This window comes from Dermacentor andersoni, chromosome 3 (assembly GCF_023375885.2).
Source record: "Dermacentor andersoni chromosome 3, qqDerAnde1_hic_scaffold, whole genome shotgun sequence".
Lineage (NCBI taxonomy): Eukaryota > Metazoa > Arthropoda > Arachnida > Ixodida > Ixodidae > Dermacentor > Dermacentor andersoni.
The window spans coordinates 228,939,041-229,227,398 of NC_092816.1; the positions used below are offsets into that span (position 1 = coordinate 228,939,041).

The following is a 288,358-nucleotide window of genomic DNA, read 5'->3' on the forward strand; positions in this document are numbered from 1 at the left end:
GTTTATACTTCATTTCAGCGCCAAGCTCTCTTGTTATTGTTTTAGTTTCGGCGCCATGTGCTGCCGGTTCACGCGTGGTTCAGTAAGAAAAGTGGAACGGCTGACAGCTGTCGAGTACGTGTTCCGTACTGGCTGCTATACAGCAAACTATTATGTGGACTTGCAGAACAACCTAATTATTCGCACGCATGTCGTGGCACTTCATTTTCGGCCGTGGTCCTTCAATATTTATCAAAAGTTCCTCGAAGACTATCGCTTCGTTTTCCCGCAAATCACCGCGTTATTTATTTACCCAGTAACTTTACGAAAATATGGCGCAGCCAAAGATTTTGCCGAACTTGTTGAAGTTCATCAATGCCACGTTCACCCTGCGCGGTCAAGGAAACGGTGCTGTTGACGCCGTGCAACTCGATCACCTCGATTAAAATTGTAGTAGATTGTTAGGCTGATTGGTTTTTCATAACTGAAGTAGTAACTTAGCGTGATAAACACCATGGAGACAAGGTGGAAAAATACAAGCGCTACTCAACTGTTTAATGGAAGGATAGAATCGTACATGCGGATATACATGCCGTGCAAAATAGAACAGGCACATGCACATCGAAGGCGGTTGCGCAAGAAGTCAAATTCGGCATCTAGTAACGAGACAGTAGGCTCAATTTTACACCTATCTCTATTGTTCGTGATAAAGAAGGCCTCAAGTGCAAGCCTAGAAGACGCGTTGCCACTCCTGCCCAGAATAGTAGTCTCCGAAAATCGATCGTCACAACCACACGCGGTAACATGAGCCACCATATGTGCGCCCTTATCCTCCTTTTTCTTTAGTTTTTTATGCATGTTCCCTTAAGCGGTCATTCACGCAACACTTGGGTGGTCCAATGTAGAGCTGCCCACAAGGGTGCAAGGGAATTGCATGTACAACCTCTCTGGAGCACTTAGCAAAGAGCTTCTCATGCCTCGTGCGGCAGCCCTGCCTGCTCTCACAGCAAACTCGAGATTACAGCTTTAAAAGCTTGCTGGGTGCAGAAAAAACAAGTGGAATACCATGACGGTTGGCAACCTTTTTAAGGTTGTGTGACAACTTGTGCAGGTAATAACCTCCGTGTGTATTCCACATTCAATCATTCAGCAGTGGAAGGCATACTCTCCCTTCCACATCACTTCCCTCGGGCGATGCACGTTGCATATATTGTCTCCTGAATCAACTGCCTTTATATATTTCCATCACCTCTCCGACCTTGTGGCCTTACAGCCTTAGGTCCGGCATGAACCGTAAATTCACTCTATGCACACATTGCTGAATCAATTTGGCTGCTGTTTCTTTCCGTGCCAAATAGTTTTCTCACGCTCGGGCACCGGTCTCCTAGTCTACCCCCTTTTCGTTTGACGGTTGACATGACTTGGCTCACGCCTGGCCTTTATAGCTGTTGTTATGTCTTGTATACAATGTCTTTGCCCGCCATCGCTTTCCCATCTTGGATAGTTTCTTTATCAGGACTTAAGGTATTTCTTTTGAGTGCTTCATGTGTCTCTATATACAGCTTTCTTCACGCACACGTCTTACTACGCTGTCTTCACGCACGTTTCGCGGCACGCACGTTTCGCGGCACGCACCAAGTGCCCGAGTAGTGTGGTCATCGAGACGGATGATTTGCGCTCGATAACAGCACATCTCGAAAAAAAGTCAGATAATGTGCTCATATTTATCCGAATCAGCAGGTCACGAGCGGCAAGCATGCTTGTGCTCGAAGCGAGCGCGCATGTCCTTGGTGAAATTGATGTCGGTGCTCTGGAAAAAAATGATGGCGATGGGCTTCTCTGCCTGACTTCGGGCCACTTGCAAATTCGCATGCATGCGGGAGAAATGCATGCGGGAGGCAGCCTTACCCTTCCCCTTTTCCAGTAACACCCCTCCTATTTCCACCGCAGCGTCTTCGACGCATTTTAATGTGGAATAAACGTGGTTTCATTAATTCTTTTCAAAACAAAACATAGCACTAACCTGGAACAATGAGTAAATGGCAATGTGTACATACGCGCCACACTTCGGCGAAACTCTTTCAGGCCGACATGGGTCACTGTAGATGCGGATCTGGGTAGGCACTGTTAGAAATTAGAAATAACTTTAATAGGCATTTTTATAAGGACACGCAAAGTCAGAAAGACAGGTGGCACCATTCTTTCCTTATTTTTTTATGCTTGCACAACAAGCGCCACAGTTCACTCATGCTTCATCCAGACGGTGCACTTGCGGAGCGGGTTCATGGGCGTGCCTGGGGCGCAGCCAAAGATCTTGCCGAACTTGTTGAAGTTCATCAACGCGACGTTCACCCTGCGCGGTCAAGGAAACGGTGCCGTTGACGCCGTGCAACTCGATCACCTCGATCAAAATTGTATCCACTAAAAGGTCATGCATGGGCTGGCACCGGCCTTGAGGGAACTAACTTATCCAAGTTAGTTCCCTCAAGGCCGGTGCCAGCTCATGCTTGACGCGTTGAAACCTGGTAGGTGGATTGAATCCCGGTGTTTATAAATGCGACGACTATGAAAGGCGCCGTAGTGGCTGCATTAGTTTTCACACAACTTGTTTGTTTTGCAGTGTGCACCGAAAGGCGAACCGTGCGGACGAGTGTTTTTCATTACGCTCCCGTCAAAATGCTGGCGACGCAGGGGTATGAACCTAATGCACCGTGCTCAGGAGAACACCCTGGGTCAGATCTGGAGCATATCAAAATTTACCACCACACGTGTTGCCAGCCTCGTGCGGCATATCTTGTGTCACTGCTTGCAAAACCTCACAGCTCAACCGCATCAGATATGGCCTGTAGCTTACTAACGCCTGCTGTGCAATCAAGAGGCAGCACAGCACGACGAACATACAGGCGAAAGTGAAGAAGCCAGAGAACGGTGGCTCCTTTGTGTGTAAAGCGGCGAGTGATTGCTGTGGAACGCAGTTCACAGACTTTGTTGTTTATGAGGAAAGAGCTTGCTCGATGCCACCTAATCATTTCTTTCCCATAATATAGATGCAGCAATGCCAACACCTACCGGGTGCGTTTATTGTAGCTCTTCAGTTAAGAGAACTGGAAAAGGTGCAAAGTCAGCTGGACCACATTTCAGCAGCCGCCTAAAGAAGGTTTTGACAACCTGTATTGCCGCTCCAAGTCTGCAAATGCTGCTCCACGGAGGGAGAGTCTAGCACAGTGAGAAACGTCGTGTTTGACTTAGAAATGATCAAATGCATTTAAAGGGAGCACAGAGACAAGTATCTTGCATCCAACTTTCTTTTTCTGGTTTTTAGTGGAGTGCCTTTCCAGTAACCATACTATGAGGTCTGGACTCCTGGAACGCGACACAAATTGTGGATCATACCACAATTTAATATGGCGAATTCAAAATGGGCACCATCTGGAGCGCGGCTTCATGACATGCAGTGTACTCACAGCACTCTAATGCAGGTGCCGAAAATCGTCGGGAGTTGGTAAAATGTAAATGTACCGAACGCCTATGTGATTATTAGTGGCTTAAACAGCTATTTGTTTTGCAAAGTACGCAAGTAAACGACTATTTGCACAATTTCCTAGCGCGTGCAGATGTATACAGGCGGACACGTGCCTCTGGATATAGAACACGCACGCGATATTAAAAAAAAAGCAAATGGAAACGCTTGACCATAAACAGCAGTGGGACACACTGACCGAAATCTAGCGGGGCTGATCCTTCCTTCCAGGACCATGTCCCGGATCGCCGTCTTGTCCAAGTTCTCGCAAAGGCCCTGTGCAAAGCAAGGAATCACAAAAGGAGTCGCTCGCGGAACGCACTAACATCTGAAACACCTTTAACAAACTACCATAAGAAAAAAAGTGATGCTGAGAATCAAACAGCTATACATCTAAGCTTGCTACGTCTGGCATAGGAAGCGGTAAAGTACGTGAAGGCGGGAGTAATCGCGTCTGCTGCGAGCTGTCAACTCTAAAAACTCGTAGTTTGCGTGCATGCACTAACGTGTCAAGATCTGGCGCCACTTTTTGACACAGAACCCACTCAGCGTGTCAGATGTAGTTTGGTCCAAGGCCCTGGACTGGCTACGTCACGCATTGTAGACATTCACAGCTCTAGAAGTGGTGCGATCTTGATTTGGGGAAGGAGGTCCGGCTCATGCAGAAACAAGTGACGCTCAATGAATAATCCATACCAGTGCGAAGGAGAGGAAGAAGACCTGGTTGAAAGCCGTCCCGTCTATGTGGTGGATGGTGTGCTCCTTGAGAGAGCTGGCATGAGCCTCGCGGTACGCCTGCGTCCACAGATAAGGAAAGACCATAGCGCCTGTAGAACAGAAACTACAGACTTTTGCGCAAGCTTACTAGAGCAAAACAATACATGTGATCGTTTGACGAGAATGATCAACTATAGGGCAGACATCAAAGCTAAATTCCTAGGATTGCGCCCTGAATGAGTATCCGGAATTCACGAACTTTTTTTTTCTTTTTCCTATCAGCTATTTTCTTGTAGCTTTGCGGTTTTGCTCTGTAACTATGTGGTACAACTAAGTTTCAGTAATGTCTTATATACATATTGTGACGCTCTTACGTGCATAGTGGGTTCACGCCTCAACAAACAGTATGCGGGGGCACCGAAGAGTGTTGAACGAAGACGACGACGTGTGGCTGGCTAGCTGAATCTCGACAGGCGCTCAGCTGATCAAGGCCATCGCATCTAACTCTACCCGGCTTCAAGGTAACGCCTTTTGTGGGCGTAACAGAGTGGTGGAGGTGCGGGGTACGACAGAACGTACCACGGAGTCGCAACATCTAGAACTTCGCCGGAGCCGTCGTTTTGCCGGTCTCTTGCCAACGACCTTCCCTATGGCTCAGGACGGAGGTGGACAAATGCCAGCTCTAGTTTCACCTTCTCAAAGGTCAGCGCCAGTTGGACCTTTGCAGCACTACATGGAACCACGCTCGTTCGCGGGAAGAGTGGGCGAAGACGTCGACGAGTGGCTGACGCACTACGCAAGGGTGAGCCGCTACAACCGAGTGGATTCTGTCACTTAGCTTGAATATGTCGCACTCTTTCTGAGTGAGACAGCGCTGATGTGGTATGAAAACCACGAAGACTCCCTAACAACGTGGGAGTGCTTTGTCGAGGAAATTAAGAAGTGTTTTGGCGACACCCACGCCAAACAGAAACGCACCGAGAGAACACTTGCTCAAAGAGCTCAAGCTCCTGGAGAAACATGCACTATATACATAGAGGAAATCCTCAAGCTGTGCAAGATCGTAAATTCGCAGATGTCTGAGGAAGACCGAGTCGGACATCTACTCAAAGGAATTGCAGAAGATGTATACGATTTCCTCATAAGCCGGGAACACGTCGATTCCGTCTCAGATGTCGTGCGTCATTGCCGTACGTTTGAGACGTTGAAAACACGTCGCATTGTGCCAAAATTTGGACGCCTGGCAAATGTGACAACCGTTGCCAGCGTCGATGAGAGCCCGTCCGCCGATCTTTCGTCTACTATACGGCAGATCGTGCGTGAAGAACTGCTGCTGCACCAGGAACTTGCGCGCGACGTCATACGACAACCTGATGCTTATTACCCGCAACACATGGCGCCTGCCACACCGTGCGCTTCCTGGCAACCGGCGGTATGTGTCACAGACGTCAACCACAGAGGAGCTCCATGGCCACGTGAAGACACATTTATGCCCGAACACCGACCTGTAGAACACCCTCGCCCCAGCAGGTTTGCACGCAGACCCACCGTTCCTCCTGTGCAGCAGGCTCAGCCGCTTCGCTCTGCTACACGACCCCCCACGGCTGAGCGCTTCGAAGGGCAGTTCATCGATCGTCGTTTACCTGTGTGTTATAGCTGTGGCGACTTGGGTCACATTGCCAGGTACTGCAATCGCCGCCAACCACCGAGGTTCGACCGATCGACGATGTCTAGGCGACACCGCGCTCCTCTGGGCGAAACATATTCGCCCTCGCACACATACTTAGGAAGCTTGCCTCACCAGCACCCGGAGCCGCTGCGGAACCGTTCTCCAGCATCCGACCGCAGCTTGACACCACCACCCGCTCCTCGTGTAAGCTGATCGCCCTCTCCGCGGCGTCGATACCCGTCGCCACCTCCGGAAAACTAGCCAGCGTGGCCGTTGGAGGTGAGGTCGCTGGACAATCTTCGATGTCGACAGAGATACTTCCAAACATTTGTATGTTTAAGAATAAGGTGTTTGTATTAATTGACGAGGTTTCATCCATGGTCTTAGTGGACACGGGAGCAACCGTTTCAGTGATGAGTCTTGCGTTCAAAAGCCTCCTAGGACGAAAGGTGATGTTTCGCTGGGACCGTGCCGATACGTTTCGCGGAGTGAGTGGGGAGTTGTTGTATCCTGTGGGCGTGTGTAATGTAGATGTTACCTTGGGTGGTCAAATATTTAACGCGGCGTTCGCTGTTCTACCTCATTCTACGCATGACGTAATCCTGGGCCTTGATTTTTTGAAACTGTGTGGTGCCACCGTCGACTGCAAAACGGGTGAAATCAGTGTAGGTACGAGCTTTTCTGCTGCATTTATGGACGGCCCACCGTATCGTGAAAGTGTGCTTTGTGTATCCCGGGATACAGTTGTGCCTCCGTTATCCGCAACGTGTGTTTCAGTCGCCTGTTTCCCCACCACCGACAGAACGTTTGACGCTACCGTGGAGCTCGTTCATCTGAGTTGCATCAAGAAGAATGTACTGATACCGTATTGCACGCTGTCAGTTATTCAGGGACGCACCAGCTTATGCACCGTAAACTGTTCGAGTGAACCTGCAATACTACCACAGGGTCTGAAACTTGCCGCCTACCATGAAGATCAAGTGCTATCTCTCGCCATTCTTACAGAGGCCCTTGATTCTACGGATGAGCGCCATTTCGTTAATATCTGCCCTGCGGCGCACTCCTCATTTCTGACTATGGTAATCAAGTCACTCAGCACTAAGCAGCGTCACGAAGTGGCGAATATTCTGCTAAAACATGCCCGACTGTTTGACTTTTTCCAGCAAGAGGGGCCACCATTGTTTCCTCCTTCTCGTATACACCATCGCATAGATACGGGATCTGCCCAACCGTTGCGACAGAAACCATACAGAGTCTCACCATCGGAACGCAAGGTGATCAATGACCAAGTCCACGAAATGCTAAATAAGAATGTAGTCCAAGAATCCTGTAGTCCGTGGGCAGCGCCAGTGATTCTGGTTAGAAAGAAAGATGGTACATGGCGATTTTGTGTTGACTACCGCCGCCTCAACACCATCACTAAAAAGGACGTATATCCTCTTCCACGTATTGATGATACTATCGACTGCCTCTCATCAGCGTCTTACTTTTCGTCTGTTGACTTGAGGTCGGGGTACTGGCAGATTCCTATGCACAAGCGAGACAAGGAGAAAACGGCATTTGTAACACCAGATGGACTTTTTGAAGTTAATGTGATGCCGTTCGGGCTCTGTAATGCGCCTGCAACTTTCGAGCGCTTCATGGACAACATCCTGCGTGGTTTGAAGTGGGAAGTATGCATGTGCTATCTAGATGATGTAGTGATTTTCGGGCGCACGTTCAGTGAGCACAACGCACGTCTCGATCTTGTGCTAGACTGCTTGGACAAAGCGGGTTTGGTGCTCAACTCGAAGAAGTGCCATTTTGGAGAGCGCCAAACACTCGTTCTGGGACACCTGGTGGATAAGGACGGTATACGACCTGATCCAGCGAAGACTGCTACGGTGGAAGCCTTCAAGCAACCTCGCCATGTAATAGAGCTACGCAGTTTCCTAGGGCTTTGCTCGTACTTCCGCCGGTTTATTCGTAGATTTGCCAACATCGCGTATCCGCTGACATGCCTCCGGCAGAAGGGCGTTCCCTTTGAATGGACCCCTGAATGTGAAGCTAGTTTTCGTGAGCTGAAGTCTCGTCTGACGTCTGATCCCATTCTCCAACACTTCGACCATGCGGCTCCCACAGAAGTTCATACGGACGCTAGCGGTATTGGCATCGGCGCTGTCCTTATTCAACGCGTCGACACCAAAGAACACGTCCTGTCTTATGCGAGTCGTTCTTTAAGTAAATCCGAGCGTAACTACACTGTTACAGATCAAGAATGTCTTGCAGTTATTTTCGCAGTACAGCGCTTCCGGTCGTACCTGTACGGGCGCCCCTTCACTGTGGTGACAGACCATCATTCTCTTTGCTGGCTGGTTAATCTCCGTGATCCGTCGGGCCGGCTTGCGCGTTGGACACTCCGTTTACAGGAATATAACTTTACCGTTTCTTATAAAAGCGGCCGCCGACACGCCGACACGCCGACGCTGACTGCCTCTCGCGCATGCCACTTCCAACGACGGACTGCGACGCGGACAACTTCGACTGCTATATCGCATCACTGGAGCCGGGATTTCCTGACATAAATACCTTCAAAATCGAGCAACAAAAAGACAGAACTTTAGAACCACTGCTCACTACTGCAAGGCAATCAGCAGCATCCACTCGTTTCTGCGTTCGTGATGGGGTTCTTTACAAAAAGAACTGTTCTACTACAGGTCCACGATATCTTCTGGTGGTCCCGGAGAGTCTCCGTGTCTCCGTCTTGCGCGCTATGCATGACGATCCAACGTCTGGTCATTTGGGTTCTGCGCGAACTCTCTACCGCCTTCAAGACAGGTTCTACTGGCCTAAAGTGCGCCAGACGACCGCCCAGTATGTGTCCAGCTGCAGCGAGTGTCAACGTTACAAGCGTCCGATGAGTGCTCCTCCTGGTCAACTCCATCCAGTGCCACCCCCCAGCACTCCCTTTGAGCAAGTTGGCATCGACCTCCTCGGTCCTTTCCCGCGTTCATCCGATGGGAATCGCTGGATTATTGTGTGGGCCGATCACTTGACACGCTACTGTGAGACAGCTGCAATACCATCGGCTACTGCAACCGAAGTGTGTATTTTTCTGCTGCGTTTTGTCATTCTCCGACATGGACCTCCCAGAGTCATCATCAGCGATCGTGGGCGGCAGTTCACTGCAGACGTGGTCGAAGAGATGCTTCGTCTATGTGCTTCAAGGTTTCGACATTCCACCCCGTATCATCCCCAAACAAATGGCCTTACGGAACGCACGAACAGAACTCTTGCTAACATGCTGTCCATGTATGTCACGTCAGATCATAAGAACTGGGATAGCGTGCTACCTTTTATTACGTACGCATTTAACACCTCATTTCATTCATTTCATTTCATTTCATTTATTATACCCTCAAGACCACAAGGCATTACAGAGGGGAGTGGGGTAAAAAAAAAAAGGTTACATAACAAAGAAAGCAAAGAAGGCAGCAAGTGATGTAGTCATACACATGTGAAGCCCGAAGCGATGGTGTTGATTATGGCCGTACGAAATTGTGCTTGGTCTTCAATTGCAATCAACTCAGCGGGAAGGTGGTTCCATTCTTGACACGTCCTAGGAAGAAAAGACTCGTGACAAGCTCTAGTGTGACACTACAAAACTCCAACTTTGTGATGATGATCAATGCGAGGAGAAATGTAGGTTGGGAATGAAATAAGATTATCGCGCAGATATGAATTATGGAAGTATATTTTATGAAACAAAGCCAGGCGAGAGCATTTGCGACGAGCAGAAAGTGATGGAAGTTGGAAGATGTTTTTCATAGAAGTTACGCTAGCCGTGCGGTTATAATTGCTTAGGATGAAACGCGAGGCATTATTTTGAACACGTTCGAGAGACTGGATTAGTCTCTCAGCATATGGGTCCCAAACTGACGAAGCGTATTCCATTTTACTCCTAATTAGCGTCTTGTATAAAATTAACTTTAATGATGGCGGAGCGGAAGAGAAGTTTCGGCGGATATAACCTAACATGCGATTACTTTTATTGATTACGCTGTCGATGTGTAAAGACCAGGAAAGAGTAGAGGTTAAATGGACACCTAGGTATTTGTAGGATGTAACTGCTTCCATGGCAGTATTACTAAGGTAATAGGTCGGAAGAGGAAGTTCACGGCGGGTTACCCGCATGGTTTTGCACTTAGATGGGTTTAGTTTCATCAACCACAAGTCGCACCAGTTACAGACAGCGTTAATGTCGTTTTGCAGAATGTTAGCATCATCGGCGTCAGAAGTTTCACGAAGAATAACGCAATCGTCGGCAAAGAGATCAATGTTAGAAGAAATTTCATTGGGTAAGTCGCTAATATAAATAAAAAAAGGAGAGGGCCTAACACTGAACCTTGAGGAACGCCAGATCCAGCAGGGCTAGATGTAGAGAAGTGGTTATTAAATGCAACGAACTGGGATCGATTAAGAAAGTGCTCTAGCCATGCAAACAGATTAGGGTCAAGATTTAGTTTACTAAGCTTAAAAATGAGTAGTTTGTGACATACCTTGTCGAAAGCCTTTTCAAAGTCGAAGAAAACACAGTCTGCGCATGAACCTTTGTCAAGAATAAGATGAAGATCGTGAGTGAACGAAAGCAGTTGTGTTTCACAGGACAAATGTTTGCGGAAACCGTGCTGTGCACGTGTGAAGATTGAGTTATCATCCAAGTGCTTAACTAAATGAGAAAGCAAGATATGTTCGAGTACTTTACAAGGAATGCTAGTGAGGGAAATGGGGCGGTAGTTATGAGGTGAGCATTTGTTGCCGGACTTGTGAAGTGGAACCACCTTCCCAATTTTCCAGTCTGCAGGGAGCTGATTGGTGTCCAAAGATTGCTGGAATATTTTTGAAAGTAATAAAGATGAGTAAACAGAAGTGTTTTTCAAAAACTTTGCGGTAACCAGGTCCGGACCAGGGCTTGACGACATCTCTAGATTTTTAATTGCATTTTCTACATCAAGTGGCTCGATCCTAATAAAATCCATGGCCGGGTAACTGCAGCTATTTAGGGTGGGAAACACAGGATCAGGACATAGAACGAAATTACTGCAGAATACGGAGTTTAGGGTTCGGGGACATTCAGCGTCGGGTATTTTTGATCCACTAGAATCAGCTAAGGTTATTGTATCATCTTTGGAAGGGTTTATGATGCGCCAAAACTTTTTCGGGTCTTCTGTAAGTATTGTAGGCAAAGTGTGTTCTTGAAACATACTTTTAGCGAGTTTTTTAGCTGCTATGTAAGATTCGTTGGCGTCCTTGTAAGCGTCCCACTTAGATACCACGCGACATTTTTTTGAGATGCGGTACAAGCGCTTTTTACGATTGCAAAGCCTCTTCAGGTGAGAATTAAACCAAGGCGCCTTAGAGTTCGACGATATAATACGCGACGGAATAAACTTATCAGTTAGTTCATGTACTTTGTTTCTGAATATAATCCAGTTATTGTCTACCGTGCGATCTTCGAAGTTACTTACAAAGAGGTCGAGGAAGTTTGATAATTCCAAGTTTATATCGTGAAAGTTTGCCTTGTCGTAGTCATATATTAACTTTTTTTTAACAGCCGGCTTTGACAGAGGAGACGTAACGTTAAATGAAAGAACTAGATGGTCGCTTACACCAGGTATACATGAAACATTCGTAATAAGGTCAGGATGAGAGCATAATATCAAGTCTAAGATATTGGCAGTACCCTTTGAAATTCTTGTTGGTTCAGAGACTAGTTGAGTTAAAGAAAATAAAGAACAAAGATAAAGAAATTCATTACACTTTGAAGAATATGGATAACAAGCAGGTGGATCAGCATTCCAATTTATATTCGGGAAGTTAAAGTCCCCCATTAATATAACAGGTGCTTTTGGATGCAGCACAAAAAGTGTGTGTAGTGCGTCATGAAGTTCGGCAGTGTAAGAAGACGGGTAAGAGGGAGGGCGGTAACAAACAGCGAAAATAAATTAATTTTCGATGGCCTAGGTCAACGCAGGCGCACACTATTTCTAGGTTGCTGTCAAAGGTAACGTGATGACAAGGCAAAGATTTCGAAATGGCAAGCAGTGCACCTCCACCGTGGCCAGCCATGAGATCACAACGGAAGATATGAAAGCGGGATACGTCAAAAATTTCACAGTCGTACACCTGAGGATGCAACCACGTTTCAGTTAGAGCTGAAGCATGAAGTTACGGGCTACAGTCCCTTCTTTCTTCTTTACGCTCGTCCGCCTCGTTATACACTAGACACTATCTTCCCGTTTTCCAGCCACGATAATCTTTGTATATCAGAGACAGTCTGTCTTGCTGAAGAAGCCCGACGACTTGCTTCTTTACGCACTATTGTTTCACAAGACCGCTCGAAGGCACGCTGCGACCGCCGACGCCGACACGTGATATATGACCCTGGTGATTTAGTGTTGCTCTGGAAACCAACCAGGAAACGTGGATTATGTGAAAAACTGCTGGCCCACTATGTTGGACCCTATGTTATTACGGAGCGTATCAGCGAATTAACCTACCGCATAGCACGTCTCACATCAAATGGCCGACGGTCAGCAAAGACTGAACTTTCGCATGTCACCCGTTTAAAGCCCTTTATTTCTCGACGGCCTGTTTGACTTGCCCGGCGGGCTTCGTCTGCGCGGAGGGAAATGTGACGCTCTTACGTGCATAGTGGGTTCACGCCTCAACAAACAGTATGCGGGGGCACCGAAGAGTGATGAACGAAGACGACGACGTGTGGCTGACTAGCTGAATCTCGACAGGTGCTCAGCTGATCAAGGCCATCGCATCTAACTCTACCCGGCTTCAAAGTAACGCCTTTTGTGGGCGTAACAATATTGCTTTGCATCACCTTTTGCGCAACCTGTGACCATAATTGCACCCGCAGAGGAGTAAAATTTATATTTAAATAATAATAATAATAATAGTAATAATAATAATAATAATAATAATAATAATAATAATAATAATAATAATAATAACAATAATAATAATAATAATAATAATAATGTAAGTAAGTAAGTAATAAAGTAGTAATAACTGCGAGAAAATTTTACTCGAGAGCTTGCGGCATCATGTTGCTCGACAGCGAGTGCGAGGTTTTTTCCACGCATAAATTTTTATCTGGAGTTATACATGCTCAAATCACGATATGACAAGTGGTGGACTCCGGAAAAATGTCAAGTACCTGCTTTCTCTGACGTGCACCCATTACACGGATGATTTTACATTTCACTCACATGGACATGCGGCCGCCGAGATTTGATCCCGTTACCTCTGGCTGAGGAGCACAACGCGAAAGCCACTACGCCACCCCCGCAGCTCAATGTACTATTGTACTGCACGATATGAAACTATTACACAACTCTATGGCAAAGTGTCAAATGCTCTAAGGTGTTGGATGAACCGAGCAGATTTGTTTAGGTGAATACAAAACTAGGATAGAGTAACAATTAACGCTTCTTTACAGATTACTGGTTTTACTGAGTGCTGAATTATTTACTCGTTTTAATCAATGATTTTTTTATTATTCATTCACTGAACCGAAGCCACATATCTGCATTACGGCGTTCGGCACGCCTAACGGCGGGAGATAAAGGGTTCGGTTCTCGCATGCGGTAGTTTATTTTTAAGCAAACTTTCATTTACCTTATTAATTTTACATGTCAATTAAAGTACAATAAGAAGTTCCCCTACGCTTTCCTTGACTTCATTGCATGTCATTGGTTGACTAACAAAAATGACTGATGGCTTACCCTGCCCTCAATCTATTGGATATTCATCGATAAAATTCTCCGTTTTCCGTAACGATCCCCGAACTCAGCGCACAAGGAGAGCCGGAGGCACCGCCCATCACGTGATGCTTCCCGCCTAGTATTGTCAGTGCGTTACCGCCTGTATGGACCTCTTGTTTCGAGAAGCTCACCTGCGGGCGAACTACTTGCGGTACTGGCCACTGATCTCAATACAATAGCAAAAATTAGTGGTACTGATGTCCCCACCCTCCCATGTGCCAGTACGGAACAGAGAAGGGGGCGCGGCGCATAGTCGAGCAAGCGTGAAAGTTTTTTCAACATAATGCACATTTCTACACCTTAAAACTACAGATGAACGCGAGTTTGCGTTCGATACGTTATACCTAGAATGGCATAATGAGTTCTTTCAAATGCGACCATTGATGCTCGGATGATACTGCGGAGGAAACGCCCCGTCGAACGCCGCACGCGGGGCTCAATTTACCGACGATTGCGTCATGCGTGGCACGACAACGGTGGCTACTGCGCACGCGACAACATATACTACTGCGACAGCAGTTATATGGATGCTTCAGGCACAATTCTGTCGTCGCCGTCGCCGTGATGTTCTGCATAACATACAAGGGCAAAAGCACCGTCGCCACGCGCCCTACTCTGTATGTACGAGTGAAAGCTTGCGAGAGGAGCCGACGATCGCAGCCGAATCTCGCCCGCACGAAAGGGAGGAGAGCGGGGAGGAAGCGCACCGCCTTCCGCGGTGCGCAAGGCGTCCAACGTTGCGAGGCACCGGGGCGAGGGCAGAGAGGGGGCCGGCGTTCTACTGCCACTAAGCATGTGGCGCCTGCGCGCGGTCGCGCGGCCATATCTTGAGAGCGATCTGGGTTGGGGCAGAGTCTAGGGGCGTCGACGGCTCGTAGCATTGTGCTTGCTTTGTGTTCTCGGCCCTGAGTTTGTGTTGAAACGACAGACGACACGAAGGTGACTTAGCTCGCTGCTGCTGCCGCGCTTCCTCACGCCAGCGTTTCGACAGCATGTGTCCGCGGTCATCGAGTGTCACGTGTTCATGTTTGATGTGCGCGCTGACACCATGCTTGTTAATTTAGTTAGCAAGCGAATGTATACAAGTTGATACCAGCGATAAAAGTACCGTCCTTGCTTCGCATGGCAGTCTGCCAATTTGCTATTGCGAACGATGGTTTGCCTTTCTCGCGAAAGTGTGGCTTTTTGTATATTGACACGCGCACTTGTTTATCTTTCTCGGGTGACCGCTTTTCACCGTCTAACAAATGTTATCACTCAGCGCGGGGCGCGCCTGCATGTATCAGAAATTTGTCGAATGTTATCAATGGTTCTATCCGCTGTCTGTTGTCATCGAACCTTACGTAATCCGATTGCATGTATGCTTGACGCGAATTGTGTAGTACTTTCTGGAAGACGCGCGGGCACCTGCGATTACTCTGGAACCTTCGACGATTCATGTGTAAAAGCCGACACGCTTGACCAGCAGCTCAGATTTTCGATGATCGCCGACTGTGTTCGCCGCTACAATTGCGCTTCGAGTGTAGCCTGTTTTTCTGGGCACAGGCTCGCGCAAGAAAGAGTTAGTTTCGACCCCCATTCACAGTTCTGCTGCTGTATTCTTAACCGTCACTACCACGTGACATCTGGCGGAGGTGAGGCAAGTGTGGAGGTTTGACATAATCGAGGATTTGGTTAATACCAGCTGCAAAGCATCACATAATAATTGAAGAGCACGCTCGAGCATTCCGCCAGAGCCCTTACGGAGTTTCGACGCGAGAACATGAAGCAATAAGGCAGCCAGTTGAAGAATTGCGGAGCGGTGACATTATCCCGCTGTCGAAAAGCCCGTGGGCATCTACTATAGTGTTATTGAAGAAAAAAGATGGAACCTTACGTTTCTGCGTCGATTATCGTCTACCGAACAAGATCACAAAGGACGCACACCCCCCTCCCAAAGGTAGACGAGGAATTGGATCGGCTCTGCGACGCTAAATACTTCTCATCGATGGATCTCAAGGCTAGCTACTGGCAAATAGTAGACGAAAGGAATCGCGAAAAGACAGCCTTGACCACGCCAGACGGCCTTTATGAGTTCAAAGTCATGTCATTCGGACTGCTCGGCGCCCGTAACCTTTCAGCGTGTGATAAACACGCTGCTAGCAGGGTTTAAGTGGCAGACCTATATCGCCTACTTAGATGACGCCGTCGTCTTCACAGGGAATTTCGACGATCACCGTAGGCGGCTTGCGACAGTACTTGATACCATCAGGTCATCAGGGCTCACCTTGAAGCCGGGAAAGTGCCGGTTCGCTTACAATGAGCTTGCGTCCACGATACGGTAGGCAGTGCGTAGATTAATTGGCACGTGTGCCTACCACAGGTGCTTTATCAAAGACTCTTCACGCATCGCTGAGCCACTGACACATCTAACTAAATGTCATGTCGAGTTCAAGTGGGAAATGCCGCAGGCCGACGCATTTCAAGAACTCAAACGAAGCATGCAGTGGCCACCAGTATTCGCGCACTTCGGCGAAGACACCGATTCGGAAATCCACACTGACGCCAGCAGCCTATAGGCCGATGACGTCTGAGACCCGCGACTTGATAGGAGAAACGTAGGAGTATTGGTGACGAAGTGTATTCCGGTTAGCCTGTTGCTGCATTTCATCGCTGCTGCAGTCGCCGCGGCGAAAGGCTGTGATACCGTTCCGCTGGTTGACAGGACCAAAGCCGGTGCAACAAAAAGAACACGCATATTCATCGACCTGCGCCCAACGCTATCACCGTGCCCACAGAAACGCCTTGTTGCGGTGCTGTCTTTATAGGTGCTGTGTCCGATCACGTCTGAGAGCCGCGATTTGATAGCAGAAACGTCGGCGTATTGATTACGAAGTGTATTCCAGTTAGCCTGTTGCTGTATTTGGTCGCTGCTGCAGTCAGCGTGGCGAATGGCTGTGATACCGTTCCGCTGGTTGACAGGACCAAAGCGTGTGCATAAAAAAGAACACGCATGTTCATCGACCTGCGCCCAACGCTATCACCGTGCCCACAGAAACGCCTTGTTGCGGTACTGTCTTTATAGGTGCTGTGTCCGATCACGTCTGAGACCCGCGACTTGATAGGAGAAACGCAGTAGTACTGGTGACGAAGTGTATTCCGGTTAGCGTGTTGCTGTATTTCGCCGCTGCTGCAGTCGGCGTGGCGAAGGGCTGTGATACCGTTCCGCTGGTTGACAGGAGGACCAAAGCCTGTAGAACAACAAGAGCAGGCACGTTCATCGACCTGCGCCCAACGCTATCACCGTGCCTACTGGAAACGCCTTGTTTCGGTGCTGTCTTTATAGGTGCTGTGTCCGATGACGCCGGACACCCGCGACTTGATAGGAGAAACGTAGGAGTATTGGTGACGAAGTGTATTCTGGTTAGCCTGTTGCTGTATTTCGTCGCTGCTGCAGTCAGCGTGGCGAAGGGCTGTGATACCGTTCCGCAGGTTGACAGGACTAAAGCCTGTACAATAAAAAGAATGCGCATGTTCATCGACCTGCGCCAAACGCTATCACCGCGCCCACTGGAAACGCCTTGTTGCGGTGCTGTCTTTATAGGTGTTGCCTCCGATGACGTCTGAGACGCGCGACTTTATAGGAGAAACGTAGGAGTACTGGTGACGAAGTGTATTCCGGTTAGAATGTTGCTGTATTTCGTCGCTGCTGCAGTCAGCGTGGCGAAGGGCTGTGATACCGTTGCGCTGGTTCACAGGACCAAAGCCTGTACACCAAAAAGAAAACGCATCTTCATCGACCTGCGCCCAATACTATCACCGTACCCACGGAAACGCCTTGTTGCGGTGCTGTCTTTATAGGTGCTGTGTCCGATAACGCCGGAGACCCGCGACTTGATAGGAGAAACGTAGGAGTACTGGTGACGAAGTGTATTCCGGTTAGCATGTTGCTGTAATTGTTCGCTGCTGCAGTCGGCGTGGCGAAGGCCTGTGATAGCGTTCCGCTGGTTTACAGGACTAAAGCTAGTACAACAAAAAGAACAGGCATGTTAATCGACCTTCACCCAACGCTATCAACGTGTTCACTGGAAACGCCTTGTTGCGGTGCTGTCTTTATAGGTGTCGTGTGCAATGACGTCTGAGACCCGCGACTTGATAGGAGAAACGTAGGAGTATTGGTGACGATGTGTATTCAGGTTCGCCTGTTGCTGTATTTCGTCGCTGCTGCAGTCAGCGTGGCGAAGGGCTGTGATACCGTTGCGCTGGTTGACAGGACCAAAGCCTGTACACCAAAAAGAAGACGCATCTTCATCGACCTGCGCCCAATGCTATCACCGTGCCCACGGAAACGCCTTGTTGCGGTGCTGTCTTTATAGGTGCTGTGTACGATAACGTCGGAAGACCCGCGACTTGATCGGAGAAACGTAGGAGTACTGGTGACGAAGTGTATTCCGGTTAGCATGTTGCTGTAATTGTTCGCTGCTGCAGTCGGCGTGGCGAAGGGCTATGATACCGTTCCGCTGGTTGACAGGACCAAAGTCTGTACAATAAAAAGAACAGGCATGTTCATCGACCTGCGCCAAATGCTATCACCGTGCCCACTGGAAACGCCTTGTTGTGGTGCTGTCTTTATAGGTGGTGCGTCCGATGACGTCTGAGACCCGCTACTTGATAGGAGAAACGTAGGAGTATTGGTGACGAAGTGTATTCTGGTTAGCCTGATGCTGTATTTATTCGCTGCTGCAGTCGTCGTGGCGAAGGGCTTTGATACCGTTCCGCTGGTTGACAGGACCAAAGCCTGAGCAACAAAAAGAACACGCATGTTCATCGACCTGCGCCTAACGCTATGACTGTGCCAATTAGAAACGCCTTGTTGTGGTGCTGTCTTAATAGGTGCTGTGTCTGATGACGTCTGAGACCCGCGATTTGATAGGAGAAACGTAGGAGTATTCATTACGAAGTGTATTACGGTTAGCCTTTTGCTGTATTTCGTCGCTGCTGCAGTCGGCGTGGCGAATGACTGTGGTACTGTTCCGCTGGTTGACAGGACAAAATCCTCTGCAACATGACGAACACGCATGTTCTTCGACCTGCGCCCAACGCTATCACCGTGCCCACTGGAAACGCCTTGTTACGGTGCTGAATTTATAGGTGCTGTGTCCGATGAAGTCTGAGACCTGTGACTTGATAGGAGACACGTAGGAGTATAGGTGACGAAGTGTATTCCGGTTAACATGTTGCTGTACTGTTTCGCTGCTGCACTCAGCGTGGGTAAGGGCTGTGATACTTTTCCGCTGGTCGATAGGACCATAGTCTGCAAAACAAAAAGAACAGGCACGTTCATCGACCAGCGCCCAACGCTATAACCGTGCCCACTGGAAACGCCTTATTGCGGTGCTATCTTTATAGCTGCTGTGTCCGATAACGTCTGAGAATGGCGATTTGATAGGAGAAACGTAGGAGTATTGATTGCGAAGTGTACACCGGTTAGCCTGTTGCTGTATTTCGTCACTGCTGCAGTCGGCGTGGCGATTGGCTGTGATTACATTCCGCTGGTTGACAGGACAAAAGCCTGTGCAACAAAAAGAACACGCATGTTCATCGACCATCGCCTAACGCTATCACTGTGCCCATTAGAAACGCCTTGTTGCGGTGCTGTCTTTATAGGTGTGTCCGATGATGTCTGAGACCCGCGACGTGATAGGAGAAACGTAGGAGTATTGGCGATGAAGTGTGCACCTGTTAGCCTGTTGCTCTAGTTCGTCGCTGCTGCAGTCGGCGTGGCGAAGAGCTATGATGCCGTTCCGCTGGTTGACAGGACCAAAGCCTGTACAACAAAAAGTACACACAAGTTCATCGACGTGCTCCCAACGCTATCACCGTGCCCATTGGAAACGCCTTGGTGCGGTGCTGTCTTTATAGGTGTTGCGTCCGATGACGTTTGAGACCCGCGACTTGATAGGAGAAACGTAGGAGTATTGGCGACGAAGTGTATTCTGGTTAGCCTGTGGCTTTGTTTCGTCGCTGCTGCAGTCGGCGTGACGAATGGCTGTGATACCGTTCCGCTGGTTGGCAGGACCAAATGCTGTGCAACAAAAAGAAGACGCATGTTCATCGACCTGCGCCCAACGCTATCACCGTTCCCACAGGAAACGCGTTGTTGCGGTGCTGTCTTTATAGGTGGTGTGTCCGATGAAGTCTGAGACCCGCGACTTGATAGGCGACACGTAGGAGTACTGGTGACGAAGTGTATTTCGGTTAGCATGTTGCTGTATTTTGTCGCTTCTGCACTCGGCGTGGGGAAGAGCTTTGATACTTTTCGGCTAGTTGATAGGACCAGCCTGTAGAATAAAAAGAACAGGCACGTTCATCGACCTGCGCCCAACGCTATCACCGTGCCCACTGGCAACGACTTGTTGCGGTGCTGTCTTTCAGATTACAAAGCCTAAGAAAATCCCGTGAATATGTCCCAATACACTCCATCGCTTCTCTATTGGCAGTCATAGGCCTAAACAAGTACCCTACTTGTTCATTAATAAAATGTCTTTAATTCTTGACCTCAGGTTTTACTAAAATGTGCTTGGACAGCTGTCATTTGTCATCATTTTTTTCAGTTGCCGTCATTTCCACCCGAGAAAACTTTCGTTGGACGTCCTTGGCCTTCACGAGGACAAGTTCTCTTGCTGGAACATCATCTCCGAGGTCCGGCTCCCCTGCTCGCCCACCTTTCGTAAAATCTAGTCTGCATATCAGTTAAATATTGTCTTTTATTTTCAATGCTTAATAAATATGCTTATCTTTTTAAAACACGCTTTTTGAGGAATGAGAGTGTTAATGTGCTTGTAAGTGCTCCCGTCTTAATGTATCATGAGAAGCCGACAAACAAAGACGCCAAGGAAAACACAGGGGAAACTGCTTCTACTTCCCCATCGTTCCCCACAGGCGGCAAGTTGTTTTTCATCCACTTTCATTGGCATTAACTTATCATTTTCTTTAATTCAATTAACAACTACAAGTAATTTCCCGTATGTTTTCCTTGGTGTCTTTGTTTGTTGGCTTCTCGTGATATTCTAACGGGGATGTTGAGAGTATAGAAGATTGTATTTACAATATATGTACAATGTGAGTCAGAGTAGTTAAGATGGTTGACCAACAACAACACGCAGCAGCCAGCGTCCCGCGATCTCCTTCTCGGGTCCGTAAGGACCGCCGAGTGGTGAAGCGTTGTCTCGGCGCATGGTAGGCGATGAATTGCGAGCGAAGTGTGGCTTCAGCCGCTAAGCGTGGACGACGTCAACAGGTGTCGGACTTGAGGATGCATCAAAGTGTAGCGGCGTAAGCTCGTACAGGACTTCATAAGGTCCTGTATAGCGAGAGAGAAGCTTCTGGGAGAAGCCAACACGACGACATGGTGACCAAAGGAGCACCCAAGCACTTGGCGCGAACTTAACATCGCGATGGCACGGGTCATAACGCTGTTTTTGTATATGCTGCGAGGCTAAAATAAACGAGATCGGGCGACTTGACGTGCCATGTGAGCGCGATCGACGACTTCACGAGCGTACGCAGTTGCAACATGTGGCACAGAAGGGACAATGGCGTCAAACAGCAATGTGGGGTCGCGACCATACAAAAAAGGGGGAATATCCTGTGGTGTCATGTCGGGACCAGTTATACGCGAACGTCACGTAGGCCAGCGTGGCGTCCCAGTCGCAGTGATCGTTGGAGACGTACGTCGACAGCATGTCTGAGTTTTCGGTTGAGATGTTCTGTAAGACCGTTCGTTTGTGCGTGGTAGGCGGTGGACAGCTTGTGCTCAGTGGCACAAGAGCGGAGGAGGTCGTCCACAACTCGAGACAAGAACGAGCGGCCGCGGTCTGTAAGTAACTGTCGAGGTGCACCGTGGTGGAGAACGACGTTGTGGAGGCGAAAATCGGTGACGTCTGCTGCGCAACTAGTCGGCAACGCCTTTGTTATCGCGTAGCGTGTCGCCTAATCAGTAGCGACGAAGATCCACTTATTCCCTCTAGTCGTCGTCGGAAAAGGACCAAGCAGGTAAAAGCCTACGCGAAAGAACGGTTCAGAGGGAACATCAATTGGATGGAGTCGTCCGACAGGCGGCAGAGGAGGTTTCTTCAGGCACTGACATAATTCGCAAGTTGCGACATAACGACGCACGGAGCGGTAGAGACTCGGCCAGAAGAACCGGCGTCGTACGCGGTCGTATGTACGCAAAACGCCAAGGTGTCCCGCCGTCGGTGCATCGTGAAGTTGTTCGAGAGTGACGGATCACATATGACGAGGAAGGACAAGGAGTCACTCAGGGCCATCAGGGTTAATATTGCGGCGGTAGAGGATGCCGTCGTGCAGAACGAACATGCGGAACGTGGCATCAGTGCTGCCAGACTGAACTTTGGCGATGATGGACTGTAAGGATCCGTCGCGTTGTTGTTCAACGCGCATGTCGGTCATGTCAGTAAAAGCCATCAAGCAGGTCACCCGATCATGCGCAGCAGGATCAGAAAGATCCACGGGGCGACCAGAGAGAGGTAGTCAGCGTTCTTGTGCAGACGTCCAGACTTATAGCCGGCAACAAAGAAAATTCCTGGAGTCGCAAAGCCCAGCGACCAAGCCGTCCTGTCGGGTCCTGGAGGGAAGACACCCAGCAGAGTGCGTGGTGGTCTGTAACGACTGAAAACGTGCGGCCGTACAAATATGGCCGGAACTTGGCGAGAGCCCAAACTAAAGCCAAGCACTTCCACTCGCTGATGGAGTAATTTCTCTCGGCAGGTGACAGCAGGCGGCTGGCGTAAGCTATCGCGCACTCGGAACCATTCTGTTGTTGGGCGAGAACAGCGCCGATGCCATGGCTGCTTGCGTCAATGTGGACTTCGGTCGGTACAGATGGCTTAAAGTGGGCAAGTATGGGAGTGTTGGTCAGAAATCCGATGAAAGCGGCGAACGCGTGAGCCTGCTCCGGGCCCCATGAAAATGGCGTGTTCTTCAGAAGATCTGTCAAGGGCCGAGCAACGTCGGCAAAGTTATTGACGAAACGGCGAAATTAAGAACTCAGGCCGACGAAGCAGCGCACGTCAGAAGCAGAACGTAGCACAAGGAAACTGCGCACGGCGCGAACATTTTCCGGATCTGGTTGGACACCGGATGCGTCAACGAGGTGTCTCAACACGGTAATCTGACGGCGCACGAATTGACACATCGCGGAGTTCAGTTTGAGGCCGGCTTTTCTGAAGACCGCAAGAATGGCAGCGAGTCCGGTAAGGTAGTTGCCGAACGTGGGGGAAAAACAATAACGTCGTCAATTTGTAACAGAGACAGGTGGTCCATTTGTAGCCTTGCAGAAGAGAGTACATCATACGTTCAAATTTCGCAGGAGCATTGCATAGGCCAAAGCCCACGACTTTGAACTGATATAAGCCATCTGGCGTGATGAAGGCCGTCTTCTCACGGTCCAGTTCATCAACTGAGATCTGCCAGTAGCCGGATGGAAGATCGATGGACGAGAAGTATTTAGCTCCGTGCAAGCAGTCCAAAGCGTCATCGATGCGTGGTAGTGGGTAGACGTCTTTGCGCGTGATCTTGTTTAAGTGGCGATAATCGACGCAAAAACGCCAGGTACCATTTTTCTTTTTCACAAGGACGACAGGCGAAGCCGAAGGACTGGCTGATGGCTCGATGACCCCTTTGCGGAGCATTTTGTCCACTTCTGATTGGATGATTCAACATTCAGCATGCGATACACGATAGGGACGCCGACGAATCGGGCTCGCGTCTACAGTGTTTATACGGTGCTGAACAACAGATGTTTGGCGTAAAGGTCTCTCGCCGAAATTAAAGATGTCACTGTACGATTCAAGCAGGAGACGTACGTCCGTGGCCTGTGCAGAGGTGAAGTCAGGTGCAATCATTTTCGCGAAGTCATCCGTTAAGAAACCAGGGCTGTGAGCTGCAATTGGTGCTAATAAACTACTCGCGGCATTCACACTCTCAATGTCAAAATCGGAAACACTAAAAACACTGGTCAAGAACATGCCGGCTGGCATCACTTGGGGGCACAGGCTTAAATTCAGAAGCGGTAGAACGACGTCGTTATTAGTAACCGTGACCAGCGTATGCAGAACACCAACGTTCCGGTTCAAAAGCACGTCGATGATAGGACGAAGCACATATTCACCGTCAGGAACCTGTGGCTGGGCGGTCAAAGTGACGTAATTAACTGCCTCGGGTGACAGACGCACATCGTGAGGCGAGCACAAGTGCGGTGGGGCGGTACTTGGAGCATCGGCGAGTTGAGGCAGTTCCAACTGAAGAACGCCGGTCGCGCAGTCGATGAGAGCAGAATGAGTCCAATCCAAAATGTCCAATGATTCCAAAAAGTCCAATCCAAGGATAACGTCATGAGGGCAGCTGTCGATCACAGCAAATAGAAAAGAAGTAGGGCGGCCGGCTATATTTAAACGCGCAGTACACATTCCAAAAAGCAACCAGCACACCACCGTCGGCCACACGAAGCACTGGGGCAGCTGTTGAGGTGAGGACCTTTTATTAAACGTCTACGTAGGCTAGCACTCATCACAGATACGTGTGCTCCAATGTCGACGAGCGCTTGGACAGGTACGCCATATATTTTACTGTCAATTACATTTCTCCTTGTGGGCACATACAGAGGACTTGCTGCAGTAGTCGGCAATGCAGCACCACGTCCGAGGGCTGCATTTCCTATAGTTTTCTGAAATGGTCTGGCCAAAAGCCACAGGGGACGAAAGGCGACGTGGCTTAGGCGAACAGGAAGATGGGCGACGTGTTTGCGGTGAACGAGACTGGTGTCCGCGCGGCGATGGTGAGCGGCTGTACCATGTGTTCGTATCAGGGTTGTCGGCGCTGTTAGACTCGGCGGTGGGCTTAACATTGCCGGCATTTACATCAAAACGGCTTAGGTTGGTCGGCATGCTAGGTGTTGAGGGCCACGAGTTGCGACAGTATCGAGCGACATGACCTATGCGTCGACAGGTGAAACATATCGGCTGGTCGTCGGCGGTTCTCCACTCAGTCGGGTTGTGATAGCGCGGAGAGAAGCGCCGGGGTGGAGCGAAAACAGTAGAAGGTCGTTCGTTTGCTCTGGGATTGGCGACAGCACACACAGAATGTAAACCAACGTTTTCAAGTTCCTGGCGAACGATGGCTTGTACGAGGGGAACTGAAAATGCGGCAGCATCAGGGCTACGCGAACAGAAAGCTGCGGGCGCCTTCGCTTCCAGTTAACGTCTAACGCTTCGCACCACGTCATCTGATGGCGACGTATACTGCTGTGCGGGTTGATCTTCACACGTAGACGTTGCGGCAGTATTGGGAAATCTGGCGAATGGTTGCAAGACGCGTCGGCTTTTGGCCTGCTCGAATTGTCGGCACTCTTTAATGATTGCATCAACTGTAGAGGGACTTTTGCACATGAGCAGGTTAAACGCGTCGTCAGCAATGCCTTTAAGCACGTTCCCGACCTTGTCAGCTTCTGTCATGTCGTGATCGGCTTTACGACAAAGTGCGAGCACGTCCTGGATGTACGAAACATAGGACTGCGTGGGGGATTGGGCACGGGAGGCCAGTTTCTGTTTTGCGACAATTTTACGGCGGGATGGTTTGCCAAACAAGTCTGCAAATTTCTCTTTGCATTGGTCCCAGCTGCTTAGCTCCTCTTCGTGGTTTTCGTACCACACCTTTGCCATGGCTCCTAGGTAGAACAACAGGTTAGCTAACATAAGCATAGGGTCCCATCCGTTGATTCCACTCACGCGTTCGTACATGGCCACCCACTCTTCAACGTCGGCGCCGTCGGTCCCGCAGAAAGTTACAGGATCCTTGGGTTGCACAACGACAACCGAAGTGTGACAGCGACGTAGCATGCGACGGTGACGTAGGAGGCGGCAACAACGTTGATCCCGAGTGATCACCGTCATTTATGTTGCGGACAGTGATGCGACGTCCACTGCGGAGCTCCATTTTCAGCCGTGGTACCCTGCACCTCCACCAATATGTTACGGGGATGCTGGGAGTATAGAAGATTGTGTTTACAATATTTAAACAATATGAGTCCCAGTAGTTAACCACCAACAACACGCAGCAGCCAGCGTCCCACGATCTTCTTCTTCCTTTCTTCTGTCATCCTTCCGTAACACTATCATTATTCAAAATCGGGCCCCTCGGTTAACCGCCCTTTTTGTCGTCCTAATGTATGTGCCATTTGTTGTGGAACGACAAATGGATTTGTCAGAAACGCAGATGGATTGTTTTAATGAGGGTGGTGTTTTCTGTGATTTGAAGCGTGATCTAAACCTTCATCTATAGTAGCAACTATTACATGCTTTTAGAATACATGTTGCTATATACTAACCGCTGAAGGTTAAATAATTATTCTACTTGCTGTCAACGTGTCGCTGTCAGCAGTACAGCGAGAGCGGAAAACAAGAGGCTTAGATTTTCCTTCAATTTCTCTCTCTCTCTCACACACACACAGGCAGACACACACAAACACGCATATACGTTCAAAATTCAGGGGATCCTTTCCCACACATTACCAGTAGTCCCACTGCCAGGATAGACGCTCGGAGCAATACAGCTCCAGCATTGGCAGAGCGTGTTCACTGACTCCACTGTTTTTGGGAATGTTTTGCTAAGAAGGCTCACCTCGTAGATGGGCGCAATGACCATGTTGTCCAGGATGTTCTCGGGTAGCGTAGACATGCCGTCAATCTGCACACGAGACGTACTGACTATATTTTCTAAACTATAAAGCAAGACAACTGAACACAAAAGCAAACATGCGCTGCAGGACAAGAGATGACTACGAATGCTATTGATAGAAAGCAGCCACAGCAACCAATGTTGCCCAACACTTGGTTATTCAAGATAGCCCATTTACAATTGTCATGGATGTTAATTTCTTCTGTTGTAAGACCAGATGATTAATAAATTCCACGACACTTTCTCGAAATTTCTTTTTTTCCATCTCGAACACAATGAATTTCACGGATGTGTACAACTTGTACTTTCTACAGCTATGTAGATGCCAATGTAAACATATCAAATTAACCTTGCTCATGTTCGTGCCCTCCGCACTCACACATAGGAAAACAGCCTGTGTAGTAGCTTCCACCGCGTGCGAAAAAGATATAAATACGGCACTACTATCTTCATTACCAATAGGGTCTGTTTACTTAACACCACCATCTGACAAATTAGTTTTGTTTAACCTATAGTCGGCGTACCTACAATCTGGCTTTGTGTTCCTACGCTGCTTTGCTGTTCATCGCCGTTGGAAGCCCGACCACACAGCAGGCCACTGCGGCTTCGAGTGAAGCCAGATGGGCACACCGACCCTACTTCCCTCCGTAACCCGAGAGCTGCATAACGACTGAAAGGTTACAGCTAAATTTCGGGCTTTTACGCGCCAAAACCATTATCACACTATGAGGCACACCGTATGGTCAGGATTAATTCTGAGAACCTCGGGTCGTTTAACACGTACCTTAAGCACACGAGTACTTTGTATTTTGAACCCAACGAAATGCGGTCGCCGGGACCGTGATCGCCACGGTGTTACCGAGGCCAGTTGGATAAAAGGACCCGAGAGCTTTAAGCGTGGACGACGGAATCCGCCATAACGATCGGAGCGACGTTGCTACGGTGACGTGCATTTGAATTAAAGCAGATAAATATGTTGGCTCTGTGTTCCTGGTCGGCGGCAGCATTTCAATGCCCCGCCGATGGAAAGAGCACGCGCGCAACTGAGTTTCACAGCAGACGTACAACAAGCTGCCGACAATCTATCGTTTTGTAATATCGCCACGGGAATTTCGGGTTTTGCAGCTGTGACCATAACGTGACGAGCGCTATTGCGTTTACACTTGCGCAAATCAAGCTTTGCACCTTCGATGGGCCCATCGTATCAGGCAGGGCGATATCTGACGATAGTCGTGCTCTTGTTCGTTGGCAGTCTTTAAACAATGGCCACTCGTAATCGATGCTCTCTGTTCGGCGACCGCCGGTCGTGCTCGCACATATTGCTGGGGCCGAACTAGTTTTTTGCGCATTTCTATTTTGAGGCGTGGTTTAGTACGCGAGAAAACGACAGATGAGAGACAGTGAAGCACCGACTACCAACTGTTTAATGACAAGCAAACTTCCGCGCAGGCGCGCCAAGGCCAAGAATCGGCGCAGAAAGACAGTCACGGCAGCTGTTTTTCTGCTTTTCTAAACAGCATGTCTCAGTCAAGAGTAAAACGACAGGCACGTCACTGACGCAGTCTCACTCTTTCCACAGAGAGTGAGTTTCAACAGTGGAAGTGTGGACACTCCCATTGGGCCCAGCGGCCGAATTGATTGCAGCGCTCCAAGCGGCTGTTGTGAACTGAACCACACTTTTGATTTCGGATTTGGCGGCGCAGTTTGATCGCTGGCTAGTACGTGTTAGGCCGGCTGCACTAACCGGCGCAGAATCTGTTTCTGCTTCAACTACTCAACCACGCACTGTCCTTGTGCGGAATAGTTCTTTTTATTAAGTAAAATATATATGATTTTAAGGTAATCGCAAATAAAATCAGCAACACCTTAGACTTCTGTCAACCAAAGGATCAGGCAGGATTCCGTAAATGATACTCAACAATAGACCATATTCACACTACCAATCAGGTGATAGAGAAATGTGCGGAATATAACCAACACTTATATATAGCTTTCCTTGATTCCGAGAAAGGTTTGATTCAGTCGAAACCTCAGCAGTCATGGAAGCATTACAGAATCAGGGTGTAGGCGAGCCGTATGTAAAAATACTAAAAGATATCTATAGCGGCTCCACAGCCACCGTAGCCCTCCATAAAGTTAACAAAATCCCAATAAAGAAAGGCGTCAGGCAGGGAGATACGATCTCTCCAATGCTATTCACAGCGTGTGTACAGGAGGTATTCGAGACCTGGATTGGGAAGAATTGGGGATAAGAGTTAATGGAGAATACCTTAGTAAATTGCGATTCGCTGATGATATTGCTTTGCTTATTAACTCAGGGGACCAATCGCGATGCATGCTCACTCTCTTGGAGAGGCAAAGCAGAAGGGTGGGTCTAAAAATTAATCTGCAGAAAACTAAAGTAATGTTTAACAGTCTTGGAAGAGAACAGCAGTTTACGATAGGTAGCGAGGCACTGGAAGTGGTAAGGGAACATCTACTTAGGACAGGTAGTTACCGTGGATCCGTATCATGAGGCTGAAATCATCAGAATAAGAATGGGCTGGGGTGTAGCTGGCAGAGATTCTCAGATCATGAGCAGCAGGTTGCCATTATCTCTCAAGAGAAAAGTGTATAAAAGCTGTGTCTTACTAGTACTCACGTACTGGAGGCTTACGAAAAGGGTTCTACTTAAATTGAGGACAACGCAACGAGCTATGGAAAGAAGAATGATGGATGTAACTTTAAGGGATAAGAAGAGAGCAGATTGGGTGAGGGAACAAACGCGAGTTAATGACATCTTAGTTGAAATCAAGAAGAAGAAATGGGCATGGACAGTACATGTAATGAGGAGGGAAGATAAGCGATGGTCATTAAGGGTTACGGACTGGATTCCAATTTTGCACCGGATTAAAAAAAAATAATCCGCGTGTTGATAAAATTGCATAAAGAGGCCTGGAGTGTGGCCTGATCACGGTGACAACAAGCGGTAACGCACTCCCTCACCAGAGCAGGATTGGCCACCCTGGTGCAGTACTTGGCCACAACCTCCTATATAAACACAACAATCAAACCCCGGCCCTCAGTCCCCAGCAGCTGCGAAGCAACTGACCACGGCGGCGGTCATACCTGCGACGCAGCAGAGGGTGCTAAGAATCCCTGGCTCCGGACAGGCCGCCATTGGAATATGAACCTGGCAACGTTTAACGCTAGAACGTTATCTAGTGAGGCGAGTCTAGCAGTGCTATTGGCGAAATTCGAGGGTAGTAAATGGGATACAATAGGGCTCAGTGAAGTTAGGAGGCCAAAAGAAGCATATACAGTGCTAAAAAGCAGGCACGTCCTGTGCTACCGGGGCTTAGCGGAGAGACGAGAACTAGGAGTCGGATTCCTGATTAATAAGAATATAGCTGGTAACATACAGGAATTCTATAGCATTAACGAGAGGGTGGCAGTTCTTGTTGTGAAACTTAGTAAGAGGTACAAAATGAAGGTTGTACAGGTCTACGCCCCTACATCCAGTCATGATGACCAGGAAGCTTCTATGAAGACGTGGAATCGGCGATGGGTAGAGTGAAAACAAAATACACTGTACTGATGGGCGACTTCAATGCCAAGGTAGGCAAGAAGCAGGCTGGAGACAAGGCAGTGGGAGAATATGGCATAGGCATTAGGAATAGCAGGGGAGAGTTATTAGTAGAGTTTGCGGAACAGAATAATATGCGGATAATGAATACCTTCTTCCGCAAGCGGGATAGCCGAAAGTGGACGTGGAGGAGCCCGAATGGCGAGACTAGAAATGAAATAGACTTCATACTCTGCGCTAACTCTGGCATCATACAAGATGTGGACGTGCTCAGCAAGGTGCGCTGCAGTGACCATAGGATGGCAAGAACTCTAGTTAGCCTAGACCTGAGGAGGGAACGGAAGAAACTGGTACATAAGAAGCCGATCAACGAGTTCGCGGTAAGAGGGAAAATAGAGGAATTCCAGATCAAGCTACAGAACAGGCATTCGGCTTTGACTCAGGAAGAGGACCTTAGTGTTGAAGCAATGAACGACAATCTTGTGGGCATCATTAAGAAGTGTGCAATGGAAGTCGGTGGTAACTCGGTTAGGCAGGATACCAGCAAACTATCGCAGGAGACGAAAGATCTGATCAAGAAACGCCAATGTATGAAAGCCTCTAACCCTACAGCTAGAATAGAACTGGCAGAACTTTCGAAGTTAATCAACAAGCGTAAGACAGCTGACATAAGGAAGTATGATATGGATAGAATCGAACATGTTCTCAGGAACGGCGGAAGCCTAAAAACAGTGAAGAAGAAACTAGGAATTGTGAAGAATCAGATGTATGCGTTAAGAGACAAAGCCGGCAATAATGTTATGTGTAGCCGAAGCCCAATGCTATACACAATTTATTTACAGGGAAGCTAACGGAAAGCCAAAATGGCGACGCTATATCAAGCCGGCCCACGTCGTCGTCTTCTTCTTCCTCAGTTCAGCCACACTGTAGCGGCTGTCCCGTAGCATCACCCCCGGCAGTAGAAGCACCGTGCCGGTGCTGAATCTACACATCCGCGGTGAAAGGTGTGTGGTATGGCTTTAGTCTTGCCACGTGAACGATGATGTCACTTGCAGCCGAAGATGACGCTTAGAGGTCGGCCGGGATGACTTCATACGTGACATTGGCCACTTGTCGTACTACACGGTATGGGCCAGTGTAGCGCGACAGCAGCTTTTCGGAAATGCCCACACCTCGAATGGGTGACCAGAGAAGCACCAGAGAACCCGGAGTAAAGTGCACGTCGCGATGGTGGCAATCATAGAGGCGTCTCTGATGCTCCTGTGAGGCCTCGAGACGGGTGCGGGCGAGCTGGCGCGTGATCGGCGTGTGCGATCGCGTCGCGGGCGTATTCAGTGGCTGAACGTGTGGCCGAGGGCAGCAAAGTGTCCAGGGGCAACGCGGGTTCTCGGCCATGTAGGAGGTAGAATGGTGAATAGCCGGCGGTGTCGTGACGCGATGAATTATACGCGAACGTCACATATGGTAAATGAAGATCCTAGTCGTGGTGGTCGGTCGCAGCATACTTTGAAAGCATGTCGGTGATGGTCCGGTTGAGGCGCTCCGTGAGGCCGTTGGTCTGTGGGTGGTACGACGTGCTGCACTTGTGCTTTGTCGAGCAGGAGCGGAGGATGTCCTCGACGACTGCCGACAGAAAGCTGCGGCCACGGTCAGTGAGTAATTGGCGCCGAGCACCGTGCACTAAAATGATGTCATAGAGCAGAACGTCAGCAACGTCAGTAGCACAACTTGTCGGGAGGGCTCTGGTGATTGCGTACCGCGTAGCTTAATCAGTAGCGACAGCGACCCATTTATTTCCGGAGCCCGAGAGAGGAAACGGTCCAAGCAGGTCTAGACCAACACGGAAAAAGGGTTCCGGTGGGATGTCGATTGGATGGAGACATCCAGCTGGAGGCGTGGAGGGCTTCTTCCGGCGTCGACAGGACTCACAAGCGGCAACGTGGCGCTGCACAGAGCGGGCGAGACCCGGCCAAAAGAATCGACGTCGTACACGGTCGTATGTGCGCGAGACGCCCAAGTGTCCAGCCAAGGGAGCGTCGTGAAGTTGCTGGAGGACAGTCGAACGCAAGTGCGATGGAATTACGAACAGAAGGTCAAGGCCATGTGGATCGAGGTTGCGGCGGTATAATGTCCCCTCTTTAAGGAGAAAAATAGGGAGAGAGGCGTCGCCAGGCGTTGACTCCAGATGGTCAATGAGGGGTCGTAATGAAGGATCGCGGCGTTGCTCGTTGCCGATTTCAAGCAACTGGGACACAGAGAAAACGCAAGCGATGGCGTCCGCATCAACTGGTTCGTCAACGGGGTAGCGGGACAAACAATCGGCAACCTGGTGCAAGCGTCCCGTCTTATATACCACGGAGAAGGTATATTTTGCAGGCGTAACGCCCAGCGAGCGAGTCGTCCCGTGGGGTCCTTAAGCGAGGATAGCCAGCAGAGCGCGTGGTGATCAGTGATGACACAAAAGGGACGTCCGTACAAGTATGGACGAAACTTCGCAACAGCCCACATAAGAGCGAGGCACTCGCGCTCAGTGATTGAATAATTGCGCTCGGCGGGTGATAGAAGTCGGCTGGCATAGGCTATAACGCGATCATGTCCACGCTGGCGTTGTGCTAACACTGCTCCTATGCCGTGACCACTGGCATCAGTTCGAACTTTCGTTGAGGCAGACGGGTCAAAGTGGGCCAGAAATGGAGGCGTGGTAAGGAGAGTAGTGAGCTGCGAAAAACATGCGGCATGGTCAGGTCCCCAAGAAAATGGGGCGTCTTTCTTCAAGAGGTCGGTAAGGGGACGTGCGATGGTCGGAAAATCCTTCACAAAGCGTCGGAAATAAGAGCACAGCCCTACGAAACTACGAACGTCCTTGGTAGACTTCGGAACAGGAAAGTTCGTAACGGCGCGAATTTTGTCCGGATCAGGTCTCACGCCTCTGGCGTCCACGAGGTGTCCAAGGACGGTGATTTGGAGGCGAGCGAAGTGACATTTTGACGAGTTCAGCTGGAGACCAGCGCGGCGAAACACGTCAAGAATCGCTGAAAGACGGTCTAGACGTGTGTCAAATGTGGGCGAATAAACGATGACGTCGTCCAGATAGCACAAACAGGTGGACCACTTGAACCCCTGAAGCAGAGTCCCTCATTCGTTCGAAGGTGGCGGGCGCGTTACAGAGACCGAAAGGCATCACCTTGAACTGATAAAGGCCGTCAGGGGTAACAAATGCAGTCTTCTCTCGGTCCATGTCGTCGACGGATATCTGCCAGTAGCCGGACCGTAAGTCAATAGAAGAAAAATAAGCCGCACCGTACAGGCAGTCTAGAGCGTCATGAATACTTGGCAAAGGGTACACGTCCTTTCTTTGTGATTTTGTTCCGATGGCGATAATCTACACAAAAACGCCACGTTCCATCCTTCTTTTTGACAAGTACGACGGGAGAAGCCCAGGGACTACAGGAAGGCTCGATAATGTCCTTTGCAAGCATCTTTTTGACTTCCTGTTGGATAACGGCTCTTTCGGACGCAGAAACACGATATGGACGTCGGTGAATAGGGTTCGCATCGCCAGTGTTTATGCGATGGGTCACGACGAACGTTTGACCTAAGGGTCGATTGTCAAAGTAAAAGATGTCGCAATAGCCTTCAAGAACGCGGCAAAGAGCTTCAGCTTGAGCAGGTGTAAGGCCAGAGGAAACCATCTTCTCAATGTCAACGCCAGTACCGTGCGATGACGTCACGGTATGGGCTGAGATGTGACGATCTTCCACTGTCAATGGCTCGACCTCATCATCCTGCAAAGCGCTAATTATAGCCAATGAAATCCCCTGAGGCAGAAATTGCGCGGTTAGCGCGAAACTGACAAGGGGAAGGCAGGTGCGGTTGCCAGTAATTGTCAGCATAGTGTGCGGCACGGTAACACCACGTGTAAGTATAACTGCCAGAATTGATGCGACCACGTAATTACCGTCAGGCGCAGGTGGTGAGGACAAAAAGTCGACGTGTCACAGAGTGAGGCGGCAGGCGAATAAAATGCATGCAGCTCAAACGGCTTGGAGGCGGGTCGACAGGGTCGGCAAGAAGAGGCAAGTCAAGGCGAAGTGAGCCGCCCGAACAGTCAATGAGGGCAGAGTGATTGGCAAGGAAATCCAGACCGAGAATGAGTTCGTGAGGGCAATGCTCGATGACGGTGAAGAGAACGACGGTGTGTCTCTCAGCAATGGTGAGTCGGGCAGAGCACATGCCAACAATAGCGACAGTCCCTCCGTCGGCGACTTGTACAAATCGGTTCGGGGCGGGCGTCAGAACTTTCTTGAGCCGACGGCGAAGAGCAGCACTCATAATGGACACATGCGCCCCAGTGTCAATCAACCCGCACACAGGAACATTGTCGACGAGAACGTCCAAAAGATTCTTGTTTGTGGGTAAGGTGAAGCGAGGATTTCGTGTCAATGTCGTCATTGCAGCTTCACCTCCAGAAGCTGCGCTGTCTAGTTTTCCGGTCGGGGGTGCGTCGAGTAGATCGGAGAAGGAGCACGGCGTGACGGGGGCGAACGAGATTGACGACGGGAGGGAGAAGGCGAGCGGGAGTAGCGGGGCCGTGTCAAAGATGTCGCAGGGTCAGATGATGGAGCGGGCATAGAAGGGGCGAAGGAAAAGGATGCGCTAGAGGGGCGAGGGTGATAATCAGGAGAATAGCGCGTCAGAGAATTCCAGCGGTTGCGGCAGTGGCGAGCGACATGTCCAATGCGTCGGCAGTTAAAGCAGATCGGCATGACGTCCACGGTTCGCCATTCGGAGGGGTAGCGCTGTCCATATGAAGAGTAAGAAGAGCGCGGTGGGGACGTGCGTGCAGAAAGAGGTTCCGAGCGTACGGGACGAATGGATTGCAGGCCGAGGTTGGACAACTCTTGACGGACGACGGCCTGGATCAAAGAGATTGTCACCGGAGAATGATCAGGTGACGGGAAAGTAGGGGCCGCCGGTTGTGCCGCTTCGACCTCACGACGAATGATGCGGGTCAAGTTGTCGCATCGCGACGGCTGGTGGAAGAGGTCGTCACAGGATGACGTAGCAGCTGTGTTGGGAAGTCGCGTGATGTATTGGGATACCCGGCGGCTTTTAGCATGCTCGAGACGGCGGCACTTCTTGAGGATCGTGTCGATGCTGGTGATGTTCGTAAACACCAGTAAATTGAAGGCGTCGTCAGCAATGCCTTTGAGGACGTGATTAACCTTATCGTCCTCAGACATGGTCGGGTCAGCCTTGGCACAAAGGGCCAAGACGTCGAGAATGTACGACACGTAGGACTCGGTCGACGTTTGTACACGTGGCAAGGGCTTTCTTGGCATTGACTTGACGACCGAACGGATTACCAAAAAGGTCGCGGAGTTTCGCTTTGAAGAGATCCCAGCTCGAGATCTCCTCTTTGTGAGTCTGGAACCATGCAAGTGGAGCTCCGTCGAGGTAGAAAAGTACGTTCGCAGGCATAATAGTCGGATCCAACCTGTGACTGGTGCTGACACGTTAGTGTAATCGGAGCCAGTCGTCAACATCAGGACTGCCGACTCCGTTGAAAACACCAAGATCCCAAGGGGGGGGGGGGGGGAAACGGCGACGTAGGTCGAGGCTGCAGGCGGATATCTAAAGTGCCGCCAGCAGGAGCCGATGTTGCACTGTCGCCGTTGCGACCGCTGCGAAGCTCCATGACGGGTACGGGGAACGCCCACTTCCACCAAATTAATGTTACGTGTTGCTGAAGCCCAATGCTATATACAATGTATTTACAGGGAAGCTAACGGAAGGCCAAAATGGCGACGCTATATCAAGCCGGCCCACGTCGTCTTCTTCTGCCTCCTCAGTGCAGCCACACTGTGGCGGCTGTTCCGTAGCAATATCATTATTACTATGGATCAGATAGTTCAAGTGGCTGAGAAGTTCTGTAAATATTTATACAATACCAGTGGCACCTACGACAATAATGCAAGAGAGAATAGTCTAGAGGAATTCGAAATCCCACATGTAACGCTGGAAGAAGTAAAGAAAGCCTTGGGAGCTATGCAAAGGGGGAAGGCAGCTGGGGAGGATCAGGTAACAGCAGATTTGTTGAAGAATGGTGGGCAGATTGTTCTAGAGAAACTGGCCACCCTGTATACGCAATGCCTCATGACCTCGAGCGTACCGGAATCTTGGAAGAACGCTAACATAATCCTAATCCATAAGAAAGGGGACGCCAATGACTTGAAAAATTAGAGACCGATCAGCTTACTGTCAGTTGCCTACAAACTATTTATTAAGGTAATCGCAAATAGAATCAAGAACGCCTTAGACTTCTGTCAAGCAAAGGACCAGACAGGATTCCGTAAAGGCTACTCAACAATAGACCTTATTCACACTATCAATCAGGTGATAGAGAAATGTGCAGAATATAACCAACCCTTATAATAGCTTTCATTGAATACGAGAAAGCGTTTGATTCTGTCGAAACCTCAGCAGTCATGGAGGCATTACGGAATCATGGTGTAGACGAGCCGTATGTAAAAATACTGAAACATATCTATAGCGGCTCCCCAGTCACCATAGCCCTCCATAAAGAAAACAACAAAATCCCAATAAAGAAAGTCGTCAGGCAGGGAGATACGATCTCTCCAATGCTATTCACAGCGCGTTTACAGGAGGTATTCAGAGACCTGGAATGGGAAGAATTGGGGGTAAAAGTTAATGGAGAATACCTTAGTAACTTGCGATTCGTTGATGATATTGCCTTGCTTAGTAACTCAGGGGACCAATTGCAATGCATGCTCACTGACCTGGACAGGCAAAGCAAAAGAGTGGGTCTAAAAATTAGTGTGCAGAAAACTAAAGCAATGTTTAACAGTCTCGGAAAAGAACAGCAATTTACAATAGCTAGCGAGGCACTGGAAGTGGTAAGGGAATACATCTACTTAGGGCAGGTAGTGACGGGGGATCCGGATCATGAGATGGAAATAATCAGAAGAATAAGAGTGGGCTGGGGTGCGTTTGGCAGGCATTCTCAGATCATGAACAGCAGGTTGCCATTATCCCTCAAGAGAAAAGTGTATAATAGCTGTGTCTTACCAGTACTCACCTACGGGGCAGAAACCTGGAGGCTGACGAAAAGGGTTCTGCTTAAATTGAGGACGGCGCAACGAGCTATGGAAAGAAGAATGATGGGTGTAACATTAAGGGATAAGAAAAGAGCAGATTGGGTGAGGGAACATACGCGAGTTAATGACATCTTAGTTGAAGTCAAGAAAAAGAAATGGGCATGGGCAGGACATGTAATGAGGAGGTAAGATAACCGACGGTCATTAAGGTTTACGGTCTGGATTCCAAGGGAAGGAAAGCGTAGCAGGGGGCGGCAGAAAGTTAGGTGGGCGGATAAGATTAAGAAGTTTGCAGGGACAACATGGCCACAATTAGTACATAAATGGGGTAGTCGGATAAATATGGGAGATGCCTTTGCCCTGCAGTGCGTGTAGCCAGGCTGATGATGATGATGATGATGATGATGATGATGATGATGATATGATTGCGAGCGATCTTTACAAGCCTCCATCGAATGTGACCTCTGTGCAACATGCAATTCCATAAAGTTGCAGAAAGACGCCTTGCGAAAATGAGGAAGTGTTTATTTTGTTCTATAAAAATGCTCATTCCGGGCTTATTGTGTGTTCATTTGAAGTTGTGTCACCGGGTAAGCAGCAGTAGTTCCCGTACGAAGGTCCAACGGATGGTATGAGCTCAAGATGTAAATTACAAGCACGTGCAATTGTGATATTTATATTTTATGGGAAAACTGCGTGTAGAGGCGAAACGTGCGAAAGTGGTGAATGGGCGGCCTTACAAACAAAAGCAATTCGCGTTCACATACATGGCGTAGAAAGTAATCGACTCATCCCAAACAATACCGTAAAGAATATTTTGTACTTCTTGCAATGGTAGATAATAGCGCTCTCAAAACGGCTCAAGTGAACGACGAGTCACTGCAAGCGTGCAGGCAAAGATCAAGACGGAACCAAAAGGGGCCAGTATCGTTCAGTGTCAAAGACAGCCTCCTGTACCGAACATTCAAAAGCAAGAAAGGCCGCTCTTTCGAACAGCTTGTAATTCCCCAAAAGTATCGTGCTGCACTTCTCTATTTGGTTCACAGCAACAGGTGGGCTGGCCATTAGGAAGAAACAAAAATAAGAGCAGACTACTGAACGACTACTACTGGCCGATGTGCATCAAGGAATCTGAGCAAGGGGTACACTCCTGCAGCGTTTGCCCAAAAACCGAACGGCAAGGTACCTTTGGTCCGAGTGCCTTTGATTGGCGAACCTTTTCGCAGATTGGCAGTCGACATTGTTGGTCCATTACCAGTAACAGCAGCGGGCAGTGGTGTTACCAGAATTAAGCTCCACAGCAGTTGTAAACACGCTACTCGGCGTCCTTGCGAGAAACGGATTTCCCAGTGAAATCCAATGTGGCCAAGGTTTTGTGTTTACAAGCACGCTTACCACGACATTCTTGCAGAAATGTGGCATATCCTTTCACCACACCTCTGCCTACAACCCGCAAAGCAATGCAGTCGAAAAACTTCACTCAGTAATGAAGCGGATTCTGCGCATGCTCTGCTTCGTGAATGGCACCAACTGGGATGGGGCTGTTCGCGCAATGCTCTTTGCTCTGTGCTCCGTCACTGACGAAGCAATTGGATTCAGCCCGGTAGAACTTGCTTACGGTCGAGCGCTTCGCTCCCCGCTCACCTTCCTAAAGGTGGGAAGACGAATTTTTAGACAAAGCCGTTGTCGAGTACGTGCTGAAGTTGTTGGAACGCCTACGTGAATCGCAAGAATTGGCGCAGATCGACATGGCAGAAGGGCAGCAAGACACAAAAGTGTACTACGACAGATCTACACGCACTCGAACCTTGAAAGAAAGCGACAAAGCGCTGATGTTGAATTCGTCGAAGGCAAATAAATTGGAAGTAGCATGGCATGCGCCAGTCACGGTTAAGCAAAAGCTTTCTGACACAAATTACTTGGTAACGACGCCCGGTAAACGCAAGGACGTGGCAATCTAGCACTGTAATCTAATGAAGCCGTTTATCCAACGCACGGAGACTTTGAGCATCGTCCTAAACGAACCAGACTAAATAAATGTTCCAGTCCCTCAAGTACCGACCTTGCTCTTGCCCGTGAGAGAGAGAGAAAGAACAACTTTAGTGAAAATGCCTGCAGAGTCGGTTAGGCTCCCTCCACGCAGGGAGGACAAGCTTTTACCGCGACGCGGCCGCTATGTCAGTCTCGTGCATTGTGCTCCTCGAGGTCTTGGTTCCTCGCTACTTCCGCGGATCCGAGAGGGCCGCCGCCCCCTTCCTCGGGGTGCTGCCCCCCTTCTCCTCGGTTTCGCGAGGTCGCTGCCTCTCTAGAGCTGCCGAGACCTGCTGGACGGCCTTTAGTTGTGTATCTTGGTCATAGCTCCTCGTTGCAGCCTCTAGCTGCGGCGGGATCCTCGTCTTCTCGCTGGCTTCTCGTGGATTTATACTACAGTCCCAAAGGATGTCAGCCGCGGTGGCTCTCTCCTTAGCGCACAGTCTACACACGTCACTCGCGTACACGCTCGGACACACGTGCTTATCTAGCACCGGGGTGAGCAGGGACCCCGTCTGTAATTGCCTGTATAACACTGCCTCCTTCCGGGTAAGTCCCGGGTGAGGTGGCGGCATAGTCTGTCTGTTAAGTCTGTACCACTTCACTATTTCGTTGAAGGTGGTCATCTTGTCCTTGGCACTGCACCGCGACCAACACTCCGAGTCGGCCGTGCTTGCAGCTGCGCGGTTGGTTAGTCCTCGCGCGGCCGAGTGGGCCGTCTCGTTGTGGTTCACGTTCCCGCGTTCCGACACGTCACTGCCCATGTGGGCCGGAAACCACTTGATCACCACAGCGCTTTTGCGTCCGATGTCTTTGGCCTTGCGCAGCATGCGCGCAGCCTCACTACATACCCTACCCTTGGCGTAGTTCTTCACTGCCGCTCTAGAGTCACACAACACTGTAGTGCATCCGGGGTCGGAGACGGCCAAGGCGATGGCCACCTCCTCCGCCCGGTGCGCCTCTCGAGTCCGGACGCTCGCCGCGGTCTTCGTTGCCTTTAACAATCAATCAAAGCAAGGAGTTAAAAGTGCTTGTACGCTACTTCAGCGATTTGTTGTCCCTATCCCGGTAGGACAAACCTTGTGGAACACGACATTGAATTGACATCTGACCAAGCCTTCCGTACAAGGATGCAGATTTTCGCCCCGTCATGAGAAGCTGTTAAATGATTACGTTTAGAACATGTTGACACTGGGTCTAATTGTTCCAGGGGAAAGCAAAAACGTGTCACCGATGATTATCGTAGAAAGTCCTAGCAAGGAACCCCGATCCTGCATTGACTATCGTAAGCTGAGTGCGATAACCAAAATGAGGACGTTTCCCATTCGTAAATTCTTAAGCGAGAAAGTTTCTGCGGCGCAGTACATTTCTACGTTAGATATAGTACGTGGCTTCTGGCAAGCGCCACTCAGGGAGAACGCCAGTAAGCTCGCCACTTTCATGACTCCGGCAGGCACATATCGCCCTCTGGTGCTCACTTTTGGCGTTAAGAATGCACCGTTCATATGTTCAAAACTAATGAATCAAGTGGTCACAGGCACCCAGTCTCTCGCTATGCCCTACCTCGATGACATCGCTGTTTTCTCGAGCATCTGACAACAGAATTTGGAAGATTTGCAGCAGGTATTCCTTTGAATTCGTAAAGCAGGGTTGACTCTCAAACTGAGCAAACGTTCTCTTGCAAGCACTGAAGTCCACCACTTGGGGCATGTTGTTGGCCAACGGAAGCGACGTCTTTCTGTACTAAAAGTTGAGGCAATCACTAGCTTTCCTTTGTCAAAAGCAGACTAACTTGCGTTCCTTTTTGGGTTTGGCTGACTCCTACAGAAGTTACATTCCAAACTTCGCACATATCGCTAGTCCTATCACAGACGCTCTGCGCAAGACCGAGCCTACTACTGTGCGTTGGAATACGGTGCGTAAGGACGCATTTGCTGCGATTCAAAACTTTCTTGTCACCGAACCGGTTCTCGCGGCACCAGGTTACTCTCTTCCTTTGTTAGTTCAGTGTGACGCCAGTGACCGCGGAATAGGCGTTGTTTTAAGTCAGGTGAACGAAAAAGGTGAGGAGCACCCTGTTGTCTACGCGAGTCGAACGCTAACGTCACGCGAGCAAGCCTACAGCACAACAGAAAAAGAATGCGCTTGCTTGGTGTGGGCTCTCGAAAAGCTCTCGTGTTATCTTAAAGGCTCTTCCTTTGTTTTTGAAACCGATCACTCCCCCTTAGTGTGGTTGAACCAAATGTCAAACAAGAATGGTCGCTTGATGAAATGGAGTCTAGCACTTCAACAGTTTGATTTTCTAGTGCGGCACAAGAAAGGCAAACGCCATGCAAATGCTGACTGCCTTAACCGCATCCCCCCCATCCTTTTTTTTTTTTTCGCTCCTGTGCATGCAAGTCGACGCAAGCCTTTTCATTCTCGTGTTAGGTTTTCAGGTGTTCTGCTCCCAGTGAATTCAACTGCCGGGCTTTCCTAAGCTTGGACGCGAGGTTGCTTCTGACGCAGTTACTGCGTTTCTTCCGCTCTTTCACTAAGCCACTTGAGATCCTGTCCAGCAGCTGACGGGATGAACCCAGCGCGCGAGGTCTGCGACCGGCTCCCTTTCGCTACGTGCTCGGCATCATTTCGGCACTCAGCGAGAAGTGCTAATTATGAGCGTCGCCTCCTCCTGGGCGTCCCAGCCCCTCTCCACGGGCTTGTTGTTCGAGCCCGGAGACGCACAGTGCCTTCTTCACCCTTTCTGCGACGTGTAGCATAACTTCCCCGCCTGTGCCACCATGCATCTCGGCTTCTTCACCCATTACAAGCGCAAGGACAATCTGATCGTGCAAAACGCGTCAGTGCTGTGCTTGGACAATCTTGTTTCCATCGTTGGCTACCTGTTCCCACCTCCAGTTGTTCAAGAAGCATTATCCTCTTGAACGCCTCCAGAAATGGGTAGCTTTGGCCGAGCTGTAACATTCGCGGTGCTGGTATCATTCTCCTTTGGGGCCTGCAGATAAAATTACCCCGCTTGCTGCCATATTTTTTTCTTTTTTTGCCATGCCCTGATTGGCTATTAGCGCACAAGAAGCGCGTCGCTGAAGGAATAAATGTGATTGTCTTGCTAGCGCTGCGTGGGCCGTCTGTTTCTTGGCCGGTCGTCCTGCCACCCTCGGCGTCTAGCCGCCGAATACGTAATAGCGCTCACGGTAAGACTACAATTGAAGCTGTGCAGGCTGATATGGGCTGGACTTGTTTTGAAGTGAAGGAAGCTCACAGGGGAATTGATTATGACGAATGACTGAGGAATATGGAAGAAAGTGAATGGGCTGGGAGAGCGTTAAGATATCTGTACAGAAAAAGAATTGATTCACTGTGGAGGAAAAGAACTGGGAAGCTTACCAGCAAGTATGCGGCCTGTAGGGTGAGCAACACAGGAACAAAGAACGTCAAGCTGAAAGCCAGAGAGGCTGAAATAATCTCATAGGTGGCGGCCAGGGAAAAAGAAACTTGCCATGAGTAACTACTTCAGAGAAAAAAAAAAAAACGGAATCAGGAAAGAAACCATTTATGATAACTCAAAGGGAAGTATCATTACTTTTCGAAGCGACATCAGGATGCCTTAGAACGTGCACCTATAAAGCGAGATAAAAGAAGAAAGAAGCATGTGTTTGCAGCGGTAAAGCTAACGAAACGATGGAGCATTTTTTACTAGAATGTGAAGATATCTGCCCCGCGGTCGATTTAGGCGTCAATGGACTCCTTGAAGCCCTTGGATTCAGCGTGAGCAGGGGGAAAGTAAACATGTCCGCAATAGAGATCAGTAAGAGGCGATTGGGAGATTGGTGGAATAGAAGTAGGGAGACGACAAAAAACGGAGACGTACAAAAGCAAAGTTCGCAATACGGGGTCAGAAAATTTGGTTGTGGGAGTTCATCGTGTTTTTGTTTCTTCTTTAACCTAGGTACGATATTAGACAGTATAATAGCAAGAGCTTGGTGGCGCAGCCGACCACCCCATTCCAAAGGAGATGCTCACAACATCCATCCTTCCATCCATTTGGTCCACAGACCACGTTGGTTGTACTCAGGGCTCGTTGCACTAAGGTGGTAGTTCAATTATATTTTTGAAGCGCCTAGATAAAATGTGCTCGTTGTCATGTGCATTAACCATCGCAGCACCTCCGGACTCGTGTAACACCATTAGTTCACCGTGTGCTTCGTGCGATCCACCAGTCTCGACAGTGAGTGTCCTATTACAGCGCTCGTCCAAGCTGCCTTTGTTCTGCCGAGCTGCCTGCCCGCGCTCTCGTGAAAAGACTGGTGCTGGGGCTTTGAACCAAGTGTATGGAAAACTTTGTTGAAGGTTGTGCTTTTGGGTAGCTGGAGTTCATAGGAAGCTCTACAGTGTTTGCGCCAGCAAAACGTCGGTGCCACGGTGCCTGTACGACGAAGGAGCGTTTGCTAAGTCTTGAAAGGTAAGCAAGTTTGGCGCTTGCGCGCATTCTTGAAGCTTATGGTTTATGTAATGAGCGCTGTGTAACTAGCTAAAGGAGACTGCTTTCTGATCGTAGGTTGTCAATGTTGCTCTGCTCATTTAGCAAACAATTTCACGAAAGCTTCCTCTGGTGTTACAGCGTACTTGAATTCTGCTGTGAAATATATGCTACCCGCCTTGATTGCTATGACAGAATGGGCACACAATTATGAAAACACTGAAAGTGTTTGCTGTTTGTTTGGTAGTTTCTTGGCAAGAAATTCTTTGTTATATAGGCATTCCCACAAGCACAGTACATGTGTAATGTCTACGTCGATGTGTCATGGGCTTCACGCGTTGGCACACGATTGCTATGTTTGATGCTTGACCAGATATAACTTTGTGTAAAATGTTTGTATGTATGCAGTTTGGTCTGAAGGTCCACGTCGCGAGATCCTGTTTGCATTGTTTATGTTCTTGAATGTCTTCACGTATTTGTCTTCTATGTTGCAGATCAGATATAGGCCGATATTACAATAACGAGGTTTATTTTTAATCGAGCCATTGCTATCAGACGCTGGCCTTTACTATATATATATATATATATATATATATATATATATATATATTGGGAATTTATAAGCTATTCTTTGTCATCTGTGCATGATCATCATCATGTGGGGTTCATATGGGGTTCTTCATGATCGCTTGTGGGGCTGGCTCTCGAGTGTGATCCGTGCTGTGGGCGTGGTCGGTTCGCCGCATCTTTGACGCGGAATAAACGTCGTGATAACTGCTGCGTCACAAGATATATATATATATATATATATATATATATATATATATGAATATATATACATATTCGTTCATCTTAAGAACAGGATGTCAGCTCTTGCACTCATAGGTTAGGGCAGTGCGTAATAAAGTAAGGACTGCGATTTTGTAGCGATACTTACCGCTCGATTCTATGCCATTCTTGTCGGCCACCGCTAACGGCCGGCTATGCCAGTACGTAACACGGGCCGGGGCGTTGGTATAACGAATAGCGAAAAGGAATAGCATCGCTACAAATTCGCGGCGTAGCTTTAAAAATGCTTTTCATGTGCTCAATAGTTTTTTAATCCAATGTTCTATGTTTTAATACATATTGGTCTTTTGTTGATGATGGTCCTGGTAGTCTGTTGCTGCTGATTTCGTTCCTTCCTGAAATTTCACTTGTTACAAAATAGCAGTGAAACCTCCTGAGATATAACGAAGATACATTTGCACAACCACACGCACATTGATGCAGATGGCTGTGTGAGGCTTTCTTTCCAATTCCACATGACACTAGTGAATCAAATTTTCAGATTCACAGCGCAATAAATTCAACATTTCTTACTGTTCAAGGCTATGCGGATTCTGAGGGCATCCCTACATCCCGCAGGAACCTGCTGCACTGCCGGAGGCTGGACTGCACAACGATAAAGCACCTGATATGTGGGCTTCCACGAAGGTACGTACCAAACTGGCACCACCTTGCGAGTTGTGAGATACGTCTGTGCAATATGCAATCATTTTACTGTGTTGCCGTTTTCAGGACTTCTAGTGGCTGATCACAAATTTTATATTTTGGTGGAGCGCCCTCAGTTTAGTGAACTTACCTAAAGTAGCCTCCTCTGAGTTAAATATATTTGGGGGCTTGAATAATTATGCCTGATATACTCCGTATAGACTTTATATTAATCTAGACAAATTGCCTTTTTAAGAACCGCGAATTAAGGTTTCGTGCTGTTCATAATGCGCTCTAGAGCATCTAGAAAAATGTGTTTTACCACCTGAAGACATAGTTTAGGCAAAAAGTGCCTTAAGCAATGCTTTCGCACAAAAGTTGTACCATCAAGAGTCTGACGGAAGCCTGTCTGGTTGGCATGAATTATGACGAAGAATGGCATACACCAATCAAATGCAACATTAAAAGCAATACATTTCGGCTTCCATATGAAAGCCTTGTTCATAATGGGGCAAAATAGTAGAAGTCAATATTTAAGTATGCCTTAGCATAAGACGGGGGAGGGTCCCTTGGTTTCAGCTGAGGGTGTGTCTGGTTGACTGTATCTCTAGGGACTCCGGGTACAGACATGGCTTCCAGTTTCTTTCCTGCCCGATTATACTACAGTTCATCCAGTCACCATTGTATTTAGTCGTTGCTGGATGCTCTGCCAAGCATTTGATGCCACTCTTGTCTTATCCACATCGTTTTTTTTTTGGCGTAGCCGTTGTTGAAAGCTGCCTATCACTACTATGGATATATCATTCATATACACATGTTCTGTCTCAAAGCTCAGAATTTATGTCAGTAAAATTGTTGTTACGGTTTGTTAGTGGGATGGTTGTCTCGTTGGCTAAGCATGGTTCGTCACTGGGATGAGTCTCTTGTTTGTTTAGCTTCTTGCCAGGTTCTTATGGATTTCATTTTGTGCACAATGAGATGTTCCAAACGAACCTTGCATATACATGAAAAGGAGATTTACAACAGAGATTGCATATATGCTAGGGCACATATATCTGTGAATAAAATACTCGAGCCTCATTTCTACCTATAGAAAAAAAAGTTGTCCCTTCTCGAGGCCATGGCTCCTTGAACTAATGAACCTCCAAGCCAAGGTCTTTTATAATCACTATTTTTGATATCTAAATGCTTATGCGGCATGTACAAACCGCTTGCTTTAATTTTCCACTAGGATGAGCTGCGTAAAATTTAATGTTGCGTAATAATTGCAATAATTAACTCATTTCACCTCTCTTCTAATGACTATAAAGAAGAGATGCTTCTACCTTGACAAACCTATTATGAAATTAGTTTGTTGAGGCCCAATATACAGGGCTTTCTAAACTGAAGCTATCAGTAACTATTAAAGACTACGCTAACTATAAAAATGCTGCTTGTGTATGTGGTTTATTCACTTTGTCAGACACAATCATTGCACCCAAGTGTAGTCAGTAAATTGAAAACTGCATGTCTGCAAGGGGAAGTCAGACAATTGCATTCGAAGACAATTGCATCTTGCTTGATACTTCTCGAGCACTGGTATGTCACTAATGAGCTTGACGCTTGGCCCACCACTCAATCAGGCTTGAAGCTTTCAGTGTCTGCTAATCACTAGAACAGCCGCAGATCTCACTCTGTGTCAAGGGCTGACACGCATTTGCTTAGATCTAGGCAGATGCATGTCGTTATTTTACACTGAAGTTCCCGATACTTTCTAGTCTTAGGTGAAAGTGCGCAGCTCAGCAGAATGCATGCATGGTAAACACAAGGCTGTTTTATTCTTGAAAATGAATCAGCAAATAGTAGCTCTGGCCATTTTTGCAAACCTTACCCTATTTCCTAACCATTCCTTGTTCAAAAGTGCATAAAATGAATGTGCGCCTGTTCTATTGTTTCGCAGGTAAACATCGGTGACGGGGAATATGTTGATAAGGGCCTGCTGAAGAGGCTGCGCATGGATGCTAACAATTCAGGCTTGCAGTTCGCGGGGGGCCTCCCTAAAGCTATTTTTACAAAAGAATTCGTTGAAGGGTGGTCCTTTTTGGGCAGTCGTCAAATTCCCATAAAAGTCTTCCACAGAAAGAGCCGTTGGATTCCAGGAAGGTCAACGCCATACTAGGTACGTGTGTGAAAAAGAAGCATCTTAATATTCTTTGTGCAAGTTTTTAACAAGACTCTTTCCATGACAATTTCAGTGCTATCTTACGATAGTGCTTGCTTTCCTGGTCAAATACTATTAATCTGATTATATAGCATATTATAATGAAAGCTTGTCCAGCATAACTAGAAAACTGCCATTACTGTTGGCATATGTATTTTTGTGATAGAGGCCCTGGTCATATGAATGCACTGATAACCCAATGTACTGCCTTGTGGAAAGCTAACATGTTTAGCAACAAGCTCACTTTGACAATGTCTCCCTGCACAGCAAAGACATTTTACAATCTTGCTGTACAAAGTCCATAATGCCTGTTCAACTGCTTACATGTTGCTTGTAACATTTCTTCGTTCTTAAGTGCCGCACTCAAGTCAAATCGTCTATGTGCCTATGCCCAAGCAAAGCTGTGACACAGTTTCGACTGGCACCTTGCCTCTCCTAAGATAATTCACACACATGAAACTTCCACGTACTGGTCACAATACGAATATGGAAGCTCATTAAGCTGATGTTGATTTGCAGCTTTTGTTTGTAGATGACTATTGGTATGATAGAGCTTATGTCTCGTGCATCTGTTGGTGTTGCGCACATACGTCACGCTTCCAGCTCTAATGCACTATTTCAGCCATTTTTGCACTTTAGAAAAACTTTGCACAAAACGGGTGGAGTTGTTAAGAGCTCACAAGGGTCAAAGCTTGCATCTTGTGCATTTTCGTTCTCAGGAACATATGCATGGTGTATTGCAAGGTCACAGTAATAAAACCAATATTTTTTTGCTCTTTTCTAGACTACACAACGCCACATTGTAGTGTCCTACCAGGGGAACTCAAAAACACATTGTCTCCATTGCTATCACGGGGCTATTAAACGGATGAATTCAAGCACACATATAAACCTGTCTTCTTATGTTGTATGCCTCACCTGGTCAATTGGCAACGTGTGACACCTGCCTTTGTTTAGCGCCTGCTTCTTTGAGGAAAACAATTCCTGTACGTATTCACTATATACCTTACAATGGCCAGCACACTAAAGTTTCTTGACAAACGTCCAGCTAATTCATGTCGCATTATTATGGACAATAAGTAGCTTTCATTAAAACTTGCATGCTATTCACTAAATAATTGCTGTCGTCAGCTGAATGGTATATCTTCTTTAAAATGGCAACAAACGTACGTTACTCAGAACGTCATTACAGTGCTTACTGAAGTCCAACAAGGAGTTCTTGGGCAGTTGAAAAGAGCTTTTTAGGAAGTAGTACATAAAAAATTTATTCACGGATAATGAAATGTTTGTAAATTCTTGCAATATAACCATGGCTAATAGTTGACATGATGTTACTAGCAAGTTACTTGGATGTATAGGGGTGGTTAATAAGTAGTCGGTTCATAGTTTTAAGGAAGGATACAAAAATTTATTCAGAGAAAATAAAAGGTTAAGCTTGCTATATGTATCCGTGTCCAATAGTTGACAGGACATTACTAGGAAGTTGTTAGGATTCATAAAGGCGGTTAATAATTAGTCGCTTCATATTGACACGTTCTACCAACTTGACATAATAAGCAGTCGGTAAGAATTTAATCGACATTTTGTCTATTTCTCCAATTCAATATAGGTGACCAATAGTCGGTAGGACGTTGCTAGGAAGTTCTTACGGTGTCGAAAGATGGTTTATTTAATCTCGATAGGTTCTTGTAACATTTGTCTAATGACGGTTTATTCAATATTACTAAAATTTTTTTTAAGGGTTGGAAGGGCACCTCTTTGCTACGTGACCGTTTCACTGTTATTAAAAATCGCAAGTCCCGATTTCATTGCGCTCAATAGGAAGCTTCGTCTTCCTGCCTAAATATTTGTCAATATGCACCGTGTCATTGCGATATAACTTGTGCGACTGTCAAGCCCACTCTCTAGCTTTCTCCGCGATTCCCTGTGTCCTGTCAGTGGTTGCGCTTATTTCACTTGCGCTTACTTATAATGCTGCAGTGGCCTGTAGGATGCAATGCTTGTTTTATCTCGCCTGCCTTAGTAAAAAACAACAACAGAATACTCTGCTGTCTCCAACGTTGTTCTCCCTCTTTATTAGTAAAGATCACTCTAGCAATTCTGCCTCGCCTTTTGTCACATTACAATAATTAGTCTCCAGGGCTTTCCATCCCGCCTATTGCCACTACGACGTTTTGAATATTCTTTCTTGCTTTTCGTTTGACAATGTGCAGCACTAGTCTCTTTCGTGCATCCTGATCATCTTCGTGCATCCTGATCACTCCCCTGCTTTATGAAAGCTACAGGCCCCTATAATTTAGGCGGCCGTGCTTGGCACAGAGAGGTAGGAGTATAGGTCCTCACTCGGCTGTCAATATTTCGACTCACTAGCTCACAACTTTGGACCGCTAGCGATGGCTGCAGAGAATCTTCTGTGTTCCACACTGACGAAAAATAGCGCGAAGGAAAAAAAATACAAGGAACGAGAACGAAACACGATACCAGCGTAGACTACCAACTGTAGTTTATTGCCAGAGACACAGTTACTATATACAATGGCACAAACACGTGTAAAGGCTTAAAGATTCGCGACTATATCATACATTTCTAGCTTATGCAGCATCACAGGTGGTCTTGCAGCGCACATGTCACCGGACTTGTGAATAAAGAATGATTCAGCACTCTCACGCGCAGTCCTATATTTCTGCCTTGACAACACCTTGATTGCATTCAGCAACGGTTTCCGCTCGCATTCCTTGTAATATAGGCCCAAATTAGACCACGGCTGCCCTTTCAACGAAGCTCTGTGGTCCATTAATAGGCTATTCAAATACCGTCCGGTTTGGCCGATGTACCACCTCCCGCCAGACAGGGGAATGTGATCACACCCATTCCGGATAGCTTTTGGATTTAAATATCGGGATTAGGTGCGACCACGCTTGTAAGTTGCATTCACGAGGTCTCTAAGCCCGATTTTAATTTCCGCTCTGGTCATTCGACGTTAGTGGAGAACGGCATTGCCACATCTTGCTTGGAATCTGCCTTGCGCTAGTCATGCTCGCATTGAATGACAAGCTTTTTCTAACCAACACAACAGACTTAGCCAATCAAATTATCTAGTGAGTACTTTTGGCTTCCCTCAGAGAAAGATTACACAGGAATTCAAATTGCAAACGAAGCGCGTGATGACAAGACATCTTAACACTAATGTTAAGCCAATCGCTACTATTCCGTATCCGCACGCTTTGACTCACCGCGTGTGGTAAGACATGCATGTGGTGAGACGCATGTGGTGGGGCGGTGGGAAGCCGATTTGGTGTAAAGGTCTTCTTTTAGGCAAGAAATAAGTTGCGCCGCATCTGCGCAGCAGTAGCAAGAAAGTTGAAGGCGGTACAGACATAAAAATTGCAATGATCGTGACGTTAAATACTGTGACAGGTTGGTTGTGCGCGGAAACGGTTACGATGTATCCCATCCCCTGTCCTGCGGGAATCTTTAAGAATTTAGAGGTGTGTGTGCCATGTTATATAGTGTATGTGTCTCTGACATAAACTGCGGTTGCGAGTCTGCTCTCGTATCGTGTTTCTTTCTCGCCCCTCGTTTTTTTTTTTCGTGCTGTTTTTTCGTCAGCATGGGATAGTAACTCAGCTAGTACTTCCGTGCTCTTGGCATAACTGCCGACGCTGTCTACAGGAGTAGTGACGTCCTAATCAAGGGCACTTGTTTCAGCGAGGAACGCGGCCTCGATCACTGGGCGAAGCGATTCACTCACCGTCAGGTTGAGTTCGCGCACGGTGAAGTTTGCGTACTGCTCCACAAGGCAGCGCATGTCTTCAGCCATAGTGCCGTTGGTGCCACCGGGGGGCTCCTGCCACACGGCGCGGCTGCGCTCAGGGTCGTACATGATGCCTGCGAAGATGACGAAACGATTATGCGGCGGTGTTGCAGCTATAGCGTCAGCAACTCAGAGTGCTATAACTACGTCTTTTTCGTGGATTCAGAAAAGTCGCAGTATCTCCCGAATTGCGATAGCAAATTATTTGACTGCTATACGAAGTACGTATTGCAGTTTTATCGGCCATATAAACTCGTAAATACTCGCTCACAACTTAAATTAACCGGCACAGTGTCACGCGCCCACTGCCAAACACAAACACTTCTCACCCGGTGAACGCGGACACTTGCTCATAAAACGCTGGCTTGAGGATGAGCGGTAGCAGCAACGAACTAGTTTACATTCGCATGCCTAATCGTTTCAACACTAAACTAGGCGGCGAGAACACACCCACGCGAAGCTCTCAGTCCTCGGCGCACCTAGGCTCTGCCCACATCGCACATCGGTTTCAAGACAGGGTCCGCACGGCCACGCTCAGCGGCGCCATACCCAGCCGCAGCCTCAGTAGAACGCCCCTCCCACTTTTCCGGTGCTTTGCGCGGGTGCGCTTCCTCCCTTGCGGACGCGAAATCGAGCTACCATCCTCAGCCAGCTTTTGCAAGTTTTCACTAGTACACACAACATGCTGCGCGCGGGCACGCTGTTGTCGCACTTTGGCTTTATGCGGAACACCACGGCGTCACCGACGGCGATAATGCGCCTGGGGTGTCCATATAATTGCAGCCGCAGTAAAAGGCGGAGTACGAGGAAAATAAAGCGCACCTGAGTCTTTTCTACCACGAGCACCGTTTATTATCTCATCTGGCAGAGATAATCACCGTGACCGCACATGATTGCACAGCGCTATTCTGATACACACACGCGGCACTGTTTTCCATCAAAACGGCGCCAGCGGACAAAAAGGCCTCGTGCCTGCAGTGATAAGAGGTGTGTCTGCACCATTTCTGCTGGCACGGCCGTCGGACAAAAAAGAAAAAGAAAGGTGCGGCTTGCCGCTTTAGGCGAGCTGCAATATTCCACGGGCGAAAGGCGTCCCAAGCGCGTTCGTCACGGATGTTCGATGCCGATCCCAGACGACAGTCCCCGACTGGTGGCGTCGTGGCGGGTGGCAACATTTGCGATGCACGCAACAGGCCATAGCTTCTTTTTTTATCCAGCGGTCGTGCCACTGGTGTTCGTGGCTCCTTACAAAGACTGCAGGATGGTGCCTTTAATCTAATGGCGTTTCTTTTGAGTATGGTTGCCGACAAAGAACTGCCTGATTGTGGAAGCTACTTAAGCGTTACCATGTTTTGGGATAACTGTCCGACGTTCCCTTTTCCTGTCTTTTTTTTTCACCGATACGAAAGTTCCATGCATATATGAACCGCTGACCACTTTTCACCAACCCCTATAAGGTGGGCATCCCCTGCAGTTCTGGCTGAGTCAGCGTTACGGTATACTGTGCGCTGTGTCGTCGCCTGGTTTTGAAAGCTTTTATCTTTCGTTGGGAATCAATCAATCAGTGTTTATTTCACGAATATTAAATACTAAGCAAGATTCTCTTGCTTCTGTATAATCGTTTTCGTGGGCCAATCCGGAAGATAGCGTTGTCTATAACACACCGGTAAAACACCACACAGTGGTGCGTTAGAGATTCGAGGGCTCGGAAATAAACGGAGAATTTGGAGAAGAAATGTGCCTCTTTCTTGTTTTTTTCCAAAGGCATAAAAACTGAAATGGAAGAGTGCAGCAACTCCGTAGTGAGACTTGTCAGACGTAAGCATTCTTTCCAGTTGTTCACACGCACGCACGCACGCACGCACGCACGCGCACGCACACACACACACACACACACACACACACGCACGCACGCACGCACGCACGCACGCACGCACGCGCGCGCACACGCACACGCACACACGCACGCACGCACGCACGCACGCACGCACGCACACACACACACACACACACACACACACACACACACACACACACACACACACACACACACACACACACACACACACACACACACACACACACACAGCCACGAGGCAGCGGCGTGGCTGTACTGTCGGTCGGATCACGAAGACAGCGACGAAGCGGCAAGAGGCTTGTGGCGCTTGTAACTTTGCATATAGCGGTAATTCGTAAATACGCTCTACTCCCATAACATCTATTTTGGTGGAGGTGTGGGGTAAGGTTGCCTGCGTGCTCGCTTTGTCAACCAAGCACTAAACTTCGAAGCGGCCGCCGTCTTGGTTGACCGACGACTGCCGACGAAGTGGCGATGGCACAGCAGCCGCAAACGCCTGTGATTATTTTGCACCCACGAGACCCGGGATCCCTTTCTGCTACAGATGGCTTGGATGTCGTAGGCTGAATCGACACGCACGAGCACGTCAGCGACCACAACAGGTGGGACCCCACGCTGATGTTAGCCAACGTGATTTTCTACCTGAAAGGAACGGCACACGTGTGGTACCATGACGCACGAAGAGGATCTAACAAGTCGGTACGTTTGTAAGGCGATTATGATGGTGTTTTGTGCCGCAAGGGTGAAATATGGCCAAGGAGCGCCAGGCCAGTGTTAACGATTTCGAAGTGGAGCTACGAATAATGAGAGGTAGATGTCGCGTGGCTTTAAAGGGGCCTAAATAAAGTCGCTGTAAAGTACGTAAACCTTGTATGACATAACATTATGCCAATGGTTAATGAGCGGTACTATGGGGACAAAAGACACATTCCAAAACAATCATGACATAGTAAAATATGTCACAGGTGAACGTTTGCAAGAAGCACTACTACGTCATCAGAGCCCTCGAAACGCAAGGGCCTGCAGGCATGTGTTATACTAACAACTATCACAAGCGGTATCCTCTGGAAAAAGAATGTGCTATGAAATTGTGGGGCTAAAAACGTGCAATCCGACATTATTCAAAACTCCTACAACTGATTTGGTGTCAAATAAGGGTCCTGCGCTGACCAACATTACAGGATCGAGACCGGTGCACTGGCGATATGCTAGATGAAAATGTTTCTCTCAGCTTCGGCTTCCCGACACTCTAGGAGGACGTGGAGGACGGTCAGCCTCTCACCACATCTATCATAGATTGGAGGCTCACAAACATAAGTGTGGCTTAAGCACGTGTAGCTTATTATTTGTCTTAGTGTCCCACAAGCGTTGCCAGTGGCTTCGTAATTTATTTCGTAAGAAATACTTCAGATCTGTGGCGGGGACCGCAGCGGTAGGAGTAGCTTGCGATATAATTGATGTGGCCATTTGGTCTGCTAGCACTTTGGCAGTGGCGGCAGCATCTGACGCATGTCCGCTGAAACTCGATTTTGAAATATTACAGCCTGATTGCCGATGCTGTGAGCCCATATCAACGCACGGATTTCCCTGCCATAGCTCCACTATCAACGCACTTTTCGGAGCGCCCCCTAAACAAGTGGCTATATCAAGTCCTGAAAAGCGTTTTCCTGCGCACTTTGGCAGTGGCGGCACCATCTGACGCATGTCCGCTGAAACACGATTTTGAAATATTACAGGTTAGTCGCATGCTTATTTGCCTGTTCTGACGCCCGCGACTTGCCGCTGCTGCCACAGTGTTTTCTTTCTTTTTCTTATTTTGTGAGGAACGTCGTCTAGAAATAAGTCTGACGATATAGAGAAGCTTGTCCGGAAATTCCGGAAAGAATTTAAGGACATATGTTCGGCGCTTAAAAGAGAGCTCAGAAATCAACATCGCGAGACGACAAAAAGCCTCGAGTTTTTCAACAAAAAGTTTGAAGACATGACTGACAACTGTAAAAAATTGCAGGAAGAAAATCGGAACTTAGAACTCGAAATGAGGCACTCATGAATGATTATGTGGAACTAAAGGATCAGGTTTCTGTCAATGACAAGAGAATGATGGCGCTAGAACAGTATTACCGTAACAAAAACATTGAACTGAAGAATGTATCACTTGCTGCAAATGAAAACTTGTTTCAAATGCTTGACGTGCTTGGCAATGCGATAAATGAACCCATCGCGAAAAACGACGTTGATGTGTGCCACCGTGTTCGCTCAAAGGATAGCTGCCTGTTAATGATTGTTCAATTTAAAAACAGGTCAAAACGCGACTCTGTTTTTCGCAAGGCACAAAAGCTGCGACCTTTAGTCGCTGACGTCGGCTGTTCTGGAAAATCACCGATATATATAAATGAGCTTCTTTGTCCACAGCTCAAAAAGTTGCTTGCCATGGCCATTGAGAAGGAAAAGAAATGGAGGTTTGTGTGGACCACAGATGGTAAAATATTTGCAAGGACTGAGTCTTCGAATGCCCTTCAAATAACATGTGTCGCTGATCTAGTAAAGATCGATGAGCACCTGCAGCAGGCAGGTGTTCACCATTAGCTTTCCCTCGTACATTCTTTTAATTCCCCTCTTGAATTATGGATCCGAATCTTAAATTGCGAAGTGATTTAAATGTACCTATATCTGCTAGCAGCCATATTTCAGCTCTTCATATTAATTCCCAGTCGGCCGGGAACAAAGAAATTGTAAGTTTTGTTTTGACGTAGTTATGATGACCGAAACTTGGCATACAAATGAACTGGAAGTACTCAAATTTAGCCAAGAGTTCGACGAAAGTTCCTCTGGTCAGGTAACATGATGATGAAGAAATTGCGGCCACTGACCAAGTCAAGGTGAAAAAACACACAGAGACGTTTCGGGACCCGTACGGGTTCCTTGATCACACTAAAAGCGGGCAAGAGCCGCAAGTTGTTTTTATGCCAAAATGTGACGTAGGGAACGGGTGCAGTTGGCATGAAGATTTCCATCAGTCCTGTTGATACTGTTGTCAGTAGTTTGAATAAATAAAGATTCTAACAAGAGTCGCGTCATCGAATTCTTTTCCTTAGCTATTATTGCAGCGTTTTCCCAATCGATGCGGTGACTGCGATTATCGGCATGTTCGGCAAGGGCGTTCGAGACTTTTTTCTTGTTGGACACGTCCCTTTGGTGCTCTTTTAATCTTCTCGTGAATTTGCCGGTTTCACCGATGTAGCTGCACCTGCAGTCTGCGCATGGTACCTTGTATATGACACCGGGATAATTCTTGCTTTCAAGCCGATCCTTTACGTTAACAAGCAAATTTCTCAGCTTGTTGGATGGCATGTGGGCTATTTTGAGATCGAATCTTGAGTATACGCGGCTAAGAGCTTCGCTGACGTCAGGAACATATGGGACGCCAGCGCGTTTCGTGAACGGCTTGCCTTGAGACGGCTTTGGATGGAGGACGCGGGCTTCCATTTTGTTAATAAACTTCTTGGGGTACCCGCTCCTGGATAATTCGTGACGAATTTTCTTCAGTTCGTTCTGCATTTCGTGGTCACTTGAGCAGATTCGTGTGGCCCGCGTCACGAGAGATGAGACAACGGATTGCTTGTGGCAAGCCGGGTGACATGAACTGAAGTACTGGCCGGTATGAGTCGCCTTCCTGTGCACGGCAAATGAGAGCCTCGTTCCACTTCGCCGCACGAGGACGTCAAAGAAGGGGAGGCTGTTGTCACAGTCGTATTCTGTGGTAAATTGTATGGCTGCGTCTGCTGAGTTGAGAAGACGTAGGAGGCGTGAAGCGTCCAGCTTTCGCACACTGCAAAAACAGTCGTCTACGTACTCAATTGCCAAGATACTCAAATTGCCTGGTTATGTCTTACTTTCTTAAATCGTCACGGTAAAAAAGGGTGGTCTTACGTTAATGGTTCAAGACAGATTTGAAAGCGAACTGTTCTCGAATTATTCTCGAATTACAGATGATTATGAAATTCTCACGGTAAAGTGCAAATATGGTATTTTATCGGTTACGTATCGCCCACCTGGAGGGACACTACCTTCATTTTTATCTTTTTAGACGAATTTCTTGCTTGGATTAACGACAATAATTACAAATTTTGGGAGGTAATCTTAACATTGATTTCTTGAGCAACTCAGTGTCACAGGCACAACTTACGGAAATGCTCGAAGTAAATGCGTTGGTAAATGTGATAAAACAACCGACACGTAACAGTTAAGCACGTCAACAGGTGTTGATGCTTTTATCACAAACCGTCAAAATCAGACAATTGACTCAGGAGTTCTCGGATCACGTATTAGTGACCATTTGTCCATATACATAATACAAAGCTTTAACAAACCAAACTCAAAAACAAACACGAAAGTTCTGTCCATTGCGTAACATAAACCAGGAGACATTGCAGCGTTTTCGTTCAGTTTTACTAACTACAGACTGGCGCTCCATCTATGGCAGTGGTAACGCTACTCATGCGTATGAACTACAAATAGACAAAATTAAAATAGCCTTCAATGTAAGTTTTCCTTAGATCAAAAAGGGCCCGTCCCCGTAAGGCAAGAAAGCCGTGGCTTACTTCGGAATGCTTGAAAGCTATCATCGATAAAAATGCACTTTTTCAAAGGTTCGCTTAGGACAAAAAGCACCTCCGATTTGCAAGCGTTCAAGAAACATCGGAACAACGCAAATAGCCTTTTGCGCAGACAAAAAGAACGATACTTTTATAACTTGTTTAATCACGAAGTATCTAGAAAACCGGAACTTGTCTGGAAAAGGGTACATTCCTTATTGGAAGGTTATTCTTAAGAAAACACTGGTCCCACAGAGATCCAATTAGATAACCATACGTTCACTGGCTGTAAGCTAGCTGACCTTTTTAAGAACTTTTTTGCCTCTGTCGCAAGCAGTCTTCATAATACGTCCTGCATGGAATCTATGCCTTCGAGAACACGTGACTCTGCGTATTTGTTTCCCGTCTCCCAACCAGAAGTTGTAGCAGTGTTCTCGTCCCTCAAAAATAGCTACTGCGCTGGCCCTGATGAACTACAATTTCGACCGGTCAAGTACGTGCTTGACATCATTGCCCCAGCCCAACACATGTGATCAATCCAGTCTTTTCTTTTGGCGATTTCCCGAGACATCTACAAGTTGCTAAAGTCACCGTTATTTTCAAAGGCGGTGACAAAAATAGTGTATCATACTACAGGCCTATTTCAATGCTGCCTATTTTTTCCAAAGCCATTGAAAAGTTGATTCACATAAGAATGAATAGTTTTTTGAGTCTCCATAACATCATAACGCCGTTTCAATTTCGTTTTAGTAAAAAAACTTTCCACGGAATTCGCGTTACTTCTTCAAAAAGAAATCATGTTAGATTGTTTCGAACATCAACTTTACATATTTGGAATATTTATAGACTATTCGAAAGCCTTTGATCGGATTAATCATACCAAACTTTTAAAAAAGAGCTACAGTATTACGGGTTACTTGGGGCATTTTACACACTTATGCAAAGCTACTTGAGTGATCGCCAGCAGCAGGTACAACTTCATAACTATAAATCTAGCTTTCGATCCCTAAACAGCGGAGTACCGCAGGGAAGCATCCTTGGGCCTCTACTTTTTAATGCACATATTAATGACGTAGTACGAATAGATGAAAATACTCAATTTATAGTTGATGCTGACGATACTAGCTTATTTTTTTAGGATCAGATTTATTGGAAATTCAATCCAGAGCAAATAACGTACTCACGAAACTGCACACCTGGAATGTGAACAACTCGCTAACAATAAATACGTCAAAAACAAAAGAGATTTTATTTAGAACTAAAAACAAGAAAGTCAACTTTGATTTAGCGTTTTCTCTTGGTACATCAAAAATTGAGGTGGTTCCTGCTGTGAAATGTCTTGGCATACTCTTTAGTGAAAACATGTCCTGGGATTCGCAGTCTGATTCTGTTTGTTCCAGCCTTTCTCGCTAGGTCGGCATATTATCGCGCACAGGTTTTCTTTTGCCTGAGAAAGTAAAACTGTTGTATAATTCACTTTTCCTTTCAGAAATGCGCTATTGCTACCTTGTCTGGGGAACCACCACAATTTCCAACATTCTGAGGCTTTCTAGATTACAGAAAAAGGCTGTCCGTTTGATTGTCAATGCTCCGCATAACGCACACACAGGGCTCATCTGTAAAAACCTAAACGTAGTAGCTGTTGTCGACTTGCACGATTCTTTACTTATGACACACTACAAACAAGGCAATAAAACACAGAATCTGCGCTTGAAAGAACTTGCTAATTTGACTGAGAGAATGCATGTTTATGACACGCGCGAAATCACTTTTTGGTTTACACCACGAACCCGTACTAACTATGGCCAACAAATGATCGTATATACATTGCCTACTCTTTTAAACAACCAGCATTCTTTTCTGTAATGCTGCTGTTGTTAAGTTTTCAATTTGTGCTGAAAAGTTTCCCCCAGTTTTCATAAATTTTGATCTCGTGCATAAAAGAAAAGTATTTTTGTTTTAATGTTAATTTCAACACTTTTAGCTTTATTTTTCAAACGTATAGTTTTGGCATTGTAAGCTTGTCGCATACGCACATTTGCTGTTGCCCCTGTGAAAGTGCAACTATAGGGTACAGACTCCGTCAGGCTTCTTGCTTTTAGTCTGTGCCCCCAGCATTTTGTACATGCTGTAATGTACCGTAATGCTGAAATAAAATGAATGAATGAATTATCCTCGATGCCTCTATGACCAGGAACCCAGCATGCAATGGCATGCTAGTTAGATATATGCGCTCTTAACAGAAGGGAATAGAGCGCAATAAGTACAGGATTTCTGTGTTTACAGAGTAACTTCACGGTTTTCCCGACGCTTAGAGAGTCTGTAGATATAATTGTTTATTAAAGTCTTGATTGCCTTATGAGCTTCATAGTCGACAATAGTGCACGGGCCTCAGCCGTAAATATAATTGTTTCCCGGTGCAGTGCGCTGGATTTCGAGAAGGATGGGCCGATGGCTGCGCAAGACAATCCTGCATGTGACTTGTAAGCGTCTGTGTAAAACTCAGTGCAAGAGTACTTGGGCTAGAATTCCAGGAAATACATTTTAATATGGGCTGCTTGCGCATGTTCGTGACCTCTACAAACGATGCATCATAGTCTATGAGCTTCCACTGCCATGGCGGTAACAATTTCTCTTGAGCCGTAGGACAATGTTAAAGAACTGGAACACCCCTGGCGGAAGACGAAGACGACGAGCGATAGGCTCGCTTTCGAACGCCCGTCTGTAATTTTAAGTCTTTTTTAGCAAGTGTAGGGGCTCATTTTTACTCTTTGTGCCTCTCTCTCACCGAACGCCGGTCTGGGGGTCACCGTCCTGCGAGAGAAGCACAGCAAGCGGCTCCCGAAGCGCACCCGACCGAAGCAGCGCGGCAAGCCTCCTCCGTCGGCCGCCCTTCGTGATGCTTTGATGGCATCCGTGCAAGCAATCAGGAATCAGGTCAGCATGTTGCTTCTGTAGATCACAGAGAAGATGAGCAAGCAAAAAAAAGGCTACGTGAAGATGACATCGAGACAAGTGAATCTACAGGAGAGAACGAAGAGATAGACCAGACAGCCTTCACTGTTGTCCCTTACAAAAAGAAAAGAGCCGCAGGTGTTCCTGTTATATTCAAGCCAACTCAGCCTGACAGCAGCTTAGGGAAATTAAACCCAAATCTTCTGGCTTCTGCGGTCGTGACAACAGCCCAAGACAAGATACTCAGCCACCGTGTCAAGAAGGATGGCAGCCTCATGGTGACAGTGTCTACACTTCCTGCAGCCAATCGTCTCCTCACAGTGACAGATCTATCGGCTATTCCTGTAGAAGCTCGAGTTTCATACTCCTCTGCCACGTACGGGAGGATACAGGACGTTCCTGTTGAGTACTCAGATGACGACTTCAAGGAGTATTTGAGCGAACAAGGAGTCATATCTGCTAAAAGGCAAGTTTTGTACGTCCCTAACGAAGATGGCGTAGTAACGGAAACCCGAAGACGCTCGGTCATCCTGGAATTCTCTAAGGACGCTCCTTTACCAAACCCAGTGTCGCTTGGATTCTGCAGTTATCCCGTGACGGAATACATGGGGACTGCTACTCAATGTTTCAGATGTCAAAGACATGGACATATAGCGAAATATTGTAAAGGCCCCATCCGCTGCAAGATATGCGCTGGTCCACATACGCATAAGGAGTGTACGTCACGTTCCGAGCCCCGGTGTGCAAACTGTGGAGCTGAGCATGCTGCGTCATACGGAGGGTGTCCTAAAAAGAAATAAGCCACTCTTACACGTACGATGGAGCAAATCCAAGGAAAAGTGCGGAAACGACGAGAACCACCACCGAATCCGGATGTGATATTGTTACGTGTGGAAAGACACAGACGAGAGATACTATTTACACGCTATTTACACTGGAGCCCGGCAGCCAGGCTGACACTCGCTCGTGCCGAGGGCACCGACCAACTTCTTCGTCGTTCTCGCTGCTGCTCGTCTCTCGCGGAATCGTATCGTAATATTACCCCCCGGCGGCAAAAGCACCGTCACGGTGCTGTTAAATATCCAAGGGGCATGGAGAGTTGTAGGGCTTGAGTCGGGCAACGTGGACAATGTCACTGGTTGTTACAGCGGAGGACGTCGTGGGCGTGGCTAACACGATTTCATAGGTGACATCGGTCACTTTGCGTATCACGCGATATGGGCCTGTGTAACCGAAAAGCAGTTTTTCACAAAGGCCGACTTTACGCGATGGGGACCAAAGCAACACGAGGGCTCCGGGCACAAAATGGACATTACGGTGACGGAGGTCGTAGCGTTGTTTCTGCTTGTCTTGAGACACTTGTAGACGAGCGCGCGCAAGTTGGCGAGCATGGTCAGCATGGGCGATTGCATCACGGGCATAATCGCTAGTTGAAGCTGTGGCGGACGGAAGCACAGTGTCCAGTGGTAGCGTCGGTTCGCGGCCATACTAGAGGTAAAACGGGGAAAAGCCAGCAGTTTCGAGACGGGAAGAGTTATATGCAAAGGTAATGTAAGGTAGAGCCAGGTCCCAGTCACGGTGGTCGTCTGAAACGTATTTGGATAGCATGTCTGTAAGGGTGCGGTTCAAACGCTCAGTGAGGCCGTTCGTTTGGGGGTGGTAGGAGGTGGTAAATTTATGCTGTATTGAGCAGGCACGCATGATGTCGTCAATGACTTTGGCCAAAAAGGTGCGGCCGCGGTCTGTAAGCAATTGACGCGGAGCACCATGCATCAATATAATATCATGTAGCAGGAAGTCCGCAACATCAGTTGCACAACTGGTCGGAAGAGCACAGGTTACGGCGTAGCGGGTCGCGTAGTCCACCGCGACTGCAACCCACTTGTTTCCTGATGTAGATTCCGGAAATGGGCCGAGAAGGTCCAAGCCGACACGATGGAAGGGCTCGGCAGGGATGTCGAGCGGCTGCAGGTAACCAGCGGGGAGCTGGGAAGGCTTCTTGCGTCGTTGGCAAACTTCACAAGCGGCGACGTAACGTCGTACGGAACGGGCAAGGCCCGGCCAGAAAAAACGGCGACGTACACGGTCATATGTTCGAGATACGCCGAGGTGTCCTGCCGTTGGTGCGTCGTGAAGCTCTTCTAGAACGGTGGAGCGGAGGTGTTTAGGTACTACAAGCAGGAACTCAGAGCCGTCTGGATGAAGGTTACGACGGTACAGAGTACCGTCGCGGAGGACGAAGAGGCGTAGAGTAGCATCGGCCGGAGAGTGTTCAAAACGGTCGATGAGTGCTCTGATGTAGGCGTCACGGCGTTGCTCGTCGGCGAAATGAAGCAGCTGGGATACCGAGAATACGCAAGAAGCACTGGCAATATTGGAGGAGTCAGAGTCGTCAACAGGGTAACGCGACAAACTGTCAGCGTCTTGGTGCAGGCGGCCAGACTTGTACACCACGGAATATGAAAATTCCTGTAGCCTCAAAGCACATCGACCAAGCCGGCCTGTAGGATCTTTTAGCGATGAGAGCCAGCAAAGAGCATGATGGTCAGTGACTACGGAAAAAGGGCGACCGTAAAGGTAAGGACGGAACTTTGCAACCGCCCAGACAACAGCAAGGCATTCGCGTTCCGTAATGGAATAGTTGCGCTCCGATGGTGCTAGGAGGCGGCTCGCATAAGCAATAACGCGATCCTTGCCACGCTGACGCTGGGCTAAGACGGCACCTACGCCATGACCGCTGGCATCTGTACGTAATTCTGTAGGGGCATCAGGGTCGAAGTGGGCGAGAATGGGTGGTGAGGTTAGAAGAGTGACGAGACGAGAGAAGGCGGCGGCTTCTGCAGTACCCCAGGAGAAGTGTACGCCTTTCTTCAAAAGATTAGTTAAGGGCCTAGCAATTGTCGCAAAATCTGGAACAAAACGACGAAAGTACGAGCACAGCCCTACAAAACTTCGAACGTCTGCGGCTGTCTTCGGAACCGGAAACTCTCGGACAGCGCGAGTTTTGTCGGGGTCAGGCTGTACTCCGGAAGCGTCAACTAGATGGCCCAGAAGAGTAATTTGTCGGTGGCCAAAACGACATTTCGATGAGTTCAGTTGAAGCTTCGCCTTTCGAAATACATCGAGTATGGTTGTGAGACGCTCAAGGTGAGTGTCGAACGTTGGCGAGAAGACGATGACGTCGTCGAGGTAGCAGAGGCATGTGGACCATTTGAAACCTTGGAGCAAGGAGTCCATCATACGCTCAAAGGTGGCAGGGGCGTTGCATAATCCAAACGGCATTACTTTAAATTGGTATAGGCCATCAGGTGTGATGAACGCGGTTTTTTCTTTGTCCATATCGTCAACAGCAATCTGCCAATATCCCGAACGAAGATCAATAGACGAGAAATATCTGGAACCGTGCAGGCAATCAAGGGCGTCGTCCATACGTGGGAGCGGGTAGACGTCCTTTTTTGTAATGCTGTTCAGGTGACGGTAATCTACACAGAAGCGCCACGTGGCGTCCTTCTTCTTAACCAACACCACAGGTGACGCCCAGGGACTCGATGAAGGCTCAATGATGTTTTTATCGAGCATTTTGTTCACTTCATCTTGAATTACTCGGCGTTCCGACACAGAAACTCGATACGGTCGTCGGTGAATAGGCACAGCATCGCCAGTAAGAATGCGATGCTTGACCGCGAGCGTCTGGCCTAAAGGGCGATCGTCAAAGTCGAAAATATCGTGGTAGGACAATAATACTTCGCAAAGGTCTTCAGCCTGCGTAGAGGACAGGTCCGTCGCAACCATTTTCTTTATGTTGGGATCGACGCCCGAGGCTGGCGCGATGGGCATGCTAAGGTCGCGAGAACCATCGGTCGATAACGCTGCCACGTATTGGTCGCCGAGACAATCAATGGTGGCAAGGCAAATACCTTGCGGTAGAAGTCGCTTTGCCAATCCAAAGTTACTGACAGGCATGCGAGTTTGGTTCGCAGTAATAGTAACTATATTGTGAGGCACGGTGACGTCATACTGTACTGGGATGTCGGGCAGAGGAGTGACGAGGTACTCGCCATCAGGAACTGGTGGGAAAGACAACAGTTCAATGTAGGCTATGGACTTTGGCGGCAGGCGAAGAAAGCCGGTGGAGCGTAAGCGGCAGTGGGGTGCGTCAGAAGGTTCTGCGAGCATCGGCAACTCGAGGCGAAGGGTACTGGAAGAGCAGTCAATTAGGGCAGAATGGGCGGAGAGAAAATCGAGGCCGAGAATAAGGTCGTGGGGGCAATGAGCAATTACAGTGAAGAGTACAGGAGTGTGGCGGCCGGCGATGCTGACACGTGCCGTACACATGCCGATGATAGGCACAGTACCGCCATCCGCAACGCGGACGACGCGTGCCGAGGCTGGGGTGAGGAGCTTGTTCACTCGTCGTCGGAAGGCAGCACTCATAATAGAAAGATGGGCTCCTGTATCGATGAGTGCCGTGACAGGATAGCCGTCAACGTCAACGTCAAGAAGGTTTCGGTTAGTAGGTAACGTGAGCAGAGGATTTGAGGGCAGGGTCGACAACGCAGCTTCACCTCCAGAAGCTGCAGTGCCTAGTTTTCCGGCGGGGTGCGGGAGGCGATAGGCGGCGAAGAAAAGCGGCGGGGTTGGGGCGAACGAGACTGGTGGCGTCGAGGTGAGGGCGAGCGGCTGTAGCGAAGGTTCGGAGCAGGGACATCAGCAGTAGTAGGTTCATGGCGGGTGGCATAGGGTACAGAAGGTCCAAAGGTGCGGGAATAAGTGGGGGCGTAAGTCCGAGGAGGTGGTGGCCATCGGTTGCGGCCGTGACGGGCGACGTGGCCGATGCGACAGCAGTGGAAGCAGATCGGCCTGTCATCAGGTGTACGCCATTCGGACGGGTTGCGGCGAGATGTGGCCGAAAAGGACTGCCGGGGACGAGGAGGGCCGCTAGATAACTGGGGAACGCTGGGTCGAGACGTTCAACACACGGTGTTCAGACCCATGTTTTCAAATTCCTGTCTGACGACAGCCTGAATCATCGCAATGGTGGTTGCTGGCGGATCGGGATGCGGCGTGGAGAAGGCTGGCAAAGAGGCGGCCTCGAGTTCGCGGCGAACAATGCGGGTGACGTCGTCACAGGTGGTGGTCTGACGCGGTCGACCCTCACATGTCGACGTAGCAGCAGTGTTGGGTAGGCGCGCAATGTGGTTTGAGATACGGCGGCTCTTAGCCTGTTCAAGGCGACGGCATTCTTTTATAATGGCATCGATAGTCGACACGTTGCCGAAAACAAGCAAATTGAAAGCGTCGTCGGCGATGCCTTTTAGCACATGTGCCACTTTATCTCCTTCGGACATATGATCGTCAGCTTTACGGCATAGAGCCAAGACGTCGAGGATGTAGGAAACGTATGGCTCGGTAGGTGACTGAAGACGAGATGCAAGAGCCTTTCTCGCGGCAGCCTTGCGCGCAATGGGGTCGCCGAAGAGTTCCCGCAGTTTTTCTTTGAAACTGTCCCAACTGGTTATTTCGTCATCATGTGTTTGGTGCCAGACGCGTGGGGTGCCGCCGAGATAAAAGATGACATTAGCGAGCATAATCGTTGGGTCCCACCTGTTATTAGCGCTGGCATGTTCATAGAGCTTGATCCAGTCGTCGACATCCTGTCCCTCCAGGCCAGAGAACACACCTGGGTCACGATGTGGGGCAACCGTGACGACTGGAGCAGTCGGACAAGCCGAAGCCGTTGCGGAGGCGGGTGCGTCACCGGGAGGCATGGTGACAAGCTCGGTGTGCCGACCACTTCGGAGTTCCGTGGTGAGGACGGGGATCGCTGACCTCCACCAGAAATGTTACGTGTGGAAAGACACAGACGAGAGATACTATTTACACGCTATTTACACTGGAGCCCGGCAGCCAGGCTGACACTCGCTCGTGCCGAGGGCACCGACCAACTTCTTCGTCGTTCTCGCTGCTGCTCGTCTCTCGCGGAATCGTATCGTAATAATATATACATCTACAAACCAAAAGCAACACGACACGGTGCAGCGCAGCGACACGACTTTGAAAAAGTCGTTCGCCTCAGTCGTGAAAGAAAACCAGCAAAGGCCTTCAACTGCAGAGTCCATCGAAGCCCTCAAGTGATATAACCTCAAGCCCACGACAGCAACAAGTGTCATCAAGGTCGCAGCAGAAGAACAGGAAGAACCAAGAAAAGCTGTTAGATGGTAGCACTGCAAATGAGATATCAAGTATGCTGATTCCCATGATGTTCGGCGCAATCAAAGCTATTCTCCGTGCCAGCCCATCGTTTAAGAGCATCCCTGAGGTAGAGGCCGTCCTAGCTTTGGAACCTCTGATGTCTTCTTTCACGGCGCAAAGCCGTGATTCTTCGCAGTAGCAAAGATGGCTTCGCCAACAATCGTCGCACAAGCTGTGTCCACCAACAAACACTTCCGCACATGTACTATATTCAAGTAGAACGCTCGCGGCTTGCGCTCGAAGTTAGCAGACTTTAAGCATCTTGCGCGAGTGTACCGATTCCCTTTTATGGTCATTTCCGAGTCTCGCGTCGACGAGCAGTTTAGGATAAAGGGTTATTATTTTCATCGTTCAAGGCGACAAAATGGAATTAGCTGACTGCTCGTTGGATTTCGCAACGACATACCTGCCTCTGCGATTGACGTAGCACCACATGACAAGAAGGAATATATTTGCGCAACCACAGTGATTGCATCCAAAGTGTTTAGCCTGATCAGCGTCTGCTTGTAACCAGGATCACCTTTCGACGTGAGAAGATTGGAAAACTTATTGACAAACACTCAGTCTCCACATATGATTTGTGGCGATTTCAACACATATAACGAGATCTGGGGCAGTTTACATGCATGTGCTCGGGGTGCCAAGCTGGCGAAGCTTCTTGCAAAATACAATATAGAGCCCTTGAACGATGGCAGCATAACATACCTGAAAAATCCGAAGACTGTTAGCTGCATTGACGTCACATTCGTATCAAGTCAAGTGGCCCCTATGTTCGGATGGTGTACAGATTTCGAGACTCGAGGTAGTGATCACTACCGGATCCTCATCTCTGCACTTCATTTTCGGACGTCGCCCAGAAAAGTGAAACTGAAGTCGGTAGACTGGGAAGCTTACACAGCAGCCGTAGACAAAGGGATCACAGCCTCGACTACGAATACAGAAATAATACCGACAATAGCTCATTGCCTCAAACAAAGTACCCGCTCTGCCACTAAGGATTGTAATGTACCAACTGACGATGAGGAATTTGAAAGGTTATGTGCCATTCGAAGACGTGCCGAGAGGAAGGCTCTACGTACTAAGAATATCGAAGACCTCAGAACTTGTCGACGGGCACAAAGACATATACAACGTTACCTCACCAAACTGGACCTAAAAAGGTGGAGGGACTTTTGTGGGACACTGTACATACGACAACCGCTGAGCAAAATCAGGCGAGTCTTCAGAGCAATTCGCAAAGAGCCGCAACAGCTTTATCCTTTTATCACCCTCTCATTACATGAGCGCGCATACCTGACAGAGGTGGCAGAGCAGTACTGCAGGCTCCTTTCCAACGGGGCACAACCTTTTCGGCAAATTGCAAGTCAGCAGCCTAGTCCACCTCGAGCTACCCTTCCTGACTTGGAATTACCATTCACCATCGAAGAGCTCATGGCAGCTATCGGCGACGTAAACAAGCGATCATCACCTGGACATGACGGTGTGAGTTATGAAGCGCTCGAAAATCTAAGCCACACGTCTCGCCTACGCCTTTTGGAGTACTACAACGCCTCATGGATAACCGGGGACGTTCCTACGGAATGGAAGCTTGCGAAAGTTACCCCTATATTGAAGCCAGCGAAGCAGCCAACAAATTACGCCTCCTTGAGACCCATATCTCTGCTTAGCTGCGTAGGGAAACTATACGAAAAAATGATCTACAAAAGACTAAATTGGTTCCTGGAAACTAAAAAAGTTTACCCGGAGGAAATGAATGGCTTCGGGCGAAATAGGCCCGCAATTTATAATGTCATTGCCTTGGTCTCATCAATTGAAGACGAATTGGTCTCTGGAAGCATACCTACTGCATTATTTTTAGACATTAGGGCAGCATATGATTCGGTCTATCATAAAGCAATACATGACGCTTTGGAAACCCTTGATCTTGGAGGACGGCTTTACGCATAGATTGAAGACTATCTTCAAGGGCGCCAACTTTCCATGTGTACCCCGGATGGCCCCACGGCGCTTTATGCCATCGAGAAGGGATTGCCACAAGGAGCTGTGTTAAGCCCGTTATTATTTAATTTAGTCCTCATCCATCTGAAAAGAAACCTGCCCTCTGGCGTCAAAATCACACGGTATGCGGACGACATCTGCATTTGGAGTGCGGCGCGTTCCCGCAGTACCACCCAACGTCTCCAGAGAGCGCTAGCAAATATATCGGCCTACCTAAATCCAAGGGGTCTGAAATTGTCCCCCGACAAAAGCGTTGCCAGGGCTTTCACGCGGAGGTGCATGGAAAAATACCCACTAGTGTTGGGTGGTCGTGCCCTTCCATACGTCAAGACGCAAGGGTTTCTTGGAGTAACGATCGATAGGAACCTCACATGGTCGTCCCAAGTGAAAAAAAAACTGAGTGAGAAGATTTCCTCGGCGTCGCACGTATTACGATTGTTAACCGGATCACAGTGGGGCAGCAACTGTCGATCAATGGTGCTGCTACTCCATAAGGACTACGTCGACGGAACACTACGATATTACCTCCCGATCCTGCACAAAATGGCTGCCACAAGCAAGAGAAAACTCGAGGCCGCACGAAACAACTGCCTTCGCGTATGTCTTGGCCTTCCGAAGGGGTCGTCCCGCTCAGGAACTGTAGCAGAAGCTGGATGCCTGCCTCTCGAAGTGCTATCTTCGCAGGAGAGATTTCGGATTCACCTCCGCCACGTCATTCATACGAAGACTCACTTTTTAAAGGATATTTCTAGAACCCGTGCTACATCTAGCTGTGGGCAGGCCGTCGGAAGCATAACTATTTCGATTCCTGCTCAGGCGTCACAAATTATGCCGCGAAACTTTTCACCATGGACACTGTCCCCACTGGAAATCGTGCCATATATACCTGGAATCAGTGCGAAAAAGAAAATGCCTCAAGCAGCGACTATCAGATAGCTTTGGAATATATGCACAAAGAATACGCAGCCGCAACGCACATTTTCACAGATGGCTCTACAACTCCACATCGTTCATCGTACGGACTTTTTGTTCCCTCCACAGGGCAACGATTCTCGTTTCGTCTTGAGCGAGCGACATCATCTACTTCAGCGGAGCTATATGGCATTAAGGATGCCCTTGTGTATGTACTTCGACAGCAGCCGCCAAAGACATGGGTGATTTTCGCAGATTCAAAAGCAGCCCTACAAAGTATGTGGAACGGGCACAAGCGTTGCAATAATCAACCTGGAGCATTTGACATTGCTTATCTTCACCACAGGGCTAAGATTGCTGGGCATTGCATAAAGTTCCAGAGGATACCTGGCCATGCCGGCATTTCGGGAAATGAAAGAGCGGAGAAGCTGCCAGAAATGGACTCCAATACCGCAAGTTCAAAAGAAAATTTTTTAGAAAAGCCGACGCTTCAAACATGGCAAAAAAATATGCCTATCAAGAAAAAGACCGCATCTGAAATCTGCCGCTTCACCAAGGTAACTTCCTGCGTTACAATGACCCAGAATGAGACCGAAAATTCCACGACCACTTCCTCGACACTTAGAGACATTGCACCATCGTCTTCGACTGAACGTGGCATACGCGAATTATCTGTACCGCATAGAGCTTACCATTAACCCATACTGTGATAGCTGTCGCAACTCAGAGACAATTGAGCACATATTACTAGAATGCCCCGCGTACCGCGACGTGAGACAATTTTTTGAGCACCGAATGGACATGATTTGCCACGAACCGTTAACGTTACCCAGCATCTTAGGTCCAATGCCCGGCCCTTCAAAACAGCGACGGGTTTTGGATTTATTGTTCAAATACCTGACAGAAATTGGTCTAATAGGAAAGCTTTAAAAATTGCACACTTCTTATACAAAAGCCTAAATTTACCCGCCATGTCACCTGTAAATATTAGTATCAGGTCCGCTCGGACATTTCATATTTATTTTTATCCTCCTTTTCTCCCACTCTCTTCTGGAATCTTTTAATCCCATTCCCCATCCCTATACAGAGTAGCATGCCAGCGGTTATATACGCGCCGGCAAAATTCTCTGTTTTTCTAATAAAGAGCCCTCTCTCTCTCTCTGGAACACCCCTTTCCTCAATGAGGTTGTTCCCCACACTCGAAGCGAACGGCTTTGTCGCTGCAGGTCGGTTATGGAAAAGCGTAGCAATGACCATATCGTTTATGGTTGAATAATAAAGATGTTCAGTGTTCGCCTGTATTCTCAGAAAATATGTAAACTACTGCATGACTGCTGCAGATACAGGGACCACTGATTCGACTCTATATAGAGGCTCCTGATTGGAGTTATCCTGAAAGCACCGGTCGCGAGACAGATACCCGTGGACGGGGTCCAGGATCTTTAAAGCACTTGGCGTTGCAGAATCATAAATTATGGCTCCGTAATCAAGGCGGGAGGGGACAAGACTGTTATACAAGTTCACAAGGCACTTTCGATCACTAGTCCATGTTGTGCGCGACAGAAGCTTTAGAAGGTTCATTTTTTTAGACATTTCATTTTCGGATTATTATTACGGGGAATAAACGTCAGCTTAGTCTAAAGTGATTCCCAGGAATTTATGTTGGCTGCTCACAGAGAGTTGGTCTCCCTTGATCGTAATAGGCAGTGGTGATACCCCTATCTTGTTTGAGAAAAGTACGCAGGTACTTTCTTAGGGTGTTTATTTTGAAGCCGTTCTCATGTGCTCATTTAGACAATTTGTTTATTCGAAGTTGCGCTTGTCGTTGGAGATAACAATATTGCATGATTTGAAACTTACTTGCACATCATCGACATACACGGAATAAAACATTGCGCGTGGACCGACTGTACGCAGGTTTGCACATGTTTACAATATAACATGTGCAACTAAGCACGCCCCCTTGCGGAACACCAGTTTCTTTGGTAAATGGTTTAGATAAATCATTGCCTACTGTTACGCGAAAAGTGCGGTTAGACAGATATCTTTCAATTGTGTTTAACATTTTCCCACGGACGCCTATCGGGGAAAGATTGTGGAGGACCACAAATCGCCATATTCTGTTGTACGCTTTCTCTAACTCTAGAAATACTGAAAGTAAATACTGCTTATGAATAACCGCATGTCTGATGTCTACTTCAATGTGGACAAGGTGGTCTATTGTCAACCTTCCCTGTCTGAAACCACATTGAAGGGGCTCTAGTTGTTACTTTCTAGGAAACAGATTAAGCGCTGGTTTACCATTTTTTCAAGACAGCTTGTTAGCGCTTTTGGCCTGTAGCTGCTGAACAAGGCCGGGTCTTTCCCTTGTTTAAGCACCGGAATCACTATAGCTTGGAATGCACCCCGCCATCAACATGACATTGAAAAGAGAGAGGAGTGTTTTCAATGTTTCAGAGTGTAGGTACCTAATCATTTCGTACATGATACGATCGCAACCAGCGCGGAGTTGTTGCAACAAGCAAGAGACACCTTAAGTCCAGCTAAAGCAAATTGACAATTGCAAGCATCACTCGATGAAATTTTGGGGTTTAGGGGATGCCGCTGTCCGCGTTCTTTGACTCTTAGAAAAGTTTCTCTATAGTGCGATGCACTCGAAACATATTGAAAGCCGTCGCCTAGACAATCCGTTTGATCTTCCAGGGTATCATCTTGGCTACTTACTGAGGGCTGGGGATGTGACTCCCCCCTATTAACTTATTTACCTGTCAAGATCCACCCGGGTTCGTGAACGAGAGACGGCTCAAGGCATCCTCCGTTAGACACACGCTCCGCAGCGTGGTGGTGATGAACGATGGCTTACCGCCGAGCATCTGTGCTCGCCGGTGTTTATTGGTGTGGTGACCAATGTTGCCTACCGAGCCTGACAGACCACCGAGCCTGGCGGGCCAACGAAGATTATGCCCGTGGGGGCGTCACATGCTTGTTACACACCCTTACCCCCCGTTTATTTGTCGACTACAAAAAAAAACGTCCAAGTTCAAAATACGAGGCTCTTAGCTAAGTCGACGGTGCCTGCTATAGAGGCGAGTAACGGTCTGGCGGCCTGCGCGGTCGAGTGCTCCGCCTGGACACCGGTGGTGACGGGCCGGGTGTGGCAATGCCGGGTGTTGCCTGAGCCAATGTCGCTCCGTCCGGAAGGTCCACAGTGGTCGGCCTTGTGAGTGGTGCCGGACTTGACACCGGCCCAACGGGCGCCGCACCACTTGCAACGCTTGCCACCTCCGAGGTGGGCGGTGCTCCGCTGGAAAGGACTTGTGTCGCCGCTAGTCCTCCTGCGGGGTGCAACTCGAAAGTGGCAGTCGAGGGTGCTGGCCAGACCCCGAGGCGAGGCCTGACATGGTCGGCGTGTCTGTGCCACGTGGCCCCATCTGGCATGCGGACGACCAGCGATCAGGCGCTAGCAGGAAACACCACCTGTCCGGCGGACCAGGGTGGGCCAGGACGGAAGTTCCTGGCGAAAACTTGAGTTCCCAACTCCGGAAAAGGCCCGGGACGGCACCCTTGCTCAGTAGTCAGTTTCTCCTTCAGTATGAAGGAGAAACTGACTACTGAGCACTGAGAATTGGAGGTCCGTATGCAAGACGTCCAAGTGTCTCTTGACCATCTGAGCCAGCAGGATCTCACAGGGGGCACGGCCAATGACATCGTGGGGCGTAGTCCGGTACTGGAACAGTGTCCGGAAAATCTGCGTCCGGAAATCCATGGTCTGGCTCTTCTTGAGGTTGTCCTTCATGGTTTGCACCACCCGCTCGGCTGCACAGTTTGAAGCAGGGTTGTACGGCGGAACCATCATCTGGCGGATTCGGCCTTCGTCAGCCAGGCCAGGCACTCTGTGCTGGCAAAAGCAGGAAGATTGTCGGACACGATGACGTCCGGCAACCCCTGGGCGGCGAAGACCTGTCGTAGCGCTGCAATGGTCGTGTCTGATTATGCCTTGACAGGTAGAACCTCCACCCACTTCGAAAAGACGTCCACCACCACCAAGAAGTAATGGCCCTTGAAGGGCCCCTCAAAATCCACATGCAGGAGCGACCAGGGTCTCTGTGGCAATGGTCAGAGGGTGATTTCCGCATGATGTGAGGCCCACTGATGTTCCGGCAGATTTGGCAGCTCTGCATGTGAGCGATGACCTGGTCTAGGCCAGGCCAACAAACATGGAACCGGGCCACCATCTTGGTCTTTTCCACGCCAGGATGACCCGCGTGCAGCACCTGCAGGACCCTGGACCGGATACTTTGTGGGATCACCACCCTGGAACCAACACAGTAAACAGCCCTGCTGCAAGCTCAGCTCGGTGGCCTTGTGGCTATAGGCCTGCTGAACGAATTCCTCCTCACTGGACACCGCCCTGACCACCCGAGACAGGACTGGATCCCGGCTGGTCGCTTGCAATACCACAGATTTGGAGAATACCTAGGGTACGCATGCTCTAGCATGAAAACTTCAGCAGGTTCTGGAACAGTATCAGGCACCTCTGGCCGGGACAGGCGGCTCAGGGCATCAGCAGGTCCGAGGTCATTTTCCGGACGGTAAACCAGCTGGTAACTGAAAGCTGCCAGCCTCAAGGCCCAGCGTACCACTCGAGGTGATGCTTCCACGGGAACTGCCTTGTCAGGCCCCAGCAGCCCCAACAGCGGCTTGCGGTCAGTTACCGCCTCGAACATGCGGCCCAACAGATACTGGTGGAAGGGTTCGTCACCGTACATGACGACCAGGCCTTCCTTGTCTAGCTGGCTGTAGCGTTGCTCTGCAGTATGAAACCGACGAGAAGCAAACGACGCAGGCCGTTCCTGGCCGCCCTTGTCCCGGTGCGCCACGACGGCTCCTACGCTGTACGGCGACGCATCTACGGTCAGGACGACATGCATGGCAGGATCCAAGTGTACCAGCACTAGAGCCTTGGTGATTAGCTCCTTGCTGCGCTGGAAGGCCCGGTCCTGCTCCTTCTTCCAGACCCACTGCTGACCATCTCGAAGCAGAAGACGGAGCGGCTGTAGATGCTCCGACAGGTTCGGCAGGAAACTCCTGTAGAAGGTGATGAGACCGAGGTAGCTCTGAAGCTCCTTCTTGTTCTAGGGCTTAGGCGCCTTCAGCATAGCATCAACTTTGCGGGGAGCCGGGGCTAGGCCAGCCTGGGAAATGACATGTCCCATGTACTTAACACTTGGTGCCAGGAAAACGCCCTTTTCGAGCTTGAGCTTGAGACCAGCGTATTACAGTCGCGCCAGGATGTTGTGCAGAATATGCAGGTGGTCCCCGTCGTCGCTGCCAGTAACCAAGGTGTCATTCAAGTTCACCGCCACGTGCCTCATGCCCCTGAAGAGGTTGTCCATCTCCCTCTGAAATATGGCTGGGGCTGAGGCCACGCCAAATGGTAAGCGCGTGTACTGGAAGAGATCCAAAGTTGTCGATATTGTGACATACTTCCGGGAGGCATCCTGGAGCACCAGCTGCTGCTAAGCATCTCTGAGGTCGAGCTTGGTAAACTTCTGTCCACCGGACAACGCTGACCTGAGATCTTCTATCGGGGGCAGCGGGTACTTCTCGGCGGTAACGACGGGGTTGATGGTAACCTTCAAATCCCCGCAGATTATGACACTACCGTCTCGGTTGAGGACTGGTACGATGGGAGCGGACCCTTCAGACGTCTTGACGGGAACCAGGATACCCTTTCGCTGTAACCGTTGCAGCTCCTGGGTGACCCCGTCCATCAGGCGAACGGCAGTAGACAAGGACGTCAAGGAATGGTAGGCAGTCGTCTTTTTCGATTGCCGCAGTAAACTGCAGCTTTGGATGCACAGCGTGGAGTTCATGTAGAAGCCTGTGGACGTGTCTTCGTAAGACGCAAAAGCAGTCATCCAAATAGCGGTAGAACACCTTGGGTCTTGGTTGAAAACCAGCGAGAACTCTGGCTTTGAGGGCCTCCATGACCAGGTTAGCGGTAGTTACGGATATGGACGCGCCCATACCGGTGCCTTCTGTCTGCTTGTATATCCTGGAGCGGTAGGAAAAATAAAGTGTTGCTGAGGCAAACTTTCAGCAACTTGCAGAGGTCCTCAACGTCAAAGGGCGTGCATTCGCTGAGAGCATGTTTGTTGTTTAAAACTTTCTCGCATGTGCTAACGGCCAGATCGACAGGCACAGTAGTGAACAATGCTACGACATCGAACGACATCATAACGTCCTCAACGTCCACTTGTAAGTTGCGGAGCTTTTGAACAAAGTCCGAGGAACTCATCACGTGTTTCCCAGATTTGCCAGTTAAGGGGCTCATATTCTGTGCAAATATCCTGTTAGGTTCTGCAGCGCAGTCCTGGTATGGGGCGAAAGGGGACGCCTACATTGTGGACCTTGGGTAGACCATAAATAGCTGGGGCTGAGCCGTTGGTGCAGATCAGGTGGTGGTACTTCATTTTCTCCGGAGGTATGTACTTGAAAAGGCTGGCCAGAAGTTCTTGCAGTTGCCTTTGTACCCTACTTGTGGAGTCGAAAGAGAAAGGAGCCTATGTTTCCTTGTCTTCCATCAGGACCAACATTTTCCGGTCATAGTCGCCTCTATCAAGTAGCACAGTTGCATTCCCTTTATTGGCAGGCAGGACCACAATATCGTCGTTTCCGCGCAGGCTCCTTATGGCTTGCCTTTCGGATGCAGGTAGCCCGGTTTCTTTCCACCATCTTGAGAGTACCCCAATGGCCCGTGTACGGGCTTCTTCCCGTAGAGACGAGGGCAGCTAACGGACGGCCTGTTCAACAGCGCAAATGACCTTTCTCTTGTCCGGTGCGCCCTCAACGTTGATGTTAAGTCCGTGGGAAAGGACGGTGATTTCAGAGGGTCAGGGCTGGTAAAAAGACAGGTAAACAAGATCCCGTTTAGCGTCTGTAGCTCCGTCCAGGCGCAAGGCCTGGAGCTTCCTTCCTTGGGACGCTTTGCACTGGCGCTCCCTCATGCTCGAGGTGAAGTTGGCGTGTAACTGGACGTCTGGGAAGCGGCTTTGGACGACATGCTCCAGTTGGCGACGAGCAAAAAATGCATCTCTCTCGAAGTTCTTAATCTTCTGGCGGCATTCTTGCACACGGGCTTGTACCAATTTATTCTCGGCTTGTCGTACGATCTTGTGGCCCCAGGAAGTCTGTATGGGCGGGCGTCTTCAGGCGAAGGGACCTTGGCACCAATTATCGGTTTTGCAAGTGAGGTTGAAGGCCAAATGGGTCTTGAAAACTGTGATTCTTGACACCAGTGATACATAGCTCCGTACTTTAGTAACTACTCCTTGTCCGTAAGCTCACACGGCGACTCAAGGAGCACCAGCGTAACGTCAGAAATGAACATATCGCTTCTAGTGCACTTGCGGAGCATGCGCATACGTCCGGTGCGGGCATCACACTGATTGGCACAACGCGGCAATTTTAGCCAAGGAATGAAATCGGACAACGCGGCTTCTTCTTGAGCCATCCTTCATCGGGACCATCAACCGACCAGCAGGAAGCATGCCAATCATCTATAATCAGTCATTACGTCACAAACTTAGCTTTTAATATGCCACTACTCGTCTTGTCCGCTCATTGTGAACAAGGAACCCGTGCGGGTTCCGAAAGGTCTTTGTTTTCATTGGACTTAGTCAGTGACTGCAAACCTCTTTTCATAACATATACGTACAGAGAAAGTACAATCTACGACCGTCAACCGCAGGTTCCCATTCTCCCTCCCCCTGTCTGCCAGTAACGTTGTCGTCTGTGGACGCTGGACGCGTTAGGTGCCGTAAACTCGTGAAAATGACTGTTCGAGAATGCCGCTCGTGCTTCGCAGCGTATACCGACGTCCACCATCGCACACGTATTCTCGCACTTTTCCCCAGCTGTTAGTTTAAGCAGTACCTTCTATCGAAGCGTACGTTCATCGAACATTCAAGGGCGGTGGAGATTTTGCGTGCTGCCTGCTGTCGAGGAGGCATCTATTATGTCTTGAGTAAAAGCACGGACGTCAGTTGGCGAAGATCCGAGCACCCACAAACATGACTATAATCGCAAGCGTATGAAACAAGATATTGCATGTGCTGTTTCTCCGCAGCACATATCACGATTGAAAACGCGCTACAGAGAGTATTTATTTATTTATTTATTACAAATACCTACAGCGCCCGAGTTGGGCATTATCGTAGGGGGGTTACTTACAAACATAAAAGTCAACTTCGCGAACAACGGCATCATATCATCTGTGGTACGTATTGGAAATACAATAATCGTAATTATTAAAGAAAGACAACACATCCAATACTAACAACATCCGATTATAAAATTTGTTACACAATGCATGAAATGGCACACTGGAAATATTGTCTAAAACAGATTCACATAAAGTTCTCTATGGTAGATGCAAAATTGGGTGCAGGCACTATCTCATCCGGGAGCAAATTCCACTCTGCAATTGTTCGCGGAAAGAAAGAAAACTTAAATACATTAATACGACTTTGGTAGGCCCTTATTTTCTTGGAATTGTCGCGTCTTTTAGACTGATAATGAGGTGGTTTTAAATATATGTTCTTACCGATTCCTGTGTTACCGCTGTTAATATTGTGTAAAAGCTTTAACCTGATTATATTTCTGCGTGTGGACAGCAACTTCCATCCTAGATTTTCCCTGATTTGCGAACCTGTAATTTTGTAGTCGTGGATGCCCGTGACGAATCTTGCAGCCCTTTTCTGAACACGCTCTAACTTATCTTCAAGAACTTTTGTGAAGGGGTTCCATGCTGCGCAAGCGTGTTCTAACACCGGCCTAATATTTGTAAGATACAAAGCTTCCTTCAGTGGTTTTGGCGTATACTTGAAGTTTCTGTGAAAAAGGTGCAAAAGGCGGCACGCTTTAGCGCTTGTTGCGTCAATGTGGAATGTCCAGAACTCGCTCCGTCGTGCGATTGGGGCTTTTGGGCGGCCCCTTTCCTTGTTTTGACCATCTAATACCGTGAGCCGGCCGGCCGATGGCCATGGCCGCTTGTGTACGCGGCCATGCCTAAGCCTGAGGTTCCTCAGGACGAGCAGACGTCCGGGCGAGACTCCCGTAGCGGTGACAAAACGCCTCGTTCGGACGGCTCAAATGAGTCAGTTTTTTCTGATGAAGGAGGCGCGGTACTTCGCGAGGCCGAGTTGCCAGGAGGGGAACGCGATCCGACCGCAAGGGGCGGCCCCGCTACCGGGCATTTACCTCCTCTTGTTGCTTCCCTCAGTTCCCCAGCTTCCGTCTGCGGCAACTCGGTTCCCACTGTTCCACTGGATTCCGAGCAACGGATTACCGCCTCCATTCGCCGCATAGTAGAGAAGCAAAAACAAATCACAGACTTGATCTTCCACGCCTCCTCTAAAGTACCAAATGCTCAACGCTCGCAAATCGTATCCTGGCTTGCCGAGATTTTACAGGAATGTTCTGACGTTCGAGCGATTGCTGCCCATCAGGCGGGTCGCGTTGGAGAGTGGCGGGACCAGCTGCAGCAAGCGAGGCGCCTTGCTGACGATACGCTGGCGGCTCCACCGCATCCTCCTTGTCAGCCCAGGACATACGCGGCTGCGGCGCATCTTGGTATGCAGGCTGCTTCACCCACGACCCGGCCGCGCCCAATCAGGACCCCTGCAGATGTTCTACAAACGGACCCGGACCTGCCGATACTTCCTCCACGGCCCGATGCAATCAGGCGAGAGCACGAATTTATCCTGTTCCTCACCCCTGTCGCTCATTCCGCCTCGCCGGCGCGCGATGTCGTAGCCCTTCTCAAGGCAAACATAGACCCAATAACGGAGGGAATCGGTGACGTCTCGATGCGCCGTATACGACACGGCATCACAATCTTCACTAATGAGCGTCACTCTTTCGAACATCTCAAGGCTGCAATCGAAAGGAACCCGATAACGCGTACTGCGATTTCCATAAAGGTTGCCCAAAAACGACAACCCCATATTCGGATATCAGGTGTTGATCCCGACGTACCAGCTCATGGCCTCCTTGCCGCTATCAATGCACGCAACCCATCAATCCAACTAGATCCCGATTCCTGTAAAGTACGAGTCTCTTTCCGCGAACGCTCCGGAAACTTCACCCATGTCCTTGCCGTCGATGCAGCGTCCTTCCGCTCCCTTACCGCCCTCGGGCGTTTGATCATAGGATGGACTTCGGTAACGGTGCGGGAAGATCTGCATGTCCCCACCTGCACCTACTGCTCGACGTACGGACACTCCAAACGCGCCTGTCCCCATAAGTCGGACCCTTCGCGGATGGTGTGCACGAAATGTGCTGAGGCGCATTTAGCAGAAACGTGCTCGGTGCCTATGGGGGACGCTGCGGTATTGTGCGCCGAGTGCCGGCGGGTAGCTAGGGCGTCGTCGCATCCCACGGGAGATGCGACTTGCCCAGTTATGCTTGAACGCATAGCGTGTATGCGCATGCGCACAGACTATGGATAACATATCACGCACCACCTACTCCTGTCCCTTGGGGGCTGCGCGGTGGCTCTTGCCATCCATACTCCCTGCCATCAGATACACTGGTATCCTCTCTATACCTCGGCTTCTGGACTTGACGCTTTTGTCGGTTTGCCACTACGCAGCCCCTTTCTCTATAGGGCGGCTGCATACGCCCCTCTATCCTCCTCAATCCTTGTTCCCGTCTGGTTGCTCACCCTGTCCCTCGCTTCGTTCTAGTGGTCAGCTTCTCTCTATTTCCTTCCTTCCTATCTTCTATCTCTCTTTCCTCCATCTTCTCCTCTTATCTGTTACCTTCTGCCTCCCCTTTACTTCGCACATTTTGCCTTTCTTTATTTCTGTCACCCGCGATACTATACTCATCTTAACGTTCTCTTCCCCTTTCTTTTCTATACTCAACCATGGCCCATTCCATACCAATTAAATTTTTACAGGCTAATCTGGCACATTCCCGACAACCCACATTGCTGTTGTCGGACTTTATCCAGCAGCACCACATTGACTTTATCATCATTTCCGAACCTTATACACGAGGCAACTCTCCTCCGCACCTACCTCACACGCACATCACTTTCGCTTCACCAGTAAGTGCCCGTCTTGCTCTTTTAGCTCCTAAACATACCTATGATCTCTTCCTAGTCCATTCCGACCCTCTATATGTCATAGTCTCCTGTGTTGCCCCTTCAGTTTCTTTCGTCATCCTCGCCGTTTACGCTCCCCCTCACGAACCACTGGAAACCCTTTTTGATGCCCTAGAAGCTCACCTGTCCTCTCTTACTCAACCTTTTCTGGTGATGGCGGGTGATTTTAATGCGAAACATTTACTGTGGGGCCCTGTGATAGGCGATATCAGGGGAGCGCAGCTCACACAATTTGCTGCCGCCAACAACTTAAAATCATTAAATGACCCTCGCTCGCCGCCTACCTTTCAATCCCACCTTGCTGAGAGTTGGATCGATGTTTCCTTTGCATCAGTTCCTCTCGCCGCATGCGGCTACAGCTGGTTCGTCGACGAATTCGAAACGTTATCCGACCACAAATATATCTTATTTTCCTTTTTTGGCCATATCAGACCCCGCCATAAGCAATTAACAAAATCGACTACCTCTCATCTTTTACAGTCACTCATCACCTCTCCATGGTTTTCGTTGGTCCAACAGACAACTTTACTATCACCGAACGCAGTCGATTTGGTTTTGACGAAGTTCTACATTCACTTCGACAAGCTTCGTCATCTCCATTCTCGCTGGATAAAGCCGCACCCCTCTCCGACTAATTCATGGTGGACTCCCGAGCTTACTATTGAACGCAAACGGATCCGTGCTCTCCGTCGGCGCTTCCAGCGCACCACCGACCCGCTCCTTCGACAGTCGTTTAAGGCTCAATACTATGATGCCCATGCCGAATATAAATGCACATCGACCAGGCCAAATCGGCAGCCTCCAAATCTATCTGTTCCGACCTTTCCAAACGCAATCTTTTCGGCCTTCCTTTCCGCATCTGCTCTGACAAACTTTCCCGTACCAACCAACTCCCCTCCCTTCTTTTACCCGATGGTCGTTCCACATGCAGCGTGCTTGAGTCGGCTCGCTTTCTCCTTAATGCTCATGTGACTCACGACTCTCCCTCAACAGATAATGACGACCACGTGCGCCTGCGTCAAATAACTGCCACGCCTTATTCCTCCAAAACCATTGATCTCCCTTTCACTATTCCAGAAATTGAACATGCTCTCAATTCAGGCAACACCAACGCCGCCCCAGGTCTAGACGGACTCACTCTTCCCATGCTCAAGACGATTTTTTACTATCACCCGTCCTTTTTCCTCTTCATTTTTAATCATTGTCTCAATCTATCCTACTTCCCAGCTCATTGGCGTAAAGGACGTGTTATCTTTATTGCTAAACCCAATCGCCCTCTCGACTCTCCTTCATCCTACCGCCCTATTGTTATAAATTCTTTGTTTAGTAAAATTCTCGAACGTCTCCTAAATTCCCGGCTCTACCTTTTTTCTCCACTCCAATCACTTACTTCATCCGCGTCAATTCGGTTTTACACATGGGAAGAGTGCGTCCACCGCTTTGTACCGTCTCAGACAAACTCTAAACACCTACAAAGACCGGAAACAACACGCAATTTTCATCTGCTTAGATTTTAAAGGCGCTTTCGATAGCGTTTGGCGCCCTGTCGTCCTTCATTTTTTACGCTCGCACAATTGCCCTTCGAACCTTTACCACCTTCTACAATCTTTCTTGGAACACCGACAGATCATTTTCCGATCGCAGACAGGTCAGGTGTCTGCTGCGCCTACATTGGGCAGCCCTCAAGGGTCACCACTCAGTCCACTGCTGTGGAACATTGTCACCTATGGATTGCTTGACCTCCCCTTTCCCCCGGACGTGGTTGCGCAGGCCTATGCAGATGACACTGTCATAGTGCTCTCTGCAGACAATCGTCGCGCTTAAGAATCCAAGGCAGCTCTTAATCTTAATATTATCTCGACCTGGGGACAGCGTACCAAACTCACCATTAGTACCGACAAATCTTCCTTTCTATACTTCCCCAATAGCCACTCTGCTTCCTCTTCCCGCACCCGTCTTCCCATAGTTCGCTTTAATGGCTTTCCCCTCAAATTTCAGTCGAGTATTAAAATTCTTGGCGTCATCTTTGACACCGACCTCAACTTTAACGCTCATTTAACATATCTCCGTACAAAAGCCGACCTTCTCTCTTCCCGTCTTCTCCTGTTCCTTCGCATGCATTATTCGATGGCCCCATCCGCTCTCCGTCTCCTCTATAATCAGGTTTTACTTCCGTCCATCACATATGCTTCTCCCGTCTGGTGGCCAACGTTTTTGACTTCACAGTCTAAAATCAAAATATCCTCTATCCAACGTACCCTTCTCCTTCCAATCACCGGTGCTTTCCGTACGACGCGTACCTCGTCGCTGCAGGTTCTGGCTAACACACCACCGCTCCATATTGAACTAGACCATCTAAACGCCTACTTCTCTTTATTTGTACTCAAAGCCCTCACTTTTTATGGCCCTGACTCCTACCATCCGGCGCTTGTTCACTACCCCATGAATCCTTGGGACTGTCATCCAAGCCTTAAATCTCGTTTTACCCATTACCGCCTTCGACTCCAAGATGTACCCTCTGTCACCACTATGCCGGCCTATCACCTGTATACCGACGGCTCCTACACTTCCCAGTCTGCAGGAGCCGCTTTCCTACTCTATAGTTCAACAGGCCACATCACCAAAGTTGGAAAATTTAAACTTTTTGGTGCCACTTCATCTTATGCTACCGAAACAGTGGCTTTACTGGAGGCACTAGCCTATATACGGACTTTGCCCCATTTCATCCCTCTACACATCTACACCGATTGCTTGTCCATGCTCACTGCATTAAACACTTTCACGACAACAAATACCTCTGTCAGGCAAATCAAGCAGCTCTTTCAGTTCATCTCTAACCGGCGACGGGTGTCTCTTTTCCATGTACCGGCACACCAGGGCATCGAAGGAAACGAGATGGCGGACTTCCTCGCTAACTCCGCCGCCTCCCATGGTGTTTCTCGATTCCTCCTTGTCGCTCCCTCATCTATAAAATCAAAAATGCGTGCCTATTCCTTCGCCCAGTGGAATGCTCACTGGGCGCGAGAGAATAGCGACACTGGACTTTTTCAATGGATAAAAAACGTCACTCGCATTCCCTCTTTCTTTCCACCGAAAAGACCCATTGTTCACCTCACCACCGCTCATGGCCGCTTCCCTTTCTATTATTTCCGATTTCACCTTTTATCTCACAGTAACTGTGCCTGTGGCAATCCTTGCACAGACTTGCTTCATTATTTCAATGACTGTCCCCTTACATCTCACATTGCTAATCTCCTTAAAGAGAATCTCCCCTCTACCATTACACCTGATCTTTACCTCTCCTTTCTTACCGATCAAAGAAAGCGGGCACTTCTTATTCGTCTTTATCGAATCATTTCATCGTTCACTTTCCCGGACTCCTCCTAATTCTTTCTACAATCATACCTTTTCCTTCATCGGTTTCCTTTCCCTCTCCTCTTTCCCTGTTTCCACTTTATATCCCTCACACCTTGCCCTTCGCCTTTCGCTTTATAGTGTCCTTGGTTATGCCAACCAAGGTGGAGCTTGTCTCCGGGGACACTATAGACGGAGTGGCTGCTTTCTTGTTTTGGCACTTTAGCTTCTCCTCCATTCCCTATCTGTGCCCTAGCTACACCTACTGAACCTGCTTGCCATCATTTTCAGCTTTCTTGCAGATTTTCAGTCGAGCTGCAGTCCAGTGGAGTATACTACCCTACTGATACCTGATGTAACGTCACCCCTACCGGAACCCTCCGGTTATGCCAATACGCCTCCAGGCCGGTGCAGTCTGGTCTACCGGAAGCTCTGCTCCGCTTTTCGAAATCCTGATGGACCTGCAGGCCTCCTTGGACCCTGCTCTCTTATGACGTCCTAGTTCTTTTTTCCCCTTTTTCCTCCTACTTAATAAAGAATTGGACGAAACGAGACGTCACACGTCACAAGCCGATGCAGACAAGTCCTCCGCCGTCCTATCCCCTACTTGTAAGCATATACATTTTGTGTTGGTTTACCTCGGTTTCTTTTCTTTAAACAATTGACTTTACCTCAAGTTACATTTTGGGTTTCTACCCCTCTTCATTTATTTTGATTGGCTTAAAGCTGCTATACCTTGGTGGTGCGGCTTTCCCTCATTTTTATTTAGGTTATTTTTGCAATACGAGGAGCTCAAAAATACGCCGTAGTTAACGTGACGCCCAGGTATTTGACTTCTTCAACGCATTGTGCTAAAACATTATTTATTAAGTATGAACTGGGCACCTTTTTCTTTTTGTTCGTAAATTTAACATGATAACACTTTGCTACGTTCAAATCCATTTTCCATTTAGCACACCAGGAACAAATTTTTTCGAGATCAGACTGCAACACACTCGTATGTTCGGCACAAGACACAGGATGGTACACAACGCAATCATCCGCATACAGTCTGATATTTGAAACACAGCCTTCACTTAAGTCATTGATAAATATGAGGAACAGCAACGGCTCAAGGACCGACCCTTGAGGCACACCTGATAAAACATTAACCGTTCTCGACGTCGCACCGTTCAGAACCACTTTTTGCTGCCGTTTATACAAATAATCTTTAATCCAACCGTAAAGTGAATCGGGGAGGCCAAGAAATGATAGTTTGTGCAAAAGTAAGTTATGCGGGACTACATCAAACGCCTTTCGAAAATCAATAAATATAGCATCAATCTCTGTACTATTGTTAAAGCCGAGTGCAACGTCATGTATGAATTCAGTAAGTTGAGTGGTACAGGATGATCCCATGCGAAATCCATGCTGGGTCGGGATGAAAAAATTATGGTCCTGAAGATGCTTAATAAGACCAGTGTAAATAACATGTTCTAGTGTTTTACAACAGACTGATGTCAAAGACACCGGTCTGTAATTGCTTGCCAAATCACGACGACCACTTTTAAATATAGGAGTTACATTGGCCATTTTCCAGTCATTAGGTAATTGTTGAGAATTTATTGACTTGGTAAATAATTCAACCAAGATAGGAGCAATACTATGGGAACAGCGTTTCAAGACGTGGTTTGAGATACCATCCGGACCATGAGCAGAATGAGGATTAATGTGGCACAACAGAGCCCTAATTCCAGCCTCATTTAGAACGATGTCATGCATTTGGGGTAATTGTTCGCGTAATTCGGGTATCGGAGTATGACGACATGCTGTGAAGACGGAGTGAAAATATTCGTTAAAGCAATCAGCCTTCTTTGTGTCATCAGTTAACATATCACTTTCATGCCGGAGAGCCGGAACGCCGACACTGTCTTTTCTGTTGCTTTTGACATATCGCCATAGCTCCTTAGGATTAGATCTTATTTTATCAGCTAGCGACGACAAGTATGCTATTTTTGCTGCCTTTAATTCTTGTTTCAAGTTTTTAGTTAGAGTTCTAAGCTTGTCATATAAGTTTTGACTTGGTGCCATCTTGAATGCCTTGTATACTCCAGCCTTCTTTCTTATTGACAGACGCAGTTCTTCGTTAATCCAACGTTTATCCATTCTACGTCTAGATGATATCACTCTCGAGGGAATGTATTTAGTGACAAAAAACAGGATTTTGTCTCTGAACGGAGCCCATAATCTTTCTATGCTGTACTGACTGCTGTATTCCAGCAATACTGGCAGGAATAAATGTAACTCTTCGTCTATGGCATTCTAATTCCCCTGTTCATACATAAAAATCTTTCTCGGGCCATTCTTGCTAACCTGTAACTTCTTGCACACTATTGTTGCATTTACGACCTCATGATCACTTATTCCTGGTGCTGCCGTAACTGCTTCAACTAAATCATCATTGTTGCTAAACAACAAGTCCAACGTACTGTCCTGTGCTGAACGATAACGCGTTGGGAAATTTACAAACTGAGCAAGTTCATTGTTACGTGTTAGTTCAATGAAGGCCAAGTGAAGTGCCGAGGCGCTCGTCGCTACAGGATAGCGGTCACGCCATACAACGTCAGGCATGTTAAAATCGCCCCCCAAGTAGGATAGTTTCCGATGATAAGACCGACAGTGACCGTGCAAGGCTGTGAAATGGCTCTACGCTCGGTGAAGATGGTGGCCTGTAAAACGATCCCACCACAAGGCTGTTACCACCTGAAACCAATATTCTGCACCAAATGCATTCTGAAGAAACATCACAGTATAACGGTACACTTCTGATTCTGTCATGTACAAGAATGAGCACACCTCCTCCCTGGTGATTACGGTCTTTTCGATAAGCTATGCATTCGAATGGAAATACTGCGCAATCCGACATGCCAGGGTCGAGCCACGATTCTGTTCCGATGACAATATCTGGTTGTGAAATGCGCAGAAGGCTAGAGAATACGTCTGTTTTATTCTTCAGGCTCCTACAATTGATAACGAGGATGGACAGGCGATCCGCCGAGTTTCTTGTGAGCCGCGGCGGCTCATGCTTTGTTTGCTATTGAATGTACTCCCTTACGGAATCCGTTGTATCATCGTAAACATAAGTCTTGCCCTCATAAGTCATCTTGTTGTACTTCAGCTTATATCTAGCTCCAGAGTTCTGTTCCCGCGCATAAGCAATCAGTTTGCTTCTACATCACCGAACCTGCTGGGAGTAGTCTTCACTCAGTGATATTCTGCTGCCTTTCAATTTCGAAGCCGCAGAAAGAAGACGCTGTTTGTCCTTGAATAATCCAAACTCCACAATAATAGGCCTTGGTTTATCGTTATTATGTTTCCCCATCCTGTGAGCTCTCTCAATTGTTGTCGGTTCAACAGTAATACCCAGTTTGGCTGAGCAGACAGATATAACCTTCCGTTCCGATTCATCCCATGTTCCCTTCTCGTTCTCATCGTCTATGCCGAAAAACAGTAAATTATTCCTACGTGAACGATTTTCGAGTTCGTCCTGATTGATCAAAACGTTTCGCATAGCTTTTGAGAGCTGGTTATTCTGCGCTTGCACTTCTTTGTCCCCAAGCGCAGACAAAACAGATAAATCCTCAGCTAATTTGGCAACTTTTGACGTTAGATTCCCAATTTTGTCTTTGATTTGCTTGTGCTCAGTTCGCAGTGTTTCTAACTGTTTAATTATTTTGTCTTGACCTGCCAATATCTTTGGTAACGAACGTATTGCTTCCATTAGTTCACGCTCTTGCTTTTCCGACAGAGGGCCAGGGTTCTCTTCGACGTCACCAGCTAATAGTAATCAGTTCTTATTCTAAACAAAAAATCTACCGCACCAGTACAGAGACAGATACGAACAAGCACAAACCGCCGTAACGACCAGGTGGGCTCCGGTACCGAGTTTTCATGCGTGCTAGTTGGCTTATAACTGTAAAAAAGACCAACCTGAAGAAAGAGCAGCTGTGAGTGTTTCGATCGCATCTCGGCACCAGAACCCAAAGGCCTTGTCTGTAACAGGCGTTTAAATAGTCTTTCCTCGAACAGCATGCGCCTTCGGTGACCAGAAGTGACAACTTCTATCACGCTGGGTACTGAAGATACATCCAGATATGGCCATAACCACCAGTCAGTGATTACAGCCGGGCACTGTCCTCCGGGGAAGTCGCTGATGTCGTTAGTTGTGCACGTGTGCGTAAGCACCTGTTGTTCCTGTTGACGCTCCGTCAGTTCATGCAGACGAGGCCACGCAGTCACTATGTTTCCATTTGGGCATGCGTTGTAGACCTCGCCACATCTTCCCAGGTGTCTTGAAACGAAACCAGTGCCGGACGCTGCTACGACGATCTGAAACAACTGAAAAAAAAGCAGCTGTGAGTGTTTCGACCGCATCTCGGCACCAGAACCCTGAAACTGAAAGCACACGAGTTGCTCGTGAATCGGGACGGCTCTTATCTTAATGCGGTCCTTGTTTCAGTGATTCCCAGTTCAAGATTTGCGTACAGTCGTCAGCGGATGAAAGAAGATATGGCGAGCGCTGTTTATCCACGGCCCATATTCTGACGTGGCGAAACTTACGACGGCGAATCACCTGAAAGCACACGAGTTGCACATGAATCGGAACCCCTGTTACCTTAATCGCGCAGTCACATATCAGCGATTCTCGGTACACGAACATTAAGCACAGAATCTGTTTAAGAGGAAGCTTTAGCTCGGGCCGAACTCCAACGCGGCCTATTCAAATACATGTAAAACGCAAAAACGTCTTTCTGAGATAACCCCTGGACCGATTTTAATGAAATTTGTTGCATTGGAGAGATAAAGTTAAATTATAGTGACTGTTGGAAGCAAAATTTCGATTTAGGGCTTGAATGTTGTTAAAAGGATTTTCAAATATTCGACCACTTGAAAAGAATAGAAGCACGTCGTTTACAAATTCATAGCTCTGCATCAAGAAGATATATCGCGGTTCTGTAAACGGGACCCATTCGACCATTAAAAGCGGACAAATTCGGTGTGTCATTTTACATCTTACGTGAATTTGTTACGTTGGTTACAAGGGTTCTGCAAAAGCTGTATTTACATTTTACTAAATTTTTTTATATTCATGTGTAACATATCAATTTTGCCCGCTTTAGATGCGCTATTAGATGGAATTCTCAAAATTGCTATATCATGTTTTGTTCTTGAGTTACGGAGTTGTAAACTTGATCGCTTCGTTTTTTAAAAATTTTCGATTTTCATGAATTTTTAGTAAAAAATTAACGACCTAACTCAGAAATTTGAAACGAACAGTCACTAGATTTTACATTTTTCTTTTAAATGCAACAAACCTCGTCAAATTTGGGGCAGTGGCGGCCGAGAAAGACGAATTTTCCTTTTACATGTATTTAGATAGGAGCACCCGAGATAAAGCTTCCTCTTAAGGGCAACGGTAACATTGTCGCATTTTATTCGTTGACCAGTGTACGCACAAGGACGAACTTGCTTACACAGCCACTTGCGAGCCGCATGTTCACATACCGTAGTTTACAATCAAACGCATACAGCGCCGCCTTCTGTTTCGTGTTTTGATTGTCTTCGATAAATTTGGCGTTACTTTTTCCAAGAGTAGCAAGTTTATATCCGTAACAGCGAGTCGGCCTAGTTGGAACAGATTCATCTTAAAACTTTTTGTGCGCAAACAACAGAGACAAAGAATAGGGGCAACACAAGGACGAGCGCAACAAAGAAGCGCTCGTCCTTGTGTTGCCCCTATTCTTTGTCCCTGTTTGTTTGCGCACAAAAAGTTTTTTATATCCGTATTTCATGCGTCGCTCGCTCCTTTATTTACCGAGTGCGGTCACGTGGCCCAAGTCATGCAATGAGAAGAAGCCGCCACTAAGGCACTGGTAAAGAGGTTCACACAGCTAAAGAAATATGGTGATAACAGCGTGCCGTACACGGCATCGCCACAGATTGGCAACTTCTGTATGTGGAAAAATTCATACACAAGTGCTCCTGAAGTTGGTACCATCTTTTCTATGCAACATCTCACAGAGGTCTTTTCTTTCTCAATCATGTTTGTAGAGTGCGACATACATGTTGTGTTAGGTGCCTTTACTGTACTGTCTACAGCGAGGTGTTCTAAGAAAAGCTGCCCCTAGCACACGTCAAAATATTCTGTTCATTGTAAAGCAGAAATATACCATTGTTCAAATATTAAAATGTGCTTATTTCGTAATCAGGTAATCCTCAAGTGTTCCAGATAAAGTGCGTTGAACATGTACTTGTTGCTGATGTTGCACTGGTTGCAAGCATGAATCATGCTTCCATTCATAGTTGTGGTTCTAGTAGAATATAGCACACCTTGTGCAAGTGCGCTCCTGCCATGAGCGTAATAATACAGTAACTCTAATACCAGACAAATTGTGCTCGCTATCTTGTTTTCCATTTGCTTTGCGTACTTTCAATGCAATGTCAATGTGATAACGATGCCTAGAACTGAGTGGAAAACGATAGCTTGTGTGTGATCTGAGCACTTAATATTGTATAAATTTTGCCAATCAATTAGACTTCAGAGGGCACCACGTCAAGGCCAATGGAAGCCAACGACATACCTTCTGGTGCAAGAGGGGCGACAGTGGCGCTTGATGTCTCCACTAACAGCAAGAAACAGACCTGGAAAGGAACCTCCCAAGCGTGAAGACAACATTGTTCTGCATGACATTCAGTTCAGCTGGACTACATGCAACCCAACTGCATTAGACAAAGCCATATGGGCGATAAGAACGATAAAGGCTAAAAGAATACTTGTTCTCTATACTTCCCAGAGCCAGGCAGGCCATGTCAAAATATTTTCTGACAGCTTCTTCAAGATGATTGTAGCCCAACCTGACCTACTGAAACTTGCAACGCTGTTACCGTAACCACTTACAACCGGCAACACGCTATTTGCATCCGCCAACTCACAGAACGTTGAATTTATTTGCTTTGTATGATTCTCTTGAAGTCGGTATGTACCAGCAGCCCAGAAAAGGCATGTCTCGAGGTGTAGTGCGCAATATGGAAGTCGAAACAGCCGACTCGCTAGTGCAAGCACTGGACTCGGAAACAGCCATGATCCTAGCAGCCAAATGCCAAAGGCACTGCGTTTGGTGCTTTAAAAGCCAAATGGCGCTGCTCACTTCACCGACGCCTAGGAGTCACCGTATTGCTAAGTACTGCGGCTGGCTGACACCTGTGGCACCGTACGAACCCAGAATGTTGCAGTGCTTTAGTTGCCACGGGACTGGTTATAAAAAAAAAACATATGCAATCGCCCACCTGCACGCACAAAGTTGGGCACAGAACACGAACCTGAAGCCTGCCCGACTTTGGCTTCTCGTACGTTTCTGGGGGCCCAAAATACCCCGAAAAGGCTTGTCGCAAAAAAGAACTGAAGACACACACGGTGCAGCTGCCGTGTAGCCGATTACTGTGCAGTCGTATTCCAGCTACCACAAATGCGAATACGCTGGACGAGAGCCAAGTGACTATGCTGGCCGATACAGACCGAACAAGCTGCTCACACAAGGAAGACATTTCTATGACATTTGCATTAAGAATGAAGGGCTACACGCAAGCAGTGTCTGGATAATGAAAATGAAAACGTGGCCACCGCAGTACATTGAGGCATCGCAGATAAATGATGGTGGATTATGTCAAATAGCTGAGAGTGACCTTAGCAGACGTACTAATGAAATTGAGCAGCTATATAAACAGCAAGGTGATCACTGCACACCTCCTTGCACTTGAAGATGAGAAGCAAGGGAGGACGTGGATCACAAGCTGCAGGAGAAAACCAGAAGAGGTGGGAAAAGCAGGCCGCACCGGCAGTCATCCACCCCGATGCCTAGCAATTGTCGTAGTAGCTCCACATCCTGCAAGTCTGCTTCTTCTGGGCCCTAAAAAAGTGAAACACAGGAAGAAGTCGCAACACAAGAGGCTGCTCCAGTCAACAGCTACCGTCCACCGAGGGCAGTGCTCCCTCGGGTCAAACTCTGCATAACGAAATGACAATTAAAGCCATATCACTGCTATATGCCAAGCAGGTTCTCATGGAACAAGGAAACCTAGTTAAAAGTTCACAGTCAAGAGCGCACAATTCACATTCAACAACAATAACAATACTAGCAGAAACTACAGATGATGGCAGTGTGCATGTACCAGCATGGCAAGCTCCTCCACATCCTAATTCAAAAATCATAGTCATATTCTCTCAAGAATCTTTTCGTGAGATTCTGAAAAAGTGCCAAATCCACAACCCCAACAATGCTCCGTTGCTAGCCTCCCTCAATCGTTCTACGAGGCTGGTACTCTAGACCGTATGCAGTGTAAGCTGTAGCTTGAGCGTTTGTATGACCGAATGAGGTCAGTTGTTACGGCAAGAAGACCAACCCATCGTCCTGCTGCTCCAAAATAACAGAGGCACAGCGCCAAACATACGCGGGTACAAAGGCCAAATCTAAGTGGCTACAGAGCATCGAGCACAGTGAAGAAAGGCACCAATTGGGCAGGCTCAAACAGCAATTTTGATTTCCAAAGACACTCCGCACATATAATTAAACATTATTATATACAGCACATCTTATCAGAAAGTTGTGGCGGTGTGCTGCAGGCTAAGGCAGTGAAAGGAAGCCGTTTTGGCATTGGTCTACCTCTGTACCAAAACCAGGCACCGCACCCGCGCTGAGTTCACTTGGCTTCAACATCTTCAAATTCGATTTCCCCGGCACAGAATACTAAGTTGAGGTTAGCTCAATGCACATCAGCCACATTGGGGATGCCAAGACGTACGGCCAAGAGGATGCCACCTTGACGAAGCAGACACCACAGACCTCAAATTAACAAATGACACCGACTATCGAAACTGCCACACCCTCCATTCAAACCAGAAGGACACTACACTTACTTAACTTGGGCAACCGTGACCTTCATCCAGAGTGTCAGTGCGACTCTACCCCAAGAGGCAGCGACCATTACCTGATCTATGTAACACTTGATGTTGGTTGAAAATGTGCTACATTCACAAAATCATGGTTTCAGGCTGGGAGCATTTCCGTTACGCACTTCAGTCTGCAGAATTTGAAGGTGTTGAAGAATCGCTAGCAATGCGCGTTGTTCACATGGCGCAAAGAGCGACAGGCCAACTAGAGCTTACTGGGACAACATCCAACCCTGAAAAGCACCTGCTGCAACTAAGGGGTGAGCAAGCCAAGCTGCATACGGGATACTTAAATTATGACCACACGCAACGAACCTGATCAATGTTCTGTACTAGACTGAGCAGGCAAGATGTCATGCTAAGCAACTCGCTATAGAGCAGTAGATTGACCGATGTTTGCCATTTGAATGCATAGGGATCACTAAGCTGTGAAACACATGATCGGCTATAATGGGACGAACGAAATACTGTGCGTAATACTATTAAAAATGATGACAGATCTTCAGTGCACATTTGATGAATTTGAGGAACAAGCCGCAGGTGCTTTCCCCAACCACCTCACAGCGACCGACCGTTATGAGACTTATACGCACCTTAATAACCACGTGCCGAGGAAGGAATCGAAAGCCTTTTTACGATGGCAGAACCTGTTGTTGCTCTTGAGCATGTCAACACTTAAAGCGCACCTGGCGAAGATGGAGTAATATTGCAGATGTTGAGGGATCCTGTGCAAACGAATAAGCAAGCACTACTGCTTGTAATAAATGAACTCTGGAATATTGCAATTCCCCACAGAGTGGAAACAGACGGTCATGATGTCATTACCAAAACCCGGCAGGAAACCTGACACACAGCCAGCCTTCCATTACTCTCGCTCACACTGATAGCGTGCAAATTGACTGAAGGAATGTACCTCGCGAGGTTGAACTACCATCTGGAAAATGCAAGACCATTTCCACGTGTGCCAGACTGGTTTCTGGCCTAACGTTGGCATGTGCGACAATAGCGTCTATATGCATCAAAATATCGCCAATACTAGCCACTTCAAGGGAAATATATCTGGGAGGAAAGATATCTGTCGAGCCAAGAAGGATGTTCAGCAGTCTGCAAAGAGGAGGTACTGGTGGCCTTTCTTGAAGCCTGCCCAGGTATTAGGCTTGCCAGTGTTGTCAAAGCCTCTTACGCAACCGCACGTTTGAAATATGAAGTGACAGTAAACAGCCAAAGACTTACCATGTGCACAGGTGGCAATGCAAGTAAAACCCGGACCAGCACACTTGACTGCATGAGTGGTTTGCTGCTGAGTTAAGAAAGTGACTTAACAGTTGGTGATAATTTATACCAAATACAAGTATGTGCAGTATATATATACTGTTAAGCCGAAACAAATGAATTTTCTCCAACGCCAAAGCTCATTTTTTCAAGATGGCACTCATGCGCTTTGGTAAGTGGGGACAAGGTTATATAAAGCTGCATAGGCAAAATTATACAACTAGATAAAGCTGTTAAGCATAATATTTTCTGGACTAAATTCTTGCTCGTTAAACTCATTTGAGATCAATAAATGTTGCACCTAGGTATTGGAGCACTAGCAGAACAAAGGCATGTATTGTGCCAGTCTTCCTTTTTACAGCAATAGCTGCTGTGGGCTCACTCCGTTGGTTGTTTTGATGTCTACTGGAGTTGTCGCTGGAATTCCCAAATTTCTTGTTAGAATCTTGCAAATAAGAAACTTCTCGTTGTGCCGTAGGGATTTGAACTTACGACGAAAATATTAGGAGCTCAATCCACATTACCTCCAGTCTGATGAAGATACAGCCGTGGTGAATACTAATCCTGGAGAACGTGATATAGCCAACAGGTGCCATGATTGGGTAACCCCTGCTCAATGTCTGCGTACTCTATATAGAGCTGGCATCCACTCCTTCAGGTTCTGACTTGTTAAGGCAGTTCTATGTGTAATTTTTTCTTACACGTGATGACAATGATCGGGTGCATCTGCTTCATTAATCTACTTCTAGTGCTTGGCTTCTTATATTTTCTAGATGAGGCTGTTGGTGTTTTGTTTCCTCAAGCACAGGGCAATGGGTACACTCTAAAAACAGTTGCACCCTTTGGTGTGTATATTTGCCACAAAACAGTAATCGTCATCTGTCTTGCCCGAATTTCCTTTCTTTAACGCAGCCAGCCCGGTACTTCCAAGTAACGAACAGTGTGCGCATTATCAGCATGACAGAGCATTCTCGACAGGAAAGTAACGAGCGCAGGATCTTCAAGAAAGGAAATGCGGACAAGACAGATGCCGATTATTGTTTGTGTGGCAAATATACACCGCAAAGGGTGTAAACTTTCTTTAGAGAGTAGCAGCTTGCAATGGGTAGCCTATATATTGATTTGAGAAAACCAAAAGGAATTTAGCAGTAAGAAGGCAAAGGGTTGTTTTGGCAGAGACAAGTAGCTAAGTCCGGATAGCAAAGAGGAGGAACAACAGCCGAGTCTTTCCACTTCATCACTGGGAGGCACAACTTCCACAAACAAATATGACTCGTACTTACTTCACTTCTCTTAATGAGATTACTGACTTGCAGTGGCAAATGTTCACTCTAACAAACACCGCATGAAGCAAGCTTACTGCGCATATCGAACCAGCTATTGCATCAGACCTCGCATTATGAGTGAAACTGCAATTTTCTTTATGCCACAACGTGCCCAATGTTGCGTTCTGCAGTAGGATGTCAGCAGTGCTATTAAGGTGCGCAAATACTCGTGAATAGTAGTAGAGAACAAAAAAAAAATGCAAGAAAACAGCGGCTTTCTTTGTGTAGACTATGCATGCACGTACTGCTCGAACGACCATTTTTTCCATATATGCTAAACCGTTCCAAACAAGAAAAGCTCATACACAATTATTGTGCAAGGTCAGACTACAACTAAACCACATGTATCATTGGTAAGCAAGGCATATTTATTTGGTGACAGTTTCCCTGCTATAGCACTTCCTTTCCTGTTCAGCATTGCAGGTCCCTTAAGAAATGATGAAAAAGTCTGACAATTTCAATCACTCAGACTTAGCGAAACATTTTTTTAGTTACTTGTTCTTGGTTTCAGACTTGGCACAATGCATTTATGTCATGTCTTCCATGTTTCTTGCTTTTGTATTTGTTTCAGTTCTTTCATGGAGAGGGGATGTTAACATTGTGTATCTTTTACACCATGTCAAGTATGTGGTGCTATATATTGTTCTTGGACTTTCATTCTGTAGAATATAATGTTGGTTTTCTGTGTCGAAGACCGTTTTCCATTTGAGTGTCATTGTAGCACTTTGCTAAGTATTGCTTCTGTCACCTACGTTTGAAAGTTTGCTAACCACTGCTAGTGGCATTTGTGAGTCACTTGTGCGCACTGGTGCGATATTTTTTTCAATAAAAGAAAGCATATCACTTATCCTGTGCACTGCTTGTCTTTGTCTTTTTGAATTAAAATTTGTTACCTATTTTTGCTTTTTCGTTGTATTTTAGATAGGGAATGAATATCATAGTTGACGCCACTTAACCATATTGCCCACAGTATAGATGATATCTACTTGCAATATATGGCCACCATAAATATGATAGGTAGAAGTTAATAATTCAAGAATAGCGCTTTTGCATCGTGGCGCAGCCATGAATTGTGGCTATAAGGTAGCAGCGCTGAAAGTAGCACTGCTTGTGCAGATATTCTTCAACTCTAAAGGCACTACTTTCAAACATCATTGTTCTTATCTGCATTTGTATAGCTCCAGTTCCTGCTGACAACACACGTCTGGTGGAAGAGTGGCTTGCAGCTGCAGTTGGAGCCAATAAATACCCAAGTTGTGCCCGTTTTCAAGTTATTAGCAAGTTAGTAAAGGCAGTCGTTTTTATAGTGGCCTGTTTGCCCACTGTAGAAGCCGCTGCGGGATGTCAGGATCTCCTATACATATTCAGCTTTGCAGGGGACACAGCATCTGGCTCATAGTTTCTCAGAGGTCGTGTTTTTGGGGCAAGTTGAGTCTACTCACTTGCAAAGGGTGAATCAAGCTTGTTGGATATGAAGTAAACCACCTGTACACTCAGTGGCCTTCTTCATTTTGTATGACATATATGTTATAGTGACCTTTGCTTTATGCACTTCTTGTGCGGCAGCGGTCTTTTGCTTTTGAAACTTGCTCAGGATAGTTCTCAGCAAGCTGGACAGGAATAGCACTGAAAATCCAGCAGTTAATTGTTACACTTATACCACGACACGACATTGGAGCAACCTGATGTTTGGCACTTTTTTGATCGCATGCTATAGGTTCAGCAGGTGTGGCCATGGTTGAAGTGCAGCATGAGGTCAAGGAAACAAGAAATAGTTATGAGCAGCACCCTCGTAAAGGTGAGGCTGGGAAAACTAACGGGAAGCTTGTTGAATATATGGCTGACCATGTAGCTGACTTCATCAGGAAAAGTGTGAAACAAGAGAAGGAAGTCATCAACAGATAAGAAAGCTTTTACATATAGACAGCGCGCTAAGTTTGTCAGGCAGGTCTCTGTCATATGACGCTAACAGGTCTTAGTGCGCAGGCTATGCATGACCAACTATATATGCCTTCTGTTCAAAGAACTGCTCATTGTAACTGACGAGGATCCGTTAATCTGATTTTACTGGTATGAACAGTGTTTCGTAAGTGTGTATTGCCATACTCCCCAATGTCTTCTTGGGTGACATCAGCAAAGACCAGCTTGAGGCAAGGGGTAAATACGTCTTTACAAGCTAAAAATGGATGCGTGCATCCATTTTTGGATGCACGCATCCAAAGTGGGCACTTCACCGGGGCATTGGAGATGGAACAGATTGCTTACAGTGAGCAAAGACAAGATTTTATGATACTAAACACCGAACACTGTTGCCATGTAACAACCTTTGAAACAATCCCTCTCAAAGAGGAGATCATATTTGTGCATCTATAAAAAGGGCAGACAGGCAAAGCCCCTTCAACAATGCTGCCAGCTTCAAAAGGCCCACTTTGCACATCCTGACTGCTTCGTTCTTAGCTTTTACTGGGTACAAGCATTCTACTGTCCAAAAGTTGTCATTGAGAGAACTGTTGGTATGGTGGCAATACAATTCCGAAGCGATTGCAACAAACCTCTCTTCCTAGTTGGTCTCGAGGCTCACGGTGCTCATGAAGTGACACAATGAGACAAGCAAGATGACTGGATGCCTCCAAGTCCTTGTTCGTTTATCACACTGTTCTGTTAGTAACCATAAAACCTGAAACCAACAAGCTCCAGTGCGGCACTGGCGTTGTTACTGTGGAGGATGCATAATAAAAATAAGCACAAAAGCAGAAAACAAAAGGGAAAGGAATAAGCACCACTTAACACTTAGTATTGTGGCAGCCCACCTCTTTCCTTTATTTCATCTGGTCGTGCTATATATATATACATAGGCATGAACTCCTGTTCACAGCTTACTGCAGAGAGCATAGGTGATCTTTCCCAGCTCAATCAATGTCTGCTTCTTCTATACACTATGCACTGGCTCAAGAGGCTCGATATACTGCCATGGAAGCTTCTAGTAGAAAAGGTGCCTGGAAGAAAAAAGGCTGTGCTGCTACCATACTGGCAACATCTTGTCCTCTCATTAAAAATTGTGCTTCCATATCAACTTCAGCCCTCCAAATTAAAGTACCGGCGCACTTATGAACATCGAATCAATTCTCAAAAAGCATCTGCAGTTCAGCCAAAAGCATGGGCATGAATCCGCATTGTGCTCCTGAGCTGAAGCTGAATAACGAGTTCCATTTTAGCGAATGTGCTTTAATAAGCTTCCCCGCGATACTAATTTGTGTGAAACATATTACAACAAAGAATTGCCATGCAGTGAAGCTTACAAGTGCAGATGCACATGTAAATTATATCACAATTTACAGTAATGAGCACAATGTAAACCTATGTGCCCTTTCCGCTCTTACTCTGCTTTAGTGCACGATGCTTATACTTTCCCCACCCCACTAACAATGCGCCTCACCCCATCACACAACTGTACTGCGGTGTAGCAATCTATAAAAGAAACGTAGCATAATTGGGTTTTCTAAAGGTAGCTTTCTCGCAATGCACCACTATTTCGCCGTGACGCCTAAGCAATGTGCTGCCGTGAAGCATACAAAAAGTGCAAAGGGGACACTGTCACTGTACGTAGTAAGTGTTCTATAATTATACACTCACTCACCCACCGTCTCCTGTCACATTGCGCACACCGGGATGCCTAATTAGCAGAATTATTATGCCTGGTGATAGCGGCCCCCTCCTACTTTTAGTATAATTCACCGCAATATATTTTCAGGCTTCACCACGTAACTGAATTGTGCTGCGGCGAAGACGAGGTACACATATACGAAGTGAGTAAACATAAGAAATGGCTTTTACAACAATACAGCAAGAAAACGCACACCATGCATCAGTTTACCATATGGAAGAGCGTTGCATAAAAGGTAGCTGATTCGCACAGGCCGCGTAGCACACTTATCAATCGTAAAGGGAACCCGTATTACGGGTAATTCAAAATTTCGGGCGTACCCAGAAATATGTTTATACATTTATGCTCGTACTCCCTTTTTAATAAGATAGCAAGAACTTCCACAATAGAATTATTTAGAGCACACGAGTGCACATAACACAGACACTTGACTCGTTTTCAGCTCGGTGATAATGCAAATGACATGTAGCACGGAATAACGTGAACAAGCTGTGTGCTAACATCGTAAACTTCGTACTAAGCACTGAAAAAGCCACAATCCCGCGACAGCCGCTAACGAAACCAAACCGGGAGCAAATGTCAGTGAACGTGCAACTGGAGCCCCTAAGCCACTCAGCTCCTCCACCACTCCCGCTGCACCACTCGTTTTAAGCACAGCACAGAAACCACACATTCAGCGCTGAGCAGTGGGCGGTCGACGCAGTCGCATTTACGTGACTTGTAAGAGCAGCAGATCCGTCGATGTCCGTTAAGCATAAGCGGACACGGCGACACCACATCGCGGTTCGCTGAACTGCAGTGCCGAGGCGCTAGGCCACTCTGTCATTCCAGTCGTCATGATCGCCCGATTCTCAAGGAAGGATGGACCACACAACGCGGTCTGCCAGAGCTCACCGAGGCCAAAGCCGCACTGCCAATACTCACAGCATTCCGCCAAACAACACAGAACCCACAACCAACACATAAGCAGCCTTGAACAACGCGCGGACCTCGCGGACGCGCACGTGGAGAACGAACACGCCACGGCGTCGCTTGGCGCCACCATCGCGCCTTCTCAATATTCCTAAAGGATCCTGTCCCTAGGCACCTAGGATCAGGTCACGTTAGAGATTTTTCTACGACATTTAGACGTATCCTCCTATACCAGCACGAAAAAAGCTTCTGGCACGACTAATTCGGCGAAAGCTTTCCAGCTTATTGGAGATAACAGGAGCGTGTGCCCATAGCTCACATTCCTTTTTATTTCTATCTTCTTCAGCGTGTGCTTCTCTAATGCACACGCTGTGCACAGGAAAATAATGAAGAAAACGTGCAAGGCTGCAATGCAACTGTGTCATAGGGGCAAAAAAAGAGTAGCGCAAGAGGGGATTATCAACTTTTCGATCTAGTTTCAAACGTGGCCCAAGGTTACGCTGAGTTCGCAACATGGGCGGTGTCACGCCTGTGGAAAGAGCCTAGCAAACGAAACTTGCGCTTCGAGTAAACTTTGCGCGCATGCCCTACTTTTGCTGACCTCATCGCTTCGCCAAGGTGGATCTAGAGTGGTGGCGAAGGATGGGCCCAAAAGCGGTTGAGCGCGACTGCAGCATAGCCACAGGCTGGGGGCAAAACACTCATATAAAGAAATATAAAACTACAAATTGGAATACTATGCATGAACAGAAAAGCAATAAATGTTTTAGAATTGGGGAGGAGCTCATGTTGCAGCTGGGCCTCCTCCTTATAGAATTTGTCTGGGGATGAAATACATGAATAATAACTGCGATTCCATTGCCCTAGAGGCAGCAAACGAATTTTTGAACGCTACGCACTGGCACGACAAGTAAAATATGTATTTTTTCATAAAAGAATGTACTCGTATGTCTCAAAAATTATTGCGCCCTGACATCAATTCTTCCATGCTTTTGGCTAATTATTAAGTAAAGAAAATATCACACGAACATTAACAATATTTCATTTCGAAACCAGCAAAGAAGTGCATGCATGCCGTTGGTATGAAAAATGTAAAGGCCGTGAAATAAAGAAGTTGAGAAGAAATATTTTAATGAAAATTTTTCATTCGGCAACATTGTATAAATGTTCGTACACATGCAACGGCCAGGGAAAAATCTCAGTGACGCTGTCCTTCGTGCCAATGTATTACGCAGAAGGAGTTATCATCGGTCGTGTATTGTAATTGTACCGAAAATATTGTCCCAACAGAGAGCTCGTATAAAAGGAAGGAGTTCTGCAGAATATACGAGGGCGAGTCAAATGAAAGAGAGACAATGCGAATATACGACAAAAGGGGTACTTTATTTAAAGGTAGACTTCATGAGCATTGAGACATTTGTCCCACTGACTAACGTGTCACGTGATTCTCGTCTCATAAAGCTCCTTGGGCTGCTGCTTCAAAAAGTCTGTAACTGACTCTTTCGCGTCATCGTCCGACGCGAATCTGGTTCCCTTGAACTGTGTTTCCAATTGCCCCAAATTGCGGAAGTCGCCAGGCGACAGATCTGGAGTCGAATCTTATAACGGTTCGGAATACGAACCGTTCGCTTCCCCGCTTACGTCACTAAATGTGCCGCTACCCCGCCGGTGGTGGAAGAAGGGGAGGACGCGACCAATTGATGAGAGGGTGCCACCTCTGAAGTGTACGTCATTATATGACGAGCTAATAGAGGAATTGCAGAATGTTTCTGCTTGCTAAATAAATGTAAAGTATAAATTAAACGTTATACGGCCAGTTCTAAAGTATAAACGTGTGGTGCAGGGCGTTTACGACATGCAGAAGTAATTTATCATTGACTTTCTATTTAATTCTCAGCCGAAAGGTGGTATTGCAAGCGTAAATGAGTTGGCAGAGCGCAGCGCTATGTCTTCTGCTACCAGGAGCTCGCACGATGCACGCAACAGAAACGCACTGCCGGCACTTCTCAAGCAGCGAGCGCAACAAAACCGTGAACTGGTTCTTAGGGTCACCTTTAATTACCAGCCGACTATATCAATTTCCCTTCTTTTTTCGCCCTTTGTCATCGGCTCGGACATGACTCGCTCGCCGCCGCGCTGCCGCTATGCCCGCGATCTGCCCCACGGCGCGTCGCGTGATAGAAGCGATGGAACTTGAAATCATACGTTACGAAATACGGGCCCTGCATTTCCTGCTCGAAGTAAAATCGAAGAGTGTGGTGCTGACGGTGCGCGCTGTGCCGTGAAATTGAGGACCAAAGTGCGGCACTCCCGAATTAGAGAAGAAAGGGCAGTCAAATAAGAGATCTCCCCAATATCTTCGCGTCCGGACTGCATAGTTTTACCAGCCTAACGAAAGAAGCGCTGAACCAGCCTAGGTTGAACCTTTCCGATTGCTGAACGGTGATCTGCGAGCTATTCGCGCTGGCGATAGCACTGGGAATTTGATCTCACCATCCAAATATCTCCTTGGCATTGGATTTGAAGCGTAGGTCACGGGAAAGCTGACCCAGCTCTTCTAACGGCCAACACAGTAATTGCGGGAGCAACTTCGTGGACAGTGTCGGCAGTAGAGTTCTAGGCCATTCTGATGAATGCTTCGCTTCCGACCGACCTCTGGGTGCTTCAGGCTGGTGGCAATGAACCGCAGCGTGCAATTCCGTCCTCTGCGTGGAATGACCACTGGTACGCTTGCACCCGGGTCTCCTCCAGTTGATAGCGTAGCCTGCAAAAGGTGTACTTAGAAAGCCGGCAGGAGCGGTGCAAATAATTATCCGCCATGTCTTAGAACGCGTATCGCAATTCCAGCCATGGTCCACACCGAAAGAGCAACGCCAAGCAGACGACAAAGGCGAGTAGTAGCCTCCGAAGCAACCAATGCACGCGCGCGCGACGCGCGCGTGTCTCCGGGGTCGCGCGACCGGCGCGAGCGGCCAGGGTCGCGAGCCAACAACCAAGCCACAGCAACGGAACCCCAAGCGGACCACCCCTTTGCCGGTTCCGCTCTTAGGCAAAGACGGGTTCGCTTTGGAAGTGATTGACAGATGCGTGACGTGATCGTAATTTGCGGTGCCGCCCCGCTTTCTCTGACGGCCTGTGCTGCAAGCAAAATTTTGACCAATCAGATGAGGCCAAGTGAACCGGTTACCTTCCAAACCGTTAAAAGATTCGGCCCCTGGGTTATATGGCGCAGGTAGCAGCGTTTTCCATTTGAACTTGGCCGGTTTTGTGTGAATCACATCAACAACGTGGGCATGGGCATTGTGGCGGAGCAAGATGACCCCATTCGTCAATTTTCCACGTCCTTTGTTCTTGACTGCGACACCACCCAGCCGATCCGGTGTTTGACAATATTTCAAACGATTGATAGTCTCTCCAGGTTTTGCAGATTCGATCAATAATGGCCCCTGATGATCAAATAACAAAATCAACAACACCTTTCCGGCGGAAATGACTGCCTTTGACTTCTTTGGGGATGGTGAATTCGAATGCTTCCACTGTAAGCATTAACGTCGTGTTTCAGACTCTTAATAGTGGCACCATGATTCTTCCCCGGGGACAATTGCAGACAAGATGTCGTCACCTTCATTGTGATTCCGGATCAGATGAGTCAAGGCAGCGCCGAACCTCTCCGTCTTGTGGTGGTGGTTCAAAATCATGGGCATCCATTGCGCACACAAAAGCCGATAACCGAGATCCTCATGAATTATGGTGTGAACCAAACCATGACTGATGTTCACAAGCTCTGCCATTTTCTCGATGCTTATCCTCCGATCTTGTCTAATCAGATAATCAACCTTTGCAGTTGTGTTGGGGGTGATTGCACGGTATCTTTAACGCAGTGTCGGATCATCTTTGAAACTTTCACGTCCTTCTTTTGACCGTTTGCTCCAACGCTTCACAGTGGCGAATGAAATACAATGTTCATCGCACACGGCAGCCATTCGGCGAATAATTTCTTTTTGGGAAACACCTTCAGCTGTCAAACATCTCACGACACCACGTTGTTCAACTTTTCGAGCGTCAATTATGTCACGTAACCATGTCCAACCCAGTGTATGAGAGCATTAAAGAGCATTTATGCTCCCACCTGCGTGTCACTTTTCTAAATGAGAGATGACTTCTGCAACACGCATGCCTCGCAGATAATGAAGCGAACCATTATTGCACAGGGTGGCTTGGCTCGCTTTCATTTGACTCCCCCTCGTACATTAGAAGTGCGAAGATACTGGTTGATAAACGGAAGAAAGTGTCACGGGAACCAAAGCTCACGTATACACAAAACCTCGAAACAATATATTTAAATATACGTATACATCTCCAAAAAATTTACATATCTCAGAAAAAGTCACTGTATATTATGCGTCAAACAAAGTAAATAAATATGTTGGACACTCACAGATTCACAGATCACAGAATCCTAATGGCCGCCCCCCCCTCACTCTACTCCCCCCGATGTATCGTGTGCGACGGAAGGTGGCGCGCTTTCTCCCTGGCTTTTCTCCCTTGCGCACACAAAGCCGAGTTACCATCGTCGGCTCACCAATGCCCCCCTCCCCCCCAGCGCTTTCACTCGCACATGAAGCTTGCAGCGCGCGTACATGATGTTATCGCCCTTGGACTTTATGCGCAACATGAGAGCGACGACGACGGCAGAAATGCGCCTGGTATGCCAATATAGTTGCTATCGCAATGATATAATAAGAGTATCTGGCAACTGAAGCGTCTCATGGGTCTTTGTTTTCGGCAAAGGAAGTAACGAAACCGAACTTTCAACATGCGGCAATTTGCTACGTCGCAATAATGTCATTCTTCTTTTGTGGGCCCGGAGCATTGAAATAATAATTAAAAGAAAACCCAGGAAAGGATCTTGGCCGGAATCGAATGGCAACATTGTGTAATAATATGGGTACCGCAGGAACATCAAAGATAACGTGAGACGCTTGGAGAGAACCAAACGCACATTGCTCGGTATCCTACACCGGCGAGACAAGACTTTCCGGAGAAGTTGCGCTCAAGCCAACACGTTGCAATCCGTCAAGTGCCCACAGTAATGGCGGCGAGCGACCATTGTTTCTATTACCCGTCTGCTAGCCAGAAAGCGTCCAAAACTCTGCTAGGCGAAAATACACTCGGCCAGACAAAAACGAACGCGAACCGAAGTGCACTGCGCGGTGGTCGCGGCAACACGAGAAAAACGCATGCACTCCGGCTGACTCTAGCAGCCCGCGGGCAGCGAGAACAAGAGAATTGAAGAGGCTCAATTTGTACTCGCGAATTAAAGTCAAAGTAGAAAAATAAATAATTTTTTTCTACTTTGACCTCATTGGACCTCGCTGCGCGCTTTGTCAACTTGTCTGATAATGTGCTATTTGGCTTGTCTCGTTGTATGATCCAATGTACGACTTTCGAAAAGGTAATGCACTGCCGAAGGGCAGCAGATTGGGCGAGTTGGTGTTCCATGGTAACAATAAAATTCAAACAGCGCTAGACGACAGGGCCAGAAAGAGCAGGAGACAAACACTGCGCTGAACTAACAACTGATTTATTTGAAGTAAGAAGTCTATATTTATACGTACAATACTGGGCACGCATGCGCCCGGTCATACATCGATGATCAGATACAAACTCCGGACAGCCAACATACGCACGCGATGTATCTGCCGTGCAATCTACCCTTTATGCACCAATGCCATTTCTTTTGCTGTCAAGATTAAAGATGTTTTGCTAACGCAACTATTAGATTTTCTGATGATATGGAACGCTTCAGCGACTTCTTTGGTAGTCTTGTCACTATGAAAAAATAACAATTTTGTATGGTGAAAAAAAGGTACGCATTTACAAATACTGCAATGCTTTGCCAGGTTAGTGTCCTTCTTGTACAATGAATTGGCATGCTCCATTAGTCTAATATTGATGCAACGGCCTGTCTGGCCTATGTAAGTTTGACCACAAGATAAATGAATTTGGTAGACAGCGCACTTCTTCCAACTGATGTACTTATTCACATGATTTACCTTGCATGCAGCATTCCGTTTAAAGCCTTCCTGTTTCCTCTGAACTGCTGCCCCTAATTTACCCAGCTTCATCGAAGCAGAAAAAACGACCCTCACACCATACTTGGCCCCTACCCTCTTAAAACGATGTGACAACGCGTGCTCATAAGGCATGACAACAACTTTTTTCCCCGCAACATTTTCTTTGGGCTGTTCCGAACATTTCAGCGCTTTTATAATCTTATTAGCACCAGCCCCAATTACAGAATTTGGAAAACCGGCCTCTCTGCATCTCTGGGCTTGGACCATCAGGCTACTGGACATTTGATGAGTACACGATTTTTTGACAGCCATACCAATACATCCTGTTGCAATTCCTAATTTAACAAGCTTAGAGTGACAAGACGTGTAGTTTACAATAGGTTTTTCACTCCTGGGAGCGTATCACCAGCATACATGGTTAGACAAAAAGGTCAAATTCAGATCTAAGAACTGCAGGACGTTCCTCTGTGGGATCTCATGTGTGAAGCTCAGTCCAGACCCGTGCTTAGAAAAAACATCGAGTAAGTCAGGTACACATTCAGACCCCTTAGACCTAACTAAAATTAGGAAATCATCCACGCATCGAAAAATTCGAATATACCTTCCATTTAATTCCTTCTCTACATTCCTGTCAACATAACTTAGAAAAATGTTGCTAAGTAGTGGGGCAATTTTGGCACCGATACACACCCCCGACTTTTGCTTGAAAACTTTATCTTGTGACATTACATAGGTATTCTGTAAATGAAAGGATAAAGGTTCCATGAAAGACCTACTTGAAATGCCGCAATTATTTTGGCATGCGCACTCATCGTTTTAGTCTGAGATGCAATTGTGAACACATTGCAGAAGTTGATTATGGGGAAGAGAATAAAATAAATCGACCACATCTATGCTAAAACCAAAGCACGAAGCCGGGTTCTCCTTCAAGAGAAACTTTACAACTGCCTCCGAGTTAGGCACAACAAACGGGTCAGCCACGGAAAGTGCTGACAAATGCTTATTGAGGTAAGATGATACCACTAATTGCCAAGTTTGGCGTTCAGAGACTATTGCTCGAAAAGGAACGCTGGGCTTATGTGTTTTTGCCGAGAAGAAAATTTCAAGCAACGAGCGCTCTGCATCCTTAACATTATTTGCCAAACTTGGAAGCCCCATGCATGCCTTTCAATAATGAAGCGGCTTCCTTCTTATTCTTTAGCGGTTCCTTACTAGTCACTTTAAAATGTTTGCCTAATGCCTCAAGCGCCTTGTTGGAAAACTGTTTCTCAGAAAGTACAACAAAGTAACCTTCTTTGTCGGGTTGCACGACGCGCAAACAGCTATGACACAAGTAATCCACCAGCAATCGAAATCTATTGCTGCGCACTTTAGGGTTGTTACTACTGGCCACAGCGTCAGCACACTCTGATACACACCTAGTTCTGTCCTCGGGCTGAGCCTTAGATGACACACTATGGGCGAAGACCAACTTTTCAAGAGTTCTCAGACCAGGGTCGAGGCAAAACTTAGGTCCAAGACGCAAGGTCTTTTCGTGCTTTCAGTCCAAAACGACGTCTCCGAGGACCAGCAGCTTTCCTTCTGCAGGAACACTTCTTGTGCCTAAGGTCTAAGGGGTCTGAATGTGTGCCTGACTTACTCGATGTTTTCTTTAAGCATGGGTCTGGACTGAGCTTCACACATGAGATCCCACAGAGGAACGTCCTGCAGTTCTTAGATCTGAATTTGACCTTTTTGTCTAACCATGTATGCTGGCGATACGCTCGCAGGAGTGAAAAACCTCTTGTAAACTACACGTCTTGTCACTCTAAGCTTGTTAAATTCGGAATTGTAACAGGATGTATTGGTATGGCTGTCAAAAAATCGTGTACTCATCAAATGTCCAGTAGCCTGATGGTCCAAGCCCAGAGATGCAGAGAGGCCGGTTTTCCAGATTCTGTAATTGGGGCTCGTGCTAATAAGATTATAAAAGCGCTGAAATGTTCGGAACAGCCCAAAGAAAATGTTGCGGGGAAAAAAGTTGTTGTCATGCCTTATGAGCACGCGTTGTCACATCGTTTTAAGAGGGTAGGGGCCAAGTATTGTGTGAGGGTCGTTTTTTCTGCTCCGATGAAGCTGGGTAAATTAGGGGCAGCAGTTCAGAGGAAACAGGGAGGCTTTAAACGGAATGCTCCATGCAAGGTAAATCATGTGAATAAGTACATCAGTTGGAAGAAGTGCGCTGTCTACCAAATTCCTTTATCTTGTGGTCGAACTTACATAGGCCAGAAAGGCCGTTGCATCAATATTAGACTAATGGAGCATGCCAATTCATTGCACAAAAAGGACACTAACCTGGCAAAGCATTGCAGTATCTGTAAATGCGTACCTTTCTTTGACGATACAAAATTGTTATTTTTTCATAGTGACAAGACTACCAAAGAAGTCGCTGAAGCGTTCCATATCATCACAAAATCTAATAGTTGCGTTAGCAAAACATCTTTAATCTTGACAGCGAAAGAAATGGCATTGCTGCATAAAGGGTAGATTGCAAGGCAGATACATCGCGTGCGTATGTTGGCTGTCCGGAGTTTGTATCTGATCATCGATGTGTGACCGGGCGCATGCATGCCCAGTTTTGTACGTATAAATATAGACTTCTTACTTCAAGTAAATCAGTTGTTAGTTCAGCGCCGTGTTTGTCTCCTGCTCTTTCTGGTCCGGTCGTCTAGCGCTGTTTGAATTTTATTGTTACCAGGTAATGCACCTTTGGCGTCAAGTGTTTATAACAACATTAAACCCACAATGTTCCGGAATTGAAAATCTGATGCATGACTTTGCGCCTCCATGCACCTTTTGCATCAAAAGTTTATTAGAAGTTTATATCCATAAAGTTTCGGAATTGAAATCCACGCGCTCGGTAGATTCCGCGGCCTCCGTGAGATGTCGCGACGAGCGCGCTCGACATCAAAACGCCCTTGAAACTTTGTGCTCGGATGGGGCTTCTTGCGTTATGTGACTTCCGGTGCATGAGCGTTGCCGCGAAATCCAGCCAGTGTGCGCAATGTTCGCGCTGAAATGTCTTTTCGAGCGTGAAAGAACGCATTCTAGACAAAGTCCCGAAAAATTTCCGGCTCCCGGGGTTGTTTTGGTAGGCGGCGCATGACAGCACGAAAAAATTGCGGGGCGATTCTGAAACACAATACGCCCCCCCCCCCCCCCCCCCCCCGCTACGCCCCTGCCGCATACCGAGTGACCCAACGTTTCCCGACAGTAGCCCACTTCTTTCAGCATAGTAGCCCGATGCTCTAGCTATTAGACACTGGGCTACCCAGTTATCCAAGTTGGCGTGATAGACGTCACGTACAGACAAACGGACTGACGGACTGGGTGAGGTTCCCAAAAGAAAGGTAATCAAATTAAAACGCGGACAGAACTTTATTTGCAATGACTATTCAAGCAGCGAAAAGCCGAAACGCGTTCGGCATGAATCGTGTACTGCTCCTCTGTCGCACTTTACTCTCGACATGCTGCGTCGTCTGGCGGTAGCACCGCCGTGAGGTCCGCACGTACCTGGTGACACATACACAGTTGGCGTAAAAAAAGTCCTTTGAAGAGCGGCACATAGCCACTGACACACGTCCGGTGGCACATGCCCAAGTTGGTGTAAAAGATGTTCATGAAGAACATACCCGGCAGCACATACGAACTTGAACGGCCTACATTTTAGACGGCAGTACCTTCGCGATTGGTCTACATTTTTTGGTGGAATAGCTGGATAATTAGAAATAAAGCTGGTCTGATAGCGCCAACAATGCTATTCGCATTGAAATGTGGGCCGATGTCGAAAAATTTCCATTAAAAAAAATCGGCAGTGCAACGCTTCTCTTCCTCCACTTCACGCCAAGGGTGACGCGATAGACTTCCGTGACTCCACCCCATGCTCACCTTCAACTCGCTGAAGACGCTCTCATCTGTCGACTTCAACTGAAGCGATTGTCGGCGCACAGACTGTTTGTTAACGGCTGTGAGAACAAGCTGATATGAGGTTTGTGTAGTATCAGCATAAAACTTGCATATCCTATCAAATGCTGCATATGTTCGTGCGGTAACTTGAGGCCAAGCGCAAAAATAAGACTACGAGGACAAGAGAAGAAAACGAAAACACAGCTGTCGTTTCCTTGTCTTGTCCGCGTTTCTTTTTTTGCGCTTTGCCTCAAGTTATGCAGTACCAACTAGCCCACCAGTCTCTTCTGTTGTTCTGGCGGTATACGGGGAAACTATTTTGAAGTAATATATGCCTCTTGTGAAATGGTTTAACTTTTTATAACACTCTTGGAAGACCTTGAAATAAAGCACTTACTCTAATGCACTTCTGTTGCTTTTTTGTTATTCGTCCATTGAGCGCTCACTGCCATACATTTGCTCGGAACGGAAGTATGCAAAAACAAAGTGTTCGATTGAATGATTGTTCATACAGCCGATGCCGGTTACTATGAGCACACGTGAATGATTTTCATCACCGTGTACTATTGTTACTCGTACCTCTCCACCAAAGATGTTACGTAGAATTCATGTAGCCAAGGCGCTATTTACATGGTATATTTACAAGTATAGGAAGAACTGGCTAGCCCACATAAAGCAAAGCCCGTCGTCGTCTTCAGTTCCTGCAGTGGCCGCTATGTTCGTCGAACATTATACAGGAATATTCTTATTTCGACAAAAGCCTGCCACATTTTATTGTTGGAAGCAATGCTTGATGCTTAAAAACCACATCAATGTTGATCAGAACAATCAGATCGAATGTTGCAACTTGTCACGCAGAACAGATTATAGCCTTTCTTTTCTGCTTGAAAAAGCGTCGTATAAGGCATGTGGGTCGGCCGTTTCCCTGCTGCCCTCCTGAACTACAGACGTAGCCAACACACCACCACTAGATTTAACGCCACAGTAGTGGCGTTCGTCTGTCTGCATTGAGGCTCCCGAGATTACTTCCTTGAGTTTCTCTGAATCCTGCAGTGTGCTGCGACGAAAGAGGGTGACATGCCGCAATGTGCTCAGACACTCGTACTTGGCGGACTATTTCGGATAGCCATATTGCTACATGGAACTTGCAAATACAACAAAAGCAATAATGTGTTATGCCTTTAGACGTTGACAAATTTCATTGAATGTCGGCGCCGACCGGCGACCACGCCGCATTTCCGTCAGAAATATTCTTCTTGTAGCTCGGTCTTTCAAGCCGAAATTTGGATGCCTACACAAGGCATGGCTCGCAACGAGAAGGTGCTGCAGTCGATAGCCCGAAGTACTCACCGTTCTGCGGACAGACCTTGGCTAGCTCTCTTCCGATTCGAAATGTCACCCTAGGGTCATCGAACGGCCTGCAGTAAAGAAAAGGGCAATACAACCAGCGTTTCTCCAAAAATGATAAAACTGTGACTGAGTATAAACATGAAACATCGCGATGCGACAACCCATCCAATGTTCCAGGCGATGCTGCAAAGATTCCGATTATGAAGGCATGGTCAGTTATACCACCATTTTCTCTCGTTTAGAGATCGTAGCTTTGCTTTGATCAAAGAAGCCTTCATATATCTGTGTTCACGAAGACAACGACGCTGTTGATTTGTACGCGCTCTTATGAATAGGCGTAAAGAGAAGTGGACTGGATTGTGCAGCGCTTGCACAGCGGTAACTAACAATGTTTATTGCATCCTAGCGTATATTTGCCATATATTGAAAGCGTAGAAAAAAAATAAAATAAAATAATGTCAGCGCTGCGGGTGCGGTGTCACGTATTAGGAAAATAGCGGATAGATATCGTCTTTGCCAGCAACCGCATTCACCGTTTATCACTATTATGAAATTATACTTTGGCGCAAGACGTGCCTACACTTTATCCGAAACTCCAAAAATGTCGCCCAGTTGTACTGGGTGCGAGGGATACAGATGGAAGAGCTGGCGCTGCTGTCGTTTTAGAGAGCAGTTCCTGCGCTTAGCGTCGGCGTCCCTCGGCGTAAACGAGTGCACGAGCACAGTGAATGATGAAAGAGTGAACGCGAAGTGCATCGTGGAACGAAAACGGCGATAGCCAAGAGAACACTAGGAGGAACGCGGAGGAGGAGGGTGCAGCGGTACCATGAGGTAGAAAGCGAAGTAGGGGGGTATGGCGAGAGCGTGAGAAGCGTAGTGCTGCGCAAGATGGGCTCTGCGGCGACGACCGCTATGAGATGGTGCCAAAATAGCGCGCCGTCGTCTCTTCACCGATGGCATGCGGCGAGCTCATCCACCGATACCATATATGGAAACAAAGCGCTACATGAGCGGAAGTCTGTCTGCTGCGGCTGCTGCAAATGGTGGCTACGAGTCACCCACGCGTTGCCTCTCGCGAACTCCCGATTAGCAAGGCATCGCGCCACACTTCGCTTCGTTTGCAATGTGCCGCACGAGACAGATTGTCCGCGCCAGCTAATATATCGCGAGGTGAAAAGACATATAGATCTGCACTCAAAGTTAGGATTAGGGAGTATCGTAATGGTCGATGAATTTTCGCGTCGAAAGTTCCATAACGTGACACCGCTTCGTCTCGGTAGCGCTCGTATACTGCTTGCAGTGAGCTTTGCCATCGCGCGGTTTAGAATGAATGTTCTAGCATTTTTGGACCACGAACGTTGTCGTTTGTCTTCGAATCACTGGCAACAGGGTCAGTTTGCTTGGCACCCTAGTAAGGATACATTACAGTACTTGGATCACTGGACCAATCTCGGAGTTTCGGTGCCGCGAAGCGCGCGCGCGTTTTTGTGGGAGTCAGTGTGTCTTGTGGGGAAAAGGCAAGGTGCTGCGCTAATTTTAACTCACATCAGTCGTTTTATCATGTTAACATATGTGTGATCGTGGCATCGCACATTGATATTCCGCGAAAGATTTGCGTTCACAATGCGCGGCCTCTATACATGTACGTTGTCGATGATGTTTCCTGCTGCGAACAAAAAAATGGAAAGACTGACATGCCTTCTTTTCTTGTTTAGGTTTTCGTCACAGCGAATTGGATAAAAATACTTACGATGTCGTGGAACCAACACTGCGTAAAATTCGTGCACTTCTCAGGCATAATGCAAAAAATACCAGCACTACACACCCATCACAGTTTGGTGATGTTTTATTTCGTTTCTTCACGTTGTCTGTGCAAAGATTGGAAAATTGCGTTGAGGCCCCTGCATTTTACTGAGAGATATGACCATATAGCTGCTGCTGTGCGCGGCCTATCGGCAAGAAATTATTGAGATGCTTACATTAAAGGCCCAGTAGCACTTATATAGACGTGACTAAAGGTTTTTCAATTATTTGAGACTAATCACATTGTTTTTAAGGGTTAAACCAACAAGTTGCGAGATATTTATATGCATCGCACATATGAGTAGATATGGAACTGCGTGTAATAATATATGGACGAATAACGATCATCTCATTGAACAAGCAGAAAACACGGGGAAGGCGGAAGATGGAAATTCAAGTCGATGAGCAGAACGAGAACAAGGTAAAAGCTGGAGCCAGCGTTTCGACAAGTGAACTCTTTTTCAAGGCGACAAAAACAGCGCAGTAAGAGAGGTCTGCTGATGCTGTCTTCAAAAGGCCGTACCACCAAAGGGCTCTTGAACATCACCGGAAGGGTTCACTTTCCTGTTGAGGCACGCTAAGCGCTCAAATTGAATACGTTACGACACCGCGCGCACTACTGGCTGCACCTAACGGCTGTGCGGCTCTTTTTCTGCACCAGATTGCTTTTGTTGATGGCCAAGTCCCGCGATATAGTGTGCGTGTATGCCTGCTTTAAAAGCAAGCATCAATATTTGAAAGGCCACGGAGCTTCCGAAGTAACCAGCGCGTCCTTCCATTTTCGCAGAGTAGTTTCCGGACAGACACTACACACAACGCTTCACAAAAGGGTAAAGTTGCGAGAAAATTAGGGAAAATATGAGGGCGACAAGACAGCTCCTTTTTCCCAGATTTTTTTTAGCGCTATTTTTCTTCATGTCCACACACTAACCAGCCCGGGAAAGCATCTTGCTTGACAAAAGAGCGCGGAAAAATGTAGGATTTTCCAATTTAGCAGAAAAACAGTAGAACAAAAGGAGAATAACCTCTCGCATAAAAAAAATCGCTACAACCCGCCAAAATGGCAGCGCCCATATGATGGGAAACGTTGCTCGCCGCGCAACCAAAACAGACGATCCGCACGTGATCCAAATTTACACTTCACTCGGGCGCTGACAATAAATGGTGGCATGGTATGTCCTCGCGCGTATATACAGATTCAGCGTGTACCACGAATTGTAGCGGCGCCTGCTCGAACGTACACGGGTAGAGTAATTAGTATTGAATAGACGGTGATACATATATAAATATGGGATGAACTTGATCCGCAAGATTGTGTTTGATAACAGCTATCGCTGCACTTTTAGTCTTGCTGGTCGCAATCCTTAGCGGCTCGTACCTGTTTGGGCGCAATTCCCCCAAATAAGGAGGTAAATTCTTGATTAATAGTTATGGCAGTGCCCAATTGTTCACCGTCACTGCGACGCGACTCTGTGTCGGGGCAACAATAGCGATGACACAGCCTCATTCTTCCACATATTGTCTGTTCATTCTCTTGTACGGATAGAAATGCCTGTTCCGTGCACTTTCGCACGCCTTCTTATGCGACAGTTTTCACTTTTCAAGTAAGTTTACAGGAAGATGGAGGACTCGTTAGATGGGACATACGCCCTCCGTGAAAATTGTAGCCACAACAGAGCGCCCTCCTTTTACAACGGACAAATTAAACATTTCTCTTTTGGAAATAAAGGTAGCCTACCCAACATGGCGCGGCCCACCGCAACCTGAAGCAGGCTCGCAACTTTACGAAGTCTCGGTCTTCCTACCATCCTATCGAATTGTGTAAAACATTTTGTGATGTTTCGCTTCGCGCACGCGGGTGATGCGTATGGGCGCCACAGCTCACGCGACGCCATCAGCTGTCGGTGCGCCAAGACGTCTGCACTGCCCGCATCGCAGATCATAATCAAGACAGGGCTCGCGTGGCCGCGCCATGCGCCGTAGCCGCTGCCCTACTTCGCCGACTATCGCCTACTATTTAAATTACCTAGCGTGGTGTACGCGCGGACGGGTAAATATGAACACTTCACATTCGATGACCGCGGACACTCGCTGTCAAAACGCTGGCGTGAGGAATCGCGGCAGAGAACGAAGTGGACTTCGTACTTCAACGCAAACTGAGTGGTGAGAACACGACGCACGCAAAGCTACGAGACAGCGGCCCACCTAGATTGCGTCCACAAAGCAGATCGCTTACAAGATAAAGCCCGCGCCTCCGCGTGAGACCGCACCGTAGGACCGAGTGGTGGTACCGCTGGCAGGGTAACACCGTTCAGTACCGCATGGGGGTACGTTGGTAAGGCGAGCGTTTTTCTATTTCTTTCTTTTTGTGTCTCTCGTATTTCGGGTGCGCGGGTCTGTTTCGTGCACATTTGATTTTGCAGGATTGTTACAGCGTCCTTTCGCGCCACGTGCTTCAACACGTGCAGCGGGTTGGGACGTTCAGTGTTTGTAGTCTTTAAATGGTAGCTTGGAGGTGGCAAGATTAATAACTATTAGGTGGTTTTACTGTGAGTGTTTTTGGTAGGAAAGTGAGAGCGTGGCCCCGTGGTTGAGCGCGTGCGAGAGCGTGTCATACCTTCGGTCTCCGCGGCATTGATTGCTTTTGAAACAGTGCTGAGAGTTGCTTTGCGACATTTTGAGGATTTGGATCCTGTGCGTATCGGTTCTTGTAAAAAGACACGTGCACTGCATTGATATAGTGGTATAGCATTGTAGTATTTGCATCAGTAGTAGCATTATTATAGTATTATAGTATTTGCAAAAAGCCGTGCGATACATGGCGAGAAAGCCGGGAAAGCAGGCAGTGCGCGGGGGGTCCCTCAAGGCAGATGAGGATACGGATGAGAATGGAGAGGCCATCGAACCAACCGGCACACAATGTGAAGTCGATACTAGGCTGCAGAAAATGGAGGCTTTCCAGAAAGAGCTTGTCAAACAGGTGCAAGAGCTCAAGAATGAGCTGGACAGGGAGCGTGATGCACGGAAGGTAGTTGAGACTTGAAGCAGCCAAGGAAAAGCTAAACAGGGCAGCCATTGTGAACGAGAATGTGCGTGACAATGGAACGCAGACCTCCGACGCAACAGGCGAGGGAGTGTACGTGGAATGCATTCAGAGTGATGAAGGATTAGCTTGAAAGAGCGGCACCTACCTTGAGGCCGCGACGTGGAAAAAGCAGGAGCCCAGGGGACAGTGCCCCTTGTCGAGTCCGAATCACACGGAAAAAGAACAAGGGAGGCGGGGAGAGGTAAGAGAGAGTGAAAGGGTGATTATAGCCGGCAATTAAAACATGGCTAGTTGCTCAAAAGCAATTGCGGAGAGGGTGAAAGACGATAAAAGAGTGGTGGTAGGTACATTTCCAGGGCGGAGACTGGGTTCTGTCATGGAGCGAGCAAAGGAAAAGCTCGCGGAAAATACCCAAGTGCGCAACCTTGTCATGGGAGCAGGTGGGCTAAATGACGTCCTAAACAGGAAAGGGCCAGGACTAGCCCAGCGCTTGGCGAAGGGGTTGGACGACTTGCGCGAGCTATCCCCTCAGGTGCTGATCGTGGTGTGCACGGTGCCGGAGGTGCCTGTGCGTGAATGTCATGTACAAAGAGCCGTAATGGCTGCTAATTAGGCAATATAGAAAATGAGCGGAGAGAAAGGCTTCGAGGTGGTCGAAGTAAAAAGGGAAGTGAGAAGGTGCAGTGGTTTTAAACGAGACGGGATCCAATTCAATTCCAGGTTGGCACAAGAAGTGGGCTGACGAATTGGCGGTCACGCTGTTACTCCTTTAGGGGGCCCGCGGGCTCTCAGGAGGCCAGAGTAGATAGTAATGAAGAAGGTCCCCTAGCGCAACCTCAGAAGAGCATCACCGTCGATAGCAAGGAAAGGAGGAAAGCAATAAAGAGAGCTCGTCATGCAATAGGCTACATGAACATACAGGGCGGCAGAAGAAAGGAAAAGTAGGCAGAGATTGGGGAGCAGTTAAATAGAGAACAAATAGGGGTGTATGCGGTTACAGAAACACACCTTAGAGACTCAGAAGAACCGCCAGTTATTGAAAATCATGTTTGGCAAGGCTGCAACAGAACTGAGTCGGAAAGAAGGGGAGGGGGAGTCGGAATGCGCATCCATCAGGGAGCCAAAAGAAAAAGAGTAAATTCAAAATGTCAAGAGCATCTTTACTTATCAGGTACAATGTGTCGGAAATAAACTGCGCTGGGCGTTAAGTATTTGTGGACCAGAAACAATTGCACAGAGAAGAATAAAGAGTTAGTGGAATGCATAAGGGTTTCGGGAGTGGTGCCGAAATAGTCCTATTAGGTGACATGAATGCCCACATACAGGATTTAGATGGCTATACCGACAACAACCAGAAGTCAATGCTAGACTTTTGTGAGCAACATAACCTTGTTATCATGAATACAGGGCCTAAGTATGAAGGACAGATCACGTGGGAAGTGAGAAACCGGCAACCGAACATTGATTACTGTCTGATGACAGAAGGAAGTCATGATCAGTGGAGAGAAATGGTTATTGATGAGGAACGGTATAGCAATACAAGGAGTGGCCATAAAGGCGCCATTTTAAAAATGGGATATGTAGTTGGGAAAGAGAGCAAGGAGCGCAAATTTGCGAGTCCAAATTTTAAGGCTGAACAAATAGCAAATTTAGTCACTAGAGTCGAGCAAGAAATTGGGAAATGGCCAAGTAAAGAGTGGGAACATGGTGGGCTTCTAACGACAGAAATACGGAAAGAGAAACATGTTCGTTGGAATGGAAGAAAGAAACCGAAAAGCTGGTGGAACAGGGAGATACGAGAAGCGATCGCCGAACGACAGAAAGCATCCCGAGAGCACAGGCAGGGAAAGAAGGCAGTTGCCGCGGGATGAAGTAACCAGTATGTGGTAAACATATCGGGAGAAAAAGTCTATGGTTCAAATACTGGTGCAAGCAAAATTAAAGGAAGGCCGCACCTAGAATAATTAAGAACCTCATAAAATTATTAGGCAGGAAGTCAACAACAATACAACAACATATTCTAGACGAGGATGAAAACAGACTGAGAAGGAGAAGCGGCAATAAATTACATCCGAAAGATAACAGCGGCATCTTCCCAAGGCAATGACGAGGTTGTATTTGAAAGAAAAAAGAGCATGAAAGAGACTCAAGTGGAAAAGGAGCTCGTGCTGACAAATTGTAATGTAAGAATAATGAGCTTCCCTTTGACTTATCGTAAATTGTTTCTTTCCTGATTTCGTTTTTTTCATCTTAAGTAGTTACTCATGGCAGGTTTTTTTTTTCCATTGCCGCCACCCATGAGATTATTTCGGCCTCTCTGACGTTCTGCTTGACCTTCTTTGTTCCTGTGTGGCCCACCCTACAGGCCGCATACTTGCTGGTAAGCTTCCTAGTTCTTTTCCTCCACTGTGAATCAATGTTTTTTTCCTCTACAGATACCTAAACACTGTCCCAGCCCATTCACTTTCTTCCATATTCCTCAACCATTCTTCATACTCAGTTTTACTGCGAGCTTTCCTCACTTCAAAATTAGTCAAGCCCATATCACCCTACACAGCTTGATTTGTAGTCTTCCCGTGAGCGCCCGATGCGAGGCCACCCACTGACCTTTGGTTGCCGTCGAGTCCTGATTGTACCCCTGATTTAAAGCAAACAACCGCATTTCCAAAAGTAAGTCCTGGAACCACTACACTTTTCCACATACCTCGGAGGACCTCGTACCTATTGTATCCCCATAACGCTCTGTGCTTCCTTATGGCTGCATTTCTCTTCCCCTTGACTGTTATGGTCTTTTCCTGTGTTTCCATATATCTATTGCCCTCGTTTATCCATATACCAAGGTATTTATATTCTGTTACCCGAGGTATTTCCTGGTCCTGTATCTCCACTGTCTGTTCACCGTTTTCATTGAGTACCAAAACACCTGATTTCCTAACACTAAATTTCAAACCTAAATTGTTGCTTTCCTGCCCACAGATATTAGCCAGACGTTGCAAATCACTTTGCTTGTTAGGTAGCAACACAATGTCGTCCGCATAAAATAGACCTGGGAGCTGCTGCTCTATTACTGTACCCACCTGTTTGTATGAGATTAAACCCGATATTACTTCCTTCAAGCGCCCTCTCCATCCTCACCATGTACATCATAAACAGCAGCGGGGATAAAAGGCACCCCTGCCTCAGTTCCTTGTTGATATGAACTTTCTCCTCGCTCCTCATCCCTTACCATTCAACGCAAACGGTATTTTCTAGGTATATCTCGCTCAAAATCTGCAGACAATCGTCACCTAAGCCTTCCCCTTCCAGAATATCCTACAAAATGTTGCGGTCTACGTTGTTATAGGCTCCTTTAATGTCTAAGAAAGGCCATATATAACGGTCTGCTTTCTACTTTTGATATTTCAATACACTGAGTAAGAACAAATAAGTTATCATCTAACCGCCTACCTATCCTGAAGCCATTCTGAATTTCTCCAAAAATGTCATTACTATCTGCCCATGCTTGAAGCTTTAATTTGATTGCCTGAATTACTACCCTGTATATCACCAATGTAATGGTCAACCGTCTATACGAGTGAATTCCATCTTTCTCCCCCTTACCATTATAAATTAAATTCATTCTACTTTGTCGCCAACTGTCTGATAGCCGTCTATCATTTAAAGTTTTTTTCCACTGCTTTCACCAGAGCTTCCTTACTTTTTGGTCCTAGTTTATTAATCAGCCTAACGGGAACCTCGTCTAGCCCCATGGCTGTGCGCTTCGGAATTTTCTCTTCCCCATTCTTCCAATTCAAACTTGTCAGCACCAGCTCCTTTTCCACTTGGGTCTCTTTCATGCTCTTTTTTTCTTCAAATACAACCTCGTCATTGGGTTGAAAAGATTCGGCAATTATTTTTCGTATGTAATTTATTGCCGCGTCTCCTTCCAGTCTGTTTTCATCTTCGTCTAGGATATCTTGTTGTATTGTTGTTGACTTCCTGCCGAATAGATTTATGTGGTTACAAAATATTCTAGGTGCGGCCTTCTTTTGCTCACGTATTTCTGACAACCCACGTTCACTTTCACCTTTTAATTTTGCTTGCATCAGTATTTGAACGATAGACTTTTTCTCCCGGTATATTTACCATATACTGGTTACTTCATCCTACGGCAACTGCGCCTTCTTTCCCTGCCTGCGCTCTCGGGATGCGTTCTGTCGTTCGGCGATCGCTTGTCGTATCTCCCTGTTCCACCATCTTTTCGGTTTCTTTCTTCCATTCCAACGCACATGTTGTTTCTCTTTCCGTATTTCTGGCGTTATTACACTTAGAAGCTCACCATATTCCCACTCTATACTTGGCCATTTGCTAAGTTCTTCCTCGACTCTAGTGACTATATTTGCTATTTGTTCAGCGTTCAAATTTGGACTGGCCATTTTGAGCCCCTTGCTCTCTTTCGCAACTACATATCGCATTTTCAATATGATGCGATGGTCACTTCCTATGCTGCTATGCCCTTCCTCATCAATGACCACTTCTCTCAGCTTATCATGAATTCCTTCTGTCATCAGACAGTAATCAATTGTTGATTGCCGGTTTCCCACTTCCCACGTAATCTGCCCTTCACACTTTACCCCTGTGTTGACGATAAAGAGGTTATGTTGCTCACGAAGGCCTAGCATTGCCTTCCTGCTGTTGTTGGTATAGCCATCTAACTCCTGTAAGTGGGCATTCATGTCACCTAATGGGACAATTTCAGCACCATTCCCGAAACCCTTAATATCAGCGCTTATGCATTCCACTAAATCTCTATTCTTCTCTGTGCATTTATTTCCGGTCCACAAATACGTAACGCCCAGCCAAGTTTTTTTCCCACTCATTGTACCTGACAACCAAAGATGCTCTTGACATTTTGAATATACTCTTTTCCATTTGGCTCGCTGATGGATGAGCATTAAGACTCCCCTCCCTTTCTTTCCGACTTAGTTCTGTTGCGCCCTTCCCAAACATAATTGTCAATTACTGGAGGCTCTTCTGAGTCTCTAAGGAGCGTTTCTGTAACCGCATACACCCCTATTTGTTCTCTATTAACCTGCCCCTCAATCTTTGCCCACTTTTACTTTCTTCTGCCGCCCTGCATGTTAATGTAGCCTATTGCATGGCGAGCTCTCTTTCTTGCTTTCCACCTTTTTCTGTTATCGACGGCGATGCTCTTCTGATGTTCCCCTAGGGGACCTTCTTCAATACTACCTACTCAGGACTCCTGAGCGCCCGTGGGCCCCCTAAAGAATAAACAGCGCGACCACCAAGTCGGCGGCCCACTTCTCGTGCCAGCCTGTAAGTGAAGTGAATCCCGTCTCGTTTAAAACCACCACACCTTCTCACCTGTTTACTTCGACAACCTCGAAGCCTTTCTCTCGCCTCATTTTCCATATTGCCTCATTAGCAGCCACTACTGCTCTTTGTGCGTGACTGTCGCGTACAGGCACTTCCGGCACCGCGCACACCACGATCTGCACCTGAGGGGATTGCTCGGGGAAGTCGTCCACCCCTTTCGCCAAGAACTGGGCTAGTCGAGTCCCTTTCTTGTTTAGGACGTCATTTAGCCAACCTGCTACTATGACATGGTTGCGCACGTGGGAATATTCCGCGAGCTTTTCTTTTGCTCGCTCCATGACAGAACCCCCAGTGTCCGCCCTGGAAATGTCCCTACCGCCACTCTTTTATCGCCTTTCACCCTCTCCACAATTGCTTTTGAGCACCCAGCCAGGTTTGAGTCGCCAGCGATAATCCCCCTTTCACTCTCTCCTACCTCTCCCTGCCTCCCTTGTTCTTTTTCCGTGTGATTCGGACTCGACAAGGGGCACTGTCCCCTGGGCTCCTGCTTTTTCCGCATGGCGGCCTCAAGGTAGGTGCCACTCTTTCCAGCTAACGCTTCATCACTCTGAATGCATTCCACGTACACTCTCTCGCCTGTTGCGTCGGAGGTCTGCGTTCCATTGTCACGCACATTCTCGTTCACAATGGCTGCCCTGTTCAGCTTTTCCTCGGCTGCTTCAAATTTCTTTTCAACTACCTTCCGTGCGTCACGCTCCCTGTCCAGCTCATTCTTGAGCTCTTGCACCTGTTTGACAAGCTCTTTCTGGAAAGCCTCCATTTTCTGCAGCCTAGTATCGGCATCACATTGTGTGCCGGTTAGTTCGATGCCCTCTCCATTCTCATCTGTCTGCTCATCTGCCTTGAGGGACCCCCCGCGCACTGCCTGCTTTCCCGTCTTTCTCGCCATGCAATGAGCAATGCACTTTGCAATGAGCCGAACATATTATCAAAAGTTACTGTTTGCCCTGGTATTAGTACCACAGGACAGTTGTCATAGAACTTAACATACAGCGAGTACGGATGGCGCAAATTCCGCAAAGAAAAGTGTACAGCTACGACAGAGGAGACTATGCTGCTATTAGGGCCAAACTTGAAAATTTCTTTCCTACTTTCCACACACACACACACTGTCTACACACACTGTCCGTTAACATTGTGGTCAGCATTTCAGGACAAAATACTTCAACTAGTCGAAATTCATGTTTCATGCAGGTACCTGCGGCAATGAAAAAAAACAAGAACCTTGGTTTAACGCAGAAATACGTAAGCTTATAAGGAAAGCAAGACGAACGTATAAAATGTTTTCTGCGGACACCAGTCTGGCAAATCAGAAACGCTTGGAAGAGATAAATAATCTATTGAAAAGCAACAATTAAATCTGCCAAAGATACCTTTTTTTGGTAAATTAAACAAGGACTTGAGAGAAAACACAAAATCGTTTGGAAATAGGTAAAAGAAAATCGAAAAGAAGACATATTCATACCATATTTAACTATTGACGGCAAAATCGTGACGTCAGACTATCAGAGGGCGGAATGCTTCAACCAGTACTTCCAATCTGTGTTGTCGCTAGTATCTGCTGGGGATAGCTCGCTTTTGAACAACGCCAATAAGGGCGATATGATGCCAGACATTGAATTTGATGCTAGTGGCGTGGATCTTTTTTACGGCATTTAGATGACACAAAAGCAATTGTACCTGATGGAATATCCCCAGTGGTCCTTAAAGAGTGTCATAGCATCATTGCTCCGTATTTAACGATCATCTATAAGCTTTCCCTTAAAACAGGCCTTATTCCCAAAGATTGGAAAACGGCAAGCGTGACACCAGTTTTTAAATCGGTCGATAAACTCAGAAAACTATAGGCCAATTTCACTAACGTCGATATGTTGCAGAATATTCGAACACACTTTATATAGTAACATATCTGCATTCCTTGACTCAAACGCTTTCTTTACACCTTCCCAGCACCGATTCCGAAAAGGTTATTCCTGCAACACACAACTAATGGAATTTCAGCACTTCTTATTTAAAGCCATTGATAACAATAGTCAGGTAGACGCGGTTTTTATTGATTTTCAAAACGCTTTCGATATTGTGTCCCATAAGCTCTTAGATGGAAAGCTTGCTGCATTAAATATAAACGGAAACGTTCAAAATTGGATATGAAACAGCCTAAACGGAAGAACCCCGTCTCTCGTCCTAAACAACGCCGCATCTTCACCAATAACTGTTCCTTCGGGCGTTCCTCAGGGAAGCGTACTGGGCCCCTTGTTATTTTTAATCTACATAAATGACATTGTCGAACTAATTACATCAGCCATAAAACTATTTACTGATGACTGTGTGATTTACAGAGAAATTACTACTGAAAATGACATAGATACATTGCAAACAGGTTCAGATAAGGTAGTGATGTGGTGTAAAAAATGGAACATGAACTTCAATATAAAGAAGTACAGTTGTGTAAGTTTTTCCGGGAAATTATCCCAATTTCAGCACCGATATAACATCAATGGCACGCTTATCGACATACAGTCGGAACACATTTATCTAGGAGTCTATTTCACCGAATCACTCACTTGGCATAAACAGATTGACACTGTCATAGCAAAAGCTAGTAGGATGTTACATGTTATACGCAGAAATTTTAAACACGCAACGCGTGAAGTTAAAGAAACTTTATGCTTCTTATCTGTCAGAATAATACTTGATTATGCTTGTGTAATATGGGATTCCTATCAAGATTACCTCATTAATAGACTGGAAAAACTACAGAACCAAGCACGAAGGTTTGTTTGTAATAATTAGAGCCCGTACTCTAGCGTTTACGAAATGAAGGCCACTTTAGGATGGGATATACTACATATGCGTAGGCAGAAGTTAAGGCTTAAAGTATTGTACCGAATATATAACAGTCAGCCAGGTATCAATCGCTATAACTATCTCCTGGAACCAGATTACATGTCGACTCGCTGTGATAACAAAAAAATCTCAGCCTATAACTGCAGAACAAACACTTTTTACTACTCTTTTTTCCCCAAATCAATTAAACAATGGAACAGTTTATCAAATGATATGGTAAATGTGTCAAATAACGAACTATTCTATTTTATGCTGTGACGGCGTTCTTGCAAAGCAAATGTATGTGTTATATATCTTGAAACCTGTTTGTTTCACATTACTTGTATGTCTTTCTCTAAATGCTATTGTAGTGCTTCTGTTTGTGAGTATATCTGTCCAAAAGCTTTTCTGTTATACTGGTTATATTTTGTTCCCCCTACGTAATGCCTTTATGGCGATGTAGGTACTCTGTAAATTAAAAATAAACTCCACCTATATCTATTTGGTGATCTTCAAAGTGAAATACCCAGTGCGGTATTATCGGTTTGTTTCTTGCGCGTAATATTATAGCGTTAGACTTTGTAGGATTAATTCTTAACTTATTCATCCATGACCACCTGGACAATTTAATTAGTAGGTCATTACATTTCACCATTAAATCGTTAAGGTTAGGGCCTGAAAGAAGTAGTGCGCTATCATCCGTGTATATCCAAATCAATGGAAGGATCTATGCTTACAATATCATTTATGTACCTATTGAACAAAAGGGGTCCCAATATGCTCCCTTGTGGGACACCACAATTGATAGGTAAAAGAGATGAAAGTTCATTATCTAAAGACACCGACTGGCTTCTGTTTTGGAGATATCCTTCAAGCAATGTCAGTGGTCGACCACAGATTCCGTACATCTTAAGTTTGTTGACAAGAATCGTATGATTTAAGCAGCCAAAAGCCTTACTAAAATCAAGGAAAAGGCCCACCGCATACAAGTTATTATTATTGTTCAAACTTATTTCCTTCGTTGTTAACAACGCTGTTTCTGTAGATTTGCCAGTTCTGAAACCAAATTGTGATTCAGATACTACCTTATGTTTGTCAAAAAACTTATTTATTCTTGAAGAAATGACTTTTTCCAGACGTTTGGAAAACACAGGGAGTACTGAAATCGGTCTATAATTTGTTGGCACATTTTGGTCGCCCCCTTTAAAGATGACAGATACTTTTTCAGTTTTCATTGCGTAGGGAAAAACCCCGCACTCAAAAAGATTGTAGATGTGTGAAATCAAGCGATAAGTTATGGGTAACACACATTTCAATGGTTTCATCTGCATGGTGTTGATATCTAAGGCTTTGCTGTTACTCATTCCCATGTACACGTTATAAACTTCATTTGAGTCAGTAGGCTCGAAAAATATAGTCTCACTAAGCTGACTAGGATAAGTGGAGATTGTAATGTCCCTAAGGTTTTGAGATGAAGAAATGTTATTAAGAAAATGTTTGCTAAAGTATTCTGCAAGGGCCCTCCCTTTTATTTAGTTGCCATTTACTAGCATAGATTTTGCGACAGAGTTATTCGCACGGCGACCTAGGACATCGTTTAAAGCTTTCCAGGCAATATCTGGTCTCCTTGAACTGGCGTTAGAAAAACGTTCCTGATAATATGATGTTTTCGCTTTCCGTAGCTCAGTTTGATCGGTTTCTGAACTTCTTAAAGTAAGGAGTGTATCCTCTGCACTTGTTCGAAGGAACGTTTAATAGAGACGATTTTTGTCCTTTATCATTTTGAAAAGTTATTTTGCTACCCATGGTTTTCTGATCTTTCTCGTATTTTTCATATACGTTTCGAGCGGAAACTACTTGGAACAGAAACGAAGGAAATGGTGAAAAAAAGGTCGTACGCACCATTGACATCAGTTTTCTGCAGCACACAGGACCAGTCAAAGTTCATAATGTCGTGCTTGAAGGCTTCCGAAGAAGCATCAATTATGCGCTGCACAGTAATAGGCTTTTTCACATTGTTTCGCTTAGCATGCTCATGCCAAAAGGCGACAAACACCGGACAGTCATCGCTCACATCAGACGCGATTGTACCAGAAGAAAGCACACTCGTTTCAATATTCGTAATTATTCGATTAAGTGCCGACTCAGTAGCGCATGTGACACGTGTTGCTGTTTCTATTAGGTTGACAAAACCACAGGAGAGAATCTTCGTGTTGAAATCATGTGCGGTAGCATTATGGTCAAGAATATTAATATTAAAATCACCACTACACAGAAACAACATTCGTTCAGCGACGCATATTCTAGGATCTGGCAGAAATATTCCGTCAAATTTTTCATGTTGCCATTTGGGGGGTGGTATAACACTGAAATGATTTGATTTCGATTTTCTAATGTTAGAACTTCATAATCATCGGTAACGTCACTAACAGCAGAGTAGAAGAAAGATATCTCGACACGTAACCAGACCTTGCGTTAGTTTAGAATGTAACAGCAGCGCACTAAGAAAATACGCAGGAAGATTTGGGGAGTGGCCACACGCTGATCGAGATCACGATAGGCACGGGCCCGAGCGGTCGTGGGACTAACCCTGAAGGCAAAGGCCGTAAGCTCAAACTCGCGAAGTGGGACACGCTCCGCAAGAAGCGAGAAGAAGTGGGGCGAGGCGACGAGCCGATTACGGACGTAAACGAGTGGACCGAGACGCTCAGAAGGAACGTAGACGCAGCAACGAGCGACGTTCTGCCCGAGGCGAACCTCGAAATAATCGATAGCAGGCTCCTACACATGTGGGAAGCAAAGCGAGCCCTCCTAGAGAGATGGAAATGCCAAAGGCATAAGGCGTTGCGCAAACGCATAGCACAATTAGACAAAGGTATCGAAGAACACGCACTCCGGGTATGCAGGGCACAATGGGAAGACACGTGCAACGTCCTCGAGAGGCAGATGACCGGGGCGAGCGCTTGGCACCTTCATAGACAGCTATTAGATCCGGAGGAGACTCGGGCCGCTCAAGGCCACAAGACTCGTAGACTAGTAAGAGATTATAAAGGCGATAACTTCCTCGACGCAATACGTGACCGTCGCTTTAAGAAGGCCGAAAGCATCCAGCACGCCGAATACGACGGCGTCGCAAACGAGAAATTGGACGCGGAATTTAGCGAATCAGAAATTCGGATAGTCCTGTTCGAACTAAACACCCGATCGGCGCCCGGCCCGGACCGGATTACCAACAAGACTCTCCGCAACCTAGACGACGAGTCAATCTCCCGACTCGTGGTCTACGTCAATGAGTGCTGGTGAGGGGCTTCCCTTCCCGAAGCGTGGAAACGGGCCCGCGTTATCATAATTCCTAAACCTGGTAAGCAAGTTACGCTCGATAATCTAAGTTCGATTTCGCTTACGTCTTGCGTCGGCAAAGTCATGGAACACGCAGTTCTCACCCGCGTGACCGACTTTCTCAAAGACCATGACGCGTTTCCGCACACCATGCTAGGATTCCGCCGCAACCTATCCGCACAGGACGTATTGCTTCAGCTTAAAGACCAGATCGTAGACGACACTACCAGCTCCACTAAGGCAATTCTAGGCCTAGATACTAAAAAGGCCTTTGACAACGTTAAACACGAAGAGATCTTAGAAACAATTAGAACATTAGGACTAGGGCAAAGAAGGTATAATTACGTTAGAAATTTCCTCGCGGGCAGGCGCGCATGCGTCGTCGTCGGCGACGAGAAATCGCCGGAATTTGAGACGGGTCCGTGCGGCACGCCGCAAGGATCCGTCATATCACCATCACTCTTTAATTTAGTTCTACTCGGTCTACCCGTGAAATTAACAGAAATAGAAGGATTACATCACAGTCTCTACGCGGATGACATCACCCTCTGGGTTCCCGGGGGAGGACGTGAGGGTCACGTCCAGCGAACGCTACAGGCAGGAGTAGATGCGGTTCAGAACTACTTGCGTGGAATGGGCCTCGAATGCTCAGCTACCAAGTCCGAACTCTTGCTCTACAAACCCACAAGGAGAGGTCGTAAAACCCTGCGCGACGAAGAACGGGAATACTCCAAAACACGTATTATATTGACAGATGGTACTCCCGTACCGCACGTAGACAAAATTAGAATCCTAGGGTTACACCTGCAGGCAAATGGCCATAACGGAGAGACGGTGCGAAGACTTCGTCGTTAGGTAGATGGCACGATCCGACTCTTACGTCGCATCACGGATAGACGCAATGGTATGCGTGAAGAGTGCACGATCCGTCTCGTGCAGGCGCACGCGATAAGCCGCATAATGTATGTTTCCCCCTACCTGAAGTGGATCGGGTCCGAAAAATCCTAAGTCGAATGCGTGATCCGAAAGGCTTTCAAGAGGGCGGTCAGCGTTCCACTCAACGCGAGCACCGACAAGTTTCTACAGCTCGGACTTCACAACTCACTTAACGAGTTAATCGAGGTGCACGACGTTGCGAAATACGAACGATTATCGAAGTCAAAGACAGGTCGATGCATCCTCGAGTCGCTCGGCATCACGTACTACACTCAGCATGGAGAAAAGACGGTGGTTGCCGCCTCGGTCCGCGACCACCTGATCATCCCGCCGCTTCCCAAAAAAATGGCTGTGGCTTAGCTAAGGTTAAGCCCAGGATGCGAAGCATACTAGCCTTACTTTAGTTGTTGAACCACTGTTTAGCCTGGTGAACTGCTGTTGCTCGGCTATATTTGGTTCGGCTAGACGAAGAAACAACTCATGCGTTACTCTACTTCGCCTTCAAGAGTGGAACACGACAGCGTTCCCGTCGACCCGCCAAGGGGTGTAAGACAACGGGCTACGGCGCAGCGACTACGCACCCCGCATTGGACGCGGTGAGCGTCGAGCAACGCAGCGTTCGGCGCGGCAACGAAATGTGCGCCTGAGGAAGCGACGCACGCCTGAGCCTTAGAAACAGCTCGTTTCTAAGGCAACACCGCATTCACTAGAGGCGCTTTTGTACCGCTTTGAAGCATCGTACTCGTGGCTCAGTAGTAGCGTCTCCGTCTCACACTCCGGAGACCCTGGTTCGATTCCCACCCAGCCCATCTTGCAAGAGTTGAGCCAAAGCCACCTTGAAACAAGCGCAGCTGCTTATATACCGCCGCGACGCCGCGAGCGACGGCGCGAGTTGGAGCCCCGTTTCTCCTCTGTCGTGACGGCACGGTGTCACGTGGTCAGCCTTGAAGGCGACGCCGCGAGCGACGGCGCGAGCTGGAGCCCCGTTTCTCCTCTGTCGTGACGTCACGGTGTCACGTGGTATTAAAGGCGACACCGCCGTGCCTGAGGAGCTGGGTTGAGCTCTAGTAATATGCTTCGCATAAAACATTCACCCAGGCACCACGCCGGGAGACACAAAAAAACGAGCAAGCAACCTTCAGAAGTTTGGTAACAGCAACGAGGCGGTGTTCGTAGACGCTGCGCGATATGGAGGAGGGAGAAGCGCACACGCGATCGCGGTTGTAGACCGCACGGGTAAGTGCCTCGCGAGCGCCACGGTGACCACGGGACACACGGAGGCGGCCGAAGAAGCGGCGATATCCCTAGCACTCGTGATCGATAGCCCTAGCTGCGATCGTGATCAGCGACTCGCAGGCGGAAATCAGCGGCGTCGCGCGCGGTCGTGTCTCGCGGGAAGCGGCCCAAATTTCTGACTACGACGACTCCTCATCGCCCTCGCAAACCCAAAATTCTACGGTCTTCCTCCTCTGGACCCCGGCACACACCGATGTTCCGCTCGCGGGAAACAAGGCGGCCCACGCCACGGCTCGATGTCTCACACGCCGAGCCGCCGCTGATTATGTGGCCGCCGCCTCCGCCCCGGCGGAACGCCGCCGTATACGCGTCTCGCATCGGCCGCGCGACGCATCGGCTCCGTCAACTTTCGACAGGACCCTTGGAACTTCGGATGTGACCCTCCTGAATTTGATACTACTGGATCCCCAATATCACGAGGAACCTGTCGACAACAGTCTCGTACAGGTGGGCCAAGATTTGGACATTCTACGACAATTTGCTACTTTCGCCACGCCGCGGATAGCTAACCCTCAAGAGGGTTAGCTTTGACTCTGTCGGCGCCGGGGTTCCCCGGGACTTACCGGCGGATGGCGACCACCAAGACGGCTGGATACGACCCTACCACCATGGCCTGGGCAGAAATCGAGACTCATGGCCAAGACGAGGACCTGCCACCCACAGAAGATGAGTGTCTTTCCATGATGGCGAATCTCCGCCGGAAACGCCAGCAGAACGAGACGGCTACAAAGGGCGACGCCACAGCTGCGTCGCCCGCGTCAAACACGGCAGCTAGGAATCCCAGCCACCCCGGCAAGCCCGGCAATGCTCGCGTTGCGCTGCCGCTTAACAAGAAGACGGCAACCACCTGTCGCGCGAAGCAGACGCCAAAAAATGAATTCGGAGGATCTCATCGTGGTATTGAAGCCGCGTGTGACCCTGGACCTCATGACGGCCTTTCGGCATGGAGAAGTGGGAGCGGCAGTGGCCCACTATGTGGGTGGGGCGGCAGGAGCTGCTCTCAACGTCTGGCCGGTCTGGGACCAAAATCTCATCGTCTGTGGAACACAAGTGGTCCAAGCAGCGGACAAGCTTGCCAAGGAATTTGACTTGAAAGTGGGTGAACACTCCTTCCGCTTTCGGGGCCATGTGAAACTAAATGCTGAAGTGTGCCGAGGTGTGCTCAGTGTACGGGCTGACGAAACCTCCGCATCCCTAAAGTCTAAGCTTGAATGGCGAGAGGGAAATATTGCGTTCGTACGGAAACTTGGAGCATCCAATGTGGCGGTGGTGACCTTAGTGGGCCGGCGGTTACCTATGTGAGTGTTATCGGCACTTCTTGACAGTTGTTTTAGCAACTCCGACGTCCCTTACGCGAGCCGCAGCCCTTCTTAGGGCTCTCGGCTGACCGTCTCGCTGCTGGGCCTAGCTCCGCCTAGCATGGGCGCAGGAACGGAGCGCGATGGCGCGCGCACCTGGCGCGAGACCCACGATAACCTCTCTACTTCAACCTCTCACTGAACGGGAACCGCTTCACCCTACCCCCAGCAAACGTAAAACTCCGAGCACTCCGCGATCAGAGGACACTCTGGAAGAGACAATCTTAAATTATAACGACAGACTAACCACTTTGGAGACTAAATTCCATAATATACTCACTGCAATTGAAAAAATCAATACAGATTACACAGCCAGGAATGAAAATCTCGACAAATTTATTGAATTCGTACAAGCACACATCCAACAAACTACAATTTGGATAGCTGGAGTCACCGCAAATCATCCTAACATAGTTGCACCTGCTCGATCCGCCTCCCCACCAGCTCCGCTTAACAATGGACAATAACCCGACACGCTCCGAGTTTGAAGTGTGGCAGTGGAACTGTAGGGGGTTTCGAAAAAAGAAAGCAAACCTCCAGCAGTTTCTAGCCTCCTCTTCTTATCTCCCAGCTGTCATTGCGCTTCAGGAAACTCACGGACTAATCAGCTTCCCAGGTTATAATGTCTATCAGAACAATAAGGTCTCCCGGCCCGATACGGCAAGTCTTATGCAAAAGCACCTCACTGCCAATCACTCCCAATTCGACAGCGTCAATATAGAGCACGATTTTCTAGAAATTATTCCTCGCAAAAATAATGCATCTGGCCTTTACATTCTCAATATCTATAGTCGTCCACAAGACAAAGATCACCGCTTTGACTCCTTTTCGCTCAAGCTATTGCCGCTGCCACCCACCACCCCCTCCTAATTCTTGGAGATTTCAATGCACCCAACCATTTGTGGGGCCACTCCGTTTCTACTCCTAAGGGCAGAGCCCTATGGATCCACATGCAAGGCCACAGACTCACATTACATAACGACATCGATGCACCGACCAGGCTAGGCAATAGCGTAGCTAAGGACACCTCCCCCGATCTTACGCTTACACACAGAATCCAACACGTCACATGGCACAACTCGCAAGTTAACCTCGTTAGCGACCATTACATCATTACCATCACACTACAATTCAAACACAAACCCTTTGCATCCAAACGCCCCAGCCTTACCAATCGGGACAATTCTCGAGAGGCCCACCAGATATCAGCTCCCGCAAACATTCAAGACATCTCAGAATGGGTTCACCGACTACACTCAGAGGCCCAGACGCACACTACCACTCTGCCCCCCGAAACCGCTCTCACTACAGTTGATTCCAAGCTTCTACACATGTGGAAAGCCAAACAGTCCCTTCTCAAACGGTGGAAGAGGCAACGGTTCAACCGAAAACTAAGACTCAAAATTGCCAAATTAGACCTCCAGATCCAGGAGTACGCCACACAACTGGCCTACCAGCAGTGGGGCCAGGTATGCGACACTTATTAGACCCTACCACATCGCGCTCACACCACAACCATAGCATAAACAAACTGCTACATGAAAACAAAAACAATCTCGACGGATTCTTCGACGACCTCCGCCATAAACATCTGCCTCCCGCTCAGAAGTATGACATGCCAAAATATACTGGCGAACCCAACGAACTACTTAGCGCCGCTATCACGGAAGCAGAGGTTCGCCATGCCCTCGCCACCCAGCGCACAATGTCAGCACCAAGCCCCGGCCTTATTAACAATAATATGCTCCGCAATCTAGACGACAACTCTGTCACAGCCATCACGGCGTACTTCAATCACTGCTTTGGCACTGGCACCCTCCCTAGTTCGTGGAAAGATGCCAGGGTAATTTTTATCCCAAAGCCAAACAAACCACTCAACACTTCTAATCTCAGGCCTATATCACTAACCTCTTGTCTATGTAAAACACTCGAACACGTAATCCTCAACCGACTCAGTAAATACATGGAAGACAACAATCTTTATCCATCAGAAATGGTAGGTTTTCGAAAATCTCTCTCATGCCAAGACATCATGCTTCGAATGAAGCATGACATCATTGCACCCAATAGCAGTCTAGATACGCAAGCAATTCTCAGTCTGGACCTCCACGGAGCCTTCAATAACGTTTCACATTCCGCCATCCTCCGAGAGCTTAATCTTATTGGGGTTGGCGGAAAGACATATCACTACATATCTACCTTCTTATCCAACCATACCACAACGATACACACAGGCACAGAGCAATACCTTTCATACGCTTTAGGTAGCTACGGCACGCCCCAAGGCTCAGTGCTGTCCCCTTTTCTTTTTAATCTTTCTATGATGCCGATGGCGCAAGCATTGCGGTCTATTCTCGATCTCAAGTTTTCACTATACGCCGATGACATCACTCTTTGGACGATTGGCGGCTCCGATGGAGAGATTCAAGACACTCTACAGGCCGCAGCAGACGCCGTCGTGGCTCATGCCGGGGCTAATAATCTCACATGCTCCCCTCAAAAATCCGAGCTACTGCTTCTGCCATCCCACCGGGGGGCCGGAAAACACGTCTAGTATACAGGTCATCCTAAACCACATCCCCGTTACTAGAGTGGACAGGCTCCGGGGGCTCGGTTTACACATTCGAAGCAACCGGCTCAACACATATACCCTACATACACTCCACACCACAGTCAATCACACCCTGCGCCTTCTAGGGCGAGTCTCCAATAAACATGTCGGACTAAAAGAGGCCGAACTTCGCTTGATTCAGGCCTTCGTTATCAGTAAGATTACATTCGCAACACCATATCTACATTTCCTTAAATCAGAATCAGAGAAGATCGACACTCTTTTACTCAAAATATATAAATTCGCTCTGGGGGTCCCCATACGTACCTCCACTGAAAGGCTAATGCTTACTGGAACTTTTAACACACTTACTGAACTCATAGAAGCCCACCTCACATCCCAATATAGCAGACTTTCTAACATCGCAACAGGTCGACACATTCTACAAACTCTTTCTATCACTCCGGCACCCATCGTCAAGACTAAAATACACCATTCCACATCACATACACGAGAACTTCTGCATCCCCCCACTTCCTAAAAACATCCACCCTGTGTATCACAAACAGCGCAGGAGGCAGCGAGCAAAGGCTCTCCAAAAACAATTCTCCACCTCTAAAGACGTGCTCTATGTTGATGCCACCGAATATGGGAACAGAAATCATTACGTAATATCAGACATTAACTGTCACGGCCAGGTCGCTGCGGCCGCCTTCATTCCTGGCTCTTCCTCGGAGGAGGCGGAGGAAGCGGCCATAGCCCTGGCCCTCACAATCCCAAATTCCATCAGTTATCGTTAGCGACTCCAAAGCAGCCATACATAACTTCGGAGCGGGTAGGGTCTCTAAGTCAGCTCTTTCTCTCCTCTTGGCCCATCCTTTCCATCAAACTGTGGCATTATTCTGGACTCCCGCGCATGCGGGCCTTGCCGCAAACGAGGCGGCTCATGCCAGTGCCCGAGGATTTACAGTGCGGGCTCAGGCATCATATGTGTCGGACCTCGCCACGGAGGAGGCGCCGTTTACAGCGCGGGATCAACTTATTACTTACCACGACATCTGCACACACTGCCGATTAGACTGCTTAACCTTTCCGCCACTCATGGGCAAATTCCCGCGGAGGTGTGAAGTTCTGTGGCGACAGCTGCAGACTCGCACCTTTCCGTCCCCTTACCTCCTCCACCGCATTCATCCCGCCATTTACCTTTCTCCCTCTTGTAAATTCTGTGTCTCTCTCCCAAAGTAGACTTAAACCACGTCACGTGGGGGTGCCCTAAGCTCCCCCTTCCCCCTTTCCTCAAGCAATTAATATTTAGTGATGAGCAGTGGGAGGCTGCCTTGCGCAGCCCCAGGCCCGATCTTAAGGGGGCCATCCTGGAGTGGGCTGAGAGGATAAAGGAGGCCTACTTCAAGTAGTTCCTCCCCCCACCCTCTGTCCCATTGCCCCATTTCCTTTAAAGAGCGATTAATAAAGTTTTTCAACATTATCATCATCATCCCCGCCTGCTGCATATGTGGTACGATGGGGCACCGCGTGGACAATTGCCCCCACCCAGTCGTAGGACGGTGTGGCTACTGCGGCCAACACGTTGGAACTTCGGACCAAGGCCTGGTAGGACACGAGTGCACCCCGACATGCATGGTCTGCGGAGGGACCCACCTCACTGGCTCAACAAATTGTGTTGGCAAATTTCGGAAGCTACAGCGACCAGGTCAACCTACACAGCAACAAAGGGGTCAACCACTGAAGACGGGCAAGAAGGGACACGTCACCCAGCAGGGCCACGTAACCCCGACTAAAAAGAAGACGGGCAAGTCCGGGCGAGCCAACCGAAAGCAACCAACCTTCTCAGAGCCAACATGTAAAGTCCGGGACCAGTGCCAAGCCGCCAGCCTTCAAGGCCGAGGATTTTCCACCGCTTGGCAACAACCCTATTGCAATCCTGGTGAGCAACTGGGCGGGGGTTGCCTCTACTTCCTCTCAACCTTGCCCGACCCCCATGGTACTGGAGCTGAGAAAAGAATTAAAAATTCTCAGAAGACAGAACGCGCAGCTGGCAACTAATTTCAATGCACTGGAAAAGGCTAGGGCAGAGCCGCTTGTTCCAGGAACAATGGATGACGGGGACGATTCGGCGTCTGTGTGCTCGAGCTTTGCTCCGATGTCACGTTCCCCTGTAATCGCTAACTTGGAAAGCCGCATAACGGCCAGAATACATGGAGCGAATATGCGACGAATAGTCGGCGTTCGACGCACGGCGGTGTACGCGCGACGCGCGGCGGCGGAGAAAACGTCGTTCGCCGCCAATCTAGCTGGCGCAGAAAAGTTCGTCGGGCGTCGACGATACCGGAAGCGGCAAGCGAGCGGCGCCCCAAAGGGCCCGTACATGGTCAGTCCGCCCGTCCGTTCCGCCCTCGACCGCCCGCGTGCGGAAGCCCAAAAGGCGGAAGGTGTCGCAAAATTCGATGCACGCTCAATCCGCACGAGCGGAACGCACGCGCACTCCTATTGGGCGACGCGGCCTGTTGACAGCTGGCAACCGTTCGGCGGAGCAAAGGTGTTCAAGGTTGGCAACGACCTTTGACAGCAGACGACACTGGCATATTTTTGCAGATGTGATTTCAAGTTTCCGCGTCCCGGTGAAAATGTGACTCTAGGCTGCCACATTCTGTTCTGCAGCCGTATGTGTTGCATTGGCACCGTCATCCTTCTTCGAAACATTGCACAGTCGTCTTATCTGCGCCACCTTTTACAGACGTATTGCAATCGCATCACGTCGCATCACGCGACGTATTCTCGGATGATTACTTTCAGTGCGCGCTGCTTTGGCTGGTTGAACAAAACCTCTCTAATTATCCAACGTGCTGAGTTCTGCGTCACGCGAAACTGATAGTGTCGCCGGAAGCGTGGTGGCGCGGTTTGTGTAGTGCTAGTGACAGCTTGCAAGAATACGGAACACACGCACATCTGTCGCGGAATGCATTTGCGTAGGTCGCCAAGACGCACCTTTTTACTACTGAGCACACGTGTGAGGCTCCGAGTGCAGCTTGCTGATACGCTTGCTCGTGCTTTTTTTTTCACTCTGCCAACTTTATGAGAGTGCTTAAAGCAGTTGGATGCATGGAATGCCTTTTCCTTTTTTACAGATATAAAGGCACCAAAGATGAGGCATGAAACATGCACCTTAGAAATTTAATACCTGCTGCTTGTAAACTTTCCAAACAACATATAACCTTAAATGATGTGCTCAGCGATGAATGAAGTTCTCACCGTGTGCAAAAAAAGTTGTGCATAAGTGGTTAACTTCATGCAGCAAGGAATTGAAGGTTAAGCAGTGAGTGTGCAATTCATTATGACTGGCTTAAAGCAATATGTATGTATAGCGGTGACCTTATGCAGATATATGTATACTCATGAGATATGTTTCCAAGGGGAGTATTTATTTGAAAGCATATAATTTACATGGTTGATAAGAAAACTTATTTTGAGTTAAATCGAACAATTGCATTCTTTCTTGCCAGCCTTGCGTAGGTCGCCGAGACACACCTTTTTACCACTGAGCACGCGTGCGAGGCTCTGAGTACAGGATACGCTTGCTCGTGCTTTTTTTTTCACTCTGCCAACTTTATGAGAGTGCTTAAAGCAGTTGGATGCATGGAATGCCTTTTCCTTTTTTACAGATATAAAGGCACCAAAGATGAGGCATGAAACATGCACCTTAGAAATTTAATACCTGCTGCTTGTAAACTTTCTAAACAAAATATAACCTTAAATGATGTGCTCAGCGATGAATGAAGTTCTCACCGTGTGCAAAAAAAGTTGTGCATAAGTGGTTAACTTCATGCAGCAAGGAATTGAAGGTTAAGCAGTGAGTGTGCAATTCATTATGACTGGCTTAAAGCAATATGTATGTATAGCGGTGACCTTATGCAGATATATGTATACTCATGAGATATGTTTCCAAGGGGAGTATTTATTTGAAAGCATATAATTTACATGGTTGATAAGAAAACTTATTTTGAGTTAAATCGAACAATTGCATTCTTTCTTGCCAGCCTTGCGTAGGTCGCCGAGACACACCTTTTTACCACTGAGCACGCGTGCGAGGCTCTGAGTACAGGATACGCTTGCTCGTGCTTTTTTTTTCACTCTGCCAACTTTATGAGAGTGCTTAAAGCAGTTGGATGCATGGAATGCCTTTTCCTTTTTTACAGATATAAAGGCACCAAAGATGAGGCATGAAACATGCACCTTAGAAATTTAATACCTGCTGCTTGTAAACTTTCTAAACAAAATATAACCTTAAATGATGTGCTCAGCGATGAATGAAGTTCTCACCATGTGCAAGAAGGTTGTGCATAAGTGGTTACTTCATGCAGCAAGGAATTGAAGGTTAAGCAGTGAGTGTGCAATTCATTATGACTGGCTTAAAGCAATATGTATGTATAGCGGTGACCTTATGCAGATATATGTATACTCATGAGATATGTTTCCAAGGGGAGTATTTATTTGAAAGCATATAATTTACATGGTTGATAAGAAAACTTATTTTGAGTTAAATCGAACAATTGCATTCTTTCTTGCCAGCCTTGCGTAGGTCGCCGAGACACACCTTTTTACCACTGAGCACGCGTGCGAGGCTCTGAGTACAGGATACGCTTGCTCGTGCTTTTTTTTTCACTCTGCCAACTTTATGAGAGTGCTTAAAGCAGTTGGATGCATGGAATGCCTTTTCCTTTTTTACAGATATAAAGGCACCAAAGATGAGGCATGAAACATGCACCTTAGAAATTTAATACCTGCTGCTTGTAAACTTTCTAAACAAAATATAACCTTAAATGATGTGCTCAGCGATGAATGAAGTTCTCACCGTGTGCAAAAAAAGTTGTGCATAAGTGGTTAACTTCATGCAGCAAGGAATTGAAGGTTAAGCAGTGAGTGTGCAATTCATTATGACTGGCTTAAAGCAATATGTATGTATAGCGGTGACCTTATGCAGATATATGTATACTCATGAGATATGTTTCCAAGGGGAGTATTTATTTGAAAGCATATAATTTACATGGTTGATAAGAAAACTTATTTTGAGTTAAATCGAACAATTGCATTCTTTCTTGCCAGCCTTGCGTAGGTCGCCGAGACACACCTTTTTACCACTGAGCACGCGTGCGAGGCTCTGAGTACAGGATACGCTTGCTCGTGCTTTTTTTTTCACTCTGCCAACTTTATGAGAGTGCTTAAAGCAGTTGGATGCATGGAATGCCTTTTCCTTTTTTACAGATATAAAGGCACCAAAGATGAGGCATGAAACATGCACCTTAGAAATTTAATACCTGCTGCTTGTAAACTTTCTAAACAAAATATAACCTTAAATGATGTGCTCAGCGATGAATGAAGTTCTCACCATGTGCAAGAAGGTTGTGCATAAGTGGTTACTTCATGCAGCAAGGAATTGAAGGTTAAGCAGTGAGTGTGCAATTCATTATGACTGGCTTAAAGCAATATGTATGTATAGCGGTGACCTTATGCAGATATATGTATACTCATGAGATATGTTTCCAAGGGGAGTATTTATTTGAAAGCATATAATTTACATGGTTGATAAGAAAACTTATTTTGAGTTAAATCGAACAATTGCATTCTTTCTTGCCAGCCTTGCGTAGGTCGCCGAGACACACCTTTTTACCACTGAGCACGCGTGCGAGGCTCTGAGTACAGGATACGCTTGCTCGTGCTTTTTTTTTCACTCTGCCAACTTTATGAGAGTGCTTAAAGCAGTTGGATGCATGGAATGCCTTTTCCTTTTTTACAGATATAAAGGCACCAAAGATGAGGCATGAAACATGCACCTTAGAAATTTAATACCTGCTGCTTGTAAACTTTCTAAACAAAATATAACCTTAAATGATGTGCTCAGCGATGAATGAAGTTCTCACCGTGTGCAAAAAAAGTTGTGCATAAGTGGTTAACTTCATGCAGCAAGGAATTGAAGGTTAAGCAGTGAGTGTGCAATTCATTATGACTGGCTTAAAGCAATATGTATGTATAGCGGTGACCTTATGCAGATATATGTATACTCATGAGATATGTTTCCAAGGGGAGTATTTATTTGAAAGCATATAATTTACATGGTTGATAAGAAAACTTATTTTGAGTTAAATCGAACAATTGCATTCTTTCTTGCCAGCCTTGCGTAGGTCGCCGAGACACACCTTTTTACCACTGAGCACGCGTGCGAGGCTCTGAGTACAGGATACGCTTGCTCGTGCTTTTTTTTTCACTCTGCCAACTTTATGAGAGTGCTTAAAGCAGTTGGATGCATGGAATGCCTTTTCCTTTTTTACAGATATAAAGGCACCAAAGATGAGGCATGAAACATGCACCTTAGAAATTTAATACCTGCTGCTTGTAAACTTTCTAAACAAAATATAACCTTAAATGATGTGCTCAGCGATGAATGAAGTTCTCACCGTGTGCAAAAAAAGTTGTGCATAAGTGGTTAACTTCATGCAGCAAGGAATTGAAGGTTAAGCAGTGAGTGTGCAATTCATTATGACTGGCTTAAAGCAATATGTATGTATAGCGGTGACCTTATGCAGATATATGTATACTCATGAGATATGTTTCCAAGGGGAGTATTTATTTGAAAGCATATAATTTACATGGTTGATAAGAAAACTTATTTTGAGTTAAATCGAACAATTGCATTCTTTCTTGCCAGCCTTGCGTAGGTCGCCGAGACACACCTTTTTACCACTGAGCACGCGTGCGAGGCTCTGAGTACAGGATACGCTTGCTCGTGCTTTTTTTTTCACTCTGCCAACTTTATGAGAGTGCTTAAAGCAGTTGGATGCATGGAATGCCTTTTCCTTTTTTACAGATATAAAGGCACCAAAGATGAGGCATGAAACATGCACCTTAGAAATTTAATACCTGCTGCTTGTAAACTTTCTAAACAAAATATAACCTTAAATGATGTGCTCAGCGATGAATGAAGTTCTCACCATGTGCAAGAAGGTTGTGCATAAGTGGTTACTTCATGCAGCAAGGAATTGAAGGTTAAGCAGTGAGTGTGCAATTCATTATGACTGGCTTAAAGCAATATGTATGTATAGCGGTGACCTTATGCAGATATATGTATACTCATGAGATATGTTTCCAAGGGGAGTATTTATTTGAAAGCATATAATTTACATGGTTGATAAGAAAACTTATTTTGAGTTAAATCGAACAATTGCATTCTTTCTTGCCAGCCTTGCGTAGGTCGCCGAGACACACCTTTTTACCACTGAGCACGCGTGCGAGGCTCTGAGTACAGGATACGCTTGCTCGTGCTTTTTTTTTCACTCTGCCAACTTTATGAGAGTGCTTAAAGCAGTTGGATGCATGGAATGCCTTTTCCTTTTTTACAGATATAAAGGCACCAAAGATGAGGCATGAAACATGCACCTTAGAAATTTAATACCTGCTGCTTGTAAACTTTCTAAACAAAATATAACCTTAAATGATGTGCTCAGCGATGAATGAAGTTCTCACCGTGTGCAAAAAAAGTTGTGCATAAGTGGTTAACTTCATGCAGCAAGGAATTGAAGGTTAAGCAGTGAGTGTGCAATTCATTATGACTGGCTTAAAGCAATATGTATGTATAGCGGTGACCTTATGCAGATATATGTATACTCATGAGATATGTTTCCAAGGGGAGTATTTATTTGAAAGCATATAATTTACATGGTTGATAAGAAAACTTATTTTGAGTTAAATCGAACAATTGCATTCTTTCTTGCCAGCCTTGCGTAGGTCGCCGAGACACACCTTTTTACCACTGAGCACGCGTGCGAGGCTCTGAGTACAGGATACGCTTGCTCGTGCTTTTTTTTTCACTCTGCCAACTTTATGAGAGTGCTTAAAGCAGTTGGATGCATGGAATGCCTTTTCCTTTTTTACAGATATAAAGGCACCAAAGATGAGGCATGAAACATGCACCTTAGAAATTTAATACCTGCTGCTTGTAAACTTTCTAAACAAAATATAACCTTAAATGATGTGCTCAGCGATGAATGAAGTTCTCACCATGTGCAAGAAGGTTGTGCATAAGTGGTTACTTCATGCAGCAAGGAATTGAAGGTTAAGCGGTGAGTGTACGATTCACTATGACTGGCGTAAAGCAATATGTATGTATAGCAGTGACCTTATGCAGATATATATATATACTCATGAGATGTTTCCAAGGGGAGTATTTATTTGAAAGCATATAATTTACATTGCTGATAAGAAAACTTATTTTGAGTGAAATCGAACAATTACATTCTTTCTTGCCAGCCTGGGTGGCCAATATGTTGCCACCTTACTACTTAACATACTTAATTTAACATTTCAAGAATGTACAAACATTACCAAAGGGCACAAAATAAAGCAGTACCTTGACAGGCACGCTCCCTCTCTCACCCATGGCACCAAACAAGGATGTTCGACTTGACACTGTTTGATACTGTCAGCATCATACGTGCGTGTTCTATTTTGATTGCTCTACATATAAAAAATAAGCTCTACTCAGGTTATATGAGTTAGTTGGGCATGGGCTGCATGTTGTTTATGCATTTATGCAGTAACAACCTAGCTAGCTCATGCACAGCCATATTTTAGGAAAATGAAAAATGCATAGCATAACATAAACAGCTGGCCAGTGCCTGTATTTATTTAAAGCAAACCGAGATTATGAAGTGTAGCTTAGCAGTGAGTTCAGTGACCTCTTGTGGTGTAAAAAGGTTGATGTAGTTAGTAGTTTTGTGTTTGTCTTTCTTAATTAGTTGCTGTTTTAACATGCACATGACAATGAAATGAAGGCACGTAGGGTAGAAGACAGGGCCACACAAAAAGTGAGGAAACATTCATTGCCATTTTTTTATTTCCATAACAAAGCAGCGAATAGTTCCTTAGGTTCAGTTTTCTGAATAATGCACAAGGTGCTCTGCCTAAAACTGAAAGATTGTAGTGTTCTATTACCTATTCACTATTCGGGTAGCCAAATGAATGATACTCCCATTAGCACTGTGAGAGCACAGAAATTTGCAGTCAAGAGGCCGTAGTGGCTCAGCCTCTGGGCCAAATGTAAAATTGTTCCAAAAGAAAACATGCATACTGGTGAATTGGGTATGCATTCACATCTACTACTCAAATGCACACATCACAAGTAATCTTTCATTCCTTGGCGCATTTCTCACCATTGTACAGACTTTGTTTCAGCGCTGTGTGTGTGCAGCGATATAACTTGGCAAATCAAAGCTGTGGTTATTCAGTACACTGAAAGCAACTTTGCGTGTGGGTTAGCTAATATAATGCTCCTACATATGGGTCAGCTTAGTATTATCAGCCGCTTTGTTTACTAGTTCACTGTTACGCCTGAACTATACGGTGCCACTGGACAATGCTGTATCCCTGCAGGCACGCTAGAACAGCTTGGCTATGCACAAAGAACCCTTTACATCACACTTAAATTAAGGTGGTGTAGATTTGTTGTCACACTGTGCTTGTAAGCATAACTGCCGAGCATTCAACGAAGTGTTTGAAATGTAATGGTGGATGCTCAGGTTTGCAGGTGTGAGATTTTACACTTATAGTGCAAGGACACACCGATGAACAGGAAGGATACGACACAAATGCTCGTGTTGTGACCTCGCAGACACAATGCAAGTAGTTTTCTGTGGTTTTCAGCTATAAACATGTGAAGCAATCGGTAAATTCAAAACTGTATTAAGTAAACTGAGACACCATGAAAAGCAACATAACACTAAGGTGTACACATTTTTTTTTCACATCAGCTCCTTGTGGTGCAGGTCAAATATGTATACACGCTATATCTAGCTGAAAACAGCATGCATCACATTTAGAGCTCAGAATGTTCAAGGCAAAAGATTTTTAATGTGTCAGACATACATATGGTACCCTGTGCAATGCTTTGCACACAGATAGCTATGCTTGGCACAACTTGAGTAGCACATTCATAAGGGACTACTACATGCAAAATCCGTTTTGAACCTCTCCTTTTATATTCTACCCTCCGACAGACTGGAATTTTTCTTTATGAAGTACAGACTGGAATTTTTCTTTATGTCAATGTTTAAAAGGCAAACAAGTTTTTGTCATAACAGGTCTCAATCTCCCCCACAGGGCACTTATTGCATGTTCTGAATGAAGCATTAATTGCCGATGGTATATCTTCTATTGAGAAAATGGTTTGTTCGACATAGTTTTACCCGTTTATTTTTGAACTTGCCCACAAGTTCTCTGCCCTACTTGTATATACCTCCTTCAGTACTGGTATCTGTGCTGTGCCTTCATTAGCGCAGTGAATGTTGTGAAAGCTGTTAATTCATAAAGTAGGAAGCCTATCCAATATAAACAAGAAACTTGCAGGCAAGGTCATCACGACAAACCAGCTGAGACGGTGGTGCTGTTCTACTTGTTTTCGCTTGTGATAGCACAAGTGTTCCCACTTGTGCTGCTGGATGGTTGTGACTGATGTGCTCACGAAGGTTTGGGTCATTCACATTTCAAGGGATGAGTAACTGTTACATACGTGCATCATCTTCCTCTGCCTATATCAATGACTTAACTATATGTGGCAGGTTTAGCTGCGTGATTATTGGTGTAGCTGAAGTGATGTATCACACATAGTTTCCGCGCACTACCCAATTGGCGAAAAGCATGCAGGAATTGGTCTTTGAGCTATTGGTTCAGTGGTGGCTTTCCACTAAACTGACTGTTGAAGAGGCAGATTTCACTTCATCGAAAGGCCCATGTGAAGATTAGCCTAGAACTCATGACGCCAAATACTGTCACCATGTGTGACTGAAGAACAACGCGTTACAGAACAATGAGCAGTGGAATTAATCTCACTAGCAACAAAGAATTGCAGCTGCATTCAGTATTTCACTGCTGGTATACTAAACACAAACCTTTATGTGAGTTGTTTGGATGGCATAATCAACAAGATCCCTCAATAAGCTGTGGCAAAAGCTAACTAAAGAGCTGCTACCCCAGGTACTGCATTGGCCTAAAATATGCATTCTCACATGCAGTGAATACAGGTCTTAAATTGGTTTACATAAAGGTATGAAATGTTGTAACTGCACCATGTGATAAAATTTCAATAAGATCAGCTGAATACCACATAGAACATCTTTAATGGGTATAGTTGGTACAACGTGCCTTGATATTAGAAGTTGTGCTGTTTTATTCACACACACATGCACATAAATGCAAGGTACACATACATTTGTGTTCACGTGTTACTGTGTGCATCAAATGAACAGCACCACTTATACTACAAGCCATAAAGACAAATAATTTTTTCGTACCAGTCTAATTCCTATTAGCTATGCAGTGATTTTTTTTCTCACATGCAGCAACTCAACTCCGTGCATAAGTTAAGCTGATGTTGCTAATCTAAGCTAGACATGGATGGCATGTCCAGAATATCATAAAATAAAAAATTGACCATGTGTACGGGCCTAAAATTGATGGTTTGGCAATATCTTGTCTGGCTGGGTAGTAAATTTCTGTCAAAAAAAAGAACAATTCAGCATACTGACAAAGCAGTGTGGCTAACATAATATAGGGAGCAGACACTCTGCCTGCAGAGTCACTTGAAAATTTTGCCAGCAGTTCGTGCTCATTGGCTGGCTTCGGTCACATAACTAATGCTTACATAACTGTGAAAATTCGTGTTCAGGATAAACTCATAGCAGCCAATAGGCACGTTTTATATTGTGATAGCCGCTGACTTCTCAGGGACAATGAATGCACTGTGGCCATGAACATGCTAAAGAATGATAAGAGGTGAGGTCCCCCTTTCTATTGTCTGGCAGCGCAGCTGCAAACGGTTCAGTTAATGAGTGGAACCGTGGCCTATTCAAAATAAAGATCAGTCAAATAGCAACTTATAGCGTCCAACATCCCACACCCACGAATGATAGGTAGCAGTAAACTTACTGGCAGATGAAAGTGCACTGCAAAAACATTTAATGGACATACTTTACAGGCCCAAGTCAGTTTAATGCACATTATTTGCTAATGACTGTTGGCAGAATGAACACGAGGAAAGAAAATAAAGCACTTATCAGGCATATAATGCTGATACTTGTGCTATTGTTCGTTTTAAACTGAAAGCTCGTGCCAAAACAGGCGACACGAACCAGATAATCAAATAGGGTGGATGAACAAAGTAACCACAAACTTTCGCTTACACAATTCTGCCTGCATTAGTAACGTGACCATGGCTGGCTAGTGAGGAAGAACTCAGGGCAAAATTTCTTTCACGCAGCTCTGCTGGCTGCTAGCAGAATATTATATAACACCATACCTGTGACACTTACTTGTTACTACTCGTCCTACGTGTTCATTTTTACATTCATATTGCTTTTTGTCAGCAAGCGTAAAATTTTTAGTTAATAAGAAGGTAGTATCCAGTTCTTACCTATAACATATTCATCTACCATGCCACTGGTGTCTTCACAAACAGACGCTGTGCTTAGTCACTAGTCAAAAACAAGCAGCTAAGATTTTTGGCTATGTAAGCCGCTTGCATCACAATATATAAAGCAATTTACTTCGTGAAATCTAGAAATTCTTGATTTTCACACTAGTGTCCACATTATGAAAATCAAGGCTGCCAGAAATTCGCATTCATGACATTAGTGTTCTCAGGCGCATCCACATTTCACGACAGCGCTGAACGTCTTGACGTATGCAATTATTATGATGTTCCCTAATTCCCCCCCCCCCCCCCCCCCCCCCACCGATAGAAGCATCTTTAACCGTGCAGTAAATACTTTTGAAAGAAAAGATAGATATACGAAGCAGAACAGGCCGGTGTGATAGGGCTTATCTGTAAGGGTACTAAATATGAAAACGCGACCGGCAACACTTCTGCACAGTTCACTTCTGAGCAAACGCACATCGCGTAAAACGAGCACTTCTACACCCAGCAACGCTGCGACACATCGCACATACATATCACGGTTTGTAGCTTGCAAACGCACTTCATAACAGCAAGAACACAGCTCGAACGTCGCGGTCACCTCGACGTGTCACAGCCGGCAAAACGGTTCACACGCAGTATAGGACACACTTCATAACAACAAGAACACAGCTCAAACGTCGCGGTCACCTCGGCGCGTCGCAGCCGGCAAAACGGCTCACGCGCAGTATAGCACACGCGGAATGGCAGCGATAACAAGGCGATACAAATTTATCGCTACTGATCGTATCATTACTTCTGAAAGTTGCGAAGGGCTGGCGTTCACCCCTTCGCGGCAACGATCCGCACACACAGAGCAGAAACCAAACGTGTATGCTGGGTGCGCCAATCGGACGCTACTTATTTCGCCACGCCTTGAACATGTGTGCTGCTCAGAATGCACGTGTATGTGATGAAGTTCTCGTCTGCGACGCACACGCGAAGCATGGCACAAGAAATCACGAAGTCGACGGCTTCAAATATTTCTTCCGACGCTCTCGTAAACACAACACACACTTCCTGCGCTCCGTCTGTTTCTGTTGGCGATCGCACGCACTGATGAGGTCTGGAAGAGTACACCGGCTTGCTATTTTCGATGACTATCTCCGTGGGTGCCAGATAACTCTAGTAAAAATCACAAAAAGGAGAAAAAATATACTGTTTCTGACGCGGCTGTAGCTTAGGCCTTACGTCCCCGCTTCGCTTCGCTTCGAGCACGCGCCATGTTTGCTGTGACGAAAGCCGAACCATCCGCCTCGGACCAGCCAATGAGAGACGAGCAGGCGTGTGGACGGGAAAGTTGCGACCGCTCCTCGCTCACCAGTAGAGAGCCATCAGCACGCGGGCGGACGAGGGCGGAACGGACGGGCGGACTGACCATGCACGGGCCCAAAGCGAGCCAATCAGGTCTCACTATCCGCCCCGACTTCCGACTAGGCTTCCCCGCTTGTCCGTGTATCCCGATCCCGCTCTGTCGTTCGCGCCAGTCTCCCGCTTTCCGTATTCATGGCATCCAAAGAGACGCGGCTGGAATTTAACGACAAGTTAATTTCGGCTGGTCAGAAGAGTGCCGCGCGCGCGTTGAGCCACAGAACAGAGCCGCGGAGTTGGAGGAGCCGAAAGTTGTTTACCCGCCCAGTGTTGCCACAACGCATAGCATCACCGCTTTCCTTAAACTACATCGGCACATGAATGTCTCAAACACATAAAAAACACTAGAAATCATTTCTAAACAAAATTTTACGCGTTTTAGAGCGTTCCGCAATTCAAAAGCGATAATAGTTGTCGTTAAAGCTTTTTTTTGTGTCATGTGTTTCAATAGAGCGCATTTGCCTCGTCTAGCCGCACTGATAACAACGCAGCGACTCGCCGGCGGCGGCTGCCATGTCTTCGCTCCATGTAGCGCAGCCCGACGAGCATACGGCGTCGCGCCGCAGCAGATTTTCTGCCGCCCGAACCTCGTCGTGAATGTTCGCTTCATGTATTCTGGCCTTAACGGCACTTGAGCAAACCATGGCTGAACAAATGGCCCAGCTTCCCGCTCTGATTGCGGAGACCATTCAAGCTCGGTTGCAACAAATTGCAGCCACTATAACTCAACAGGTGACGGTACAAGTAAAGCAAAACATGAAGGCCTGGATCCAGGCCAGTCCAAAATTGTTTAGGCACGCAGGACCTGTCAGGGAGGTGAGCCGCCCATCAAAAATGTTTCGTTCTGTCGATGACAATGAAAATGATGATTCCCCCCTAGCAGCTTTGCAATGTGTCGGAGCAGTTGCGGCAGTGGGCGGATTAGACCAACCAACCTCGAGTGCGCAACATGGCGCAGGGGACTGATCGGTCACCTCGCAAAATAAAACGGGAACCTTTATCATTAATACTGTGAAATTGTAGAGGATTCTATGATCGGCATAAAAGAGCGCTCTTCAGCCTCTACCTCGAAACTCTTGAATTCCTAGCAGCCATTGTAGCTCTGCAAGAACCTGGTGCATCTGCCAAAATATCTGGCTACAACACATTCCAGAGAGGCCCATCCACCTGTATACTTGTACACAAATCGTAGACGGCACAGGAAGTGAATCTAGGCATTAATCTGGCCTAGTCGTACACAATGGTCACTGTGCTTCCCCTGCGGCGCTCTGACTCATCAGTGCATATTCTTAATATTGTAAGCACTATTAACGTACTTCGTCGTTTTCATTTGTACATAGCCATCATCATCTTCCCTCTTCTTCGACTTCTTCGCGCGTGAGCTGCGGGCGTTGCCTTTTTTGGAATAAACAGCGCTGGACAACTTGATCGGTCTCGGTATTATAAAGTGGTGGAGGTACGTCAAGATCCCGACGTCCTCTCGCGTTCCCGTCCTCCCTGGAGCTCCGTTCCGGTCGCCGCCTGCACCCAGCTACCCCTACAACAATGGACACTTCCAACCCCGGCCCTTCCGGCGCCTCTAACCCTACCACACCGACGATCCCGCCTGCGGCGCCCTCTTGGACTATGACGAGCCCTCAGCGCGATCCCCCTGTCTTCGCGGGACTCCGCGGTGATGACGTAGACGATTGGATCGACACTACGACCGCGTGAGTTCTTGCAACAAGTGGAACGACACCCAGAAATTGAGGCACGTCGCCTTCTACTTGACCGGTGTTGCAAAGACGTGGTATTTTAACCACGAATCCGACATCGCGGATTGGTCCACGTTTACCTCGAAGCTGCGGCAAATCTTCGCTTCCTCGTCTGGCCGTGCAGAAGTCGCCAAACAGAAGCTGGGAACTCGGCGCCAACTTCCCCAAGAGTCTTACACCTCATACATAGAGGATGTCTTGGCTCTGTGCCGCCGTGCGAATCCTAGCATGACGGAAGCCGAACGCGTTCGCCACATCTTAAAAGGCATTGGGCCTGTCGCATTCAACGCCTTAATCTTGCAAAATCCGGCTTCTGTCCAAGACATCACTTCAACGTGTCAACGCCTCGACGAGCTGCAGTCTATTCGTCTTCCACATGACTGCAGCGATCCTCAGGTTCCCCATTCTCCAGATCTACGTGCTCTTATCCGCACCATCATCCGCGAAGAGCTTCAACTACAAGACCTCAGGCGTCCACCTGCTGCCTGCGCCCCAACCTCCGCCTTCGACTTGCGCGAGGTCGAAAAGCAGGAGTTGACAGCGATGACTACACCCATGACGCATCTTGCTCCGGTAGCGCGCTCCACACCTACCTACGCGGATGTTGTTTCGCTACCCACCCCTACCGTGCCTTCCGTGCCTACTGGCGCTTCCTATGACCATTTGGCTTCGATGGGAACCAGAGCACTTGCTGCGCCATCGTACCCTCAGTGGCGTCCACCTCGTCCAGTTTGTTTTTACTGCGGTATACGCGGCCATATATCTCGCTTCTGTCGCTGGCGCCAGCAGGATGAAAGGCGAGGCTATGCTGAGCACGAAAGAGACCGCACTCGCCGATCAGACGACTACTATCCCGGACCGTACTCGTCCCCGCAACAGCGTTCTCCGTCTCCACCAGCTGCTCCCAATCTGCCTCATAGTTCCCGTTCGGCCAGACGTCGTTCCCCATCCCCTTACCGGCGCTCTACATCACCGCTTCGCCCCACTTCCCATTTTGTCGACCAGCACTCGGAAAACTAACTGTTGCAGTTTTTGGAGGGGAAACTGCTTCTTATCGGTCTTCAAAAATTCCTCCTGTTCGCCCGGCCAACATGCTTTCTGTGACTGTCGAAGGTGTTCCCGCGTCAGCTCTCATCGATACCGGTGCCGCCGTTTCTGTTCTTCGGAGTGATCTGTGTTCGCGGCTCCGTAAAGTAAAAACGCCTTATCTTGGACCTATTTTGCGTGGTGCTAATAATGCATTCATTCACCCTGACGGACAGTGTACTGCTCGTGTTCTCATCGACGGCATACGCCACCACATCGAGTTTATCATCCTTCCAACGTGTATCCATGAACTTATACTGGGTTGGGACTTCCTACATTCTGCTTCAGCCGTCATTTCATGTAGAGAGGAAGTTGTCCACATCACGGATACAGAGCTTGAACCTGTTGCGGACTCTTCACTTTCATGCGTGAACTTGACCATCGCTGCCGACTACGTCCTGCGTCCTGGTCACGAAGACGTTGTAGCCGTAACATCCAGTCAGATCGCCGACGGAGACGCCCTAGTCGCCCCTTCTTCCCGCTGTACATCTCGCGGAATTCTCATTGCCACCTGTCTCGTCCGGTTTTCACGCGGCCGCGCCCTTCTGTCTGCTTGCAACACGACCCCAGATCCTGTGATGCTGCCCAAAGGGATGACTGTGGCAACCCTCGCCGACACTCAACCTATCTCTCTAGTCGCGCTTTGCCCTTCTTCATCGCCAGCCCCAACCTCAGGTTTGGGTGATTCTTTCCCTCTTCCAGCCGTTCTTGGTTCTGACCTAACAGCCGCGCAGTCCGAAGCCCTAATGGTGGTCTTGGCAAAACACAAAGCCTGTTTCGATAGCTGTTCCCCTGTGTTGAGCCAAACTCCTGTGGCTACACACCGCATCGAAACCGATGGTTCCGCTATTATACGACGACGCCCCTATCGTGTATCGCCGTCCGAACGAAAGGTCATTGAACAACAGGTTGCTGACATGCTTGCGCGGAAGATAATACGACCTTCATCTAGCCCATGGGCGTCTCCCGTGGTCCTGGTAAAGAAAAAAGATGGCTCAGTTCGCTTTTGCGTGAATTATCGAGCGCTCAATAAGATCACACGCAAGGACGTATATCCAATACCTCGAATTGACGACGCTTTGGACACACTACAAGGGGCGGAGTATTTCTCCAGCCTTGATCTTCGGTCAGGATATTGGCAAATTCCGATGAACGAGACTGACAAAGAAAAGACCGCATTCGCTACACCGGATGGCCTTTATGAATTTAACGTGATGCCTTTTGGCCTTTGTAATGCTCCTGCCACATTTGAGCGCATGATAGACAACGTCCTTCGTGGTCTAAAATGGAAGACATGCCTCTGTTATCTGGACGATATTGTCACCTTTTCGTCTGACTTCAGCCAACATCTTCATCGATTAGACGAAGTTCTCAAGTGCCTTGCGAATGCTGGTCTCCAAATCAATACAAAAAAAAATGCAAATTTGCAAGCAAAACAATAAAAGTATTGGGTCACGTCGTCTCAAAAGCTGGCATCCAGCCTGACCCCGAAAAGATTAGTGCCGTTCTTCAGTTTCCTCGCTCCAGCAACAGAAAGATCTACGTAGTTTCCTCGGCATGGCGTCATATTTTCGTAGGTTTATACGCAACTTCGCAGCAATAGCAGCTCCTCTACACAAGCTACTGGTTACCGGTGCCTCTTTCACGTGGACTAGCGACTGCGAGTCGGCTTTTTAAGCTCTTAAGCGGCATCTTACTTCTGGACCAGTGCTTCGCCACTTCGATAATCGTGCCCCCACCATACTCCATACTGACGCAAGTGCACAAGGTATTGGCGCAGTACTTCTGCAACGTAATACAGAAGCTAAAGAGCAAGTCATAGCATATGCCAGCCGAACACTTTCTCCAGCTGAGCGGAACTACACCATTACAGAGCAAGAGTGCCTGGCTATCGTTTGGTCGATTCAGAAATTTCGCCCATACCTTTACGGCCGCCACTTCACCATCGTCACCGACCACCATGCTCTGTGTTGGCTGTCATCAATGAAAAACATGTCAGGACGCTTAGGACGCTGGGTACTGCGATTGCAGGAATATGACTTCACTATAACATACAAGTCTGGAAAACGCCATCATGATGCAGACGCATTGTCTCGCTGCCCACTCTCACTCTCTCCCGGTAACGCGCCGTCGTCTTCCCAACCACGTCGTTCCGATGCTACGCTTGCCTCCCACCAGCTCTCGATAACGCCCCTGGACCAAGTTACGCTTTCATCACGCTCTCATTTCGTCTCGCTTCAGCGGGCCGACTCCTACTGTCGAGCTCTCATGGATCGCCTTAGTGGGTTCACCGAACCACCCAACAGCCGCTTGCGACGCCAACTTCGACAATTCCGCCTTCAAGGTGGCGTGCTACACCGCTACGTTTACCACCCAACAGGTCACCGGTGGGTCCCAGTTCTACCTCGCTGCCTTCGCTTGCGGGTATTAGAGGCACTTCACGACGATGTATCGGCTGGCCACTTAGGCTTCCACAAGACTTACGACCGCATAAAGACCCGCTGCTTCTGGCCTGGCCTATCCACAACGGTGGCCAAATACATTGCCTCTTGTGCGTCATGTCAGCACCGCAAACGCTCGACATCCCCTCCTGCCGGTTTACTACAACCTCTCCCTTGCCCGGACGCACCTTTTGAATTTGTTGGCATTGATTTATATGGTCCCTTGCCGTTGACACCCTCCGGTCACCGTTGGATTGTCACTTCGGTCGACCATTTAACAAGATATGCCGAGACTGCCCCTCTGCGATCCGGCACCGCTTCTGAGGTCGCCGACTTTTTCTTGCGCGCCATCGTCTTGCGCCACGGGGCTCCTCGCGTTCTTCTCAGTGACCGTGGCAAGGCGTTCATTTCACAAGTTCTCGAGGAAGTTCTTCGAGCCACTAATACCGTCCACAAATCTACTTCTACTTATCATCCGCAAACCAATGGCCTTACTGAGCGCTTCCACCGTACGCTGTCTGACATGATTGCCATGTACATCCGTCCTGACCACATTGACTGGGATAAAATTCTTCCTTTTGTGACATTCGCATATGATACTGCTATTCAACGGACTACCGGCTACAGCCCTTTCTTCCTTGTGTATGGACGACCTCCTTCCACCATATTCGACAGAGAACTATTTTTCGCACCTTCTTCGCCTGACGCGTCGCTTCCAGAAGATTTTGCTGCCCGAGTTGCACATTGCCGTCAAATCGCCCGGCAAAGCACAGAAGCTACCCAAGCTGAGCGCAAGCGTTACTGCGACAACAAACGCCGTGACCTACGTTTTCACCCAGGAGACCAAGTCCTGCTTTGGACTCCAGTCCGCACCCCAGGCCTCTGTGAGAAGTTCCTTCCACGCTACATTGGTCCATACACCGTTGTGCAGCAAACATCTGCCGTGAACTATCTCGTCCGCCCAGTACACTCCGTCACTGACCGGCGCTGCCGGAATGCCGAAATTGTTCACGTGTCGCGGATGAAGCCCTTCACTCCCCGTTTAGATAATCTCTAATCTGCGGCCAGGCTGGCCGCTTCCATGACGGGGGGAAGTTAGTGTAAGCACTATTAACGTACTTCGTCGTTTTCATTTGTACATAGCCATCATCATCTTCCCTCTTCTTCGACTTCGTCGCGCGTGAGCTGCGGGCGTTGCCTTTTTTGGAATAAACAGCGCTGGACAACTTGATCGGTCTCGGTATTATAATATCTATTGTCCGCCCAAACTCAAACACGTTAAGTTCTCTGACATCTTTAGTTGGGCGCTGAAGATAGCGGGTCGAGACCCATTGTTGATTGTGGGCGATTTCAATGCTCCCAGTCAACTATGGGGTTACAGGAAGGAGGAAGCACGTGGGCGTAAGATAGCGGAGCTTATCTCAACGCCAGGCATCACTCTGCAAACCGACCCGGCACACCCTACGCGTATGGGGAATTCCGTCACAAGGGACACGTGCCCTGACCTGACGCTTTCCAAACACGTACAAAACATCGAATGGCACAACATGGAGGACACTCTCGGCAGTGACCATTGTATCATTATTGCATTATTACATGTGCGACCTCCAAAGCGGCCACTTATTCACGCCTGACTCCCAAACTGGCAGAGAGAGAGAGAAAATAATGCAGAGAAAGGCAGGGAGGTTAACCAGAGATAGTTCCGGTTGCCTACCCTGCGCAGGGGGAAGGCTTAAGGGGGATAAAAAGAGAAACAGAGTGGAATGGGGAGATAGAAAGAAAGGGAGACAAGCACGAACAAGGCGCGTACACTACAGAGCGGTAGGGGGCGGCATTCTTAGAGTCTGTCGTGAAGCCCCGTAGACCGCAAGAAGCTTAATAGCGCGAGTAAGGCCTTCAACGCGGATGTTCTTTCGGAGCATTGGCCTAAAGCTTTCAGTTCTGAAAGTGGACGATTGCCCAAACGGGCAGGCATTCCGTAAGTCCTTTACCAGCCACCGATCTCTTTGAACATGGATATGAAGCATGGGCACGAACACTCGCCTTAACCTTCAAACAACACGAGAAGCACATCCAGACAATGGAGGATTACCCAGCTGTGGATAACCATCTACTCCACCTCTGGGAAGCTCGCCGCGTCTTACCAAACGCTGGCATAGACAGAAACACAACCGAACCCTCAAAAGACGAATTGTAGAGCTCACCCAAAAGGCCACGGAATATGCTTCTCACCTGGCTGATACTAACTGGGTGGACCGGTGCAACACAGCAGCGACACAAATGTCTGGTAAGAACACATGGATATTTTTCCGCAATCTGATTGACCCCTCACTATCAAGAGGAGAAACACAAAGACATTTACAACGTGCACTCCACAACTTCAAAGGCAGCACAACACACCTGGCCGAGACATTACGGGACAAGTACTTGTGCCAGAAACAGGACCCCAAAGGCACGGAATATCCTTATGCAGGCAAAGATAATCCGGAGTTGGACCAACCGTTCCAACTCTACGACCTCAAGGCGGCTCTGACCAAGATGCGCAGGGGCACGGCGCCAGGTAGGGACAAGGTCACAGTCACACTGCCGGCATACCTCCCTGACCAAGTATATGAAGCCCTGCTCGAATACATTAACGCAATTTGGAAAGGGGAAAAACCGGTTCCCTTAGATTGGAAGACAGCACTCGTTACATTCATTCCTAAATCAGGCAAGGCAATCAACACAGACAACTTAAGACCTATCTCGCTCACATCGTGTGTGGGCACACTGATGGAAAGGATGGTGCGCGATAGACTCTCAGAATATTCAGAACACCGTAACACCTTCTCGGACACCATGTTCGGCTTTGGCCCCCACAAGTCAGCACAAGACATCCTGCTCCAACTTAACAGAGATGTAATACAGCCTATCAAGCACCCTCATAATGCCAAGGTTATCTTAGCCTTGGACTTGAAGGGTGCTTTCGTTAACGTTAAACACAGCGTCATACTGAGGCACCTCAGTGAAACACACTGCGGCCGCAACACTTTCAATTACATAAAAGATTTCTTCACAGATCGGGCTGCACTGATCCGTATTCAAGACACCGAACATGGACCTTATCAAATGGGTACGCGGGGCACGCCACAAGGCGCGGTGTTCTCCCCACTGCTCTTCAATTTAGCTATGCTACACCTTCCGGCACAGTTGAATGATGAAGGCATACGACATGCGCTGTATGCAGATGATATCACGATCTGTGCCACCGAAGGCAACTTAGGGCCCATGGAGGAGAGCCTGCAAGCAGCAGCACGGGTAGTGGATCGCTACGCGGAGCGCTGCGGCCTCCAATGTGCACCAGCAAAGTCATAATTCATTCCCTTTAGGGCTTCCCCTAAGGATAATACAAACATCCACTTAACCCTCGGCAGTGGCCCCATCCACGGGTCTAAGGAGATTAGAATTCTCGCACTCTTCGTACACCATCAGCGAAAGGTCGACACAACATTTGAAAAGGTCCGTAAGATTGGAGACCAGGTGGGTCGAATGGTCCGCCGGGTCTCCAATAAGAGAGGAGGGTTACGAAGCAAGGACGCCGTGCGGCTCGCTCACGCTTTCGTAACTAGCCGCATCCTGTATTCAGTACCCTACCTCCACTTGCGGAAGCACGATGAAGGCAGGGTAGAGGTTATCCTTCGCAAAATGATGAAAAAGGCTCTTGATCTCCCGGCATCCACTTCCAACGGACGACTTCTCGATCTTGGAATGGCCAACACCTTCCAGGATCTCAAAAAAACTCATCTAACAAATTAATACACAAGGTTAGCCCACACACGATCGGGCCGACTACTTCTGGCTCGATTACACATCCAACACGACTTTCACATACAAGAAAGGGTCAGAGTGCCAGAACTATGGATACGCGCCATCCGAGTTCGACCTCTTCCAACCAAGACGGATAGAGAAGACCATATTGGACGCCGCCAAGCTAGGGCGGAAGCGTTGGAGCGTCACTATGGCAACAAACATGGAGTTTACTATGTAGATGTCGCTGGGCCAAGCCACCTGGGATGGTATACACCAGCAGTCATACATCAGGGAACACAGGTGGATGGGCTCACTTTTCGTGCACCAGGTACAACACAAGCAGAGGAGGTAGCCATCGCCCTAGCTGCCTCGGACTCTAATTCTAAATATATCGTTACGGATTCGCGTGGCGCGTGCCGTAATTGCAAGGCTGGTTGGGTCACCCTATTGGCCGAGCGAATACTGAGAAACTGCAGCAAGGATGTCGACCCAACCACCCGCTGTATAGTTTGGACTCCTGGCCATCAGGGCCTTCAAGGGAATGAAGCTGCTGATGCGGCAGCCCGAGCACTCACTTACCGGGCGTCCCCTTTGGCCCCTGAGATCCTGGAACAAGAAGGCGGAATCCTCTTAACTTTCAGACATTTCTACCTATTATAACGATAGCCATCGCCGGTACCCAGCTCCAGCTAAGGGACTGGGGAAAGCGAACGAACGCGTTCTACTTCGCTTATACACCAACACAATGCTGTGCCCGGCAGTAATGAAACATTTTGATCCTGCGATCACTGGCAGGTGCCAACACTGTGGCGGGGTGGCTGACACTTATCACATGGTATGGGCCTGCCAGCAAAATTCGGCTCTCACCCCCCACCCCAACCTTACCCGAGAGGACTGGGAGGCGGCCCTGTTTGGTTGCTCAGACCTTCAGGCCCAAAAGGCCTTGGTCAAGAGGGCCAAGCTTGCGGCTTCCACCAATGGGGTCCCGGACTAGGGACTCCACCTAGTATGTAGGGCTCCTGCGTGAGTCCGCACCTCTCTTTCTTAATAAATGCTTTCCACCACCGCCACCTCCTCCGCCCCCGAGAGCGGGGCATCGGATCTGCCGTATCGGTACACAACGACAGAAATGCAGCAACAAGAAACACAGTGGGCGTGGGGAGATCGCCTAACCACGTTCAGAGGCCTCATCCAACACTACAGACTCGAAAGAAGCACTTTCCCGCCACCGCACAATAAACTGAACAGGAACGAGGCCGTAACTTTACGCTTGCTCCAGACACACACCTACCCTAGCCCCGCTATCTTACACCACTGCTATCCGCGTTTATATCCAACAGACGCGTGTAAAACTTGCGGACAGAGAGCAACACTGCGACACATGCTCTGGGGATGTGCCGGCAACAACGGTAATCAAACCAGCTACGATCGCGACGCGTCCATAATCGCGGCCGTTGCCAGAGTACGGGAAGGCTCGAGCTCACTTCTTCCCGACGCCGCCCCGAATGCGGCAGCCGCTGGGGACCTTCTCCGTAGGCGTCGCCGCCGCTGGGAGGCGGCTATCAGAAGTTCAGAGCTGGCAGACCAGCTCTCGGCCGTCTGGCAAGCCGAAGATGCCGCCCGAGTCCAAGGACTTCGAGCCGCCACCTGAGGCCACCACAGCAACAACTGCCGGACTATTCTTTAATGAAGTTTCCTCTTCTTCTTCGGCTAACTTTCTTCTATTAGCTTTTTCATCACCCAAATATCTTCTCTGAGGCACACATCTTACCAGCCATAAGGAAATTCCCACGAATTGATCACGAATTTAAGGTCGAACAAACATTTGCACGTACTAAACTATTGCAGTTTTCATGTCTGCATTTAGCCATTTCGGAATGGAGTCATCTCCCAAGTAATACAGCCGAAATAACTAACCATCTTATATTCAAGCACGCACTTAATGAAACATTCGGAAATTAATAACATTAACATTGCTTCCTGCATTTCTTTAGATGTCAGAGAATGTAAGATTATTGTTTGTATAATGTAAGAATTATTGGCGTATGATGTTGCCGAATGAGAAGTCATGTAAAGGTTGCATAGCATGTACGACTTCAAATAAGTCGAATATCCTTATATGGACGTTGCCTTATACCGTTCTATATGAATTCTCCCCGCCCCCCTGTGTAATGCCCAAGCTGGGCCTTTAGGGTAAATAAATGAAAAAAAAAAGATTAAGCAGACTGTGGCACCTTTTGCACGCGAGAGTATAGATAGCGACACCACCACCACGTTCGTTATATCTGTTAAGGAAAAACATATTGTAGACAAACAGTGGAAGTACGCGTGGACTCGGGATGGTAGAATTTTCGCGCGGAAAACTGACACGTCACGGGCACTACGCATATCTGCAGTTCAAGACCTTGATAAAATGGAGTAAGCACTTGCTAGTGTGCATCGGGCGTCGTCCTTACTGCAGCAGTTAAACATGGCTGAAAGACTGTTCACACCAACTGACGTTGGTAAAATATTTTCTAAGAGAAGTAAGTGCACGTCCTTTTTACATTTAAACACGCAATCTGCACGCAATAAGGACGATGATCTCAACGCATTGGTTGGTCTTTTGGTTTTTTATTTGACATTGTCATGCTGTGCGAAACATGGTATCGCAACGAAGAAGTGTTGCAAATATCAGACTATGTCTCTCATTATCTGAATCGCTGCAATAAAAAAGGCGGCGGTGTCCTGTTGCTTACAAGGACTAACTTCAATTGCGAATTGTTGAAAGACTTTACTCAAATTACTGCTGACTTTGAAATTTTGACTGTTCTTCATGGTCGCAGCATTTTTTCTGTGGTATATCGCCCACCGGGAGGGAATGTGGTTAATTTTATTAAATACATCGACAACCTGCTATCCTGGGTTAACGATAACGACTACAGTTTAGTTTTGGGTGGTGATATTAATATTAATATGTTACACGATAGCCCACTTCACAGAGACACATTGCGGGTACTTGAATCAAATGCTTGCATTAATACAATTACTGCTCCTACTCGTGTTCAAGGTGACAGCCAAAGTTTACTCGATGTTTTCATTACGAATTTTGACACAGAAAACATTGAATCGGGCGTAATCACTGCTCACGTCAGTGACCACTTGCCTATCTTTCTACTTATTAATTCACCTGTGTTGCCCTCGCGTCTTTCTAAAGATCAACACTTCACATTTCAGTATATTAACCCATTCACACTTGAGAAATTTCGCAACGAAATATTGCGCATAAACTGGCAAGACGTGTATAACGAAAAAGACTGTGACAAAGCGTACGAGTTGTTTTTATCATTTTCACAGAGCGCTTACAGAAAGTCGTTTAAACGCAAAACAAAAAAAGCCAGAAAAGCAAGGAAACCTTGGATTACTGACAGTACGTTGAAGTTGATCCAACAAAAAGATGCTCTTTTCAAGCAATTCCCAGGCACAAGGGATGCAACAGATTTAGCAGAGTTCAAAAAATTCCGGAATAAAGTTAATGGTACTCTAAGGGCAGCAAAAGCGCAATATTTCGAGAAATTATTTAATCAAGAAACGATAATGCGAACCGATATCACCTGGAAAAAACTAAACAGTTTACTTCGTGTAAACAATCAGCCAGAGAATGCAGAAGAGTTAGAAATAAATAATCAGCCGACATCAGGCACGGCATTGGCTGACGCTTTTAACAATCACTTTGTATCGCTGGTGAATAGTTCTTACGATCCTCGTTGCACAGAATACGTAAAACCAAAAGTCGTCGAAAGTGTATTCCTAAGCCCCACTAACACTCATGAAATCTACAGCACGTTTCTCAGCTTTCGAAATAGCAAAAGTTGCGATATTGATGATTTGCAGATTCGCCCAGCTAAGCATGTTCTAGACCTAATCTGTCCTGTCTTAGAGCACGTGTACAATCTTTCATTGGCGAATGGCATATTTCCTCGGCGCATGCAAATAGCGAAGGTAACAGCACTTTTCAAATCTGGCGACAGAAACGACCTCTCAAATTATAGGCCGATATCGATCCTGCCTATTTTTTCTAAATGTCTTGAGAAATTGATTAATACCACAGTAACCACTTTTTGTAAAAACCACAATGTAATTACGGATTACCAGTATGGGTTTAGAAAAGGTTGTTCAACAGAAATAGCTTTACTGATGCAAAAAGAAATAATTTTACGAGGCTTTGAAGACAATTTACTTACTCTCGGTGTCTTTATTGATTTTTCGAAGGCTTTTGACACCCTTAATCATGACACTCTACTAACAAAACTTGACATTTATGGCTTTAGGGGAACTTTCCTGAACTTAATTAGAAGTTATTTGCAGTACAGGTATCAGACCGTTGTCGTAGGTAACAACTGTTCAAAAAATTTGCCTATATTCGCTGGAGTTCCTCAAGGAAGCATACTAGGACCACTATTGTTTAACCTGTATATAAATGACATAACTAATATCAATACCAACGCCCAATTTGTTATCTATGCCGACGACACTAGTTTGTTCATAACTTCTAAGGACGTGAAAGAATTACTATGTGTTGCTAATGATACACTAGCCCAAATAAACAAGTGGAGCTTATTCAACTCATTAACTATTAATACTACCAAAACAAAAGGCGTGCTTTTCCAGCCAAAAAACAAAAGGCACAGTATTGACGGACATCTAAAAATAGGCACATCTTTCATAGACATAGTACCATCGGTTAAAAGCTTAGGTGTCATATTCCAAGAGAATATGCTGTGGAATGACCATGTCAACATTATTGCTAACAAACTAGCACGTGTTGTTGGAATACTAATAAGATTACGATTCCTTTTACCATTAAGAGTGAAGCTCCTACTTTATAATTCTCTTTTCTTATCTCATGTTAACTATTGTCACCTCGTATGGGGCAACACGACTAGCAGTAACATCAACATTCTATATTTATTGCAAAAGAAAGCCATCCGTGCAATTTCAAACTTTTCATTCGATGCGCATACTGATCCTCTTTTTTGTCAATTAGATATAGCGCCGATAAAATCGGTCTACAATACAATTTTGCTGAAACGCTTTTTTACGGAAAGAAAAGGTAGCACTCATTTTCTTGTGCACTTGTCAAGGCTAACACTAAATACAAGCAGTTTCAGTACACGTCACAGAGAAACTTGGCATATTCCGCACTCAAGAACTAACTACGGGAATCAAATGCTGCGCCATGAACTACCATCTCTACTTAACTCTCTTCATTAATCACCCTACTTATTATCATTTCAATTGGGTGGCCAAACTTGCCACTCGTATTGGCATTCACGTGAATGCTTAGTTTTTTTCTTTGTGTTTTGTTCTGATGTATACGTGTTCTAAGCTGTAATTGCACAGTGACCTATTTAGTTTTGTATTTCTGTGAATGTTACCCGTAAATGAAAAGGGATTCATAATGTCTGCATTTGTTGTTTTCCTGTTCGTGTTTTTCGTAACTTGTATGACAATACTATATCTGCATTCATGTCAATTTTTTCGCCGCAGTGCGAAGTAACTTTGTATAAATAGTCCCATTTATCCACATATTGTTTATATTTTTTATTGTTCATCTTGTACTTGTGCACGCATTGCTACGTGATGCCAAAGAAACCAATAAGGGACACAGACCTAGTCAAGCCGATTTTATGGCTTTTTGTCTGTGCCCCTGCTATCTGTACGTTGTATAGATACAAATAAAGTTCAAAGTTCAACCAGGCAGCTCTAGCATCTTGATATCAGATTGATACCACGTTTCAGTGAGCATAAAAACCGTAAATTCGAAGTAGAATTGCTTTAGAAGCAGAACGATTTCGTCTTTCGCCACCTACTGAGCGGGCGTTAAGGTGCAAAGCGGTTTCACAGTTTGGGTCTATTAGCTTCACCTGTTGGGGTAGGGCTAATTCGTGATAGGTCATTTTTGTTTAGTTGTTTTGTGATCACAGAGCAGAAAGACCACCGATTTCAATTGCCAGGTAAGCTTTGATTATCGCCTATTGCTGGCTCTGCACGACTGCTTTTCTACTATTCTTAAGCCATTGTGGAGTTCTCCCAAAATGCCATTATTCTCTGCCCATGCTTGAAGCTTTAATTTGATTGGCTACGGTGCTAGCCTGCATATTACCGATGTAATGGTCAACGGTCTATACGAGTGAATTCTATCTTTCTCTCCCTTGCCTTTGTAAACTAAATTCATTCTACTTCGTCGCCAACTGTCTGGTATTCGTCTATCTTTTAAAGTGTTTTCCACTGCTTTCACCAGAGCTTCGTTACTTGTTTGTCTTAGTTCATTAACCAGCCTAACGGGACCTTCGTGTAGCCTTGTGGCTGTGCGCTCAGGAATTTCCTCTTCGGCTTTCTTCCAGATGAAAGTTGCCAGCACCAGCTCCTTTTCCACCTGGGTATCTTTCATGCTCTTTTTTTCTTCAAATAAAACCTCGTCAATGCCTTGGAAAGATTCGGCTGTTATTTTTAGGATATAATTTATGGCCACTTCTCCTTCCAATCTGTTTTCATCTTCGTCTAGGATATGTTGTTGTATTGTTGCTGACTTTCTGCCTAATAACTTTATGTGGTTCCAAAACATTCTAGGCGCGGCCTTCTTTTTCTCCCGTATTTTTGACAACCAAGGTTCACCTTCACATTTTAATTTTGCTTGCACCAGTATTTCAACCATAGACCTTTCCTTGCGGTACACTTCCCATTTACTGGTTACTTCATCATGCGGCAACTGCGCCTTCTTTCCCTGCCTGTGCTCTCGGGATGATTTCTGTCGTTCGGCGATCCCTTCTCGTATCTCCCTGTTCCCCCAGCTTTTCGGTTTCTTTCTTCCATTCCAACGAACATGTTTCTCTTTCCGTATTTCTGCCGTTATTACACTTAGACGCTCACTATATTCCCACTATTTATTTGACCATTTGCCAAGTTCTTCCTCGACTCTAGTGACTATATTTGTTATTTGTTCAGCGTTCAAATTTGGACTGGACATTTTGCACTCCTTGCTCTCTTTCCCAAGTACATATCCCATTTTCAAATGATGCGTTTATGGTCACTCCCTATGCTGCTATAACCTTCCTCATTAATGACCATTTCTCTCAACTTATCACGAATTCCTTCTGTCATCAGACAGTAATCAATGGTTGATTGCCGGTTTCCCATTTGCCATGTGATCTGCCCTTCACTCTTAGGCCTTGTATTCACGATAACGAGGTTATGTTGCTCACAAAGCTATAGCACTGACTTCCCGTTGTCGGTATAGCCATCTAAATCCTGCATGTGGGCATTCATGTCACCTAATAGGATAATTGCAGAACCATTTCCGAAACCCTTAATATCATCGCTTATGCATTCCACTAACTCTTTATTCTTCTCTGAGCAATTATTTCCGGCCCACAAATACAGAATGCCCAGCCAAGTTTTTTCACCACTCATTGTACCTGATAACCAAAGATGCTCTTGACATTTTGAATATACTCTTTTCCATTTGGCTCCCTGATGGATGAGCATTCAGACTCCCTCTGCCTTTCTTTCCGACTTAGTTCTGTTTCGCCCTTCCCAAACATAATTCTCATTACTGGAGGCTCTTCTGAGTCTCTAAGGAGCGTTTCTGTAACCCCATACACCCCTATTTGTTCTCCTAGCACTCCCACATCCATGCATGGATGGATCGATGGATGGATGTTATGAGCGTCCCCTTTGGAACGGGGTGGTCGGTGCCAGCATGTTTACAGGAGGTATTCAGAGACCTGGATTGGGAAGAATTGGGGATAAGAATTAATGGATGATACCTTAGTAACTTGCGATTCGCTGATGATATTGCCTTGCTTAGTAACTCAGGGGACCAACTACAATGCATGCTCACTGACCTGGAGAGGCAAAGCAGAAGGGTGGGTCTAAAATTAATCTGCAGAAAACTAATGTTTAAGAGTCTCGGAAGAGAGGAGAGGAGCAGTTTACGATAGGTAGCGAGGCACTGGAAGTGGTAAGAGAATACATCTACTTAGGACAAGTAATGACTGCGGATCCGGATCATGAGATCGAACTAATAAGAAGAATAAAAATGGGCTGGGGTGCGTTTGGCAGGCATTCTCAGATCATGAACAGCAGGCTGCCATTATCCCTCAATAGAAAAGTACATAACAGCTGTGTCTTACTAGGACTCACCTATTGGGCAGACACCTGGATGTTTACGAAAAGGGTTATACTTAAATTGGGGACAACCCAACGAGGTATGGAAAGAAGAATGATGGGTGTAACGTTAAGGGATCAGAAGAGAGCAGATTGGGTCAGGGAACAAACGCAAGTTAATGACATCTTAGTTGAAATCAAGAAAAAGAAATGGGAATGGGCAGGACATTTTTGCGATTTTTCAAGCGCGGCGCACGATTTAATGCCGTCTCATGTTTCTTTTCGTATTTATTTTTCTTCTTGACCCAATGCCGGCAAAGAATGTAAAATGAGCAGAGCTAATTGTTCCTTCGACAAGTGTCAGCACTCTTCAGCACGCAACATCATCCCTGGCCGGACAGCATAGGAGGTTTCCGGACACCTGCCTGGCAAAGAGAGCTACCGGGCGTCCCGGCGGAAACTTCTAACCTCTGAAATTCAACAAGGCAAATACGCGCGTGGCATGCGACTATGTAAAGACGAGGCCTGCGTACTTAAGGCTGCTGTGGCGGGGCCGGGTGCACGGCATCTCATGGTGTGTGAGTAAAACGTGCTATGTTATTCGTGTTTTGTCTGTCCTGCTTCACACTACTGACGAGACACAGCAAGCTGTGTTCACACACTACACAAGACGAAACTAGAAAACACGGCTGCAGAACAATACAACTGAATAATACAAAAGAACTGGACAACATCACAAAGCTACGCAACACGACTGTACAACAAAACTGAACAACTGAAGGAGCCTGCAAAAGAGGACAAGAACATGGCACCCTCTGAACAATAAAGGTTTTTTTGTAGCGTTGTTGAACAGGACAAGAAGAGCAGACAAGATAATCCTAAGTGTAAAAGAAAATTTACATAGTTGGTGTTTTCCAAGGTATTTCAGCTAGCATCAAAAATACGTTTAGCCAGAACAGCAGTGCATGCAGCTAGACTTCAACAGTCTCCGTACTGAAGTGTAGCGCCGTTGATTGCGTTGAAGTTTTCCGTGCTATATCACCTGGGACCTCGAGAAATAAAGCCTGCTTTTGGGCTAGTTGGCAACACATCTTACATAATTAAAAAAGTGCAAGTAGGCACACTCGCAACCAGCGCTGCGTGTGGAGGACGTATCTAGTGCGTGTGCGTGCGTGCGTGATTGCGGGTATGCATATTGACACTCTTTCTATCATCTAACCGTTGTCTTGGTTCTGGTCATTCGTTTTAGCGATATTCAAAAGAGGTCAGTCATCGCCGCTTCCAAACAAAGTTCCAAAACACCTTGTTCCGCTATAACAAAACTGTACATCCATCCGTTAGCAATGCAGACAAAATGCACAATAGTGCTGTAAAAATTGTTTAGTGGGAGCCCTCGTACACTTACAGAGTGTCATCGTTGTAGAAGAAGGGCTCGTGGAACAGACTCAAGGGAAGCTCTAAAAAAAACGAAGACAGTAAGCACCTCAAAAGAGTCATTTGAAAAACTACGAGCAGCACGTTATTGGGATCTCACAGCAAGCAATTTGAAAAACCGAAACATCAATTTTGTTACTGTGAAACATTTTGTTCAGGCAATCATTGTGAGTATATACTTCGCCGCGCAGAGCGTACTTGACGCATCATAGCAACAAATGTCTCCAATTGAAATTACGTGACATCAATCGCAACCAGGGTGAGCGAATATTCGAAGATCACCGCACTCATTGCAAAACTTATTAGAGAGATTTAGATTAGGGGGACAAAGCGTTGGGGGACCCTGGCGCTTGCGGCCACGGTACTGCGCATGCGCGGACACCAACGTAGGGGTTTGTGCATGTGCAGTAACATGACCCCATGCGCTGGGTACGTGAACAGCGGAGCGCACTGAAGCAAAAGTGAAGGTATAGTGCGCGAAGCAAAAGTGAAGGTATAGTGCGCGCCGTCCAGTTATCACCATTCACAGGCAAACACATCCTGATCATCATACCTTGCTGGTGAAGCAGCGCACTGACACGGACACAGTGAAGACAAACAGGAAAAGACGACATTCGCTGAATGATGCTTCACCAGCAAGGTATGATGATCACACACCAACTAGCCCAACTTTCCACTTTACTGAACATCCGGATTAGCCGCACCTGACGATCCCCCTGTAGTGAGCTATTTTCGCTTCTGTTCTGGTTCTTACATTTGAATGGGAGATAAAAAAATAGAGCAGAAGCTAAAATATTGCGCTTTAAGGCTGGTATTGTCGCACAGTTCGCCGGAACCATAAGTGCTATCGGCGCGAACAGCGATGCGCATTGTGCATTTAGCACCGTCATCATTAGCGATAGATTAGCTCCTGTGGTTTGCCGCTGGTGCGCCACACTCATTATTTAAATCGGCAGACTTGCACATTGCGGTATCTCTAGCAGCCGTGGCGGTGGCCAGCGTGGGCGCGCCGAGCACGTTAGCCCTTTTTACTCCCAAGCGTGCGCAATGTGGCCAAACCGGATGTGTACGCCTGTCAATCAATGGTGGTGACCTGGACGGCGCGCACTACACCTTCAGTTATATGCATGGGCCACGCGCTCCGCTGTTCACGTTCCCTTTTGACGCTGACGGAACATTGTTTAAGTGCTGAGTGAGGTATGACTAACTAGTGAAGGGGCAGCAGATTGGTCACCCAGGCCTTTTTGCATGGCCATTGCTACCTTATGCGCCCTCTGATTGGCCAAACAGGCAATCAGTGACTGGCAACATGCAAGAGCGCGTTCGCAGCCTCGTGTGCTGGCGACCAGAAAAATCTTGCTTCATGTCAGAATTTTGTGATTACGTTTGTTTTATTACGTGTCATTTTTTGTTCTGCTTTTCTTTTGAGTTCACTTCGAAATGCACACATGAACCGACAAGGGCTACGCTATACAAACGGCACGACCACCACCACAATCAGGCGGCTGCTTTGCCCCGGCAGCACATGTGGCATCAGTATCAGTATAGTGCTTACGTTTCAGCTTGGATATCTTTGCGTAAATTGTTTTTATTCTCTGTTCGTATACAAAGTTTTGCATTATAAAACAGTTACCGTGTGTATATTGATGTGTATCTACTCGTTGTTCCGTATTTTCATCTGATTATCATATATTCTGTAGTTGTATTTTTCGCGTATCACTGTTGCTGTTTATGTAAGATTGTATGTTTACCAGGTACAGGAGGCCACAATTCAGTCTGAATATGGAACCTCTTTTCTTGTATGTATACTTGTAAAGTATCTTGTTAAATAATAAAATTGATTTATTTATTCATGTATGCATGTGCTACCACGTCTCATATTTTTAAATCTGTACTTGTTTTATCAGCTGCACTTGCACCTTCACAGTAAACCGCGCTGTGGACCTCGTCAAGCTCATGTCGTGGCTTAGATAGCAGCGCTTTTATTGCTATTTCGTGTGATATTTTAATGTAGGTTCTATGTCCGTACGGAGTTTATGAATCAATGAATGCTACGCGGCAAAGTAGTGGCAGCGAGCACACTCTATTCTGCGTAAAAATACCGTTATGGGGATGTTCGTGGTATAGACAGACTGTATTCACAATATATGTAGAAGCAGAGTCAATGTGACTAAGATGGCTGACCAGCAACAAAACGCAGCAGCCAGCGTCTTGCGATCTCCTTCCTTTATCTTTTATCCTTCCGTAACAGGACCCCCGGGTGCTGAAGCGCTGTCCCGGCGCATGTTAGGCGAAGAACTGCGAGCGAAGTAGGGCTTCAGCCGCGAAACGTGCACGACGTCAACAGGCGGCGGACTTGAGAATGGATCAAAGTGCAACGGCGAGATCTCGTAATTGAAGACGTTAACTTGACGTAGGACTTCATAAGACACTGTCCAGCGAGAGAGAAGCTTCTGGGACAAGCCGACCCGAAGACATGGTGACCAAAGGAGCACCCAAGCAGCTTGGGCGGACTTAAAATCCCGATAGCACCGGTCTTAACGCTGTTATTGTATATGCTGCGAGGCAAATAAACGAAACCGCGCGACTTGACGCGCCATGTCAGCGCTTCACGGGCGTATTAAGTTGCAACACGTGGCACAGAAAGTAGCGTGGTGTCAAAAGGTAATGCAGGGTCGCGAATATACACAAGATGAAAGGGTGAATATCCGGTGGTGTCATGTCGGAATGACTTATACGCGTATGTCACGTAGGCCAGCGTGGCATCCCAGTCGCGGTGATTCTTTCAGACGTACATACGTACGTATAAGTGAAGACGTACTTCGACAGCATCTCTGTGAGTGTTCGGTTGAGACGTTTCGTAACCCCGTTCGTTTGTGGGCGGTAGGCGGTGGGCAGCTCGTGCTCAGTGGCACAAGAGCGGAGGAGGTCGTCGACAACTCTGGACAAGAACGGGCAGCCGAGGTCTGTAAGTAACTGTCGAGGTGCATGGTGGTGGAGAATGTCGCCGTGGAGGAGAAAATCAGCGACATCAGTTGTGCAACTAGTAGGCAATACCTTTTTGTCGAGTAGCGTGTCGCGTAATCAGCAGCGAGGGCATGCAGTCCACTTATTCCCTCTAGTTGTTGTCAGAAAAGGGTCATGCAGGTCAAGGCCAACGCCAAAGAACGGTTCAGAGGGAACTTCAATTGAATGGAGTCGTCCGACACGTGGCAGGGGACGTTTTTCACGGCGCTGACACAATTTGCAAGTTGCGACATAACGACGCACCGAGTGGTAGAGACCCGGCCAGAAGAACCGCCGTCGTACGTGGCGTAACAAATCTTATCACGCCGTGCGATAACATTTCTTAGGCGGTGAAATGTGGTCCCCAGATAAAGATAACCAGGTACTCGTCTCAAAAAGCATCGTGCCGATGCTACAAACAGAAGAGCGAAAAAGAAAAAGGACATTTACTAAACACTATCAAAACAACAAAGAAGCAAAATCCAAACTATTACAGTAAAAAAATAAGAAAGTTCAAAGTTCAGCTATGCAAAGTCCCAAAGATAGTTGGCGCTGGTAGAGCGGCTTAACTCGCACAGCATGAACTATTTCAAGTCGTGAGCGGCGCCCTTGATAGCGAAACGCCGTCTGGCAGCCCCTCAGATCATCCGCGCCAATGCGTCGGACGATCTTGTAGGGTCCGAAATAGAGGCGTAAAAGCTTTTCGCGAAGTCCTCGTCAGCGTATTGGGGTTCAAACCCAAACACGGCCACCAGGTTGGTACTCGACGTAGCGTTGTCGAAGGTTGTAGTGTCGGCTGTCGGTCCTCTGCAGATTCTTGATCCGCAGGTGGGCGAGCTGTCGTACTTCGGCGTGCTGGAGGTAGGTGGCGACATCAAGATTCTCTTCGCTGGTTATGTGCAGCAGCATGGCGTCGAGAGTCTTCGTCGAGTTCCTGCCGTAGACCAGCTTGAACGGCGGGTTCTGTGTTGTTTCTCGCGCCGCCGCGTTGTAAGTGAACGTTACGTATGGCAGGACGGCATCCCAGGTCTTCTGTTCGACGTCGATGTACACTGCCAGCAAGTCGGCGAGGGTCTCATTCAGGCGCTCCATAAGACCATTCGTCTGCGGGGGGTACGCAGTTGTCCTTCTGTGGCTTGTCTGGCTGTATTACCGAATGGCTTGGGTGAGCTCTCTGCTGTAAAGATCCTTCCTCAGTCTGTGATGAGGACTTCTTGGGCGCCATGTCGCGGCAAGATGTTCTCGACGACGAATTTAACCGCTTCGACTGCGCAGAGCTTTTGTTTCAGCGAAGCGGGTGAGGTATATATAGTCTGTCGCCACGACGATCCATTTATTTCCGGATGTTGACGTCGGAAAGGGTCCCAACAAGTTCATCCCGATCTGCTCAAATAGTCGGCAAGGAGGCTCAATCGGCTGTAGTAATCGCGCTGGCCTTGTCGGTGGTGTCTTGCGTCACTGACAGTCTCGGTATGTCTTGACGTAACGGGCGCCGTCGGCGATCAAGGGCGACCAGTAATACTTTTCTTGTATCCTTGATAGCATCCGGGAGAATCCGAGGTGTCCAGTGGTCGGGGCATCATGTAGGGCGTGCAGTACTTCTGGGCACAGCGCTGAGGGAACAACAAGGTAGTTGGCGCTGACTGGTGAGAAGTTCTTCTTTACGAGTAGGTTGTGTTGAAGTGAGAAAGAAGACAATTCTCGCTTAACTGCACTAAAGACAACGTCGGTGTGCCCTTCCAAATATTGGACGCGGCTTTTCAGTTCTGGGTCTCCTCGTCGCTGTTCAGCGCAGTCTTCCACTATTAATATTCCAAGGCAGGCGTCGTCATCCTCGTCATCTTGCGGCGACGGGTCGCATTTTTACAACTGCTAGTAGGTACAGCGGGGCGGGGCGTTTCTCGCGGCGCTCGACGTTTCCGCGCAGTCGCGAGTTAGAGCGGGCGTGAGAGAAAATCTGGGGACTTTTGCTCCTTACATATGTGACTCTGCCTAGGCACTACGGAGTAGGTTTCTTAGAGCGTGTTGTATGCGTATGTCTCTTAGACATGCCGACATTGCGGAGTAGGGTCGAGTTTGTTGACGCTCCGCCACTAGCTGCCCGCGCGCTGAGGCAGTGGGCATGGACGCCCCATTTGGTGATCGCAGTGTCTGAAGGGGCAAGGTTCTGACTGGTGTTGTATAATTCGCGGGTCGCTTTTTTGTCGCGACGATAGATTGCATTTTTGCAAGCACTGCTTCAGGAGGGCACATATGTAACCCCCAAACGGAGGTCTCAGGAGAGCACCTGAGGTTATAATAAAGCAGGCGGCGCAGGATCCCCAGGGCACCCAAGGGGTAGCGGGGGGATCAAAGCTGGAAGCAAGGCGCGTGGGTTGGGGCCGTGGAGGCCGAACCGTGACAGCCCCAATCGACGGACCAGCCCGCGTTCTAGCTTTGGTGCTCCCGTTGCCGCTTTGATGTCCGGAAGGCGCCGCCGATAATGCGAAATAATGACATGTTGTTACAATTAGAAAAAAACACACACAATGGAATAAATATAATTACGTCCAGCCGCAAACTTGCGACGCTCAGTTTAAAACTAGCGTGCCCTGCGACTTCTGCCAGCACGCCTAGGGGAAAACGCACGCAATACCCGCTAAGAAACTCCTCCGTAATACCTAGGCAGAGTTATATATTCAAAAGCAAAAGACCTCACATTTTCTCTCTCGCACTTGTACTTACTCGCGCACGCGCGCGAACGTCCTGCCTCTCCACAAGTACCAAGCCCCGCTGTACCTACCAGCAATTGTGAATACGCTGCAAGGTGCGTGATAGGCAACCGGCATCAGTGTTTTCGTCCGGACTTGTAGGTTACAGTGATGTCATATTCATGCACTCTGAGGCTCCACCGCGCCAGCCGTCCTGAAGGGTTCTTTATATCCGACAGCCAACACAACGCGTGATGGTCGCTGACGACTTTGAAAGGTCTGCCATATAGGTAAGGGTGGAATCTTGCTGTAGCCCAAAAGATGGCGAGGCATTCCTTTTCGGCAGTAGAATAATTGCCTTCCGCTGACTAGTGACCGGCTAGCGTAAGCAGACACTTGCTCAAGTCCGTCTTTCCTCTGGACTAGGACGGCACCGACGTGTAGGCTCTGGCGTCAGTGTCGATTTCGGTATCAGTGTCCTCCTCGAAGTCTGCAGGTACCACCGGCGACTGGATGCGTCGTTTGAGTTCTTGAAATGCGGCGGCCTGTGGCGTTTCCCACTTGAATTCAGCATCACATTTAGTTAGATGTGTCAGCGGCTCAACGATTCGTGAAAACTCCTTGACAAAGCACCTGTAGTAGGCACACATACCAAGGAATCTACGCACTGCCTTCTTGTCGATAGGCTGCGGGAACTTTGCGATGGCAGCTGTCTTCAGTGGGTAGGGTGGACTCCGCGGTTTGCTGATGACGTGGCCTAGGAACAGAAGCGCATCGTAACAAAGTCTCATCGCCCATTAAAGTTAGCTTCACCATTTACAGTTTTGTTGCTGGGTCCCCGACCGTCACTACCCAGCACCTCCACCGGATGTCAAGTAGTAGTGACGGTCGAGGACACAGCAACAAATCTGTGAATGACAAAACTAACTTTTGGGTGAACCTGTGACCAGAAAAACAGGCTACACTCAAACCTCAACAGAGAGCGGCAAACACAGTCGGCGATCGACGAAAATCTGATGAGCGGGTCAAGTGCGTCGGCTTTTATACATCAGTCATCGAAAGTTCCAGAGTAATCGCTGGTGCCCGCGTGCCTTCGAGAAAGTTCTACACCATTCACGTTGCACATACATGAAATCAGATTACACAAGGTTTCGTACGCACAGACAGTGGATAGAACCATAGATAACATTCGAGAATCTTCCGATACATGCAGGCGCGTCCTGCGCTGTGCGATGACATTTGTTAAGCGGTGAAACGTGGTCGCCCGATAAAGATAAACAAGTACACGTGTCAATATTACATCATGATGAACCAACTAGTCCACCAGTACGTCTTAAGCAATTGATTACAAGTATGACAGAAATAAAAGTGATATGCACGTATGATAGTTACTTTACGCTGAGATGCTCAGACAAGTTCTCAAGAGAATATTTGCACGAAAAAAACTATTAATTTATTTCGTTGAAAGGACACCCCATATAGGCGTGAAATCGCTTAATGTTTACTTTTATTGTTGGTGCTAAACATGTCCCTGCAAATAGAAGTAGTGTTACCTTATTCATGCCTTAAGAGATGACAGGTTTACGGGGGCACACAAGGCAGCAGTGCCCATGCAGAAAGGCCCGGATTTTCAATCTGTTGCCCCTTCACTATTTATCCTATTTTCACTATTATTTAGTCTTTTCCATTTGGCTCCCTGATGGTTGAGCATTCCGGCTCCCCCTCCCTTTCTTTCCGACTTAGTTCTATTGCGCCCTTCCCAAACATCATTCTCAACCACTTGCGGCTCTTCCGAGTCTCTAAGGTGTGTTTCTGTAACCGCATACACCCCAATTTGTTCTCTATTGAACTGCTCCTCAATCTCTGCCCACTTTTGCTTATTGAATGGCGAGCTCTCTTTCTTGCTTTCCCCCTTTTTCTGTTATCGACGGCGATGTTCTTCTGGGGTTCCTTTAGGGGACCTTCTTCATTACTACCTACTCTGGCGTCCTGAGCGCCCGTGGGCCCCTAAAAAGCAACAGCGCGACCACCAAGTCGCCAGCCCTCTTCTCCTGCAAGCCTGTAATTCCGTCTTGTTGAAAACCACCACGCCTTCTCACTTCCCTGTTTATTTCGACAACCTCGAAAGCTTTCTCTCGGCTGACTTTCCATATCGCCTCATTAGTAGCCACTACGGCTCTTTGTACGTGACTGTCACGTATAGGCACCTTCGGCACCGTGCACACCACGATCTTCACGTGAGGGGACAGCTAGCGCAGGTGTCCACCCCCTTCGCCAAGCGCTGGGCTCTAGCCCTGTCGCTTTCCTGTTTAGGGCGTCAATTAGCCCACCTACTACTATGACAAGTTTGTGCACCTGGGCATTGTCCACAAGCTTTGCTTTTGCTCGCTCCATGACAGAACCCAGCGTCCACCCCGGAGATGTCCCTACTGCCACTCTTTTATCGCCTTTCACCCTTCTCCGCAATTGCTTCTGAGCACCTACCAACAACTGAGCAACCACATCCATTACAGAAAACTCGACTGTAACCCAACTTCAGATTACAGCAATATTGTGATAAACACAATAGCGGAGCTCCTGTCCAGGGAACTAATCACGCAATCTTAACATCGCTTCATGATGCCCAACAAAAAAGCAGGCCGCTTTTATCTTCTTCCTAAAATACATAAAGTTCCGGCCGAAGAAATATTTACAGCAGAAATCCCAAGTCGGCCTATTGTGTCTAATAACAACGCATCTACTGAGTCATTATGTAAATTCTTAAATCACCACCTGTCAAACATCCCCCCCACCCTTCCATCTTTCGTTCAAGACACGCCGCACTTCCTTCGAATTATAGGCGGCATCAACGCCGACCAAGTCCATTCCGACCACGCTATTCTAGTCACTTTGGATGTTTCTGCCCTTTACACCAACATTCCCATGAGTGAAGTAATTCAAGCCGTTTCTAGATGCCTCACCATCAATCCCCAAGCGCACGCACCTGAAGTTTACTTATCGCTCCTTAGGCTAGTTCTCACGCTCAACTATTTGGAATTAGATTCTATTCACTACCTGCAAACTTCCGGCACTAGCATAGGTGCGTCATTCGCTCCCACGTATGCGAAAAGTTTCATGGGACAGCTTGAAGCAGACCTGTTGAAATCCTATTCTTCAAAACTCCACACCTATCGTCGTTACATTTACGACATATTTATAATATCAGAACACGGCACAAGCGCCTTAACGGACTTAATTAGCCATTTCAAACGCTTTCACCCGAGTATTAAATTTATTGCTCACCACTCTCCTAGTCAGATCAACTTCCTGGACATGATGGTCTACATAGAAAACGGAAAACTGAGAACGACACTTTACCGGAAGCCTACAGATAGTCAGAAATATTTAGACTACAACAGTCATCACCCGCAACATTCAAGCAAGGAATTTTTGTCGGACAAGCGAAACGAATAAGAATCTGCAGCGAAGACCACGATTATATCCACCACCTAAATGACCTTAAAACAACGCTAGCAGAAAGGAACTATTCCGAAGTTGCTCTCGATAGAGCTTATGATGCCGCGTCAAGATTGGAGAGACAGTCGGAATTGGCGAAGAAACAGCCCACACTAGAATCTTACAGACCGCCGGCCTTTATAACAAGATATTCTAATGCACTCCCAAACATAAACAACATCCTACGAAAATACCACCCAATATTATCAAGTAAAGAGCGTCTTAGAAAAGCGTTCCCGGATGTACCTAGGGTTACCTATCGCCGAAACAGGAACTTGAAAGACATGTTAGTGCACGCAAATTTCAGCCAACAGAATTCCCCCGTAATAAAAGCACGTTGTCGCCCCAGGTGCAAAACCTGCAGGCACCTTCAAAGTGACATTAAAGTTAAAAACACCGCAAATAGTTATACACATGAAGTCAAATCTAGCTTCACTTGTGCAAGTTCGGATGTGATGTATATGCTTGAATTTTCCTTCTGTAAGAAACAATATATCGGTGAAACAGGACAATCAATGAACGTCAGATTAAACGGACATCGCGCGGACACAGCTAAAACGCGGCCGTGGCTTAGCTTGGTCAAGCCTGGTGATTGCGAAGGAATATTAGCGCCCCTGGTGAGAGGAGCGGGAGTTAGGCCGCCGTTGGTGGCTACCGCCTCACCTCGCGACGGCGTGAGATGGGGCCCCGTTTTTACACAGCTGGTGTGACGTCGCTCTAGGTCACGTGGTGTGACGTCACGCAGCGAGGTCACGGTAAAGGTCAATGGTGCCTACCACCGCCTCGCCACGGAACGGGCTGAAGTGCGACCTAAAGTAGTATTGCTTGGCAATAAAAGCTTCCCAAAGCCGTCGCCGAGCATTTCAACCAACCAGGTCATAACTTAGATGAACTTAAACTCTACATCTTACAGTCAAATTTCCGTTCTGAACGAGGAAGAAAATACAGAGAATCATACCTTATCCATAAGTTCAAGACATTGTAACCAATAGGCATAAACGTTTCAAAGGGAGCTTTAGAATCTATTCGCTATGGTAAATTTCAAGCTATAGGCAACAACACTTAGTTTCGTTTCTTGGCGTATCCCTTTTTTTCCTTTCCTTTCCTCCTTATTTTCGCCGGCGTATCAGACGCTGTTGACACGCCGGCTAACACGCGTGCGTTGACACGTTGTTGACAGACGATGGTGCGGGTGGCCCTGGCCTTGTGCACAACATTCCTTTATTCTGAATTCGACATGCTAGCATAGCTTCCCTCATGACCGCACCCACCCGCCTTACAACCTCTCCCCTTTAGAAGAACCCCACCTATATATGCTGTGGCGAGGAAAGCATACGTCGCCTTGTCGAAACGTTGGCTCCTGCTTTCACCTTCTCGTTTTGCTCATCATCTTGAATTTCCACCTCCCGCATTCCCCGTATTTACCCAGGTTTGAGTCACTGGCGATAATCACCATTAAAGTCTCCTCTATCTCTCCTTGCTTCCCTTTGTCCTTTTCCACGTGGCGGCCTCCAGTTAGGTGCCACTTTTTCCAGTTAACCCCTCACCACGTTTCCCGCATTCCTCGTACTTTGCTGGCACTCCCTCTTCTGTCACATCGGGTGACTGTTCCATTGCCACGGTCATTTTCGTTCACAATGGCGGCCCTGTTCAGCTTTTCCTCGGCTGCTTCAAGCCTTTTTTCCACTATCTTCTGTGCATCACGCTCCCTATTTAGCTCATTTTTGAGCTCTGCAACGTGTTTGACAAGCTCTTCCTGGAAAGCCTCCATTTTCTTAAGCCTCGCATCGACATCATAGTGTGTGCAGATTGACTCGATTCCCTCTCAATTCTCATCCGTCCCCTCATCTGCCTTGAGGGAACCCGCGTACACTGCACGCTTTCCCGGCTTTCTTCCCATGTATTGCCCGGTTTTTTCTACTGCGAATACTAGAATACTATATTACTATAATAATGCAGAGCATGTGCCTTCTAGCAAAAACCGATACGCACAGGATCTGAATCCTGAAAATGCCACAAAGCAATTATCACCAACCTCTTAAAAGCAATCCATGCCGCACAGACTGATACTGCGCAGGCAAGCGCCATCTGGAGGTGTTGCAAAGAACTGGGCGGGCCGCTCCATGACCTTTGAGATTTGCGCGTACCAGCACGCGCATTTTTTTTTTTTGGGGGGGGGGGGGGGGTTGGCTGGTCTTCGAACGGTAGATACGCTGAAAAAAGTTTTGGGTGTGAGTTTTTTCGGACAAGAGTTATTTTCCCATTTATATTCAAATTGTAATCCCACTCTATCATGTCTGTAGGTTGTGTATAAGTCGTACTTTATGATTTTTGTGACGTATTTTACTTTGAGAAATTCAATTACTACGGCAACTTCTTTGCGCTACACAGAGGTCCTGCGTGGTTCGGTATGCGTAGTTGGGTAAGCCTGCCCGGCCTGGGAAGCTCCCCAGGTTCGGTGGATGGATGGATGGAATGATGGAAGGTACGAGCATCCTCTTTGAAACGGGATGATGCCAGTTGCCACCACGCTACACTTTTTATTTTTGTTTACCTGTCTTGTGCGTTATTAAAATTCGCCATTTTCTTTAAATACATCTTCCTACCCTATTAACCTAATGTCACCTCCCTGCTTTTGAGCCACCAATCCTCCAATCGCCTTTTGCTAATTTCCACCGCATATTTATTTACATGACTTGTTATCTCTTAACCCTAGGAAGCGTGACTGCACCCGCATCGACATCGTGATGGATACCATCACATTTTAGTATGAAGTGTTGTATTGTTTCTACATATTTACCACACATAGTACATGTGTCTTTTTATAGCTCCACGTTCTAAGATATCCTGGCCTAGCTTCAAAGAGTAGGGCACTGCCTCTTGAGTTATCATAAAACGCTTCCTTCCTGATCTGCTGTTTCCAGTATATATATAGTTCCACACTATGCTTCTTTTCCATTGATTTTATCAAATTATTACCCTCGGCGTTTTTCTTTACCACAGTGACAGAGGTAATTGGCGCCATCTATGAGGAGAGCAGAGCATACAATCCGTTTCCCTTGCATGGCCTCATAGATCGTCACGCGCCCGCGCGCCGATCCAGGGTGACCTAACCCTTCCCCGCAACTCCTCTCCCCTCGCCCTCCCTCATCACTCCCTCGTACGTGCCTCACCTTCGACTGTGTCCGCACGCGCCCAGCGGCAGCGGCCCACCGCCAGCTTAAAGGGACACTAAAGGTTATTATTAAGTCAACGTGGACTGTTGAAATACCATCGCAGAAACCTCGAAACGCTTGTTTCGTGCGAAGAAGGGACTTATTTTAAGAGAAAATGCGTTCTGAAGTGTCCGCGTACCTCTAGCGCAGTTAAAATCACCCGCCCTCCGATCGAGGAGTATTGACGTCATGGTCTCATAGAGACGTTGCGCCGTCGGTGAGTAAAACGGCTCCCGCAGACTGCGCTACGGCTTTCCTGCACAAAACGCAAAGGCACGGCCGGAAACAGAGCCAAGACAGAGCCGACAGAAGCGCGAAAGCGGAACTATGGTGGCTAGCGGAAAGGAAAGCGCACGACGATAAGCTGGTTCTTTATTTTATGACACCAACTTCGACGCTTGTTGCAATGGATGGCCCTGGCAAGGACACATTAGCTCGCGATGCTGGGCTCGAGTTAAGCGATTTAAGCACTGATGAACGTGACCTGCTGTTGAGGGCTCGCGCTGCCGGCGTCGTTGTGCACTACTACGACGACGGCCTGCTCTGAAAGGCACTTCACGCGACTTTAGTAAGTCGGCGTTGAACTCGTAATCCTCTGGACGAAAGTGCAGCGAGCGCACTACGTGATTTTTCGGCGCTTTGCCAGCGCGCTGTGGCAGAGGTACGGCACTTAACCACTTCGAACGGAGAGGTTCACTCGTTCGCACACAGTGATAAGTAACGTTGGATTCGCCGCTGCAACTGCCCTTGGCCAAGTTCCGTGGAGCGTTCGCGCATCCCACGACATCACATGGACGTGGCATTCTCGCTGCTTGTTCGAAATGCAAGTTTCGCGAGCCAGCAGGACAACCGCAGCACGACGCGACAAAGAAACAACTGAAACTACAAAGCGCGCGCGGCGCAAATTCGAGCGAGAACGAAACCTTTCGATCACCCATACTACTAAAGAGTAACGTCAAAATGTTTTTTTCTTAGAATCAAATCGAAGTATAGAAGTAGCACTTTCTTCCGTCTTATAATCTAATGAAATGATCTTTTTAATACGAGTAGTTGAGTACTAGTGACATAAATTATGATGAGGAGTGTTTTCGTCATCGGGCTAGTACCGGAATGTCGCTGGGGGGTCTCAAATCGTGTCATGCATTTACCTCAATTTCTCGGTTACTAAAGCTCTGCTCGCGATTATATTGACGCCTTAGACATTCTAGAGCATTGCTTTATCACTTTAACTTGACTTTCTGGTAAGCTTTAGTGTCCCTTTAACCCACTGCATGACGTTTCATGTTTCGTTATCTGCTGTTATCGGGAAGCGTGCGCTGCTGTGCGTTGACCGGCTTGGGTAGTTTCGTCAGTTCGCGATGTTTCACCCATTTCGCGACTCGTACGGATCGTGCATCATGCAGTGGTGCACGAATACCTCAAAAACAAGCCCTGCAGGGTTGTTCCGTGTGCCTAAAGACAACAGGTGAGCGCGCAGACGCAAGGACATCAGAAGGCGCATGTACACGAACGCCGCCCTGTCCATGTGTGGGCTCCATGAGCCTCCGGACGTCGTTGCGCCTTGAATTGTGCTGCACTTCCCTCTTACCGGTAGAGAAAGCTCACGAATAGATGTTCCTCCTCATTGTCACCTGGTTTATGACTGGTGTTTTCCTGTGCCAAGTCTCATTCTGCAACTTCAGTAACTTAGCTTTCCATTCCGCCCTCAGTGCTTTTTGTGTGTGTCACGTTCTACAAACGTACTAACAGCTGAAAAATTACTGTTCATGTTTGTACATTATCTCAGTAATCGCGAACAACCTTCATGCGTGTAGCAAGTATGTGACGCCCCCTCGGACATAATCTTGGTTCGCCCGCCAAGCTCGGTGGCCTGCTAAAGCTCGGCAGGCAACATTGGTCACCGCACCACAATAAACACCGACGAGCACGGCTGCTCGCCGGTCCGTCATCGTTCAGCACCACCACGCTGCGGAGCGTCCGTCTAACGGAGGGTGCCAGAAGCCCTCCCTTGTTCACGAGCCCGGGTGGATCGTGACACTGGCAACGAGGATGGGATCCTGGTGACGCTGGCGACGAAGATGGGATCCTCGTGACACTGGCGAAGAAGCTGGCGACGAGTACCTACAGAGCGTCCCACGCCGCCGCGAGCGGCGAAACACCGCCCCCCGTTGCTGCCGCCATGCCGCTGTACGGAAGGCTCGAGCCGTTCGAGGGAGATGGGTCCGCCTGGCAAATTTACGAGGAGCAAGTCCACGTGTTCTTCCGGGCAAAGGACACACCCGAGGCCAAACAGCAGGACATTTTCCTGGCCTGCTGCGGGACCCGCGTCTTCAGCCTCTTGCTCGACCTTCTCAAGCCAGCCACGCCGCACGTTAAGACGCTGGGTGAGCTGCTTGCCATACTGCGCTCGCATTTTAATCCAGCACCGTCCACGCTAATGGAGCGTTTCCGCTTCAACAACCGGAGCCGCCGGGAAGGAGAGACGACCCTCGGGCAATTCGTTGCTGCGCTACGAGGGTTAGCGAGTGCCTGCGCCTTCGGGGACCAACTGGACTCGCTGCTCCGGGACCGTTTCGTCTGCGGAATCAACAACCCCGCCATGCAGACGCGACTCCTGGAGCTTCCCGACCCGTCGCTGGACGACGCCGTGAAGGCAGCGCTAGCAATGGAAGCTGCCGCCAAGGACGCCGGCGAGATTTCCCGTGCGACTGGCTCACCGTCGGCGGAAGCGGCGGGCGAACCAAGATTATGCCCGAGGGGGCGTCACAGACTTGCTACAATGTGTAGGCATGATACGCTTTTTTTTTTCTTCTGGAAAGCATGTGCATTGCAAGTGTCCTAAATGCCGATTTTGCAGTTCGTGTTTATTATACAAAGGAGTGCCCAGTAGGTACGACTTAGTGCCTTAAGTGACGTAATTTTACTGCTAAAGATTGCATTCGGGGTGAAAGAAAAGTCGTGTTGATGGCTTATTTTACCTGGTCTTTGAGGAATAGGCCTTTCTGCGAATTTTTTCTATGTGCTGCAGCAAAAGCCAACTACCTTCTGGTTCCCCTTGCCACCGTTACTCAAGTTGTGACCAAGTGCATAATAATGTGATAATGTCTATTTCAGTTTTTCATCATCATCATCAGCCTGGTTACACCCACTGCAGGGCAAAGGCCTCTCCCATACTTCTCCAACTACCCCGGTTTCAGTTTTTAGTACAATGTTATTTTTGTTCTGCCATGTCTTTTTAATTTTGTTCAGTAGTAGTGAACATGTCACGCATTTCATATACTTTCGTGTATGTTTATAAGTAAGCTCTTGTTTTTTTTTTGTTATGGCTGTTTATCAATCTTCGCATTTTATTCTATTTTATAGGTATATTGCGTGTCATTGTTTTTGCCATTACCAGTGTGTTTTCCCTTTCTTTAGTTGTCATGACTTGTCATACGCGTGGTCCAGTTTTGTGCAATATCTTAGTGCTTCTGACGAGCTGACGAGCTTCTGATATATCAGAAGCTCGTCTACATTTTGGTCTTGAGGGCGTTATATAAAATTCTTTTTTTTTATGTGTGTGTACATAAAACATCCTTCGCGTTTTCTGGCGTTTTGCTATTATTTCACTGTCTGTGAACTTTTGTGTTTAGTACTCATCTATATGTCATGCACCGTTCACTTTTGTTCATTTTTTGAGCGTGTATCACACCACGTTGTAAGAACAATCTTTGTTTTCGGAAACGAAGTCAATAGAGCAAGACCAATGTTCTGTTGTGATGGAAGTGGAATCTTTTTATGTCCCGGCACATGCAGGTATGGGCAAGACTGCGTGCGTGCCAACGCTTAGCCCATGGCGAACCGCGCGCATTGGCATTGCTTGCGAACTGGCTCGTGGCGCATGCGCGCGCGATAAGAAAAAAAAAGCCAGAAAGCGCCGCGTACAGGCAAAAACAAAAGTAAGCGGCGCGTGTGGCATGGGGTACAGGGAGTGGAGCAGGTTGGCATAATAAAAACAAAAAGAAAAGAACGCTAGGGGGAGGAGGCGCCGCGCGGCTGCTGTTCTTGTTGCCACGATAACGTAAACAATGATGTGCGCCGCCATTTTGCTGGAGCATCGCCCTCCTGATAGAGCCGTAACTGAAGGGGACCTTGGCGCTAGCATCGAAAGAGCGTCTGCTCGAGAACAGCCAATGGCAGCCATGCGGATATTCACCCCTGGGAGCATGGTTCGGAATAATTTTTCCCGAAACGACGGTCGACGCTTGATGCGGTACGCCGGCGCCCTATTTTCTGCAACACGGGGCCCTTAACACTGTCGCGTTAACAATCTAATCCCGAGTGCCTGTCTCGAGACCTCATCGACCCGCCGCCGCATGACGAACAAGACGATGAGACGTTCCTGGAAGCAGTTAGCACAGACGATTTTACCAAACAGCGACGTATTGACCCGGAGCTAAGAACCCTTATAGAGTACTTGGGAGAGAGGTCGCACTGTGTCACGACTGTGTTTCAGGGTGGATTGTCGTCGTTTTCGCTACAGAAGCACGTCCTCGCAAAGAAGAGCTTCTCGTCAACTTTTTGTTGTGGCCTCAGCATTGCGATCCAGAAGTTCTGCATGCCCTGCATGATGATCTGACAATGCAGCACCTCAGGTATTCAGGTACGCTTGAAGGGACACAAGTATTGCTACGGTGCCTGATTGCCCACGTCGCCCGTTACGTAAAGACATGCAGTGATTGTAAGCGACTAAGACACCGCCAATAACACTAGCTAGATCGCTACGGCCAATGAAACTTCCGTGCCAGCTGTTCCAACCAATTGGGATGGACTTCTTGGGGCCCTTCCCAATGTCAGCGTCTGGCAATAAGTGGACCGTCCTGGCGACTGAGTACCTTACCTGGTATACTGAAACGAAAGCGCTGCCAAAAGGTACGCCGGCCGAAAGTGCGAAATTATTGGTAAAAAAAATTGCCTGCGGCTTAGCTCAGCTATCCCTGGATATGCGAAGCCAAAGTTTGGTTTAGCCTGGTTAAGTCTTGGTTTCACTTAGTTAACATTTGATTTAGCTGTGATTATTATACCTAGGTATGCAATCATCGTTAAGCTAGATATGACGGCTGTGCCTAGGTCGGTGGCTATACATGACTGCGACTAGGTTTCGATAGATACGTATCGTTCGACGCTGGGACGCCTGTTGTACCATAGGGGAAATTCAAGTGCTAGACATGCAGAGACGCCGCGAACATGCGCAGCAGCGAAGCACAAACGGACAGGGCGCGAACGTGGTCGCTCCATTGATCTCAACGGCGCGACACCGGTTGCATTCCGGACCCTCTCCAGTGAAGCAGCTCGGCGGGCGATATCCGCGGGGTGGTCAGACGCGGCTTGGCGACGATAGCTCAAAGTCTCCCGCGCAACGCTCTCATCCATCGTCAAGCTCGCGAGCGCGACGCTCCTCTTCGCCAAGCGCTCGGCGAGTCACGTGGTCAGGCGGCGAACCAGCCGCGCAGAGCGCATGCGCCAAGCCGGCGGCCGCGGCAGCTGCTAGCGCACGCGGCGGCACTGGAGCTCGGCGCGGCGATTCAAGTGATGCGTTGCTAAGGCTACGGCGCAGTTGCGGTCAAATGAAGGTCAAATTCGCGGCGACGGCAAAACTAGGCTCGCCGAGGTTAGTAAAGCGTTCGTTTTAAAACATACTGCTGCGACAAGGTGCCCGAGAAGTTCTCATCAACGAGAGTCTAACGGTTTTTACACCAGAGCTTACTCAAGCCAACCTGCAGTATAGCCAGACAAGTCAACGGAGGACAATCTCCTATAAGCTACGGACAAACGGTCTAGTGGAACGCCTGAACGCTCACCAATATGTTACCTTTGTACGTCGACGCCGAACAAAAGACAAGAGATGCCATCCTTCCGCATGTAACTTTCGCTTAGAACACGGCAACGCAAAAAACGACGCAAGACTTGCTGTTCAAGCTCCTTTAGGGCAGGAACGCGACGACTCTCGACGCCATGCTGCTGCACGTCACTGACAAAGATAATCTCGACGTCGCCACCTACATCTGCACCGCGCCGACGAAGTACAGCTCACTCGTGCGAATCAAGAACCAGCAAAGGGTGGACACCCGATGCTGCAATGTTCGACGGTGCTACGTACAATACCAACCCGGCGACTGTCTTTTGGTTTGGACAGCGATACGCCAACGAGGACTAAGTGAAACAATTCCCAGGATACCTATAAACAATTCTTCCAAGTTGTGAATGCGAAAGCATTAATGTCCAATTGAATACCGCTGAACGGTGCTTCGAGTTTGTGCTGCGAGTAACGTACCATAGCAGTACGTGCTGCCCAAGCCAGTAAGCAGTAGCTGCCAGCGGTGCCAACGCCGCATGCCACCGACGTCCTGCGCGATCAGAGACCGCGGAAGCCGCAGCGGCCACCTCGGCTGGCAGGTGCACGCAGCAGCAAAGCCCAGCGGGGTGGTGAGAGAGAGACATACGGAGCGCGCTCCGGCTTCCGAGAGCGATACGGCGGCACCCGCACGTGCGCGTCACGCGACTAGCTCGCCGACGACAACCCGTCTCGCCTCTCGGCATCTGCTCCATTGAGGCGCGCTGGTGACGTGACGTCGTTGTGATGCCCTCTTCCCTCACGCAACATCGTTTCGTCATGGTTGATCCGTCGAGGCGTGCCCGTGATGTGACGTCGCAGCCAATTGGAACTTAGTTGCTTCGCTGCTACAGACGCCGGCTTTTTCGCTCGATGGGTTAGTTAGTGACGCTATTCCCAACCCTACAAGATCCTTTGAGGTGTTGAAGCACTGGAATATATGATGTCGGCTGAGACGGCATTACGCAATCACAACGGCGCCACTGACGAGCTGAAGTAATGCTCAAGTAACGAAGTGCGCCTTGAGCCGTTCTACCAGCGCTAACGAGCTCTGGCGGGTTATTTCCCTGTTGCTTTGTTATTTTTCTGTGCTAAGTAGGTTTCTGTTTTTATTGCGAAAGCAATACTGCTCGCACTTTCGGCCCATCGGTGGTCGTGGCGCCTCCTTACACAGCTGCGCGTCATGTGACCGTGTGACGTCACGCCAGACCGAGAGACGTGGCCCCAGCTCGCGGCTTCGATGGTGGAGGCGAAGCCTTGCGCGCCGCTGCTGCGGCGCTACCGAGAGAGGGCGCTCGCTGGTGTGACGTCACGCCAGACTGAGAGACGGGGCCCCAGCTTGCGGCATCGATGGTGGAGGCGAAGCCTTGCGCGCCGCTGCTGTGGCGCTACCGAGAGAGGGCGCTCGCTGGTGTGACGTCACGCTAGGAGGATAAATGGGGCTACAGCCAACACCACCTAGATAGCACAAGGCCTGTGCACTCCTATCCACGACGTCATGCTACCTGGCCCGACTGCCATAGAATCTAATGGGGATGCTCCCGAGTAAGTAACTTTGACGTCGCCGCTTTCGTCACGCCAGCCTTGGCAATGGAAATTTCGGGCCAAGTAGCATGACGTCATGGAGCGTAATGAACAGGATTTGTGCTATCTAGGTGGTGTTGCTACAGCTCGGCTCCTCGCAGTGGTCATCGCGCTGCCTTGCGCTATGTCGGATGATGTATAGCCATAAGTTTAACAAAGGGCAACCATGTCCACACCATCAGCCGAACCAAGGCGCAGCCAAGGGTATTGCTTTCGCAATCTACGAGGCTTAACCAAGCTAAGCCTTCAGCCAATTTTTTGCTCCCGTGTTATATCCGTAGCATCAAGACGATGCTTTTTTAAGAGGAATAGACAAGCCTACTATTTTATATTTTTTCTGGTGACCGCCTTTCTCTAGCGGACAAATATTAGAAGTTATTGCTCAGCGCAAGACACGCCAAGACACTTAACCGAACATATTCAATTGCTCTCATCGATTCTATCTGTTGTCTATGTTGTTATCGCTCCTTGCGAAATGAGATGAACATAAATACTGTTGCATATTCCGTAAGGCACGCGAGCACCAGCCAGCTCGGCAATCTTCGACGAGTCATGTATAAATAGCCGAGGAGCTTTACCCGAGATCGAATTTCGACGACTAACGACGGTGGTAGCCGCTATCATTGTGCATTAAGTGTGGCTTGCTTTTCAGAGCACAAGTTCACCCAATTAACAGGCAGTTTTTGCTATTGTCTGGTTCTTCACTGTCACTAGACAACGTGACAATATAAAAAGTGTCTGCCTTACCGAAGGTGTTTCTGGAAGGATCATAAGTGCACGACAAGTCGAAGACCGAGTGCCTCCACCTGGGAACAGAAACAAGTACCAGATGTCCTTAGCTATCGCCTAAAAGACGCGCATGCGAAAGCCTTGTAAAGCCTACTGTAATTCACTTTAATCCTCCTTAATCCTTCTTAACCCACCTTATTCCTAAATAAAACACCTTCATCATCATCATCATCAGCCTAGTTACGCCCACTGCAGGGCAAAGGCCTCTCCCATACTTCTCCAACTACCCCGGTCATGTACTAATTGTGGCCATGTTGTCCCTGCAAACGTCTTAATGTCATCTGCCCACCTAACTCTCTGCCGCCCCCTGCTACGCTTCCCTTCTCTTGGAATCCAGTCCGTAGCTCTTAGTGACCATCGGTTATCTTCCCTCCTCATTACATGTCCGGCCCATGCCCATTTCTTTTTCTTGATTTCAACTAAGATGTCGTTTACCCGCGTTTGTTGCCTCACCCAATCTGCTCTTTTCTTATCCCTTAACGTTACACCCATCATTCTTCTTTCCATAGCTCGTTGCGTCGTTCTCAATTTCAGCAGAACCCTTTTCGTAAGCCTCCAGGTTTCTGCCCCATATGTGAGTACTGGTAACACACAGCTGTTGTACACTTTCCTTTTGAGGGATAGTGGCAACCTACTGTTCATGATTTGAGAATGCCTGCCAAACGCACCCCAACCCATTCTTATTCTTCTGGTTATTTCAGTCTCATGATCCGGATCCGTGGTCACTACCTGCCCTAAGTAGATGTATTCCCTTACCACTTCCAGTGTTTCGCTACCTATCGTAAACTGCTGTTCTCTTCCGAGACTGTTAAACAGTACTTTAGTTTTCTGCAGATTAATTTTCAGACCCACCCTTCTGCTTTGCCTCTCCAGGTCAGTGAGCATGCATTGCAATTGGTCTCCTGAGTTACTAAGCAAGGCAATATCATCAGCGAATCGCAAGTTGCTAAGGTATTCTCCATCAACTTTTATCCCCAATTCTTCCCACTCCAGGCCTCTGAATACCTCCTGTAAACATGCTGTGAATAGCATTGGAGATATCGTATCTCCCTGTCTGACGCCTTTCTTTATAGGGATTTTGTTGCTTTCTTTGTGGAGGACTACGGTGGCTGTGGAGCCGCTATAGATATCTTCCAGTATTTTTACATATGGCTCATCTACACCCTGATTCCGTAATGCCTCCATGACTGCTGAGGTTTCGACTGAATCAAACGCTTTCTCGTAATCAATGATAGCTATATATAAGGGTTGGTTATATTCTGCACATTTCTCTATCACTTGATTGATAGTGTGAATATGGTCTATTGTTGAGTAGCCTTTACGGAATCCTGCCTGGTCCTTTGGCTGACAGAAGTCTAAGGTGTTCCTGATTCTATTTGCGATTACCTTAGTAAATACTTTGTAGGCAACGGACAGTAAGCTGATCGGTCTATAATTTTTCAAGTCTTTGGCGTCCCCTTTCTTATGGATTAGGATTATGTTAGCGTTCTTCCAAGATTCCGGTACGCTCGAGGTTATGAGGCATTGCGTATACAGGGTGGCCAGTTTCTCTAGAACAATCTGACCACCATCCTTCAACAAATCTGCTGTTACCTGATCCTCCCCAGCTGCCTTCCCCCTTTGCATAGCTCCTAAGGCTTTCTTTACTTCTTCTGGCGTTACCTGTGGGATTTCGAATTCCTCTAGGCTATTCTCTCTTCCACTATCGTCGTGGGTGCCACTGGTACTGTATAAATCTCTATAGAACTCCTCAGCCACTTGAACTATCTCGTCCATATTAGTAACGATATTGCCGGCTTTGTCTCTTAACGCACACATCTGATTCTTGCCTATTCCTAGTTTCTTCTTCACTGTTTTTAGGCTTCCTCCGTTCCTGAGAGCCTGTTCAATTCTATCCATATTATAGTTCCTGATGTCCGCTGTCTTACGCTTGTTGATTAACTTAGAAAGTTCTGCCAGTTCTATTCTAGCTGTAGGATTAGAGGCTTTCATACATTGGCGTTTCTTGATCAGATCTTTCGTCTCCTGCGATAGCTTACTGGTTTCCTGTCTAACGGCGTTACCACCGACTTCTATTGCGCACTCCTTAATGATGCCCATGAGATTGTCGTTCATTGCTTCAACACTAAGGTCCTCTTCCTGAGTTAAACCGAATACCTGTTCTGTAGTTTGATCCGGAATTCCTCTAGTTTCCCTCTTACCGCTAACTCATTGATTGGCTTCTTGTGTACCAGTTTCTTTCGTTCCCTCCTCAAGTCTAGGCTAATTCGAGTTCTTACCATCCTGTGGTCACTGCAGCGTACCTTGCCGAGCACGTCTACATATTGAATGATGCCAGGGTTCGCGCAGAGTATGAAGTCGATTTCATTTCTAGTCTCACCATTCGGGCTCCTCCACGTCCACTTTCGGCTAACCCGCTTGCGGAAAAAGGTATTCATTATACGCATATTATTCTGTTCTGCAAACTCTACTAATAATTCTCCTCTGCTATTCCTAGAGCCTATGCCATATTCCCCCACTGACTTGTCTCCAGCCTGCTTCTTGCCTACCCTGGCATTGAAGTCGCCCATCAGTATAGTGTATTTTGTTTTGACTTTACCCATCGCCGATTCTACGTCTTCATAAAAGCTTTCGACTTCCTGGTCATCATGACTAGATGTAGGAGCGTAGACCTGTATAACCTTCATTTGGTACCTCTTATTAAGTTTCACAACAAGACATGCCATCCTCTCGTTAATGCTATAGAATTCCTGTATGTTACCAGCTATTTCCTTATTAATCAGGAATCCGACTCCTAGTTCTCGTCTCTCCGCTAAGCCCCGGTAGCACAGTACATGCCCGCTTTTTAGCACTGTATATGCTTCTTTTGTCCTCCTAACCTCACTGAGCCCTATTATATCCCATTTACTACCCTCTAATTCCTCCAATAACACTGCTAGACTCGCCTCACTAGATAGCGTTCTAACGTTAAACGTTGCCAGGTTCAGATTCCAATGGCGGCCTGTCCGGAGCCAGGTATTCTTAGCACCCTCTGCAGCGTCACAGATCTGACCGCCGCCGTGGTCAGTTGCTTCGCGGCTGCTGGGGACTGAGGGCCGGGGTTTGATTGTTGTATTCATATAGGAGGTTGTGGCCAAGTACTGCACCAGGGTGGCCAATCCTGCTCTGGTGAGAGAGTGCGTTACCGGTTCTGGTCACCGGGATCAGGCCGCACTCCAGGCCTGTTTGTGCAATTTTCTCAACACACGTTTTTTTTTTTGTATTTTCCGGTGGAGAATAGCGCGGCACCGGGATTTGAATCACGGTCCTCTTGCACTGGAGACGGATACTCTACCGTCCCCGTAGGAGTTAAATTAAAAATTAATTTATGGGGTTTTACGTGACAAAACCACTTTCTGATTATGCACGCCGTAGTGGAGGACTCCGAAAATTTCGACCACCTGGGGTTCTTTAACGTGCACCTAATTCTAAGTACACGGGTGTTTTCGCATTTCGCCCCCATCGAAATGCGGCCGCCGTGGTCGGGGTCCGATCCCGCGACCTCGTGCTCAGCAGTCTAACACCATAACCACTGAGCAACCACGGCGGGTCCCGCAGGAGTTGTACGCCTCATTTAACCTACAGTGGTGCCCTACTTGGTCAGTCAAGGTGGACCAATCTGAGCTCGGTTATACCGCATGGATGGCACTCGGCTAGAGAACCTGGTATTTATGACCTGCACATGTGAGTGTGAGGCCATACATATTTGAAGATCTATACAAATATATATATATATTTTTTTTTAGGAGGGTTCCCGTACAGTGATAAAATAAAGAAAGAAAGAAAAAGGGGCAGAAAAAAAAGAGGAACATAACAGGTGATTTGAACTCGTGACCCTTCGATGTTGCCCGGAAAGATAGCTCAGTCGGTTGGTTCGTCAGGCCCCAGGCTACTTTCAGGCGCCACAACTCCTGCTCCGAGCCTCACACTTACGTGGAAAGAGAGTCATGTTGTCCGCGAGTAGTTGGAAGGCATACTTTCTAGGAAAAATGGCCGCTCAAGGAGAAGAGCGAACTCGAGCGGCTTTAGAGGCTAGGAAAACTGCCTTAAAATATTTAGACTTGAGGGAAAGCTTCGTTAACAAACTATAACACGGCAATCAGCACTCGAATACGACGAGAGAAATTACTGAGACGTGGAAAATTCCCTTGAAAAAAAAAATCTGGTTTGCTAGGCAAATGCTTGTATGTATTGAACCTCTTAAAAGATGAGGGGTGAAATATGCGCTCACCGAGAGGGCATCTTCAGCACGAGACATCCCCAAGGCACCTTACAGAGATGTGGAGAGCTTCGCGGCCGGAACGAAGCTTCCCTTCTCCGCCGGCCAAGAGGGGGAAACGCGCTTTCCGATCGCTCAAGGTTGCGCGGACAAAGCATAACTCTAGCGTCTAGGAAAAGCTTAACCAGGTGCGATGGCGGCACGCATAGCGTGGGAAGCTAGCCGCCAGAATAACTATACCAAGGACTGCTGCTGATGAGGGCGAAATACCTTCGTGTAATTATAATAACCCTAATAGGACTACTTTCGAAAAAAAAAAAAGGAAACGGCCCAGAGGGCTATACTACGAGAGCTATGACTGATAGTTTTCTCTCTCTCTCTCTCTCTCTATATATATATATATATATATATATATATATTTTCATCTCATCTATGGGATCGCATGCGCGCGCTGTTTCTTTGTCTCTGCGTGTAGTACAGTTAAGAGAGCCAGTTTAAGGGCGGAGAAGAAGAAAGAAGAGAAAAGCAAAAACTGCAGCGCCGTGGTTTTAAAGCGCACCCGTGGTAGAGAAACGGAATGCGATATAAGCGTGCGTAGCCATGATACGCACACGACAAACTGCCTTAAAATATTTAGACTTGAGGGAAAGCTTCGTTAGCAAACGATAGCACGGCAATCAGCACTCGAATATAATTATAACTCTAATAATAATTGTAAATATTCATCTCATCTATGGGATCTAATGCGCGCGCTGTTTCTTTGTATCTGCGTGTAGTACAGTTAAGAGAGCCAGTTTAAGGGCGGAGAAGAAGAAAGAAGAGAAAAGCAAAAACTGCAGCGCCGTGGTTTTAAAGCGCACCCGTGGTAGAGAAACGGAATGCGATATAAGCGTGCGTAGCCATGATACGCACACGACAAACTGCCTTAAAATATTTAGACTTGAGGGAAAGCTTCGTTAGCAAACGATAGCACGGCAATCAGCACTCGAATATAATTATAACTCTAATAATAATTGTAAATATTCATCTCATCTATGGGATCTAATGCGCGCGCTGTTTCTTTGTATCTGCGTGTGGTACAGTTAAGAGAGCCAGTTTAGGGGCGGAGAAGAAGAAAGAAGAGAAAAGCAAAAACTGCAGCGCCGTGGTTTTAAAGCGCACCCGTGGTAGAGAAACGGAATGCGATATAAGCGTGCGTAGCCATGATACGCACACGACAAACTGCCTTAAAATATTTAGACTTGAGGGAAAGCTTCGTTAGCAAACGATAGCACGGCAATCAGCACTCGAATATAATTATAACCCTAATACTAATTGTAAATATTCATCTCATCTATGGGATCTAATGCGCGCGCTGTTGCTTTGTCTCTGCGTGTAGTAGTTGAGAGAGCCAGTTTAAGGGCGGAGTAGTTGGAAGGCATACTTTCTAGGAAAAATGGCCGCTCAAGGAGAAGAGCGAACTCGAGCGGCTTTAGAGGCTAGGAAAACTGCCTTAAAATATTTAGACTTGAGGAAAAGCTTCGTTAACAAACTATAACACGGCAATCAGCACTCGAATACGACGAGAGAAATTACTGAGACGTGGAAAATTCCCTTGAAAAAAAAAATCTGGTTTGCTAGGCAAATGCTTGTATGTATTGAACCTCTTAAAAGATGAGGGGTGAAATATGCGCTCACCGAGAGGGCATCTTCAGCACGAGACATCCCCAAGGCACCTTACAGAGATGTGGAGAGCTTCGCGGCCGGAACGAAGCTTCCCTTCTCCGCCGGCCAAGAGGGGGAAACGCGCTTTCCGATCGCTCAAGGTCGCGCGGACAAAGCATAACTCTAGCGTCTAGGAAAAGCTTAACCAGGTGCGATGGCGGCACGCATAGCGTGGGAAGCTAGCCGCCAGAATAACTATACCAAGGACTGCTGCTGATGAGGGCGAAATACCTTCGTGTAATTATAATAACCCTAATAGGACTACTTTCGAAAAAAAAAAAAAGGAAACGGCCCAGAGGGCTATACTACGAGAGCTATGACTGATAGTTTTCTCTCTCTCTCTCTATATATATATATATATATATATATATATATATTTTCATCTCATCTATGGGATCGCATGCGCGCGCTGTTTCTTTGTCTCTGCGTGTAGTACAGTTAAGAGAGCCAGTTTAAGGGCGGAGAAGAAGAAAGAAGAGAAAAGCAAAAACTGCAGCGCCGTGGTTTTAAAGCGCACCCGTGGTAGAGAAACGGAATGCGATATAAGCGTGCGTAGCCATGATACGCACACGACAAACTGCCTTAAAATATTTAGACTTGAGGGAAAGCTTCGTTAGCAAACGGTAGCACGGCAATCAGCACTCGAATATAATTATAACTCTAATAATAATTGTAAATATTCATCTCATCTATGGGATCTAATGCGCGCGCTGTTTCTTTGTATCTGCGTGTAGTACAGTTAAGAGAGCCAGTTTAAGGGCGGAGAAGAAGAAAGAAGAGAAAAGCAAAAACTGCAGCGCCGTGGTTTTAAAGCGCACCCGTGGTAGAGAAACGGAATGCGATATAAGCGTGCGTAGCCATGATACGCACACGACAAACTGCCTTAAAATATTTAGACTTGAGGGAAAGCTTCGTTAGCAAACGATAGCACGGCAATCAGCACTCGAATATAATTATAACTCTAATAATAATTGTAAATATTCATCTCATCTATGGTATCTAATGCGCGCGCTGTTTCTTTGTATCTGCGTGTAGTACAGTTAAGAGAGCCAGTTTAAGGGCGGAGAAGAAGAAAGAAGAGAAAAGCAAAAACTGCAGCGCCGTGGTTTTAAAGCGCACCCGTGGTAGAGAAACGGAATGCGATATAAGCGTGCGTAGCCATGATACGCACACGACAAACTGCCTTAAAATATTTAGACTTGAGGGAAAGCTTCGTTAGCAAACGATAGCACGGCAATCAGCACTCGAATATAATTATAACTCTAATAATAATTGTAAATATTCATCTCATCTATGGGATCTAATGCGCGCGCTGTTTCTTTGTATCTGCGTGTAGTACAGTTAAGAGAGCCAGTTTAAGGGCGGAGAAGAAGAAAGAAGAGAAAAGCAAAAACTGCAGCGCCGTGGTTTTAAAGCGCACCCGTGTTAGAGAAACGGAATGCGATATAAGCGTGCGTAGCCATGATACGCACACGACAAACTGCCTTAAAATATTTAGACTTGAGGGAAAGCTTCGTTAGCAAACGATAGCACGGCAATCAGCACTCGAATATAATTATAACTCTAATAATAATTGTAAATATTCATCTCATCTATGGGATCTAATGCGCGCGCTGTTTCTTTGTATCTGCGTGTAGTACAGTTAAGAGAGCCAGTTTAAGGGCGGAGAAGAAGAAAGAAGAGAAAAGCAAAAACTGCAGCGCCGTGGTTTTAAAGCGCACCCGTGGTAGAGAAACGGAATGCGATATAAGCGTGCGTAGCCATGATACGCACACGACAAACTGCCTTAAAATATTTAGACTTGAGGGAAAGCTTCGTTAGCAAATGATAGCACGGCAATCAGCACTCGAATATAATTATAACTCTAATAATAATTGTAAATATTCATCTCATCTATGGGATCTAATGCGCGCGCTGTTTCTTTGTATCTGCGTGTAGTACAGTTAAGAGAGCCAGTTTAAGGGCGGAGAAGAAGAAAGAAGAGAAAAGCAAAAACTGCAGCGCCGTGGTTTTAAAGCGCACCCGTGGTAGAGAAACGGAATGCGATATAAGCGTGCGTAGCCATGATACGCACACGACAAACTGCCTTAAAATATTTAGACTTGAGGGAAAGCTTCGTTAGCAAACGATAGCACGGCAATCAGCACTCAAATATAATTATAACTCTAATAATAATTGTAAATATTCATCTCATCTATGGGATCTAATGCGCGCGCTGTTTCTTTGTATCTGCGTGTAGTACAGTTAAGAGAGCCAGTTTAAGGGCGGAGAAGAAGAAAGAAGAGAAAAGCAAAAACTGCAGCGCCGTGGTTTTAAAGCGCACCCGTGGTAGAGAAACGGAATGCGATATAAGCGTGCGTAGCCATGATACGCACACGACAAACTGCCTTAAAATATTTAGACTTGAGGGAAAGCTTCGTTAGCAAACGATAGCACGGCAATCAGCACTCGAATATAATTATAACTCTAATAATAATTGTAAATATTCATCTCATCTATGGGATCTAATGCGCGCGCTGTTTCTTTGTATCTGCGTGTAGTACAGTTAAGAGAGCCAGTTTAGGGGCGGAGAAGAAGAAAGAAGAGAAAAGCAAAAACTGCAGCGCCGTGGTTTTAAAGCGCACCCGTGGTAGAGAAACGGAATGCGATATAAGCGTGCGTAGCCATGATACGCACACGACAAACTGGCTTAAAATATTTAGACTTGAGGGAAAGCTTCGTTAGCAAACGATAGCACGGCAATCAGCACTCGAATATAATTATAACCCTAATACTAATTGTAAATATTCATCTCATCTATGGGATCTAATGCGCGCGCTGTTGCTTTGTCTCTGCGTGTAGTAGTTGAGAGAGCCAGTTTAAGGGCGGAGTAGTTGGAAGGCATACTTTCTAGGAAAAATGGCCGCTCAAGGAGAAGAGCGAACTCGAGCGGCTTTAGAGGCTAGGAAAACTGCCTTAAAATATCCCTTAATCTCCCTAATCAGCCTTAATCCTTCATTTTCTTAATACAATCACTCATCATGATCATCATGACGAGTGATTGTGCTTCACTTTAATCCTCCTTAATCCTTCTTAACCCACCTTATTCCTCAATAAAACACCTTAATCGACCTTAATGCCCCTTAATCCCCCTATCAGCCTTAATCCTTCATTTTCTTAATACAATCACTAACGAATCATTAACTCTGCTAATCATTAACCATCTCTTATACAGGGCTGGGCATGCTTTGGTTTGCTTCTGGCCTTCCTTGGATCACGTAATATTTCATGTACATAACAACGCGACAGAGCTCTAAGGCTTTCGCCTTAGTAGCAGAAGCCGAGTACATGAAGTCGAGGTTACCGATCTAGGCTTGGAGTTTAGAATCGGCGTCTGGATATTTTCTATGTCGTAATTTTATTAACTTGAAGTGGATCGATTGAGTGATAAATAGCGCACTATTAGATATTGTCACTTTCCAACAATAGAAAATTTTACAGCAACGTTTGTCGCCTTACGTACGTTAAACGCAAGCACTTTAGCGGGATGTTACGCTGTGATTCCCTTCAATACTTTTAATTTACCGTAGGGGAACGCAAACGTAAGAAAGAAGAAAACAGCACGTCGTCTAGTGTCTCGTACCAAGCGTGTACAAGCCAAGACAATCCATCAACAGCCATCGTGTTCACGATGGTAGAATTTTACTACCGTGATCCTCTCGTTTCTATGCGGGCGCGTCTCTTTGGGCCTACGAACGCCGGAATCGCCGAACGATGTCGGTAATCGGACCCTATATGCGCTCACAATTGACGTCCCAGGCGAGTTTAGAGGAAGCGAAAGCTATCTTCATAGTTTATTACTGGCGATGAACGAGAGCGCAGCCATCACTTGAATTAAGCACTGGCGTTGGCTTCGGACCCCCTGTGCATGTGCTATTTCACCTGCAGCGCCGCCGCCGCTAGAGAATGTGCTCCGCGCGAGCCATGAGCTCCCGTGTTCACGATTTCTTTTTCAACAATGAGCGACGCACAGGAGGAAATGCTTGGTCTGCCGCTGCTGCCAACGAGTTGGCAGAGCAGAGGCTCAGCGCCGCCGAGAGAGCACTCCGTCGCTCAGTGAAATTCTTTGCCACAATATACCACGAATTCAAAACACCTAAGGAGCTGGGCTCGAAATTCGCATTACAGAGTGTCATAATCGCCGGTGAAATATATTTTTCGTAAATATATTGCTACGACAGGTGGCGTTCACTAACATAGATAAATAATTATCGTAATGCAGTTGAAGAACGAGTCGTTCACTCAAATCGCTAAGTACACGCCGATGTCTTCCTCTACACGCTTGAGCACTGTAGTGTACCATCTTCCTGCTGCAGACGAAGCCTACGGAGCAAGACACCCCTAGTTTGTCTCCTACTGGCCGGGCTTTCGCTAACCTGTGCAGAGAATTCTAGCCTTTACAGTTAGCAGCCGTTGTCCCTTTGGCAACACTGCAAAGACCATCGCCTGAAAAGTAGGTGACAATGTTGAATACTGCTCTAACTGCTGCCAACCAGGCACCTGTTGAAATTCCAGCGCCCAGATGAGAAACATAATACTTGATCCAGGGGACAGCTCTTATGTGAACCATGAAGGTACATTAACATCGTAAGGCACCAAAATGTGTTTGTGGTGATGCAACCGTAAAAATAGATGTGCAGATTATGCAGCGGTCTCAAGAGTCATGGGAGACATGCGCAACGTACATATAACAAATACTGAAGTTGCTCCAGCCTATGGATCTCCGTACTCGTCGTGGTTGCTCGGGGGCTTTGGTAGATTTGGTGGTGCGCTCCTAAGCACTAGGTCGCGGAATCAAATTCCGGACCCGGCGGCTGCATTTTGATGAGGGCGAAATGCAAAAAAAAAAAAAAGGTGTACTTAGATTTAGGTGCACGTTAAGGTCAAAATTAGTCCAGAGTCTTCCACTATGGCGTGCCTGATAATGAGATTATGGTTTTGGCATATATTTGGCATTATGGTTTTGGATATTCCAATCTAGTGGATCTCCATATGAAAGATAAGGATCAAGGGCGGGCACCTCGAAATAATTCTAGAGGAGGACGCTCATTATTTCTACATGCAAGGACACTGTGTACACCCTGACAGATGTAATCAAGCACTGTCGGACCTTCGGATTCCTTAACGCATCCCTAAACAGACTTGACAACTGAAAGCAGACAAGCGTAATAGCACGTAAGTAATGGGGTGGCGATCATGGCTGCAGAGTATGTCATTTTACACCTAGGTTTTGCCAGTTCGCCAGTGTCGCGACTGTCGCCGGCGTGGACGTGAGCCCGTTGTCTTATACAATCTTGCATGGACTGTACAGCTAATCGGCTGCGAGAAATTCAGCCGACGTGAGGTTGCACTTCTGTGTGCCTCTAATCCAATTTACCGAGCACATGCATCAAATAAATACCGCTGAATTCTACGGCTATTACATCGCACTAGCAGCAAGAGATCATGGCCGCGGCTCTTGATTGATGGATATTGTTTCTTGGCGCAAGGGCCAGAAATGTCCAAAGAGCGCCATGACATTTGCTGATGAATGGCAATGAGTATCGTTGAATATGGCGGAAATCGAGTGGCTGTATATTGGCCTAAAATATTCGCTGTAAATGGTGTAAAATATGTATCTATTAAAATAATGTCAATGAAAAGTGAGTCCTATGGTTGTAAAAGGACGTTGTGAAGGATTAGATACTAAAACATGTTAATTTATAGCAGCACCGGTGCCTCTGCAAAGCCCTTCAGCGCAAGGGCTGCGAGGCGCGTGCTCTGTAAGTGATTTCATTGCAGCTACCGCCTCTAAGCAGAGGCTGTGCTACAAATAGCCTGGCCAAATGATTTCTATGGTATTCGTTTTTTCTAAGAAGTTGAGTACTGATTTAAAATTAAATAGAGGGTCCTTGCCTAAAAAGAAGACTGGGCGCAAAGGTATATTATGACGGTATAAGGAAGGGAAGAACTTTTTTCTCTCTTCTTATAGTGGGCACTGAACGAGAACCTGAAGGACTGTAAGTCTACTTCTACACCTAGTGCATGTCGGAGGGTTAGTTCCAGTTAGAATATACGAGTGAGTGCTATAGGTGTGCCCAATTCTTAATCTACAGAGCAGTACTTCCTGGTGTCTTGTTTTCTCAGAGATTCAGTGCCATATTTTTTGTTCGATTAGGTGCAGTTTGTTTGATACCTGAGTGTCCCATTGCCGTTGCCAATATTTCCGTAGTTTCTGCTCTAAAGATGGTTTAAGGTCTGTGTAGGGTACAGGTATATTAATGTTTGCGTCACAAAAAAGTACGGATGTAGCCCTTTCGCCAGCAGCTACGTTGCCCTCTAGGCCTCCATGGCCAGGCACCCAACAATGAACAATCCTTTGGTTCGACATGTATGCTGAACATAGAAGGTTGTAGACTTCATTAGGGATAGAGATTTTGTGTTTTCGCCGACTTGATATGCAACTAACAACGCTAAATGAGTCTGTGAATATGACAGCCTTTGTTATACCTGTTTGTTTTATATGTTTCACAGCAGACAGGATCGCGTGTGCCTCCGCTGTGAAAATGCTGGTGTTTGGATTTAACGCACCGGACGTTGAAAATGAAGGTCCGAGCGCTGCATAAGCTACACCACTAGTAGATTTGAAGTGTCTGTGTAAAACTCCGTGCAGGAGTACTTCGCCTGGAGTTCAAGAAAGCGTGAATGTATTAGGCTTGTAGCGCAGCTCAGGACGAGCAAAAAAGGAAGGAGGTAGAGGTAATCAAAGGGAACGGCAAACAGGGTGAGCGCTACAAGCCTAATACATTCACGCTTTCTCGAACTCCAGGCGAAGTACTCCTGCGCGGAGTTTTATACAGACGCTTCAAATCTACTTGCGGTTTATGCAGCGCTCGGACGTTCCCTTTGATTACCCCTACCTCCTTTCTTTTTTGCTCGTCCTGAGCTGCGCTACAAGCCTAAAACAGTCATGACATACCAACTCGCCCAAACTGCCACGCGCGTGAATGTACATGCACCTCAGGCGCATGTTTTGTGATTGCGACGAAAGACATATCACACTGGATAGTCTGCCATTTCCGATGTGGTGCAAGGTTAGTGGGAGTCATTAGGGCTATTTCTCGATGTTGAATACCGGTTTCATTAGCCAGTTCTAAGCGCACAGAGACAGAGGAGCTCGGACAGATGGGCGGTTACGGTGAAGTCTTGCAGAAGACAAGTAAAGTACAGTTGAGGAACACGGATGTTCGTTATTCGATTTACATTTTAAAAAGTAGCAGAAGCTTAGATATGTTCTGCGTAGGTGTAAGGACCATTCGTTCGCTTCGACATACAGACTTTCCACAGGGCTTGTCCTAAATGCGCCTGTTGCCAGCCGTATACCTAGATTGTGGACTGGGTCGAGAATTTTGAGAGCACTGTCCGATGCGGATTGGTACACCGCGGCTCCGTAGTCGAGGCGTGATCGTACAAGGCTCTTATAAAGGCTAAGCAAACACCTCCTGTCACTGCCCCAGGTTGTTCGAGAAAGTAGCTTCAGCAGGTTCATAGTCTTCAGGCACTTCGCTTGAAGATATTTCAAGTGAGGAATGAAATGAAGTTTTGTGTCCAAAATAATACCTAATAATATATGTTCAAGGCTGACCGATAGTCGTTCTCCGTTAAGGTCAATGGCGGGTTCCGGTGACATGCCTCTCTTGTTTGAGAAGAGAACACATGTGCCTTTTTGAGGGTTAATTTTAAAACCATTTTCTTCTGCCCACTTTAAGAGTTTGTTTGGACCAAGCTGTAGCTGTCTCTCGCAGATGCTGAGATTGCACGACCTAAAAGCTATCTGTACATCGTCCACATAAACCGAGTAAAAGAGTGTGCGAGGTATGATGGTACGCAATGAGTTCATTTTCACAATATAGAGTCTACAGCTCAGCACTCCACCCTGCGGTACACCAGTCTCCTGTGAGAATGATCGTGACTGCACATTGCCAACTCTAACGCGAAATGTTCTGTCAGACAGGTAGCCCCCAATAATGGTCAGCAAACTGCCGCGTATACCCATTCCAGAAAGATCCCGAAGGATCCCAAAGCGCCACGTAGTGTCATATGCATTTTCCATATCAAGGAATACAGATACGACAAGCTGTTTGTGGATAAAGGCTTCACGGATGTACATTTCCACGTGGATAAGCTGGTCTGTCGTCGACCTACCTTTGCTGAAACCGCATTGGCATGGGTCTAATATTTTGTTGGTTTCAAGATAGTGGAGCAAGCGTTTATTCACCATCTTTTCAAAGAGTTTGCATAAGGAGCTTGTCAACGCTATCGGCCTATAACTGTTTGCCAAGGAAGGGTCGTGACCCTGTTTCAGAATGGGAATTATAATGGCCTCTTTCCAGACAGAGGGAATCTGGCCGGAAGACCATATACCATTGTAAAAGAAAAGAAGGGTCTTTTGTGTTTCATATGGCAAGTGCTTTAACATTTCATATATTATGCGGTCAGAGCCTGCGGCAAATTTGTTGCAGCCGTTTAGTGCTGCTTGAAGCTCTGCTTTGCCAAATGGTCTATTGTACACCTCACTTTTTGCCCTTTTTCTTACTAATGGCTGCCGTTCTAGTCGTGTTATTTGCCTTTGAAATGTGTCAGAGTAGTGCGACGAACTGGATATGCGTTCAAAATGTGCGCCTAGAAAGTTCGCCTGGTCTTCCATACTATCTCCCTGTGTATTTACTACGAGTAGCGAGTAAGGTTGTTGACCTTTTATTCTGTGCACTCTATTCCAGACCTTGGTCTGATCCGTGTAAGAGTTAATTCCTGATATATATTTTTGCCAACTCTCTCTTCTAGCTTGTCGGCGCGTTCACCTTCGCTGAGATTTGACATGCTTGAAATTAACAAGCTTTTCTGCAGTCGGAAAATCACGGAGCAACCCCCATGCTTTGTTCTGCTTTTTACGCGCGTTACGACACTCCTGGTTCCACCACGGAACACGGCGCTTGTTAGGTGTTCCCTTTGTTTCTGGGATACATTTGGTCGCGGCATCAATCAGAAAAAAGGTGAAGTATTCAATCGTAGCTTTGAGGCTAAGAGCAGAAATGTCAGCTCACGGTATGATAGTAATTTTTTGGAACTGTTCCCAGTCGGCTGAACCAGTTTTCCACCGAGGAAACTGTGGGGGACATTCATTCATCTTCGGTGTAGACAGAAATATCGGGAAATGGTCGCTCCCGTATGGATTTCCAATAACATTCCATTTAAGATCAGGTAAAAGGGTGGGAGATGCAATACTGAGGTCTATAGAGGAATATGTTTTATGTGCAGTATTATAATATGTAGGTGCCTTACTATTCAAAAGACACGCACCAGAAGAAAAGAGAAACTGTTCAATCAGTCGACCTCGCACATCGCAATGAGAGTCACCCCATAGGTCGCTGCGTGCATTTAAATTCCCTAGAACCAAATTGGGTTGGGGTAATCGATCTAATAATGTATGGAATTCATGTTTATGGAGCTGATAATGCGGGGGTATGTACAGAGAGCAGATGGTAATAAGTTTGTTTAGAAGTACGACTCGAACGGCCACTGCCTCTAGGGGTGTTTGTAGTTGTAGATGTTGACACGCTATACCTTTGTCGAGTATAATGGCTACACCACCAGATGACGCGATGGCATCATCACGATCTTTAAGAAAAACGACATAATGACGAAGAAAGTTAGTGTGTTTGGGCTTAAGATGGGTTTCTTGTACACACAGCACTTTTGGAGTGAGTTCGCAGAGTTCTTGAACATAATCAAAGTTTCTGAGAAGACCTCCAACGTTCCATTGCATAATTTGCGTGTCCATGATGAAGTTAATTTGGTGCTGTGCGTACGAAAATGAATGTGCCTTATGTTGAATTCGAATGGCGGAGTCGGAGTGGCCGACGGGTTCCGTGAGTGAGCACTCGACTCTGGCGCAGAGCAACGCCTCCAAATCCGTGACTGGAACGCAACCTGCGCCGCCGGAGCAAGGCGGAAGCGGAACTTCTATCGCCGAGTTACCCAGGATGCCTTGCGTGCTGTCATTTCCTTCCGCTGTTTGCTCCCGGCACCGCAGCACCCGTCACGTGTCTCTTCAGCGCCGTTCAACTGTTGTTTTTTTTTTTAAAGGGCGGAATGGATATCTCGCCAAGCGTGCAGCAGCTTTTGCTTCCTCGCGAGTCGTGACCGGTGGCGCCTCCCAGCAGACAAACGTGGTAAAGGAAACACGTTACGCAGAGTTCCGGTCCACTCCGCCGATTTGGGCGGAGCATCTTTTTCAGCTCCACGGAGTGACTCCCGCTCTGAATCCACTCGCACTCTCTCCCTGGAACACCTTACTCCCGCCCTCACTCTGTCATTGGAACAAACTTGCTCCGAAACGAGCAGAAAAACTTGCTCCGACTCCGTCATTGGAACTCAACATTAGTCTACAGAGCCGTTTGCGGCCCTGTAATTTTGATTTTGTCTTTTCTAGAGCGGTTTGAAGAATTTCGCCGCTCCTTAGGTGGTTGCTGCACCACCTTGCTTGGGGTAGTGTCCATAGCCTCTTGCGAAGCGCTGGACACCCGCTCTAACGAGCGATGTGTACGTCGTCTTAGCTTCGCCTCGGGAGACGAAGGCTGTAGACTCACCAGCCCGGAGGGGATGGATCCTCCTTAGCCTCTGCGCTGCGATGGCTGCTCCCAGCGCTAGAAGAGGCCTCAGGTGTGGCGGATTTTGAGGAGGGCAGCGCAGCCTCAGCTGCTCCTGCCCTGGGGGCGGGTGGCGATCGCCTCAGTACGCTGCGCGTGCCTTGGGCGACCGCCGGGGTCCGTCGTGGTGCTGCACCCTGTTGCACCACTTCGGCAAACGAAGTTTTCATTGCAATTGAAGGTGAAAGTCGTTGTCGTGCTTCCTGGAAGCTGATATTCTCTTTAACATTGATAGTAATGATCTCCTTTTCTTTCTCCCAGGCTGCGCAAGGTCTGGAATATGCAGGGTGGCTGCCATCGCAGTTAGTGATCTTTTGTAGCACATTTCGCACAAGTTAGTCGTACTCGGCAGCTTTGAGAGGCATGACCAAACCTCTGACACTTGTAGCAGCGCTGAGGATATGGAATGTAAGGGCTTGCACGCAGTTTGAGGTAGCCTGTTTCTATTGCATCCGGGAGTGTGCTAGAGCCAAAAGTATGTATTAGGTGTTTGGTTGGTAGTTGTTTGTTGTCGCGCCTGATTTTTATACGTTCTACATGTATAATGTTTTCTTCTTTCCATCCATTCAGGAGTTCTTCATCAGTCAGATCCATGAGGTCGTCGTCTGAGACCACACCCTTGACGCGAAATCCACCAGGTTTGTTAGTTTCTCGTACTGCGGTTTGTCTTTCGCTTCAATCAGAAGGTCCCCACTTGCCATCTTGGTGGCTTTGTAGCCACTTCCAATGACCTCCGTGAGGCATTTTGACACCAAGAAGGGTGAATTGTGTGTCGCTTTTTTTTCAGTTTTCACAGTGACTCACATGATACTTGGGGAATGTGTCTCGTTTCTTCCGAAAGAATTCAAATGTTGCATCGGTGCACCGCCTTTTCAAAGGGCGATCAGGTAAGAAGAGTTTCGAGGATCCCATGAAATGTATTGTTTCTTCGGTATCAATGCCAGTCACCCACCACTGCATGGCCGCGACTCTGTGAAGCGAACCCAGGCTGAACCACGTGACGTTAGGGTGGAAATTCGTGCAGGTGGGTTTTATATATCTACGTAATAGGCGCGAAAATGAGGACAAGCACGCCACTTCTAACAAACAACGTGCTGTCAGTGCACAGTCGCATTAAAATGGTGCAGTTTGGGCGATGGAGGTGCTACACTCACGCAGCTCGGGCCTGCTCAAAGGCTCAATCACATCGGTGGTCACGCGACCATTTGAGAATAGCGACTGAAAAGCGACCGATGTTCACACCGGCAAACGCGGGCGAGCGCGACTTGCAAGTCTCAATCGCGGAGATTTTCGTTCTCAGCGAGAACTCTAAGGACCTACGAAGTCCGCGCTCACTTGGCTCGTTCTTCCATGTTTCGCATTCAGGCAACAACCATGGATTTGGTTCGGGCGAAGGGGCAGACGTCGTCACTGTACTGATGTGCTGTGCCGTGCGTTGCGTCAGCTGTGGCATTGCCGAAACTCCTGAAGAAAAAGCGACGCTAGTGCGTGCGCCCGTACCGCCGTTCGCGATAAGTGGCCGGCCAAGAAAGCCGCCTCCTGCCCAGATAGCCACAAACATCCAATAGATGTGTTGGATTGATCCAAACTTCCATCAAAAATGGGGTGTCCTATGGACATCCTTTAAGTCCACATAAATCTAAGCGACGTACAATGACATGAAAGGTGTGGATGTCCATTGAACATCCATTTAGTTCATTCATCAGGCGTACAGCGGGCAAAATTTTGGATGTCCATAGAACGTCTCTGAAAACAGTACTTCAGACGTACATTGCACCTCCATAAAGTTTGTAGTTTAAGCGTGCATTCCAGGCCCTCCAAAACTTTTGCATTGTATACGCCCTTCTATGATTTTAACGTGGACTATGCTACGCGGTTGGTGCCTTTAGTCGGTGCGACTATATGAGTACACATGTAATGGATGTCCATGTGACGGCCCTTTCTTTTGCTGGACATAGATCGATGGGTTCTACTTCATAAAATGAATGTTTGCGCATGAAATGTACATTTTTTCAGTAGAACAAAATACACAAACAGCGGGCGACGCGAAAGAAGAATATACATGCGCCCAAGATATTCCTGTTGCAGATTTTGAGTTTTTGTAGACTTCTTTGTTTCCAGCTTTGGAAAAGTAATCGAGAAACATGTACAGTACATTCAGCAATTTTTTAAACTGCAACAATCCTCACGTGCGTAAGTTATTGCGTAGCCTCCCATATTTCACACTCAGTCTCGGAGGCCATGTGGGTCGAACGCAAGGAGCCGGAAGCACGCCATAAATGTCGCACTAAATGAAAAATGATGTTGAAAGACGTTAGAAAAGTGAGATAATTTAATCAGAGTTTACGTATCATTATTGTCTAATTATCAATTATTCTCACATTCGCGTGCCTATCATACGTCACGATAAGCAAAGCCATCATTGCAAGCAAGCGTGTGCGGGCATGTCACAGCTTCTTGTGTTGCGGTGGAGTGTCGGTGCTGGCGCTGAGCCATGCTCTGGTGCACCTTGAAGGGCTGCAGAATATAGCAAGATAGCGCCACCCTTTCCGTTCTCATAACGAACCACTCTTAGGTTGCGGTGCTCATGCTGTGACACTTGATTTCTTATTCTCGCCATGTCTGCAGTGGTGTCCGGTCGTCAGTAGGCAGATATTTTTCAATGTATGTCGGCAGCTTCTTTTTGCTTTCTTCTCTTCTATGCCGGTAATGAGTGCTTAGCATGGGCCGAAGAGCTGATGCACAACAGTTTCGGCAGTACCCTTCAAGGGATGTCGGCGGTGTTTCTTGTCGGAATGGTAATAAACTGAGCCAATTGGTACATGGCTAAGACGAGTTTGCAACAGCTGAACTGCCACCCGATACAAACGGCGATAGACAAGCGAAGTTCTTGTCTGTTTCGCTTTGTCCCGTGTTTCAGTTCAGCTTTTGATACTCGTCTTGGTCTTTCTTGTACTGTGCTCCTTGCGGTCTGCAGGTTTTGTACACAACGGCACAATGGTTTCAGTGATCACATGTTTTCAGTAGTGGTGCTCGATGTTGCGAGGTAATCACCGTTCATGCATTGCTTTTGTTATGTCTGCTGGTGGAGATCTTTTGTAATAAATGCTGTCTGTAGAGCTAAGTGATCTTCTGCATGTCTGTTGCACCTCTGTACGTTTACATACTTCCTGTATATAGCGTGCAGTATTACGTGATTTTATCATTTATAGGCACAAGGCATGAGCTTTCACGTGTTCTTGAAGGGTCAGTCTTCTTGCACATTATATAAAGCTTCACTATGTTCTACTGCTTGCAAGGACGAATTTCATTCAGCAGTACTATTTAGTCAGATTCCTCAGATCTGCTTCTATAACAAAGGAGATGCTATTGCTGTAGATTTTTACGCTGAGTTTTTTAGAGAAGTTGAAAACCGGTTACTTTAAGCGTTTTAAGCTATTTTGTATGTCTTGCCCCCCTCCCCCCCTAGTTAAGAAATGCGCGATAACTGGAAGCCCATGCTTTATTTGGTCAAGATAAAGCCTGATGCGAACACGCCCAAGGAAAGGCGATGAGTGTCTTGGACACTTTCACCCATGTCGTTATAGTGACCAAGTCACGCATGGGCTTCAAGTAAGAGTGGATATCTGACAGCAGGGTAAGTAATAAGCGATGTGTTTGCATAGTTGTAAGGATTCTGTCCTTTTTCATGTTTAGTATGCTCAAGCCAGCAAGAGAGTGGTCTTCCAAGTACGATCCGCCCTTCAGCCCCGCATAGCATCGTACTGTGTGCCTTTAGGAGTGCTGACAAAGTTTCTTCCTCTTTTAAAACTGGTAGTGGTCTAACTTCTACTCATGGTAATAACTACAAGGCTAAACCTATATTCAGAGTACAAAAGTAATGCTCCATTTGAAGTGGTAACCTTAAGATGAGCACTCACTGCAACATGTTTCCTTGGTAGTACTGCTGCGGGGGAAAATGCAATTAACCACTGTTTCTATGTTGAGGCCGGTGTATGAACACCAACCAGATAACACTACCACGGCCGCTCGATAAAAAAGCAAGGTGCGGCCAGCTGCATCGCAAGGCGGACAATAGGCTGGCACGTCTCGGTCGAATTTACACTTGCGACCTCTTGCTGAGGGCGCCACTGCTCGGGGATACTTTCGCGACTTCGAGCCGGGGCTAAGCGGGCATTGGTTCTCGCGTCAGAACGTGTTAGCCTCGTGCTCCATGCATTCATCTCGCGCTTTTTCGCGTGCGTGTATGTGAGCAGGTTGGTTCGAATCAGAACGTGTTTGCCTCGTGCGATATGCATTCATCTCTGCTTTTTCGCGTGCGTGTGTGTGAGCAAGTTTGCCTTTGCTTGCTGTGCTTTCTTAAGGCTCTTCGGTATGCATATGTGTCCCGTAGCCAGCCTTGTTCATGTGGCGCGATGCCGCGCAACTGTTATGTGCCACTCGGCAACAAAAATACCAAAAAGGACCCGACTGTGAAATATCACGAGTTCCCCAGTTACTTGGAGCGTCGAGAAGCGTGGCTGAAAAATATCTCTAGCCAAGGAGTGTCGGGAAAAGGAAGCAAGTGGGAACTGAGCGACAAGTCTCTGGTATGTTCCCTGCTCTTTACAGGAAAAGACAATAAAAAGAACACGAAGCTTAGGCTCCTGCTTCCGACTGCAGTACCGACCGTGTTTTGCAAATATCCACAGTACCTTTCCACAGAAATCCACACATATCCGCAGTACCACAGAACTTCTAACGCTATGCTCTGATGTAGAAGCAGATCTTGAACTAGCACCAGTAGGTTTTTCTGGCTGGGTACATTATACGAGCTTGTGAAGAAAAGGTATGACCAGTGTTTATTTTTGTAGTGGACACAAATCTTGTTTTAAATTCAGGTTAATGTTTGTGACTTTAATGTTTTGACCTTTTAATTTACCTTAATGTGAGTGCTTTTGGAAGTTCCGACGTCTGTGCATAACTTTGCGCTGCATAGCTTTATTTATACTGTTACGACTCTGAGCAGAACCCTTCCTTACCGCAATCAAGCTGTTGTCATATGAAACACTTGACACTGGTTTTCGGGCGCCATGCGAATTGCGCAAGACCCTGCTGGAAGCACTCTACGGGCTGATAGAAAATATGCACAGTGGAGGCTTGACATACCCTAAAATAAAAGTTAACCTTTGCCAGCTGACTTGCGTCTTTGTTCAGCGGGTCACGAACACAGACTCCAAAAAGCAGCAATCTGTGCCACCTGTTGATGTCACCGTTACTTCCATATTTCACACAGTGTCAGCAGTTAATGTATGGGAAAAAGGACCATGCTCACACTGAGGAGCTTTGCAAAATATTCTTGAGGAAGTTGCTGCGGCCCTTCTTAGCCAACTGGGCTGGGAATGTTAATTCAACAGTGCATCGACTTGTAGGTTGTCGCATGAACCTCTCTGAAGGAAGGTTCTCCATTTGTGAATACCAATGAATATAATCTTCCTTGCTTATTACAATGCAATAAAAGTATCAAGCTGCTGGCTCAAGCATTTTTTGCACTTTTATTGGCTGTAGGTGCACTTTGTAAACTTTCGACAACTTCACCTGTATTTAATTACTTGTTTCAATTAATCACTTAAATGTGGACATCCAGGCGTGTAGCCAGAATTTTTCTTTCTTTTTTTGTGGACAGAGCCTGGCGGATTTTGAAGCCAAGCAGGATGGGGAGGGGGCAGGCGCTGTTGGGCGAGTCACGGCGGCTCGATTCAAAAGCACATTGCGTTTGCATCGAGCGGCCGTGGGCGAGTCATAATATTCAGGAGCACTGGCAAGAGAGAGGAAATACTAAACTTCGTTAAAAGGGGCGCAGTCCTTAGATAAGCTCCAGCATCACTCAGAATGCTTCATCTTGATGAGAAACAATCTAGTGATGATTATTTGCAATGATAAGCGTTTCTATTTCATCTATGTTAGTTTGCATTACTTGGGTTGGGAAACTCGGTACAAGTTCTCCCTATGTAAAGTATTTGCGTAATATAATACGCATTTACGCCTTGATTGGAGTGGAGATCGCGCTTTCCGACGCAGCTGTGAAGGCGCTCTCTATCAGCAGCCGTACCCGAGCAGTGGCGCCGTAGCGGGCGCACGAAGAACTAGGCCTGAGACGCCGTTCAGGCGCGTCGCAGCGGGCCGCACCCTGTGCTTTTGCATCAAGCAGCCGTGACACTAAGGAGATGAAGAGCTCATCTGCAGCATCGGCTGAATCAATGCTTTGGCCTTTGTGGCATTTGATTGCATTATAAGTAGTGCTACATATTTTCAAAAAGGTGACCAATGTAGTATCCTGTTACCTGGTGTCAGGCTTAGTGTACGGAAAGCATTGAGACAGTTTAAAATGAAAAGGCTGCTTTGATACTTCTACAAGTGGCTGAGCACTCGAAGCAGCATGATGTGGCCTGGTGCCACTGCACTTGGTTGACTAGTAAATGCCAATAGTTCTGTGGTACCAGGTAACAACTAACTGCAATTACGTTGACATTCTGATGAAGAAATTGCGGTCACTGACCAAGTCAAGGTGAAAATAACACAGAGACGTTTCGGGAGCCGTACGAGCTCCTTGATCCCACTAAAAGCGGGCAAGAGCCGTAAGTCGTTTTTGACTGACTGACAACTATTGACAACAGTATCAACAAGAGTGACTGAAATCTTCCTGCCAACTACACCCGTTCCATACGTCACATCTCGGCATAAAAGCGACTTGCGGCTCTTGCCCGCTTTTAGTGTGATCAAGGAACCCGTACGGGTCCCGAACCGTCTGTTTTATTTTCACCTTGACTTGGTCAGTGACCGCGATTTCTTCATCATCATGTTACCTGACCAGACGAACTTTCGTCTAACTCTTGACTACATTGACATTCCTTATGATCCATGAATCTACACACGAATTGACTGTAGTCTCACTTGCTTGGAAATATGATTTAGTTATTCTTCTCGAATAATTTATAGAGCGTACCATGGTTGTACTTGGACTGCATGCTTACTTATTCGAGGAAAATGAGGCAAAAATTAAGATACTTCATCGTTATAACTGTCTTCATTTGTAAGAGCGAACAGTATGTTAAAACAATTTTTTTATGCAGCAGCTGTGTTCCAAATATTTCTCCTTTATGGAGAAGCTAATTTGGCCCCCTTTTGATGCAGGGGGTTGCCTGCTTCTCGTGCATAATTTATCATTGTGCTAACATATTCATGGTTGTCAGATTGTTTTACTTATAGGATATATTGCTGTTTTGGGCCTTCAGCTGTTGCTCTCCTTTATGTGTCACTACGTTGTTTTTATTTTTTTCTTTTACTGAATACAAGGCTAGTCAAATAGTGATTTGATGTTTCCATATGTGAATTCTGCTTTTTTTGTTTATGAGAATTAAGTCTCATATGTGCCCTCTTTGTTTTATTTAATGGAGAGAATGCAGCTAACACTGCGCGGTTGCTCACCTAAGAAATATTATTTTTTTATGGGAGGAGTGTTCCTTTTCAAGCATTGCTTTTACTGTTTTATTTTATTTATCCTTTGGTATGTTTATGCATAGCTGTTATGCAGAAGTGATATTTTTGTATTGGTTCGTGTGCTAAGTGCTCATTGTGCCTTTCAGAAACCAAGAGATGGCATTAAGTTGTATTTTTAGTGTTTACTTTATTTTCATGAGACAGCTACAGTCTGCCATTGTATTTCACTGCAAATATTGCGTACATCATTACGTACTTGTCAAGCGGTTGGTACCAATAAGAAGTTTCACAATAAAAAGGCTGGTGATGACAACTGAGTTTCTCTTCGCTTAGTAATAGTGGCACTTTGATTTGTTGTCCCAAACAGTCCAGGACTGTCAGAGAATCTGCTTCGGCCATTCCTCACTGGCCGTAATAGTGTCTCAAGCAGTCTGGGGCAGTCTGGGAAAACCAATGGATGAGGCCCAGCGTATGCATGCATGACGAATAAAAGGAACAGCCAAAAATAGTACAATGGATGTCCTATGGACGTAAGTGTGGCTAATATGGATATCCATTAGATGCACTGAATATCTGTCGGATGCTGTGGATATCTATTAGATGTAATAAATGCATGTACAGGATGTTGTTGACGTCTATTAGATGTTACATATATCCAGCGCTGACATCCCTACAACGTATTACTTACATGTTCCGGATGCATTTGCGATGATCTATAGTACATCCATGCAGCGTTCTCTGGATAAATCTGGATATCTAATGGACGTAATGAATTTCCAAGGCGTAGCGTATCATGCACATTTAGTGGATGTATCTGGCTATCTGGGTGCTCGAACTCTGCACGCGTGAGAAGGAGTAATATCGAGAGTAAGTTGTAATTTCTAGTTCGCGTTGCATGGGAATCGGTGCATAATTTTTGTGCTGTTTTTTGCTGCTGTTTAGTTTCCTGCGAATGCTACCGCGTACATTGGACGCGTTGTTGGAACTATTGCGCCTCAGCATCACGATGCAAGACACCACTTACATTGTTGTAGTATGCCATGATGGCGTAGACTTTGTATTTGGTGCGACGCAGCAGGACTCCGGATGAAAACACATGCTCGCACAACTTTCGGAGCACCGCTGATTGGTGTGTGACCATGGTCGCGCAACGGATCAATCCAGCAGCGAGCGACTGGCCCAGAACGGTCGCTTTCCGAGAAAAGCGACCATTTGCGACCAACTTGGTCGCGCGACCGCTGTCAGTTGCCGACGCGAATGAGCCTTAAATGACTCTTTTGTTGTGAGAGCAATTGTGTGGACACTGCAGACGCACTTTTGCCGTCGCGTTGTGTTCCGTGTAAAGTCCAAGGGTGACAACACCATAGCCGCGCGTCGCATGCTATATGTGCGGATGAAAGCACGCGAGGGAAACTGACGATCCTGGCTGAATCTGGCGCGCACGAAAAGTAAAGCATAAACGCGCCGTCTTTTGTCGCGCGAGAGGCCGTGGGGCATGGGATCGAGGGGGGCGGCGTTGTGCTCCGGCAGCAACTGCGTATTTCGCGGCAGGCCGCAAGGAGAGCTGACGACGGCGGCGAAATTTCGCGCGCGATAAGGAGGAAAGCGGGCAGGCAGCGCGCGAGAGATGGGGGACGGCTTCGACTCCGCCAAGTGCGTACTTTGCAGCGTCGCGCCGTATCTTGAAAGGTATCTGCAGACGCCTCATACCTTTGTGCGCGCTGCGTTCTCGCTCGCTCTTGCGCTGAAGTGACAGACAGCACTTCGCTCGCTGCTGCTGCCGTACTTACAACAGCAATTTGACAGCGAGTGTCCAGGCTAATCGAGTTGTGATGTGTTCATGTTTGCTTGTGCGCGATGACACCATGCTTGTTAATTCGATTAGTAAGCGAATATTTCCAAATTTACTCGGCCGATGAAAATATTATCCTTACTTCGCAAAGCTGTCTACTAATTTGCAATCGCAATCGATGCTTCGCCTTTCGCTCGAATCATCACCTTTCTGTCTCAATTATCAACCTCACCCTCTTATATCGCGACTTCTAGCCGCAGCAGAGCGCGCGCCAATATTTGACATGCGCCTACGATCTCGACAGTGAATTGCGAGCAGACGTCTGCCGTTGCTGACCTTGTTTTCGTGCTGCCGCTATCACTCAAACAATGCTCTGTTGGACGTACGTCCTTCCTTCGGCACAACAAGGTTATTTCAACACCACAACCACCTGAAGGCAAATGTACTTGGTCTCGTGTTTTAGGACCCAGACTGATGCTTTGCGCAGACAAGGGCTGGTCATCCTGCAAAGCCTGAAAAATCACCTTTACATCTGCTCGGCGTACGATCTTTTTTTTTTTCGAATTGTGTCAAACACAGTGTAAATAGGGAATTGCGCTCAAGTCTTCTTTTTCTCGTAACTGTTCTAACCTCGGTTGGAGAGTTCGTAATTTCCGCAGCTTTTATTCTGCTACAGCAACACGAACAAGTTATGGGCATCCTGTGGCCTTTAAACACTCATATCTCCTGTGCTCGATGAAGATGCGACTTCTTAGAAACATTCACCAGGTCGATAATGCTACCTTGCTGGTGAAGCAGCGTACTAACACGGACACAATGAAGACACACAAGAAAAGACGACACTCGCCGCACTCGAGATAGTTGCGAGTGCAGCGAGTGCCGTCTTTTCTTGTGTGTCTTCACTGTGTCCGTGTCAGTGCGCTGGTTCAACAGCAAGATATGATTACTCACCAACTAGCCCAACTTTCCACATTACCGATAATGCTACGTTTGACGAGCTTTGAATTGAACGAACTCAGTGGAGAGCAGCGGTTTGTTACATCTATACCCGCAACAGGTATAGTCAGCAGTTAAAAAAAAAGAACAATCTTACACTCATGATTGCGTTGACCAAAATGTGGTGCATCACTTTTACACCAGTTAAAAAACAGCTAAAAAGCTGTCAAAGTTATACTAACGACCAGCTATGCGTCAGTATACTTCCTTTCGTAAAGTAATAAAAATTCATTTACAAACCTAAAAATTTTACTACACCGCTACCCTCGAGAAGGCTAAGAGAGGCTTTGTTTGCACGAGCTAAAATAAAAGCGCTTCAACTTGAGGCTATGCAAGAAACTACGCGCACGACACCGTTCTGCAGGCAACGACTACTGTGCCATTGAACGTATTATAAACATTTGAAGTTCCCGTTAGGAGGCGTCGAACATGAGCAGCGAAATGCATGTTTCCATCGCGCCAGCGCTTATTCTCCGTGTGTCGTAATGCAGCGTGCCTCTTTCGGCGTGCTCATCACTGCTGTAACAACTGCCGCATCTGCCTCCACAGAGTTGATGCGCATTTAACACCGTGCAAAACGCATAATATTCGGGGCCACTCAACGCGTTACTGTGACAACGTGTGCTTATCGCAAAGAGAGCAATGCTGCAACTACGCTTCGTTACCTGTCCGCTAAGTGATTGGTGGGTATCCGTTCGTGTGGCAGCATTCCACAATTGCAAATATGGCTAACAAGAAAATCTACAAAATAACCGAATCGTTAAATAACGAAAGCGAAGAAGAGCAGCGAAGAAGAGCAGCGAACATACAGAGCTCGGGCCTACAATGTTCAAAAGAAAAGCCCGCAGCCACCACGCTCGAGATAACCCAAAGGAATTTCGCAGAATGACAATGCGGGTTTGTTGGCAGTGACATTGGGAAGCCTACCATTGGCGCAACGGAGGCGCACAGTTTGGACTGCTAAGAAGTTTACCGAAACGCTATTGTGGTGCTGAGCCATTCTAAAGATGCGCTCGTTGAATGCAACTGTGACCACAGCTACTAATGTGGCCAGGTCGTTATGTCTTGCCCGCCACCGTCGTGAAAGTGTAAAAAAAAAAAAAAATCGGCGAGAAATATTTAGGCGCACGTGCAAGAAAAGAATAAAAGGAAACACCACGTTTTCTGACTGCATTTTCTGCAAGAGAGCACCACCAAAATGGAACCTATGCAGCGTTCTTGCAGGGTGATAACATGTATAGGAACAGTATCACTACACAGCTGCAGTTACGCACGATGTAAAAGGACTTGAACCGAACTCGCATTACAGTACCCGGGTTTCAATAGGAGCCCTAGCCTCCCTAATAGGTGCGTAGGTGTAAACACCTTTAATCATCCTGTGCAACTCTCTGGAGGCTAGCAAGAATTTTTCGTAGTGGCTGTGTTAGCAGCAATAAATAGTTGGATATTTTCTTTTAGCAGTGCTGTGAAAAATGATGTTTGTTTACGCTCCCATTCAATGGAAAAAAAAGAAATACTGTTAATTCAGAAACGTAAACAAACTGTATTATGCGGCAGCCAACCTCCTTCGATCGAGGTTTAGATCCGCGTTTACCGCGTTCTGATGGTGGCGGAATGCAAAAAATGCTCGCGTGCAGCGCATCGGGCGCGCGGTATAAACGACGCCAGGTAGCGAAAATCCCCCCCGCAGACTCTCCCCTACGGCGTGCCTCAGATGGTGGTTTCGGAACATGATGCCCCAGAAATAACTAATACGTACTTGACATTTACATAATTTAGCTGCATTTCAAATACGTGCTTTTCATTCGCAACCCGTCGCGGCAGCTCGCGGGCCTTGGACTCCAGCACGCGCTGCTGTCACCGACACCTGCTGCTTCGCGGCGTTTATCGATCTCGGACCACGCTCAAATGACGCCGCCGATAGTTCGTGTCACGTAATATCTTCAAATATTCATCGAAAACAAAATTTCCGAAATTCAATATAAACCTCTGTAACCGAGTAGTCGAACCCACGCCTTTTTGATACAGAGTTGAAGGTCTAAGCTGCTTGACAACAAAATACCAAGTGTGATACATTTGCATGGCCTCTTGCACTCTTTAGCTAGCAGTCTGATACATTTTCTTGCACTCTGTAGCTAGCAGAGCGCTGCGCGCTTTGTCTGAAACAGAGTGTAATTTCTGATCGACACAGCTCAAGTGCAGCCTCGATTACGAAAAATTCGCAACTGGCAACAAAGCTGGCTGAACAACTATAGTATAGCGAAGCCGAAGTTGACGTTTCGCACAAAAAATGTTTGTGTGGGCGCTTGTCTGTCACTGGTCATTTTTCGGAGTTGGGCAACGGTCAAGCTGTGGCACATTCACTGGCCATGCTTCTCATGGCGAGTAGAAAATTTGCCTTTCCAAAGCGCAATGCGTCCGCGCTACGATTGGAGAATGGCCCTAGCAGGGCCCGTCTGCTTTTCTTAGCGTCGGCGAAGGACGACAACCTGCACAAAGACGCACCCGTAGTCGGTGCCTTTGAGCGCAGCGTCCCACAGCGAGCGACTGACGTGTGAGCGGGCCACGTAGTAGCCCTCCAGGGCGTTGCCGTCCTCGACCAAGGGAACCTGCGTGTGTGTTCAAGGACAAAGGTGTCATGCTTTCGTAGGAGAAACCAATAACTTGCCCTATTTATATTCACAGAAAACTGAGGCCATCTTAGCAGTGATGCTCGGGCTAAGTTTGAAGTCAGTGACTTAATCAAGGTCTAAATCAAGATTATTTAAAGTATGTTGAAAGGCGCTATATGAAACTCCTACGAAGTGTCCACGCTGTCCTTGCAGAAGAAGCAAAGGTACGTGGCCGCCACTAACATTGATTGCGAGAGAACAGCTTTAGCATTAGGTCGCACCTTTTTGAGGTTCCGGATACATGATTCAAACCGCATTGCAAAGTCCTGCTCACGCGTGCTTGCGACATACGTCTCGCCTCGGAGACGTATTGTGAAGAATTGTGTGTAATTGTGAAGAATCAAAATGAAGTATCTAGTTTTCACACATGCTTATCATGCTGTGCCACTGGTGTTGGCACTAACAGTGTGTACTCAGACACTAACAAGAAACAAGCAGCTGAATTTCTTGCACATGCAAGGCGCTCACATCTCTCAGTATAAGAATGTATACTTTGCTCAATCTAGAAATATGCCTCAGGATTTCTGCTGTTTACACCAATGCCCACATGACAAAAATGAAGAGTGCCCGAAATTTGCGTTCATGAGAACAGTGCACGCGCGCGTCCACATTTCACGACAGCGCGCATGTACTCACGTAACTTTTAAGCTGTTCCTTATATTGCCCTCACCGATTATACACACCTTCATAGCACAGAAATAACTTCTGAAAAACACGCAAGATACGTGAACAAGGCAGAAAAGGCCGGAACCAAAACTCGCCCGCAACGCTTATGCACTGTTCACTTCAGAACATATATCATATTGCATGAAACGAACACTTATACGCCTAGCACCACTGCGACACATTGCACGTACATATCACAGTACACTTACGCTTCGTAAAAGTAAGAACCCTATCGCTCGAACATTCTGTACGTGTTCGCATGCACCAATGCGCATGGCAGCCGGCAAAACAGCTCACACGAAGCAAGACACAAACAGCACATTACGAATGCCTGCAATGAGACGACAACGAAGCTCATCGCTACCCATCGTGTCATCACTTCTGAAACACAAACCAGCACTGCACAAACGTGCAATCTTCGTATCGATGAAGCGCGCACACACAACACCTACGAACACTATATGCTGAGGTGGGTGATCGCAAATCTTTTCATTTTGGCGCGTACCGAACTAGTGTCATGCTTAGAATGCCGGTGTATGCGATGGCCTTCACCTTTGTAATGCACAGGCAAAAAACAACCTAAAACACACGAAATCGGCGGCTTCATTCCTTCCGATCCTCGCGTAAAAACAACACACATCCGTCTGTTTCCTTTGGCGATCGCACGTACTGAAGACTGTCAGGAAGAGTACAGCTGCTTGTTGCGTCAGACAAATAGCTTTGCAGGCGCTGAATAGCTCTTGCAATCATCACAATAAACCACACAAAAAACAAACTGCCGCTGCAGCCTAGGGGTCTAGGCCTTGCGCCCCGCTTCGCTTCGAACCAGTGCCATGTTTGTGCGGTCGCCGCACGGAGGCAAAAGTTCACGACCGCCTCTCGTGACGTCACGTCTGCCATTACTGGTGGACCGCTCGCTTGTGGTGCGGCGTGCGGCCATGGGCGGTTTGAGCGTAAATCGGCCCTAAAGCGGAGAGGAGAGTACGGCGAAATAGTGATGCGGCTAGGCATGCGGTCAGCGCGGAACGCTGGCGTCGGCTTCGGACCAACTGCGCATGCGTTACTTCACCGCCGCTACAGAACGCGCTCCGTGAGCTCCCGTGTTTAGGATTTCTTTCCTAAAATGAGCGACGCAACCGGTGGAAATATTTCGTTTGCCGTTGCTACCAAACGATCTGCCCGAGCAGAGGCTCAGCGCCACCGCCGAGAGCACCCTGTCGTCGAGAATCAAATTCCTTGCCACAATATATCGCAAACTGAAAACACCAATATATTTGTGCCCAAAATTTGCATTAGAGAGTATCGCAATCATTGTTGAAAATTTTTCTTGCATGGAATAAATTGACTAGCACTTGGGTTAAAGCTGCTAGCACTTGGATTACATGTTGGTGCTTCGATTGATTTCGCTGGCGTGCGACCTATGTCTGCGCGCGCTAAGATTGAAAGATTGGCCCTCAGAGTAAATAATCTGACGCTCAGAATATTTCTGTGGCTCTTGGATCTGCCACTCTGAATAAAGTCAGCAGAAAAACCTATAGAGGCAGTTAGGCAGATATAATGATATATACAGTGAGCCAAAGCAAATGAAAGCTAAAGACTGGTAGGAACTGGGCGTGTGAGCTGCGCTTCTTAAATAAGGCAGACTTACTGCGACTGCTGTACGTTCACAAGTCAAGTGTGACAGCTACAAATGTGTCCCAAATTTAGGTAGTGGTATTTGTCTATAATTCTGTGTAGATGCGTTAATTTGCGCCCCTGTTCTGTAATTGCCACAAGAATAACTGTTGCCTGATATATATATATATATATATATATATATATATATATATATATATATATATATATATATATATATATATATATATATATATGTGTGTGTGTGTGTGTGTGTGTGTGTGTGTGTGTGCGTGCGTGCGTGTGTGTGTGTGTATTTTTCCTTCTACACTGCTTCACACATTTTATTCTTTGTTTTATTTAGTTCTATTTTATACGCTTAGGATTTAGAGTGGGAACCATCTAAGTTTCGGCCTCTAAATGCCTGAGTTTTATGATTGAAGGTCGAGATAAGTGAAATCATGTCTTGCAGTTCGTGTGAAAGAGTGCAGTACTGTTGACGCTTTGATCAGCTGCCCATTGAACTGGTATTCAAAAGGCTAGAACTAGCCTGCAGCCTGAAATCACCGCGCGCCTCCTTGGCCACTCACCCCATCGTAGAAGCCCACGTCCATGTTGAGAGCCTTGGAAATATTCGGAGCGAAACTCTCGAGGCGAAGCTTTTCGAGCTGCACACAAGGAAACCTCGCGTGAGAACACAGTGGTGACTGCGACTCACAATTGACCAGAAAGCCGACGTTCAGCAGGAACGCCAAAGTAACGAATGCCATTTCGCGCATAGGAAATTGGAATCTTCGGGCATTAAAAATTAAAAGAAAACACAGCTGTAACTTGAAAATGTTATACAAATTCATGCTCGCATATTTCAGAGGCAGAAAGTAGTTCTAGCGTCACGTTTGCTAGCATGGATCAGAAGGCAGATCAAATGAATCTGCAGACACACTGACTTTCGCTATACTTCATTTCAGTTGTTCATGAGAGCGCCCAATATAGCTCTAGCTCTACGCCTTAGTATTGGTGCACTTGTGCTATACCAAGGACAGAAACAGAAAACAAAACAGATAACCTAAAAGAACAGCGGTAGAAGACGCAACAAAAGATTGAATTCTATCAAAGAGAGATATAAGCTATAGAGCAAATACAAGAGCTGAAAACTAAAATAATAATGTGGTTTTACCTGCCAAAATCGCGATTTAATTAAACGGCACGCCGTAGTGAAGGACTCCGGCAATTTGGACAGCCTGGGGTTTATTAACCTGCACCTAAATCCAAGTACACGAGTGTTACCGCATTTTGCCCTCACCGAAAGGCAGCCGTTGTGGCCGGGATGCGATCTCACAACCTTTTGCTTAGCAGCCCACCACCATAGCCACTAAGCAAGTACGGCGGAGAAGAGCTGAAAATAACATAACACAGAGTATTTCTGTGTTACCAGACGTGTTAAGCGCTAGTGGTGCAAGCTGATTTCACGTAGAAAATTTTGGGATTACGCGAAATCAGGCAAGGCACGCAGAACGTTACAGCCGACAGTAACAGCGGACAGAAGTGGTTGCGAATGAGTTTATACAAGAATAAGTAATCACGATATTTTATCACGGGTCTAATATTCAACATACTACATAATAGAGTGGGCAGTGGACAGCGCTTGTGGCAGTATGCTTCATATTGACGCGACGCCATCTGTGCTCAACCACGTTGACGATTAAGACGACGACCTCGTGTGTGCAAGCGAGGTGCTACAGAAGAAGAAGCCCGGACTGAGCGCTTGCCCTAATTGAATTAAATACCGCTCTCCGCTCTTGTCTCCAGTGAGCCGTGACATTGGTGGACATGCTGGGTATCGCATCATCACCTAATCATAGGGACGACTCCTGCGAGTAGCCCTGCATCCAGCCCTTCAAGACATCGTCCATGCGTCGAGACACCTGTGCACCGCGCAAGCCGCCGCCTGCAAGGTCTGTGCCCGGAATTCGTCCTCTTCCAAGGAACTTTGTTAGCGACCTCACCGACTCCCGAAATGGCGCTTGCAAGTTCAACACAGGTGACTGTTCAAAACAATCTAGTCCCCACTAGCTTCCACGGTGACACGTATGAAGACGCCTAATACTGGCTAGACCAGTACGAACGCGTCGCTAAGGTCAATCAGTGGCGTCCGGACCAAAAGCTTTCCAATGTGTACTTCGCTCTTGAAGGTAGCGCAAGGACGTGGTTCCAAAATCGCGAGACACATTTGACAACGTGGGACGAATTTGGCCGTCGGCTACTTAACACCTTCGGAAGCACTGATCGCCGAGATAATGCACAACGCCTTCTCAAGTTGAGCATTCAGAAGCCCAACGAAAGTGTTTCAATGTTTGCCGAGGACATGTCTCGTTTGTTTCGCCGCGCGGATCCCAACGTGCTGAAAAAGAAGCTGAGCCATCTCATGCGCGGCGTCAAAGAACAGCTATTCGCTGGTCTCGTGCGTAGCCCGGCTACAACAGTGGAAGAGTTCATTAAAGAAGCCACAGCAATCGAGCGGGCGCTGCAGCAGCGTTGCCGGCAATACGAACGCCTAACGATGCGCCTGCAGGAGCCCCAGTACTGACAGTGAAAGACGAGACCTCGCTGCTTGGACTAATAAGTGAGATTGTGCGCGAGGAGATTGCGAAGTGAACTGCTACACCGAAAGAGTTCACTGTTGCTTCGGTCGCTGAAGTTGTGCTCCAAGAAATCCGGCAAGCATTTGCATCACCTGAGCCATCCCTGAACCGTGTCCCGAGCCACGCTTCGAGCCGCGCGCATACAGATACGCCGACGCTGTCCGTCGCCCGCTTTCTACCGGGCCAGTACAGCAGTACCACCAGCGGCCACCTATTACTGCCTGTAAACAGAGGGAGCATTTCAGGCGACCCCAGCTTCGCAGGACCGACGTATGGCACACTGCTGATCGCCGACCATTGTGTTTTCAATGTGGCGAACCAGGGCACATTTATCGTTTTTGCCCTCATCGCCAGGGTGGCATCCAGGAAATGTCACCTGCCGCTCCGCCACAGTTTCCAGAGAGACATCGACGCTTCGACGACAATGTCACTCGGGAACAAGGCAGCCGCGCTAACCTCCGGTCGCGCTCGCCATCTCCGCTGCGTTATTCTTCGCCGAACCGTCGCAGTTTCGCCGATGTGGTGAGAGGCCGCTCTCCAAGCCCACGGAGGAGAAACTGAAATCGTCGACCTCCGGGGGGAAGGTTTCAAGCCGTCGAACCGCCGAAAGTCCCCCAACATTACAAAGAAACGAGCAGAGCAACCCGGAGAAACGGAACGCCGACGAATTTGTGAGTTCCGACCTACTCTTAACGATTGATGGGCACGACGTGACAGCTTTAGTTGATACTGGCGCAGACTTTTCGATAATGAGTGAGCAGTTGGCAGACCGGCTTAAGAAAGTCAAAATGCAATGAACGGGCCCATATATTCGAAATGCCGGGGGCCAGATAATGATACCTACAGGAAAATGTACTGCACGACTCCAGATAGGAAATACAGCTTTTGTCGCCACTTTTATGATTTTAGAAGAGTGCTGCAGATCACTTATCCTTGGAATGGACTTCTTACGGGAATACGGCGCCGTGGTTAACATACGGGACGGCGAGATGACCTTGTCAACTAGTACAGAGACGAGCCAAGACGAAGAGTGCCACACGTACACCGTTACGTGTCGCCGACGACGACGTCTGCATACCACCACTATGATGCAGTCTTGTCTCCGTCAGCAGCGGAGAACAGTTTAACAAGGACGGTGTAGCCGAACAACTAACGGCACTTCTGTTCCATCAAAGTGTTGCCATCACTCGCGGTATCGTCAGCCTAATCGGTGGTCGCACAGAGGTACTTCTGACAAATTTCACCAATGAACGCCGGCTCATGAGTAAAGGCACCGCTGTGGCATACTTTGATGAAATTGACCACGTTCAACACTGCTTTGCTGTAAAAGAGGAATCAACCACCGATACGATGCCACATGCACCTGTCGTCGACGTTGACCTAGGTTTAGCGCCGCAACAGAAACAAAGTCTCAGGGAACTGTTTGACGATTTTAACGACTGCTTCTCTACAACGTCCCGAGTGCGTCATACACCACTGACGAAACACCTCATCATTACGGAGGAAACAGCAATACCGATCCAACAGCATCCGTACCGCGTGGCTGAGAAAGAGCGTGAAGCCATACAACAGCAAGTCAAGAAAATGCTAGAAGGTTATGTCATCCAGCCGTCAAAAAGCCCTTGGGCATCGCCCGTGGTAGAAGGCTGGTAGCCTGTGGTTTTGTATCGATTATCGCAAGCTCAATCGGGTTACCAAAAAAGATGTGGATCCCTTACCACGCATCGACGATTCCCTCAGCAGGTTACAGCATGCACGGTACTTCTCATCGATGGACTTGAAAAGTGGATACTGGCAAATAGAGGTCGATGAGCGGGATCGCGAAAAGGCTGCTTTTGTAACGCCTGGTGGGTTCTATGAATTCAAAGTTCTCCATTTTGGTTTGTGTTCCGCCGCAGCCACGTTCCAAAGACTAATGGATACTGTTCTCTCAGACCTTAAGTGGAAGACTTGCTTAGTCTACCTAGACGATGTCATTGTTTATTCTGCCACATTTGATGAACATCTCAGACGGCTACGGTTGGTTCTTCAAGCCATACGGTCCGCTGGACTTACCTTAAAACCTGAAAAGTGCCACTTTGGCTATAAAGAACTACAGTTTTTGGGCCACTAGTAAGTCACACAGGTGTCAGACCTGATCTTGAGAAAATCGCAGCCGTCGCAAAGTTTTCAAGGCCTACAGACAAAAAGGCAGTCAGACGCTTCCTGGGCCTATGCGCATATTACCGGCGATTTATTGCAGGTTTTGCACGCATCGCCTCACCACTCACCTGCTTAACCAGAGAAGATGTCACGTTTGTGTGGGGCGAGGAGCAGGAGGCAGCATTTAAAGAGTTACAGCACCATCTACAAACTCCGCTTGTTCTTGCTCACTTTGACGTGGATGCGCCGACAATGATCCACACCGATGCCAGCAACGTAGGTCTTGGCGCCGTCCTTGTTCAGCGGCAAGACGGCGCTGAGCGAGTGATCGCTTACGCGAGTAGAACATTGTCACGTGCCGAGTCGAACTACTCCACCACAGAGAAGGAATGCTTGGCTGTAGTATGGGCAGTTACCAAGTTCAGCCCGTACATATACGGCCGCCCATTTCAAGTTATAAGTGACCACCATTCTCTCTGTTGGTTGACCAACATGAAAGGTCCATCTGCACGTTTGGCACGCCATGTACGACATGGCGTGACGACAGTAGTCTGACAGTAGTCTGACAGAGTACGACATGACAGTGGTCTATAAATCGGGAAGGCAGCACTTAGACGCTGACTGCCTTTCCACATCGCCGATCGAGTCGTGAGGCGGAGATGATGACGAATCTGCAGGCTTTTTGGGAGTTGTTGATGCGGCCACCATCTCTCAACAACAGCAAGAGGACCAGGAGCTCGCATCACTAATTTATTTCTTAGAAGGCCGCAGCACCTGTCACCATTCTGCCCACGCAACAGCGTTCTTTTTAGGAAAAACTTCTCTTCAACAGGGAAGAGATATCTACTAGTCGTCCCTAAAACTCTCCGCAAAGAAATTTTTCAGGCCTGTCACGATGAAGCTACCTCAGGTCACTTAGGCTACACAGGAATATTAGCACGGATCAGAGAAGTATTACTGGCCACGGCTCGCGGCACAGGTGAATCACTACACTACAAATCACTTGACTGTCAGCGACGAAAAGTGCCACCTACAAAACCTGCCGGACTCTTACACCCCGTTCCAGCGCCGAAAACACCATTTGCAGAAATAGGGATGGACCTTTCGGGCCCATTCCCAATATCTGCCGCCGGAAATAGTGGATCAGAGTCGCGACAGATTACCTCACGCGATATGCTGAAACCAAGTCACTTCCTAGCAGCCGAGGCCGCACAGTTCTTCATCCAAAACGTCGTCCTGAGGCACTGTGCTTCAGCGGTCATCGTAAGCGACAGGGCAACCGCGTTCATTGCTGAAATTTTGCGAACTGTACTCACCCTCAGTGGCACGGCACACAGAAGGACGACAGCCTATCACCCGCAAAGCAATGGACTTACGGAGCGCCTCAACAAGACTCTGGGAGACATGCTGTGCATGTATGTCGATGTGGAACACCAGAACTGGCACTAAATATTACCCTACGTAACGTTTGCTTATAATACGTCTCGGCAAGACACAACAAGAACGACGCCATTCAGTCTCCTCATCGGTCGAGAAGTGACTACGATGCTAGATCCTATGCTTCCTCATGATTCCAGCGATTCCGAGACTGACGCCGCAGATGTTACAGAGCGCGCCGAAGCAGCAAGACAGCTCGCGCGTTCGCATAGCTAGCAAGCAAGACCGTGATGCCAGACGTTACAATCAACACCATCGATGCGTCGTCTACCAGCCCGGCCAAAAAGTCTGGGTTTGGGCTCCAGTACGCCGCCGAAACCTCGCGGAGAAACTTATGCGCCGATACATTGGACCGTACAAGGTTCTAAGACGCCTTAGCGATGTCAACTATGAAGTCGTTCCTGACAGCCCATCCTGCTCGAGGCGCCGTCAGGGCCTGGCTGAGACTGTGCACGTGGTGCGCATGAAACCTTATTTTTCTGAGTGACATGCACACACACTGGTTTGATGGACACCGGAGCTACCCGCCGAGCATCGGGACGATGGTCCTTCTAGAGGGGGGGCAAACACCGCGACGCCATCTGTGTTCAACCACGTTGACGATGAAGCCGACGACCTCGTGTGTGCAAGCGAGGTGCCACAGAAGAAGAAGCCTGGACTGAGCGCTTGTTCTAATTCTCTGAATTAAATACCGCTCTCCGCTCTTGTCTCCAGTAAGCCGTGACAATATGCATCATTTCTTCGCTCCTCAGGTGTTGCCGATCCTGGTGATTGTATCACCCTTTGCGCCCCTGCATATCTGCCCTCAGGTCGGCGCTTGCACGGTTGCTGATCATGACCATCGTGGTTCCGTCGACAGAACACGTGCTGATACCTACGTGCCAGCTTCACACAGTTGTCTCCTGGACGGGAAGCTCATCGCTTCTGGGAAGACAACACCAGAAGAAACGCCCGTGGCCGGCTTCTTCATAAGCAGCGCGAAGATGGTCTACCATTTTAGTGGGCAGTCGAGCAGTGCTGGTGGCAGTATGCTTCATATGCATCATTTCTTCGTCCCTCAGGCGTTGCCGATCCTGGTGGTTGTTTCACCGTTTGCGCCCCTGCATATCTACCCTATGGCCGGCGCTTGCACGGTTGCTGATCATGACCATCGTGGTTCCGTCTACAGAACACGTGCTGATACCTACGTGCCAGCTTCACACAGTTGGCTGCTCGAAAGGAAGCTCATCGCTTCTGGGAAGACAACACCGGAAGAAACGCCCATGCCCAGCTTTTTCATAAGCAACGCGCGGATGGTCTACCATGTTAGTGGACAGTGGAGCGGTGCTTGTGACAGTATGCTTCATATGCATCATTTCTTCGCTCCTCAGGTGTTGCCGATCCTGGTGATTGTATCACCCTTTGCGCCCCTGCATATCTGCCCTCAGGTCGGCGCTTGCGCGATTGCTGATCATGACCATCGTGGCTCCGTCAGCACCACACGTGATGAGACCTATGTGCCACCTTCACACAGTTGGCTGCTCGAAAGGAAGCTCATCGCTTCTGGGAAGACAACACCAGAAGAAACGCCCATGCCCGGCTTCTCCATAAGCAACGCGCGGATGGTCTACCATTTTAGTGGACAGTGGAGCGGTGCTTGTGGCAGTATGCTTCATATGCATCATTTCTTCGCTCCTCAGGTGTTGCCGATCCTGGTGATTGTATCACCCTTTGCGCCCCTGCATATCTGCCCTCAGGTCGGCGCTTGCGCGATTGCTGATCATGACCATCGTGGCTCCGTCAGCACCACACGTGATGAGACCTATGTGCCACCTTCACACAGTTGGCTGCTCGAAAGGAAGCTCATCGCTTCTGGGGCGACAACACCGGAAGAAACGCCCATGCCCGGCTTCTCCATAAGCAACGCGCGGATGGTCTACCAATTTAGTGGACAGTGGAGCGGTGCTTGTGGCAGTATGCTTCATATGCATCATTTCTTCGCTCCTCAGGTGTTGCCGATCCTGGTGATTGTATCACCCTTTGCGCCCCTGCATATCTGCCCTCAGGTCGGCGCTTGCGCGATTGCGGATCATGACCATCGTGGCTCCGTCAGCACCACACGTGATGAGAACTATGTGCCACCTTCACACAGTTGGCTGCTCGAAAGGAAGCTCATCGCTTCTGGGACGACAACACCAGAAGAAACGCCCATGCCCGGCTTCTCCATAAGCAACGCGCGGATGGTCTACCATTTTAATGGAGAGTGGAGCGGTGCTTGTGGCAGTATGCTTCATATGCATCATTTCTTCGCTCCTCAGGTGTTGCCGATCCTGGTGATTGTATCACCATTTGCGCCCCTGCATATCTGCCCTCAGGTCGGCGCTTGCGCGATTGCTGATCATGACCATCCTGGCTCCGTCAGCACCACACGTGATGAGAACTATGTGCCACCTTCACACAGTTGACTGCTCGAAAGGAAGCTCATCGCTTCTGGGACGACAACACCAGAAGAAACGCCCATGCCCGGCTTCTCCATAAGCAACGCGCGGATGGTCTACCATTTTAGTGGACAGTGGAGCGGTGCTTGTGGCAGTATGCTTCATATGCATCATTTCTTCGCTCCTCAGGTGTTGCCGATCCTGGTGATTGTATCACCTTTTGCGCCCCTGTATATCTGCCCTCAGGTCGGCGCTTGCGCGATTGCTGATCATGACCATCGTGGCTCCGTCAGCACCACACGTGATGAGAACTATGTGCCACCTTCACACAGTTGGCTGCTCGAAAGGAAGCTCATCGCTTCTGGGACGACAACACCTGAAGAAACGCCCATGCCCGGCTTCTCCATAAGCAACGCGCGGATGGTCTACCATTTTAGTGGACAGTGGAGCGGTGCTTGTGGCAGTATGCTTCATATGCATCATTTCTTCGCTCCTCAGGTGTTGCCGATCCTGGTGATTGTATCACCCTTTGCGCCCCTGCATATCTGCCCTCAGGTCGGCGCTTGCGCGATTGCTGATCATGACCATCGTGGCTCCGTCAGCACCACACGTGATGAGACCTATGTGCCACCTTCACACAGTTGGCTGCTCGAAAGGAAGCTCATCGCTTCTGGGGCGACAACACCGGAAGAAACGCCCATGCCCGGCTTCTCCATAAGCAACGCGCGGATGGTCTACCATTTTAGTGGACAGTGGAGCGGTGCTTGTGGCAGTATGCTTCATATGCATCATTTCTTCGCTCCTCAGGTGTTGCCGATCCTGGTGATTGTATCACCCTTTGCGCCCCTGCATATCTGCCCTCAGGTCGGCGCTTGCGCGATTGCTGATCATGACCATCGTGGCTCCGTCAGCACCACACGTGATGAGACCTATGTGCCACCTTCACACAGTTGGCTGCTCGAAAGGAAGCTCATCGCTTCTGGGGCGACAACACCGGAAGAAACGCCCATGCCCGGCTTCTCCATAAGCAACGCGCGGATGGTCTACCAATTTAGTGGACAGTGGAGCGGTGCTTGTGGCAGTATGCTTCATATGCATCATTTCTTCGCTCCTCAGGTGTTGCCGATCCTGGTGATTGTATCACCCTTTGCGCCCCTGCATATCTGCCCTCAGGTCGGCGCTTGCGCGATTGCGGATCATGACCATCGTGGCTCCGTCAGCACCACACGTGATGAGAACTATGTGCCACCTTCACACAGTTGGCTGCTCGAAAGGAAGCTCATCGCTTCTGGGACGACAACACCAGAAGAAACGCCCATGCCCGGCTTCTCCATAAGCAACGCGCGGATGGTCTACCATTTTAATGGAGAGTGGAGCGGTGCTTGTGGCAGTATGCTTCATATGCATCATTTCTTCGCTCCTCAGGTGTTGCCGATCCTGGTGATTGTATCACCATTTGCGCCCCTGCATATCTGCCCTCAGGTCGGCGCTTGCGCGATTGCTGATCATGACCATCCTGGCTCCGTCAGCACCACACGTGATGAGAACTATGTGCCACCTTCACACAGTTGACTGCTCGAAAGGAAGCTCATCGCTTCTGGGACGACAACACCAGAAGAAACGCCCATGCCCGGCTTCTCCATAAGCAACGCGCGGATGGTCTACCATTTTAGTGGACAGTGGAGCGGTGCTTGTGGCAGTATGCTTCATATGCATCATTTCTTCGCTCCTCAGGTGTTGCCGATCCTGGTGATTGTATCACCTTTTGCGCCCCTGTATATCTGCCCTCAGGTCGGCGCTTGCGCGATTGCTGATCATGACCATCGTGGCTCCGTCAGCACCACACGTGATGAGAACTATGTGCCACCTTCACACAGTTGGCTGCTCGAAAGGAAGCTCATCGCTTCTGGGACGACAACACCTGAAGAAACGCCCATGCCCGGCTTCTCCATAAGCAACGTGCGGATGGTCTACCATTTTAGTGGACAGTGGAGCGGTGCTTGTGGCAGTATGCTTCATATGCATCATTTCTTCGCTCCTCAGGTGTTGCCGATCCTGGTGATTGTATCACCCTTTGCGCCCCTGCATATCTGCCCTCAGGTCGGCGCTTGCGCGATTGCTGATCATGACCATCGTGGCTCCGTCAGCACCACACGTGATGAGACCTATGTGCCACCTTCACACAGTTGGCTGCTCGAAAGGAAGCTCATCGCTTCTGGGGCGACAACACCGGAAGAAACGCCCATGCCCGGCTTCTCCATAAGCAACGCGCGGATGGTCTACCATTTTAGTGGACAGTGGAGCGGTGCTTGTGGCAGTATGCTTCATATGCATCACTTCTTCGCTCCTCAGGTGTTGCCGATCCTGGTGATTGTATCCCTCTTTGCGCCCCTGCATATCTGCCCTCAGGTCGGCGCTTGCGCGATTGCTGATCATGACCATCGTGGCTCCGTCAGCACCACACGTGATGAGACCTATGTGCCACCTTCACACAGTTGGCTGCTCGAAAGGAAGCTCATCGCTTCTGGGGCGACAACACCGGAAGAAACGCCCATGCCCGGCTTCTCCATAAGCAACGCGCGGATGGTCTACCATTTTAGTGGATAGTGGAGCGGTGCTTGTGGCAGTATGCTTCATATGCATCATTTCTTCGCTCCTCAGGTGTTGCCGATCCTGGTGATTGTATCACCCTTTGCGCCCCTGCATATCTGCCCTCAGGTCGGCGCTTGCGCGATTGCTGATCATGACCATCGTGGCTCCGTCAGCACCACACGTGATGAGACCTATGTGCCACCTTCACACAGTTGGCTGCTCGAAAGGAAGCTCATCGCTTCTGGGGCGACAACACCGGAAGAAACGCCCATGCCCGGCTTCTCCATAAGCAACGCGCGGATGGTCTACCATTTTAGTGGACAGTGGAGCGGTGCTTGTGGCAGTATGCTTCATATGCATCATTTCTTCGCTCCTCAGGTGTTGCCGATCCTGGTGATTGTATCACCCTTTGCGCCCCTGCATATCTGCCCTCAGGTCGGCGCTTGCGCGATTGCTGATCATGACCATCGTGGCTCCGTCAGCACCACACGTGATGAGACCTATGTGCCACCTTCACACAGTTGGCTGCTCGAAAGGAAGCTCATCGCTTCTGGGGCGACAACACCGGAAGAAACGCCCATGCCCGGCTTCTCCATAAGCAACGCGCGGATGGTCTACCATTTTAGTGGACAGTGGAGTGGTGCTTGTGGCAGTATGCTTCATATGCATCATTTCTTCGCTCCTCAGGTGCGTAACAATTTGCCCTTGTACTCTAGGCGGAGTGACAATTGCTCCCTATTGCTGCTCCCCTGCCCACTTGTTTTCTTCGATAGCGTGTGTGACGGCATTAATATGAGTCTGTGGTTGTTACAATGTGGCGATGTCGAGGAGAATCCTTGGCCTCCAAAATCTCAAAAATCAAGCCAAGATTTCGTTGGTTCTCATACTGTTAATGAGCTTCTTTCTGAAGAAATTAGTTCTGCCCTACAAATGCTAAAATACATAAAAAAACAACTGGTGAGCTAGTAAAACAAACCAACAAGCTATTGAAAGTGAGCTAACTGACATTTACCGTCGCCTCAAATCACTCGAAAAAGAAATCCGAAACACTTGGCAATGTCTCTAGTGATTTGGTCAAAGTGCAACAGTCAGCGGAAAGCTTGGAAAAACAGTAGGTCCTCTTATAGCGCGTCTACATGATCTGGATGACAGGACAAGGCGTAACCATGTGTTTTTTTATTGCATACCTGACCCCCGCGAATCATTGCTGCAGACCGAAAAGAAAACAATCGCTGCCTTGTCATCTGCGATGGAACGTGATCTGCCACCGAACTCGGTTTAACGCACGCAGCCTATCGGGGCCTTTTCAGACGGGAAGTTCCCCCCCCCCCCTCCCGTTATAATGAAATGAACGAACTTTAAGGACACGGAAACCATACTTTTCTCGCACAGCAAGCCAAGCTGAAAGCTGACGTTTCTGTGTCTGAGTACTTCTCGCCCGCTACAATGCCGCAAGGAAAAAGCTTATCGAATTTGGTAAGCGGCAGCGCAATTCACCCCTGTTTCAGATAAGATTTATCAAGCTTTTTATCGGTAGGCAAACGTTCCTGTATGACCTAACGAATTACAGCGTCAAGCAAAGCAAGCACGCGCTCCCTGATGGGGCAGCCACAGCTGTCATTCCCTTTGCTACGAAGGAACACGCGAGGGGTAGTAGCGTTGCTTCAGCAGCACATGTCCCAGTGCTTTCTGCTAACGTAAAAAAGTGTAATAAACAAGTGCGAAGAACTTAACTCTCTCGTCGACAGCTGCGGTGCCGGTATTATCGCTCTAACTGAAACGTGGTTGCATCCTCAGGTGTACGATTGTGAAATTTTTGACATCCCGCTTTCACATCTTCCGTTGTGATCGCATGGCTGGCCGTGGCGGAGGTGCACTGCTTGCCATTTCAAAATCTTTGTCGTGGACCTAGGCCATCCAAAATTTATTATCGCTGTTTCTTACCGCCCTCCCTCTCACCCGTCTTCTTTCACTGCCGAACTGCATGACGCTCTAAGCACACTTTTTGTGCTGCAACCCAAAGCACCCGTTATATTAATGGGGGACTTTACCTTCCCGAATAAAATTTCAAAATCTGATCCACCTGCTTGTTAATCACACTGTTCAAAGTGTAATGAATTTCTTGATCTTTGTTCTTTATTTTCTTTAACTCAACCAGTATCTGAACCAACAAGAATTTCAAAGGATACTGCCAATATCTTACACTTGATATTATGCTCTCATCCTGACCTTATTACGAATGTTTTATGTATACCTGGTGTAAGCGACCATCTAGTTTTCATTTAACGCTACGTCTTCTCTGTCAAAGCCAGCTGTGAAAAAAAAGGTTAATATATGACTACGACAAAGCAGACTTTAATGATACAAACTTGCAACTATCTAACTTCCTTGACCTCTTTTTCAGTAACTTCGATGAGCGCACAGTAGACAATAACTGGACCATTTTCAGAAACAAATGCATGAACTAACTTTGAGTTTATTCTGTCGCGTATAATATCGAGTTCTAAGGCGCCTTGGTTCAATTCCCACCTAAAGAGACTTAGCAATCGCAAAAAGCGCCTGCACCGCATCGCAGAAAAAGAAGTCATTTGGCATCTAAGTGGGACGCTTACAAGGACGCCAATGAAGCTTACATACCTTATAAAAACTCGCTAAAAGTATATTTCAAGAACACAATACTTATAGAAGACCCGAAAAAGTTTTGGCGCATCATAAACCCTTCTAAAGATGATACAATAACCTACCTGATTCTAGTGGATCAAGAATACCCGACGCTGAATATCCCCGAATCCTGAACTCCGTATTCTGCAGTAATTTCGTTCTATGTCCTGATCCTGCGTTTCCCACCCAAGATAGCTGCCATTACACGGCTATGGATTTTATTATGATCGAGCCACTTGGGGTAGAAAATGTACTTAAAAATCCAGAGGTGGCGTCAAGCCCTGGCCGAGATCTGGTTACCGCAAAGTTTTTCAAGAACACTTCTGTTTACTCATCTTTAATACTTTCAAAAATATTCTAACAATCTTTGGACACCCATTAGTTCCCTGCAGACGGGAAAATTCGGAAGGTGGTTCCGCTTCACAAGTCCGGCAACAAGTGCTCACCTCATGACTACCGGCCTATTTCCCTCACTAGCATTCCTTGTAGAGTACTCGAACATATCTTGTTCTCTCATTTAGTTAAGCACTTAGACGATAACTCATTCTTCACACGCGCGCAGCACGGCTTCCGCAAATGTTTCTCCTGTGAAACACAAGTGCTTTCGTTCACTCACGATCTTCTTCTTATTCTTGATAAAGTTCATGCACATGTTTTCTTCGACTTTTCAAAGGTTTTCGACAAGGTACGTCACAAACTACTCATTTTAAAAGCTTAGTCAGCTAAATCTTGACCCTAATTTGTTTCCATAGCTAGAGCATTTTCTTCTTCATCGATCCCAGTTCGTTGCATTCAATGCCCACTTCTCTACATTTAGCACTGTTGAATCTGGCGTTCCTCAAGGATCAGTGTTAGGCCCTCTCCTTTTTTAAATTTATATTAATGACTAACCCAATGAAATTTCTTCTAACGTTTATCTCTTTGCCGAATTTGTGCTATTCTTCGTGACATTTCTGACACTGCTAATACTTACATTCTGCAAAACGACATTAACGCTGTCTGTAACTGGTGAGACTTGTGGTTGATGAAACTAAACCCATTTAAGTGCAAAACTATGCGTGTAACCCGCCGTGAACTTCCTCTTCCGACTTATTACCTTAGTAATACTGCCATGGAAGCAGTTACAGGTGTCCATTTAAGCTCTACCCTTTACTGGTCTTTACACATCGACAGCGTTATCAATAAAAGTAATCGCATGTTAGGTTATATCCGTCGAAACTTCTCTTCCGCTCCGTCATCATTAAAGCTAATTTTGTACAAGACGCGAATTAGAAATTAAAATGGAATACGCTTCATAAGTTTGTGACCCTTATGCTGAGACACTATCCCATTTTCTCGAACGTGTTCAGAACAATGCCTCGCGTTTCATCTTAAGCAATTGTAACCGTGCGGCAAGCGTAACTTCTATGAAAAACATCCTACAACTTCCACCGCTTTCTGCTCGTCGCAAATGCTCTCGCCTAGCTCTGTTTCATAAAATATACTTCCATAATTCATATCTGCGCGATAATCTTATTTCATCCCCAACCTACATATCTTCTCGCATTGACCATCATCACAAAGTTGGAGTTTTGCTGTGTCGCACTAAAGCTTGTCATGAGTCTTTTCTTGCTAGGACGTGTCAAGAATGGAATCACCATCCTGGCGCGTTGATTGCGATTGAAGACCACGCACAATATCGTACGGCCATAATCGACACCATCGATTCGGGCTTCACATGTCTATGACTACGTCACTTGCTGCCTTCGTTTTTTTTTTTTGTAACTTTCTTTTTACCCCACTCCCCTCTGTAAAACCTTGTGGTCTTGAGGGTATAATAAATGAAATGATATACACAGTACACGCTCATAAGCATAAAATACATGTCGTAGCAGAAATCGATAGCACAGGATGGTGGCACAGGATGAATATAAGATGCTGAGCTTGCCAGTATCTTCGGAAGCTAAACGAATGAATGCGTAAGAATTCACATTTTCGCATTGCACATTAATGAAATATTGTGTTTTCTGCGAAAAAGTACTTTTGAGCGTATGTGTGAAGATGCACAAGGATTAACAGTGACCTGATGAAGAGAAGCGCGTTTTACATAGCATTTTACGCCTTTTCAAATGTCCACTCGTGAATGCGCGTTGAACAGATTGTTGGAAGGCAATTCCTTGCACATGGACCGTATATAAAACCATTCTAGAAGTGCACTGTCCTCGCTTTAAAACCTTCGAACAGTTACCTTGTAGTTGCACACGGCGTAATCATCAATCCGCGACTTCGCGTAGTCGCTGAAGAAGCTGCTGAATGCCGAAACCACGCCGGTGAACTTGGACAAGTGCTGCGTGAACAAGTATCGAAGAGCTCTCAATGTGGCGGACCGAATAATTTTGAGAGCACAGTGCGACATTCCACGGCGCTACATGACAGAAACGAAGAGATATTTTAATGTATACCGCACGACCAGCTACAATGTACATCACGAAATGTGCACCGATGGCTTCGTGAGGACATTGAAGTACATTGTCTACCGCTACCCGTATTTCCAATCACCGCCTTCTGCAGTTGACAAACACCTTACATATTGCGGCACTGTCGAAGGTACCCGGAAATTGACTCAAGACCCATTGTTTGGAGCGGCTGCAGTCTCAGAAGTCTCATTTACAGAATATTTCTCTGCTCGTGAAGCGAAGCTGTCTTCGCCTGCATGCAAGTATCTCGTCGAATAAAGGACGCTGAGTGTTGGCCGACAAAGGTGTGCCTGCGGCTGTTCTGTGCAATCAAACAATTAATCATGACATAAATCCTGCAGATATAATGTCGGCTCACAAGTACCTCTAAAACACAGAGACCTATAATGAATCGGCAGACGGAGTAGTCGGTTCATAATTAAATTTTATAAGACCACGCTGCAGCATAGGACGAAGGCGCACGGCTGTTTGTTTTGTCCCATCTCGGAGCGCTGCTTTTTTTCATCTATTATTGATGTGGCAGCGCATGATATTCAACAGCTTGCAGGTTAACAAGCTCGCACGTCAGACGGAACAAAGGAAGTAGACATAGGACTAACCCACAACTAAAGTTAATTCAGAGCATACAGCATACATATAAAGATTCAGAAAAGGGGCACATACAACACCGCGTATGAACATCGTAGACACCTTACCACGCATACGTTTAACAAAATCCCAGCATTCTATCTAAAAACGTTTGCTCCTTCCTGCGCCGGAACATAGATGCAGGACTGATACACGCGTTCTCATTTTTTTTCGCTAATAAATGTTTTAATGAATTCGTTGGCAAGCAACGCTGAACTATAAAATATTTATTGGTTTTACGCATCAAAACCACGCTATAATTATGCAACACGCCATAGTGCGAATTCAGGATCAGTTTTGACAACCACGGCTTTGACGTAATAGTCCGGCGGAAAGCCGCAAGGTGGAAGGAAGAAAGCAATAAAGGAAAAATGAGACATCCACCAAATCGTAGCAATTGCTACTAAGGAAACCCACATGGCTTCCCCTAAGAAAAGCCTGGCAGTTGAAGAAAAATTTGTCCTGGTCCGGGACTCGAACCCTGGACCATCGCTTTTCCGAGACAGCTGTTTTACCATCTGAGCTAACGAGGCGGCTAGTAGGTAGCAGGGCGAAGTAGAATTTACATAAGTCTCATGGTGGTAATCACGACGCAAGGAACCTTTGAGTTACTAAAGGCCTTTATCGGGCGTGAGCATAAGAAAAATATATATTCAAGAAAGCACGCGTTACAAACCCAATCGCAAGAAACCTAATACACGACAAACTCTTCACAAAGCGAGTTAATTGAGAATGTTGTCTGAAGTCCGTACGCACAACGTGTTATGAAGTTCAAAATATCTACATCAAGTCCATCGACGTAGCCGCGTCGTCTAGTTGTCGCTGCTTCGGACGAGACGTCATTGGGCTCGCCGATGCGTCGTGGACTTGATGTTGTGGTATAGTGTATCCCTCTGAGAGATTTTCTTTTAAGTGTTCAATTATGTTGCGCTCTAGTTTGGCTAGATGGCGCACCGCCTTTCCGTCGTGTAAAACCCCTCAATTTATCAAAAGTAGCGCCATTCTTAGATCTTTCCTCCACCCCGCTCACCCTGGCGCTTCCTTCTCCACGCCTCCTGTCTCCCCAGCCTCCTCCGCTCCCCCCATTGGCCAATCTGTGTCACGTGAAAGTAGGCGCCGCGCTTTTGTATATTTTTTTCTTTCCAGAGCGAAGCAGGCGCCGTGCTTTCGTATATTTTTTTTTTTCTTTCCAGCGCGCACCGACCTCCATTGTTGGGCCTGCGTGACAGAAGTACGGTAGACGGACTTACGGAATGCGTTAGCCTAATAGAATGTGTTAGGGCTGAGAACTTAATTGCGATGCCGTGCTGCGGCGCCTTCGGTTGCCGCAACATCCGGTGGGCGCAACGCAAAAAGAAAAGTGTGGATTCACAGGATCGGGCGGGTTGACTTCGAGGAAGTGGCAAAGAACGCGCGGCTTCGTGAAGTGCCACGGCTCAACCTCTTCTTTTGAGCCTAGTTGACACCTTCCGCTTCGAAAAAGTGTATGTGTTCATGCTCTGCGTGGTTTTCAGCGCGTTGAAGTTGTCTTTTTTCTCGAATGTGCTCTCTTTGTTTCATGTAGTTTGGTCTTGCGGTCAAAGTGCACGCATGTGCAGCTGGCCTGTGACATAGAAGCGACTTTATACTGGGTGTTTTTTGAGCTCCACCAGAAGTTAGCACATTCTCGATGCTTTTTCAAGGCTCACTATGACTTATGGATGCAGTCTTTTAGCTTCGAATGTACGCACGCGTGTAATAATTTGGTTGTGGTGATTAACGCTTTTAACGTCCCGAAGCGACTAAAGCTCTGATGGAGGTCGTAGTGCATGGCTCCGGATAACTTTATCTGGGTCGCCAGGGGACGTTTAACGTGCACTTTGATCGTAGAGTCGTACGTGGGCCGATAAATTCCTTGTTGGCGTTTCATAATTATCGCGCGGGCGCGCTGGCGCTGCTTTAGAAGTTGGTGCCTCAGCGCGATTGTATTTCTTCAATATATTTTATCTACTAGTTGTAACAGCGTGTCATTATTTCGTACTATTGACGGCGCCTCCAGGGCACCAAAGCTAGAACCATGGCTGGATGGGGCTCGCTGAAGCCTGTGCATGCCAAGGGAGTATAAGATAGGCTGTCCGCTATAGCGGAGAGCCGATTTTGTATGCGAACACTCCCTGCACCACCTGCTTTATTGTAATGTCTCGTGCTCTTCAGAGGCCTCCGTTAGCCGTTACATGTGCCCTCTTGGAGCAGTATTTGTAAAAAAAAAAAAAAAAAAAATCTATCGTCACGATTACCAAAGCCCCCCGCAATGAAAAAAGCGGCACTGTAGCCAGGCTTGAAGGTCGAGATGCTTCGACAAGCACAACAGAATTCTTGGGTTCCTATAGGAATACGCCACATGCTACAACGGGTCTCTCCCCAGCTTGCCTACTTCATGGTCGTCAACCTCGTTCAAAGATAGATATTAGCAACTTTAGGTTTTGTAGTCATGTAGCAGAACGGGACAGTTTTCTGCCTCAAATTCGAGAAAGGGGCTCGCAGAAGCAGTGGCAGACTAAACAATATGTAGACAAACGTAGAAGTGCTCAGGCAACGCGTATCAAGGTGGTAGACACCGTCAAAATAAGGTTTAATAGGAAAGGATTTTTGAAGTAGAGTAAACTTCTTACAGCTAAGGCTCGGATAGGACTATCTACTTTTGTACTCAGTGGTGGGAAGACGTGGAATCCGTCTAAGTTAACCCTTGTAGTAAAGGATTCAGAAGATAGTACATCATCTACAAGTGGTAAATACTTTTTGTATACATATTCATACTTGGATAGTCAAATACGATGACTAGTCTACAGTTACATTGTCTTATAGTAATAAGGATCAGCTGAGAAGTTCGTCTGACTGTATCACTTCCGAGTCTTCACGGTCAGCAGTCGTCTCTGATTCCGTGGAGGAATCGGTAGCCTCCCAGGACTTGTTGGGACGTCGAGAGGAGCTTCCTGGGCAACTCTCTTCAGGTTTGTGCGACACCAACATTTAAATGTCACACCAGGGGGAGGGAAACAATAGTGGGACGACTGGGTCTTCAAAGTCGGTCGATACGCGTCGCAACCACCAAAGTTCGTCTGAGGTACGCACACGTCCTCATCGTAGCAAGAAACGGCCTCCGTGGCTCGATGATGTTGTTTCTTAGGTGTAGGGCGTAGAGCCATCCGTGAAGAGCCTCGGCTGGGGGCCTCGCCGTGACATTACAGAGATAGGTGATGTGCTGCTTTGTTCAATACAGATGTACAATGTATTTTTCTTCAGGTGTGGTGCAGTGAGACTTGTACCCTGTGTTGCTTATCGGGTTCTGTGTTGAATTGTCTGCAGTGCAGTGTGACACATGCATATTTCTTTGCGAAGTGCCAGACGCACTGGAAGCGCCTGGACACTGGTGCGTCAATGACTGTCTGTGTTCTTGTGCCTCCAAAGACTGGTGCGCTTGTGGTGAACTTGGGGGGACGGACAGAAATTATTTTTGGCTTTAAGCACTTGCACTTCGTGCGTGCGTTTCACTGAATAGTTACTCTTCTTTCCAAAGGGAGATAATGTGTTATAGTGTCTCCCTCTGAGAGATCTCCTGTTATCTGTTCAATCATGTTGCGGTCTAGTTTGGCTAGATAGCGCAACCCCTTTCGGTCATGCGTTTGGCTTCCACCAATGAGGTGGTGACATCTGGCAGGGAAGTCTTCGTGCATTAAACGGCCGCTTGCCGGCCCAGTCCTTTGTGTGGTTTGCTGAAGAGCGGTCGTCTCTGCGCCTCCCTCTCATGCGTCGGCGGGCGCTCGCCGCGCGCTCTCCGGACGCCGGGCCCCCGCCGCATGCCGCCGCCGACACAACAGATGCCACTGCGTCCAACGTTCGGCCCACGGTTGACCGGTTGAGGAAGTCAGGGCAGTAGAGTCACCGAGGCGCTTGGATCGCCCAGACTCCTTTTAGTCTACGGATCGTAACCGCCGGTATCCGGGGAACGGCTGCGTCAGCCTGTTGCTGCGCGGTTTCCGGTGGAGTGCTCGCTCAGAACGCGAGTCGCGGCCGCGGCAGCTGAAGAGCAGCGTCCACTGCTGTTGCCGCCGTTTCCGCGCTCCACCGGCCCTGTCCAGCCTCCAGCTCATCCTGTCCCGCGTGATTCGGTAGCTTAGCTTGGCCGCTCTCTTCGGCTACATGTCTTTTTTCCGTTGGCCACGTAGCTTCGTTTGCACTTTTCCACTTCTTCTTTCATATATTGCATTATTTTTATTCGGACGCTCTTATTTCCTATCTTCTTTTTGTTCGTTATTTTTTCCACCAACTACTCGTGCTTTCTTGTCCTCCTCTTTATCGTTTTCTCCTTCTTTCTTTCCTGATTGGCTCATGACATATGCCCACCTGCAAGAGTTTTTCCCTGTGGAAACCTGCTTCTTTTTCCTTGTCTTAGATGTTTCCGCTGTCTTCATATATCAGTCCAACGTTAACACTTGATGTATTGCACCATTTTTGTCATTTACAACTCTGGATACCTCCCCCACACTTCACTTTACTTACTCACTGCATTGTACCCATCATCGATTTCACTATTGCACACAAAATGTCATTGTAGAACACTCCTATACCACTATGCCACAACACTGCTAGAGTAAACTGACCTAAAACTTGTCAGGCCATGTACTATGAAGTTATAGTCATCAAATCTGCTCCAACATTTTCTCTTCTCTTGATGTGATCTACATGGAAGCTATATTCTTTAAGCATAAGGCTCCATTTAATCACTCTGGAATTAGTCAACTTTGCTTTGTTTAAGACTCAAAGGGTAGGTGATCTGTCTGCACCCTAAAATGTTTTCCATACAGGTATATGTGAAACCGTTTGACTGGCCATGCAAGAGCTGAACATTCTTTTTCCACAGTTGAGTAGTGCCTTTCCCTTTCAATCATTTGCTTGCATAGAAGACCGGATATACCATATTGTCTTTTTCTTGTAGCAACACCGCCCCAAGCGCTTTCTCTGATGCATCTGTGCGCATAACAAGCTCGCTTTCTAAGGTGGGCGCCAACAGAATGGGAGGATGGGCCATGTGCTGCTTGAGTGTTTCAAATGCGTCCTCATGCACCTTTGTCCATTTCACTGAACGGCTTGCACCTTTCTTTGTTAATTCCACGAGAGGATCAGCTCACTCCGCATAATGTGGAATGAAATCCCTGTAGAACCCAGCCAATCCCAGAAAAGACTGCACTTTCTTGTTCTTCGGTGGGTTTGCTTCTTGAATCTTCTCTAGTATTTCCTCTTTCGCTGAAATGCGTCCCATGCCTAACTTGTGTCCCGAAAATGACACCGCGTGAAAAGAGAATTCACACTTCGTTGGCTTCGTTGACCAACGAAAAAAAAATTCACACTTTGTTGGTCACTTTGGCTTCCTGTAACCTATAAAATAAATCTAATGCTTCCATGTCCTCTTCCCAAGTGTCTGTCGCCAGCAAAACATCATCAATATAATGTTCCACATTCGCCAGACCGTGAAGTATTCTTCTCATGAGTTTCGTAAATACTGCAGTGGCTGTCTCTAGTACAAATGGCTTGTATTTGAATTGAAATAGCCCATTTGTACTTGAAAATGTCGTGTTTTCTTCGGATGTTTCCTCCATGGGTATATATGCCAGTATTTTTTCACTAAGTCAAGCTTTGAAACGAACTGTTTTCTTGCCACTTTTGCAAAAACAAGGTCCACTCTTCGTATTGGCTCAGAAGTAGGCACTAATACGCTATTTATCCTCCTGAATTCTACACAAAGCCCATTAGAGACATCTGATTTCTTTACAACGACCACGGGCGCGTTGTAAGCTGCTGTAGACCTCTCGGTGATGCCTTGACGTAACATCTCGTCAACTTCCTTCTCAATGGACTATTGAACCGCGAGTGGCAATGGGTATTGTGTGACGTACCCTGGTGCGTGCGTGGTGCATTCTAACTTGCACTCAATAACATTTGCTCTTCCTGGTAGGTCGGAGAATACTTCGTCATACTTTTGTAATAATGCTTTTAACTGGGCTGCTGCTTCTCCATCCAAACATGGATTAAAGACTGGCCATGCTTTTCTTGTAGTTGTAGGTGTGAACTTCCAATTCGTCTTTCTCTTCTGTGACTACCATGTTGACCACTTCAGATTCTTGCGAATTATGTCTCTCTCCATATTTCTTTAACATGCTGATATGAAATACTTTTTTAGAATCGTTCACCCGGAGCTCATAATCGGTCTCGTTCCTTTTATGGGTTACCACAAATGGTCCCTTCCACTGAATCAACAGTTTGTTTCCATCACTAGGTAGAAGGATAAGTGCTTTGTCTCCTAGATTTAGGCGTCGGCCTTCTTGTTATAATAGGTCTTACAGTGTTTTTTGGCTTCCTCCAAACTTCGATGTGCTAACTTGCACGTTTCTTCCAGTTTCTCTCGACGTTCGAACACGTAGGTGTACGCCGTATTGACTTCAGTGTCGAGTCCTTTATTTGTCCAACCTCCTTGAGTATACTTAACGGACATCTAACCGTGCGTCCATACAGCATCTCGAACGGTGAAAAACTGAGGCTTGCTTGTGGTGCTTCTATGTATGCAAACAATGATGCTGGTGCGTAACGGTCCCAATCCGTAGGTATTCCTTGACGCATCTTCTTTACCATGTTTTCAATGCGCCATTAAATTTTTCCACAAGCACGTTCGGCATAAGATGATATCGCGTTGTGGGCAACTGCTTTATTGAGAGCAACCTGTTGAATTCCTTCATTAGGTCAGATGTGAAGTTGGGTCATCGGTCACTAAGAATTTCTCGTGGAAGACCATACTGAGAGAACATCTCTATTAGTGCCTCGGCAACCTGAATTGAATCTGTGCCTTTTAAGGCACTGGCTTCTGGATATCTTGTCGCCATATCGACTGTCGTGAGAACATAGCAGGTTCCTTTTGCTGATATCGACTTTATAGGTCCTACGATGTCTATTGCTACGCTCTAAAATGGCATATTAGTGGTTGGCATATTCCCCAGTGAAATTCGATTTTCTCGAGCTTTGGCAAATCCGCTGGCAAATGTCCCAGGAGTTCACATATCTCTTTACTTCGCTTTGAAGTCCTGGCCCAAAAAATTATTCTGTGATCCTAGCCACCGTATTTTTTTTCCTTGGTGTCCGGCCATGCTGCTGTCAAGCCCCAAATTCAAGACCGTCTGTCGTAGTGAATTACGAACCGCGAACTGCACCACTTCTCTGCCCGAGGTAAACTTGCATATTCTGTACAAGAATTCATTTTTCCTCTGGAATTCGAAAATAGTTCTTCCCCCTTTATTTGACGTCGATCCTCCTTCCTTGTCAAAGCAGGCTTGTATGGAATCATCCTTTCTTTCTATTTGTGCAAATTCTGCTTGCGTCACCGAAGGTACTTCGGTTGTAGGCAGCTTCAATGTCCTCAATGTTCGCTGCGTACTGAATCTTGTATCTACCGCCAACGATACTGCTGCACTATCCTCCGTAGCCTTCATTTTTTGTGTTGCCATCTTAGGATCGTGCTCCTGCTGTTTTTCTTTCGATTTTCCCGTGTCGGTGCGGCTGCTCTTCCGTTTCGTACTAGGGTCATCAACGCTTCTTACACCAGGTAGGTTGCCCAATATTAAATAATATATTGGCTTATCTACGCACTTGACTATCTGTCATCCGGACTAGTATGGAGTAGACACTTGAATTCTTGCCTCGGATAAATGCCTAACCGTGCTGTCGACCATGATAAGCGCTCCTCTATCACCTGTAAGGTTTTGCTCCCGAATCAAACCCCGTCTCACCAAGGCCGTGTTGGTGCCACTGTCTCGTAGAACCGAGACTCGTATGCCTATGCTCTCTCCGTCAACTGCAGAAAGACAGTGATAGTCCCGTCTGCTCGAACGCGTCCTTGTTGTTCGAGACCATGGTTTCCGCGGTACCAAGAGTATTCTGGGTATTCTTCACCGATTCTTGCGATTATGCTGCCTTTAGGCCATTTAGAGAAACAACGCCTTCTGTCTTTTCTTGGTTTTGTACCCTGCAGTCTGCTGTGCAGTCTGTTGTCCTCATCTCTTGCAATGCTAACAAATCATATGCGCCTTTAGTCGGCTCCCTTTTTCACGACAATCTACTGCACGGTGACCAACGCGGTTGAACAAAAACATCTAAGTACCTTAGGAGCCGTACCTTGCCCAACTTGGTTTACATCATCTTTTCTTTTATGAGTCTCTTCTTTCTTTTACCTAAACTCCTAAAGCCTCGCGCTTCCAAAAATTGGTCAGCAGATTTAGCAAAGTCATCTGGACGTTTCAGTGAGAATTCTTCAAGAAAAACACTGAGTTTCGGGCTACAACAAATCAAGAACTGCTCAATTGCAATGCGATCCTTGACTCCTTCATGCGTCATCTCTGTGTTTGGCATTTCCATCAATCTATCAAAATAATTTGTAAAACGGCAAGCGAACTGTTTACCAGTCTCTGGTTGTTCTGGTTTACAATCCCGGAATTTCTCTCGGAATCCTTCTGCAATTATCCTGAATCTCTGCAGTAGTGCTTTCTTGACTTTGTCGTGGTCCATTGACTGAGATGCTGGCATTCTTCCGAACACGTTCAAGGCTTCTCCAGCTAAACACAAACTAAGCGCTGTAGTCCACTCAGCTCGCTCCCAGCCTTGTCCCAGAGCAGTTCTTTCAATACGATGCAGAGAAGCATCAAGGTCATATCGTCAAACGGAGCCATTAACTTTCGTTTCCATTTCGGCTCCATTTCCGAAGAAACAGACGATCTGTGCGCGTCCTCTCTTCCGAGAGGCACATCGGCCAAACGCAACTCTAACAACAAATTTTTTTTTCGGCTTCACGTGCTTCTTAGCTTCTTCTTGCGCTCGATCAAAAAGGCTAAGCGGTTCTTCACGGCTTAATCCCAGAGAACTGGCTACCCCTAGCAGCTTCTCAGCAGTCATGCAGGCATTACGGAATCAGTGTGTAGACGAGCCGTATGTAAAAATACTGAAAGATATCTATAGCGGCTCCACAGCCACCATAGTCCTCCATAAAGAAAGCAAAAAAATCCCAATAAAGAAGGGCGTCAGACAGGGAGACACGATCTCTGCAATGCCGTTCACAGCGCGTTTACAGGAAGTATTCAGAGACCTGGATTGGGAAAAATTGGGGATAAGAGTTAACGGAGAATACCTTAGTAACTTGCGATTCGCTGATGATATTGCCTTGCTTAGTAACTCAGGGGACCAATTGCAATCCATGCTCACTGACATGGAGAGGCAAAGCAGATGGGTGGGTCTAAAAATTGATCTGCAGAAAACTAAAGTAATGTTTATTGTTTAGGAGAACAGAAGTTTACGATAGGTAGCGAGGCACTGGAAGTGGTAAGGGTAGTGGTAATACATTTACTTAGGCCAGGTAGTGACCGCGGATTCGGATCATGAGACTGAAGTAATCAGAAGAATAAGGGTTGAAATCTGGGCCAGTTGGTACATACTTGAACGAAAAAACCAGTCAAAAACACAAAGGACAAGAGGAGAGATTCACACCACAACGACTGGTTGTGCCAGTCGTTGTGGTGTGAACCTCTCCTCTTGTCCTTAGTGTTTTTGACTGGTTTTTTCGTTCAGAAGAATAAACATGGGCTGCGGTGCGTTTGGCAGGCATTCTCAGATCATGAGATTATCCTTCAATAGAAAAGTGTACAACAGCTGTGTCTTACCAGTACTCACGCACGGGGCAGACGCATGGAGGCTTACGAAAAGGGTTCTGCTTAAATGAGGACGATGCAACGAGCTATGGAAAGAAGAATGATAGGTGTAACGTTAAGGGATAAGAAAAGAGCTGATTGGGTCAGGGAACAAACACGAGTTTTTGACATCTTAGTTGAAATCAAGAAAAAGAAATGGGCATGGGCAACATGTAATGAGGAGGGAAGATAACCGATGGCCATTAAGGGTTACGGACTGGATTCCTAGAGAATGGAAGCGTATCAGTGGGCGGCAGAAAGTTATGTGGATGGATGAGATTAAGAAATTTGCAGGGACAACATGGCCACAATTAGCACATGACCGGGGTATTTGGAGAAGTATGGGAGAGGCCTTTGTCCTGCAGTAGGCGTAGCTAGGCTGGTGGTGGTGGTGGTGATGATGATGATGAACAGCTTCTCTTAATTCATGTTCCTGGGAAATGTGAAACCTAGTATTTAGGCCATCGACCACGGAAATCTCGCCAATATTTTGTCAAAGTCTCATGGTGGTAAACATGACGCAAGGAACGATTGTGCTAGTGAAAGCCTTTATGTGGTGTGAGCACAAGAAAAATATATTTATCAAGAAAGCACGCGTTACAAACCCAATAGCAAAAAACCTAACACACGACAAACTATCCACAAAGTGAGTTAATTGAGAATGTTTTTTAAAGTCCTCACACACGAAGTGTTATGAAGTTCAAAATGTTTACACCAAGTCCATCGACGTAGCCGCGTCACCTTGTTGTCGCTGCTTCCGACGATACGTCGTTAGGCCCGCCGATGCGTCGTGGACTCGATGCCGCTGCGTCCGATTTTCGGCCCATGGTTGACCGGTTGACGTAGTCAAGGCAGTGGGGTGACCGAGGCTCCTAGATCACCCGTTTGACTCGTTTTGGCCTACGGATCGTAGCCCCAGGTAGTACGGGAAACGGCTCCATCAGCCTGTAGCCTTGCGGTCTCCGGTGGAGTGCCCGCTCAGCTCGAGAGTTGCAGCCGCGGCAACTTAAAAGCAGCTTCCACTGAGGTTGCCGCCGTCTCCAGCTTCCAGCTCCTTCTGCCCCTCGTCATTCCGTAGCGTAGCTGGGCCGCTCTCTTCGCGTACGTGTCTTTCTTCCATTGGCCACGTAGCTCCATGTGCACTGTTGCACTTCTTCTTATTTCATATATTGTATTTTTTTCTTTGGACGCTCTAATTTTCTAACTTCCTTTTTTCTTTATTTTTCCCACCGGTCTTCGTGCTTTCTTGTCCTATTCTTATCTTTAGCGTTTTCTTCTTTCTTTCTTTCTAAATGGGCTCATGGCAATATAGCTGTTGATAAATTCGACTTCGCCCGTCCATCTGCGAGCCGCCTGGTTAGCTCAGACGGTAGAGCGGCTGCTCCGGAAAGGCGGTGGTTCCGGGTTCGAGTCCCGGATCAGGACGAATTTTTCTTCAACAGCGAGGCTTCTCTTTTGAGGAACCCGTATGGATTTCCATTGTAGCAATTTAGACGATTGGGTGGATGTCTAATTTTCTCATTATTAACGCGGGGTTTTTTACGGAGCTTCTAAATCTCAGTACAAGAGCGTTTCTTGCATTTCACCCTCCCTTAAATGCGCTCGCCGCTAATGGCACTCGATCCCGCGGCTTCGAGCTTAGCAGCGCGACGCCATGGGCACCACGCCCACACTTCGGATACCAGGCTCTTGCCCACACTTCGGATACCAGGCTCATGGCACATGTACGCACATAGATGGTAAAAAAAAACATTATTCTAAAAAAATTCACCGATGATTAGGATGACACTCCCTAATGTGCAATATTGCATTTCGTTCCCCTTTGGAAAGCGCCGGTGGATTGCGGCGCCAAGCTCTTTATATTATATTGCCTAATCTCCTACACATGTTAAAAAAGAAGTAAAGGAAAGAAATTACCGACATGAATTCCCATAGCCAATGTTTCTGAACACATATTTTCAACTTTGTTTTTCTACGCTTCCGTTCTTTGTCGGTTCCCTATTTCTCTTCCACCGATCTTTCAATCGCCTCTTACTAATCTCTATTGCGGACAGGGTTACTTAACTCCTGTTCTCGCTCAACCCAATAAATTCAAGGAGACCAGAGATGCCTAAATCCACCGCGGGGCAGATATCTTCATATTCTAATAAAACATGCTGCATCGTTTCCCTGGCTTTGCCGCATCAACCACATGCTTCTTCTTCCTTGTTGTATCTCGCTTTATAGGTGCGTGTTCTAAGTTATCCCGATCTCGCTTCAAAAAGTGAACAGCTTCCCTATGGGTTATCATAAATTGTTTCTTTCCTGAATTCGTTTTTTCCTGCTAAGTAGTTACTGATGGCAGGTTTCTTTTCCATTGCCACCACCCATGAGATTATCTCAGCGTCTGTCACTTTAAGCTTGACGTTCATTGTTGCTTTGTTGCTCACCATCCAAGTCGCATATTGGCTGGTAAGTTTCCTAGTTTTTTCTTCCACTGTGCATCAACATTTTTTAATGTACAAATACCTGAACACTCTCCCAGCCCATTCACTTTCTTCCATATTCCTCAGTCGTTCTTCGTACTCAATTTTACTGCGAGCTTCCCTCACTTCAAAACTAGTCCAGCCCATATCACCCGGCACAGCTTCATTTGTACAGTCTTCCCGTGAGCGCCCAATGCGAGGCGTCCTACTGACCTTTGGTTCCCATCGAGTCCTGATTGTACCTCTAATTTCAAGCACACAACCGTATTTCTAAATGTAAGTCCTGAAGCCATTACACCTCTCCACATATCTCGAAGCACCTCGTACCTATGGTATCTGCATAGCGCTCTGTGCTTCGTTATGGCTGCCCCTTTCTCTCCCCTTCACTGTTGTTGTTTCGCGAACAGTGTCGTTCGTGAGTGCCACCTCGCGATGCTTGTTCACAACTGTGGGCAGGTCCATTTTGGGCGCGCGAGCCAATGCTCAGGCATCTAGGAAAGGAGGCAATGGTCAAACTGAACATATTGAAGGGACGCACACTGTAACGTCCCACAAATATACTTATTTCTAACTTCTACCACGATCGCTGTAAGCTATTCTCAAACGCTGTAGTTTCATGAATACTCGTGCGAGGCACGCACTAACGCCTCTCTTCTGCGTCCGAGCGAGACACAACTTAAAGGTGGGCACAGTACTAACATTTTGTAAATTGTGCGGTTAAGAACGATTCCAATAAATACGCGTTTTTTCTCAAAAAAAAAAAAAAGTCGCGACCACTTCCGAAGAGTGAACTGATACGTAAGCGCGCCACTACAGCTTCCTAACTGATAATCTAAACTTGGTGGTGCAAATGTATCGAAAGAATGGAAGCCTATCTGCTTAAAAAAATCGACAAATCGAAAAATGGAATCGGAAATCGGAATAGGAATATCGGAATTCCTAATGAATTTATACAAAGGTACGCAGAGTGGGTTTCTAAATTTCGAACTGTAATCTTTCAGGCATGTATTGACCAATGTTCCTTTCCCAGCGCATGGCAGCGTGCTAAAGTTATCCCAATTCATAAAAATGGCAGCAAATCAGACGTTAAAAATTATGGGCCGATCACCCTCACTAGCACTTATTCTAAACTACTTGAACATGTAATATCTAAGCAATTATTGGTCTACCTGCACAACCACCATATCCTAAACAAATGCCAACACGGCTTCCGTCAGGGACTCTCTACAGTGACCAAACTAATAGGGGCTGTTCATGATCTCGCCTATAGAATAAATAACCGAGGCGAAACAGACATAATATTCTTGGATCTTGCGAAGGCTTTCGATAAGGTGTCGCACCCAAAGTTGCTATTAAAGATCAAAACTATATTCAGAAACCCTCGCTTATCCGAATACTTTTCGTCTTGCCTAAGCCATAGAGACCAATTTGTTGCATGTGAGGGATACCGGTCTTCCTTTTCGCCTGTGGAGTCTGGAGTACCCCAGGGAAGTGTACTGGGCCCCCTGTTATTTTTATTATTTATCAATGACATGCCGCAAGACATTACAGTTCCCCTCAGACTCTTCGCAGATGATTGCGTACTGTATAACCGTATCGAATCGCCTGCCGATCAGACCGATTTAAATTCAATTTGCAAAAGGTAAAACATTGGTGTAACACCTGGCAAATGGTTTTGAACTCTGAAAAAACGGTTTGCATGTCTGTCACTAGAAAACTAATTATTATTGATTACGCTTATTCCATTTAGGGTGTCGTGTTAAAAAGAGTATCAACATTTAAATACTTGGGTTTAAAACTTACCTCGGATTTGCGTTGAAAGGAACACGTTGATTACGTATCTGCGATGGCCCAGAAAGCCTTATGGTCGCTAAGAAATGTGCATAATGCTATCCCCGAAGTAAAATGCCTGACATATAAAACTTTGATTCGACTGGTTATGAAGTACGCAAAGATTGTGTGGGACCCATACACTTCATCTAATCAGTCTAAGCTGGATAAAATTCAGCGGCTTGCTGCATGATTTATTTTTAACAAATATCGTCGTTCTCACTTTCCTACCCAGTTATGTGAACTTACTGAACTTCCCTCTCTGGAGTCTACAACTGAGTATGACCGTTTGAAGTTTCTTTTTCTTATTATTCATGGCCATGTCAAAATTGATAAAGATGTCTATTTTCAGTTCTCTCCTAGTAACTATTTTCGTCATCGCCATAGCATGTATATCTCTCCTCCTACTACTCGCAATGATTGTTTTAAATATCGGTTCTTTCCGAGAGTAATAAAACAATGGAATCTATTATCAGACTCAGTAGTAAGGACGTCATCTATACGTGACTTTCTTGAAAATGTCAAAGCACATGTGTACGTATACCATAACTCGGCCAAATGTTAATACTGTAAAGACCTCGGCATCGTATTACATGCTGTATTTGCCATGATATTACTATCAGTGCATTCGCCAAATGTACTTTCATTTTCTTTATCATGTATATATATTGTTGCTTGTATTGTCACCTACCACTCCTGTAATAGCCCAAAGTTGGGCTGACAGTATCAATAAATGAAATGAAACAAAGTTTCCAGAATTTTGCCCACAATAACCATCTTCTTAAGCCGTACTCCAGGTGGGCGCTTTCTGAAAGCTCGTGTCAAACTTGTCAACCCTAGAATACAAAGGGCACGTACGTCGTTCCACTCGCTATAGGGCCCCATACCTTTCGTACTGTCGACCTGCCTTTGTGGCATTGCCCTCGGAATGCACTGCCTGGAATGACCACGTCGCGTCGCCTGACTACCGCGTTGTCCGGTGTCATACAGGCTACACCTGGAGAAAAACTAAACGAGGGAGGACATCAGTGTCCCCTGGCTTTTGTCCTCCTCTACGTCTTGTTTACTTTTCAACCTCGCCTGACGACTCGGACGTCCTCTGGCTCGAAACATTTCAACCGACAAACGCGCCTTAATGAATCTTTCTCTGCTCTTCCCACCAGGGTACCATTAAGTTTACTCGGCCGCTTTGTCATCTCTGCCGCAATTCTGGATCTGCGATGCCTCCGTTTCTGGTGCTCCGTTCCGAGTGCATTTCTTTTCTTTCCGTTGGCGGATCCACTGCTCGACCAACTCGCTGATTTTTTTTGTCGGGGAAATCGGGGTGATTTCCTCCTCCTTCTTAACTGTGCCTCCCGAGCTAGCCATTTCATCCGCTTTGTTCGCACTGGCTTCATCGTGAATCTGCGCCTGACTCTCTTCCTCAATTTGGGGAGGGAAAATTAGAAGGATTTCTTCCTCGGGCTTATACGCGCATCCCGAGCGAGCTACTTCATCGTCTTTCTTTGCGCTCTGTTCCTTGTCGTAACACAACGCCAGAGCTTCTTCGTGAATTTCGGTGGAGGAATCGGTTCCTCCCGAAATTCCTCTGCGGAGAGCTTGTATTTAGCGAACAAACCCGCCTTCACTAAACTGTACCTATTAAATATAGCCTCCTCTCCCCCCTCCCTGTCTATGTTTGCTAGATTTGATGTCGGTTTCCTTGCGAATTCTACTAAACCAGCGAGATCAATTCTGCTTTGTTCGTAAAACCCACTGTTGAGGTTGTTCATGTTGAATGAAGGAAAGTCCAAACTAAAAAAGCAAATTAATGCACTTGGAAAGTGCTCGGGCCCCCATTACAAAGTATGCAGTAGGAAGAACCGGAAATACACCTTCTAACATTAAAACATTACGTGAGCAATAAATACACTAAATATCACACTTAAGGTTATTGAGTTTGCTGTGTTTACTTCGTCAGCATTGCTCGTTGAATATCACGTTCCTCATCGCCAAGAGCTTGGAAATAGAAAATAACAGCATAAGTGAGCCTGCCTAAATAAATTTGTTTTTACACAAACGAAAATAACATTTACGATTGCAGCCCGAAATAGCATCACGCTATGAAAGCTACGCCGCTTGTCCCATTTAAGGGATATTTTAGTTGGAATTTAAAACAGCGCGAAAGACTGAGCACGAATAAAAGGACACACGCACAGCTCTGGCTCGCAACAAGCTTTCATGTAAGATAGATGTGGGCGTCAGGAAACAGTCTGTACAAAGAATTTTAAATGAAGGCACCTAAACTTATCGCTGCCTTGTTGGAGTACACGAGCCCGACAATCACGATCGCTTTGATTCCAAATTATCAAGGTTTAAGTCTTCGTATGTACTGTCGCGGGCTACCGTGATCGGCTGGCTGGCGACCCAGCAAGCGCCTTCGCCAAAGACGCCGCGGATGCTTACGTTCTTGAAGTTTGCCGAGTCCTTTCTGGTGTAGTGTTCGAAGTGCAGCGCGTGCATGGTCAAGGACATGACGGCGTCGACGGTGCGCAGGCAGACGCGCCAGCGCTCCGGCAGTTCGCGGTAGCCCAGCTGGCGCTCCCACTGCAGCTTCGCAAGCGACTGCGAGCGAGTCGGCAGGAACGCGGCCAGCGCACACATCACCCGGTAGCCCAAGTAGTTCAGCAGCGTGTGTCTGCGGGCGACAACATTGCGCTGTCTGGACAACAGTCTTCAGAATCCGCAAGTGGTAACTTCATTAACTGTTGAGATATAGTTTTGATGAACGAAAACCAAACGTTTAATTCTTGTAGCACCGTATTTTATCCTAGCGCGAACACAAATAAACCACGTGGCACCTAGTTTGATCCAAGTGCCAGCAAGTTTAATCCAGTCTTCAGCAGCTTTAACCCAAGTGCCAGTCAATTTAACCCAACGAAGAAAAACAGTAACATTGCTAGTCGAAATGGCTGAAATGCCGAAAAACAGTTACCGGAAGACGACAGCACAACTTTCTGTAGTCGCTGGTAATAATTATAAAATGAATGGCCATGGTCACTCATTTCATGCATGTTAGCAACGACAAAAAGAAAACAACGCTGTCATTCTCTGCCGACAGGAAATATTAGGCACTAAATATTCTTGGCCTAAGTATTTAACTTAGTCAGGGGAGCCTGATGTCACGGCCCAATCGTGGCATTATGGTGCCCGTAGACGCCTGGCGACTTTGACTGGTCACTTCTGTCTCACTTTTCTGTCGGAGCATAGCTGTTGAAGGTCCCACTTTCTCTCAAGTGCGCCACAGCACGCACACACGGAACAGACAGACAGACAGACATGTGCCGACCTGGTGGTTGTCTCAAGGATCTTCATGAGCTTCTCCAGGAACTTTGGGGATTTGACAATGACTGTCGCGTTGCCTGTGACAGCGTGATCGTCGTCGAAAAGGGCCGAGAGGAACGCCGTCCAGCTCCACTGGGTTGCAAACACCCGGACGTTAACGGCACTTAACATCAGTGGTTAAAATTCACAACTAATACGTGAACAGCTCGTCGCTGTAAGAATCAAACAGGAGTGAAATTTCAGAAATTCTGTACTATTTTTAAATGTAACGTGTTCGACAAATTTACGTGAATGTACTTTTAAGGGGATGCGCCCATAGTTAGATAATAATTGAACGTTACCTGCCGTAAATAAGGAGAGAATCGAAGCTAGTTTAACGAGGGAGGGAGGGTGATGGTTGGGAGATATTTTCTAAGATTACCTGTCTCTTTTTACCGAAATTTATCGCTAGCTCAGGCAATAATAGTATTATCCACGTTAACGCATAAAGTACAGTCTACAAAGAAAACTTACAATATTCACACGAGTGAAAAAAAAATGGTAGGCGATGTTCGCGACACTGCAGAATTACGAAGCAGTTTACAGTAAAGTTGTTTCTTTCGATCTGTCGAAGAGTTTCAGTTTCCTTTGAATGCACTTCAACAATTTGACGGTATATGGTGGTTCCGTTTGAAGCCTTGCCGGCATGTAAGGCTTTCGAGTACTTACAGTTAGAATTTTTTAAAAGCCAGTAATACATCAACATATGTTTTCCTTTGCCAGAACATTAACTATAGCCTTCTCTCCCCCCTCCCTGCCTATGTTTGCTAGATTTGATGTCGGTTTCCTTGCGAGTTCTACAAAAACGGCGAAATAAATTCTACTTTGTCCGTAAAACCCACTCATAAAGTTCATGTTGAATGAAGGAAAGTCCAAAATAAAAGAGTAAATAATGCACTTGGCAAAGGCTCGGGCCCCCATGACAACGTATACACTAGGAAGAACCGGAAATACACCTTCTAACATTAAAAACATTGCGTTAGCAATAAGTACATTAAAAATCACACCTAATCACTTTCATTGTATTTGTACATAGGCACATAATCTCTCTGTAAGGTGCCGACATCTCTGTAAGGTGACTTGTGGTGGTCTCGTGCTGACGATGCCCTCTCGGTGAGCGCATATTTCCCCCCTCATCTTTTAAGAGGTTCAATACATACAAGCATTTGTCTCGCAAACCAGATTTTTTTCAAGGGAATTTTCCCCGTCTCAGTAATTTCTCTCGTCGTATTGGAGTGCTGATTGTCGTGTTATAGTTTGTTTACGAAGCTTTCCCTCAAGTCTAAATATTTTAAGGCAGTTTGTCGTGTGCGTATCATGGCCACGCCCGCTTATATCGCCTTCCGTTTCTCTACCACGGTTGCGCTTTAAAACCACGGCGCTGCAAGTTTGCTTCAGAGACTTTCCTTTCCTTCCCACTTCTCCGCCTTTAAACTGGCTCTCTCAACTACTACACGCAGAGACAAAGCAACAGCGCGCGCATTAGATCCCATAGATGAGATGAATATTTACAATTATTATTAGGGTTATAATTATATTCGAGTGCTGATTGCCGTGCTATCGTTTGCTAACGAAGCTTTCCCTCAAGTCTAAATATTTTAAGGCAGTTTGTCGTGTGCGTATCATGGCCACGCACGCTTATATCGCCTTCCGTTTCTCTACCACGGGTGCGCTTTAAAACCATGGCGCTGTAATTTTGCTTCAGAGACTGTCCTTTCCTTCCTTCTTCTCCGCCCTTAAACTGGCTCTCTTAACTACTACACACAGAACAAAGCAACAGCGCGCGCATTAGATCCCATAGATGAGATGAATATTTACAATTAGTATTAGGGTTATAATTATATTCGAGTGCTGATTGCTGTGCTATCGTTTGTTACCAAAGCTTTCCCTCAAGTCTAAATATTTTAAGGCAGTTTGTCGTGTGCGTATCATGGCTACGCACGCTTATATCGCATTCCGTTTCTCTACCACGGGTGCCCTTTAAAACCACGGCGCTGCAGTTTTTGCTTTTCTGTCCTTTCTTCTGCTCCGCCCTTAAACTGGCTCTCTTAACTACTACACGCAGAGACAAAGCAACAGCGCGCGCATGCGATCCCATAGATGAGTTGCATATATATATATATATATATATATATATATATATATATATATATATATATATATATATATATATATATATATATATAGAAAACTATCAGTCATAGCTCTCGTAGTATAGCCCTCTGGGCCGTTTCCTTTTTTTTTTCTTTCGAAAGTAGTCCTATTAGGGTTATTATAATTACACGAACGTATTTCGCCCTCGTCAGCAGCAGTCCTTGGTATAGTTATTCTGGCGGCTAGCTTCCCACGCTATGCGTGCCGCCATCGCACCTGGTTAAGCTTTTCCTAGACGCTAGAGTTATGCTTTCTCCGCGCAACCTTGAGCGATCGGAAAGCGCGTTTTCCCCTCTTGGCCGGCGGAGAGGGGAGGCTTCGTTCCGGCCGCGAAGCTCTCCACATCTCTGTAAGGTGCCTTGTGGTGGTCTCGTGCTTACGATGCCCTCTCGGTGAGCGCATATTTTCCCCCTCATCTTTTAAGAGGTTCAATACATACAAGCATTTGTCTCGCAAACCAGATTTTTTTCAAGGGAATTTTCCACGCCTCAGTAATTTCTCTCGTCGTATTCGAGTGCTGATTGCCGTGTTATAGTTTGTTTACGAAGCTTTCCCTCAAGTCTAAATATTTTAAGGCAGTTTGTCGTGTGCGTATCATGGCCACGCACGCTTATATCGCCTTCCGTTTCTCTACCACGGTTGCGCTTAAAAACCACGGCGCTGCAAGTTTGCTTCAGAGACTTTTCTTTCCATCCCACTTCTCCGCCTTTAAACTGGCTCTCTCAACTACTACACGCAGAGACAAAGCAACAGCGCGCGCATTAGATCCCATAGATGAGATGAATATTTACAATTATTATTAGGCTTATAATTATATTCGAGTGCTGATTGCCGTGCTATCGTTTGCTAACGAAGCTTTCCCTCAAGTCTAAATATTTTAAGGCAGTTTGTCGTGTGCGTATCATGGCTACGCACGCTTATATCGCATTCCGTTTCTCTACCACGGGTGCGCTTTAAAACCACGGCGCTGCAGTTATTGCTTTTCTTTCCTTTCTTCTTCGCCGCCCTTAAACTGGCTCTCTTAACTACTACACGCAGAGACAAAGCAACAGCGCGCGCATGCGATCCCATAGATGAGATGAATATATATATATATATATATATATATATATATATATATATATATATATATATATATATATAGAAAACTATCAGTCATAGCTCTCGTAGTATAGCCCTCTGGGCCGTTTCCTTTTTTTTTTCTTTCGAAAGTAGTCCTATTAGGATTATTATAATTACACGAAGGTATTTAGCCCTCGTCAGCAGCAGTCCTTGGTATAGTTATTCTGGGGGCTAGCTTCCCACGCTATGCGTGCCGCCATCGCACCTGGTTAAGCTTTTCCTAGACGCTAGAGTTATGCTTTGTGCGCGCAACCTTGAGCGATCGGAAAGCGCGTTTTCCCCTCTTGGCCGGCGGAGAGGGGAGGCTTCGTTCCGGCCGCGAAGCTCTCCACATCTCTGTAAGGTGCCTTGTGGTGGTCTCGTGCTGACGATGCCCTCTCGGTGAGCGCATATTTCCCCCCTCATCTTTAAGAGGTTCAATACATACAAGCATTTGTCTCGCAAACCAGATTTTTTTCAAGGGAATTTTCCACGTCTCAGTAATTTCTCTCGTCGTATTCGAGTGCTGATTGCCGTGTTATAGTTTGTTAACGAAGCTTGCCCTCAAGTCTAAATATTTTAAGGCAGTTTTCCTAGCCTCTAAAGCCGCTCGAGTTCGCTCTTCTCCTCGAGCGGCCATTTTTCCTAAAAAGTATGCCTTCCAACCACTCGGAATCATGAGTCTCTTTCCACGTAAGTGTGAGGCTCGGAGCAGGACCTGTGGCGCTTGAAAGTAGCCTGGGGCCTGACGAACCAACCGACTGAGCTATCTTTCCGGGCAACATCGAAGGGTCAAGAGTTCAAATCACCTGTTATGTTCCTTTTTTTTTCGCCCCGTTTTCTTTCTTTTTTTTTCTTTCTTTTAATGTCTTTTCCTTTATGTTATCACTGTACGGGAACCCTCCTAAAAAAAAGAACGATATATATCTTCAAATATGTATGGCCTCACATGTGCAGGTCATAAATACCAGGTTCTCTAGCCGAGTGCCATCCATGCGGTATAACCGAGCTCAGATTGGTCCACCTTGACTGATCAAATAGGGCACCACTGTAGGTTAAATGAGGCGTACAACTCCTGCGGGACCCGCCATGGTTGCTCAGTGGTTATGATGTAAGACTGCTGAGCACGAGGTCGCGGGATCGGACCCCGACCACGGCGGCCCCATGTCGATGGGGGCGAAATGCGAAAACACCCGTGTACTTAGAATTAGGTGCACGTTAAAGAACCCCAGGTGGTCGAAATTTTCGGAGTCCTCCACTACGGCGTGCATAATCAGAAAGTGGTTTTGTCACGTAAAACCCCATAAATTAATTTTTAATTTAACTCCTACGGGGACGGTAGAGTATCCGTCTCCAGTGCAAGAGGACCGTGATTCAAATCCCGGTGCCGCGCAATTCTCCACCGGAAAATACAAAAAAAAAAACCGTGTGTTGAGAAAATTGCACAAACAGGCCTGGAGTGCGGCCTGATCCCGGTGACCAGAACCGGTAACGCACTCTCTCACCAGAGCAGGATTGGCCACCCTGGTGCAGTACTTGGCCACAATCTCCTATATGAATACAACAATCGAACCCCGGCCCTCAGTCCCCAGCAGCCGCGAAGCAACTGACCACGGCGGCGGTCAGATCTGTGACGCTGCAGAGGGTGCTAAGAATACCTGGCTCCGGGCAGGCCGCCATTGGAATCTGAACCTGGCAACGTTTAACGTTAGAACGCTATCTAGTGAGGCGAGTCTAGCAGTGTTATTGGAGGAATTAGAGGGTAGTAAATGGGATATAATAGGGCTCAGTGAGGTTAGGAGGACAAAAGAAGCATATACAGTGCTAAAAAGCGGGCATGTACTGTGTTACCGGGGCTTAGCGGAGAGACGAGAACTAGGAGTCGGATTCCTGATTAATAAGGAAATAGCTGGTAACATACAGGAATTCTATAGCATTAACGAGAGGGTGGCATGTCTTGTTGTGAAACTTAATAAGAGGTACAAAATGAAGGTTGTACAGGTCTACGCTCCTACATCTAGTCATGATGACCAGGAAGTCGAAAGCTTTTATGAAGACGTAGAATCGGCGATGGGTAAAGTCAAAACAAAATACACTATACTGATGGGCGACTTCAATGCCAGGGTAGGCAAGAAGCAGGCTGGAGACAAGTCAGTGGGGGAATATGGCATAGGCTCTAGGAATAGCAGAGGAGAATTATTAGTAGAGTTTGCAGAACAGAATCTGTCATCTGTCATCTCTTGAGCACCAAGTTCGATGAATCCGATGTTGAAGCTATCCATCGTGTGCCCTCAAAAAACAACGACGAACCCAACATCATTGTTAAGTTTGCTTCCAGGAAAGTGAGAGACAGCATTCTGAAAACAGCGAAAAAGCAACGGCTGAACACTACACTTCTGAGCTTTGACGATCACGAAAATCCCGTGTTCATCAACGAACATTTGTGCCCGGCAAACAAAATTTTGCTAGGTAAAGCACGGAAAGCCAAAAAGGAAAAACAGTGGAAACACGCATGGGTATCAGATGGCAAGATCCTGATGCGCAAGACAGATACCTCGCATGTTCTACATATAACCTGTGACGCTGATCTTGCTCAGGTAGTCTAGAAACATGGCCTTTTCCGTCGAGGAAATCAGTGCTAAGTGGCACGAGAGCGAAAACCTTTCCATTTTTCATTGCAATGTCCGCAGCATAAATAAAAATTTAGACCAACTCACTGTACATTTATCGCAACATTCTTTCCAGTATGATCTTATCGCTGTAACTGAAACCTGGCTTAAGAAAGGAGAAATACCGTACATACCGGGTTACACAACGCTATCTTTACCAAGAGATAGCACCGCACGAGGGGGTGGCGTTGCTCTTTTTATAAAAAACGGCATAGATTATCAACAGCTCTCGGATTCCTCTCTGAGCTCTAATACCACAGAAGCACTTTTTATTCGCCTTAAGACAGACGTCGTAATAGGCGTGGTATATCGTCCGCCAAACACGTGCACAAGTCAGTTCATATCTGATATGGAGTCCATTCTGGTTCCTCTGATGTCTTTTAATAATCAGTTAGCAATAGTTGGTGATTTCAATATCGACTTATCAAAGGATGACTGTCCAGATTATATTTTCTTACTGGAATCGTTCAACCTCAAGAACGTTATCAATGTGCCCACTAGAATTACACATCAGTCTGCAACAATTATTGATCACATCTTATGTAACCGTGATATGGATGCCTGCGCTGGTGTTTGTAACCAAAACATTGCTGATCACTGTTCAACTTTTCTGTTTCTGCCACGGTCGGGTATCGATTGTACTTGCCCTACCCATACCAATGTATTTTCACGGGTGGACTACGCGCATGTCAGGCGTTTGCTCGAATCTATTCATTTCGAAAATCTGTGTCACAGTGACGTTCACACAGAATTTGCTAACTTCGTATCTGCTGTTTCCGACGCAATTACTAAGTCAACACTGAAGTTTTCTCGGCGCAACTACAAACATGCCATATGTCCTTGGATTACTGAGGAAATACTCACAGTATTGAAAAAGAAGGATTCATACTATAATAAGCTCAAAAACAACAGAACAAATGCTTATTACTTGAAACAGTTTAAGTATTACAGAAACAAATCCGTGGCGCTGATGAGAAAATCAAAGAAATTGTATTATACTAATTTGGTTAATCGTCAAGGAAATGACACAAAGCAAGTATGGAAGATTGTAGGAGAAGTTACGGGAACAGCTAAAAGAAAACAGATTGTTCCTGTCAACTTGTCAATAGAGACTGCAGACCAGTTTAATCAGTTCTTCACAACATACGGTCAGAACAGTGCGCAACCTACTCCCTTAGCTTCAGTGACATCCGACATACCTCGATGTATTAATAATGAATTCAGTTTCTCGAACATTACAAGCGATGAAGTTGCAAGTGTTGTGGCGAACATGCCCACGAATAAAGCGGCCGGGCCAGACGGCATAATGGCTAAGGTAATCAAGGACAACATTGATTTGTTTTGTGTTCCTTTGTGCAGAATATTTAATCATGCGATACACTCTAGCTTATACCCCGATACTTTAAAAGTTGCAAAAGTTGTTCCGATATTTAAAACTGGTGACCCTAACAACCCGTCTAGTTACAGGCCAATATCTGTACTGAGTGTCGTCAATACCATTTTTGAAAAATTAATTGCTTTCCAACTGAAAATCTTTCTTGATGTTAATCATATTATTTGTCCTCAGCAACACGGATTTGTTTCTAGCAGGTCCACGTCCACGGCTGTAGTTACTCTATCACAGCTTATCCTATCTGCTCTTCATAACCATAATGTTGCTGTAAGCGTATTTATAGACATCAAAAAAGCTTTCGACACAGTTTCACACTCCATTCTTTTAATGAAACTGGAAGCATATGGTGTGTGTAGCGGGGCCCTTGAATTCTTTAAAAGTTATCTTTCTTCACGACAGCAGCAAGTTGTCCTCAAACAGTTCAAGTCTGCATACCAAACTGTTACGTGTGGTGTACCCCAGGGGTCAGTTCTGGGACCGCTTTTATTTTCGCTCTTTATTAATGACCTCCCCAATGCAATACAGTGTTCTCAAATTTTGATGTATGCGGATGACACTGCACTTATCTTTACTGGCAACTCACTTGAGTCAATAGAAAATCCTATTAACAATGAACTCCAACGTATCTCGACCTGGTTTCGTAATAATTATCTAACTTTAAACACCGAAAAAACTAAATATGTTATTTTTCGTTCAAAACAAAAGTGTATTGAATTAAGTGATTTTTCTATATGTGTTGACAACAATGTTATTGATAGTGTGTCTTCTTTTAAATATTTAGGGGTCATGTTCGACTGCCACTTGTCTTGGAAGGAACAGGTACACAGTGTGTGTAAAAAGGTTGCGTACGGTTGTTTTACCTTGTCTAAGGCACGGCGGCACTTTCCACCTGCTATTCTTAGATCACTGTATTTTTCATTATGTCACAGTCATCTCAGTTATTGCAGTGAATCATGGGGAATCACATACAAAACGTATTTAACACCATTGCTAAGACTACAAAAACGTGCCTTGAAAACCATGGGATTACCTTCTTCGAATAGTTCTAACAATAACATTTTTGACGCAATGCAAATCATGTCATTCACAACCTTACGCGATTACAAAATAGCTCTTATGGTTAATAATATTATAAATACCAACTACCCCTTACCTCTTGGTGCATTCAGTATTCCCGTCCGCAACACTAGACAAGCCAGCAATGGCAATTTTAACCTTCCTATTGCCATAATGCGTACGGAGAAAGACGAATAGAATTTACAGGAGCGAAAATTTGGAACTCGTTGCCAATTGAAGTAAAGCAAGCTAGGAATTTCAAACTGACATGCAAGAAACATTTTTTGGGAATGGAAGCAAGGCTACAAAGTTAGTTTTTCTTCAATGTGTTTGTGATTGCTGTCCTATATGTTATTTTGTATTGGACCGCTTACTAGCCTCATTGGCTATCGGTCCAAATATCTGTGTATACATTTTGTTTGTGTTACTCAATAAAGACTTCTTGATTCTTGAATATGCGGATAATGAATACCTTTTTCCGCAAGCGGGTTAGTCGAAAGTGGACGTGGAGGAGCCCGAATGGTGAGACTAGAAATGAAATCGACTTCATACTCTGCGCGAACCCTGGCATTATTCAAGATGTAGACGTGCTCGGCAAGGTACGGTGCAGTGACCACAGGATGGTAAGAACTCGAATTAGCCTAGACTTGAGGAGGGAACGAAAGAAACTGGTACACAAGAAGCCAATCAATGAGTTAGCGGTAAGAGGGAAACTAGAGGAATTCCGGATCAAACTACAGAACAGGTATTCGGCTTTAACTCAGGAAGAGGACCTTAGTGTTGAAACAATGAACGACAATCTCATGGGCATCATTAAGGAGTGCGCAATAGAAGTCGGTGGTAACGCCGTTAGACAGGAAACCAGTAAGCTATCGCAGGAGACGAAAGATCTGATCAAGAAACGCCAATGTATGAAAGCCTCTAATCCTACAGCTAGAATAGAACTGGCAGAACTTTCTAAGTTAATCAACAAGCGTAAGACAGCGGACATCAGGAACTATAATATGGATAGAACTGAACAGGTTCTCAGGAACGGAGGAAGCCTAAAAACAGTGAAGAAGAAACTAGGAATAGGCAAGAATCAGATGTGTGCGTTAGGAGACAAAGCCGGCAATATCGTTACTAATATGGATGAGATAGTTCAAGTGGCTGAGGAGTTCTATAGAGATTTATACAGTACCAGTGGCACCCAGGACGATAGTGGAAGAGAGAATAGCCTAGAGGAATTCGAAATCCCACAGGTAACGCCAGAAGAAGTAAAGAAAGCCTTAGGAGCTATGCAAAGGGGGAAGGCAGCTGGGGAGGATCAGGTAACAGCAGATTTGTTGAAGGATGGTGGTCAGATTGTTCTAGAGAAACTGGCCACCCTGTATACGCAATGCCTCATAAACTCGAGCGTACCGGAATCTTGGAAGAACGCTAACATAATCCTAATCCATAAGAAAGGGGACGCCAAAGACTTGAAAAATTATAGACCGATCAGCTTACTGTCCGTTGCCTACAAAGTATTTACTAAGGTAATCGCAAATAGAATCAGGAACACCTTAGACTTCTGTCAACCAAAGGACCAGGCAGGATTCCGTAAAGGCTACTCAACAATAGACCATATTCACACTATCAATGAAGTGACAGATAAATGTGCAGAATATAACCAACCCCTATATATAGCTTTCATTGATTACGAGAAAGCGTTTGATTCAGTCGAAACCTCAGCAGTCATGGAGGCATTACGGAATCAGGGTGTAGATGAGCCATATGTAAAAATACTGGAAGATATCTATAGCGGCTCCACAGCCACCGTAGTCCTCCACAAAGAAAGCAACAAAATCCCTATAAAGAAAGGCGTCAGACAGGGAGATACGATATCTCCAATGCTATTCACAGCATGTTTACAGGAGGTATTCAGAGGCCAGGAGTGGGAAGAATTGGGGATAAAAGTTGATGGAGAATACCTTAGCAACTTGCGATTCGCTGCTGATATAGCCTTGCTTAGTAACTCAGGAGACCAATTGCAATGCATGCTCGCTGACCTGGAGAGGCAAAGCAGAAGGGTGGGTCTGAAAATTAATCTGCAGAAAACTAAAGTATTGTTTAACAGTCTCGGAAGAGAACAGCAGTTTACGATAGGTAGCGATGCACTGGAAGTGGTAAGGGAATACATCTACTTAGGGCAGGTAGTGACCACGGATCCGGATCATGAGACTGAAATAACCAGAAGAATAAGAATGGGTTGGGGTGCGCTTGGCAGGCATTCTCAAATCATTAACAGCAGGTTGCCACCATCCCTCAAAAGGAAAGTGTACAACAGCTGTGTGTTACCAGTACTCACATATGGGGCAGAAACCTGGAGGCTTACGAAAAGGGTTCTGCTGAAATTAAGGACGACGCAACGAGCTATGGAAAGAAGAATGATGGGTGTAACGTTAAGGGATAAGAAAAGAGCAGATTGGGTGAGGCAACAAACGCGGGTAAACGACATCTTAGTTGAAATCAAGAAAAAGAAATGGGCATGGGCCGGACATGTAATGATGAGGGAAGATAACCAATGGTAACTAAGAGTTACGGACTGCATTCCAAGGGAAGGGAAGCGTAGCAGGGGGCGGCAGAAAGTTAGGTGGGCGGATGACATTAAGACGTTTGCAGGGACAACATGGCCACAATTAGTACATGACCGGGGTAGTTGGAGAAGTATGGGAGAGGCCTTTGCCCTGCAGTGGGCGTAACTAGGCTGATGATGATGATGATGATGATGATGATGATGATGATGATGATGACATAATCTCGCCAGATTTGGAAAATCATTGTTTCAATAAAAGGTATATACTTAACAATTTCGTGCTACTGCCCATAGTCAGGTCTAGAAATAAAAATTGGAGGCCAGGCGGCCTTGACATTTTAGAATGAATTAACACAGCAAGCTGGGCGAGTTGGTGACTGAACATATTCCTAGGGGTGGGCAGCGCAACCCGGACGAAGGACAAAAAGGAGTGCACGATACGAGCACAAAAATAACAACTCGTTTATTTTTTCAAACAATCCATTAAACATACGGAGAATGTGGTCATCGGAAGAAGTGACGCTTACAAGTGGTGAAGCAGTGTCAGCATATCTTTCCATTCAAAAACTCCGTTTCCTTAACATGCAGATAGATAGAAATACGGCTAACGCAAGCGCCTGAGTTGACATGCACGAAGTAGGCTTCCGCAATCTTGCGGTTGATATGATTTTTATTTTTATACAATATTTCGATTTTTTTCGAACAAGGGCTTGCATGGGCAATTTCAACAATGTATGGCCATATTCGCGCATGTTGCATTTCTGATCGCACCTTGGGGCCCCCTACGGCGGCTCCTAAGGAAGCGTCCCGTCTGCCCGAAGTACTTTTTGCCTACGAAAGTGGAATGACGTAGACCACCCCCACCGAGTGTGTTACGAGCTGCCCCGTGTGTTTGACGCAGCACATGGCCTTGGACGCCTGTTTTGGTCTATTGATGTAATTGCAAATCTTGTTTAACAAGTTTTTTAGCTGAAAACATGACTTGAACACCATATTGCATGGCTGTCTTTTTAACCCATGCCCCATCTGGTTCCAAGGTGCGCAGGGAACCAGACCAAATAGTGATGTTTGATGTATTTAGCATTTCGGATGGTGCGTAGGGCCTGGAGAGCCACCATTCCCATCTGAAAGGCCCTGACAGCGGCCTTGGAATCTGAATAAATCGTGTCATGTACACTGTCCGTCAATGCAAGAGCAATAGCAACCTGCTTTGCAGCGCTGGAACTAGAAGTGAGGATGGTACCGCAGCTGAGGACTTTGCAATCACAGTCGATGACCACTGATGAGAAGGCTTCTTCTTGAACGTACGAAGCAGCGTCTACGAGGCATGTTCGATTCTTGTTCAAGCAGGCACTGGCGTGACAAATTTTGTGAGCATGTCTGGGAGAGTGCGACTGAGACGCTCCGTGAGGCCATTTGTCTGCGGATCGTATGACGTGGATAGCTTGTGCCTCGTGGCACAGGACTGCAGGATGTCCGTAATAGCTTTTGATAAGAATGTCCGGCCACGGTTTGTGAGAAGTTGTCGCGGAGCTCCATCGGCGACAGCTGTGGAACAGCTTGTAGGAAGCGCTTGGGTGATGGCGTAGCGCGTGGTGTAATCCGTGTCCACAGCGATCCACTTCTTTCCAGAGCTAGAACGAGGAAAAGAACCAAATAAGTTCCAAACCAACCCGAAAGAATGGTTCCGCGGGAATGTCGAGTAGTTGAAGGTACCCAGCAGGGAACGTCGATGGTCACGTGCGTCACTGCCATTTTTCACACACACGCAGCTACGTATCTTCGAAAGGCGCGAGCATGCCCTGACGAAAAGAAGCGTCGGCGGATCCGGTAGTAGGTACGTGACACAAACCCCGGTGACCGGCAGTGGTGAGGTCGCGAAGTTCGTGAAGAGCCAAGCGAAGGTGCTTAGGTATCACAAGGAGTAATGCAGGGCCATCTGGGTGAATATTGTGGTGGTAGAGTAAGCCATCTTGAAGTGTGAATAAGCGAAGGGAACTGTCGGCAAGTGAAGATTCCCGGCGGTCAATGATGATACTCAAGGACGGGTCACGGCGCTGCTTGTCGGCGACATGGACCAGTGGAAAAACAGAGAACACAGGCGTCGGTGTCAGTATCAGACGTAGAGGTCGCGTCTTCGACTGGGTAGCGAGAGAGGCAATCTGCGTCCTGGTGTTGACGTCTCGACTTGTAAGTAACTGTATAGGGATATTCTTGTAGTCGGAGGGCCCAACGACCAAGCCGGCCCGTAGGATCCTTGAGCGACGAAAGCCAACAAAGCGCATGATGGTCTGTGATTACTGAGAAGGGCTGCCATATAAATATGCGCGGAACTTTGAAACAGCCGAGACGCGAGCAAGACATTCGCTCTCGGTAATGGAATTGTTGCGCTTTGCAGTTGTCAGGGGCCGGCTAGCGTAGGCTCTAACGCGGTCGTGTCCGTATTGGCGTTTGCGTTTAGACGGCGCCGATCCCATAACCAGTGGCATCGGGTTTGGACCTCTGTAGGTGCGGACGGGTCAAAGTGGGCCAAGACCGGTGGATTGGCGAGAATCGTGATAAGGCATGAAAATGCGCCAGCCTGAGCGGAACCACACATAACAGGCACGCATTTCTTCAGAAATTCAGTGAGTGGTTGAGCGATTGCTGCGACATCTTTCCCGAACCGTCGGAAATAAGGACAGAGCCCCACAAAACTCTGGATGTCTTTGACAGACTGAGGTATAGGAAAAGCCGTTACTGCTCAAACATTCTCCGGGTCGGGTTGTACTCCGGAAGCATCGACGAGTTGGACTAGTACTGCAGTCTGTCGGAGCTCGAAGTGGCACTTCGATGAGTTTAATTGGTGCCCAGCCTTGCGGAAGACGTCAAGGATGGTTGCGACTAGCTGAAGGTGCGTCTCAGATGTAGGAAAAAACACCAGAAAGTCGTCAAGGTAACAAAGGCAATTTGACCATTTGAAACCTTGAAGCAGAAAGTCGTTCATCCATTCGGACGTGGCGGGGCCATTGCATAAAACCAACGGCATAACCTTGAATTGGTAGCGGCCATCTGGAGTGACGAAAGCGGTCATTTCTTGGTCTTGCTCATCGATGGAAATCTGCCAATAAAGAGATCGAAGGTCGATGGACGAAAAGTATTTGGCACCGTGAAGACAATCAAGAGCGTCGTCGATTCGTGGAAAAGGGTATACCTCCATTTTAGCAATCAGTTTAGGTGCCCGTAATCAACACAGAAACTCCACGAGCCATCTTTCTTTTTGACGAGCACGACCGCCGACGCTCAAGGACTCAACGAGGGCTCAACAATACCTCTGGCGAGCATCTTGTTTGCTTCCTGCTGATTAACTTTCCGCTCTGCCGATACTATTGTACTAATTCTATTGCATACAATTTACCGTCGCTGCTGCCGGGTTTCTTTGCTTTGTTTTCTTTGCTTTTCTTTGCTTTGTTCTTTGCTTTGTGGAGTGCATATTTTGTGTTGATAAGGTATGGCTAAGGAAATAGCTGAACTAAAAGAGGAAATGAAAGCTGAACTCACTCAACTGAAACAGGAATTTAGGGATCAACTAAAGCAGTATCGTGAGGCATTTGAAAGGGACATGCGCAATGAGATTAGACAAATGAAAATAGAGCTCAAAAATCGAATTCAGAGCATTGAGTTTGGTCACGCCTCAGTTTAAGAACTGAAGACAAGACTGAATGCTGAAGAAACTGCAAGACGAAAACTAGAAAATGAAAATATAGTGCTTCAAGAAAGATGCAACGCCCTCGAACGCAGGGCCCGAGAACTTGAAAAACGCTTTGTGCACTCGTAGCAGTACTCGAGAAACAAAAATCTCGAAATACAAGGCGTCGTAAAAAAAGATAATGAGAATGTGCTGGATACCGTTCAGATGATCGGGAAAGTTATCAAAAAAGAAATTGTCGAGACTGACATTGAAATATGTCACCGTGTACCCACCCGAGACCCAGAAAAATCGAATATCATTGTGCAGTTTAAATCCAGGACCAAGCGTGACGCTGTGCTTAACAAGGCAAAGAGGGCACGTCTTTCGAACAAGGATATTGGAAATGATAACACTCACAAAATTTACGTGGACGAGCATCTATGCCCTACCCTAAAGCAACTACTTGGAATCGCTATCGGTAGAAAACGTGACCATGCATGGAAGTCCATCTGGTCGTATAATGGCAGGATTTCGCGAGGCAGCCTGACACATCCATTGTAAGAATACAGCATCACAAAGACCTTTCGAAGATATGCTAAATGTTGTGTTAAATCTTGTACTTTCTGTTCAAAATTGAATATTTTGAATTTGCGCTGCCACAAAACATTCATCTACAAGATACCAAGCTTATCTCTGTTTTGCATTTTAATTCCCGCTCCGCTATTCACAAAAGTGACAGTATATCTTGTCTTCTCAACCAATTTTCTTTCCAGTTCGACGTGATCATGATTTCTGAAACTTGGTTTCAATATAGCGACGATGTCGTCGGCTTGGATGGATATACTTCTTTTTACTTAGACCGTCAGAATAGGCGAGGGGGTGGCGTTCCCCTTTATACTAAAGATAATTACCGTTACGAACTGATGCCAGAGTTCACATTCATAAGTCTTGACTGCGAGATGTTAACTGTCAAGGACAAGAAAAGGGTCTTATCAGTAATATACCGCCCTCCGAGTGGAAGTATTGAGAATTTTATTTATTGTTTTGGTAAGCTTCTGGAATTCTGTTCATTTAATAATGTTCATTTTGTCTGTGGAGGCGACTTCAACATAAATATTTTAGATAAAAATAAGCATGTTTAGGATTTAAACAATCTACTACTATCATTTGGCTTTACCAATCTAATCACTACACCAACGAGGGTTACTCAATCTACCTCATCTGCCCTCGACCTTCCTATTACAAATATAGAAACCTCAGTCTGCACCGCGGGTACACTTTCTAATGATATTAGTGATCACTGTCCAGTCTTTATAGTGCACGCATTAGATAACAGTATCAACCAAAACATTGGATTACTTACCTACCAACACATTTCTAACGAAGCACTGGATTTATTCAGTCTAGCTGTAGGTACGCAAAACTGGGATTCCGTGTTAAGAGAAAAAAATGTTAACGAAGCGTATAACAACTTTCTTGAACTATTTGTGCGCATCTACACTGCGCATTTCCCCTACAAGCAAGTTAGGAAATCAAAAACGATACGAAAACCGTGGATTATGAGTGAGCACATCAAAATGATAAAAAAGAAGAACCGCCTTTATCATGCGATCTTGCACTCCAGATCAGAAATTAAATTTAAGGAATTCAAAACCGAAAGAAATAAACTGAATAAAATACTAAGGCAGGCAAAAATAGATCATTATCAATGTCTGTTTTTTGAAATCAGCAAGAAATGTCCGGATGCGGTTTGGAAAATAATAAATAACGTTTTAAGTCGTCAAACTAAAAGTAGTGTACGCAAGTCGACAAGCTACGCAAATTGCGAATTGATCGGTAAAGCACCCGGAGACCATTTCAGTACTCATTTTGTGAATGCAAGCGTTACGCACACCCATGACTGCCAAGTCATGTATTCACTAGATAAATGTGTTTCAGAAACTAGATTTGTGGAGCCAACTGACGAACATGAGGTGTTTACAACAATAAAAAATCTTAATAACAGCAATGCATTGGATATTGTCAATTTACAAATTAAGCCAATAAAATATGTCTTACATCACTTGCCATTTATCCGCACGTTGGTCCATATATTCAATCTAGCTATAGAATCGGCGACTTTCCCAGACGGCATGAAATGAGCTAAAGTATCTGTGCTATACAAACATAGCGATATCAATAATGTTTCTAATTATAGACCAATATCTGCCCTACCCATTTTTTCCAATGTGCTAGAAAAAATTATTGCTACGCGCCTAACAAAGTTTCTAGACAGACATGATGTAGTAACAAACTCACAGTTTGGTTTTAGAAAAGGTAGATCTACGGAAGCCGCCCTTTTATCCTTGAAAGAAACTATTGTGCAAAGCATAGACAACGGAGAATTCGCCCTCGGGCTCTTCATTGATTTTAGCAAGGCATTTGATTGCATCAGTCATGACATTCTTAAATATAAACTATCAGTATATGGAGTACGCGGACATCCACTCACTTTATTGGAATCATATCTCACAAATAGAACTCAGTGTGTATGTATTAACAACGTCCTATCTTCTTTCTTGACACTTAAAAATGGAGTGCCGCAAGGGAGTGTTTTGGGCCCACTATTATTTCACTTATATATTAATGACTTAGTAAATATAGATCCTACAGTTGATTTCTTTATATATGCGGATGATAGCACTATACTCTTCTGCGGAAAAGACGCAAACGAACTAATTATCAGGTGTAATGCATTGCTAATGAAACTATCTGATTGGTCACATTCAAATGTGATCAGAATTAACCCCACTAAAACGAAAGCTATTCTTTTCAGAGCCAGAAACAAGCCTTTTCAGTTGGAACATTCAATCACTTATTTGGGCAAACACATAGAACTAGTTAATGAACACAAAATACTTGGAGTAATATTTTCATGTCATTTGAGTTGGGATGCCCACTTTAATAACCTTCGAAACAAGTTTTCTGCAGTCGCCGGTGTACTATCTCGCTGTAGAGCTTACATGCCGACAAAAGCCAAGATACAAATTTATCATGCATTGTTCACCTCGCAATTTAATTATTGCAGTTTAGTATGGGCAACCACAACACGAACTAACATAAATAAAATAGTTACATTACAAAAGGCGCTTTTCCGACACATTGCTAATATTGAAGCCCAATCAACAACAAAAACATTGTCACAAACATACCAAATCATATGGGTAGACCGATACTACGAATATCGTTTTTTACAAATATTTTATTTTGCAAGGAAAGAATGGAGAGATTTACTTACATCACTAGCGACCTTACAGCACCATGACATACTTGTGCCTTTCAGAAACCCTGAACCTAGGCTTGTACCGCGCTTTCGCACCCAGTATAAGTTACAATCTATTAAACACAATTTGCCGAAAATTCTAAATAATCATGTTCACGCTAATAAATTCTCTCGTAAAGAGTTGAAGATGTATTTCGTTAACCTATAACATATATATTAATGTATAACGATGCATATAAATGACCATGTTTTTTTTTGCCTTTTTGTTTTATTTGCACAAATATCTTGTTATTTCTTAGATATCCTGTCATAAGCATGTATCCGAGTTTTCAATTTTATGTTTAGTTTATGTTTGGTAAATTTCAGCTTACGTTTTTTTTTTTTTTTTACCAGAAAGGTTACTGTTATCGCGCTGCCATATATAACGCCTCCTGGGTCCAGTCAAGCTGCTGACGGCAGCTTTTAGCCCGGGAGGACGTTTCTAGTCTCTACTAGAAGAAGAATAAAACTTGAACTTGAACTTGAACTTGAACTCCAGTACTGCCGTATCCAGGTGCTGCGGCAGTGGCGGGATACATGACCAACGTGGTGGCAGCGGAGGCAGGTCGGTTTGTCGTCTGGGGTTCGCCATCCAGCAGGATTGCGTGGTCTGGGAGCGAAATACTGGTCGGTACAGGTTGTGGACATACGGATGGGTGCCAAATCAAGTAGGCAAACAGACCAAGCGGTAGGGATGTTAATGTTTGCAATTTCCTGCCGGACGACTGCTTGAATAACGGAAATAGTGGGAGCCGCTTGGTCAAAGGTACCGCAGGGGGTCGTGGATGAAGGGGGGCCGGACTCGCCGCTTCAATGTCATGGCGAACGATACGTGTGACGTTCTCTTGAAATGGTCGTGTGGTGGTAAGAGCGGAGCAAGAGGACATGGCAGGGGTGTTTGGGAGCCATGAAAACTGTGGGACGACGTGGCGGCTTTTGGCTACCTCGAAGCGGCGGCATTCTTTGACGAAGGCGTCGACGGTAGAAGCGTCGTAATAGACGAGTGAATTAAACGCGTCGTGCGCGATGCCTTTTAGGATATGGCCCACCTTGTCAACCTCGGTCATGTGCTCGCCTACTTTCCGGCAAATCGCGAGCACTTCCTGTATGTAGAGACATACGATTCGGTCGACGACTGGACACGAGTGGCAAGCTCCTTTCGCGCAGCCTGTTGGCGAGCTGACCGGTTGCCTAATAGGTCGCAAAGCCCCTCTTTGAAAATATCCCAGCTGGAGAGCTCGGTCTCATGGGCGTGAAACCAGACACACTGATTCCCGTCCAGATAAAAAATCACATCGACAAGAATGATGGTAGGGTCCCAGTGGTGGCTTTGGCTAACACGCTCATACATGCCGAACCCAGTCGTCGACGTCAACGTCATTTTGGGCGGAGAATGTCCCAGGATCTCGGAGCACGTTGTGGTTGGTGCCGCAGGCGTAGTAGCGACGGGGCGGTTTCATCGTAAGCCATGGCTGAGAAGACGGTGCGGCCGCTTCGGAGCTCCGTGGCGAGGACGGGGAACGCTCCACCTCCACAACAATGTTACGCGAAGGACGACTCAGTAATTCGAGCAACTATTTACTCGTTATATTTAGAACAGTGGTTGCAGCGCTGACCGGTTCCCTGCGCGAGCACAGTTCGTTCTTCCTCCTATTTTCTCGAATGATGGCGCCCACGCACCTCGTTCAATCAATCATTACTAAACGCGTGCAGCGATATTATAGACACATCCCCTCAGCAAACCGATGGACGAGGTGGGCACAAGTCCGCCTCCCTTTTTTCAATCCTCTGTTTCCTGGTGCCGCTGTTTTCATGATGGTGTATACAAGTCACACATATCGGACGCATACGTAAGCCACCATGATAACACCTGTTAACCTGTTTGATGGAGGTGTTCTTTTGGCTTAGACGGTGTCATAAACACCCTAATGCGGGCCAAGAATACCTGTTCATCCTTGTACTCTGCTTTTGCTGGGGGTGTCGTGCCCGCCTGCTCTCGGAAGTTGTCTGACATGGTGCGTCTTGTTAGCCTCCCTCCGTGCGCAGGTACTGTATTGTCACTACTACTTTCTCCAGGTGCCGCGGTAAATGTCCTACTGAATTTGTTACTACTGAATTTGTTATCTTCTACGTAGCCCGTATTCCCTAATCGTATGCACTAGGTTTGGTGTTTCGTTCTTGAAATGCTCTCAATTTCTCTCAAATGCTCTCAAATGCTCGCGCGCTCTCCAAGCTCCCATCAACAATTGAAAGAACGAGGCAGCCAGTTTTCAGAAAGTAGTGTCATACAAATTAAGGATCTCTGCGCATCCTCTCGTAATGCGCTCCAATTGGAACACCTTGAAGTTTTCACGACATGTTGTCATTCTGTAGTGAGGGTGAAGAACAGAGCAGGAAGAAATGGCATTCACAAAACTATTCTCAGTCGTGCGTCAATCTCAAGTATGGCCTTTTGTTGTTTGTTTTAATGGCTTCCCTACATCTTGATATGTTTAACTCATAGACCTTAGACCTTCTCATTTTCGTATTCACGATATTTCCCATCACTTATATATTTGTTGATAGTTTCAATAACGATTTAGTTGAGAGTTAGCGCTGGCCCTGTCTTCGTCTTTGTGTGTGTCACTTCGCGATAGAATTCAAGAATAAGAACAAAATACTTTATTAGGCCAACCTATGCCCAAAAAAAGAAATTATACTAAAAGGACAGTGATAGTGGCTTCGCTTTTGACGATTGCCGAAAATGTTGTCAGTGGATCATACGCGTAGCCTATATGCAGATCTCATCGATACCTCCAGCGTAATCGCTGGTGCTCTCTTAAGATCTAAAATGTACACCGGTATCCATGTCACGCAGGCAATAAAGAACATAAGACTCGGCGAAAACAAACATAGAACCAGCAATAATATACAGAAACTTACGATGCAGGAAAGAGGTCTTGAGCAGAGTGATAACTTTTAGCATTTGAGAGCAGGTGAAATAAGGTCAATGGATAAACGAGTATGCGTGTGAGCCTGAACCAAGTATAATGCATAATCTCAGCATACTCCATCTATACCGCTTACATTAGAACTTTCGTGCAGTATAATAAAACAAGGCACCTTTTCCTATAAGGCCACGCACGTTCCGGATTTCCAGAAAAAAGAAACTTAAAGAAAGAGCGAGACTTAGCCTGAAGTATAGGTCTGTCGTAGAAATCGTCATGAAATCAGCGATTCTTTTACACCTTTTACCAAATTCTGTTGTTTTACGTGCCAAGACAAGGACCTGATTATCGGGCACGACGTAATGGGAATCTCCGTAATTGAGGGGAGCTGCAAAGCTCTATGTAAACAAAATTATTGTGTTTTACGTACCAAAACCACAATCTGATTATATTGCAGTACGTAATGGGAATCTCAGTAACACCGAGGTGCTGCAAAGCTATATTTAAACGCATTTCTGATGTTTACGCGCCAAGACCACGACCTGATTATGAGGCACGACGTAATGGAAATGTCAGGAATATCGTGGCGCTTGAAAGCTCTATTTAAACGAAATTCTTACGTTTAAGCGCCAAAACCACGATCTGATTTTGAGGAAAGACGTAATTCGGCTGTCCTGAATGCCGCGGTGCACTAAAGCTTTATTTAAACAAAACTCTTGTGTATTACGTGCCAAAACCACGATCTGATTATGAGGGACGACGTAATGGGGCTCTTCGCAACTGAGGGGAGCTGCAAAGCTCTATTTAAACAAAATTCTTGTGTTTTACGTACGGAAACCTTGATCTGATTATGAGGCACTACGTAATGGGAATCTGAGGCATACCGGGGAGCTGCAACGCTATATCTAAACGATTTTCTGATGTTTATGCGCCAAAACCACGATCTGATTATGAGGGAAGACGTCATGGGGCTCTTCGCAATTGAGGGGTGCTGCAAAGCTCTACTTAAACAAAATTCTTGCGTTTTACGTGCCCAAACCTTGATCTGATTATGAGGCACTACGTAATGGGAATCTCAGGCATACCGGGGAGCTGCAACACTATATCTAAATGGTTTCCTGATGTTTATGCGCCAAAACCACGATCTGATGATGTTGCACTACGTAACGGAAATATCCTGGGTACTGGGGTGCTCCAAAGCTCTAGCTGAACGAAATTGTCATGTTTTACGATCCAAAACCACGATGTGATCATGAAGGACGAACTAATGGGGCCCTCAGAAATAACGGGGTGCTGCATGGCTATATTTAAACAAATTTCTGATATTTACGCGCCAAAACAGCAATCTTATGATGATGCGCTACGCAATGGAAATCTCCGGAGTATCCGAGTGCTGCAAATCTCTATTCAAACGAAATTCTAGTGTTTTACTGGCTAAGACCAAGACCTGATTATGAGGCACGACGTAAGGGGAATCTCCGGAATATCGGTGTGCTGGAAGGCTCTAGTTAAAGAAAATTCTAATGTGTTACGTTCCACAACCACAATGTCATTATGAGGGAAGATGTAATGGGGCTCTCCGCAATACAGATGTGATGCACAGCTATAGTTTAACGAATTTCTAATGTTTACGCTCCAAAACAACAATTTGATGATGATGCACTACGTAATGGAAATCTCCGGATTACCGGTGTGTACAAAGGTGTGTTTAAATGAAATTCTTATGTGTTACGTGCCAAGACCACGACCTGATTATGAGGCACGCCGTCATGGGAATCTCCGGAATGTCGGAGTGCTGCAAAGCTCTATGTTATTTATTTAGTACATACTGCAGACCTTTCGGTCCAAGCAGAGGGGCAATACAATGCATACAAACAAAAAAGAACAAATTAGGAACAAGCAAATACAAATTTATACAATTTTTAGTCACACTGTGTCTGTAAACTGTCGTTCCAGTCTGATACTGTTCTGAGAAAAAATAACAATTGAACGTGTCAGTTCGCGCATAATAGGGTGTTAGTGAGTCCGGATGATGCTGTCTTGTGTGCCGTGTTGTTTCAGGCGTTATGTAACTCGATGATTTAATTTCAAGCTTGTTGTTGAGAAGAAGGGAAAGGAATTCAAGCCTTAGCAGCTTTTGGCGTGATTCAAGAGTGGGTATGGAATTTTGTCATAATTTTAGAGGGAGAGTCCAGTCTTACGAATTTATTTATTAAAAATAAACCTAACTGCTTCTCCTTGTATTTTTTCAAGACGCACAATATTTGATTCAGTGTAAGGATCCCATGATATACATGCATACTCTAACTTTGGTCTAATAAATGTAAAATAACACAGTATTTCACATTAGGAGGGGCATTTTTCAGTTTGTGTCTTAGGAAACAGAGTTTGCGGAAAGCAGAACGAAAATCATTAACGTGCATGTTCCATGGCAATGTGGAAGTCAAAGTAACACCTAAGTATGTGTAATTCTTAGTTTCACGCAGAGCTGAAGAACTTAGCGTATAAGAAAAAGTTAGTGTATCTTTTTTACGAGCAAAACGAAGAAATACGGATTTATCAGCGTTAATAAACATACCCCATTCGTTACACCACTTCAATATAATATTTAAATTCTTTTCGAGGACAGTTTGATCATTCTGACAAGTTATATCACTGTACAAAATACAATCATCGGCAAACAGTCTGATTTGCACACCAGGAGTTATGGTTTTAACAATGTCATATATACCCATTAAAAACAGTAAAGGCCCCAAGACACTACCTTGGGGCACCCCTGATGTGACTGGGAGAGTGGCCGAGCTATGTTCACCCATTGTAACGCACTGAGTGCGTTCGCTCAGGTGAGCAATAATCCAGTCTATGAAAATGTCAGGTATGCCAATAATTCTAAGTTTGAAGATTAATTTGTCGTGCGGAACCTTATCGGATGCTTTTCTGAAATCTAAAAATATTACATCTATTTGGCCATTATTGTCTAGAGATAAAAATCACTGATCCCAATTGCGTTACAGTCGAATAACCCTTTCTGAAGCCATGCTGAAACTTCGTGAGTACATTGCTTTCAGCCAAGAATTTTTTTATATAGTTTGCCATGATGTGCACCAAGAGCTTGCAGCATGTGATGTCAGAGAAATGGGACGATAATTTTGTAATCTTAATTGATCTCCTTTTTTAAATATTGGAACAACTCGGGCCACTCTCTATTCATCGGGTAGTTGGGCCGACAGCAAAGAAGCAGAAAAAAATCGTACAAGAAAGCTAGCAATAAGTTCAGGATAACGTTTTAGAAAGACGCTTGGGATTTCGTCAGGGCCTCAAGAAGCTTTGGTTTTCAGGTTTACCAACATGTTGACAATTCCACCATAAGAAATAGAATCCACATCAAATATCCGTTTCACTGGAAGCATAGTAATGCAATCATCTGACACTGCAAAGACACTTTGAAAGTACTCATTAAAATGTTGTGCTATGTCATCGTCATTAGTTATTGATGTGCCCTCAATTATTATCCGTGAAATGGGTTTCTTTCTTTCCTTCATATGGTTCAAGAATTTTGTAGGATCACTTTTAATAAAGTTGGGCAGAGAGGTAATAGTAACTCTTTGCAGCAGTCACAAGCTCTTCGAGAGAGTTCTGCGCCTCTTTTATTTTACCAGGATTGTCATGCTTTCTTTTTAACCTTTTTACCTTGCGTTTAATATGAATAACATCGCGTGTCATCCAAGGTGTATGTTTGCGAACTGTTTTATTTTTACTAGGGATGAATTTACTTATGCAGTAGTGGCACGCAATTTTGAATCGATTCCACAGAGAACAGGCATCAGTGCTGATAAAATCAACTAGACAGTTTTCCATGTGCTCTATGATAGACACATCATCGGCATGAGAATAATCTTTGTAGCTAAGCACTAAGGAATAGTTTTGCGCCATCTGTAGACCTGGTAAGGTAATGCTCACTAGGCCATGGTCGGACAGTCCTTTTTCAATACAAACAAAATATTACGAAATATCCTGGCTAATACCATGTCGAGAATGGAACTGCAAATGCCCTGTACGCGCGTCGGCTCGCGTACCACCTGGTTCAGGTTATAACGTAGCATAATATTGATGACAATGTTGGTGCGCCTGCTCAACGCGTTTCCAGTATTAAGGCGCTCCCAGTCGATGTTCGGTAAATTAGTCACCTGCCAATATAATCTTATTCTTTCTGTGCCTGTTCATTTCATCCTCTAATTTTTGTAAGTATTCTGGAGTAGTATCCGGTGGTCTGTGTATGGCGCAAACAATAAAGCTGTGACCCCAAGAGCTTATCTTGACGCGCAAACATTCGATCTCAGGGATATCTTCCAAGAGATGGGCAAAAATGCCATTTTTGATCAGGACGGCAACACACACCCCCCCCCCCCCCCCCTGGTGCGCCTGTCTTTTCGGAACACTGTATAGGAAGGAGGAAATATATCGTCACTTATTTCATCATGTAGCCAAGTCTCAGTTAAGACAGTAATATGAGGATCATGCTTCAGTAATAAAATTTCCAATGCATCAGTTTAATTTTTAATACGGCGGGCATTGACCTTAATCAGTCTGAGCTGCTTATGTGGCCATTGGGGAGCACGTCACTCCTGCGAGTTTGAGGAATGGTTTAGTTCGTTTGTTGTGGGAGTCCGAAGGTAGCTTTGGGGAATTTGTACGCATCTGTTTAGGCATTCATCCCAATAGAAAGTATCCCTGCCAATCTTAAGCTTATCATGGATCAATGAAGTTTTTTTTTTAAGCAGCCGGTCTTCTTTACAGCTGCCCCAGAGGAGTTTTCTTTTTTTCTGTGTGGAAGGGGAATAATCGTTCTGAATCTAGATGTCAGACCCCTTGAGTTTCTTGCAGTTTGCAAAAATTGCCTTCTTTTCACTGTAATCCTGAAGGTAAATTATGACCGGTCGGTTTCCTTTGTATTTCCTAGCCTATGTATTTGACCAATAGACTCACATTTTACTCCAAGCTTGCCTTGGAATACTCTATGTAAACGGAATTACTGTGTTTTACGTGCCAAAGATACGATTTGATTATACCACCCTACGTAATTGGAATATCCGGCACACATGGGGAGCTGCAAAGCTATGTTTAAACGAATTTCTTATGTTTACGCGCAAAATCACGATCTGATGATGATGCGTTGCCTAATGGAAATCTCCGGAGTATCAGGGTGCTGCAAAGCTCTATTTATACAATATTCTGATATTTTACGAGCGAAGACCCCACCCTGATTATGAGGCACGACGTACAGGGAATCTCCGGTGTATCGGGGTGCTGCAAAGCTCTATTTAAATGAACTTCCGATGTCTACGCGCCAAAACCACGATCTGATTATGAGGAAAGATGTAATGGGGCACTCCGAATTGCCGGAGTGCTACCAAGCTCTGTTTAAACGAACTTGTGATGTTTTGCGTGCCAAGACTACTACCTGATTATGAGGCACGATGCAGTGGGAATCTCCGGAACATCGGTGTGCTGCAAACCTCTATGTAAACGAAATTCTGGTGTTTCACGTACCAAGACCACGACCATATTATGAGGGAAGATGTTCTGTAATGATGCAACGCACTATTTTAAAAAAATCTTGTGTTTTACGTACCAAACCACGGTCCGATTATGATGCACTACATAATGGTAATCTCTGGAACACCGGGGTTCTTCTAGGCTATATTTAAACAAATCTCTGACGTTACGCGGCAAAACCACGCTCTGATGATGATGCCTACGTAATGAAAATCTCCAGGGTCCCGGGGTGCTGTAAATCTCTTTTCAAACGAAATTCAAATGTTTATGTGCCAACACCACAACCTGATTAAGAGGCACGACGTAATGGGAATCTGCGGAATATTGGGGCGCTGAAAAGCGCTATTTAAGCAAAATTCTCATGTTTTACGTTGCACAACCACGATGTCATCACGAAGGAAGACGTAATGGGGCTCTCCGCAATACAAATGTGATGCACAGCTATATTTTAACGAATATCTGATGTTTATTTATTTATTTATTTATTTATTTATTTATTTATTTACTTTCAGGGCCCGCAGGCACTACAGAAAGGAGTGGGGTAAACATAACAAACAATTTGTGCAAGGAACATTGGATTCAAGCAAAGGCATGTTGAATGGCGTTCTTGAGGTTAGTAGTGTCTGTGATGGCGGCGATGGCAGTGGGAAGATGGTTCCATTCCGTGCTTGTTCGAGGAATGAAAGAATCACTGTAAAGAATAGTCTTACATTACGGCACACCTACCTTTTATGTTTCATCTCTGATCGAGATCAAACATAAAATGGCTGTGTGAGAAGCTGCTCTTTTAATACAGGGTTAAAGTGTAAAATTTTATGAAATAGCGAAAGGCGAGCGCATTTTCTACGGGATGAAAGATCAGGTATGTTTAGGGTATCTTTCATTGCTGTAACACTGGAATGACGCGAGTAATTTGATAAAATGAATCTAGCTGCACGGTTTTGGATTGATTCGAGGGCAAGTGTTAGAGTGGTTTGAGCGGAATCCCAAATGGCGCATGCGTATTCGAGCTTTGATCGCACCAATGTTCGCTAAAAAATTACTTTAAGGGATGAAGGCGCAGATGAAAAATTACGACGCAGGTATCCAAGCATGCGGTTAGCATTATTACAGACGCGCTCAATGTGAGTGTGCCATGAGAGGTTATTTACGCGCCAGAACCGCGATCTGATGATGATGCAATACGTAATTGAAAGCTCCGGATTGCCGAGGTGCTGCAAATCTCTATTTAAATGAAATTCTTGCGTAATAAGTGCCAAAACCACGATCTGATTATGGTGCACTACGTAACGAGAATCTCCGGAACACCGAGGTGCTGCAATGCTATATGTAAAAGAATTTCTGACGTATACGCGCCAAAACAACGATTTGATGATGCACTACGTTATGAAAATCTCCAGGGTACCGGGGTGCTGTAAAACTTTTTTCAAGCAATATTCTGATGTTTACGTGCCAAGACCACAACCTGATTAGGAGGCACGACGTAATGGGAATCTGCGGAATATCGGGGCGCTGGAAAGCTCTATTAAAACAAAATTCTCATGTTTTCAGTCAGTCAGTCAGTCAGTCAGTTTTTATTTGCAGGAAAATCACATCATCCTGCGGGTGGCAGAGACTGAAGGCATGGTTGCCTGATGAGGTCTCTGCCCCCGTAACAAAAAGAGCAGCCTACAGCAGTACAGCAGAGAGCTGGGACAACAAAGAAAAACTGCGTTACAAATAGTAGACACATACATCCTATACAATATGGCTGTACTTAAGCACTATGGAGAGTTTTTTTTTTAAATCACAATGAAGATTCGCTCATATCACAAAAAAACACGTAAAAGGAAGTCACCAATTGAAACGGAAATTTACATTTATCATTGTTACTATCATTGTTACTTAACAATTTCAACGGAAAGCAAAATTGCACGCAGTTCACGTTGGAACGTTTTTCTGGGTAGGGAGAAATCCAAAATAGCACAGTCACTTAACATGTCTATTACCTGATATTCCAGATCTTGTTTTCCATAACTTGTTCTGACTCTTTTATTTCTGCTTTTGGGGGTTACAGGTATCATATTGCGCCAAGACAGGTGTGTAAATACTGTGGAGTTTATTTTTATATATTCGCTGTGCCAGTATCCATAAATAGACTTTATTTTCAGGTAAAACATCAAATCTGGGGAAAAGTGGTTGCGTCGGCAACAATCTAATAAGGCCGGTGTGGTTAACAAACATCCGGAGGACACGTTATTGCAGCAATTGTAGCCTTTCATAGTTCCCTTTTGTCGTTGTTCCGTAGACCAGAAGGCCATACAAAAGTTTAGAATAGAACAGGGAGTAATATAGTGATTGCTTTAGCCAAAGAGGTAGAAGAGGAGCTATTTTTCTAATACATGCAACAGATTTCGCGAGTTCCGAGAGCAGATGATTGACATGAGGGGTCCAAGACAACTCTTCACTAAAGGAACTTTTGCACACTTACTTGTTCTAAGCTATGTCCTCTGTACTGTAAGTTAATCATTTTTATGCTTATTGATCGGCTTAATTATCATGTATTTTGTTTTTACTGCATTCAACTGAAGTTTGTTTTCTTGCAACCATGTGGATAAATCATTTAAATACATATTGGCCGATTGTTCAATGTCATGCAGTGTTCTACCTGTAAAGAATAAACTAGTGTCGTCTGCAAACATGGTTATGGTGGGTGTTCTTTATAGTTCCGTAATGTCATTCACATATAAGACGAAAAGTAACGGGCCTAATATCGAACCTTGCGGGACACCTAGTTTAATATCAAGCTTTTGAAGAAGTACAGACTATTTTAACAAACTGACGCCGAAACGATAAGTAGCTCTTGATAAGGTCTAATGGGATATCGCGAATTCTATAGCAATATAATTTTATAGCTAGGATTTCGTGGTCAACGGAATCACAAGCTTTGCGCAGATCGAGAAATATTCCTAAGATGAAGAGCTGATCTTCAAAAATTTCTGATTATTTGCTGCTTGACGGCCAGAAGAGCGTCCTAAGTTGTCTCATTTTTCTGAAAACCATACTGTGAGGGTGATATTATATGATACTTGGTTAGATATTTTGACAGCCGGTTATTGATTGACAATTCGTAAATCTTTGAAAACACCGGTAGCACTGAGATTGGCCGGTAATTCGTAATATCGTCAGTTCTACCTCTTTTGTGCATTGGAATTACTTTGGCCAGTTTTAATTTATCTGGGAAGACTCCAGTAAAAAACGTGAGACTAATGAGATAGGCTAGGACAGGGCTGAGAATTAATGACACTTGCTTTACAGGTTCAACTTTAATTTCATCATACCAACTTGCGACATTATCTTTAAGCGCATTATAAGACCATTGATTTCTCTTTCGGTAACGGCATCGAAAACGAATGAATTTGCTCGTCGAGAAGGCCAATAGAGCCCACTTTGTTGAACAGACGGCTGGGGCACGGCTGCATTAATGAAATACTCGTTAATTTCATCTGCTAGCGTCTTGCGTCCTATAGAGTCATTGAATACTATTCGGTCAGGCTTAACCGGTGATGGGTTTCTGCCAGTAAGGTAATTTACCTGCCTGCAAGATCTTTGCTGGATCCGTTCTTATCCTGGCAAACATTGCTTCATAATATGCAAGTTTGTCTTTCTTGATATCAGCGTTTAATTCATTGCGATATTTTTTCAATTTTTTGAACAAGTCACCGTCCTTGCATTTTATAAAATTGTGGAACATATTATTTTTCTTCTTGATGCGTTTTATTGAGGCGGTGTCAAGCCAGGGCTTTATAATTTTCCGATTGCATTTTTTATACTCTCTCAGTGGGAATTCATCATTGTAGCAACTAAGAAAGACCCCAAGAAAAACCTCATACGCAGAATTTGCATCCTGCTGTAAATACACATTTGACCAATTACGTTCCACAAGCACGATGCCATTATGAGGGTAGACGTAATGGGGCTCTCCGCAATACAGGAGTGATGCAAAGCTATATTTTAACGAATATCTGATCTTTATGGGCCGAAATCACGATCTGATGATAATGCCATGCGTAATTGATAGCTACGGATTGCCGGGGTGCTGCAAAGCTCTATTTAAACGAAATTCCTGTTTTACGCGCCAAAACCATGATCTGATTATGAGGAAAGACGTAATGGGGCCCTCCAAAATGCCGGCTTGCTGCATAGCTCCATTAAAACGAAATTCTTGTGTTTTACCTGCCAAAAGGACGATCTGATTAGGACGCACTACGTAATGGAAATCTCCGGGATACCGGGGAGCTGCAAAGCTATATCTAAAAGATTTTTTGATGTTTATGTGCCAAATCCACAATCTGATGATGTTGCACTACGTAACGGAAATCTCCTGAGTACTGGGGTGGTCCAAAGCTCTAGCTAAACGAAGTTGTCTTATTTTACGCGCAAAGACCCCAACATCATTATGAGGCACCACGTATTGGAAATCTCTTGAATATGGGGGTGCTGAAAAGTTCTATTTGAACAAAATTTTGATGTTTAAGCGCCAAAACTACGATGTGAATATGAGGAAAGGCGTAATGGGGCTATCCGGAATGCCGGGGGGCTGCAAAGCTTTATTTAAACAACACTCTTGTGTTTTAAGTGCCAAACCACAATCTGGTTATGAGGGAAGGCGTAATGGGGCTCTCCGCAATGGAGAAATGCCGCAAAGCTCTATTTAAACAAAATTCTTGTGTTTTTCGTATCAAAACCATGATCTCATTTTAATGCACTACGTATTGGGAATCTCCGTAATAACGAGGAGCTGCAAAGCTATATTTAAACATAATTCTGATGTTTTACGTGCCAAGATCATGACCTGATTATGAGGCACGCAGTAATGGGAATCTAAGGAATATCAGGTTGCTTGAAATGTCTATTTAAACTAAATTCTGGCGTTTAAGCGTCGAAACCCCGACCTGATTATGAGGAAAGACGTAATTAGGCTATCCGCAATGCCGGGATCCTGCAAAGCTTTATTTAAACAAAACTCTTGTTTTTTACGTGCCAAAACCACGGTCTGATTATGATTCACTACGATATGGGAATCTCCCGAACACAAGGGTGCTCCAAAGCTATCCTTAAACGAATGTATTATTTACTGTATTTGTACTGAATGTATTATGTTGCATTAAGTACTGTATTTCTCGATATTGATATTGTGTTGTATTATGTATTAGATGCATCCTTTTTTCCATGAGTGATCTGTATTTGAATAATCTTCCTTCCCTCCACTGTAATGCCCAACATTGGGCGCTCTAGGTATGTAAGTAAATAAATAAATGGCGGTGCGCACTATTCCGTATGTGTACACAGCCACGCCAAAAAATCACGAAATTAGGCAAGAAAATAAAATTTTCAAGCGATCTCAACTGTATGCATTTGTTAACCCCAGCGGTATATTTTTTTGGAGCACCAAGGGCCCTATAACGTAAAACAGTTACAAACTTTTCTATTGCAATCCTGCAATCAGCCCTCCCCGATTGGTCAAAAACTTTTTGGACCACCCCCACTTCACCTACATATCACGCAATGTCACGAAAACCACGGTAACTCCCCATCTGATATGACGTGTACACACTGATTATGCATGATTTGACCAAACAAAAGAAAAAATTATTTATTTTTAAAAAGAAAGTTATTTCTGATTCGACGCCTTTTCGCCATTAGCCCTCGGCTATTGGACAAAAGTTTTCGGGCTGCACCTACTTCACCTGCCTGTCACGCGACGTCGCAAAACCGCACAAACTCACCACGTGAAAGTGACGTGTACGCGTCACGTCGCTGAAGTATATAAACGGCACTTTCCGCTCAAGCAACTGAAACTTGGTAGGAAAATACGCAAGCCTTGGATCACGCCAGAGCTCATTAAAAAGATAAATGAGAAGAATACTATGTACCATTAGTTTATAGAAACTAAAATCCCCCAAAACTCAAGGAGCTTAAGATGTACCGAAATCAGCTAAATAAAGAAATAAAGCTAAGCAGACAAAACTATTTTCATGCGGAACTTGACGCCTGCTCTCGTAAGCCGGATCTTTTGTGGAAAAAGTTGAACACTGTTTTAAATCGCAGTAACTCGTCCCCCAAAACAGATAAACAAGATCGGTGAAGTCGAGATATCTGGTGGCGCCCTGGCGAATTTATTTAATAACTATTTTGTGCAGTGTGGCGATTATTTACCAGTGTCTGAATTTTCAAGATTCATGCCCCCTAGTAACCCTTCTACTTTCTTTCTTTAGGCCGTTAGCGAAGAACAGGCTCGGTCTGTTTTTATGTCTCTTCAAAACAGCTCTATTTGCGACGTTGCAGGTATGCAAATTCGACCTCTTAAACATATTATGGATCTCATTGCACCGATTCTTACTCATATATTTAACCTTTGTTTCTCAAGTGCCGTTTTCCCACAAAGAATGCAGGTGGCTAAGGTTACAGTATCGTTCAAGAAAGGTGATCGAAATGACATCAAGAGTTATCGCCCTATATCAGTGTTGCCAATATCTTCAAAGGGTTTAGAAAAGATTATTCATGAGCGCCTTTCAAATTTTTTTCAGAAATATGACCTGCTAACCCCAGCTCAATTTGGGTTTAGAAAGCATAGGTCAACGGAACTAGCCTTGATAGAACAAAAAGAGTTTATTTTATCACAGTTTTCAAGTAAGACGGTTGTACTGAGCCTGTACATTGACTTCAAGAAAGCGTTTGACTGCATGGTTCATTCGATTTTACTCAAAAAACTTGAATTGTATGGAGTGCGTGACCATTGCTGGAATCTTATAAAATCTTACCTTGCCTATCGGCGGCAGTATGTTCAAATAGGTGAGCAATGTTCCGACCGAAAACCGATTGCAAGAGGAGTGCCTCAAGGCGGCACTGTTGGACCTTTTCTTTTTAATATCTATATAAGTGATCAGGCAAATACATGCGCTGAAGCCAAATATATATTGTACGCCGACGATGCCAGCATATTTTTTTCCGCTACAGACTGTGAGCGAATCAGCTACATAGTAAGCTCCGCTCTTGTGAAACTTCTGGAATGGTCTGTAGCAAATCAGTTAGGGGTTAACACCAATAAAACTAAGGCTGTGCTATTTAGACCGAAACCAAAACAGGTAAATATGAACATAGATCTTATATACGGCACCACAAAAATAGAAATAAAGTAGTACTAAAATTCTTGGGATCACTTTTCGCAAAATATGCTGTGGGATATTCATGTAGATTCTATTTGCACTAAACTGTCAAGTGTCGTTGGTATTTTATCCAGATGTAGGTCGATATTATCTTTCCGCGTAAAAAAGCTAATATATAATTCTCTTTTTTACTCTCACCTCTCTTACTGCTTTTTAGTATGGGGATCTGCCACACTAACTAACTTAACAAAGGTGTTTATGCTACAAAAAAAGATAATTAGGCTTCTTTTTGATGTACCCTACAATTCTCATACACATACTCTGTTCATTAAAACAGATATAATGCCTGTGTGGAAATTGTATAGCTATAGACTAATTGCTGCCTTTAAGTGCGAATTAAAAGAAAATCAATTTTTTTTCGCAACCTAGCCAGGCTGGAAATAAAGCCGACATCCTACACTATACATCGGTCTGAATATTGGGAGGTGGCCACAGCCCGTGCTAATTTTTCTATGGGTACACTATCGCATATTTTGCCTAAACTTCTTAATAATCTGAATAAATGTGAAATTGATTTAGGTCGTATTACAGTTCGCGAACTGCGCCACGTGATATGTTATGCCTTTGAGCAATATTAATATTGATTTCCTTGTAATACTATAAATCGCATCAATTTTGCGTTTGTCTTTTGTTAGATTCTTGTATGTTTCATGTATGCTCCTGTACTGCCTTGTAGAGGGGAGCGTGGGCTCCAGTCAAGCTGTTCAGCAGCTTTTACCCACGGCCCCTCCATCGTTTTGATGGAAATAAAGCTTATTATTATTATTATTATTATTATCATCATTATTATTAAACATGGATTAATATGCCGAACAAGACTGAATTTTCTTCTAAATAGCAGCAGGCTGTACCGTTTCAAAAAAAAGAAAAGATGGCTGCCACCGATCGCTCAGGCATTGGCTACTCGCACCTGCAGGAGAGTATGGGTTTATTTGTGCGTAATAAAGATTGCTGCGTGAACGGGTAACGTTTTCGAGCACTCTCCGTACATTTGCGA

The 288,358-nt window shown here is 46.7% G+C and overlaps 1 protein-coding gene across 2 annotated transcripts; it reads right to left on the reverse strand.

The window, feature by feature from the left end:
* Nucleotides 1–2,112: 2,112 nt before the first annotated feature.
* LOC126536560 (neprilysin-2-like) lies at nt 2,113–131,077 on the reverse strand. Of its 2 annotated transcripts, XM_055072826.2 has the most exons (7): nt 130,932–131,077; nt 111,747–111,814; nt 51,056–51,192; nt 26,381–26,446; nt 4,196–4,294; nt 3,699–3,775; nt 2,113–2,332 (listed from the first exon to the last, which is right to left on the reverse strand). In XM_055072826.2, exons 1-7 carry the CDS (start codon nt 130,976–130,978, stop codon nt 2,221–2,223), a joined length of 606 nt encoding a protein of 201 aa, XP_054928801.2. In that variant the 5' UTR covers nt 130,979–131,077; the 3' UTR covers nt 2,113–2,220. The 2 variants fall into 2 exon arrangements, with proteins under 2 accessions (XP_054928801.2, XP_054928807.1); XM_055072832.2 differs by lacking the exons at nt 111,747–111,814; nt 130,932–131,077 and adding an exon at nt 51,448–51,665.
* Between the last annotated feature and the right edge of the window lie 157,281 nt (nt 131,078–288,358).

Coding starts and splice junctions, on each gene's coding strand:
- LOC126536560 (XM_055072826.2), bottom strand. CDS start 130,978: ATGGTGGTAGGGTCGTATCCAGCCGTCTTGGTGGTCGCCATCCGCCG. Junction 26,447..51,055: donor TGCGCGAACTCAACCTGACG/GTGAGTGAATCG, acceptor TCTCGTGTGCAG/ATTGACGGCATGTCTACGCT. Junction 4,295..26,380: donor TCATTGCGCCCATCTACGAG/GTGAGCCTTCTT, acceptor CTGTGGACGCAG/GCGTACCGCGAGGCTCATGC.